Here is a 288,358-nt window from a genome sequence, read left to right on the forward strand (position 1 = left end):
TGTGCAAAAGCTTTGAAGTTTCATGTGGTCCCATTTTTTTATTTTTGTTTTTATTTCCATTTCTCTAGGAGGTGGGTCAAAAAGGATTGTGCTGTGATTTATGTCAAAGAGCGTTCTTCCTATGTTTTCCTCTAAGAGTTTTATAGTGTCTGGCCTTACATTTAGGTCTTTAATCCATTTTTAGTTTATTTTTGGAGGCACTACTAATTTAAAAGAAATAATAACCATTATGTTATTTTAATATTTTTCTGACATTCTCCAATTGCTATCAATGTGTATGAAATGGAGCAGAACCCTGTGGGGTCCTCCCTGGTACAAATCCTTTCAGTGTCCCCCATTTCTTGTTTGTAGGAAATAGGCTTCATTCAGCCTCCTGAACCTTCCCTGAGTTCCAAAGGGCAGATTCAAACAGTTCCTAATCAGGGAAGGGAGGGAATACAGAGACAAGGGAGGAGCAATCAAGAAACAATAGTGCAGCCTTGGGGCGGGGTCCTGGTTCCTCCTCAAGGAATATACATAACAGTATCTTGAGTTCTTCTGCAGAACTAAGGCCCCCAGCCAGGTGGAGGATGGTAACTTCAGGCTGAGCACAAGATGCCCGGAGCACTGCCCTGTTACCTCATCCCCAAGCCAATCAGAAGAAAGTCACATGCCCTGCAGCCCTCACCCCAAATTTTCCCTATAAAAACTTCTCCCCAAAAAACTATTGGGGAGTTCAGGTTTTTTTGAGCATGAGTCACCCATTCTCCTTGCTTGGCCCTGCAATAAACCTTTCTCTGCTCCAAACTCTGACTTTTTGGTTTGTTTGGCCTCACTGCGCATCAGGCACAGGAACTTTTGTTCGGTAACATGTAGAGTCCGTACACAGATTTGTAAGCAAAGTATATGCAATACATACTCAGGTTTTTTTTCATATTTGTAGGTGATTTACCAAAAGCTAAAATTTTCAGGTTCATCATTTTTACTGAATGAATGAAATAACATAGAATTAATATGCCATAAATAACTTAATCATTCCTCTCTTGTTAAATATTTATTTTGCTTTCCAGGTTTGTACAGTGTTTCAATTGTACTGCAAAATACCTTTCTATTTACAACTTTTAGTTTTTCTTCCTTTCTTCCTTATTTTTCTTCTTTGTTTTTTGGTATTAATTTCCATGTACCAGATCATTTTATCAAAAATGTGTGCAGCCCTCCATATTTGTTGATAGCTTGATTTTATAATCATCATAGGAATATTCTTGTTTCTTCAAAGCATCAACAATGTAGCCTTAAGTACTCTGATCTATATATTTTAACTTTCCTATGTGATTATACTCAGCTCTTTAATCCAACTGAATTATATTTGGTAGAAAGTGAGCTTTCTCAATGTTGATATGCAAGCTTTCAAGAAGTAGTCATTTAATAATAGCATTCCACACTGTTTTCATGCCTATGGACAAGAATTATATTTTGAAATATCACCTGATCTATTTTTCCTTCTTGATAATTTGTTTTTAATTTTGCATCTATCCCATCATTAGAGCTAGACAGAGAAAAGAGGTTTATTGCATAATTTAAGGCAGAAAGAGAAAAGATAGAATCATATTTTGGCTTTTTAGCTCCTGAGTAGATTTTTGCAAAATTACAGCATAGAGGATCATTCTTAAAGCCCACCTTTTCAAGAGCCAGGCTTGAGAGAGAAAATTTTTGTTTTTGTTTTGGAATTCTAAAAACTTGAAAGATCTACAGACCAACCCTTAGGTCATAAATTTTATCCATAGATAGATTAGAAAAGTGTACATGATAATGTAAGAGTTAGCTGAAGAAATACAAACATTACCAGCTGACAGGAAAAGGAGAAGTAGAGGGGATGTGACTACAACTTTTCTGCAGTGGGCCTCTGAAGGTACCCAGCTCTCTACCTCATTTTGGGGTCTGTGATGAACAGACCTCAGGGTGGTCCCCATAATCCCCACCTCTTTGTGTCCACTCCCTTAAATAATCCCTACCCTTGAGTAAAGGAAAGATCTGTGACTTGATTCTAACCAATAGAATATGGAAAGTTAACAGGATGTCAATCCCATGATTAGGTTATGTTTTATGGTAAAGGTAATGGGATGTCATTCCTTTGATGATGTTTACATAAGATTATCTTAGCTGAGTCTCTCCTTGAGGGCTTGAGAAAATAAGCTGCCAATTTGGAGAAGCCCAAATGGAAACGAAAGCAGCTTCTAGGAATTACTGGTGTTCTCTAGGATCTGAGGGCAGTCAACAGCCGATAGCCAAATACCAGGGCTCTCAGTCCTACAGCACCAAGGAACTGAATTCTGCCAACAGCCTGAATTAGTTGAAAGTAGAGTCTTTCCCAGTTGAGCCTTCAGATGAGAACACAGCCTGGCCAACACCTGGCTTGCAGCCTGGTGCGACCCTAAGAACAGGACCCAGGTAAGCCGTGCCTGGACTCCAGACCCACAGAAACTGTGAGATAATATGTATGTTAATTTAAGCAGCTAAATATGTGGTGATTTGTTATTACCACCAAGAGAAAACCAATATGGGGTTGAAATCCTTAAGGGGGAGAAAGATTGATTATATGAACCCCAAATAGGTTAAGAGGATCCCACAGAAGGAAGAACTATTCCCTAGGAACTTGGAGCATAACTTATGGGTTTGGAAGCCTTGTAGAGAAGTCCTTAAGCATTTGAACAGTAGCTGAGGGCAGCACCTAGATAGAGGCCTGAGGGCAGCCTCCCCATATTCCACACTCCCCGGTGTTGTATGGACAAGCGTCAGAAAATTCTCATAGCTGCTTAAGAGATGTGTAGAAGTGGCTGAAAAGCCAATGGCTCAAAGAATCCTGGAGTTAGAACAAGGAGGACACAGAAGGCATGTTGCTTAAGGCTTCAAAAGAAGATGCAGCCCACATCAGGAGATGCCAGTGTAAGCCAGAACAGAGAGAGAGGTGCCCACAAAACTAACTCCCCTCACTGAACACCAGGACAATTCATAAATCCACTTCCACCCCAGGAAAGGGAAGAAGGGAGAATGGGAGAGAAAGAACCCTAAGGGATTGTGTTAAATCAAACAGATTGAATACCCTTAAATTGGCCTATTTTGTTTTTCACCATCAGTAGGAATGGAAATTTGAAAGCTATATTAAATTTTAACTATAGAAAGTAAAGTGGCATTTTTACAACCCAAAATGCCACTGATTTGGAGACCATAAAATTTGGGAACCCCTATATTTACTATGTCAAATTAAAAACAATATTTATATGTATATATGTGTATTAATAATATATTTAGGGCTTCCCTGGTGGCGCAGTGGTTGAGAATCTGCCTGCTAATGCAGGAGACACAGGTTCAAGCCCTGGTCTGGGAAGATCCCATATGCCGCGGAGCAACTGGGCCTGTGAGCCACAACTACTGAGCCTGCGCGTCTGGAGCCTGTGCTCCGCAACAAGAGAGGCCACGATAGTGAGAGGCTCGCGCACCGCAATGAAGAGTGGCCCCTACTTGCCACAACTAGAGAAAGCCCTCGCACAGAAACGAAGACCCAACACAGCCATAAATAAATAAATAAATAAATAAATAAATAAATAAATAAATAAATAAATAAATAAATAAATAAATTTATATTAAAAAAAATAATATATTTAGGCTTTATTTTATCCTATTAGGCCCACTTTCTGATTTCTGGCATATATTGTATTTTCTGTCGTCTAACATTTTTCTGTTGATTCCTTTATGTTTGATATTCTTACAAAGAACTCACTAGCAATTCAGGAAGTATCTTCCATTTCAAGCTTTATTTCTCATATCTTTTTAATGCTTTGTTGGAACAACAAAATTCTCTAACACCAAAGCAGGGACCTTTTCACTTGTGTCTGCATTCTACACCAAACATTTATCATATCCCTAACACAGAGCTGATTTCGTTTCCACAAGTGATGTGTCAACAGTTATTAAATTATGAGTGTTCCCAGTCTTTATCCTAACTCTGGGTACTAAAGAAGATTCTGGCTTGAAGTCCTCAGTCTCCTGACAGCTGGATTGGGCTCAGTTCTCTCAGGGTTTGTTATGCAGAACCCCGAAGAAAGCTAGAGGCAGAGAAAACAGGCTATGGCTGAGAAAATCTTCGAACAGGGAAAAGGAGATTTTAAGGACAATTTAAAATGAAAGAAATGTGGAAAAAGTTGCAGTGAATAAAGGAAATGAATGGGAAAGATAAAAAAATTTTTTAATATTACTACACTGTATGTATCTCTCTTCATGCTATTTGAAAAGTGCAAATAAAGTATATGTTATTTTAAGATTATTCTGTGACTAGATGTATTCATTTTAACCTTGATAATGCTTATTCTAGGCACTATATGAATTTATGTAATTGTTTTTCATAAGTACTTCCTGAATATGTTCAATTTCACGCTGGTTCAATATCTTCATTGTGTTGGGTCATGAAAAGAGTGTGAATATTCACGGTGTGAGGTTACAAAAGCATTGGATTGGCCAAAAATTTCATTCTTCTTTTTCTGTAACATCTTACAGAAAAATCCAAACGAACTTTTTGGCCAACCCAACAAATTTAAGAGCTTGGACTGAATGTGGGCTAACCCCAGGATATACTATGGAGATGTTTGAGAGTTTTTTCTTAACCTGTAATTCTCTGGTTTATATTTGGCATGTTTCTCCTGAAAGTGAACACAATGCATCTAATTAATTTTTCCCACAGATTTATACATGTGTATCAGTCACTTTGCTGCATAACAGATAACAAAACAATCTCAGCATAAAGCATAGCACTTATTTCTCACTCACCAGACAGTTGTTCACTGGAATTCAGCTGATCCAGGCTGAAGTCATTTGGACTTGGCTTCAAGCTGCAGTTGGGTCCAGGTCTGTTCTACATACCTCTCATGGTCTTTGGACCAGCAGCTAACCAAAGAATATTTTTCTTTGGGTGAAAAGTGGGAGCTCAAGAAAACAAGTCCAACTGTGCAAGCACATATCAAGCCTTTGTTTGCATCATATCCACTAAAATTCCATTGGTCAAAGCAATGGGTTAGCCAAGCCCCAAATCAAGGACTAGGGATATATATTCCACCTAGCATGAGGCCATGTTACTAATACAGGGGAATAGAGAATTGAAATTAATAATTCAACTCGTACCTACTGCTAAATTATATTTTTATTATACACACATCTATTTTATAATACATTATACATGAATATATTACTAAAGACTTTCCTAATATACTCATAGGATTCAGTGTAATTTCACTATCATATTTTCTGACCTTGTGAAAAATATAGTCAAAGATTGCATTAGCTAGTTTCATTTCTTTAAACCACAGCCCCCGACTATGTAGACAAAGACTTGCTGGCATTACAGAATCAGAACAAAATAATATACAGGCAACCTACAGATACAGTAGTCACTTGAAAATTATGGATGCAAAAGCAAAAAAGCTATAGACAATGGGAGATTATATCCCATATACATACAGACTGTATCCCATACATACACAGATGCCTGCACCACTAACTGTGGATGCTGCCAGGCCACCCACTTCTGGAGTGAAGATGATATATTTCGGCACTGGAGAAGATACCAGTAAAAAAAAAAAAAAAAAAAAGTCTCTAATAGCAAATTTAAACCCCATGATGTTGAAGCTGATAAACCAGGAAAATCACAGCTTGATTTAGAAAGCAGCAGGGAGCTAGCAGGGAGTCTTAAAAAGGAAGATTGAATAGCTGGTACAATAGCAAAGGAAGATTGCTTTTGCTGAAGACCATTTTCAAAACTCCACAGAAACATGACTGAGCCACCAACCAGATGAAGGACTTCAGGAAGAAGCCATACTAAGGCTGGAGGAAATTGCAAACCTCTCAGCTAAAAAATACAAATGAAGACTAAGGCAGATATGGCCATTATAAACAAATGGGCTGCAAGTGTTTTCATTACCAGAAAAGCTCAGCCCTCACCTTAATGGCATCAAATATCAGAACCAAATAGGGGTCTCTTTGCTTGAGAGCAGATCAGAGGAGAAACACCAGACTACACAGCACCAGCTCCCCCATCTGTGGTCACAGTAGTAAATTCTGCCTCCCATTTTTACTGCTATAAAAGAAATGGGATTTTAATTCTGCTGTGGAACCTTGGGCTATTCATTTATTGACCCTCTGCTGCAGGCATCAGCTATTTATAATTGATTTAAAACTACATAAATATATTAATATGTCTACCCTCTTCTTTAGAGATTTTTTTTAATTTTGCAAAAATGCATTAAGCTCTTCCAAAAAAAGAGGTGTCATCCCATTCCAGAATACAGTAGTTATTATTTTCAACCTGCTTCATCCTAATCAGTCTCATTATACCAGCATTTTTAATGGACGGAATGTTTTCCCATTGAGCTCTTGGTAGAATTCCATGTGATCATAAGCTAATCACTGCTGCTACTGTCTCAGTCTTTCTCAGTCTGCCCTCCATAGTGTATACTACAGTGATAGAACTGTTGGGGAGGGGAGCAATTGATTTTTTAACCCAATTATGGCACCCCCCCCAGAAGAAAAAGGTACAGTGTTTTTTAAGGGGGTTTCAAATTCAGGAAGAGGTAATTCCTCTTTCACTAACAATTTCTAGATGACTAGCTCTCATTTCAAAGAGAGGTTCAGTTCCCAGGAGGTTATCCTTCAGCAAAATCATGAGATCTTTTTCTTTTCTGTCTGCATCAATTGTAGCACTTGGAAATGGCACAGAGGATAACTCTGTTTAGCCAAAACTCACACATCACAATATAAAGTATATCCAAACTCATTTTTGAGTGAGCTAGCTTATACCAAGCAAACTCTTCAATATTTTGATCAGGATAGAAGTCTTGTCAATTACAGTCTATGAAGAAAAGACTCTGGTCTTCCTTATGGAGAATAAAGGTTGACCTTGAACTAAACTTTTCCCAAGAACGTTCCAGAAGCACCATCCCAAATCACCTAAACTTTTACATATTGAAATATTTCTTGATATCCTATACGGTTGCTGAACAGAGATCCTAAAGAGGATAATGAGTTATGAGATAATATTTCCAATGACATTCCAACTGTAGCCATGGTAGGAGTCATTTCACAACTGAAATAGATAATATATCTCCTGGATATTTTGTGGCCCAATATGAGAATAGAAAATTATGATTCATGCCTATTTATGTGCATTATTAAACAGTGAGAAAACCATTCCCTAAGACCTCCTTCAATGTTAAAACTTTTAGAGTTTTCATTTATATACTCTGACAAGTGATAATCAAGTAGCTCTGTGATTATGTTCATCCCTATACATTAGTTAGATAATGGTTCAAGAGTCAGCCAGGTCCGAAGTGGAAATTAAAAGAGCATGGACTTTGGAGTCAGAGAATCAAATCTAGGTTTGCCTCCCAGTCCTTTGCAAATGACTCAACCTCACCAAGCAACAGTTTCATCATCTATAAAACATTAGCAGATCATGTATACAAAGTGCCTGACATGAAAAAGACACTCAAGATAATGAGCTCTAGAATAACGAAGATTTACCAATTCTTGTGCATGTTCTGAAAACCTCCCTTAAAATCTCTTTCTAAAGAAACAAAAACTATTTTTTTAAAAACAAAATGCTTTTCACAGATGTAAGGCATGAGATCTAGAAAGGCAAATAGCCTTTAGAAAATTCCCAAATTCTTTTGGCTAGTTATAAAATTCATGCTACAAACTGGGCAAGAAAAAGTCCTTTAAAAATGTCACAATCTGTAATGGGCCAAGTTTTATTCTATAACTCATTTGGATAAACACTAAATTGGAATGATTAGAATAAAAGAAAGAGAGAGATGGAGGGAGACTGCCATATTGGCCTCTCCGAGTCCTATTTGAGTTCCCTGTGGTGCGTTGTTTAGGACAAGAATCAGGAGATCCAAACGCTCAGCTAACAATCCTGGTGGATGTTGAAAAGGCCATGCTCTCGTCACAGCTGATAACTTACTGCCCTGACAACTAGTCTGAAGACACCACAGCTGTGTTCTTATTCACAGCTGAAAGACAACTATTGTCAGTTCCTAATTTATATGTTGGTAATAACTTTGCACTGAATTTGGTTTCCCAGGTATAGGTGATCATGTGGTACAAAAGAGAAACCATTTCTCTTTATTTTTCCAGTATAAGGACAAAGCTTAAGCACTATTTGAAATAGTCAAGATGGACTAATAATTTTTTGTTTCCTTTTCATCATCCCATTTTCTTAGTTCCTAATACTCTTTTTCTCCTGTTTCCAGTCGCTCAGATTGCCCAAAACTTCTTTAGTGAAATCCCACTGGTTCTTTTCTATATCCCCAAATTCCCTTATAATACAAAATGAATTCCTTTCCCCCCCCCCCACCAAAATTCCCAACATGATATTAATTTTACAACAATTGGGGTAAAATAATTTACACTAATGTGTGATGGATAGTCCCATAATCATGAGAGTTATTTGCATTTTTAGAAGAGGATGACTACTGCCAAAATTAATGCCTAATTAGTAGAATATAGGATAATGTTACAAGGTTTCAAGTCGATATAGGCTTTTTTATTTTAACTAGGGGAACAAGAAAAGAATAATTAAGCTTTATATAGATGAGCCCTCAGGGTCTGCTCCTCTAAACTGACTTGCTTTTTTTCTAGATTCTCTAGATTCATTCCCTCCTCAAATTCTGCTACCATGGCTCCTCTACCAACTCCACATATTTTCTGGTTTGTTTGTTTCTACCCAAAAAGCTTCTTATAACCATGAGGTCTCTCGCAACAGAGACAGAGAAGTTGATGTGGGAGAGGGCACAATTGGGCTCATGCGTGTTATTAGTTAAAGGTGAGCACACTTTTCATCTGAATATTGATTTTAAAAACCTACACGGTTACTACTGCATAAAAGACAGACCCAGATAGAAACACGCCATTTAATATTGTTGCCATCTACAAAAACAAAGCTAGATATGGGTAGAACTTGAAATATGTCAGGGTATAGGCAAAAAAAAAAAAAAAAAAAAAAAGATAGTTTTCCAAACCTTTATAAATGTGACAGAACTGATAGCCCTACAAGAAGCTTCCTCTTCCCGTGGAACTTGAAAGGGTTCACAGGAGTCCATGCACTGCCATGCAGACAACCACCAAGAGCTGTCACCACAACCCCAGTACACAGGTGAAAGCTTGAGCTCCAGGATGTTAAATGTCACATCCATAGGGAACCAGAGATGAGAACAGCATCCAAGTTCTTGACTCACACAGCATCCTTCACTGCAGCCTTTCCTGGGCTACCTCCGAATATCTCAACTTTCAGTCTACCCGTGCCGGGTACCAGAAAACAGAGATGTGCACAAAAGCACATTTTAAATTGTGAACATTTGGATTTGTTTTTGTTTATTTGACTCTCCAATGTGGGTTCTTAGATTAGTAGTTCTCATCTCAAATCTGGTAATAAAAAGAGCTTCATCTTCTCTGAGTGAGCCAATTTCAAAATTTGGCTGATTCTTGCTACCAACAATGCAGCTGGGATGAACTTAAAATGTCTAATCCACACTGCCACTCACTATGTGATGACTTTGTGCAAATAACTCAACTTTCCTCAGATATGATTTTCTATTCTATAGACTGGGAATCATAACACTAATGCAATAAAGTTGTTTTATGATTTGGCAGTAATATTATCTCTCGTGGATTACTGCAACAGCGTCATACCTGGTCTCCTGACTTCCATCCTAGCCCATCTTTTCTCTAATTATCAACAGAGCAGCTAGAGTGGTCCTGGTAAAACATAAGTCCATAAGTTCTTCTTAACTCTCTCCTTCCCAGTGCTTTCTCGTCCCTTTCAGAGTAGAAGTCAAAGTTAATGATTGGCTTACTTTGTCTGCCGCCTCCTCACTGCCTGTCTGACCTCACCAGCCATCACTCTCGTACTGGGTCATGTTGCTCCAGCAACTCTGGACCCGTCACTACTCTTCAAACATACTGAAAACACTCCCGCCTCAGGGCCTTTGCACTTGCTGTTTCCTCTGCTCGGAAATTCTTGCTTTAAGTATTAATATGAATCACTTCCTCACCTCCCTTTAGGTCTTTATTCAAAAGTAATCTTCTCAGAGGGGTTTACCCTGGCTCCCCTATCTATAATTACTACCCAGTCTCCTCCATAATACTTTTTTGCTGCTTTATTTTTCCCCTTAGTATCAAATAACACATCCTACATTTACTTACTTGTATGTTTTATTGTCTGTCTCTCCCACTAAAATATAAGCTCGATGTTAGCATTTTGTTCGCTCATTAACTATGTGACTTTGTGGAGGAAAAAAAATATCCTCAACTTCTCTAAACTAGAGTTTATTCATCTATTCCCCTGGACAGTTCTACAGCAATGCCTACACATAGTAGGAGTTTCATAAATGGTCATTGGACTGATGACTGAATCATTAAAAAGCTTTCAAAATTATGACCACTGAAGCGTGAAAAGGGGGAAAGAAAAAGGAAGATGTGGGGAAAGGAGAGAAAAGAATCATGTCAGAGATGTTCTTCAGATTACAGGGATATGGAAAAAGAGAGCCAAGCAGCATGAGAAAATGGGAAGGAAATCAGGGTAGCATAATTGAAAAACCCTGAAAGAAACCAGAGGAAGCACAAGAAGGAAGGGCTGCTCTTCACCATTCAAACAGCATTTGAACGATTTGGCTATAGTTTTATCATGAGCCAGCACTGTCCTCAGAACTGTGGGAAGCATCCTCTATTCTATGAGCAGACAGGGGAGGCATTCCCCCCCAGTAGCCCAGGACTCGTGAGAGGCCTAAAGGACACACAACGGGCACCAGCAGAGCCCATTAACAATTCCCGGGAAGTAAAAACAGAGCCCGGGTAATAAAATAAAGTCTAACCTTTCTTTCCTTGGCGCTTAGTCCAGTTTCACTTACTCATGGGGTGCCGGTGCAGAGGCCTCACGTTCAGCACTTCAGACCAGGGTGTTCCCTGTGAGAAATGGCTGCATCGACGCCGCAGCTCGGGAGCGGTGTGCAGAAACCGCGCGAGATACTCAATTCAAGATGGCGGCAGCGGGCCACGCCCAGAGGCCCTGCGTGCTCCGTCTGGGGCGTAAGCAGCACAGCTGTGCCTGCCCGGTGAGGACTCTGCCCCTCCTCCACCCACTGACGAGATCCGTATAAAGCAGCCCCACCTGTGGCCTGTCAGGGAAAGCACGTTCTCTGGGGTGTGAGCCTGCACCTCTCGGTTCTCTGATCAAAGAAAAAAACTTTACTTTGCTTCTAAACTGAACTTGGTCTGTTCTATTGGCTCCAAGGACACGGGACAGTAGGACCCTTGTTAGGGCCTGACTGGAAAGGGTTAGTAACACAGCGGCTCTCGGATGCCATTAACAGATGAGATCCAACTGTTCTTCATCACCGACTACTTTCTTGGGAATCTGGTTTGAACATACATGTAATGCCAAGTACTAAGATAATCACTCGAGGGCATGGTCATAATGTGGAATGTCATATTCCTCCATGCACACATACTCATACACGGACAAACACACCTCCTTCCTACACAATTAATTGATTCACAGTCTTCCTGTAAGGCAAGGACCACAAAATTCTATAGTTTTCTTATTCAGATCCCAATCAGTGGAATCATCTGGAGCAAGAGGAAAGTTCCAGCGTCCATGCATGAGAGCCCCTCTATGGCCTCAGGAAGAATCCTTCCCTTCTGGTTCAGACTCTACTGTGATTTCCACTTTTGCCTCATGGGAGTCTTTTCTCCGGCATCCCAGTCTTGCAAGAGCTAATTAGAATGTCAGGTAAGGTTAGCTCTGAGATGACTTTCAAGATCTGTGCTGAGGAAAACAACATTCACTTTGCAAGCTTCTTGGGAATTTTATTTAGCTAGAGCATCTTCAGCCCAAGGATTTAAAGCAAGATGGAAACTGTAGCTCATGAATCAAAACAACTCTCCAGAGCTAAAACCTAGCTGCATTTGCATAACAATTTACCAGATCCAAACAGCAGGGCAAGGTCAGGTGAAATAAATCGCCAAGGTCATGGTTCTCTGGAAGTGTTATTGAAATTCAGAACTCCTGATCCCGGGTGCTTGCTCTGCCCCATGGACATCTCTCCTACTCTCCTTCTAAATGAAACTGTGGCATAAAATAAAATAAATGTACTGTATGTGTGGAAACCACAGGCCTACCCTTAACCCCCTCCTTCCTTCTAACTCCAGATCGTTCAGATCATGGAGGAAAAGATCAAATCATAACTCACTGACCTCATTGTATTACCACACAAATGAAAGCACTTACTAATAACAGTGATCTGGAGGACCCTTGGTCTAAACTACAAACTGCTGTTGACTGTGCTTGAAAGTATACTTTCAAAGTATTTTAAATCTCTTTAATTTCTTGATCAAATAATTGCTTCGAATTCACTGTTATAATTTTGAGAACCCCAAAACATTGGGATCCTTAAAAATTGGCAAAGGCCCATGCGCCAGAGAGCAGGAAGCCGAGATTCAACGTGTATATGATTTTTGCTTTAATATCCTCAGCTAGAAAAACCGTTAAAGCAAGACATCGAAGAGAAGCTTCTTAAAATCACGGCCTCTTTCAACCTACTGGATTTCAGATTCCTCGGGCGCAACTCCGAATCCAGAATTCTCCCTCTTAGGTCGCAAGGAATTTCGCGAACTATGACCCCTAGCCTTGGAAGGGAGAGAACTAGCAAGGGGCGCGTGAAGCGCCACCCGGGAATCTCACCAACAGTGGGCGTCTAGCACAGCCAAGCGACAGGCTGGCGCCAGGGCTCAGCAGCAGAGAGGCGCCGGCTGAGGCGGGGAGAACTTTGCGCTCCCAGCAGAACCACCCTTTGCTGGCCAGTCGCGTCGCTCCTCTGAGGAAGCCAGCGGCGGCGGCGACTGGGCGGAAAGAGGACGAAAGAAAGGAAGAGAGGAAGTAGCGAGGGAAGAAGAAAAATGAAGCCAGCGCCGGGGGAGCCCGCGAGAGGGTGGCCGACGGTGGAGCAAGGAGGCTTTGGCTGCTTTTCCGCACCCCGGGCGTGAACGCCTTCTCCTGCGCGACCCCAAGGAAATAAGTGGGTCTCGCCTGGGCGAGACAAGAAGCCAAGTGAGAACCTTGCCTCCTCGGTCACCGTTGCCCCCTAGGAATCCCAGCCGCTTCTCAGTCCAGCTTTCCCGCGGGGCCGGACGCAGTGCCCGAGCCGCCCTGCGGATGGGGCGGGCGGGGAACAAGCGCCCAAGCCGCGGGTGACCAGCGCCGCCCGCCCCGCTCAGCGCAGGGACCGGGCGGGCAGAGGATGCGAGGCGGCGGGACTTGGGAGCAGGTCCCGAGACTGCCTAGGGCGCGCTAGGCTCCAACTTGGATGGCCCGGAGTCCGCTTCAGCTCCTGGGACAGCTTCGCTGCGCGGAGTGAGCTGCCAGCGGAACCTGGGGGCGGAGACCTTAGGCGGCGGCTGCCCGGGGGAAAGCCGGGGGCCGGAGGGGGCGCGCTTTCTCCCTGTGGGTCTCAGTAATGAGGAGACTGAGTTTGTGGTGGCTGCTGAGCAGGGTCTGTCTGCTGCTGCCGCCGCCCTGCGCACTGGTGCTGGCCGGGGTGCCCGGCTCCTCCTCGCACCCGCAACCCTGCCAGATACTCAAGCGCATCGGACACGCGGTGAGGGTGGGCGCGGTGCACTTGCAGCCCTGGACCACGGCCAGCCGCGCCCCGGACGGCAGCCGGACAGGCGCCCAGCGAGATGAACCTGAGCCAGGGACTTGGCGGCCCCCGGCGCCCTCGCCGGGCGCACGCTGGTTGGGGAGCGCCGTGTATGGCCGGGGGCCGCCGGGCGCACGGAAGCCCGGGGAGGACGACCGGGCCGAGACCCTGTGGCCTCGGGATGCCCTCCTCTTCGCCGTGGACAACCTGAACCGAGTGGAAGGGCTGCTGCCCTACAACCTGTCTTTGGAAGTAGTGATGGCCATCGAGGCGGGCCTGGGCGATCTGCCGCTCTTGCCCTTCTCCTCCCCTAGCTCGCCGTGGAGCAGTGACCCTTTCTCCTTTCTGCAGAGCGTGTGTCACACCGTGGTGGTGCAAGGGGTATCGGCGCTGCTCGCCTTCCCGCAGGGCCTGGGCGAGATGATGGAGCTCGACTTGGTCAGCTCCGTCCTGCACATTCCAGTTATCAGCATCGTGCGCCGCGAGTTTCCGCGGGAGAGTCAGGTGAGAGGAGTCTGGCGCGTGGAGTGGAGATGGGCACCGCTGGGGGGCGGGACGGTAGCGGGGGCGGAGGGAGGGCGAGGAAAGGGAACGCGGATGAAGACCTGAGGGTCGTGGGGCTTTGCAACTTTGATATTAAGGATCGGACCATATCCGTAGGTTATAGGTAGAAGGATCTCAGTAGAAGTAAAATAAAACATTTTAAAGCGCAGATGGACATAAAATGAGAGGTAGAGTAGCAGATGGAAGTAAGGAAGTGGGAGAATAAGCGAAAAAAATCTTCACGTTTTGACCAGTTGGGAGAAACCTAGTGGATACCCTATGGAAGTGTTGAATAGAAGTCGAAGTTCAGGAGCGTGCAGAGCAGTCGAGGTTCTAATGACTAGCGCGGGGAATGGGCATAGAAGATCCCAGACTGCCTGTCTTTCAGTCCCCTGAGGAACTCTAAAAGCACCTGTCGGAAAGAGCACCTGCTCCTTCTGACTTCTTTAGACGATGTCCCTGAGCTTTAGGCGACGGGGTAAAGAAGAAAACACCTCCCTCTGAATTCCTTTGAGTAAACAGGAAATCTGCAATTAGTACAGAAGCAATAGGTAGAGTGGTTAATTAGTCTTGGGTATTGAAAGGCATTAGAAATATTATCTGATACCGTAAAAATGGATGGGAGGACTCATTTGGGATTGTTTCTTTGTCCCTACTCTCTCTCTATGTGATGTGGGTTCAAAGACTGGCTATATTTAGTTGTGTTCAGCCCATTTCTGCTCCAGTTATCTAGAAGTAAAGAAGACTATAATGATTTAATTCCCTATGGGTTAAAAATATATATATATATATACATGTATAGTTTCAATAAAGGAAGCTATTTGAGAACTTAACTGTTGACAATAAGACAAATATTTACGGAGAAGGTGGGGTCCTTTTAGCAATAGGAGTTTTCTGCATTTTGTGCATTATTTTTAAATAAAATATCAAGCATTACTGAGTCTTGCACAAAGTATTTCTGAAACATAGGTAGTTGGTGTTGGTCCCATTTTAAAAACTGAGAAACTGAGGAAAGTTCTGGGGCTTGATCAACATTGGTTGGTGTACTAATAATAGAGTCCAGACTCGGGAGAATTTCTAACTCTATATCATTTTCATTCTATCACTGCAGCTGAAAAAAAATATGTCTAATCTCTCTTCCATTTTCGATATATATACAGAGATAAAAAAATAAAATGAGTAAGAACAAATATATGTGAAAAGTTTGATCAAATCTATGCGTGAAATATAAAGAGAGTACTAAAGGTTTCTTTTTCTAGAAAAACGAATCTTACATTTTTAATTTTAGGAAGGGCAGCCTCAGGCTACTTTCAGCAGTTGCTCAGAAGATTTCTATTTAATGCTGAACTGTAGAGATTTGATCTGCAGAGTGCAGGCTAATTAACTTTTATCTGAAATATTTCCGTCACCTGAATCTGAATGACTGTAGGCAGCAGATGGGAGGGCATGGAAAACACAGGTGCACAATGCTGCCAATGCCCAGAGTGTTATAAACATGAAATTGCATCCATAAGGTGTATCATTATTAATAGATATGCAGAATAAGATCTAACAAATGCAAGAGTCAGCCTCACTTGCTTCTCATCATTGCTTCTTTATTACCTAGTACTTCATACATGCCAATAGTGTTCACATTCTCCAGACTCCTTTCCATTTGTAGATTGTTTGGCAAGAGTCTTAAATAGCAAGAATTTTCCCCAAAATTAGTGTTCCTTAGTTAGAAGTGAAATTGTCTGTGCTCCATGATGAATTTTTGTAGTATACAGCACACTACAACTTGGAGACCAGAGAAAGTGTGAAGAAGCATCTAGACTAAGTAAATTTCAAAGCTTTAGGACCACTGGAGGACGAAGAGTCCTCCAGGGACAACCCTTGCAAGCTGACAATAAAATAAATACTCTGTCAAGCACATTTACTTCTGTATTTCAATTCAGAAGTGTATTTTAAATCACTGTTGTCATTGTTACTTTCATGGCACACATCTTGAAAGGGAGGGATTATTTTATTAACTCAGATCTAGTTTGGCCAACTGAGGACATTTCCTTTCATTCATCTTTGTATTTTAAATTCAAACATATCTAACCTGTCTTACTTTTAGTGTATAATTTAAATGTCATTCTATAATGTTCTATATTTAAAATGTCCAGCTCAATGTCAAGTCACTGTAACATGTAATTTTAAGACATGACCATCATCTGCTTTCAGCAAAAATAATAACCGATCTTCCCCTGGCTTCTGAAAAGTGGACCTTTCTCTAATACAATGATGTGATTTTTTTTTTAAACTTTCTAAATATAAAAGAATGATGAAGTCATTTTACACATTAAATCAAATTGACTTAATTTAGCCACTGTCCTTATTAGAGTCTATGCCCAGTGACCTAATTTGTTGACTGTGCCAGTGCATGATTAAAGGATTCTAGAAGAGAGTGGACTTGTCCACACGATCAGACAAATCAAAATTGCTTTTAGAGCGGGAACAGCAACAATGTTTTCTCCCACTTTCTTTTGGGCTACTGATTTCTTGCATATGAAACCTTTAATTAGTAAATAATGGTTTTGATAGCACCCTGCCACAACTCCTGAATGGAAAGAGATACCACTGATATGATCAAACCCCTGAGAGTAGCATAGTCGTTTTTTTTGTTTGTTTGTTTTTAAATTTTTATTTATTCATTTATTTATTTGTTCATTCATTTATGGCTGTGTTGGGTCTTCGCCTCTGTGCGAGGGCTTTCCCTAGTTGCAGCAAGTGGGGGCCACTCTTCATCGCGGTGCGCGGGCCTCTCACTGTAGCGGCCTCTCTTGTTGCGGAGCACAGGCTCCAGACGCGCAGGCTCAGCAATTGTGGCTCACGGGCCTAGTTGCTCCGCGGCATGTGGGATCCTCCCAGACCAGGGCTCGAACCCGTGTCCCCTGCATTGGCAGGCAGACTCCCAACCACTGCACCACCAGGGAAGCCCAGCATAGTCGTTTTATTTCAGTATACTATTTATTCGAAATATAAACGCATAGGTTCATTAGCTTGGAAGGAACCAACTTCCTTCAATCAGGGAAATCCATTAAAATAAGATAGTTAGCTACCCACTTTTGGAAACCGTATGTGTATTATCACTACATAATAAAAGCTTAATACAACATTACATATAGGATAGAGTCAAAGCATGCTTCCACCCCAAAAATTCTGACTTTATCACACCCAAACCTCCACTTGAGGCCAACTAAATTCTGTTCCCATGACCTTCAAATAATGATTCTGCACGTGGATGTAGTAAACATTTACATTTAAGTAACATTCAGCTCCTACAGTTCTTTCTTTCTCTTCACTCCCCCTACTACTTTTTCTTCTGAGAGTTTGTATTGTTTCTCCAAAGTTAATGCCTCAAATTTACCTACTGAGGTAGTGACAGATACACATTTCTTTCTAAAATGTGTATTTCATGTTAATTCCACATTGGTTTCATTAGGCAGAGTTAATGGAGTAATATAATTGGCTTAGATTCAAACCCATGCAATTAAAAGGTGACCACACTACTACTTTCTTCTCTTGTTGAATGTACCATGTGCCTGTCTCGCAAGCCATATATGCTAACTAATTAGCATATGTTTATTCCCATGGAAATATGTTTTGGATGGTCCATTTTTATAATACAGGACTAAGTACTGAATTCTGTTTATTAGAATTTCGCTAGCATGGTGCCGCTTTTGTATGGTACAAGGGACAAAGCAATGATATCACAATATAACTTATGTGCCTCATGAGGGGACAAGTAAAGGACATTTATTTTTAAAACATCTGCTCTCAACTGTGGTGGTTTTCCTTGACTTTCTCTATTCAAGGCACTGTTCTCTCTCCTCTGGGGGAAATGTATTCTTCTGCAATTCATGATGAATGGCTGATAGTAGCACCTAATTGTTGCTAACTTGAAGATAAATGATTTCAAATTAAATGCCAAGTGATGCAAAACTTTTCTTAGCAGTGATCTTTTAGAGGTTCCTCTTGAAAAACAGAGACCTGGGATTAATTTGGAAGTTTTTATTTCCATTCTGGGAATTTTGTTTACAACACTTACTTATTTTTCTAGATAAATAGAGCAGAAGAGACTAGCACACACCATTCATTGGGCAATTAATCTGTCTCACTCCTTTTCTTTGCGCCTGCCATAGAATAGTCATAGAGAATCTTGGGTCTTGATCTCCTTGGCTATTACATCTTGGAGTTAACTTATGATTGAATCAACTGAAAACCAATTTTGGTGTCTAATTCCCTAATGTTTTATCTTCTGGTGTGGCAGAAATCACCTTGGATTTTGTGCCACTAGATTTTATTTCATGAATACCTCCAGTCAAATTCCAGTCATGTTGGTTAAACGAGCATGACATAATGGAAGGTATATTAAATAGTACTCAAAAAAAGACTCAGTGTACCTCTGCCTCTTACTGGCCATGGAATCTTGGTGAGTCTATCTGTGAGCATATCTGTGAGCTATCTGTGACTCTCTCTGTGAGCATCTAGGCTTGTCAATCAAAAGAAGGTTACTTTACCAATCTGACAGAGTTGTTGTGTGAATCAAATAAGAAAGTGAAGTACTTTGGAAAAATTTATAGTGTTAGCTAAATAACCAGTAGAGAGGTGTTGGTTTTGATCTGCTAAGAATCATCCTAGTCTTAATTCACCACTAATTCTCCATTAGTTGCTACTAATCAAAATAGAATGTGATTCACAGTGTAACATGTCTTCATCTTCCACCTTACTCTCTACCCACTCCCTCATTTTATCTCTTAAAAAAAAAGTAAGTGGGTTTAGTACCCACTCCCGAAAAGAACTATGTTCCTAACTAGCTTGCACACTTGCCTAGGATTAGAAGACATGCCATAGGTACTGTTTCTATACCAATGGCAAATCTTTATAAATGCACATCATCAATGCAGTTTCTAGAGCCTTAGGTATTGCCATAGAAGCTTCAATAAGATGCCCAAGGTTTTTCAGAAATGTTGGTGTCTCTCATTTCTCCTATAGGAGAAATTATAGTAGATTCCTCATGAGACTATGGACACAGTCTAACCTCTCTACCCCAACTCCGCCTACCATACCACTAAGCCCACTGTTTGGCTCATCTGACATTATTTTCTTGGCAAGTCTTTCTTGATGAAGAAAGCAGTGTGTTGGTTCATATTTGGTTCATACTGGCACAAGCTCCTTATCTCATCTTGGATAGACAACAGTTTGCAAACCAGCTACTTTGAGTATCATTGCCCTAGGCAAATATGTGGAGCTCTCATAGCAAGGTATTGTACACTTTAGTGGCACCACTAAATGCAGAGATGAGAATCTCATTGTCTTTTCTTCTGCCTACTCTAGCTACTCACATTCACATACACAAAAGAGTAGAGAAACAGTACAGCACTAGAAATGGGATGTGGAATCTCTAAAACTAGGCAAGAAGGAAGAAAGAACATCTCAGCATCTGCCACATTGCTTTTTGAGTAAATGCATGAATAACAAACTAATGGCAATCTTTAAGCCACTCATTTCTTTCTCAGATCTTTCCTGTATGGGATGGTGGGAGAAGAGAGCAATGGGGAAAAGGTAAACAAGGAGTAAGCCAGCCACCTTCCCTCAACCTAACACCTCAGCTAGACTTTCAGATCTCGTGACTGTGAAGGAGTCAGACACTTTCAGAGGAGACTGTGTTCCTCCTGTACTGAGGGAGTCGGTTGATCCTACTTACCTGGGCTGGTATTGTGTCAGCTGGAGTAAACTCTGACCCTGAAAAGCTAATATCTGCTTGGCCAGGGATGGTCTGTCTGTAGAGATGAGCCTTCAAGGGTTCAAGTGGTAAAGAATTAAGCAGGATGACTTTTAGTGAGGCTGAATTATGCCTCACTGCTTTTCATTTGAGACAGATTTAGGAAAAAACCCAGCCATATATATTTTTGTAGAATGTATGCTTTTCAAGGCTCCTTCACAAATGCGCTTATAGCAAGCATCCTTTTAACAGTCCTGTGAGGTAAATAACAATGTATAGACAACATAAAAGGACTAAAAGAGTTATGCATTGTAGGAAGTGAGATGTCACCAAGGGGAAAATAGACTAAAAGCTCCTTCTGAATTTGGTGTATTTGTCAGCCTACAATCCGAGAACAGACTGGATCCATCACTGCTTTTGAATTATTGCAGAAAAAAGAAAGATAAAAGAGAGAGAGATCTACTTCTAGGTTCTATGGTTTAAAGCATATTTCACACTAAATATCCAATAATAGAAGTTTATTACGTATTAACTTTGTCTTCATTTTCCTTATATGCACAAAAAATAGTGGAATAAAAAAGTTCAAGATTAACTTGGAAGACTAACCACTTGATCTAAATGAAAAATCACTCTTTACAGCATGATATCTAAATGTAGCATCTGCTGCTGTACCAATTAAACCATTATATTAGTGCACAGTCTGCTGACAATGACTTTTAAATTATGAAGTAGAGGTCTATACTTCTTAAACAAATTTTCGTTTTCTGGCTTACATGTCGTTAAGTGATAGTTCAAAGTCCTCCATGATGAACACCAAATTCTGATAAGCTGTACAAGACACATTCATTGTCAACTTTCTTGAGAAACAGAGATGTATTTCTTAATTTATTATTTAACAAATACTTTTTAATAAAGTATTGATACCAAGTGTGTTTATTTCAGAATAAAAAGTTGTTACCAAATATAAAAAAAAGTTTAATTAAATGAATCATGATTTATCAATATCTTTACAATGGAATACTGCATACCCGTTCAAAATGAAAATGTTTGTTGACACAGAGAGATAAAAAAGTATACATTGTATGTAAAGTGTAACCTTCTGTAAAATATAAAGTCTAGAATTTTATTTATAAAAATGTTAAATGTGATTGTAACTGAATGGTAGAAGTCCACATTTTCCCCTGTGCATGCTTCTATTGATATTTTTCTAAAAATAAGTATGTATTGCCTACACAATTAAAAATAATAAGAGAAAAAAAAAGACAAGTTACCTTCACATTTCCTCACCAGTGCTTTTAATACTTCATATGGAAGTATAGACTTCAGGAACAAATTAATTGTAGTATATGTTTAAATTTATCCTTTCACATCTATATTTCGATTTTATCCTCACAATTATTTTGTGAAGTGAGCAAGACAGTTAGTATTTATTTTACAAATCAGACAATAATAACATATAGATGGAAGAAATACAAAGTAGGGGTGAAGAGAATAGGTTTTGAGAAGCACAGACCTATGTTTGAATCTTAGCTCTACAACTTTCTAGACATCTTTCCTTGAGAAAACATGCCTGATGTCTCTATGCCTCAATTTTTGATCCACAAAATATGACTGTCTCATAAAGTTACGGTGAGGATGATATCATGTATGCAAAATTCTAAGCACAGTACCTAGAGCACTGTGTATTCTCATTCTAATGATCATTCTTTTAGCACGTAGTATTGACGTAGCTTACTAAAAAAACAAAATAATCAGAATGAGAACTCAAATATTCTAGCTTGCTCTCTCCAGAGTACTTCTACATGCATTTTCAGTATGTATATGATATTTAGGCTTAAGAGATCTGGTTCCAATGGACCAAGCCTAAGAAAAAAAAAAAGATTCTGCTGTTTTGAAACCCCACTTAGAATTCCAACTCACTGAGGTGCACCTCAGGTTAGGTATGTGTAAATTTGTTCAGCAATGAAGTGAATTTTGAGGTCCAGTTTCAACTAGTTGCTTTTTTTGTATGGATTCTAAATGATTGGATCTTTGGACCAGTTACGTCAGAGGTAAAAAGCAGTGTTCTATTTCTATCTGTCGGTATTAGTGAGGAACTCACAAGTCTTGTCTTATCTACTACCCTGATTTCTCATAGGAGGCTTCTAGGAACTAAACTTAAGGAACAGTAGAAACATGACCCAGTTGACGGTCTAGACTTCTTGGGGGAGAAGGGGAGAAAGGGGTTGTTAGAAGGGGGAGAAGGGGAGAAAGGGGTTGTTAGAAAGGGGAGAGTCTCACCTGACATGGATTGAATGTTCAGAAGTTTCCCTTTTTTCATGCAGGCTTTATCCATACTAATGGAACTGACTTATGGCATTTATTAGATCCAAGTTTAGACAGTAGCACTGTTATATACTAAGGATTATAAAAAAGGATATCCATAAGGCAGACTGTGTTTGGTTGAATCCTGACTATAACAAAATTGTTTGACGCATACAATTTTCAGGGACTTTTAAAATGTGTATCGCTTTTCTGATTATAAAAGTAATGCATATGCGCTACCACCCCATGGGTGTCCTCATATAACCTTGAGTAACATTTTGATATATTTTATTCTCTCAAGGATAATGGTTTAAAATTTTTAGAAACACTTGGGCCCAAGTAAAAAAAAGCCTTATTGTCACTCCAATTGGAAGATGGCATCAAAGAACAGAAGAAAGGAATTCATCTTTTTTTTTTTTTTCTGAAAAGTCAGAGCTGACATGGCTTTTGAAGCATGGACATTCTGAGTTGATGGTATTTCTGTATTAAAGGGTGGTATTTTCCTTTGTATTTGAGCCTCGCTTTATATTTTCATTGCTCTGCAAGTGCTAAGCCTGTACAGTTCCAGACAATGGCTCTGTCTGGATCTTTCAGTAGCATTCTTAGGAATGACTTAGACACGGGTTGTCACTACTTTCTTCTCAGTTAGGGGTGGTCATTAACTGAACTTTCAGTATCAAGCACTTTGATGGCTGCACAACCTGCATACCATCAATTGGTGTATTTTTCTATTGAAAGCCTCAACTCAAAGCCAAACAGAAGTTGGGTGAATACTCTCCAGTTTAAAATTAAAAAATTTTATTTCCATAAACGAAGTTAGATGCTCAGCATGTCTTTATCTAATAGAATTACAATCTGGCTTAGTTGTGGAATTCTATTTGTTCAGTCCCAACCAGATGTACTTAAACAGGGATTCCATTAAACAAAGAATTTGCTTCTATGTATTGTGAATTTAATAGGTTCATGTAGAGCGCTGTTATTGTTTTAATGCTATACAAGGAGTTAATTTGAGTCATGACACACAGTGTGTTATACACATAAGGAAATGCTTCGGTGTATACCTGAAAATGAATGATAAACGCAAGCCTGAATTAATCCAATGTGCCTTCACCTGGTTGCAGGCACAGGGCGCCATCTAGTGGTCTCTAAAATATAGCTTTAAGTTAGAGCATCCTAAGAATTCAACCTCTCAAGGCAGGAAAGGACTCCAAGCAGCGTTTAGTCCATTTCTTGGTCTTTTGGCTATGGGAAATCTAGGTTAGTCCATCTAAGAAAAGATCTTCTTCTGCCTTCTAAGAAGATCCAACAATCTCTGCTGTTCTGTCACCATAATTGCAGTTATAAACCTTAAAGTAAGATATCTCAGAGTGTGCGTCTAGAGAGGTTGGGAGGAAAATGTGAATGACTAACTTTAGAAATGTAAGATAGATAATTATTTTTAGCAGCTGTATTTACTATCACTTTGGTTTATGATGCAGCTTGAAAAGATGTAGCCATTTTATTGTGTTAAGCATAGCATTTGTTCCTTTATTTCTGATTATTAAAAATTATGTTCTTTGTAGATAATTCTTCAAGTTAATAAAATGCCAAAGAATAAAATTAGAATAACCCATAAACCCACAGCCCAGAGATCTAGACATATGTATGTGTTATAAAATTGGGATCATGATATTTTATGCAATTGTTTAACTTATGTATTATAAACATCTTCCCATATCATTAATGATTTTTCTATTTTTTTTAATGGCTAGTTTGAATGAGTTGTTTCATGATTTGTTGAACCAACCCCTGTTGTTTGGACCAGGTATTTACTGTGAAAGGATAAATAACACTGCTACTAATGGGACTTTACCAGACTCATCCTCCTTAGTTTTTGGTGCTGTGGAACACCCTCTACTTGAGTTCTGTGACACCATTATGGTTTCCTTTTTTCTTTTCTTTTCTTTTCTTTTTTTTTTTTTTTTTTGGCCCTTTCATTGTCTTTTACTAATTGCGCTTCTTGTATTTGACCTCTTGTAGTAATAACCATAGTGCTGGGCTGTCCAATATTGATAGCTACTAGCCCTATATGAATACTTAAGTTTAAGTTAATGAAAATGATATAAAATTTAAAAGTCAGTTTCTTAGGCACTCTAAACCCATTTCAAGTGCTCAGTGGCTACATGCGGGTAGTGGTTCCTATATTTGACAGCACAGATATACATTTTCCCTCTTCACACAAATTCTGTTGGACAGTTTTACTGCTGTCTGGGGCTTGGAGTTTGAAGGAACAGAAAAGTCACTCCATGGAGCTCAAAAGCAAAGGGTTTGTGCTGAAAAACTACAGGAAAATGACGAGGAGTGGAACTGCTTGAGGAGAAGCTGGACTGCACCACCGGGGAGTGTTGGGCAGCTACTCTCTTCTTCCCTTCCTCCGGGGCCCAAAAGCTCTTCTCTTGGCTCTCACTTCTCATCTGCTCCATCCTCCTGTCTGGGCAGCAGCTTCTTCCTCTTTCCTGCTATAACTTCTGCATGGACGTGGTTCTAATTTACCATGACAGAACTTAGCCTGAACTCTGTATGACTTTATAACTCTAATCAAATCATCTGACTGTGTTCCTTAAATCTCATAGCCCACATTCTCCGGACACCTGATTGGCTCAACCCACATAGAATGGTTTCCCCTCCATGCCAAGTTATATGTCCTCCCTTACTCCAAACAGCAGTGACCAGCCTCCCAAGTTAAGTGCTCAATATAAAGCTTAGAATACAGCAAGAAATAAAACAGCAAAGCCCTTGCTCTTAAAGAACTTATATTCTAGTCAGGGAGGCAGACAATAAGACATACAAACAAATAAATATATAATATGGTATTATTAAGTAAAGGCAAGTACAATGGAGAAAATAAAGCAGGGTAAAGGATTAAAGAATGATGATGGTTAGTCACAAAGTCCTGTCTGAAGAGGTGACATTTGACCAGAGAGTGAAGTAAGGAGTGAGCCATGCAAATTTCTGAGGGAAAAGCATTACAAGCAAAGAGAACAAAGGTGCAAAGACCCTGAGGTAGGAATGAGCATAGCAATAAATATTTGTTGAATCCATAACACCATTTGCTGACAAGTTCAAAGAATTTCCAAGAAGGAGGTATAAATAGTGAGGCAATAACCAGCTTTAGTACACTCCTACATATGGGCATTTCTCAAGGTTTAGACTCTTGATTTTGTCTCTTTGCATATGGCAACACCAGGAATTTCTAACTGGAACCTCCAGTTATATCTCTCATTCTCACCTTAAACTCAAAATATTTAAAGACATCCTGAGATGGTGTCCCCTCCCACCTATAGCGAGATTTCTCATAGCATCTTTGACTTCTCCCTTGTCTTGGCATCTGGTTCTGTTGCCTTCCTCAGTATGTTTTGCATGTCCTTATTCTTCCTTCTTATTTTCACAGGACATTAGCTCCTCCCACCAATACTCTTGAATAGCCCCTAATATCTCAAGTTCCTCTCCTCCAAACCATTCTGCACACCACTGCTAGATAAATCTTCTTAAAGCAAAGCAACTTTCATTCATTTATTCATTCTTTCTTTCATTCAGCAAACATAAAGTATACTGTACTGAGTCTAATGCTTCCCCATTGCTCAAAACACACTTTACTATGGCAATATTATCATTCTTTTTCCACTCGTCAACACTCCTGATGGATAAAACCCATACCTTAATAGCAATCACTACAAGAGTAATTCACAAAATTGGAGCAGGATCCACCAGCCTTAAAGGAATATATCAGATTCTCTAGCGTTTTTGAATATACTTCAAAAAAGCATTCCATCCCCAAATCCCAAGATTCTGACATGCCTCCCCTAAAGCCAGAGAAACACAGGTCAATAACTATCAGCAATCTTACAGAACCTGGTCCTCAAGGCCTTCCACAAACATGTGCAGATAATTCTTTCCAATTCGTGACATTCTGTTGAGATACAGGTGCCCAGAAAGCATAAGATCTCTAGGAATTAAAATGTGGTGTGATTTCTTTTTAAAAAATCAATAAATGTAAATCATTATATTAAAAAGCATTTCTCTGTTATATATCTACATAGAAAGATATGCCCCAAGTTGTCGTGATTTGCAGATGAATTAATCTCCAATACAGAATTGATTTTTCCATTGAAACAATGTTATCTGCGGCTGTTAAGGCCTCAGGCCAGGGCACAAGAGCCTGTTTGATCATAATATAGCAGAACTCTGATTTTTATAGTTCTATAGACACCAAACACTATCTGGAACAAGGCTCTTCTTGTTTGAGATCAAGGGGATGTGGAGTGAGGAGGAGAACCAGAAGACCTGTCTTCAAGTTTTAGCTCCAGAACCATCTGAATGGCTTTGGAAACCTCTCTGAGCCTCAATTTCTTCCATTATAAATTATAAATAGTACTCATTAAACAGGTATTTATTGAGCACCTACCACGCTATTTTAAAGAATTGATAAGAGTTTCAAGTGAGTTAATATACATAAAAACACTTTGTACATTCAAATCTTAAAAACAGATGAGAAGCATTTTTATTGAAACATCTTTTTCTTTGGGAAAATGATTCTAATTCCAGTTTGAGAAGGCCAGGGCACATCTTCCTGGGTACTCATTTGGCAGTAGGAACAGCCCACCCATGTTCTATCGCCCTGCATTGAACTGGAGTGTTCGTACTGTAACTGCTAAATGGTCAGCAGCAGCTGGAGAGGGAGGAAGGAGGAGCAGCGTTTCCCACTTCCCAAACGGACTAAAAAAGTGCTCACCCTAACTGCCTGCATAGTCTGCCACCTATCTTAGACCTGAGGGGGACTGAGGGAGTTTGAGGAGCTAACAGGATAGGAGACCCACAGCCAGGACACAGATTAGAATGAGACACTTTGGAAACCAAATACTAAAGCTAAGATTGCCTGCTTATATTCATAAAAATCCATTAGTTAAGAGTTTTGAGATTGCATCAGTTTCTAAATAATAGTCCATCATAGGTTAGAATACTGGAAAATAATTAAATCTCATTCTGACCTTTATTTCAAGTCTGCCTTTAACACTTGCTGGGCAGCAGCCACTTAAAGATCTTTGCATCTTCATCAAGAAATAGCCGCAGCTCAGGCCAGGAGAATGCTTAGGATCCCCCTCATGTGATGATGTAACCCTAGGAAAGATCAGGAATAAACCAACAGGCTAACCTTGGCCACACCACGTCTGCCAGTAGTTCAGTCACCTCCATTCTTGACTTCTCTGCCTCCATTCTTGGATCCTCCATTATATTATCCAGGCTGCTGTCAGAAGAGTAGTTCGCTAGCTGCTTGAACCCTTTCCCTACTTCCTAAAAACAACAGCATTGTTTCCCAAACTTTAGGCATTCATGTACTGCCCTCATAATTTCTGCCGTATCTCTGATCACCTATTGCTATTTTTAAAATTAACTGTTTCATTTAAATTTATTTTTAAAGATCTTTTCATCATGACACTAATGAAAAACCAGTACCCCTTGCCATAAATAGAAGTTAACTGTGAAAATAAGTACACAATGAAAACAGAATAATTCTGGCTAGGTAGAATTGCCTGAGCTTTTTTCTTAAAAGGGAATTTTCCAGGTGTTAGAGAAGTGTTAAAGATATACTGACACCAAACTGAGGCTTTCTCCTTGATTTAGCAGAAGGATTAAACATTTAATTGAAAAGGGATTAACTTTCTCACTATGCAATTCAGAGTTTTTTAACGTCAAGCCCCCCGAGGAACCTAAAATCATCTCAGGAACCCCCGACTCTGCAAAGCTCTAACCTATAGGATGAATTCTAAGCAGCTTTTGTGTGGTATTCAAGACCTTTCATCACCGGAGCCTGGCTTAATTCTTCTCGTATCTTCTAGATACTAACCCTCACCCCGTGCATTCCGCTCAGCAATGCCCATGTTCACATGCTGCTCTCACTGCCTGGAATGCCCTTTCCCCAGTGTCTGCCTGAAACTCCTATTCAATATTCAAAACTTTGCTTACATATCACCTGTGCAGTCCGCTGCCCACCCTATCCCTACCCCAGTTTATCACTTTAACTTCTGTGTCATTTCTACCATGAGCATTCTTCTTCTCTAGATCTGTTGCACAGCCGTGTAATTATTTGTTGACTATGTGTCTCTCTCCTCCACTAAATTGAACCCTCATCTTCTCGCACAGTGGGTGGCTCATAAGAGATGCTCAGTGACTATTGATCAGACTGAATCAATGGTCCGTTTCCATCCTTTCCAGTGTAACGGAACTAAGTAACACCTGTGGAAAAGTCCTCATCTGTCAAGGTGGGGGTGATGTGAACCTAAGAAATGTCCCACTTTATGAAAAAGAATTCTCATTCACTGGGGGGATAGAGTTCACGACCACCCAGAATTTACTGTTATGTAGAACAAAGCTGGAAGAGTAAGGCCTTGAGGAAACTGATTTTGTAAGAAGTAGAAAAAGTGTTTCTACTACCCTATGAAATTTTTCATTGTCCCCAGATAAAAGTGATGTCGTTCTCCTGGCTTTGAGTCACTGCTTTCCCAAATTCTCGCCCCCATACCCCATCCAATGTCACTATATTGCGTGGCCAAAAATTCTTGACATGTAAAATCAGAGAAAGTCAGAGTTGATGAAAAGTAAAGTTACTGGAAATAATCATTAGTGAAAAAGAGAAAAAGCCTGGAATTGTATTTTATCCTGTCATCTCTTACCAAACAAAATATCAGGGAATCAGACAAGAATTCAGATTTGGCTAAGGTTAGCCAGTTCTATTCCTAGCTTCCCATTGTACTCACTGTTTTTCTGTCAATAAGTGTAATTCCTTAGGCTTTCAGCCCCTGGAGTGGTGGCCATCTGTGTGTCAGCAGCACCCAGATAACTTTTCAAAATATGTATTCTCATACTTATCAAATCAGAATCCCTGGGGTTGGACTGTAGAAATCTATCCAAAAACCAAACAACTTCGCTGATGATTGTGTCCACAGGTGATTCTGAGTATATTTTGGGAACCACATTATCCTAAGAGTCTCCCCTAATGTTCAGACTGTGACTGGGTACCACCTGAAACAAAATCACAAGTAGGTAATTTCTTTAAAGTCTAGATTCTAGACTCACTGAATTCCACTAAATTATATGCCGTGGCCTGATATCTGCTTTTTTTTTTTTTTTTTTTTTTTAAAGAAACTCCCCCAGGTGATTTCTATATATGCATAGTACAGTTTGAGAATCTATGACCTGGGGCAGAGGTCTCAAACTAAGATGCCATATAGGAGCCAGGATGGTAATGGAAATGTGAAAAATAGTCCCAAATAATTCAGTAGGGAGTAGTAAAAATTTTAGGTAACTGAAGGGTGCCTAGCCTTTCTGAAGGAGACAGCTGGCCACCACTCACCTCCAACCAGCTGTTACCCATGGGATGTTGCCAAATATTCTGAATGTTCAAAGGAAGCCAGAGTGTGGATTTTTTTTAATGTAAAATTGTCCTTAAATGTTGACAACTAACCCCCTTTTTTTTAGCTTTACTGAGGTATATTTGACAAATAAAATTGTAAGATATTTAAAGCACAGAATGTGATGATTTGATATACATATACATCGAGTGAATTAAGTAACTGATGTTTTAAAAAATAACCTGCAGGCCTGCTAGAGCTTGAGGATCAGCCTTCTGGATTAGAAATGTTAATGCATTTGAGTAGGCAAGTATTAACCAGAAATGCCTCAGTGACTGGCTAAGCAACAGGAGGTGACATAGGCCTGTAACCATAAGTACAGCAGCTTTAAGGTGCAGTTAGGAAAAACTAGAATACGTACCTGTTGTAAAGGAGCGGTGGCCACCCTCATGTGAAGCAAGAGAACAAGAGGGAAAAAAAGGTACTAAAAGATAATGAGGGGGCTTCCCTGGTGGCGCAGTGGTTGAGAATCTGCCTGCCAATGCAGGGGACACGGGTTCGAGCCCTGGTCTGGGAAAATCCCACATGCCGCGGAGCAGCTAAGCCCGTGTGCCACAACTACTGAGCCTGCGCGTCTGGAGCCTGTGCTCCGCAGCAGGGGAGGCCGCGATAGTGAGAGGCCCGCGCACCGCGATGAAGAGTGGCGCCCGCTTGCCGCAACTGGAGAAAGCCCTCGCACAGAAACGAAGACCCAACACAGCCAAAAATAAATAAATAAATAAATAAATAAATAAGTAAGTAAATAAATAAATAAGTAAGTAAGTAAGTAAGTAAGTCAGATAATGAGGGCTTCCCTGGTGGTGCAGTGGTTGAGAATCTGCCTGCCAATGCAGGGGGCACGGGTTCGAGCCCTGGTCTGGGAAGATCCCACATGCCGCAGAGCGACTAGGCCCGTGAGCCACAACTACTGAGCCTGCGCGTCTGGAGCCTGTGCTCCGCAACAAGAGAGGCCACGATAGTGAGAGGCCCGCGCACCGCGATGAAGAGTGGCCCCCGCTTGCCGCAACTAGAGAAAGCCCTCGCACAGAAACAAAGACCCAACACAGCCATAAAAAATAAATAAATAAATAAAAGATAATGAATGTAATCCATTCCAGGTGTACCCATAAATGAATCTTAGAAACCTTACTCATAAAATAAAGATAATAAGATGATGATAACTACTCATAGTGTTGGAGGTACTGATTGAGTAGAATAATTTATCTCAAATGGATTAGCAACACCATATGATACATAGTAGGCACTCAACTTTTTTCAAAATATGCTAGTTCCTTTTTTTTCCTTTTCCCTAAACCTCTGTTCCCATACACTAAAATTCAATAGGCACTAAAGAAAAGCAAGCTTATGGCAAAAATCTGACAAACTCCCTTGATTTTGTGGGGTTTTCTTAAAGAAAACTGATAACTTTTCTATGATGAGACAGTTAATGAGACAGTGATGACAATGTGATTCAAGTCCCTCATAAGAGGGACGCATAAGAAATGTCATTTCAAAATACAAAAATGTCCTTGCATCTCATCACTGGCATTCTTTCCTCTACTGTGGGTTCAGTGATTCTAAATCCTGTGCAAAGGAAGTTGCTAAGCAAATGGTCTGCAGAATTCTTGTGGATAATTCTGAAAAAACTGATAGAACTCTGGGCCAGAGTGGTCTAGGAAGGTTGCTTTTACTTTATTTTATTATGTATACATATTTACTTATATTTATGTAAGTATTTATATAAATACACATATATTTACATACATACATATATGTATTTAATATGTACATATTATGTATATCATAAGCATTTATATATTCATATATATACATTTACTTATTTATGTATACATATTTATTTACTTTATTAATTATACTCTTATGCATTGACTTTTAAAAATAATCATTTTTATACAAAAAACAATGCATTTTTTGCACTTTACAATTTAAGAAACTAATAATTTCACCATCATAACATACATTTCCTTTCAATGTTTGTCCTCTTGTATACATGTTTGTTTGGTTTTTTTCTCGTTTTATTTTATTATTACTCTTTTTTAATCAGTCGTCAATTTTATACACATCAGTGTATACATGTCAATCGCAATCGCCCAATTCAGCACACCACAATCCCCACCCCACCGTGGTTTTCCCCCCTTGGTGCCATACGTTTGTTCTCTACATCTGTGTCTCAACTTCTGCCCTGCAAACCGGCTCATCTGTACCATTTTTCTAGGTTCCACATACATGCATTAATATATGATATTTGTTTTTCTCTTTCTGACTTACTTCACTCTGTATGACAGTCTCTAGATCCATCCATGTCTCAACAAATGACTCAATTTCGTTTCTTTTTATGGCTAAGTAATATTCCATTGTATATATGTACCACATCTTCTTTATCCATTCGTCTGTCAATGGGCATTTAGGTTGCTTCCATGACCTGGCTATTGTAAATAGTGCTGCAATGAACATTGGGGTGCATGTGTCTTCTTGAATTACGGTTTTCTCTGGGTATATGCCCAGTAGTGGGATTGCTGGATCATATGGTAATTCTATTTTTAGTTTTTTAAGGAACCTCCATATTGTTCTCCATAGTGGCTGTATCAATTTACATTCCCACCAACAGTGCAAGAGGGTTCCCTTTTCTCCACACCCTCTCCAGCGTTTGTTGTTTGTAGATTTTCTGATGATGCCCATTCTAACTGGTGTGAGGTGATACCTCATTGTAGTTTTGATTTGCATTTCTCTAATAATTACTGATGTTGAACATCTTTTCATGTGCTTCTTGGCCATCTGTATGTCTTCTTCGGAGAAATGTCTGTTTAGGCCTTCTGCCCATTTTTGGATTGGGTTGTTTGTTTCTTTAATATTGAGCTGAATGAGCTGTTTATATATTTTGGAGATTAATCCTTTGTCTGTTGATTCATTTGCAAACATTTTCTCCCATTCTGAGGGCTGTCTTTTCGTCTTATGGTTTCCTTTGCTGTGCAAAAGCTTTGAAGTTTCACTAGGTCCCATTTGTTTATTTTTGTTTTTATTTCCATTACTCTAGGAGGTGGATCAAAAAAGATCTTGCTGTGATTTATATCAAAGAGTGTTCTTCCTACGTTTTCCTCTAAGAGTTTTATAGTGTCCGGTCTTACATTTAGGTCTCGAATCCATTTTGAGTTTATTTTTGTGTATGGTGTTAGGGAGTATTCTAATTTCATTCTTTTACATGTAGCTGTCCAGTTTTCCCAGCATCACTTATTGAAGAGACTGTCTTTTCTCCATTGTATATCTTTGCCTTCTTTGTCATAGATTAGTTGACCATAGGTGCGTGGGTTTATCTCTGGGCTTTCTATCTTGTTCCATTGATCTATGTTTCTGTTTTTGTGCCAGTACCATATTGTCTGGACTACTGTAGCTTTGTAGTATAGTCTGAAGTCAGGGAGTCTGATTCCTCCAGCTCCGTTTTTTTCCCTCAAGACTGCTTTGGCTATTCGGGGTCTTTTGTGTCTCCATACAAATTTTAAGATAATTTGTTCTAGTTCCGTAAAAAATGCCATTGGTAATTTGATAGGGATTGCATTGAATCTGTAGATTGCTTTGGGTAGTATAGTCATTTTCACAATATTGATTCTTCCAATCCAAGAACATGGTATATCTCTCCATCTATTTTTATCATCTTTAATTTCTTTCATCAGTGTCTTATAGTTTTCTGCATACAGGTCTTTTGTCTCCCTAGGTAGGTTTGTTCCTAGGTATTTTATTCTTTTTGTTGCAGTAGTAAACGGGAGTGTTTCCATAATTTCTTTTTCAGATTTTTCATCATTAGTGTATAGGAATGCAAGAGATTTCTGTGCATTAATTTTGTATCCTGCAACTTTACCAAATTCATTGATTAGCTCTAGTAGTTTTCTGGTGGCATTTTTAGGATTCTCTATGTATAGTACCATGTCATCTGCAATGTATACATGTTTTTATCTCTCTGAGGTTAGTGTTTTCTGTTTTACTTGCCATTATAATCCAAGGGCCTATTATAGTGCTTTGCACATAGTAGTACTCAAATATTTGTTTAAGGGATGAATGAATGAACTTCTGAAACTATAAATGTATAGTCAATTTTGTATTCTGCCTTGCTCACTTCCATCATGTCATGAATCTTTTATAAGTCACCACAGACTTCAAATAAATCATATTTCTCTGTTTTGTTTACCTTTTTCTAATTAAAAATAAGAAAAATATGAAAGCTTAGAAAAAAGTTCTTAATTTCACTATCCAGAAACAATCACTCTTAACTTGCTGAAATATTTCTCCTAGTATTTGTTATAACGTGGAGAATTTCTATTCAGATTCTGTTATTTGATGTGATGTTGCTAGTGTTTTCCAAGTCATGGGAAACCAACTGTCACCATTATTTTATTAACTACATATTATCCCAAGCTTTTGAATATGCCTAGAATGTTGACATTTAAGTTTTTTACAATTTTTGTCAAAAAATTGACAATTATTGTGGAATAAAGTGTTCCACAATAGAGATCTTTGTTCATAGACTCTTTGTCCACTTGTAGATTATTACCTTAGCATAGATTCCTGGAAAGGGAAAATAAGTGCTAGTTAATTGGAGTATTTCCAGGGATCTTTTTCACATGGGATATATGAATGGCATATTTTTATTTTCTACACCTTTATATATCCCAGCATGGCTTTGTTATTTTTCTTACAGATAAAAGACAAGTGACACCGCATAAAATTCTTTCCCAAACAAATTCAGTTAAGTATCATTTTATTGTCTTTGAGCATCTAATGTAGCAGTAATGAGAAACCCATTTTTTCTTTCTCTTTTTTTCTTTTCTTTCTTCCTAAATGCTTGACAGTTTTATTAAAACATTTTTACCAGATATGTGTCTAAGCACAGTTTGTTTTTATTGATTTTGTGAAGAATAAGGTTGGTCCATCGAATTAAGATTAAAAAAAAAAAAAACAAAATTTTTCTGCAGATATGTCTTTGAATAGTCCTTCTGTTCCTGTGTATATGGCTTCTTTCTTAGGTACACCATAATTCTGAGGTTTGTCCCCCATAGTTAGGTGATCAAATAATTTATATTCAAACCAGGACAATTTTGAAAGTGAAAAAGGAGGGAGTGGTTAATAATTACATAGGACAGTGGGCATAAGACTGGAACTGAGTACAAACTTAGACGCACAGTCACCTTCCCCATCCTTTTCCATTATTTACAGTTCTTGATCCTTTTGTTCCGTATCCTGAAAGGTTTTCTAAATTTTGTCTTCCATGTCAGTAATACAGTGCTTTGCAAGAGCTATCATGCCTTTTATGCTTCCAAAGCATATTTGAAATCTGTTATTGGATTCTTAATTTCCGTTTCTTTCCATTTAACATTTATTCTTTTTCATTCCATTCTATTATTGTTCATCTCAGCATTTCTCCTCTTGTGAATTACTCATGTTTCATAGAGTCATGTTATCCATCTTAATGTTTAAAAATCAGGAGTTTTGGTGGGTTTCTTCTTTTCTAATTTTCCTTTAGTTTCTAAAATAATTTCAAATTATGTCTTTCCTTTCCTTTGTCTGTTCTACAGCATATTTATAGGGCCCATGGTTTGTTTTGTTTGTTTGTTTGTTTTTAAATTGGGTAGAAGGCGTTCTTATCCTAGAACAATAAGAAATCTATCTATACCCTCTGTCTGCCATCAAACAGACTGCTTAGATTGCTAATTGCCTTACATTGAATTCACTTTTGTTCTAACTAAATCCCCTTCTAATAAATAAAGCTAGACAGGACGTTACTGTGCCTATTGCCTAAACCAAACCTCAGTCTTTAGCAGTCATCAAGCATGTGGTGTGACTCTGCTGAACCAAGCTGGAATCTGCTTCTCTGAATCAGCGAATTTGCTGAGTCACTTTCAGATAATATGAACCAGTGACTCCTAATTAGTTCCTCAACCTAGGCAACCTTTTCAAAATACACACCTAGGCTCCATTCTAGACCTCTTGGCTCAAAATCTTGAGAGACATAGGGTTGTGTATGTAAAAAATTTCCCAGGTGTTTCCAATGTGCCCTCTTTGTTGAGAATCATTGATCTGAACCAATGAATTACATGAAAAAAACGAAAACAAAAAACCACCATAGCAGTTGGTTTTGCATGTTTCTAGAGTAATTTCTGATCCTGCTACCTTCTATGGTGCTTTGCTTGTGGGCATTAAACCTCTCCCATACACACTCCTCTTGGATATGCAATTTCTCCTTTATCTAGATTCAGGAATAAAAATACTAATCAGAGAAGGAAAGTAATTGAATGTCATTCTGACTACCTCAAAAAGCAGAACTCATGCAATGGAGGGGCCTTGGTGACCCTTCTAATTGAGCTAAGTGATAGAAGGAAAGAGGTGATAATCATTATAGGAGTCAAAAACCAGGGGACTGATGAGGATGATTATAATTTTTGTGACTTTCTGTTTGAATTAAAAAAAAAAACAAAACCAGGGGACCCAGAGTACCTGAGTTTTAATCCCATCCCTGCCATTGACTAGCTAAAGGTAACCAGGTAAATCACTTAACATCTCTATGCCTTAATTTCCTCATTTATAAGATAGAGATAGTAGGATCTATCTTATTGAGTTTTAAGGAAGATTAAATGAAATAACTTATAAAAAAGTATTAAGAAATGCCTGGTATATATTAAGTATTCAAGAAATATTAGCTATTATTTTCAGATACAATATCAATTTCATGTTTTTTTCTTCTGGTTCCACTAGCTTGCAGTTTGTGCAACATCTTTCCATTCTAGCAATAAGTTGATTGTTAACAGAAGCTTTTAGAGTTGTGAGCTTTCATATTTTTATGTCTTATTTGATATTTTAATAGGAAGTTGAGGAATGTTGTTGCATCAGACCAGTTCCTGAATTTTATTGGAATTTTATGGATAAGTTCTAGAATGGTGATTCATCACTGTAGTTTTGCTTTGAACAAGCAATCAATCATTTCATTTCTATCCATGCCTTCATGCCATTTCCTACTGGCTGCCTTGTCTACCTCATAACTTCCACCTAGTTATGTGACTTTGGAGCAGTAACCTTATTTGAAACATGTCGATACTGGATAAGCTGGTGAAATTCAGAAAGTTGTTCTGTGTGGTTAAAAAGGGCCCCCTCTCAAAACTGAGATCTTTCTAAGCTGTCCAAATGATTAAATAAACTGTCAGATATTGAGTGTGTCAGTGAGCGCTACTCAGGAAGTAGAAACCATACCACTTATTTGGAGAGGGAATTTAATACAATAAATAATTAACTAGGTACAAAGTTGTCAGTCTGGTAACTGGAAGGATAATAAGAGAACTCTGTGGTGTGAAGATAGCAAATCCTGAAAGGGGTTACCATCCCTACAGCTGAGGAAACAATAGGAAGAGGCTAGAAATACTAATACTTCAAAGCTCAGAGGAAGATCCCTGTGAAGCTAAAACTTGGACATCTGAGAAAAAGGGGTGCTGCTCAACTAGTGATGGTGCCTCTGAGCTCTAAGGAGGGCACATCAGGGCTCAGATACAGAGCTCTAACTGGCTGGTTGGTAGTGGTATCTCTGAGTGTGCAGGATAAAGTGGTTCTGCAAGTGCCGGAAAAGCTGCACTGGATTTGGCTTCTGCCCTGGAAAGAAACTGTTGAAAGAATGAAGAAGCTTGCTTCAATCGAAGCAATGCTTAATGGAACCTGGAGCAGGCAGAAAACCCACAAGAAGAAAGTCCCTTCTCTTCTCCAGCCCTGCAGTCTCCCTCTAGTGACCTCTATTGGCAGAGCCTACCAGAATCCCCTGGCAAAACAGAAATGTGATTTGTAGTACACTAGCTCCAGCATCCCAAAGCAAAGAAGAGGAAGGTGGGTCTGGAGCTGAGAGACAATAGACACAGTGTGTCACTCAGATTTCCAAGAAATAGTAGTAATGATTGGTAGCATTCAGTGCACCATTACTATGTGCTAGGCATCATGCATTATCATATTTAATTCTCACCAGATCTTCTCACATAGCTAATATTTTTCTTCTTACATTATTGGCAAAGAGATTAGGGAGTACTTACTTAAGGTCACTTACTTAAGGACCTTACTTGCTTAAGGTCACTCATCTAGTAAGAGGCACAGTCAGGAATCATATTCATTCTTTGTAGCTCCAAAGCCTCCACACAGCTCTGACTAGGCCTATAGTGGATGCCATTGATGCTATGACATCTTCTAACTCTGAGATGTATTTGTGAGTGATTAATGTCTCCTTGTTCAACATGGTTTGATACTGTTTTATTATCAATAAAATTATTATTTCACAACATTTACCATAGTATGTTAGGCATGTGTACCTGAGTGCTGAGAACTGTGGAGACTGGGCAATTTTCCAATTCATCTGAACTAAACAGATGATAGTTGAATCAGACAGTACAGAGTTTAAAGAAAAATACATTAATGTGAATTATTTGCTTTGGCCATCTACTTTGTCTTTCAGATTGCCTGGGACAATGCCTAGGTGCCAGTTGACTTTATTATGCCACATAATGTCACTGTAATTGCTTGGCAAAATTCCTCCCTCGGGTACCTCATCACCAGAGGTTGACTCTCTTCAGTAGCCTCTCCATTAAGAAAGCAACTTGATTAAACTGACTATACAATTTTGCCATAAATATAAATCTCTGAGTTATAATATGGATCTATGGACCAGGGTAGAAATTGGAAAGTATCAGCCTACTACAGACCTCTACACTAGTTGAGCTCTCTTTTTAGCTAATAAATTATTACTGTTGAGAATAGACTTGAGACACTGGTCATCTGTCAAGACTTAATATATCCACTGATAACTGCAAAAGATTACTAGCATTTGCACATATTTGGGCATTCTCCATGCAACAATAAATGAACTTTTGTCTTAATTTATATTTATGCTTGATGCTCAAAAAAATAATAAGAATTCTCTGACATAGAGAATTTGATTCAACACAAAATCGCTATTATCTGTCATTTGAGATTTTTTCATAATTGAGACTTAGATCCTTAATAATCTTAGCTCCCTAGTTTCCACTCGCCCACCCCTAATCTGCCCAGACTCTCAATTATCATTTACCTATAAATAATTCTCGGGCTTCCCTGGTGGCTCAGTGGTTGAGAATCTGCCTGCCAATGCAGGGGACACAGGTTCGAGCCCTGGTCTGGGAAGATCCCACATGCCGCGGAGCAACTAGGCCCGTGAGCCACAACTGCTGAGCCTGCACATCTGGAGCCTGTGCTCTGCAACAAGAGAGGCCGCAGCAGTGAGAGGCCCACGCACCGCGATGAAGAGTGGCCCCCGCTCGCTGCAACCAGAGAAAGCCCTCACACAGAAACGAAGACCCAACACAGCCAAAAAATAATAATAATAAATAAATAAATAAAAAATAATTCTCCGGTTTTTAAAGACTGGACTGTTACTGCCAGCACTTTAGTTCCTTCTTCCAGCCTTCCAAATTACTGAGGTAAACTCAAGAGTTTTCTAAAACAAAAGATTTCCATGAAAAAGAATTTAGAAGGATAATTGTAACTAAAAGAGACAGGTTGTATATATAATAAATTTGTTTGGCATATCCAAACAATACTTTTTGAAAGGCCTTTTACACCATCATATTGATAGCATAAAAACACCATTCCTACATTCTCCAACAGACTTTTTTTTATAACTGAAGAAGGAATAAGTACAGTGTGAGGTTATGACAGAGTGTCTCATTCCCTTTAGGTCTTGGGGACAAGGCATGAGTTTTTTTTTTTTTTTTTGTATCTGTATAATAAAAACAATCACTCTCATTTGATGAGTCTTTTACAATTTACAAAATAATTTTAGTTCACATAACCTCACACAACACCCTACAACTCTAGGAGGAAGATATTAATCCATCAAATTACAAATGAAGTTTTAAAGAAACTGAGCTTCAGGTGTACAATTTACCAAGCAAGTATTAAAATGAATTTTTCTGATCTTAAGTTCAGTCCTCTGTTTTCTAAATCACTACAGATTCAGAGATTCTCCTTCTGAGAACTTAGATAGTGAGTGTATGAGCTGCTCTGGCACCAACTTCAGAATCCAAAGGTCCTGGCTCCTCTCCTGAGACCTTAATCACCAGGTTCTGCTGCCTCAAAACACCAGGGATATTCTACCAAAGATTCTATAAGCAGGTAGCTGTACTCTGTTTCAATAAATGGTATGTTATTTAAAACTGCCTTTAGATGATCCCTTTGGCATCTTAAAATGTTATTTATTATCATTGGAAGCTGCTGAGATGGACAAATAATGGCTCTTGTTTCTTTCTGGAAAAGATTATTTGAATTTTCTGAGACCTATCTGACCTTGAATACATATTAACATACTTACCATTAACTTCCCTTACTCATGTCCAACCCCTAGAAATGTTAAGCAACCCATCTTCCTAGGAAAAATCAATTTCAAAAGAGAAAAAAAAATTAAAGAATCAGGATACAGGTTATGGCTGGGAAAATATGAACATGCCGTTAAAAGAGTAAGTCCATTGCCAAGGGTCACGGGAGAATTTTGAAATTGCCTGTGTGTTATGATCATTTTGAATCCTTTTCAAAGCTTTTTGAAAACATTTATAACAGTCAAAAATTTAATCCTGAGCTTTCTGCTATTATGTGAGATTCATAAAATACGTCCTAAGACATATGCATATATTGGGGAATTTACTGCGAAATTTTATGTGAGAGTCTGTATAGTTACTCTGAGGACTTTTGATAAACATCTGGGAGACATTAGTGTAGACCTTATAACTCTGGAGCTACATGCTCACTCATCTGGTATAAAAATGTCAGGCTAGCCATAGAAATGCATAAGACAAATCATTATCCCATTCTTTCTGAAGATTTATGCCTTGAACAGATGATAAATTTAATTCTGGGTCTCTAAACCAAAATGACTTATTCATTATTAATTGTAATTATATAAATAGAACCCTGTCATGGTAGGTATCATACAGATAATTCCCAGGCCACATTAATATCTATGACCTTCAGCTCGCTGGGGGCTAAGCCACAGTACCCCATCTCTCCCTTTCGTACAGAGCATTCTACTCCCACTTTGGCTTAGCAATACTATCATGTAGTCCTCTAGTGCCACTGGAGCAAAATATGCTTTAATTGGCTCTACCTATAAAAAAAAAAAAAAAAAAAACCACATTATCTTGTTTGAAGAGGTATTTAAAAGGCATATGATGCTGGTCTTCCCACCACTGGACAACCCATTGCCCAAAATAATGTTAAATCCCCGAAAATCATAAAATCCAATTAGCTATTCAAGTCCTAAAATGGGATTGCATTAGTCACGTAGTGAGTAGTGATCTTTCGACTACTATTAGCACTCAATCACTGACATGGCCTCAGGACCCTTTAGAATGACAAATATTTTACTCTCATCAGCAAACTCATTTTAGGCTCTTCCTCCAAACGGTAGGATTGTTCTCATTCTCTTCCTGTCTATTACACATGCAGCACCTCTGAGCACCGCCCCCTACCCCAGTCTTTTTCATTGAGGGACTCCATCTTTTCTTCACCTAATGATCGGGGAGATGCAATTAATTGGTTAACATTAAAGGGAAAGCCTTGCCAAAGAACTATCAAAAGCATAGTGAGTAACTTCTGACTTCGTGCTCCTTTTCACTCTCCTCTTTGGCAGAAACATTAAGCATAAAAAAGAGTAGAACATTACCCTAACTTTCCAAGAAGGGAGTCAAAATTCACTGCCTGCTAATCCCAAATTCTTAGGATGCCACAGTTAAGAATGAAAACAATTGCCTTGATATTACCTGAAAACTGTAGGCATATTGTATAGTGTTAGAAATGTCTCTATTAGTACTGGGAGCAATTGTAAAAAGTTAAATCAAAACAAAAGCAGTGTTTGCTTAAACTAGAAAGATAAGTACATTAATAATTTGTTTACTTTTTAAGTAATATGACTCCCATCTATATCCATTTTTTATTTCTGAGGAGCTGCCCATCTGGGATATTTTAAAAGACATATGAGGAAAGCATCACCAGGGCAACCAAAAGGGAGGCCTTTCTTGACGGTGCCAAAGATATGCAGGATCAGACAATAAACTAGCCTTCAAGAAGAGCAGTCAAATGGGTGATATAGGATTTGGGTTTGAATTTCATCGTTTAACCTTATTAGACATAGACAATTAACTGGTGATAATAAATTAAGCTAGCCAGTGTGTCCCCAGTTGCGTTCACTAGTGATTACCATGGACAGAGAAGTAAAGAGATTTCTGCTGATGTAGCTACAACCCTGAGGCTACTTATGGACTATTGTGCATAAGGCTACACCTTATAAGACAAAATATACTGCTGGGAAATTTTGCACTGCATTTTTAACATACTATTTCCACAGTTGATATTTCAACATCATGATTGTTCACTCTCCTGGGAGATACTGGCATATTTTGCAAATTTCAGCGGCTGTTGAATTGCTGTTGGGATGTTTCCTGCTTCTCATTTGCTGATTTAGTCTCACCACCTCATTACACGTCTGTGACTTCTTTTCTGAAATCCGTAAGTTTCATCTGCAAGTGAAAAAAATAAAGAGATCAATCCTCTTGGATTTGAGAGACTATAAAACTTTGTTATTTGGCAACACATTCATCTTCATTCTTTCTCTTGGTCTCCCTGTGTGCAACGTTCTACATTTTTAGATAAGTGCTGGGGTGAAGAATGAAATCTGTACCCAAGGAACAAATTGAAGCATCCTGGCCTATGTGGGAATTAAATGAGCTGTTGCTTAAAAAGAACCTACGATGACCTCCTCTGGCAGCACATTCTAGTGTTCTGTCACATGGATGGTGAGGACCGTTTTCCTAATGACCTGTGTTAAAAGGAGAGGTGCCATTTCCCTGAAATGATTTACTACAGTGTCATAAATTAAATGCAATAGTGTCAGTCCTTCCAGGACCTTAATTGCATAATCTGATTATGATGCTCTTAAATAATTCCTCTCCAGATTATAGCTAATCTACAAGTGGCTAGAATGGGTCACAAAAGAATTGGAGTTAATATTGTTCACTTGTTAGGGTTATTATTGAAGGTGCCACATTCATCCTGAGACAGACCCCATTGCCACCCAGGGTGTTCTTACGTGTATCTGACCTATATTCATTTGTTCTGACTTTGCACTATGTTAAGCAACAGTGAAGATTGATTACATTGCAGGAAGTGGAAAGGTCAGAGAATGAATTAACTACCAAATTGTCAGTGAGGAGCTTCTCAATTCCTTTGAAAAGAAGGTTCTTGTAGTATTAGGTAGGGCAGAATAGGGCTGGAGGGAATGAAATATAAATTAATTAAATCCTCCCCCTCTCTTCCCTAAGAAAATCTTCCCTGATTCCCCAGACTAGGTCACTCTGGACTGTACTCTCTTTATACTGTTCACTTTAGGTTCATAGAACTTATCATTATAATTATGAATTTACTTGGAATGATTCTTGCCTTTCATTTTTTTTTTCAACAAGTCTCTCCAGGCAGGAAAATGTAGTGATTAAAAGTATGGCTTCTAGAGACTGATTTTGAATTCCATCTTGGTTTCTTACCAGATATGTGATCTTAGTTTCTTCCTCTATAAAATGGGCATGTTAGCAGTTCTTACATCATAGAATTGTTGTAAGGATTAAATGAGTTAATAGTTGTAAGACACTTAAAACACTGACTGGCACATAGTAAACATTCACCCAATAACTGTTACCTACTATTATTTTTTATTTTATTAATGTATTATTTTATTAATATCCACCTCCCCCTTAAGACTCTGAGCTCCATAGAGACAGATGACATGTCTGTTTTGTTCATTCCCATCACACTTCCAATATGTATTACAGTGCCTGCCATATCGTAGCAATTCAACAAATAAAAATATACTTAAAATATATTGCCTAAAAACATGAGTTACTCTGAAAGTGAATACGACTTCAGACACCAAAGAATTAAATTGAGACTCTCTGTAACATTACATTAATTTATTGAATGGACTAGCCCTATTCTGTCGAGAAATACTGTATGAGAATATTTTAGGAAACATGATTTGATCCACAGATAGCCAATTTTGCAGTAAAGAGCTGTGCCATAATGAGTCATATGTGCCATAATAGCTAAAATGTCTCATCTTTCAAAGACAGTAGCCAAAACAGCAAGCTGTTTGAATATGATAATGGTTTCTAATGTTCAGTAAATACAGTCACTTGCCATTATTATGTTCCTTTTAAAGGAAGCCCTTTGCTTGTGTTTAAACAAGAGGGAAAGCTAGAGATAGGGCCACAAAGGAGACAAATGTTTAGACAAAGAAATTTAGATACCAAGATAGAGATTAAGATCAAGACAGAGACAGAGGGAGAAATAAAGGCAAAGGGAGCACCATGGAGGCATGGATGGAGACAGGTAGCAAAGAAGACAGATTTCTATAGATCAACCGCCCCAAAATTATTCTACTGGGACAATTTCTAGGATACACCTTATTGCTCAAAAAATGACCTTTTGAAGTTTTTGGTAGAAAGTTCAGTTTTAATATGTGATAGAGAGATATCTTGAGTCAGTCAACCAACAAACACCATTCAACAATACTCTAGGCCCTGAGGAGATAGTAAGGATCTAGTGTCTGGGCCTTCTAGAAACTTCGTTTTAGTAGTGAGAAAATAGTCAACAAATTCATCAACAAACGAATAAGATAATTTGTTTTTTTAATAAATTTATTTATTTATTTATTTTTGGCTGCATTGGGTCTTCGTTGCTGCACGCAGGCTTTTTCTAGTTGCTTCCAGCAGGGTCTGTTCTTCGTTGTGGTGCACATGCTTCTCATTGCAATGGCTTCTCTTGTTGCGGAGCACAGGCTCTAGGCACGCAGCCTTCAGTAGTTGTGGCAGGCGGGCTCAGTAGTTGTGACACATGGGCTTAGTTACTCCACAGCATGTGGGATCTTCCCAGACCAGGGCTCGAACCTGTGTCCCCTGCACTGGCAGGCTGATTCTTAACCAATATGCCACCAGGGAAGTCCCAATAATTTCTGTTATTGAAGAAGATAAAATCATGTTCTGTGAAGAAAATGATAGGAGGGTGATGCAGTGGAGAGGCTGCTCATGTTAGAAAGTCCAGAAATTTGAGCTGAGGTCTCAATGTTGAGAAAGAATCAGCCACATGGGGGAACAGTATTCCCACTTTGCATAAAATAAGAAGGAACACCAAATACAAGGTTTGAGTATAAGGGCTTTGAGACCACACAAGTGGAGTGGGGAATTTAGAGAAATAGGCAGAGCCAGATCATTTAGGGCACTGGGCAAACAGCTTACATTTTGCTTTAGTTGCAGTGGAAAATTATCAAAGTATTTTAAGCAAAGGAATGATTTTAGATTTTAGATTTTTTTAAAAGATCATTTTTCCTGCTATGTATAGAACTGATTGCTGGACCAGCAGTGGTAGAGGCAGGGAGACTAAATGAGGAGGCTGTCACATTAGCATAGGTGACAGAGGGGAGGGAGGCTTGCTCTAGAAACCGTGAGATGGGGACTTCCCTGGTGGCGCAGTGGTTAAGAATCTGCCTGCCAATGCGGGGACGTGGGTTCGAGCCCTAGTCCGGGAGGATCCCACATGCTGTGGAGCAACTAAGCCCGTGTGCCACAACTATTGAGCCTGCGCTCTAGAGCCTGCGAGCCACAACTACTGAGCCTGTGTGCCACAACTACTGAGCCTGTGTGCCACAACTACTGAAGCCCGCCCACCCTAGAGCCCGTGCTCCGCAACAAGAGAAGCTACTGCAATGAGAAGCCCACACACCACAATGAAGAGTAGCCCCCGCTCTCCTCAACTAGAGAAAGCCCACGCATAGCAACAAAGACCCAACACAGCCAAAAATAAATAAATAAATAAATAAATGTATTTAAAAAAAAAAAAAAGTGAGATGACGAAGGTGATTGAATTTGAGATATATTTTGGAGTGAATGAGACTTACTGATGGATTAATGAGGGATATGAAGACTTCTTAGTTTTTGGTCGGAGCAGTCAGTGTGGATGATGGTACTTGGGGAGGGCTTTCAAGGAAGTGGATTTGGCAGGGGTGGAGTGGGGGTAAGAGGAAAGAACACAATGAATCTCTTTGGACTTGTTAGGTTTCAGATGCCTAACAGGAATCCAAAAAGAGATATCAAGAAGGCAGTCAAATACACAAGGCGCAGGTTAGAGAATAAAGGGTATACGTGGTACTTAAACTTAGTAGGCTGTAGCGTAGATAAGAAAACAGGAGGCAAGGACAGAGCCAAGGGCATCAAATTTAGAAAAATGATAGACTGATAAACTGGTGAGGTAAGAAGAAAACAAGGCCCATCTATGGAATTGAGAAGCCTAGAGGATAAAGTGTCTCAAGAGGGAGTGAAAAACTGTGTTGTATGGTATTTAGAGGTGAGTCACCTGTACAATGAAAATCATCCTTTCACTTCAGTAGTATTTGGTCATTGTCTGCTTCAATAAATGTTGTGGTGGTGAATTCAAAAGCCTGATTAGGTGAGAAAAATGAAAAATGAGGAATAAGTAATTTTAAGTATTGATACATCTTCAGACTTGTGCTGCAGAAAAGGAGTAATAACTATAATAGTAGCTGGAGTAGGAAAGTGGATGGTATTGAGGATATTTGTAAGCTTATGGGAGATCCCAGGGAGAGAGAGAAACTGCTGAAGCAAATTCCAGAACAAGGTCATTACGGAGGTGAGAGAGAAGAAAGAAAAAATTCCCCATCTTTTCTCTAATTGAAAATTGCTAGGACTTCCCTGGTGGCACAGTGGTTGAGAATCTGCCTGCCAATGCAGGGCACAGGGGTTCAAGCCCTGGTCCGGGAAGATCCCGCATGCCACAGAGAAACTAAGCCTGTGCGCCAAAACTACTGTGCGCTCTAGAGCCCGTGAAGCCACAACTACTGAAGCCCACATGCCTAGAGCCCGTGCTCTGCAGCAAGAGGAGCCACCGCAATGAGAAGCCCGTGCACTACAACGAAGAGTAGCCCCCGCTTGCCGCAACTAGGGAAAGCCTGCGCGCAGCAATGAAGACCCAACACAGCCAAAAATAAATTAAAAAAAAAAAAGAAAATTGCCAGACACTGCAGGTACCAGTTCTGGACTCACCTTACTTCAACTCATAACAATCTACACTTTATTCTCTTGAGGAAGAGTAAGCATCTTCATACTTCCACCATCTACAGTAAGTGGCAAACTAGACTAACGCAGGGCGAGGAGGGGGGAGAGTTCATACTGTAGTTCAGGTGTCCATGCTCCCCTCTCCCATCCTCCAAGCCAAGTTGTGTCTCTGAATTCAAGGAGAAGCTTAATTACTTTCTCTTTTATGCAAACTCCAAGATACTTTCTGTTATTCGTAGTAATAATAGGTGTGTTATTTTAAGGTTTAAAATCCTGATAAGACTTCTGTCATCTTCCTTTGTCCTCTTCTTTCCCTTAACATAGTTTTTATTTATTGTCATTTCCAGTTACTTTGTTAGAATCCCATTGTAGGTTGGTCACGGAGATTTCAAAGTCATTTCTCCAGTTCTATAATGGTACCTCACTCTAGATAACAGATAGGTAACTGAAAGATTGCCTCAGTATTTATACTTTTGTATATTGAATCATGTTTTAAATGCATCACTGTTGAGCATTTAAACAAATTCAATTATGAATAATTTATAAAGCACAATAAATATTTCTCTACAACCATCTTTAGTGTAAAGAAAATGACTGACACACACTGAGTTTGAGCATATCATGATTCCCTTGTATTTCTAAACAGTGCCTGGGGCGAATATGCATTTGAGCAATTCTGTCAATCCTCTTGACATTCAGGTGCCACTTTGCTGATTGACATCAGAGAAGATTTGTGTCATCTGGAAGGATAGGATTTTATGGGAAAGCAGATAATAATCATTCTTGGCTCTAGAGAGACACCATATTAGTCAAACAGGAAGGAAAATGACATAAAAAATAGACACACATCTCAGCTAAAGGTCAGACTTCTCTAAATCTAAATTTACATATCACCATTTATTCATTCAACCAACACTTCTCTGTGAGTCTCTTATTTTCTGGGCAATGTAACTCAGGATTTCACTATATGAGGGAACTTCTCTAGCCCCCAAATATTCCAGGGAAGGAGAGAGATGAGTAAACTAATGATTATGCCATGTAAAAAATGAGAGGCAAATGTACAAAATATGGTGGGGCTGCAGATAAAAGGCAGGCAAGTAATATAACTTGAGAGTGAGGCAAGTAACAATGTTTAACCAGAGAAAAGAAACCTGAGCACAGCCTTGAAAGATGACTGGGAGTTAGTGATGCAAAAAGAGAGGTAAAGAGTGTTCTGGGCAGAGAAAATGATCCATGGATGTAGAGGCAAGAGAGCTGGGAATTCCAAGGTTTTTGAAATGGCTTCCAAGATCAAAGGAAACTAAGATATATTTAGACAACTGAATAAACAGTACCACCCCTGTTGTGCTTCAAAGGAGATAAGGATGATGGCTAGAAAACAGAGATGTAACAGTCAGCTCTGATGGATCTTGCATAATCTGGAAAGGGAGGCAAGAAATAAGACATCAGGACTCTCCAGGATCACCCAAGACACAGGCAGAGGGAGAGAGAAAATCATCAACATTGTGAATTTAGCACTTTGAGATGCTGGACTGAGTTACAAAGGCTGGGTTATCAACTCTCTTTTATTCTGGAAACAGTAAAGACCTCTCAAGGTCCCTGATCTCTTTGTGGGTCTATGTTCCCTGGACTGACTTAGAAAACATAATGATGATCTTTGGTGGTTCTTCTCATTTTAAAGCCTAAAGGCCTTTGGTGTGATATGCAAGAGTTTAAAAAAAATAATAATGCCAATAGAGGCTAAATAATGCTAACAGAATGAATATATATGGACAGTAAGTGATTCCAGAAAGAGATCATTCCGGAGTTCATATAGTAAGTTGGATGGAAACCCAGAAAATCCATTTTATTTAATTCTTTTTAGCACTAGATATGTTAGCGATTAATGTTTCCCTTTCAAGACATGATGTGATTGTATATGTTTGTCACAGTGGAGAAGAAAAATTAGTGAATTCATAAATCAGTACATTCTTTATACCTCTTTTATAAAGAGCAATTATTTGTGGTTTAAGGACTGCAGAGAGATATTAGAGTGTGCAAGTTTGGGCTGAGCCTGAATCTTTCCTTTAAAATAAAATTAAACACAAGTAGATATTCATAAATATTAAAAATTTAGTCATATTCACAAAAGACTGTAAGGAAGACAGACCACCTCAATTAAACAAATTATCAACTTTCCAAATAGAACGAGAAAGACCTTTAACTCACTCTTGCACCTTAATACATGGCATTCTGTAAACTGTACAGGAGTTTGAATTAAGTGAGCTTTAAGGTCCCTTACAAACCAAATGATAAAATCATAAGTGCACTGATTAGCTTTTGGTGGACCTTCAAACTTAATATTTCTGCCTTATCTGATTATCACTGGGCTTGAATGGATACGGGCAATGATGTGACAAGTGAGTTCACAACAGGGCCAGATGCAATCCAAATCTTAAATTTGAAAATAACCAAATAGTTCATTTTTCATTTCATAATAAGTGACAGTGCTCACATAGACCATCCTGAATGAACATAGGTCTGTTCACTCAGGATTCATCATTCTGGACCTGAAGTCACCAGAACTGCTTATAGAGGCTTTAAGAGTTTGAAGGCTCTAATTCTACTTTCTCTAATTCATAAGAAAGTACTGCCTCTGTGACCAGAGACTTTGAAACTAAATTCAATATTTCTAATGCCTTCTTACTTTGAACCAGGATTTGAAAGGTACAAAGAATTAACTATGCTAATGTGTGCCTATTAATGCAAGTGAAATAAAATGTATTGCAGCAAAGCTTAATCATAATGAATAGATCACAAGTTTTGAAGTAAAGTGGTAAGATGGAAATTTACTTAGATACTATTTAAGGTCATGCTAATACTATTTCTAGTATTAAACTGGTCAATGTCAGGTAGCAAGCAATGAATGTGAGTCCATCTAATTTTTCAAATGAAATAAGAAGCCATTATGCAACTAAATTGATTTTATAAATTTTATGATATTATGAAAATTAATCTGGAATGCTAAACCAGAATATACGAAAGCCATGTTACATCACAATTAGTTGAACCATGGTTTAAATGTACAAAACGTGTACTTGTATCAATTTAAAAAATGGCTTATGGAATCGAGAAAAAAGTTTATGTCAACTGTGGTGTCAGTTAATAGAAATAATCAACATTTAGCTGACTTTTCATTCTTAGTATAATAAAGCAAATTAGCATGTGACATAAGCCATCTCTTAATAATAGTTTCAAGCTGCAGTGACATAAAATAATCAAATTTCCATAGGAAATTTAACTTGCATGCTAGACAGTTTATCTGGTGCACATTTCAACAGTTCCCATTATAAGAAAATATGCTCCAGTTTGTCACCGAGAGAGCGTCTATAACAATAGTTTGAATACTTCAATAAATTTTAATTATCTTATAAATCATCTGCCCTGCTGATAATATAAATGTGGAGGTTCATTCAAATACTACTTAATTTGACGAAAACCTGAGCGTGGAAATAGGAACTAAAATCAGTCTTAAACCAACATCTTTATTCCAAAAGTTTTTGAAGTGTAACAAATAATGTTATCCTCTGTAATATGAAGATGAAAAAGTTGGCATAGAATTTGAAAATTATATCTAACTTGAATATTCTACTCTAGAAATGCCTCCTTTACCTCTATCCAGCTTATTGATCCTGCCAACCCCCTACTGTCCAGAAAACAGACATGCAAATGCATCGTGTCCCCTACTGTAACAGTGCTTTCTACTTCATAAATCACTTTCACATGCATATCATCATGTGGTCTCCACACTGTCCTGAGGTAGTTGGTTGACTATTATTATTCTCTTGTCGCAGTTAAAGAAGTGGAAGTCAAGTTCCCTAGAACAGTCCTGATATCAAATCCAGTCCACAGCCTCCTTAATATTTGCTTATGAGATGGTCTTGATGTATTTTACTCTTATTTGAGACAAAATAGTGACATGAGAGTTATACTCTTTCTAGCTCAAAGTATAATAAAAAGAGGCTGCAAGGAGTTGCTGAAAGTTGGCAAACTGACAAAACAAAAGGGGATAGTAGGTAACCCTACGCCGTGGCAGGAAAGAGAAAAAATATACTTTCGAGAGAGGCTCAAGAGCTCCAGCATTTCCATAAGCTCAGCCCTACTTAGTTCAGTCAACATGGAAAGCAGCTGGCTCCATGGCCCCTGAGCACATCATGGTCCCGCAGTCAGGCACAGTGACTGGTGCTGACATCAGAATGCTCTGAGTCATGAGGGAAGGATCAATTGTGCCAGCCCAAGTAAGTGGGCTAATTTTGTTAACAACACCAATGACAGTAATAAGGCTAACATTTACCAGATACTTACTACATGTTGGGCATGTGAGGACACCTCCTTAATTGTCAGATCCTGACTTCTTCTAGCCTCCTCCTCCCTTCCATGTCATCCATGACCTTCACCTGTAAACTTGGTCTTGCCCCAATACCCAGCGCTTGTCTGAAATTCAGCAAAGAAGGGTGTGAAGATATTTGCCTCATAATCTAAAACTGAAAAACCAAATCACCATTCCTTTTAGTCTGGCTCAAACTTTGGGCCCTATTTCTTGTCACTGGTCTGCTGCTTTATGTCTAAATTAATCCTCAGTTTGTGTCTTGGTGCTGGTAATAGTATCCTCTAGACTTTAAAGTCCATAAAAGAAAAGACAACTCTGGCCTTATTCGCTACTGTAGTCCCAGTAGTCAGTACCCAATGACTGGCACAAAACAGATACTCAAGTATTCATTCAATAAGCTGAATGTACCACCAGTCTAGCCCTTATACTTCAGTTCTCTTAGCATAATATTCCTAACCTCATCAGCAACAGCATCATTATTATAAGCTACCGCTTACTGTTTACTGTGTGCTGATGTTTTATATATATTATGTTATTTAATACTCACAAACTTTGCAAGGTAGGTGGTATCATTTTCATTGCACAGAAAAGTAAAGTGAAGCTCCACGAGGCTAAATGATTTTCATAAAGTCTACCACACAGAACTGGTAAATGGCAGAGCCACAATTCAAACAAAGGTCTGAGTTACTCCAAATAGAGCCAAAGTATTCTCTCCTCTGGGCTCCCCTAGGAGTTGCAGTGACCTACTGAACCCCAAACCAAGGTTTTGGACCTTGTTGCCTGCTACTAGTCTTTCCTGATGTCAAATGGCCACATTTCCAGTGACTCCCTGTCCCTGGTTCACCTTTTCCTACACTGGGCCATTTTGCCTGTACTGACTGCTCTCTTGAGCACCATATGACTACATATCTTATGTAGCCACATCCTTTTAAACAAAGTCCTCCCCCTCCCCAAGTATACTGGTGACAGTTTTAAGCCCCAGAAATTGTACCTGGGCAGGGTATATCTTGTATGCATGGGCTGAGAGGACAGAGCTCAGAGAGTGAGTGGCAGCTAAAGGCTTTCAAGATTACCAAAGGTCAGGTGAGAGAAACAAAGTATAACCATCCACAACAAAAGGTAGAAGTGGGTGGAACATAGATGAAAGAGTTGAGTATCGATAATTAGATGGATCTAGAATGGGAAAAAATACGTGATCAAAAGCCCAGCACAGGAAGCTTGAGTGATTGCCACAAGCTGACCTGCTATGCCCCTGACTTCTCTTTCTGGAAATCGGCCTAAGATGAAAAAGGATTGAGTTGGTTCAAAGAGTACCTACTGCATGCATGTGTCTGCTCATTCCTCTGCCTGAAGACATGCATCGCTGTACCCATGGCCTGACATATAATAGCCTTTCAACACTTGCTTTGTTGGATGAATCCATCAGCCAGTTATTGTTGAAGACAGTGTATCTGTACCAATACTTCCTCCTAAAACTGAGCCAGTCTACCGGTGTCTGCTCTATTTCCAGGAGGGAAGACCAGCTTTCCTCAAACTGCTGCAGTGAAATAGACCACACCCAGCATGATTGGCAGTATTATGCCAACTGTACCATGTATCCATAATCCTGCCTTCTGAAGCATTCCTTGTATTCTACTACTGTCTTATATATTGCTTCATATATCACTCAAAAATCCTGAGGGATATGTCCTAAGATCTTTGTTGACAGTCCCATACATAATAGTCAAACACCATTGTAGATTATAGTTTCGTCCATGAAGTTCAGTAGAATCTAAATGAAAAACTTAAGTGACCTTCTCCAAACTTTCTTATTTTACCAAACACAAAACTGATGTCATTAATTATACCGCTGGCTTTCTTTGTTAAATTGTCATTATTGAAGAAACACAAGTCTTGTTTCACAAGAGTTGCTACAAATGGGAGGATGAGGGAAGAAAACGGCTGAGAAGCCGTGTGCATGCTGAGCAGCGGGCTTGGCCCCCCTCACTGGCTCCCGTGTGCCAGCCGTGCAGGGCATGTCATTCTAACCCATACCATGACACATCTTAAAAGGGACTTGATTCCGTGGGCTTTTAGGATTACTTGCAAATAACTGGAGCTATAAATTTTAAATCTACAAATGTCAAGACTCTAATGCACATTTTATTCTTACCAAGTGGAGCAGTATAGAGTACTGGCCCAAAGCACAGGCTTTCAAGTCTTACAAACTTGGATTTTGGACCCAGGCTCTATTTCTCAGTAGCTATGCAACCTTGGGGAAATTACTCACTCTTTCTGAGCCTCATTTTTGTCATCTGTTAAAGGAGGCTAATCATCGTAATCACCTCATGAGGTCACTGTGAGGATAAAATAAGACAATATGCAAAAAGCACTAGGGCCATTGGTAAGTATTAGCTTTTCATTTGTATTATTATAATTATTATTAGATTACAATTTCTGGGCAGGGACTATGCCTTATGTTTGCCTGAATCCCTAATGCAACCACAAAAACAGTTAATTTATTTAAAAGCCTGGGCTTCTAAAGGAATAAGCTTTAATTTTCAGAAAGAAAAAGACTTCTATATAATATAGGTCAAATGAGCTGTGCGGTAATGAGAAACAGCAAACCTCCTGCAGCCTGCTTGGCTGAGGAGAAGCGATAGCAGTGTAGGAAGCAGTTCTGAGCCCCTTGAACACCTTTAGCAATCAGCAGACTTAGGAATAGAAGGGAATTTCATCTCCATTAAAAGTAGTGGAAATATTATGCTCACTTGAGCTTTCTGAGCTTTGGCCTAGAAGTCAAAACTAAATGGGTTTGCTTGCCCAGGAAAGAGCTGAGAGAATTTCATCTTTTCTCCTCTCTTAAAGCAAACCCAACCTCATTACCTCTTTTCTTCTGTCAGGGAATATCTCAAAGCATCTGACAAGCTCGTTGCTGCAATGAATCCTGTTTTTGAAACTTTTACTGATCCCCAAAATAGCTGAATCTGTGCTCTTGGGAAGAACAAAGATTGATGGGGGATCTCCAACAACTGGCACCCAAAATTCCTTAACTCGTGATGTCACACTGGAGCTAGTTACCAAAGAAAGAAGTTTTTTGCTTTGGGGATTTTTTATGGGGGGGTGTGCTCTGCTGTGAATATGATGTCTTCCAAATAAATAGCGGCTCCCATCCTGAGATGGAGTTGCTCTTTTCCTGCTAAGGAGTTGGTATAATTGGTATTTGTAAAAGATATTTATTGCAGGGACCATTGGGTGAAAAGAGAAAAGAGAAAGGAAAAAGAGCAATAGCAAAGAAAAAAATTGTATTGCAGTCACTTTAGCAGGCATGTCCAACACAATGACTTAACTCTAAGAAAACTGTAACAACTATTACTTACTGGGCCTTCACTCTGGGCCAGTTACTTTCCATGCATTATCACATTCTCACATTTAATTCTCTAAATGATTCTGTAAGGTAGGAGGAAGTATCTTCCTCGTTTTAGAGATGAGAAATTTATGACTCAGAGACACTGAGTGACTTGTTGAAAGCCACATGGCTTGTAAATGATGGAGCCAGAAGCTAAGGATAGGTTGCTGGGACTACTAAGTCCTAAGCACAAAACTTACTGTCCCACAAAAGGAGAGAAAAGCTCAGCTTACTGAAGACAGTGGTCCAGCCAGAAGGGACAGTTTAGGATTTGAGCAAGAACATTGAAGACACTGCAAAAGGGAAGGGTAAAGAATCAAGCAGAGGGGACTTCCCTGGTGGCATAGTGGTTAAGAACCCACCTGCCAATGCAGGGGACACGGGTTCGAGCCCTGGTCCGGGAAGATCCCACATGCTGCAGAGCAACTAAGCCCCTGCACCACAGCTACTGAGCCTGCGCTCTAGTGCCCACAAGCCACAACTACTGAGCCCATGTGCCACAGCTACTGAAGCCCACATGCCTAGAGCCTGAGCTCCGCAACAAGAGAAGCCACCGCAATAAGAAGCCTGCGCACCGTAAAGAAGAGTAGCCCCCGCTCACCGCAACTAGAGAAACCCCGCACACAGCAACGAAGACCCAACGCAGCCAAGAATAAATAAATAAATAAATAAAATTTAAAAAAAAAAAAGAATCAAGCAGAGGGAATGTAGAAGCAGGTAGTGGCTCCAACCATTTGTCTGGGACTAGGAAGATTGTACCTAGTCAAAGAGGAATGGATGGTCAAAATGAAACTACATTTTTAGTTAAATGTGTATTTTTTTAAAAATCAATATTTGTGTTTACATATATATAGTGATTAATCATTTTTATACACATCCCTTATTTTTTCTAAAGTCCCAATTAGAGAGTGCTTATACAGTGCAAATACGTGCATCCACCTACCCTACGAATCATAATTATTACACTTTTCCTGGGATACTCTTTCCCCTTTCCTAGTCTTGCTACACGCTATTAGTTTCATTTACAGTAATTTCTATAATTTATAATTATATTAAGTGTTTATTTGTCTACTTATCTGTAAATTGTCTATCTCTCACCCACTGTATAGACAACAGGAAATTTTTTTACAGAGTATGGCTCACAGTAGGAGCTTAAAATTAATTTTCTTGATTGAATGAATGCTCAGTCAAGGGTTCTATTTCCTGATTGATTAGTAAATGTTCTTTAAATTTTGTGACCATTAACTCTGTCAAATATGTTGCAAATATTCTTTTGTTTCTCATATTCCTTTTTTTGTTTGTTTGTTTATGAGAGGTGTTTAATGCTGGAAATAAAGCATACTGTAATATTTAGTTTAATGTATTTCTCTTTATCATTGTGATTTCTGACACATTTACCTATTTGCTCTAACTTTTAATGATTTGACATTATACTTTAAACTCTTAAATGGCCTGGAATTTATTTTTAATATATGGTAGAACTAGGACTTTAAATGATATTTATTTTCCCAAATAATCTATTTTCTCAACTCCTAACTTCATATGTGTTTCTTCTGTATTCCTTTATAATTTTCAGTGTATAGTATTCAATATATTAATATAGTATATTAAATCAATGTGCTTCTTAATGTGCATTAACATCTGTTCTATTTATTTACCTGTTAATCCTTTTGTTAATACTTACCTGTTTTAATTATTATGGTTATATAAAAATTGCCTTTTCTGTTGTGTTCTAATATCTCTTAAGGCACGGCCCCTCTATCTTTTTATTTTTCCTCATTTTCTTAACCTTCTTGCCTGGTTTTTGTTTCTGTGGAATTTTAATCTTTTACTAGTTGTAAATCCACTGTGCTCCATAACAGCTAAAGCAATCTTCCCTTACACAATTGAATAAATCTCTGACACTTCTGCAATTCTCTGACACTGGCAACTGCACTGCTGTCTTAGCAACTCCTCTCTCCTTCCAGCTCTGCACTTGACTTGTTGAGATTTCATTCCATCAGTGCATTTCAACATGGCCATTTCCCATCCACACTTCTGGCCCATACTTTTGGGAATGTCAGCCCCCAAATAATGTAGAAGCAGATTATGATGGGAATAAAACCCTAAAACTCAATGAAGTGGAGTGGCGTGTTATCTTGCTTAGAAATAAAGACTCAATTCAAAGTATAGGAAAATTACATTAGAAAATTCCTTAAGTTAGCGAAAACATAGAAACGACCTAAGTGTCCATCAAAAGATGAGTGGATAAAGCAGATGTGTGATACACACACACACACACGCACACACACACACACACACACACACACACACACACAATGGAATATTACTCAGCCATAAAAAAGGATGAAATCTTGCCACTTGTGACAACATGGATGGGTCTAGAGGGTATTACGCTAAGTGAAGTAAGTCAGACAGAGAAAGACAAGTACCATATGGTTTCACTTATATGTGGAATCTAAAAAACAAAACGAATCAACATACAAAAACAAAGCAGAAACAGACATAGATAAAGAGAACAAACTGGTGGTTGCCAGAGGTTGGGGCGGAGGTTGGATGAAATAGGTGAAAGAGACTAAGAGATACAAACTACCAGTTATAAAATAAATAACTTATGAGGAAGTATTAGACAGCTTAAGGAATATAGTAGTCAATAATACTGTAATAATTTTGAATGGTGACAGATGGTTACCAGACTTATTATAGTGATCATTTCATAATATATTTGAATGTCAAATCACTGTTGCACACCTGAAATTGACATAATGTTGTACATTAACTATACTTCAGTTTTTAAAAATTACCTATTTAATGTGGCATATATGATTTTGTGTATATAACTGTGTGTAATAACATGTATTTATTACAATACATAATACCTATATATAATAGTCATAGGTAATAAAGAATACACTCACTTAGGATAATTAGAATTATCAGTACTACTTAACTTCATTTTTCTCTCCCCCTACCTCTTCCTACTGAGCCTGTATATTTTAATTTATATAAATTGAATGCACTTATGAAGCAGTTTTTACTGTCAGCATGGTTGAGGGAGGCTTCCTGACTCAAGTTGTTTTGTTATTGGATCTCTGATTTAGGAGGTAAACAATGTAGAAATTTTTTTTTAATTATACCTTCCTTCAGGCCATGGGTTGTTCTTCTGCAAACAGCAAACTATCTGTCAGACATAGATTTTGATTCTCAGTTTCATTTGATAGGTCTTGTTTAATTTGTGTCCCAGATTTTGATGAAAGTTTTACTATTAGGCTTGAATTTTTTGTTATAAGTTTTCATATCTGTGTGTGTGTGTGACACACACACACGCACACGCACCTTTCCCTTGATTATTATATGGAGAGAAATAAGGAGATTTTGCTTCTGAGGCTGCCAGATAAATACAATATCACTAGATGTTTCTAAACTATTATTTAATAAATATTTACTTGAAGAATTGTGTTCCTTAAATTCATGTAAGGATTAACTTCCACATCTAGACTTTCTTACTAGAATCGTTTGTAGGGACTAGTGTGATTATACGGATCACATAATCCACGGGGAGGGGCTTTCATTTTACTCCTCTGTCACTTTCTCATGCCAAATGCATTTGTCTCTCTGGTGCTGAATGCTCAATGTGATTAGCTAATTTTACTTCCCTATTTAGCAAGAGGAGAACATTTTCATCTCTGCCTCCATTAGAACATGATCCTCACATACTGATTTAATGAATCTCTCTGTAGGAAGTGGATAGATGGGCCTTTGTCCCCACTGGGGGCAAAATATTGGGTCATACAGCTCTGCTGGAAATGGTTTTCTTCTCAGTCTTTCAGTGACAAGATTATGATCATAGCCCAGGATGGACAAAAGAAAATTCCAGTTGATAAATACTATCTCTGGTTAACTAATAACTGTGTTAGAAGAGATGATTGAGATATGGTCCTTATCCTAAAGGAGCTTCCAGTCTCGTGTGAGAGATAAACACTTAACCAAATAACTAACTTACAGTATGAAGGGTGCTGTAATAGAGGGATGAACAAAATGACACCCTGACATAGACATGAGACGATTAATTCTGCTTGGGCAACAGTCAGAGGAGCAGTCAAACAAAAACCCAGTTCACCATTGCAGGAAATCAAAAGGGCCAAAATACTGTGAGAAAAAAAGCTCAGCAGCAGAAACAGTAGTAAGTGGAACGTAAGCTAGTTTCTGGAAATCTGCATGCAAGAGTTGAGTTCTGAAGGATGAATATGAATATAGGCAAGTACATTCACAGGTGGAGAATTCAACATATCAAATTTGTGTAGATGTGAAAATGCTCACTCTGACACAAGAAAAATAAATTGTCCACTATGACCTGTCTTGGGGTACATGTTTGGAGTGTTAGAGGTGAAGTTTGAAATTTGTCCTATGGGTGATTCAGAGGTTATGGTGCAGAAGAATGATACGGTCATATTTATGTTTTAGAAAGAAAACTGGCAACAGAATAGGGAACTGAGGCCAAGAAAACAGTTGGGAATAATTTGTTCCTGCCAGCTAAATGCATAGCTTGCCTTCCATTGCTCATTGATTCTGGAAGAGGGTTAAGGCACAGGAGGATATAAAAAGGAAGAAGGAAAGGAAGAAAGTGAAAAGAGGAGGACAGAAAGAACTCTCTGGAGCAATTTATATTCATCAGTAGTAAGAGTGAGGAAATGAAGCTTCTGGTCCTTTATCTTATATGGCATCCCAAGCCTAGAAACAGGAACTACCTACCTCCTTGGTTTTTTGACACCTTTCTCTTTTTGCTTCTTCCATCTGACCTTGTCACTAAATTTTAATTTTAAAAAAACCTTTTTTTTAATCACTCTTCCTATCATTACCAACACTGGCTTCCAGTTTAAACCCTTAGCACGTAATCGAAATCTTAGAAGGCTTATTTTCCCTCTCCCTTTTGAATGCTACCCATAGATGATCCTCCAAAAGCTCCGGTTTTATCATTACAAGTCTTGCTCAAAAGCTTAATTTGCAAAAGTCAAGTTATCAAAATAAATTTTAAGACTCCCTCCTACTTACCATTATGATTACTCTCATTTACTGCCTTTGGTCATAGTTTTTCTCCCATAAATTCCTTTGGAATCCTCACTCCTTATTCTACACATATCAGAATCCTTTTAACCCTTCAAAGAATTCAAAGTTCAGTTCAAACTCTATTTCTTGTTATACACTTTTTGGTAGATGAAGGAAGGCCACACTTCTTTCCTTTTGTACAAGGGCATGAAATCTTACTGAGAAAGCCCTCCTCACGTTATTGACCTGAATGTTTGGCAAGTTCTGAAAAATAGTTCAATAGTCTAATAGCTCCAAAATGGGACCATATTTAGTTCAATTTGGACTGTGTCTATTGTACACTACATTGTGTAAAGCATTGTGCTAACCATCCTCAGGATGTCAGTGTTAAAGGATAAATATGTCAAAAGTCTGCTCTCAGGAAGAACAATTAACAGATTCATTCATTAGAGGACTATTTCCACTTCATCTATATGATTAATAGTTTGTGATTTTTCAAATAAGATACTTTTCTTTCATTGAGTTGGTGAGTTCTATAAGTAGATGAAATTGTGGTGGAAGTTACATAAATGCATTTAAATGGCACACATTTCACCTTTCACAGCAAGAATCCAGTCTCAGTAGATACAGAAATGCAATCAAACCTTCAATATTAGACTATGTATTTAATTTTTATGAGTATATTGTTAATTATTCCATATGTGTTAGTGTATTTAGGCTGCTGTAACACAGACTGGGTAGCTTGTAAAAAACAGAATTTCATTTCTCACAATTCTGGACGCTAGAAGTTCAAAATCAGGGTCCCAGCATGGTGGCAGACTGCCAGCTTCTCACTGTGTCCTCATATTGTGGAAGGGATAAGGGAATTCTTTTGAGCCTCTCGGACATTAATCTCATTCATGAGGGTTCTGCCCTCATGACCTAATTACTTCCCAAAGGCCCCATCACCTCATGCCATCACATTGGGGATTAGGATTTCAACATATGAATTTTGGGGAACATAAACATTCAAATATAGCACCACATATATTAAATGTGCCTTCCTCAGGGGCTAGAAGTTTGGGAAACTATGATGCATCCTTTTTCCACACCATCCTTAATACAAGCACCTGCATTGTTTTAAGATTTTTCTACTAGTAGTTTTAAAGGAAAGCAAAAGTAATTTCTTTCAATTATTTCACCTGACAGGAAAATTGAACAAATGAGTTAAGAAGACGGATAGTTAGAAATGGGATGCCTAAAGGAGACTGTCTGTAGGAAGTAGACAAGCCTGATAAAAATTTAAGACTAAATGTATAGTTGTGTCACCCCTGACATTTACACCAAGAATCATCTGCCCTTTGGTAGTTTGAGCAAAACTTATAAGGAAATCAGTTGTAAGGAATCAATTCCGTTAGACAGGAAACATAGCTTTCAAAATTATGGGAATTTTATCCCAGAGGCACTTGAATATCATAGGGAAAAATAAAAGATGAAGCCTCATAAGAAAGCAAAAGTACCCTATATTATAATCTTTGGCCATTACTTTCTAATTCTTCTTTTTCATATCTTTAAATACAGAATCCCCTTCACCTCCAACTGAGTTTAGAAAATTCATTAAGTTCTGATGCTGATGTCACTGTCTCAATCCTGACCATGAACAACTGGTACAATTTTAGCTTGTTGCTGTGCCAGGAAGACTGGAACATCACCGACTTCCTCGTCCTTACCCAGAATAATTCCAAGTTCCACCTGGGCTCTATCATCAACATCACCATCAACCTCTCCTCCACTGAGGACCTCTTGAGCTTCCTGCAGGTCCAGCTTGAGAGCGTTAAGAACAGTACACCCACAATGGTGATGTTTGGCTGCGACATGGAAAGTATCCGGCGGATTTTCGAAATTACCACCCAGTTTGGGGTAGCACCCCCTGAGCTTCGTTGGGTGCTGGGGGATTCCCAGAATGTTGAGCAACTGAGGACAGAAGGTCTGCCCTTAGGGCTCATTGCCCATGGAAAAACAACACAGTCTGTCTTTGAGTACTATGTACAAGATGCCATGGAACTGGTCGCAAGAGCTGTGGCCACAGCCACCATGATCCAGCCAGAACTTGCTCTCATTCCCAGCACGATGAACTGCATGGATGTGGAAACTGCAAATCTCACTTCAGGACAATATTTATCAAGGTAGGATGCAAGACCTGGTTTACATCCCCAATCACAGGGCTGTGATAGGAAGTAAAATCTCCCTATCTATCCCATTTGCAGAAAGCACATGGCATATAGTGGGGAATCCTCAGTCCCACTTTTAAATCCTGGCTTAGTCCCATACTAGCTATGTGTTCTTGGCAAGCTATTTAAAAACTCTGAGCCTCAGTTTTCTAATTAGTAAACTAAGATAATATTAAATAGCTTGATATATTATAATAAAGACACCACAAAATTCTATATGAAAAGTACCTAACACTGCTCAGCTCATAGTAGATGCACAACAAATGTTTCCATCCCTGCTCACTCATTCCTATATCAACAGACTTGGACAAATCTCTCTAAATCTATACAGAGAAAAAAATTAGTCACGCTGGAGATAGACTTTTCTCTCTACTCCCAGGCCATGATGAATAAGGCAGAATAGAGAAGGGACTAAAGACGTAGACCCTGGAGCCAGACTCCCTATGCTTGAATTTTAGCTTTGCATGACTTGGTCAAGTGATTTAACTTCTCTGAGCCTTAGTTTCCTATGTCCTATACCCATTTATGTAAAAAAGATATAACAGTAGATCCTACTATCCATGGAGGAGTTGTGATAGGTAGATGGTAGATGATACGTAAGTAGATAGATAGATAGATAGAACTAAGAGTTCCACAAGAGTAAAATGTATACCTTTCTTTTCCAGTTCCTCAATCTGGTTCAGAATCTAGAATGAAAAAGCCTGTTTAAGTTAAAGAATAATTCATCCTATAGACATGGTTTTCATGATCCCTGGAAAAAGGAGAAATCCTTAAAGGATATTTTAAAGGGGCCTAGATTTTTTCCTGAAATGGAGCACCTACGGTCAGAGAGGCCAAATCAGAGAATTATTGCTGTTTCAGAGATGAAGGCTTAGCTATAGTCTGGCCCCATTTTAGGAAGTCCTCTTGGAACAGGGACATTTGACTGTGTTGAGGAGCACAAGGTAACCTCATGGTGTCTTGCCTTTAAGACATGAACGTTTGAGGAAAGATCAGAAGGTGCAAAGCATTTTACTTTTAATTTCACATGTATGGATTGAGCATGTACTATGCGCAAGGCAACATGCTAAATGCCATATATATGGCAGAGTTTAAGCACAGCCCACAGACTCCTTAAAGAATGTTGTTAATAAAATAAAATATCTCAAAAATTCACTTATTAGGAATCTATAAATGATAAAATTAGATGTCCTATCATCAAATGAACTTTCCATTTTTTCCATAATGTATTTGAATTTCCTCAAGATTAAAGTCTATGAAAAAAAAATAAGGTCTACGCATGTTTTATTTTATAGCCACTATCCAAAACTAATCTGGTTTTTTTTTTTAATCTTTTTTTTTTTTGGCTGCATTGGGTCTTCGTTGCTGTGCACGGGCTTTCTCTAGTTGTGGCGAGCGGGGGCTGCTCTTTGTTGTGGTGTGCCGGCTTCTCATTGTGGTGGCTTCTCTTGTTGCGGAGCATGGGTTCTAGGGTGCGCAGGCTTCATAGTTGTGGCACGCAGGCTCAGTTGTGGTGCACGGGCTCAGTTGCTCCGCGGCATGTGGGATCTTCCCAGACCAGGGCTCGAACCCATGTCCCCTGCACTGGCAGGCAGATCCTTAACCACTGCACCACCAGGGAAGTCCTAATCTACTGTTTTTCAACTAGCACTTCACTGAGGCTCAGGATTTTATCTGGGATAAGAAACATCCTCCTTCATAACAAAAATATAAGCAAAGCCTTTAGTTATAATTTCAAATAGTCATTATTTTGGAAGGACAATCTTAAACAATAGACAGGAAAAACCACTTGTGAAAACTATATTAAATTTTTTAATGTCTTTCTGTCTTATATAAAATGGAGAGCACAAGAAAAATAATTGTTTGGATCCTAAAAATGTTTAGAAGCTACAGAGAGAAATATTTGTTGACTTGGGTTGTATATACTTTAGGGGTTCATTTTATCAAGATCAAACTGATCTTTCTGGCTCCTCAAAATTTAATTTATATTAAAGTTATGTGCCTCCTTCTATAAAGATCTCATGGCACTTTGTACCTGAAATTATATGATGGTACTTAGTCTATTCCATCATCATTATTTGTCTATGTGTCTGACTTCTGAACTAAAATATAAATTCTATTAAGTGGAGACACTACTGAACTTAGTTTAATGCCTGGCATATAGCAGCTACTTAATAGACATTTATTGAAATTAACGTAGAAAGAAAAGGAAATTTTATATTATATTTACAACCTACACCATCTGTTGTTCTAGAAGAATAATGGGTGGTTAATAAATAAAATTTTGTCTAAATTAAAAACAGAGTTTTTTTAACTTACCCAGATACCATCCGGTTTTCTTTTCCTTTTTTTTTTTTTTTTTGATAGAATGTTAGGTTAGCAGATAACCTCTGCCCTTGTGGCTATTTCCACATGATTATTCCACAAACTTCGAAAGTTGTGAAAGAAGAATGTGAGGTTTGGAGCCTGGAAGCAATTCACAGTGTATACAGGTCAGCAACAATATTTTCATCTCCGTGGATGTGTTTGAGAATGAACTTAAAGAACTTCAGGAAATATGCCTAGGACTGCTTAAACTCCCTGAGGAATACAGTCAAAGTTTCAAAGTGTTCAGGAAAGGGTCAAGGGAAGTGAGCAAAAGCCTTCAAGGAGTCTTTATAATGAATAACTGAAAAGCTGCCTTAAGCTATAAAACATCTGTGGATTTTTCATCATCCTTATTTATTTTGTTGAATACAGTCTTTCTAGAAAGTTCGTTATTCTCAGTCCATAAGTCACATCTCCATATAGTAATTTTCTTAATTATTCCTAAATTTTGTGAGGCTGACCCTACTTCCTCACTGCATAATCAAAGTCGTGAGGATAATGAGCCATGGATATCGAGTGTCAGAGTTATGCAAGCTTTCATTTCTCACACAGTCATTTTCAGTTTAGGCTGACAGAATTGTTAACATTTTAAAATGTTAATGAAATCACCAAAAACGTGGCTTTTTCAGCATAGGCCTTTAGACTAGAAAAAAATCATTTCTCATGGCAGACTACATAGACGTAATAACAGGTAAAAAGGATTTAATTCCTCCTGGGTCCCCACATGCCAGAGCAAACATCCATCATAACTAAATGTAGACAAAACCACTTGGGGGCCAAGTTCATACGGTGATCTTTAACAATTTATTTGCAAGTTGTTTTATTAAATGTTAATTACTTTGAAGCAATGATATCTGATATATTATTTGGCAGTAACTTCACAAATACATGTGCAAAGGTGTTTCTGTGTAGTCAGTGACTATTTGTTGAACTAGGGTGAGGCAGACAAAATGAAGAGTTGCATCCTGCCATTTTGGAGCTGGCAGCCTAGTGCATGAGGTTGAAAAGTAAGTAAATGGTTATAAAACAAAGGGATATGTTATTCTTAAAAACAGAAATATGTTCAAATACACAGAGGAGGAAATAATTAACTCTTCTCAGAGAGTTGATGATGAGGAAGAAATACTGGAACTGGATCTTGATAAATGAATAGGAGTTTTCTGGTTTGGAGCAAACATTTCCTCACAGGCACAGAAAATGGCATATGCAAATTTACCAAGATCTGAAAGAAATTTAGTACAGTTGGCGTGTACATTGCATACGAAGAGAATCTGACATGATTCTGGAAAAGTTGTTAATTTGATAGCGTGCCACACAAAGCTTTTATGCCAAGCTAAGGAGTATGCATTTTATATGCAGTCTGGATGTCACTTGAATGGCAGAACATTAGGGATGACATATTTATAAAATCATAATCCTGTAACAAATTAACCAAATAAAGTAATACAGCATAAAATCCTTGCGAGTAATTTTTTAAAAACCATTAAGATATAAAAAATTTTTATTTCTCCAAATCTGTTTAAGCTCTGCCCACATTTACTCCCTTACCTCATTCTAAACACCAGACTCTGTTGAAAATGAATAGGAGTTTGAGGACTTCCCTGCTGTTCTTAGGGTTAGGATTTGCCCATGCTTATCTGAAGGCCCAGCGTGGTAATGAATCTATGTTTCTGGAGAGAGAGCCCCTTGAGTTATTCATAGCCTGGTCAAAGGCAGTTATCCTTCCTTTAATAATTCCAAGACCCTAGACATCGACAGACACCTTGTTCCCCTTGGCCTAAGAAGTCCCTGACCCTTTAGCTAATTAATCATAGTCCTGATAGTTATTCTAGCTTCTCAGCAGGCTATGGAATCATGCCTTTCTTCTTGGAATAGCTTCTGCACTTCAGTTCTGTATCAAGTGGGCAGTGATTAATTCATTTATTCATCCACAAACATATGTTGAAGCTTACTAATATTAGGCTAGGACCTTAGCTAATGCTGGAGACACAAAGAATAGAAAACAGGGGCCCTGCTCCCAGGAAGCTTACAACCCCGTTCTTTTGTTCTTTCAGCGAGAGACAATATGCTCCTCCACTTATCCATATTTTTTATCCATTTTTTTTGACCTAGCAGTTTGGTTATCATTCCTCACTGAGACAACACCCCCATTCTACTAGTGATTATCCTCTGGCATTACCTGGCATTGTTAGGCCCTCTCCTCAGTTGTCCTTGAAAAATGGTTCAATGTGCTAGAGAGACTCTTTCCCCTCCAGGCTATCTTTATGCTTACATGGTCAAGCAATACCAAGATTCACTGGCCTTTCATTAATAGTAAATGTTGCTTTATTTATTGATTCTGCATGTATTATCCAGAACATATATGTGCCATGTATTATGAGGCACTAGGAAGCTTCAGAAAAAAAAGACTAAAACAAATACCCATTCAAAAGTCCCAAGGTATAAATTGATGATGTTCCTGGTCTCATTGCTGGATAGTAGAAGAGTTCCAGGAGAACCTGAGGTGGCATGATATAATTCTAATCTGGGGTATTCCCATTCACCTTTACAATAATTTACTGGCATTGTGACCCTGCCAAAGTTATTTAATCTCTAGAAAATTTTACTTCCTTAATTATAAGGATTCCTACCTTGAAAAGTTAAGTGGTATGCCTAAGGTCATTCAGTTAGTACTTTATAGGGGAAGGTTTAAACTGACTAAATCCAAGTTGCAGGCTCTTTCAGAATTAATATAAACTTTCCTTAACTGGGATCCCATTACTTTGTCATTCATATTCTTTCAGCCAAAAGCTATATAAATCAGGAGGTGCGATTACCCATGTGTAAGTGTTCTTGTCCTAAAGACCTCTACTGAGCCAAACTAGTTAGCCTGTGTGTTTCAACATGTACTCAAAAGAAATGCAGTTGCATTGAACCTGAAAGCCAGGGGTTGGATGATGTTAACACTGGTTCCTTGGGTCCCCAAGGAGAACCCATTACTGTGGGGTGACCTAGTGTGTCCAGCTGTTACTCCTAAGTTAACTTTCTCTGCAAGGCTACCACGGAGTCAGTACTTCTAGAAAACACATGCTTTGGTGTCATGAATCTTAAGGACAACAGTTAAGGTCTGTGTTTCCAGATGTTTCCAGTAAGAACTCCTGTCACTGGACTAATTTGGCTAAATCCTTTGAATTTGCCCATCCCTCTGTGTCACTTAAGTCATGCCAAGAGCTGTGTCGAAAATCTTCTCTAAGTCATGGGGGCCTCAAATAAGGAACAGTGAAAGATATGTATTCCCTCAGGACCCTGTTTTGAAGAATACAGCTTAAATTTGCTTAATCTAGCTTCCAGCAGGTTTTAAACTGTGGACATTTCCCACATTAGGAGAACTTCCAAGCTTCTCTTTGCCTGAGTGGAAATTGTGATTATATTCTTTGTTGAATACTTTTTACTTTGTATGCATCTACTATGAAATTTGGAAATATGTCAAAAAAAGAGGTATTCTGAATTCTAGATCTATCCCAGGGCCACTTCAACTTCCAGTGGCAAATACTACATAGTGTCCCATTGACAGGGCTATGCTAAGGGAAGGGATATCATCACCTGGACTAGTGCTGGAGCCAGATCTAGAGAGCTAGAAGGAATTAAGGTGGGATATTACACAAAGCAAGAGGAGCCGTCCAAGGGATGGGCACAGGGCATAATTGTGGAGAGAAGTCAAGGTTTATATCAAAAAATGAAAGGAAAGGAAAACAACCTAAGAATATGGAACAGATCTAACTACTGTGGGAGAAAAACACAGAAAAAAAAGAAGTACCAGCTTGCCAGTTGTGCCACATGAAAGCAGAAAAATAGAGCACTATGTCTATGTGTCTGACTTTTTGACTTAGTGATCCCATCACATCACACACACAGCCCAAGAAGTATATTCAAACATGACTCAATCACAAAGATTAGTATTGATATTTTTCTCCTCTTGGGAAAAAAGTCAAGAAGGACAAGAGCTCTCCTTCCACTCTATAGTTTCACTTATTGGCAAAACAGACCCCAATGGTCCATGTGTGTACGTATGTACATTTAATATGTTATTAAATTGCTGTTTGTTCATTAGCTGATAGAAATCTATTTTAAAAGATGAGCTTTGTAAGTTGTTTTAAAAGAGGATATAGTCAATGGTTACAATGTGGGGCCCTCTGCTTTAAAGATTGAAATTTAGCAATTTCCAATTCCTATTAAATTCCTTATCGTCAGAGAGGTTTCCCATAGAACTAATTTCTATTTTTGATACTCTCCATTGTTCAGGGAGAAATGTACTGGAATTTTAATGCTCTGAATAATCTATAAATTACAATTACAATATCAATACTTCCTGGCTGATTGAGTCCCATTCTTCTGGCAATGTGAGGAAGTGCTCTTGAAGAGACCCATGTCTGATTTGAGCAGAAAACGTGTTTAATTGCATTTATCCCACAAACATCACTGAGCAGTTATCCTGTCCAGGTACCGTGTTGTGCCTAAGATCCTAAGATGACTCAGTGTGATAGATGCTTAGATGAACGCTGAAGTCTCAGCTGGACAGCCTGCAGTGTTATGAAGCAGAGCAGCGGGAAAGGGAGGATTAGTTCATTCCTCACAGCAACTGTATGGAAGAGACTGCTCTCAGAATGTGGAGGATGTCAAAATCCATGCCGTTGAGGATCTTACAGTCTAAAAAGTCAAAGATGGAGTTAACTGGCCACAATTAGGTGGTTGCTAGGAAAAAGAAACATAAGGATGACACCAAAGTTTTTGCCCTGAGCAATTGGAAGGATGGAGTTGCCATTAATTAAGATAAAGAAAACTGTAGAAGAATCAGGTTTGTGAGGTGGGTGAGAACCACCAGGAATTCAATTTTGCTAATGTTAAGTTTGAGATAATTCATAGATATCCAAATGGAGTTGTCAAGTAGGTAGGTGGTGATCTTCCAGAGTTCAGGAAGGAGTTCTGGACTGGAGATCCAATTTTCCCCAAAGGGAAAAATAAATTTTAAGGATTTATAGAGCAAAACAGATATTCCCAGATACAGATATAGTTAATGGAAGGCAACTATAACAGGGGAAAAAAGCAAAGCTAAGAGGGCAATTTTAAAAGAAATGAAAAACAAATGAGAGCAATAGACATGCAAAGAGACAAGCTGATGCGTGAAAAAAAGATCAAAGTAGAAATAAATATATGACTTATAAACAACTGGGCATGGAAGAAGACACATAAGGATGATGATGCATTTAGACAACACAAAGGTAGATTCATACGTCTCCAAAATGAAGACTGGAAACAACGGGATTATGACAGAACTAGTTCAAGACAAGAAAAGATAACAAATTTATAATGAATATAAAAACATAAGATTAGTAAAACTTTATATGCTGAATAAGAAGAAAAATCAGGGGCAACAGGTCTTAAAATCTTTAAGAACATGGCAACATTATTTACAGTAGGAGATTTTAACTTAACTTTAGTAAATTTTAGAGCAAGTTTTTAAAGAGTAAAAATAATACATGAATATGTAATTAAGCCAATAAATTAAGATAAATACTGCAGTTAACATTCTATTATTAAAGAATATACGAACACAAATATTTCCTCTTCCAAAAACCCAGAAAAGAGAGAGGTGGGAGGAGATCTAGAAAGAAGAAATTAACAAAACCCAAATAAAGTAATTAGAAGAAATCCTAAGATTAGTATAAATGATATTATATACAGTTCTATAGCAACAAATTCTTAGGAGGATATCATTCGCCAAGATGGACCCAGAAAAATAGAAAGTTTAATAGAAGAGATTGAAAAAGTGATTGAAAAATTACAATTTTTTAGAAAGTGGCAGGCCCAGGTAGTTTTACAACTTACTCTTGCAAACTCAAGTGGGAAAACAAAACACTAAACATTTTAGTTGGAATTGATCTAATACATTTCTTATGAAAGTTATTTGCTTTCTGCATTTTTAAGAGTGCCTTCGGTCTCATTTTGAGAGTAATACAATAAACCTTCTCTCAAATGAATTATAAAGGGGAGAGTATAATGAGCTCTATAATTTACTTTTTAAATGCCCTAAATGAGTTAAAGCAATCAAGAGAGAACTTCCACAAGCTCTCTTGTCCATATCCACCCACCTACTTGCCTCTGGACCCTGTATTCTCTCTGCCTTCTCTCATGTCCATACTCCTCTTTTGTCACAGCAAAGAGCATCACCTCCTCTTGCACCTTAGAGCACAATCCCTTTTGGCCCTCAAGGGAACTGTCCCAGGAATTCTCTCTCTTCTATCCTACATCAACAATTTTTCTATTTTTACTAGATCATTCCCATCATCATAAAAGCCTGCACGTATATATATACTTATATTTATATATGTACTTAATTTTTCACCTCCACCACTATTCCATTTTTCTCCTCTTTATAGCATAACTCTCTAAAGAGTTATCTCCGGTTTCTCTCTTTCCATTTTCCCTTGAAACATTAGGCTCCAATACTTCACTGAAATTACTCTCATGAAGTCACCAGTGGCCTACATGTTTCTAAAGCGAACGGTCAGTTCTCAGTCCTCACTGCATTTGAGCTGTTAGAAGCATTGACACAGCTGATCAGTGTCCCCTCCTTGAAATATCTTTTTCACTTGGCTTCTAGAACACAACACAGCCCGCTTTATGTCTCTGGTTACTTCTCAGTTTCCTTTGCTAGTTCTTCCTCACCTGCACCACCTCCAAATGTTGAAGTGCCCTGGACTCATTCCTTGAACTTCTTCTCATCTACAATTACCATTGTGATCTCCTTAAATACCATATATAGACTTTCGGCTCCCAAACTGTACCACCAGTCCAGACCTACTTCCTGAACTCTGGAAGATCACCACCTACCTACTTCACAACTCCATTTAGATATCCATGAATTATCTCAAACTTAGCATTAGCAAAACTGTACTCCTTGGTGGTTCTCACCCACCTCACAACCTGATTCTTCTACAGTTTTCTGTATCTTAATTAATGGCAACTCCATCCTTCCAATTGCTCAGGGCAAAAACTTTGGTGTCATCCTTATGTTTCCTTTTCCTAAACTATATGAGCCATCAGCAAATCCTGTCAGTTGCAGCTTCAAAATTTATCAAGATCCAACTAATTCTTCTCACCTCCACTGCTACTACCTCAGTCTAAACCATCATCAACTTTTGTCTGGTGTTTGAAACAGCCTCCTAACTGGTCTTTCTGCTTCTGCTCTTGTCTCTCTGTAGTCCATCTCAACACAACACTGAGACGAGCCTGTTAAAATGTAGGTCATATCTTATCACTTCTCTGCTCAAAACCTACCAGTGGCTTTCCATCTCACGTAGAGAAGAAACAAAGTCCTTACAGGGACCTACAAAATCCTATTTTCCCCACCTCCCACTCCCCATAAGTTTTTTCTGACCTCATCTTAACTCTCCTGCCCCTCCCTCCCTTAACTATTTCTCAAACATACCCGGTACAGTCACACTCAAGGACATTGGACTCCTTGCTCCCTATACAGGGAATGCTCTTTACCCAGATATCCTCTTGGTCAGCTCCTTCCCTTTCTTCAGCCCTTTACTCAAATATCACCTTCTCCTGGCCTCTCTAATCTAAAATTCCACCCTACTGCCACCAACCCTGACACATCTTATCTCCTTACTCTGCTTTATTTTTTCTCCTTTGCACTTAGCACTAACATCCCATTCATATTCCCTAGTTATCATATTTATTCTGTTCCCTCGACAGACTAAAAGCTACATAGATTTTTGTCTCTTTTGTTCACTACTATATCCCCCAGAATCTGGAATAGTGCCTGGCAAAAGTGAGTATTATGGAATGAATAAATGATTGATTGGGTGATGTTCTGTTAATATCTTTGTTCATTTATTTTAATGAATAAGAAAATCTTTTAATTAGTAAGTCAAGTTTCGTGTGCAAATGTGGCTTCTAAAATATATTAAATACATTAAACACTGATCTTGCTTATATTTGTGAACTGTCTCAAAAACATTTTTTACATAATTTGAAAAGTTCAGATTTTATCTCAGCTCCTATTCAAATCAACACATATTCTTAATTAGTGACATAATTGGGAATTTTACTGAAGTAATAAGTTACCTCCATGCAGATTAACCAATGACCTTTATTCTTTCAAGCAGAGTGGTATCTTGGGAGATCTGCTGATAAGAAAGATGTATACCTGATCTGCTTTGTTAAACACTCACTATGCACAAGGCACAGTGCTAAACCAGATTCTCACTCATGGAGTGTGATTCAGACCCTTATCATACCATGACAGAGCTACTGTACTAGTCTTCTAAGTGGTCTCCTGGTCACTATCTCTTCCTTCCTATGGACACATTGTACCTGTTGCCAGAGCAGTATTACCAATGCAGACTTATGGTTACATCATTACTCTACTTCGAAATCTTCATGGCTCCCCTCTTCCTGTTAAATAAAATCCAGTCTCACAAAATGGACATGCAAAGCCTCTAGAGTTCAGTTGCAACCTGAATATGTTTCTACTCTGCTCTCCAATCAGATTGTTATACTTACCACCCCTTGTTAAATTTTCCACCTCCTACCCTTCCTCATCATATTTGAACTGGAAGATTTATTGAGAATTCATAGCTAGGCTGGAGCAGTAGTATGATCAGCACAGAATGTAGTGGTATTATTATTGGTCCCTGTGACCCAGGCTCTAAATTACTATTAAAAGAATTTAAGATTACTTTTCTCTCTTGTTTTTCCCACAGTGCTCTGTGGGCTTACATTTAGCTGATAATCAACTTAAATACTCCAGGTCTTATTTATATGACCTTCCATCAAGCCGAGTTTTACACATTCTTAATACAGTTTGTGAATTAAATGCAATCATGTGCATTTGACCCTCTCAAAATCACTACTTTTCTTTTTGAAACTATGTATCGCTTGATTTTGCCATCTTCTCCACTTCTGTTATTACCTTAGCCCTTGTCACCTTAAGGCCCTTGTGAAACAGGCAGAGAGAGAGGAAGAGAGGAAGCAAGAGGCAGAAAGGAGCATTATTTCTCACAGCTGAAACTGTGCTCAGCCACCTTCTCCTTCCAAACCATTTCCTATATAGCTAGCAGGAAAACAAAATCTTTCTAAAATCAAATCTGATGATCCTGTCCCTCCCCAGAAAAATTCTCTCGATGGCTCTCCATTAGCTTTATCGTGGCCTCAGTCCTTTTGTAACTCATCTCCCACCCTCATCTCCAGCCTTATTTCTCACCACTTACCATCATGCAGCTTGCTCTCTCTGTCTCTGGCTTTTGCACATGCATCTCCCTGTGTTGACAGCATCAAGCCCCAGCTTCTCTTCCTGGTTAACTGTAATTCCTTTTTCAAGACTCAGCTCTTGCACCTGCTCCTCTCAGAAGCCTTCCTTGTCACCCCTAGAGTGTGGGTGCCCTTGCTTTCTGTTCCAATGGCACCCAATTCTACCTCCATCAGGATGCTTATTTACACTGGTTTAGAATTGCCTGTTCGCTTTTCTTACTCCCCATCACTAGACTTTGAGCTCCTTGAGAACGATGAGTGTGTTTTTCATCTCTATAACTCATACTAAGAACAGTGCCTGGTATTTGTATCAGTTTATCTTGCCAATAAAATTATTCCTGATTTTCCTTTTTCTTGTTCATCCAAGAAGAGTCCAGGACAAGATAAAAAGGAACATGGTAGAAATCACTTCAAGCAAAAGCAAGATTTCAACACTGTAATCTTTTAACTAACATAGTGAATATTCAAACTTGGCTATGCATTGTCATTCCATTACAAAGAATACATAGTGAAGGTGACAATAACTAAAGCTATTAATGAGATTATTTTAATTTATCCTCTCTGTAAAACTGAAAATAAAATAGAAATAATCCATCATTAATGGGGATTCTCTGACACCCAATTTCTTGGTGCCAACTGCACAGTGAAACAAACACTGGATTTTCCAATCTGGGAAAATGAAAGACATTTAGATCCTGATTGATATGTCTTTCTGTGATAGATGAGTGCCTCAAAGACAACTGAGCATTGTTCTTTAGTCATGGCCATGTTGAATGCTATTTAACATCGATAATGAGGAATAGGTTTTACTGGAATGAGGGAGTTATATAATCTCTAAAAGATTCCTGAAGACCGCTTTTCTGAGATGATTTAAGTATATATTTACTCAGTGGTAGTCCTTCGTAGGTCCATCCAGTTAAAAGTCTATAATCATGAAGCCCCAACTATTCTTAAAATAATGAAGGGCTTCTCTTTCTACAACTTTAACTTTACTTTCCTGATCACTAAATTGACCAAATAAAATTAACCTATTTACTAATAACTGTTTTATTCCCTAGGCTATGTCAGTGTGTGTGTGTGTGTGTCTTAACAAATCTAACAGTAAACTGCTCATCAGAAACACAGTTGTAATCACCCTTCTATTATAGTACCTAGGTAATTATCAGTTGATTAATCTGTATATTTTAATGATTTGGTTCCCTACTTCCCTAAAGAAGCAGAAAACTGTTTGAAAGTCTAAGATAACTGAGACTTCACTACTTGTTGCTAAATAGAATTCATTTTAAGTGGTAGAGTCCCACTGGGGAGAGCTAACATGAATAATTACTATTATATGCAATCTACCAAAATGAGCAGGTTCATTGCATTTAGTGACAGTAGCATCTTCAAATGTGATTTACATTTATATCTCTAATGAAAATTAGTATATTCTTCACACTTTCTGATTTTTCTATGTTTCTTCTGTGGCAGCACAACTTCTTACTACTGGTATTTGCATTTATAAATTACAGAGTAATGTCTGTGGCAAGCAATGGATGAATGTGTTTCACGAAGAAACACATTCTGTATCATCCAACTCCTCATAAAAATCTTCTATGTTACAGTCCACATTTCAATTTAATTTCTTTTAATTTGAAATAAATCTTGAGTACCCTCTATAAGTTTATCATAATGCAGTACTTTGTGCCTCCAACTAGAAAAGTTCTATTAAAAGACTAGGAAAAGTGACCTGGGACAGCCTTGATTGAAAAAATTTGAATGACATTAAATAATAGTTACCATATCTGGAACATCTGTTCTATGTCAAAGGGTGTGGTATATACTTCACATGCATTATTTCTAACCCTTGCAGTAGAAATAATTTAAAAATAAAAATGTAATTACCTCCACCATTTTGCTGATGACAAAACTGAAGCTTAGAGTTCAGTAAATTTGTGTCCAAGGACAATACTAGAAGGTGGGTGGACCAATATTCTAACACAGGAGTGTTTGATGTCAAAGTTTGGGCTTTTATTCTGACACAAGGCCATAATTAAGAGTACAGAGGTGCCTCAAGCTCATATGTTACCTCTTACTGTCTTATCTTCCCAAACTCAAGAAAGACAGAGACTGACCAAGCATTTCCCTGCCTTGTCCATAGCAGAACATATACTGACAGTGCCCTGCTTCCCAGGGTTAGGAATCAGTATATCATTCAGTTGGTAATTTTCCTTTCTTTGACTTCTGGCAGAAGCTCTCTCTAGAGCCAGAGCCAATTGTTTTTCTCTAATGACTTAGAGGGAGGTTAGCCTGAGGCTGTCCTGGGAACTGCAAGTCTATTTATCATCTTTTTCTTTATTCCATGGATGGTATCCAACATGCAGCTTAGACTGGCCTCATGGGGACAGACGTTGATTGCTTCCACGCTAAAAGGAGAAACACTGATAACAAGATTTGGCTATTTTCTAGAATTATGAATATAATTTTAAGCAATTATAAAAGTATATACATATGTATTATAACTTATTCCTTGCACCAAAGATAATATATTTATTGAGCTGATTTATTTGCAATTGAATGTGGTGAGCAGTAGAAATGAGACATGTTAAAGATGCTGAGAACCTTCATAGCTTGGAAATTTGTGAGAATATATAATTAACCATTTACAACAGAAAACAATTAACACATACCTTAACTAGGAATAAAGATTTGGAGTAAGACCACAAGTCAAGCACCCAGCCCAGGTGTTAGAACCTGAGGGTGAGATCTCATTTGCTCAATGAAATAGGACTCTTGTCCTAGAAAGAGTCCAGCTTATTAATTCCTAAAGTAATTATAGGCAGTGCCTTTTGAAAAAAAATAGAGTTTCTTCTTATTAAGACAGAGAAGAAAAGATGAGCACTGCTTTCGGACTTTGGCCTCACCTCTCTTCCTCACTTTTTGCCTTTGCTCCTCTTTGCCAGGTTTCTAGCCAACACCACTTTCAGAGGCCTCAGTGGTTCCATCAAAGTAAAAGGTTCCACTATCATCAGCTCAGAAAACAACTTTTTCATCTGGAATCTGCAACATGACCCCCTGGGAAAGCCAATGTGGACACGCTTGGGCAGCTGGCAGCAGGGGAAGATTATCATGGACTATGGAATATGGCCAGAGCAAGCCCAGAGGCACAAAACCCACTTCCAACACCCAAGTAAGCTACACTTGCGAGTGGTTACTTTGATCGAGCATCCATTTGTCTTCACACGGGAGGTAGATGATGAAGGCTTGTGCCCTGCTGGCCAACTCTGTCTAGACCCCATGACTAATGATTCTTCCATATTGGACAGCCTTTTTAGCAGCCTTCATAGCAGTAATGATACAGTGCCCATCAAATTCAAGAAGTGCTGCTATGGATATTGCATTGATCTGCTGGAAAAGCTAGCAGAAGACATGAAGTTTGACTTTGATCTCTATATTGTTGGGGATGGCAAATATGGAGCCTGGAAAAATGGGCACTGGACTGGGCTGGTGGGTGAACTCCTCAGTGGGTCAGCCCACATGGCAGTCACTTCCTTCAGCATCAATACTGCACGAAGCCAGGTGATAGATTTCACCAGTCCTTTCTTCTCCACCAGCTTGGGCATCTTAGTGAGGACCCGAGACACAGCAGCTCCCATTGGAGCCTTCATGTGGCCACTCCATTGGACAATGTGGTTGGGGATTTTTGTGGCTCTGCACATCACTGCCATCTTCCTCACTCTCTATGAATGGAAGAGCCCCTTTGGTATGACTCCCAAGGGGCGGAATAGAAGTAAAGTTTTCTCCTTCTCTTCAGCCTTGAATGTCTGTTATGCCCTCTTGTTTGGTAGAACAGCAGCCATCAAACCCCCAAAATGCTGGACTGGAAGGTTTCTGATGAACCTTTGGGCCATTTTCTGTATGTTTTGCCTTTCTACATACACGGCGAATTTGGCTGCTGTCATGGTAGGTGAGAAGATCTATGAAGAGCTTTCTGGAATACATGACCCTAAGGTAATACTTCTTTTAACTCTAGATTTCCTTATTGTCAATTTTAACTCCATATATTGTATTTTATGCTGTAATATGTCTATATTCTTTCATCTAACAGAAGAATATTCTCTGAACCATCCATAGAGACTAGTCCAAAAAAGCCTGTTGCCTGGTTGCACTAAATATTTCATTGTTTTATTAAATGAAACAAAAAGAGTGAGGGATGTTTTTAGGAGATGTTTGTTCCAGAGAAAGTCCTTCTGGTAGAAACATCTATTTGTGCAGCTTTTCCTTTGTTAGTTAACCATCTGGCAGAATAGCTATCAGGGAATAGTCTTACGAAGTATTTTCACCCAAAGTAAACTTCAAAATTGATTAATTACTTCTCTTGGGAATTAATGGAAATAAATAGTAAGGTCCATATTTTAAATTGTAAAGAAACTTTTTTTCATCATGAAAAACTGTAAAATGGAAAGAACTAACATTTTATCATAAGCACCCAAAGTCGGATGCTAGAAAACTCAATGGGTATAGACAAGGAGTACTGAGCTAACTGAGGTGGCAAGGTTAGCTAGGAACAGGGTGTCCTTATAGAGTAAGGAAAACTGGTCACCTTGGGGTTGGAGGAGTGTGCCAGCAGTCACATTACAACGTCCAAGAACATTCAAGAAAATTGTATCTATTCTAGGCCGCCTTTGATATCCTAGACATCTGACTGTAAGGGTAGAAGGGAGGAAGGGGTTGAAGTTCAGGTAAGCAGGTAAAGCAGTGGTGATACTTGAGTAAGGACAGCCATGTCTATGTTCTCTCTGGATTGAAACAAGCCCTCTTTCGTGACTGGGAGTGTGGAGAACTTGGTCCAACCTGGTGGGAGTAGAGAGGAGGCGGTTGTCAGGGCTCAAAGCAATTAGAATAGGACTCCAGGGAGTACTACAGTCCCAATGGGGAACAGAATGCAGATCCAGAGCAGAAGCATATTCCAATGTGTAAGACCCATCTAGGAGAGACTGGAGAAAGCTGCAATTCAGTGGGCATCCCCAGGACACACTGTGTTTAAAGCAACTTGAGCTAAGCTGAGCGTTTCAAACTGTGAAACATTCACCATGCCTTTTCAAATATCCCTTTTCACATCAAATCTCATGGTATTGAACCATTTACTACATATTTTTGTCAAACATTTAAAATTAATTGCACAGAGCATGAACAAATAGGACATTTACAACTGTCTTTGTTAAATGATGGAGTGGCCCAGAAGGCTGGTGGCAGCTTTAGAGAATTCTCATAAATGGTTTGGATTAGGATATGGTCTGTTTTGCAAACAAATGAACATGAGAAATTTGACCCATATACTGAAAACCTCCTCATAAGAGACGTGAACCTCATGAAAAGATTCAACAAACAATGGGTCATTGACAGGCAATGAATTGCATCACATCTTATTGTGCACTCAGGACTTTAGGTTATCAGCTGGAGTTTAGTGAATACAAATAAGTTCTGTAGTATAAATACATGTGTTACCCTGAAAAGAGATTTTGGTGATGCTTCAGCATTCACACTGCACTGGTATTAGCAGCCTCTATTTATTCTTTGCCCCAAGAGGCCTATAGATCTCCCAAAGGTTCACCATCTTAATAGAAGCTTACTCGAATTTTCTTGCAAGAATCTTGCAATGTGATTCTTAAATTACAAACTCGACTTGGAAACCATTCAATCCAATCTAGTATAAGAAACAATCTAATATATATGCCGGTTGTTGTGAAGATTCCAGACCATTATCGTATGTAAAAAGGTGAACACAATACTGACTAGAGTTTCATTAATCAGAACCAAAGATTACCAAAATTGTTATGGATGTTATGCATGAGAAACCTGAAGTAATGATTATTTTAGGGATTAGAAAGAAAGCATAAAGATAAACCATACAGAGCAGTAAAAGTTTTTTTAAGCAAAATGAAACAATCATTCCAACCCCAACTCCACCAGAATAAAAAGGTGACACTTTTATAATCTAACCCAGCCCACAAGACAGAGTGAGAGGAAATGGACAATGTCAACTTTGTGTTACATCTAGTAAGGTCTTAATGAAGTGGGACAAGCCTAAATCTAAAACATTTTCAATTTTAGATAATAAATGAAGATCCACTAAGGTTCCCAAAAATGTATTTCTCTTTCCTAAAGTTGTTTCTATATTAAAGTCTCTCACTTTTTTTTTTTCATATAAAGACACCCAGATTACTTGATTAAGCAATACTCGACATCTGGGCTTTTGGCAAATAATGTTGGTGACAGAATTGTTCAGTTTTCGTCCAGATGTATGGTATTATGCAGATGACATAATGTCCTCACCTTCCCATGGAGAGGTATGATCAAAATAATTTCCATACCCTTTCAGTCACTCAGCATTCATTCTTAAGTATATTCCACTCACTCACATGAGCTCTTTTCTCTCCTACCAATGCTCAATTCTTTGAGTGACTCTATCCTTTTTTTACACTAAATGATGTGGAGAAATTCAGAAGTAAATAAGTCAAGTAGGGGAGAAAAGATAAAAAAGATAAAAACACAAGGAGAAATAACTTAGAAAGTTATAAGTGTTGGTAGGATTGAAAATTGGTACAGCCACTATGAAAACAGTCTGGAGGTCCTCAAAAAACTAAAAGTAGAACTACAAAAAATAAAGTTATAAGCATGCCAAAGTTTAGAAACAAATAAATATGTCAAAGTTCAAGGAAAGTGTGATCACCTTCAAGGGAAGGCTTAATTAATAAGATAAAATGTGTGCTTATTCTTGAAGAAAACTTGGAATTTGGACATGTGCGTCAAAGAAAGAAGAATGGACATTCCAAGCAAAAGAACAGAATGAACTACTTGGACATGGAAAGTATAAGGCACTGTCAGGATATCTTGAGGAGTTCACTTTAGCCACAGCATGAAAGGAAAGAGAAGATCCAAGTCTGAAAAGTAAGTTCGGTTGAGATATCACAGGATCTTTGACATCAGGCTAAGAAAAGTGAATACTTGACACTAGATATCCATTGACATTTTGAACAATGGAATAGCACAGAGGAGCAGAATCCATTTAGGATGGTTTTTTTGGCAGCAGCATGTAAACACGATTAAAAGAGAAAGACAGTGGACAGAGTTGAAGTTATAGCTACTGTCACTGATAAAAAGAAGAAAGAGTCAAGAAACATTGCGGTGACCAGGTCAGTAGGACTTGGCAATTAATTGGATATGAGAGGCAACAAAGAGTCGCACCTTCAAAGTTGCAGGCCCGAGTGTCTGAGGGGATGGTACCATTCAAGGAAGCAGAAAAGGCAGTTTAAGAGCTAGAAAATATGATGATCAGGTCAGTTTCATACTGGGCATTTGAAAAGCTGTATTGGACATCCAGGTGAAATCCACCAGGCACTGGGAAACATGGAGCCAGAGTTCAGGAGTGACATTGAAGCTGGTGGGAATCTTGGGCAGAGAGGTGACACTGCGTATTAAAGCACTGGGGGAGTATGAGATTCCCAAGGGAGAAGGCAGTAGGGAGAAAAATTACTGTCTGAGGAGAAGCAGCAGGCATAAAGATGGAATATGGGTTTGTGGAGAGATGAGGTGTAGAAGGTGAGGAGATAAAAGTACCTTGAAGCAAAGTCATGCAGGCCCTTGAATGCCTCTCTGTAGACTGAATTTTAACTTTTTGAGATGAAGAGTGATATTATCCCATCTGCCAAGGCAGTTATCAAATAGGACAAAGGCTGATCAGTGCCCAGTCCAAACCATGAGAATTAGCGTGTGTGTGTCTTTGAATGTCTGATGAAACTGGGTTTATGTGGTTTGCTTTTTTCCGGTATTTTTCAAGATTCCATTTTCATAGCATTTTAGCTGAGGAGTGAAAAGGTATCATTTACATAGAAGTCACAGATCTCCTGTGGTTCTCTTGGGATATTTGTTTTTCCATGTAAGGTAAAAATCTCCTAAATCTGAATGAGGTGGTTTATATGGAGTGTTGGTCACACTCTGAAAATTCTTCTGCCCCTTACTCACAGTCTGTCTCATTTATTTTCATATCTTTTCATCCCCCTCACCCACTGGGTATCAAGACAGGTCCCATTGTACTATGCTGCCATTTTCATTCCATTTTCCCACAGCTCATTTAATTCACCCCAGGCAAATTTCCCTGTGCCTCCACATTAATGCTCTTGAACACCTGCCTCTTTCCCTTCTCTAACTCTTCCTTAGTTATATTGGGATAATCTCCCCATGTCTTCCTGTTATAATTGTGTGCCTGAAAACTTTGAGAATAACAACTCCCAGACTTCCCTAGAAGAATTTTATTAAGAAATGTGCTCCTGGAGGGCCTTCAAGATGGCGGAGGAGTAAGACGTGGAGATCACCTTCCTCCCCACAAATACATCAAAAATACATCTACATGTGGAACAACTCCTACAGAACACCTACTGAATGCTGGCAGAAGACCTCAGACTTCCCAAAAGGCAAGAAACTCCCCAAGTACCTGGGTAGGGCAAAAGAAAAAACAAAAAAACAGAGACAAAAGAATAGGGACGGGACCTGCACCAGTGGGAGGGAGCTGTGAAGGAGGAAAAGTTTCCACACACTAGGAAGCCCCTTCACTGGTGGAGACAGGGGGGTGGGTGGGGGGAAGCTTTGGAGCCAGAGAGGAGAGCGCAGCAACAGGGGTGCAGAGGGCAAAGCAGAGAGATTCCTACACAGAGGATCGGTGCCGACCAGCACTCACCAGCCTGAGACGCTTCTCTGCTCACCTGCTGGGGCGGGTGGGGGCTGGGAGCTGAGGCTCAGGCTTCAGAGGTCAGATCCCTGGAAGAGGACTGGGGTTGGCTACATGAACACAGCCTGAAGGGGGCTAGTGCGCCACAGCTAGCCGGGAGGGAGTCCAGGAAAAAGTCTGGAACTGCCTAAGAGTCAAGAGACCATTGTTTCGGAGTGCGTGAGGAGAGGGGATTCCTTCCTAGTCTGCACACAGAAGGCAGAACACCACTTAAACAAGCGCCCGAGATGGGCACGAGTTGCGGCTATCAGCGCGGACACCAGAGACAGGCATGAAAATGCTAAGGTTGCTGCTGCAGCCACCAAGAAGCCTGTGTGCAAGCACAGGTCACTATCCACACCTCCCCTCCCGGGAGCCTGTGCAGCCCACCACTGCCAGGCTCCCGTGATCCAGGGACAACTTCCCCGGGAGAACACACGGCGCGCCTCAGGCTGTTGGCAACATCACGCTGGACTCTGCCGCCGCAGGCTCGCCCCGCATTCCATACCCCTCCCTCCCCCCATGGCCAGCCTGAGTGAGCCAGAGCCCCCTAATCAGCCTCTCCTTTAACCCCGTCCTGTCTGGGTGAAGAACAGACGCCACAGGGCAACTTACGTGCAGAGGCAGGGCCAAATCCAAAGCTGAACTCCAGGAGCTGTGTGAACAAAGAAGAGAAAGGGAAATTTCTCCGAGCAGCCTCAGGAGCAGCAGATTAAAGCTCCACAGTCAACCTGATGTACCCTGCATCTGTGGAATTCCTGACTAGATAACGAATCATCCCAAAACTGAGGCGGTGGACTTTGGGAGCAACTGTAGACTTTGGGTTTGCTGTATGCGACTGACTAGTTTCTAATTTATATGTTTATCTTAGTTTAGTTATTAGTGCTTGTTATCATTGGTGGATTTGTTTATTGGTTTTGTAGCTCTCTTTTTTTTAATTACTTTTTTTATTTTTTAGTTTAATAATTTTTTATTTTAATAACCTTATTTTATTTTATTTCATTTTATTTTATTTATTCCTTTTTTTTTCTCCCTTTTCTTCTGAGCCGTGTGGCTGACAGGGTCTTGGTACTCCTGCCGGGTGTCAGGCCTAAGCCTCGGAGGTGGGAAGGCTGAGTTCAGGACATTGGACCACCAGAGACCTCCCGGGCCCATGTAATATCAATTGGCGAGATCTCTCCCAGAGATCTCCATCTCAACACTAAGACCCAGCTCCACTCAACGACCAGCAAACTCCAGTGCTGGACACCCCATGTGAAACAACTAGCAAGACAGGAACACAACCCCACCCATTAGCAGAGTCTGCCTAAAATCATTAAGTTCACAGACACTCCAAAACACACCACCAGACATGGTCCTGCCCACCAGAAAGACAAGATCCAGCCCCACCCACCAGAACACAGGCACCAGTCCCCTCCACCAGGAAGCCTACACAACCCACTGAACCAACCTCCCCACTGGGGGCAGACACCAAAAACAACAGGAACTATGAACCTGCTGCCTGCAAAAAGGAGACCCCAAACATGGTAAGTTAAGCAAAATGAGAAGACAGAGAAATATGGAGAAGTTGAAGGAGCAAGGTAAAAACCCACCTGACCAAATAAATGAAGAGGAAATAGGCAGTCTACCTGAAAAAGAATTCAGAGTAATGATAGTAAAGATGATCCAAAATCTTGGAAATAGAATGGAGAAAACAAAAGAAACGTTTAACAAGGAACTAGAAGAACTAAAGAGCAAACAAACAATGATGAACAACACAATAAATGAAATTAAAAATTCTCTAGAAGGAACCAATAGCAGAATAACTGAGGCAGAAGAATGGACAAGTGACCTGGAAGATAAAATATTGGAAATAACTACTGCAGAGCAGAATAAAGGAAAAAGAATGAAAAGAATTGAGGACAGTCTCAGAGACCTCTGGGACAACATTAAATGCACCAACATTCGAATTATAGGGGTCCCACAAGAAAAAGAGAAAAAGAAAGGGACTGAGAAAATATTTGAAGAGATTATAGTTGAAAACTTCCCTAATATGGGAAAGGAAATAGTCAATCAAGTGCAGGAAATAGAGAGTCCCATACAGGATAAATCCAAGGAGAAACATGCCAAGACACATATTAATCAAACTATCAAAAATTAAATACAAAGAAAAACTATTGAAAGCAGCAAGGGAAAAGCAACAAATAACATACAAGGAAATCCCCATAAATTTAACAGCTGATCTTTCAGCAGAAACTCTGCAAGCCAGAGGGAGTGGCAGGACATATTTAAAGTGATGAAAGGGAAAAACCTATACCAAGATTACTCTACCCAGCAAGGATCTCATTCAGATTCCACAGAGGAATTAAAACCTTTACAGACAAGCAAAAGCTAAGAGAATTCAGCAACACCAAACCAGTTTTACAACAAATGCTAAAGGAACTTCTCTAGGCAGGAAACACAAGAGAAGGAAAAGACCTACAATAACAAACACAAAGAAATTAAGAAAATGATAATAGGAACATATATATTGATAATTACCTTAAACGTAAATGGATTAAGTGCTCCAACCAAAAGACATAGACTGGCTGAATGGATACAAAAGCAAGACCCATATATATGCTGTCTACAGTAGACCCACTTCAGACCTAGGGAAACACACAGACTGAAAGTGAGGGAATGGAAAAAGATATTCCATGAAAATGGAAATCAAAAGAAAGCTGGAGTAGCAATTCTCATATCAGACAAAATAGACTTTAAAATAAAGACTATCACAAGAGACAAAGAAGGACACTACATAATGATCCAGGGATCAATCCAAGAAGAAGATATAACAATTGTAAATATTTATGCACCCAACATAGGAGCACCTCAGTAATTAAGGCAAATGCTAACAGCCATAAGAGGGGAAATCGACAGTAACACGATCATAGTAGGAGACTTTAACACCCCACTTTCACCAATGGAGAGATCATCCAAAATGAAAATAAATAAGGAAACACAAGCTTTAAATGACACATTAAACAAGATGGACTTGATTGATATTTATAGGACATTCCATCCAAAAACAACAGAATACACTTTCTTCTCAAGTGCTCATGGAACATTCTCCAGGATAGATCATATCTTGGGTCACAAGGCAAGCCTTGGTAAATTTAAGAAAATTGAAATCGTATCAAGTACCTTTTCTGACCACAATGCTATGAGACTAGATATCAATTTCAGGAAAAAATCTGTAAAAAATACAAACACATGGAGGCTAAACAATACACAACTAAATAACCAAGAGATCACTGAAGAAATCAAAGGGGAAATCAAAAAATACCTAGAAACAAATGACAATGAAAATGCGACGTCCCCAAACCTATGGGATGCAGCAAAAGCAGTTTTTAAGAGGGAAGTTTATAGCAATACAATCATGCCTCAAGAAACAAGAAAAATCTCAAATAATCAACCTAACCTTACACCTAAAGCAATTAGAGAAAGAAGAATGAAAAAAAACCCCAAAGTTAGCAGAAGGAAAGAAATCATAAAGACTAGATCAGAAATAAATGAAAAAGAAATAAAGGAAATGATAGCAAAGATCAATAAAACTAAAAGCTGGTTCTTTGAGAAGATAAACAAAATTGATAATCCATTAGCCAGAATCATCAAGAAAAAAAGGGAGAAGACTCAAATCAACAGAATTAGAAATGAAAAAGGAGAAGTAACAACTGACACTGCAGAAATACAAAGGATCATGAGAGATTACTACAAGCAACTATATGCCAAAAAAATGGACAACCTGGAAGAAATGGACACTTTCTTAGAAAAGCACAACCTTCCGAGACTGAACCAGGAAGAAATAGAAATTATAAACAGACTAATCACAAGCACTGAAATTGAAACTGTGATTAAAAATCTTCCAACAAACAAAAGCCCAGGACCAGATGGCTTCACCTGTGAATTCTATCAAACATTTAGAGAAGAGCTAACACCGATCCTTCTCAAACTCTTCCAAAATATACCAGAGGGGGGAACACTCCCAAACTCATTCTACCAGGCCACCATCACCCTGATACCAAAACCAGACAAACATGTCACAAAAAAAGAAAACTACAAGCCAATATCACTGATGAACATAGATGTGAAAATCCTCAACAAAATACGAGCAAACAGAATCCAACAACACATTAAAAGGATCATACACCATGATCAAGTGGGGTTTATCACAGGAATGCAAGGATTCTTCAATATACACAAATCAATCAATGTGATACACCATATTAACAAATTGAAGGATAAAAACCATATGATCATCTCAATAGATGCAGAAAAAGCTTTCAACAAAATTCAACACCCATTTATGATAAAAAAAAAAAAACCCTCCAGAAAGTAGGCATAGATGGAACTTACCTCAACATAATAAAGGCCATATATGACAAACCCACAGCCAACATCGTTCTCAGTGGTGAAAAACTGAAACCATTTCCACTAAGATCAGGAAGAACACAAGGTTGCCCACTCTCACCACTATTATTCAACATAGTTTTGGAAGCTTAGCCACAGCAATCAGAGAAGAAAAAGAAATAAAAGGAATCCAAATCAGAAAAGAAGAAGTAAAGCTGTCACTGTTTGCAGATGACATGACACTATTCATAGAGAATACTAAAGATGCCACCAGAAAACTACTAGAGCTAATCAATGAATCTGGTAAAGTAGCAGGATACAAAATTAATGCACAGAAATCTCTTGCATTCCTATACACTAATGATGAAAAATCTGAAAGAGAAATTAAGGAAACACTCCCATTTACCACTGCAACAAAAACAATAAAATACCTAGGAATAAACCTACCTAAGGAGACAAAAGACCTGTATGCAGAAAACTATAAGACACTGATGAAAGAAATTAAAGATGACGCAAATAGATGGAGAGATATACCATGTTCTTGGATTGGAAGAATCAACATTGTGAAAATGACTCTACTACCCAAAGCAATCTACAGATTCAATGCAATCCCTATCAAACTACCACTGGCATTTTTCACAGAACTAGAACAAAAAATTTCACAATTTGTATGGAAACACAAAAGACCCCGAATAGCCAAAGCAATCTTGAGAAAGAAAAACAGAGCTGGAGGAATCAGGCTCCCTGACTTCACACTCTACTACAAAGCTACAGTAATCAAGACAGTATGGTACTGGCACAAAAACAGAAATATGGATCAATGGAACAGAATAGAAAGCCCAGAGATAAACCCACACACATATGGTCACCTTATCTTTGATAAAGGAGGCATGAACATACAACGGAGAAAAGACAGCCTCTTCAATAAGTGGTGCTGGGAAAACTGGACAGCTATATGTAAAAGAATGAAATTAGAATATTCCCTAACACCATACACAAAAATAAACTCAAAATGCATTAAAGACCTAAATGTAAGGCCAGACACTATAAAACTCTTAGAGGACAAAATAGGCAGAACACTCTATGACACTAATCACAGCAAGATCCTTTTTGACCCACCTCCTAGAGAAATGGAAATAAAATCAAAAATAAACAAAGGGAACCTAATGAAACTTCAAAGCTTTTGCACAGCAAAGGAAACCATAAAGAAGACGAAAAAACCTTCAGAATGAGAGAAAATATTTGCAAATGAAGCAACTGACAAAGGATTCATCTACAAAATTTACAAGCAGCTCATGCAGGTCAATATCCAAAAAACAAACAACCCAATCCAAAAATGGGCAGAAGACCTAAACAGACATTTCTCCAAAGAAGATATACAGATTGCCAACAGACACATGAAAGAATACTCAACATCACTAATCATTAGAGAAATGCACATCAAAACTACAATGAGGTATCACCTCACTCCAGTCAGAATGGCCATCACCAAAAAATCTACAAACAGTAAATGCTGGAGAGGGTGTGGAGAAAAGGCAACCCTCTTGCACTGTTGGTGGGAATGTAATTTGATACAGCCACTATGGCGAACAGTATGGAGGTTCCTTAAAAAATTAAAAATAGAACTACCATACGACCCAGCAATCCCACTACTGGGCATATACCCTGAGAAAACCATAATTCAAAAAGAGTCATGTACCATAATGTTCACTGCAGCTCTATTTACAATAGGCAGGACGTGGAAGCAACCTCAGTGTCCATCGACAGATGAATGGATAAAGAAGATGTGGCACATATATACAATGGAATATTACTCAGACATATAAAGAAACGAAATTGAGTTATTTGTAGTGACGTGGATGGACCTAGAGTCTGTCATACAGAGTGAAGTAAGTCAGAAAGAGAAAAACAAATACCGTATGCTAACACATATATATGGAATCTAAAAAAAAAAAAAAAAACGGTTCTGAATAACCTAGGGGCAGGACAGGAATAAAGACACAGACATAGCGAATGGACCTGAGGACACGGGGAGGGGGAAGGGTAAGCTGGGATGAAGTGAGAGAGTGGCATGGACATATATACACTACCAAATGTAAAACAGATAACTAGTGGGAAGCAGCCGCATAGCACAGGGAGATTAGCTTGGTGCTTTGTGACCACCTAGAGTGGTGGGATATGGAGGGTGGGAGGGAAACGCAAGAGGGAGGAGATATGGGGATATATGTATACGTATAGCTGATTCACTTTGTTATACAGCAGAAACTAACACAACAATGTAAACAATTATACTCCAATAAATATGTTAATAAAAGAAAAAAAAAAGAAATGTGCTCCTAGGAATTGATGTCTTCGGCTCTTAGAGGCCATCTAAGCAGCCCCAACCTAAAAAAGAGATTCCCAAGAGTTCCATCTACTGTTTCCTTAAAACTACTTGTCCATTACATAAAATATTTTAAATTATAGAAATAGTGTTTTACTATTTTCGTGTAAATAGTATCTATTTCTAGCCCAAAAATTTGGCTATAGTTTTTTGATATCAGTCTTGGAGTCTAAAAAAAATACTTATAAAATATTCCTATGGGAAATGTGTTTGGATGAAAACCTATTGACTTAAAAAGTAAGATTTATGATCTGTATTTATACCCAATCCATCAGAAAATTGAGTCCTGGCTTATACGCATCTGTAACCCTGATATTAGCTAACTTACGATGACTATAATGGCTCCATTTTTCTTCTTGGACATAACTGTTTCACATGCTGGCTATACATTTAACACAATTAAAAAAACTGTTAAGCGTTAAGAGTGTGAACATTTTATCACCCTTTCAGAGTTGAGATTCACTGGCTTCAACCAACCACTTTGAATCAGAAATAAAATTAAAGGCAAAAGGCTGTGCAGGACAGACCAATTTATGATTCACTATATGTTACAGCAGCCAAGGCAAGTTGGAATGCTTTTTTTTTTTCTGACAGGGTGTCGGAGGGAAGAAATAATCTTGTTGCTGGCTGCTCCTACAGATAACCCCAAGGGAGAGGGAATGGCCTGCTGTACAAATGAAATTCAAGAGGATAGTTCTATCCTCACTTAACTAAACTATTTTGCCAGAATAATTTACTTTACACTAAAAGTAATATATGTAGCTTCTCACAGCCTCCCACCAACTCTTCTGGGAAGCAAGCTCCGTGTTTCAAAGCGGGTGGGCTGTTGAAGCATGAGACCATGAAAGCAAGAATTTGTGAGTAATATATTTAATAGAGCTTATATGGGTATGTCTCTGACATAAAACTAGCACTACTCACTATAGGCAATGCAGAAAATAGAGTAATGTAGACAGATGGAAGCAAGCACCCATTCATTGCCTCATCATCCAGAGTCATTTACTCTTAGCCTTTTGGGATGATTGACAGGAGGATAAAACCTGCAGCATTATTTTTATCCAGTGAGCTCTTCATCTGGGTCTATGGTCTAAGGAGTAGACCTGGGCATTCTTAGAACATTCTAGCCATTGACATACAATCTGATGAGGTATAAGAGATAAGAAAATCACTTCATAAATCATAAGGTACACTGAAAAATAAAGCCCTGCCTCCCCTCATATCGTTGAATTGACCCAGTTGAAAGGATACATGAGCAGTTAAAATGAACTATTTGCTGATTTTAATGCACTTTCTAGTTGTTTTTTTCCAGCTTCTCATATAAAATGCTCCTTTTAGCCCCCTGTCTCTAACATATTAAAAAAGTCACCTCCTTAGAGGGATTAGGAGACTAATGCCATATTTTGTACAGGCAAATGATGGTGCTGCTTTAGAAAGAGTCCTGGTGAACATTCAAGTAAATATTAAAAATTAAACAGTCCTGCCTATGAAGGCAAGAGAAAACTTTAATAAGAAATATTAAAGGACACTCACACAGCCCTAGTATGAAATGATAAGCATTTCCCCAAATAATAAAAACCACCTTCATTGATCTTCATATAACAGCATGTGGCTGCCCAATAAAACATATGAATTCATATAATAAAAGCTGGCCTTAAAGAAGGGAGGGGTGCCAGAACTCTAGGTCAAACAAGACATTGAAAATGGAGTTTGAGGTGGGAGGGAAGAAAACTAAACTACACCACACCATTTATTTGTTCTCCCTTTAATTCATCCAATAACAGCAACTTTTGTTCCAGGCACCATGCTAGGTGGCTGGGAATTTAATAGTCAGCAAAACAGACACTGTCCTTGCAACATGGAGTTTAGTGGGGATGAAAGATATTAATCAAGGGAACACATAAATCAGGTAATGATTTAAACCGTGGTTAGTTACTGTGAAGGAAAATACAGCAGAATCTGAGAGCCTCGCAGGAGACCTGATCTGAATGGAGAATCAGAGAAGCCCCTCCCCGACCACCACCCTGAGGAGAGAAAGTCTGGCTGAGATCTGAAGGATAAGACCTTAAGGAGGGAAATGAGAAAAGAGGAGTTGGGTGGGGTGTTAGAGCATGTCAGGATAAGAGCATCTCAGGGTGACGTGGCAGCCCGTGCAGAAGCCCCAAGACTGGAGGGAGAGGGTGTAGTCGTGACCCTCCATCATGTGCTACGAGATTGGAAAGCCAAGAAAAGGGGAACAAGAATACGATAAGCAATAAACTAGAAGGGTTTTATTACCAGACATTCTAGAGAGAAAATTTCTCAAAGGAAGAAAAATGTAAGAAATGCTGTAGTTTGAGTGGAGCGGCACTTCCCATGGGCTCCATGTACTTCTAGATAGAAAACATAACAGGAGAAACATCCCAATCACTCTAGCAACAAAAATTCATGATAGATCAGGGAAGTGTCCTCTATAAGAATTGCATTAAAAGAAAACAACTTTAATGTACAAAACATAAAAGATGGTTTGGATAAAAAATTGAATGTGCTGATTGTTGCACATACCTTGTGAATAAAATAAAACCACTGAATCATAAATGGGTGGATTGTATGGCATGTGAATTATATCTTAATAAAGCTATTTTAATAAATTCCAAACAAACTGCCATATTACCAAACTGAAAGACTAAGTATTATATTTAAAGATGTCAAATTTTTCCTTGATTAGTTTATAGGTGTAAAGCAATTCCAATCAAAATCCCAAAGGATTTTTTTGTCCGTTTGTTTGATTGTTGCCGAATCTTCTAAAAAATTTATACATATATATATATATAATTTTAAAAGAAGATTCAAGGGATTTTTTCTTCTAAATATTGAAATAATATTAGTAATAATAAGAGAAAAAGCTACTACTCACTGACCATTCCTATATGCCAAGCACTGTTGTAAATGACATTAATAAAGTACCTGCCCCCATTAAATAGTCATAGAAATTAAGATAATCCAAGTAAAGCAACTTGCATAGTGTCTGACAACTAGGGAGCACAAAATAATAATAAAAATAGTTAAAAGTCTTGTCAGATTTTAATACCAATATTAATTATATTTATCTTGAACAATTAGTTCTCTCTCTCCTCTCTCTTTCATTGCCAGTGTGAACTGGATAAATGGCAAGATTCTCTTTTTGAACTCAGTTCTACAGAGCTTGGAGGCAAAATTCTTGTGCACTAATAGCAGATTTATTGTCATTGTGGTATGCATTTTAAACATCATTCCTGGCTTCATATAGTTTCTTTTTCTACTTCACCCTATTTTAATTTATACTATCTTGTATTTTACGTGACCATTAAGCTGCCTTAAATCTTTCCAGGAAGAGAGGAATGTATACAATAAGTAATGTTAAAATCAAGTAATAAATACAGAATATTAACAGCAATTCAGAAAAGAAACAAAATTAACCAGTAATTTTTTAAAATATTAAATCTTACTTGTAATCAAAGAAACGCTAATTGAAACAGTAATGAAATGATGTTTTTACCTATCAAAATAGGCGTCTTCTATTGATAGTTCTAAATCTTGATGGAAGCACATTAAGACTAGCACCAGCATACACTGCTATTGTAAGTTGTTACAATATGTTCATAAATCAATTTAGCCATTTATATCAAGAGCCTTAAAAGGGTTCATGCCCTTTCACCCTTGACTTCCACTTCTAGGAATCTGTCCAAAGAAAATAACTTGATAGATAACAGGTTATTGCAAAGATTCACTGCAGCCTTTCTCAAAATAGCAAAAACTTGGAAACCACGTAAATGTCCAGCAACAGCACAGTTAATGCATTACAATGTTCCTATGTGCTATAAAAATGCATCCAGTAGAGATGATTTTGAAGAGCTTCTAAAATGTCAAAAAATCAAAATATAATGTTAAGTGAGAAGTTGGGATACAAAACCATATATTATATTTCCAATTTTATAACATGCATATGTACAGGAAATATAACATGCATAGAAGGAAATATAACACAATGTTAACAGCACTGGTATCTGAGCAGTGTAATTACAGAAAATATTTATTTTATTATTTCCACTTCATATTTTCTACAATGTTCATGTATTATTTATGTTATGAGAAAGTGCATAATAAGCCAAGTAAGAATGAGAATAATTCAGACATAACAATAGTCACAACAGCAATATTTGCTACACATGCACTCCTGCTGTCTGCAGCCTTTCAAGTCCAGGTAGAATGAGTTCCTCACTGAGTAGCATTTCCATAGTAAAATCTTTACATCCTTAAGATGCTATGCTTTCACAGAGACTTGTGGAAGCATATTTTCATTCCCATCCAGTTTATTCCCATCACAGGACTTAACACAAACTGGAATTGTCATGTTATCTATTGGTTTAGTTGTTAATTGTCCCACTGTGTCTTACTGGATCCTCACAGTGTTGGGGAAACAGTAAATATTTTACAAATGTTCTTCAATTAATAAATGAATGAAAAATGGCAGCATCATAGGAATAGGGCTATAGCATTATGCAGGGATTACTCTGTAATCGATCAATCAATCAATCAAATGCTTTTGATAAGACCATACAAAAACGTTCTCATACTAGATGCTATGGAATGAATAAAGCCCCCCAGTAAGGGACAATGTACTGTGATACAAAGAGCAAAATCCTGGTGTTGGACAGATCTAAATTTGATGTATGTTTGTGTGGAGTTTGGCAGGTTACTTGCCATGGCCTCTTTATCCTCATTTGAGAGGATTACAGGAGATAATGGATGTAAAATATCTGTCTGAAGTTCTTATTCCATCCACCACTAGATTATAAACTCCATGACAGTAGAAATCAGATGTATCTTACGCACCTGTATTCCTAGAGCCTAAGCATATGTCAACCACTCATTCAGATAATGGACTTGGCCAAGAGCCCAAGCAGAGGTGACCAGCATGTGTCCAGTAGGAAAGAGGCAGAGGGCAGGAGCACCTCTCACTTGCAGCTGGAGAGTATACCCAAGTGAGTTTCAAATCCAAGAGTGACCCATAGTGTTTGAGCCATGAGATTGATCTAAGCAGATTATCAAAGCAAAGAAAACCTAAGACCATGATGCCCATAGTGGAGACAGGGGTCAGAGATATAGGATCCTTGAATGGGAACATGAGACAGATTAATGCTGCCACAGCCTAGGTGGTTCTGGGTCCCTGGCAGCAGATTGTGGAGTTAGGTCAGAAATATTCAATGGTCCAGTAAGGATCATATACACAGTACATGACACTTAGTAGGAGTTTTGAAAAATGGATATTTCTCTTCCCTTCCTGAATATTCTTTAACTGAAGGAACTTTAAAAAAAAAAATTAAGACTTTGCTAATTCAGGCTGATAAATGGAAAACTGAACAAATGAGCATGCAATCTGTTTATTTCCTTACCTACTACCAAAATAATTTTGAGACGGCATCTTTATAGAACTTTTTAAATAACTGCAGCTTTACTACTTTCAAATAGATACAGTAATTCATACTAACTGCAGCAAAATGTTTTCAATTAGACACCCTGTTGGGTTTTCTTTAATGAATGTCAAACATCACTTCCTTCATTTGAATACAAACAGAAAACATGCCAAATTTTTGCAAACCCTTCCCTTAAATTAGGGGAAAACTGGCCTATAACTTTGTTAACATTATTAATCTACTTAGCAAGCACTGTCTTTATACACAGATACTTTCTAAATCAATGAATATGTCCTAGGGTATCTGTAAATATTCACATATATATTTTGTAGTTATAAACAATTATCCACATACATGTCTATGGACTGTATGTATGTTCACACACATACATTTATATTATATAAAAATTAAAACAGTTTAAATGGACACACACATTTGTAATTAGAAAGAACAATTACTCCAGGTCACTGCTGGACATAATGTGGAAATCACCTGGCTACACCCTTCAACTGCAGGTAAGAGGTGCTCCCACCCTCTGTCTCCATCCTACTGGACTCATCTTGACCACACCTCACTGCTTGGTCTCACAATCATTCAAAGCATTCAGATCATTCCATACTCAATGTTATGGAATGGATAGATGGAGAGCCCTGGTAGGGGGTGACGTACTGTGATACAAAAGGCAAAGTCCTGATATTGAATAGACAGATGTTTGATGCTAAGTTTGACGGTTTGCCCTGTGAAAAATCTCATTTTCATCCTCAATAAGTATCTATGTGGCAACCCCCAAAGGGACTCCTTTTATGTCTAAAATACATATTTTAGTTCCATTAATAATGTGAATTAAGGTGAGTGTTGGATTTTTATGATTTAGTCTCAACTTGACATTTTGGTTCTTTATCAAATCAGAAGCTATGTGATCTAACCACTAGTGTATCCAGTGGCAAGTCAGGAGGCTTAACTGTGAGTTCACTTCTATTATGAACTCAGTCTGGGATATTCAGCCAGTTGGGGCGCATTTTTCCCAGTTGCAACTGCATATAAGCCTGCTCCAGCCAATTTGATTGCATTGTGTCTGTGTGTGTGTGTATATATGTAATATAGATTCAATTGCACTATATATATAATATTATATAATAATATATTATTATATAATATATAATATAGATTCAGTTGCACTATATATATCATATATATATACATATAATATAGATGATGTTATGCATAGCTGAAGTTCAGACAGACATTTTGTCAGAATCCATTCATATTTTTCAAACTTGGAAGTGCACTTACCATCACATTTTATCAAAAAGCTGCTGCCTAAAAAATGCCAAAAGACAGTAGAATTTTAACAGTGCCAACCAAAACAGGACCTATCAATGTTTATTTAAGTTATATTTGAACTAGGCTTTTTTCTCATGCATGATCTAAAGACGTAGAATTAATGGAAGTGAATCTTACTGCAAATAAGAATGTAAGTGAAAGTAGGTATATAAATATGTGCATTTCCTGTGGTTTACGTGTTTAAAATGATGATCAATCAGCATCCTGAGGGTCATATATGAACTACTTAGCTTCATAATAAGACCACAGACATAACATCAGGAATAGGAACTGAAAATATCATCAATAAATAATATTTATTGGACTCCCGCTATGTTCCAGGGACTATGCTAATTGCTTTACATGTATTTTTCTCATTTAAACTTTACTGCATCCATACAAATGAGGAAACAGGGCTAAAAGAAATTAGGTAAGTTATCCAAGGTCATATAGCTAATAAATGGTAGAGGCAGGATTCATTTCCAACAATATCTGACTGTGAATTATTCCCACTCAGTGTTTCATTTATACATGCAGTAAGAATGTCCTCCCCAACCTGATTTACTCCAACCAGCCCTTTCTCCACCCCTGGACTTAGTCTGGGAAAGCTGTTCATGTGCAAAGATGATTCAAGGGCAGAGACAGCTGCTGAGGCTGTGACATTTGAATTTGTGCACACACAGTATACTATGTGACTCAGTATGTGATGACGAAGTGAGAGAGACACAGATCCAGGAAGTTAACTCCCATCTCACCCTCACAATCAGCATCATTACAAGCCTACCCAGGGAAGTGTTGCAGCAAGACTATGCCCTCCCGGGTACTTCATACACTAAGAAGAAGCAGCTATTTATCTGCAGAGTGTCTTCCATCTACCACCACTGTGGCATAAGGTCACAGTCTCAGATGCTGCCCTGCTCCCCTGCCTCCGCTTCCTGTGAAATGGTCACTTAAGTTCTCCTCTTAGCCTGCAGTTGGAAAGCTCCAAATGAAGCTGTAGTGTCTGATTATGAACTCTGGTGCTAATTAATCTTCCCCCTGTTAAATCCCTCAAACTGGTACTCCACTCCACCTTCAGCACTGCTCAGGTCACATAAATTTTGTTCAAAGAGACTAAATCAGTCTCTATTCATCAAGCTATTGTTTATACTATTAAAGGCTAGACATAATTCATAGTCATTAAGAGGAGGTTGATACATAATGATGCCATTAACAAAAAAAAATGAGCTAGATATATTATATATCATCAAGTAAAAAAAAGTAGATTATACAAAATATGTATATAAAATAAGATAGTAAAAACATTCTACTAACATTTTTAGTTTTACTGAATTGGCACTCATGTAAAAGGGTTGCTCACCCCTAGAAATAATGATACCAGAGGCACCTCACATCTTTCTTCCTACCACAGGTCCTGAAATTCTCCCATCAGCCATTTCCTTGTATTAAGAAAATTTCCTCCAAAAGGCCCCTATATATTCTGCATATATTTTGAGAAAAGACCTGTTCCCTGAAGGAGGGGAGAGACTTCTCTTGGTTTCTTATATGGGTTAATTTAGACTAGATAATTCTGCTTACATAGAGCAAGGAACATATGTACCACTGCACAGTTAGATGAATTTTAGGGAGAAGACACCAACCATCAGGTTTGTGGAACAGACCAAAGGAAAAGGCAGCCAGCATAGCTTCCTGCCAAGATCAGTTCCCTCTATCTCTACTTCTCATAGCTGAGGTCACTTCTCCCTCACGTTCAGGCACAGCCCTCTTTCTTATCTTTCCCCCAACCAGGTTCAGGATCTAATCCCAATTTCATTCAGGGAGAATTTAAGTTGTGCTATCTAAATCATTTCTCCTCAGAAGTGTGGTCCAAGTACCAATAGTTTTGGCATCTCCGGGAGCTTGTTAGAAATGCAGAATCTCAGCCCTACTCCATACCTACTAAATCAAAATCTGCATTTTTAACAAGATTCCTGGGTGTTTCATTTGTACAATAAAATTGGAGAAGGATTTAATGTTGTATCTCCATGAGATGATGGATGGTCACTAAACTTACTGTGGTAATCATTTCACAATACATGTAAGTCAAATCATCATGCTATACACCTTAAACTTATACGGTACTGTCTGTCAATTATATCTTAATAAAACTGAAAAAAAAAATGGATAAATAGATAAATTTCTTAAATAAGATTGAAGAAGCATCTCTGTAGGTCAGTTCTCACATGAGCGAGCATCAGGTCACTTTGCTCCTGGCCCTTTACCCTTGAATCATGACATGCTCCAGGACTAAACTTTACCTCCATCTTGTAAGTGGTGCCTTGCCTATTAACGAGTTTAAGGTTCCAGTCACTTTCATACTGCGATCCTGTTTAGCTCTGGTCCTCTCCCAGCATTGGAGCAATGCTTTGACTCAGAGCCCCAGCCTTAATTTTAGCCCAGCTGGTAGACATCTTGGATAATGGACCTATAACACTTTTGTTCTTCATGGTCCACCCAGAATTCTCCCTTCCCCACTGTCAAACTGACCTATGCTGCTTCTGCACCTTCCAGCCAAACCAGCAGCACAAAAGTCCATCTTCTAAAGAGTTTCGGAAAAGAACTCCTTGTCTCTGTCACTGGTTGACCCTCACTGCCAAGAAGCTCTTCCTTGTGTTGCTTTGTGAGCCTTTTCACGCTTGTTCTTTCCTCTGTAGAGATAGCAACCAGCTTATCAGCTTCTTCTTTGAACCATTATTAACCCATTTCTCACCCTGCTCTTCACATCTGGTAAATCACTGGACAAATCATTGTTTCCAGCTAGCCTGGAGGAATGAAAGGAGACGTGTACTCACAAAAGGTTGCCATCGGCACAGGCCTGCATTAGCTCTTATCTACAATTGAGTGCTGAAAGAAGAGAAAGTATTACGTATAGGAAATACAAGCTTTTAGCCTGATCCAGTGATTTTCTTTTCATTTTTACATGGTTTTAGAAAATGACTATTTTGCTTCACTACTATGACAAATAATAATGATACAAATGATTTTTAAAGCTCTCCATTGCTTCCCAAACGCTTTCACTCCAGCACCTCAATTTATCCCTTATGTCTTTGGGAGGCAGAAAAGACATTTAATAACAGAGAAGACTGAGGCTCGGAGAGGTTAAGTGATTTTTTGAAAGTTCAAGCTGCTACCTGAACCGAAGTTTCCTCATTTCAGATCCATCACAATTTTCAGCACAACGTGCTGCCTCCTATTAAACTATGTTCAAAAACTTCTTAAGGGCTTCCCTGGTGGCGTAGTGGTTGAGAATCCGCCTGCCAGTGTAGGGGACACAGATTTGAGCCCTGGTCCGGGAAGATCCCACATGCCACAGAGTAACTAAGCCCGTGCTCCACAGCTACTGAAGCCCGCGCGCCTAGAGCCCGTGCTCCGCAACAAGAGAAGCCACCGCAGTGAGAAGCCCGCGCGCCGCAACGAAAAGTAACCCGCACTCGCCACAGCTAGAGAAAGCCCACGCGCAGCAATGAAGACCCAACGCGGCCAAAAATTAATTAATTTTTACAAAAAAACTTCTTAAGCATGCAAGGGTAGGAATGCTCGCAGCTCCCAAAGCTCTGCTCAGCATTTCAGGAATGTAATTTGAGAAAAATAATTATCAGAACAAATAAGAAATTCATAATATGTTCACTTAATTACTGCTTGAGGTACATCTAGTACTTGCGAATTACCTTACATTTTTAGATGGATTATGCTTTCAGGGAGCTGAATATTTTGCAGGTCAAATATAAAATCGAGCAGCCAATATACTAAGAGCCAAACTGAAGTCCGAGAATGCAGAATATATTTTGCTTTGTGTCATGTACCAAATGACTAATAGGCAGCAAGGGCTTTCAGGGTTATAATTTTACCCCAAGGTTCTGGTAACTACATGAAATCCTTGAGTGTTTTATGATATCATAAGGTGAAATTATAGTTCCCCATGGGCAAAAGTTGTTGAAATGCTTTCAGCCATTGAGTACCATAACTAGCCTGTCCTCTATAGCAATTATAGGAAAAACTATATTAAATGCCTAGTCATACTGACTAATGACTTTAAATATAGAAATTATTTTTTAAAATGAGAATGGCAGGCAGGCGATTCATTCATCCACCCATTCCATAAATATGTATGTCACCCTATGTCTGCCACTAAGATAAGGCCTGGGGTTACAACAGCCCAAAGCCCAAAGCCTCCCCTTGGAGAACTTTCATTCTAGCAGGGGAATCAGACATTAAATGACCATAATTATGAGACAAGCATTATGATGATGAACAGAGTGCTATGCCAGTATATTATAGGAAGCTTACCAACTTGGGGGTGGGGGGAGCAGGAGACACAATCAGAGAAGGCCTCCTCGAGGAAGTAAACACAGAGCTGAATGAACTCTGAATGATGAAACAGAACTATGAAGGATAAGAGGAGAGGAAAGCTCATTCTTAAAAAGATAATGAGAGTGAGAGAGAAAAAAAGAGACCTTGAAAGGAGAACACAGAAATCTAACCTCCTTCCAGATGATGAGAATGGCTGTGTGGATATGCTATAGGAAAAAGGGGGAAAGAATCAGAAAATAATGTAGCCTAGACATTAGCAAGAAATATGCATATTATATATATAATACACATATACATAATATGTATACACATATATAACAATGATATATAATATAATATATAATATATGTGTATACATATTTCTTAAGTATATGTATATTCCATATGCTAATATATGATATATGTCTTGTTATAATATACATTTATAATACATATGTTATATGCTTATATATTGTATGTGTATATGTCATAATATATTGTGTATAATATTTGCATATTATATGTGTGTATATAATGAGAAACATAGTATATATAGTACAGTCTATGATATATGTATATTTTATATATGTGTGTATGGATGCATATAAGTGCGTGTGTATGTACCAGAACAGAATTTGTAATGAGAAAACACCTAGCCATTTTCTATAAAATGCCTGATCTCCAGTCACAAAAGAAAAGAATAAGATTTAAAGACTATAGAGATAATATTCAAAGGGTAACTAATCAGGATGATAAGCTCATAAAACATTGTATTGAATAGAATAAAGGTACAAAATTCTAAAAGAGACCAAGAGGTTATTCAGTGTGAAATATTTACCTAATGAAGATGTCATTCATTTTGGACAAGAATGTAAAGATTGTCACCAAGTGGAAAAGCCGAGAAACAGCTACTGACCATACAAGACAGTTCTCAACAATATTTCAATATCATTGCAAACAATTAATTGTATTATTATTTTAAGTGATAATACAATTTTCATTTGTACCAAACTTTACAATATACCTAATATTTTCTCAGCTTAGTGACTAGGTACATTGGCAGTATTTTAGCATAGGTAAAACATACATAAATTATCTAAAGTCATACACATAAAACAAAAAATAGCCACAAAAAAGATTATGTTTCAGAATATCAAACTATACCAATAATAGGTGGAAGGGAAAAACAAGTTAGAGACACAAACCAATAGAACAAAACACTTACTACATACGTGCCCCAAGTTCTAAATAGATATTCTCAGATATGGGAAGAATTGGTTTTGGTTTTATGATAATTACTAGTAATTCTGATCCCCAAAAGTTGGTTTCATTTTTTTTGTCTCAATACTGTGTCATTTACAAGAGACACACTTAAAACAGATCTAAGCTAAAGAATTAAAACCACGATTACTATAGTTCAAAAAGTATAGAAATTATTTTTAAATGTATTTTGTCACTTTAGAGTTCATTATAAATTTGAAAGTAGTAAAAGTAACCTAAATATTTATTTCCACTGTGAAAAGCTGTGTGCTAACCAAGCACTACAGTGAAACTCTGAAACTAATGAAATATTTTAACCATTTTTGCACTAAATGCTATCATATGGTTGTACAGAGAATCTAGCCTTTGGGAATTACAATTCTTTTACAGTTGTACTCAGATGTCATTCCTGAGACAAGTGGCATGTGATGACTGAAGTTTTAATAGCCATCCATACTTGGAATATTTTATGCATTAATACTTGGAGTAAAGATGAACAGCATTTTCCAAATACAATAACTCAAGAAATAAATGGAGGCATTTGTGCAAATGTTTCATTTTTGAAAATCACCTTGGGCTGAGTCAAACCATGGAAAATTTTAGCTCAAAGGAAAGTTCTACCTCCCCTTAATCCCCCCTAAAAAATCATAAGGATGTGAAAACAGGATTATAATGGAAGCTGTCTTGCAACATTAACCGCAATGTTCATTCCCCTAAGAGCCATAATTCATGGCTGTTCTACAGGCTTTTTCTTTCAGCAATTATGCATATTAGAGGAAAGTCTGAATACATAAAAACTAAATGCTGATAGAAAACCAAGCCTCATAAAAGAAAAGTTTACTTGACCAGTTGGCTTTGAAGGAAAATATGAAAGCCAGTTTGTCCCAGGTGTCCCCTGGTCCAAGGAGGTTGGGAAAAGCACGTAAACCACAGTCAAGGGGCATGACACAAGGCTTACTGCCTGGGACCCCTGATCAACCCATTGGCGGTCAGTTCCAACCCTAGGGGACTGTGTCTTCGGTGGGAACAGAATATTGGGAACTGCTGGCTCTCCAGGGAATTCAATGCAAAAATTGCTCTTCTAAATTGACAAACTGCTACACAGAACCCCTCAAACCCACTCTTTCCTTTTCTCTTCTCCCTCTCTTATTTGGAGGTTTATGGGGTGACATAAAAGCATCTCATGGGAATTGCCCCATGCCATTTTGATCATTTTTGTATACAGAGCCTGGTACTTGATAAACATTTGCTGACAAAAATGAAAGACCTCTAAATCCTGTTTCAAGTCAGAAAACTTGTATTTGAATCTTGTCTCTGGGAAATAACTGGGCTTTGTGATCCTGGGCAAGTTACTTAAACTCCAAGCCTCAGATTCCTCACCTAAGAAATAGACTTGAAAATAATACCTACTCATAGCCCTGTCTTTATGCAATTATGAGATAATGTGTATAAAAATTCTGAACACAGTGGCTGGCCAGTATCAGTGCTCTGTAATTATTTGTTAAATCTAAATTCTCCAGAGTTGTAGATGACCATAATCCCAGATGACCAGATGAATGAAGAAGAACAGATTATATCTAATATAAGGGCTGAGGAGCCACTCTAGCTATTTTTCTCATACCTCTAACTTTAGGCCAAGAACAACTGCATCCTTCACTTCTCCCGGAAGAATTACAGCCAACAGTCATGGCATTCAGGATTTATGCTTTGACATACATCTTCAAAATAAAGCTTATGACCATTTCCAAATGGGAAATCTCAGAAGCAGCCCAGAAGTATTACCAAGGAATATGAAATTTATTTGTAGAATTTACAGACTTATAATAACCCTCCAAGCAAGTAGCATAAATTTCAAAATCTGAAGGGAAGACACCACACAAACACACACACACACACATACACACACACAATGAATTTAATAAATCAGCCAGCAAGCTATTCTCTGTGCCTAGAGTCTATGTAAGATGTAAAGAACATTACACCCAATTTTTGTTCTCAGAAAATGTATAATCAAGTTAAGATTAAACCCTGCAGTAAAACCAGGAAAGGAAGCGCGTTCACCATTAAGTACCAAGTGAGGATGTCAATATCCCTGACCACCTCACCTGAATTTCTATCTCATCATACCATTTTTTTTCTTTCTTTCTTTAATGTGTCACTATCTGTAAGTATCTAGTTTGCCTTTTGTTAATCGTTTTTTTTCCATTGGAGTAGAGACCTGTCCTATGTTACTCATGGTAATGGTACACAGTATATATAATATATATGTGCTGAATTAATGGATTCTTTGTTCTTGAACCTTCACCTGACCTAGGGATCCTAACTTAGATAGCAGGCAAAACCAAATCAGAAATATGCTTAAAATCATTCAGCAAGAAATTATTCCTTTCTTCTATCATGTTCTTCTATCAATTACTATAATTCTAAAAATATTAATGAGGGCAATATGATGATTTCTAAAAGAGTTCAAAGAAAATCATATTCCCTTCAGAAACACATGCAAATAAACAACTAATTGCTCTGCAATGTGATTAATGAAATAATAAAAATATGCAAAAGGGAGAGGTGGCACCCACAAGGATAGTTAACTCTTTCTTGGGAAGATCAGAGAAGGCTTCTGAAAAGAGATGGTACCTAATCTGGATTTTAAAGGAAGAATAGGAGGAACAGAAATAGGAATTCCACGCAAAGGTAATAGCATGTATAAATGCAAAAAGGCAAAATTGGGCCAAATAACATGAGCACCAGGCTTAGAGGCAGAGTCTTAGTTAAATTTGTGGATTCTCATTTATAGTTATTACCACTGTATCACTGTATCAATTTCCTGTTACTACAGTAATACCACATAACAAGCAGCCATAAACATCAGTGGCATACAACAAAAAAATTTATATAGCTCACAAGTTTGCAAGGTTTGGCTGACCTAGTACAGGCTTACTTATGTATCTGGGGGCAGGTAGCTGTTGACTGATCTGGGGTGGCTTTAATGTTTGCTGGGGTGACCTGGCTCTACTCCACATGTCTCATCATCCAGCAGGCAAACCAGGCATGTCCTTCTCGTGGTGACAGCAGAGGGTTATAGCACAAGCAGAAAGGTACAAGCACGTTTCTGAGACTGTTCTAACATCATGTCTGCTAACACTCCAATGACCAAAGTAAGTCACCTGCTCGGGACCAGAGTCCAAGAGGGAGGGCACTCATGGTGAAATGGCAAAGGAAGTGAATCAAAGAGGGGAGAAGAATTGGAGCCATTAATACAATCAATAGACTGCACCCACTTAATCTCTCCAGAGTTTGGTTTCCTATTCTATAATGGAGAACACAACAATTCCTTCCTCCTGAAACCCAGGATCGTTGGGAGGAAATGTATGGAAGGCTTTTTTGAAGTTCTTTAGCTGAAAATAAATAGACAAATACAAAAAAAACTTACTATAGAAATCTAAGAGATTGGGGTCACTCTGTTTGTGGCTTGCACGCCAGCTAACTCCATATTTAGGCTTAAACTCCTATTTCATGTTCGTTAAAACAGTAGTCTCAAACAAGTTAGAACATTTTCCAGGCTGTAATCAGAAAAGGACATCTGAATACCAAATTCTGCCCCTTAGAGACTGAGGTAAGCTCAAGAATATGCATGATGACAACTAAAATATCAGCAATGGCTACTACTGGAGGAGGCTGTAGAATCAGGAAGGAAAAAGAGCTACTATAATGTTCTATGCTATAAAACTTGTTTGCATTTTACAGTGAGAATAGATTCATGTTCTGTTGTGGCATTAAGTAAATGAATGTTTTTTTCATAAAGTGAAACTAGTTAAGTTTTTCCATAATTTCCATTTGAACAGCTTAAACATTGATCTGGATATTCAAGGTTGTTTCTGTTCAATTTTCATCCTTAAATATTACCTATTTAGTCACGCTTTATTTTTATTAATATGACTCATGTTATCTCAAAAGTCCAAGAAACTAGGTTCTGGTTCCAACTTTGTCATAATCAAGTCTTTGACCTTGGGCAAATCATTTAACCCTGATCAACTCTATTTCTTCATCTGCAAATTAAGGATTATGAATTAAATGGTTCTAAGATCACCTTGGGTCTAACATTCTATAGCTCTCAGAAGAAATGGTCTATTTTTCCAGATAAGCCCACTTATCTGAAAATTATCCTTCAGAACATGAACCCAAAAAAAGAGGAAGAGTTAATTCAGAGTTCAATAAGTGACCAAGTTTTATAAATCAATATTTGTAGTTAAAAATATTTTACTACTTTTTAATGTACACTGATGTTAACAGATGATCTTAAAACAATCAAATAGCTTCCACTTACAATTACTTCTAAACTGATGAGATACATTTAACTTATCTTTTTAAACTCAGTGTAGATTAATTAACACCATGAATTTTTGGTTCTGAGCAAACTGTTTTTTCTTTCCACTCTGGGCATATTCATTCATCAAACACTTAAAAGCATTTACTGCTACTATCTAGACACTAGAAAAAGTTCCTGGACCTGCTTTTTCAGTTTGCATCAAGCCAGTTTCTGCATATGAATTATAAACTCCTCAATTCATGCTCCTAGTTTGTTTCTGAGAATTACTCAAGATAGTGGAATTTAGAACTTGCATTCAGGTTAAATTCTAGAGGCAGCACACAAGTTCAATCTGTTAAATGTGTGTATGACATAGTTCCACTTAGCTATCTAATCTTGGTCAAGTTGCTTAATCTTGCTGATCTTCATTTTTCTCAACTGCAAACTAAATGAATCATTGCATGTCACTTTTATTGCTGCATGAAAATTTTCTGAAATTTGCAAAAGAAGGAGAAAGAAAATGCCTCTTTAACTCAGCTGACTGCTACGCGCTGGTGCTTGGCTCACAAAGCAAAAACGCTACTTTAGTTGTGCTGCTCTTGTGATTCATTTAACAGGAGCAAGTGTGCTGAACAGAAGAGAAAGATAAGCAAACACCAGCTCACTCATAAACTGGGAGATGGTCTGAAATGGAAAAGCTGGCAGCAAGGCTACAGGCAGGCTGCCCTGGAGGAGGGGGAGTGAGGAGGTATCTTCTCCTGGATGCATATATTCAGGATAGATGCTTGAATCTTTGAGGGCCCCTCCATCATAATGGCTCAGTCACTGATTCCCTGAGCACTCTAGAGCAAAGATAGATTGACTCTTCAGCCATGGCAAACAAAATTATTAAATACAGCCCAAGTCACCACCAAGGGCTAGCCTAAGGGAAAATTTAAGCAAGAGGAAAGCATTTCTCTTCTTTCTGTTATTCAGTAGTTTGTCTTTCTGCTTGTTTGATGCTTTGCTTTAGCGGATCTCTAAGAGGCTGGTTTCCTGGGGTCGATGCTGTGGGATTACTGACCTTTAGGCTAAACCTCCTACTGTACATTTGCATCCATCCCACCCTGAATGAAGGCCCAATTGGACATACTTTAATATTTAATTATTCTGTTATATAATTAAATAAAAAATGGCATTAAAACAAGTCCCTGTGCCATAAGGATTTGGGTAGAGTTGTGCCAAAAAGCTTACATCACTAGACTGCAGGTAAATTTATAGCTGTTTTCATTCATTTGCATTTAATCAGCCCAGAGTTGCTGAGTCTAGGTTCAGCAAGCACCTTACTGCCTGCTCAGTCTGCAGGGTACAGTACTGCTGGTGATGCGCAATGACTCAAGTGAGAAGTTTGAGTTCCACAGTCCACAGGTCATTTTTCACCTTGAAGTTTGGCTGGATAGCAAGTCAATTATATAAACAAAAAGACAGGGTTTTCCTGATGCCATCAGCTGAATGGAATCCTCCCATTTTCTGTAAGAGGTGTCGGTTCTGGCCTCAGTTGACCTGGTTCAAACTTCAATTCTGTCACAGTGGAATTACATATTTAGAGGAATTATGGTTCTAAAGTAATTGCACTGTGATCATAATTACCTTTGAAAATCCCATTAAGACAATAATTTTACCTGTAGCTGGGTTCTAGAGTCAGCTGATAAGTGGGTATAACAACAGCATGGGCTGAAGAGCCTGGGGAAAGTTCTTTCAACTTTCTGAACTTGCCCACAACCATGAACTAGAGCTATTAACAGAACCTATCTCATAGGGATATAGGAAGGCTGAAATGAGATTATGAGTATGGAGGGCCATGCATGTAATCAACACAACAGATAGCTACTAGTATTAAGAAGTTGTTAGGGACTAATTAAGCTCCCCCATTGGCTGCTGGGCTACATGTACAATGGCTGAACTCTTTCAGTTAGCCGCTTTACATATAAGGGAACTGATTCTCACGGCAATTAAGGGAATAGCTGGTAAAGCCAAAAACTTTTGTGCTATGTATAATGGTAGTCAAGAGCATAAATAATGGAGCCACACAGACTGCCCAGTTCTGTCATTTACTGGCTCCATAAGCTTAGACAAGTTAGTTAGTTGCTCTGCGCCTCAGGCTGCTCACCTATAAAATGGATATGATAGAATCAACCTCATATGATTGTTGTAAGGATTATAAAAGTTAATATCTCCAAAGTATTTAAACAATGCCTGGCACAGGGTGAGCTACATCATCATCATCATCACCACCAATGCGATTATTATTATTCTATGTCTCTGTATTTGGAAACACCAGTAGTGTTATAGTACCCATAGTGAAATAATTAATCTGGCATATAAGGGAGAAATGGACATAGCTCCAAAAGATCACACAGCATAAAATGGGATTTGAAGGGGATTTTGAATAAATTGGAATGGTCTCAGTGAACTGAAAAGGGTAGCCTGCTCCAGATGAATAGAATGACACATTAGACCAGGGTCAGAGAAGAAGCAAAACAAAGTGAATTTCATCAGAGAAAGGGAACAGTCAACAAAGACAGAGATTGAACATTTGTAGCAGAATAGCGATAATTCCCCTCTAGAAATCCTATAATATCTAGCTTTTAGACACTACAAAGACTATGATAATAGACCCTACCCTTGCATGACTATACATGAGACAGAGAAATACCAAGGACCTCCAGAGGCCTGGTAAATGAGTACCGTAGTGCCATTTATGGATGTTGCTGAGCAAATTTAACTCAGGAAATTATTTTTTAGAGAAGGACATAAAGACTGGAAACTTGTGGTTTCATAAATAGTAGATGGGAAAGTGTTGTTGAACATAGCTTACTATAAAGAAGAAACAAAGAACAATTTTTTTTATCAGCCATGCTCATTTGGGGAGGGGATTATACATTCAACAGGATTCTACTTGGGCCTGCGTTCAGGTTTTTCAAGCTCACCTTTGCATTATTTGTGTGACCTGGAGCAAGTCTCTTGTTCACCTTTTTCATCAGAGCCTAAGTCTCTTTATCGTATAGATCAGGAAGTAGTGCAGTGGAATGTTTACATACAAAGTCTCTGCAGCCCGACCAAGTTCAGAACCTTCCTATATTGGCTGAGCAATCTTGGGCAAGTTATTTAAACACATACCTTACTTCTTATGTGAAAGTTGGAGATGATAATAAATACCTCATAGGGTTGCTATGAGGCTTAAAATATACAATCCATGTTAAAGTTTTAGCACAATGCTTGACACATGGAAAGTTCTTAATAAATGCAAGATATATATAAAAATGAATGGACTAAATGATCTCTAGCATCTCCTGCAGCTACTCATCTTTCCTGTAGTCTGGACTCCTTATTTTTACAGCGTCCCTGACTTTGATACCCCTCTTCAAGTTCAGTCCCTAGCCCCCACCTGTAACCCAAGCGGAGTGGAAAAAAGAAGCATTAAGATGGCCAGTGTGGCAGCAGAGATGTGTGTGAAGATGTGGTGATGCCAGCAAGGGGAGGAAGGAGCAGGGAGGGCTCAGTTCTCCTACGGCCACTCCCAAGACAGCTAGGTATTGAACACAAATATTGGACCCCCAGGGATTCAAGGATGAATGTGCTTGTTTTAGGGAGCTTGGCTGATCCATCAAGCTTGTTTTAACCTTTTATGAACAGAACACCCACAATAACCAACAATGATATTAGCTGTTATTTTTTTATTATTATCATTATTATTACATATTCAAATAGATAGATTTGTTGGGTGGAACACAAAGGCACCCTTCCTATACAGAAGATATGCTTCAAGAGAAGTGATTTCCTTGTCACTGGAGACATTCAAGCGGAGACTTAACAGGCAAATAATAGTGACGTTATAAGTAAAGCCTTGCTACTTAACATCTGGTCCATGAACCAAGGTATCAGCATCACCTGGAAGCTTGTTACAAATGCAGATTCTCAGGCTCCAACCTAGACCTAATGAGTCAGAATCTACATTTTGAAGAAATTCCAAGTAATATATTTAGCTTTGCTATCAAAGATTCAAGCATCAGTGAACAGAGTAGATGACTTTTAAAGCCCCTCCGAACTCTGAGACCACCCTCTATTATACAGTCCATAGGTTTTAACTGGACATTATATTGGCACGGGGAGGAACTATGGTCCCAATACCTAGTACATCCCATTCCATTGATGAAATTAAGAATGGTCTTTTCCACCCACCTCCAAAGGACATTTTACCAGATCTAGTGACTACATTCCACTCATACTTAAGTAACAATCTCATAAATACAAATGTAGAGCTTAAATGAAAATACTTAATATTGAGATTGTTTTTGAATCTAAATCAACATATCTACCATGGACAGAGCAGCTTGATTATTTCTTGAGTTTGCTTCCATCTTGTTTTGAGCCACTTCTCTGCTTTCTGCAAAATGTCTATCTGATTATTCTCCACACAGGTGCTCTGGGTAGAGTTCAGTATTCCATTAATACTGAACAATTCACATACAAATACGTGGTTTAACCTTAGATATTTCCTCAAGGTCTGAAGAGGCTGACACAAATATAAACAGAATTGGAAGAGCTGGTGAAATATTTAGCTGAAACTTTAAAGAAATTTTTCTCTCTCTGGAACTTCCTGGTGATGCTTGTAATGCAGCTCAACTGCTTTAGCTCTTTGTATATTTTTATCCTCCCTCCTGGATGCAGGCTTTCTGACATCCTTGGCTCTTTGAATTACACACCACATGGACACAAAGGGCAGACTATGCTAGTCCATCCAATTGCATCAATAGCTTCTTAGATCCCTTTTCTGATTCTATTATTCTGTGACTGCTTAGTAGCTCATGCTTTTTTTTTTATTGGAACTCACACATAGAAATAAAAAAGAACATACTGTTTTGAAAGAATTAAGATAAGAATTAAAGGAAAAAATTTAATATTTAAAAGGAAAGAAAGACAACATGAAGTGTGACAAAAGTATCTAATTTGTAATGTATCTAACCTAAGAGAATCTGTGTTAATAATGAAGACTTATTACACCAATACTTATCAAACATCTGCTCTGTACCGTGTTTGCTGCATAATGATGATGATGATGATGAGAGTAATAGCAGCTAACATTTGTTGAGGACTTAGGACTACACGAATGAGACAGGCATAGGCCCAACCCTCATGGAAGCTTATAAGCTAGCAGGAAAAGTAGACATTGAACAAATAATCCCAAATGTTATTAATGCAATATGAAATTGCAGGGTACAATGGGAGGGTGCTACAGGTGGCCTAATCTAGTTTAGGGGTCAGTGAAGTCTTCTCTGAGGAAGTGACATTTAATTTTTTATTTTTTTTAACTTTTTATTTTATATTGGAGTATAGTCAATTAACAATGTTGTGATAGTTTCAGGTGCACAGCAAAGTGAGTCAGTTATACATATACATGTATCCATTCTCCCCCAGACTCCCCTCCCATCCAGGCTGCCATATAACATTAAGCTGAGTTCCCTGTGCTATACAGTAGGTCCTTGTTGGTTATCCTTACTAAGTATAGCAGTGTGTACATGTCAATCCCAAACTCCTTAACTATCCCTTCCCTCTACCCTTCTCCAGCAAGTGACATTTTAGAGTTAGCTACACAAAGGGAAGTTAGGGTTGAGGAGGCAGAGCATCCCAGGCAGAATGAAGGCTATGGGCAAGAGCTCTGATCAAGCAAAAAGTATATGCTGGAAGAACTGAGAGAACTGGCTAAAGCTTAGAGGCCAGGGGGAGAGTGGGGAGAAGAGGCTGGAGAGAAGAAGACAGGAGAAGGATCATGCTGAGGCCACGTGAGGAATTTCAACTTCATCCCAAGGGCTATGGGGAGCCATTGATAGGTATTAAGCAAGTGAGTGACATGATCAGTTTTGGGCTCTAAGAAGATTATCCTGACTGGATTGGAGGGGAAGAGAGGGAATGTGCAGAGGGCAGCAACGATGGTGGCTTGGACTGGAGAAGTGGCAGTGTTTGTAATACATATCCAGGTTAGAGTGGGGTTCCTGTCAGACTAACAAAATTCTTCCTCCCATAGACCCTAGTTATTTATGTTAATGTTGAAGGAACTTTCCATTCTCAAAACTGCTCCTTCACAGGCATGAGAGCCATGTCAGGGAGATGTGGGAGCCCATTGGCAAAAGGCAGCGGGAAAACATGAAAAGGAGATAACACAAAGGGCTAGCTAGTCCTCCTCGGGAATTCCGAGCTTTGATCTGCTGGTTCACAACTCCCTCCAGTGTCTTGGGAAGGAGTGCTGTATTGATGCACTCAGCAAAGCAAAGAGGTCCAGAGTTTGCCTAGAAATAGTTCATGGGCCATAAAGATAGTGTCACAGCATAATGTGAGAAAATGGACTTCTAAAAAGGATTATTTTCATGTGTAAGACAAAAGTATTCTAATTACTGACCTAAGACCCTTTTACCTTAAAAGGAGGGTTTGTTTCAAAAGCTTGAGTTGTAAGCTATATCATTAGTCCCTTTTGTGCTTAGTAGGATGACAAAGCTCTCATCTCCCTGTGGGTTCAAAGAATCTGTCAGTCATTCATCAAGCATATTATTGAGCAACTACATGGTGAAAGGCATTGGAATACAACAGTTAATTAAATGTTTTACATAGACTTCCAGTCCAGTGAAGAAGCTGAAAGTCTAGACATTAAACTATTACACAATTTAATTTTAAAAGTGCAACTGTAATAAGTTCTACAAAAGAAAGGTATGCGTGCTATGAGGGCTTAGGAAAGGAGCATCTGGCCTAGACAGCAAATTAGGGACGTGATTACTCAGCTGAGAATAGAAGGATGAATAGAAGTTAAATGGGTGAAGAGAGGAAAGAAGAATAGTGGTAAAATTAATTGATTTGACAAACATGTATAGAGCCCTTATCAGGTGCCAAGTGTCATAGTAGGTAACTGTGGTCCACAGATGAATGAAACCTGGTCTGCATGTTAGGGAAAAGAATAAGCTGAATCTTGCTAATGGCTAGCTATGAGAATTTGATTATTAATTTGCCCGAACCTCAGCATCTTAATATGTAAAATAAGAAAATAACATCTATCTTGCAGGATTATTGTGAGAATTCAAAATGTGCAAAGCCCTTAGCTCACTGACTGTCACAAAAGTAGCAAGTTTTGTAATGACCAGACCCAGAGTCAGTATGACATAGTGTCAGAAGCTCTGTTCATGGTGTTCAGAGCTCACTATTTTCCATCAGACTATCTGGGTTCAAATTCCAGATCCAACGTTTACTAGCTCTATGACCTTGGGCAAATAACAAACTTTCTAGTCTTTAGTTTCTTTATCTATAAAAGGAAGATAACAGAAATACCTCATAAGTTTCTTGGGAGGCTCAAAGGAGATAGGCATGAAAAGTGTGAAAGATGGCTAAATAAGTACCTAGCCTACATATTCTGTATATTCAAGGTGCTGTATCAGCACAGATAAATAAGCAGTAAATTATTTTTGTTTTTGTTCTTCCTGGATAGGAGGGTGAAGCTAGATAAGGCCAAAGACTTCACACAGAGAGTCTTGTTCTAGGCCTTAAACAATGAATAGGTGTTGGACAAACAGAATGCTGATAAATTTGCCTTGCTCAAGCCGTAGGTCTGCAGTTTGCTATTGTGAGAGCAGCCCAGGCCTAAGGCTTAAGGAGAATATTTTAAAAGACTAGTGAGTTCATTCTAATAAACATCTCCTCTCCATTTGCTGCCATGAGCTGGAAGGCAGGGTGATGTGGTCGGTAACAGCATGGGCTTTGAAGTCAAACAGACATGGGTTCTAATCCAGTCCCTTCTACTTATAGCTGTGTGATCTTATTACTTTTATTACTTACTCTTACTTATTACTTACTGTATTTCTCTGAGCTTCGGTTGATTAATCTTTAAAAAGGAAGTATTAATAGAGCCCTCTTCATAAAATTTTTATGAGGATTAATCAAGATAATGCAGGTAAACATCATATTTGGCACATAATATTCAATAAATGTTAGCTATTATTATTGATGCCTCATTAAGGTTATGCTGGCATAAAACATTAGAATTTGTTCAGTGTATGGAACACAAGGGTTTGCCATATCACCTGCTCAACAGTGGGATGTCCAAAGAAATACCACAAACCAGGTGGTGAGTCCCTTTGTGGCAATGATTACAGGTATTTACCTTTGTGGGCCCAGTAACTTTGAAAATTATACAAAGTTGCCTCCCCCAAATATTGAATAAATTAATGAGTGATTTATTTCACTGATTGTAAAATAAAGGTTTTTTTTACTTACAAACATGAGGCATGTTTCTATAAACAATCTATAAATAAATAAATACACCTGTAGTTTCACCATCAATGGAAGAACCATTGTTAATATCTTGATATATTTTTTTCCAAGACGTGTGTGTGTGTGTGTGTGTGTGTGTGTGTGTGTGTGTGTGTACATGTACATATATGATATCTGTGGGGGGGGTCATAGCATTTAAAATAATTATATACATATTTAATTTTGATCAGACCATACAAAAGCTTTTTCTCAATTTGTCATATGAGCATTTGCTTTGTTTTATTAAATATGCTTCACAAACATGATTTATACATTAGATAACATTCTATAAGGATGTGGCATATAATTTATTTAACTATTGCCATATTGTTAGACCTCTGGTGTGTGTCAAAACTAATTAATCTTCAAATATAAGTTATTTGTTACCAAATTCAGTGATTTCTTAACCTGTAGGGGCTATAAACAACTTGAAAACCTAATTATTTAAAAAAAAATGAAACTCTGTACTATCTTCCTTATAGAAGAAAATTACAACACATATTTACAAAAAATGTTGCCTAGAATTTCAGGAGACTTATAAACTCCATGAAACCCATCAGTGAATTCCTGTCCCCAGGGCTTCAGTCAGAACCAATGATATCAAATATGTTAACACGAAGAAGAACAAAAAAGTTAAAGAACTTTAACATACTAATTGTGGAGAAGTATAATCTCTAATATACTGCTTACTACAGTACATTTGACTATTTTCATAATACAGCCCAATCCCAGTTCATTCTTATATTTTAAATAAGTCTAGATTCTATATTAACACTTCTGTACAACTTCCAAGAACTATACTGCCTCATGTGCTGTATTCTTATTATCCTTAGTGACAGAAAGCTTCTACAGGACTCCCAGTACACTGCCTCTCCTCACTGTGAGGTCTTACATTCTGGAGAACTGTGCCATTACTGGATCTATTCCTGCTACCCTCCTCCTCTGTTGCTCCTAATTGTCTTACATACCATTCCATTTGAGCAAATATAAAGCATGACTGGTAACACAGTTATTTAAAGGAAAGAGGTCATTTTGTAATTACACCAAAAACTCAACAAACTTAAAATATACTGCAGCATAAAGACCAATAAACATAAAAGATATGTATTCACTCTTTGGGGTCATGTATATTTCAATCTCAGGATGCAAGGTTTTAACTTGGCCTTTGTGTAGTTCTAACCAAGGAAGGGCACAATCTTTAATTTACTATCTTAACTTTATGCTTTGTCTGATAAGCAATTTTTAATACCAAGTTTGATTCTACACACCGTTTTATAGTTTCTAAAGAATTCTGACAGGTTCTCAATATAAAGGAGAAAGCTGTCTTGTACTTTGTGTTTGTTGTTTTCATCTGTTTGCTTCTGAAGATAGAACAATTATTTATGTGAAGATTGAACAGTTACTTATGTGAAAGCTTGTATGAAAGAGCATGTACACATGGCACATGGAAATTTGTTTATGACTGTGTGCATTTGAAAAATCCTAAGTCATTATTAGATTCCAAAGAATGATGGAAAAGAAAATTTTGAAAACAACTCTAAGAATAATTTGTATTAAAGACACTTCTTTTTCTGCCTCATAGCTTCATCATCCCTCTCAAGGTTTCCGCTTTGGAACTGTCCAGGAAAGCAGTGCTGAAGATTATGTGAGGCAAAGCTTCCCAGAGATGCATGAGTATATGAGAAGATACAATGTACCAGACACACCCGATGGAGTGGAGTATCTGAAGTGAGTGTCAACCTCTTGCATCCAAAAAGTTGTCAATGAAAAAGAAGTCTTGCTATTGAGGTAGTGTTTGTCGGTTTTTTAAAATGATAGCTAAATATATCCATTGTGTGTTCAGTAATATCTCACACCATGTGAGATCCAGGAGGCAGTATGGAATAAGTGTGCATTTAATTATGTGACCTAGTTTACTAGTTCCTGCACAGTCCCAAGTTGGCCATAGCTTTGATCAAAGTGCCAGTGCAGTCATTAGTGTAGCAGATGGTGGGGGAAGTAAATGTTGGTTTGACATCACTTGGGAAAACAATGGTGCTGAAATGATCAAACACTCAGGGAATGTGGCCAGAGGATAAAGTGCCCCAAAGCAACCCTTTCCTTCACAGTGAATCTCTAAGCATGTGGACTGTCTCCTCTTATCAGAAGGAAGTGGACTTTATCTTAGAGCTTTCCTGTAGAAAGAAAATAAGATAAAAGGCAATGATTCCCATGCCTGCATCCTTCTCATCGTCATTTATGAGAAGCAATCAAAAGCAATCACATTACCATGGCAGATTACCAGAGCCTGTAATTCAGTGAAGCTGAATGCAAAAGAGGTTGGTGCAGTTATGGGTCTGCTCATCTAGTCTGCCTGGGAGAAGGGGATGAATGGCTCCTGATAAGCACCACAGCATGCAGGCAAGCAGTCCTCTCCCTCCTGCCTGATGGTCTCAGGACAATGACATACACTCAAACTCCAGTCCCTAGAATTGTGCAGCACCAGGAAACTGGTTTCTCTATTGTCAAACACAATAATCTCCCCAAAGGACAACAAGACTTGGCACCTCAAATTTTTTTTAAGAAAGGGAAATAAATAATTTTATGGAACACAGGGGCTCTGTGTTTCTCAAGAGCTCTAGTAATCAGCCCCTAAAACAATTTTATGGACTAAGCTAGAGTCTAGAAAGGAAGCCTTGTGTTCTCAGATTTGCAGTTATATATAGTGTTGAAGCACTATGAAATGGCACTTGCAATTTTGCAAGAACATTAAAACATTAGAGTCCCTCTCTGACACAGAGTTTAGTGCTCCTTTGCCTCCCAGCTCCTCCTCTTTATCCTCTGCTTTAGGGAAATTCATGGCTGAGAAAAAGAATAAGATGTCAGGGAGACAGCGATGGCTCCCCACTAGATAGTAATGGCTGACAAACTGGGCCCTTATGGCAGTGTGAAAGGGTGAGATAAGCCACTGCTGCAGTCTCCAGTTCCACCCCACTCAGGGTATTCATTTATTCTGGAGGCTTCACCCAGAAGGCCCAAGTGCTCAGAGTTGGCCCTCCTCTAGCCTGGGGAGAAGAAATTGTTAGGCAGGAAAACAGGCACAGATGAAGGAGCTGAGTTCCAAAAGAAGCAACTTGTCCATGGAAATACAGCTAGCAAGTGGCAGGGTCAGGACTAGAACCAGGTCTCTAGAATCCAACCACTGCTGCAGGCTAGTCTGGAAACCAAAACCGGAGAGTAGGTCCTTGGTGTTCAAAACACAGTCCATGTTTCAGCAGCATCCGTGTACCAGATAGCATTTGGGTGCATGTGAGAAATGCAAACTCTCAGGCCCTGTCCCGGAATCTGCATTCTAAAAAGCTCCCCAGGTGACTCATAGATTGAGGTGAAATTGGAACAGAGCTTATCATCAATGCCCTCTGCCTTCTTCTCTCTGGGCTTCTCTCTCCACTTTTGGCCCAGATAAAGCCTATGCTCTTAGCCACCACTCCCAACAACCAGTCTTCAAGTTACCCCCTGACATCCCAGTGCCCTGACCTGCAAGCACAACCCTTGGAGTCGCCTATAAAGACAGGTTCCTGTGTTAAACCTGTCCCTCCCCTCTCCCATCAGAATTCCCCTGGGCTTCATCCTACTCACTTAGGGCCCTGCTTTCTGAGGTGACAGTATTCCAATAAATTAATCCCTAGTAAAGTATTAATTACTTTTAGTATGTTTATATCTGACTGGTTTTTGTGGTATATGTGTTATTAAATGAATGCTCAAAAAGACAGCATGATTTTATACTGGGAGAAACAACTGTAGGCCATGGCCATGCCAACTATAAGGATGATTCAACCAGTCTAGAAGGTCCTTATACCTGGATCAAACACTGCCACTTCCTCACCAGTGACTTAGGGCCCCATGGGAGTCTGTGAGCTAATTGCTTCTTGCCTTGCTATGCAATAGAGACCTGCCATAGATAACTTCACTTTGCAATTCAAAATCATGAGTTATTTAGGGATACCACTGAGATGGACCTCAGGAAATACTGGTTAGAAAAACTGAGCCCTAATTTTTTGTATTGTTATTGCTGCCACAAATATTTGCAGAGTATTGGTAAATGGTAACTTGTTCCTGTGTAGCTCACAAGGTACATTCTGGTACTGTGAGAGTCAAGATTTGACTGGAGAAGCATCTTTCAGCTTGATTTTTATCTTACTGCCAGGATTCCATTAAGGTTCCTCATCTTCAGCTTCCAGGAGACAGTTCTTATCCCCAGCCCTTTTAGAAGCTTCCCACAGCTCTGGAGCTGGGAGATGTTTTTCATTTTGGCTAAAGTTAAACATAGGCCTCACTGTAACTTAAATTCAATATTCCTGGAAAAGGGATTTATTTTGAAGTGGCTATTTTACCTCCTAAAAGAGTAGAGAGAGGAAGCAATGGTCATTGGCACGAAGAAGGGATGTTGACCTACTTAATGTATGTCCATGTGTGGCTCAGACAAAGCCATCAAAAAGGTACTTGCCGCTCAATGATGAATCTTAGAGATGTCTAAGGGTGCCTTTCTCTTTTAGATTTTTGATGGGCCCTAGCCATGTTCTCCTCTGAGTTTAGAAGCTACTCCTACGTATTGAATTCCAACAGCCTCATTTTTGGCTCTAAGAGAGGGATGACTGGACCCAGATGGGATAGAGAAGAGTTGTTCTCTTTGCCAAGCTGTTTGGACAGCACTGAGGGTCAGAAAGCCTTTATTAAATGGATGTATGTCCTATATCTTTCCAAAAAAAGTTTGAGGTAGCTGAAAACAAGAGTCATTGCATACACCTTAAACATTTCCCTTTGAAACTCATCCTCCCTTGCCACCTTTGTAAGTGGAGCTCAGCCAGTGCTGACTGCCTTCCTTGGGACCATCTCTGTGCCTATGTCCAAAGACTGGGGAGAACACATGAAGGATGCACAAGGATGTCTGTTGGCACCTTGAGCCCAGCCCACAGCCGACTCACTGATATAGTCCAGAAACACCTGCCTTTAAATGATTTTTGCCTGAACTGCCTCCTGGGATGGGAGTGAAACATGAGTCTCTGGAGATATATTTATAAATCAGATTACAAAGATCTATTACATATGCTTCCCATTCCATTTATTGAACACCAGCCTATGGACTTTAAAGAGACCTGAACTCCCTTTTCCCCAAGAGTGCTGGATCTCTTATTTGCACTTCCTTAATATGTACTCCCAAATATGAAATAATGCCTGATCTCTGAAGAATATGATAGTGATCATGACAGAAAGAATTAAGAATTTTCACACACTGATTAATGAGACCCCCAGCTCCAACACTTACTGGCTATGTAGACTGGATTAAGTTACTTTGACTCTTTGAGCCTGAATTTTTCCATCTGCTAAAATGGGATACTACCACCCCCCCCTCAAGGTTATTATAAGGGGTAAAATGTATGGAGAACAATAAATACAATGCTTACACAAAGAATTCATTCAGTTATTGTAAGAGAAATGAACCTTGACTATTTACCTTCCCATTCAATTCATAATCGCTCTGGTTTTGTTGTTGGATTTAGAAGTAATGAAAGAAACTGGTAGATGAATCCACTGGAAAGATGTCATGCTCTCTTATAAGAGTGTCTGTTTCCCCTGGTCTATTCTCTGCAGGTCAGTGAGATGTCAGCAAGGCAGAGCCAGCAGTTGCCCAGCTTGTACTGCCCTTATTGTCCAGGTTTCTGTTCCCTAAACAAAAGCCTTAGGGTTTCCTGTCTATTAATGAATCATTTTTTACTTTTCCTCTCTTCGTCTTAAACATAGGAATGATCCAGAGAAACTAGATGCCTTCATTATGGACAAAGCCCTTCTGGATTATGAAGTGTCAGTAGACGCTGACTGCAAACTTCTAACTGTGGGGAAGCCATTTGCCATGGAAGGTATTAATCAGTCATTCTTGATTCACTTTTACTCGGAATGTGCTCAGTTTGCCAACCTAGCAAGTCACAAATGCCAATGTCAGAGGCAAAGACCTATTCATCTTCCCTGTTTTCATTTTCAGCTCTTAAGCACTCAGCTATTAAGTTGCTGAAGTTAGGTATTTATTTTCTCCCTACTCCACAAACATATTGTTATCCAATTGTTAGAAAAACAACAATCAAAACGCCATTGTTATCCAAACAATGTTGCTTTAGATATCTGGGAGTGGTGACAGTGTAATAAATAGGGAGTCCAGTTTTAATTTAATCTGTATTTTCTAATGTCCAAATCCTGTAATGAATCTGATGCTAAAACTAGAATGACTGCATTACAACTGGAAGGACCCCAGTGTTGATTTAATCCAATCTACTCAGTTTTATCCACAAGAAAGCCCAGAGACATTTTATCACTTTCTCATAATCACACAATTAGATGATAATACTGGAATTAGAATCCAAATCTCATGGCCCTTAAATAAATATTTCCACTAGTTGAAAAATAAGTAGAAAAAAATCAAGTTTTGTGGTTTAGTAACCTCTAAGAGTCCTAAACAAAACCTTGTTTGGGACCTTGAGTTTGTCTTTCTTCCCACTGGCAGCAAATTTTTGCTTTCAATTTAGTCAACCAATCAATCAAACTTCAGGACCAAAGAAAGACTGCTTTGTCAGTAGCTCCTTGCATTCTGGACAACAGTTGATATATGGAGCTGGTAGCTTGAACCAGCAAACTTCACATCTCCCAGTTCCCAGCTTCCCTCCTCTGACAGTACATGCTGGCTCCCAAAACAGCCATACTCACTTGTCAGAAAGCACTTTGACTTGAAACAATCCCACGGGGGTGCCCAAGTCCTATTTCCAGAAAACTATACTTTCCTGTATGTTAACTAGTATATCGAGACTATTCAGATTCCAATTCCCCAACCACAGTTGGTCCCTGTCTCCCCTAAACACATCAGCAAATTTTTTACTTCAGTCTTCGTTTTTGTGATGAATGAGAATGTAACAGCTGATGCTGTTTCTTCGAGCCTTCTCCTAAGAGAAATCAATCCCCTCTCCAGGAAAAGCTACCTCCACCTGAACCAGGAATAGAACTCAGGAAGAGAGAGATTTAGTGGTAGGGATCTTCTATTAAGATGACAGTCTGACACAAGAGAGAGGAGATATGGGGATATATGTATATGTATAGCTGATTCACTATGTTATAAAGCAGAAACTAATACACCATTGTAAAGCAATTATACTCCAATAAAGATGTTAAAAAAAAAAAAATGACAGTCTGATGTAGCAGGGCACAAAAAGAAAAGCCAAAGAAAAACTAGAAAACCAAAGAACATTCATTATATAACCTCATTTTGATGTAACAGTGGGAAAATTCCCAGTTTTTGTGGCATCTAGGGATATGGAAGAGATGTTACTTATTTTTTTCTGTCCTACATGCACTGGGTAATTGAGGTCCCTTTTGCCATTAGCAGCTGTTAACAATGAATTATCTGTAGTGGGCAAAAGAATGAAGGACTCTATTTTCCACCTTTGTCTTAGGGGGCAACTCTATCTTGTCAAAAGGCAGTGGTGAGATAGCTTGTTTGCCTCTGCTAGACCCCAGTGCCAGATGCCACACAATTAACTCCCCACTGGTTTCCTGTTTACATTTCCATCTGTGCTCCTGAGACTTGGTGTCTTGCAGTTCCCATCATCTCCAGATACCGCGTTGTTTTCAAAGGGGATAAATACAAAATGGCGCAAGGAAGTGCTCTCTCTGCAAGAGAGCAGAGAGACTACAGATTTGAATACAGAGAACGGTCTCGTCATTGTTGGCTTATTCTAAAAAAACCATTGCAGGTTTATTCTGGGTGAGGTGCAAATCAGAAATTTTAATTCAATACTGCCTCTGTGAACAAGTTTACAACCTAAAAGCAGAACTTTGTAAAACACAAAGGGAGGACACATAAGTTAAAAACAGCATGATAGAGATACTAGTAAAAGTCTTGATTGCTGCTTTTAACAAAAAAGTTAATCTCATAGATTTTTATGGAATATTTCTCTCTCATGAAATTTTTAAAAAATATTATATGCTTTCCTTTAGCAACATTTAGGATTCGTGAACTTATGAAAATGTGGACTTCATTATTAATTAATTAGACTTCATAGGCATAAATATATCATAAAAGCAATTTATGAACAATTTTTACCCACTTGGCTTACAGGAATGTTTCATATGTCTATCTGTATCCTGTCATAGGACCTAGTATAATGCAAAGCATGTATCAGTTATGTAATAAATGATGTATTACGTATTATATAACTATTAGGTTGTATTTGAAATAAGTACCTAATTCACTTATTATTGTAGGTAATCAAAAGCACCCTGAAGGTCTGCATACACTCCAAAGTGCTTAAATGACTTCGGGAACTTAGGAAAGAAAACGGAGTCCATTGATTCCTTCATGCTGAATGTACATTCGCTCTCTGTAGTAACGACATTATACCAACTCGGTGTGACTACTGAATACCCCTCCCAACTTCACCATCCTGCATTTATTTAAGGCTTAAAGGTCAAGTGGGACAAATGAAAGATAATAGTCCACATTGAGTTTGAAACCTTTTCATAAGTCTTCAGTGAAGCAAACCAAAACTATTAAGAATTCAAGAGCATATGGAAAGTCTCTGGTCATATTAAAAACCATACACCAGGGACAAAAAGACATATTGTGCGCTCTGGAAAAAAAGAAAGTGTTGAGATAAATGAATACATGTCCCAAATTTATGCATTGGAGTTAGCTGACAGTAAAGGTCAAATGAGAAGAAAGAGTAATGGAACTGCACAGTACTGATTTGTGACCTTTCTGCTGAAGACTTTGCGCATTTTTGAGTTTGTTCTGTTACTTGCTTTCCACTAATTATTTAATACAGTGCTTGGAGCACTAGCTTTGGAGTCTGAGTACTTGGGTTAGAATAGAGTTTCTTTTACTAACTGTGCTACATTGGGCTAGTCACTTAATCTGTTCTTTAGCTTCCTCATCTGCATAATGGGTTTGTGAATAGTACATCTATGACAGAGTTGTCATGAAGAGTAAATAAAATAATATGTGTTAAGCATGTACAAGCACACAGTAAGTGCCCAATAAATTATTATTATTATTCATTATATTGAATTAATAGATTGAGACCAATTCATTATAAATTATCCTAGGATAGATAGCGTTCATATATCTCAGCTTCACACAAATACTTCTCTCTCCACTTTGATGTGCTGGGGGTAAGGGAAACCCATTTTTAAAGTCTCCTTTAAGGTTAGGACTATTCCAATATGTTCTCAACCATTGCCCTGCAGTAGCTAAATATGGTATTCCAAGGCCAGACCATAAAACAGAATTAATTTTTCTTCCTGAAGTCTTTTTAACCCTATCTAAGACCTTATTTTCAAAATATCTATTTTCCAACCACATTTCAGGAAGATTTTTGAAGTCTATGAATTTCTAACTATACATTTGCTAGCCAAAATATATTTCCACCACTCTTAGCTGAGTAAAGCTGATTTATCCATGGGGAAAAGATCAGAATTCTATTCTGAAAATTGTTCTCTTGGGCTATTAAGCTGTATCCAATTTCAAGGGTGCCTGAAGCCTTCATCTCTAGGGTTGAAGGATTCCATTTTGCTTCATCTATCAACCACAAAATAGTCAACCTCGTTTTTATTGCAAAGCCACGTTTCTAATGATAATGAAAGCAACTCAGGCTGCTAAGTTGATTCAGCAATTTAAAAATAAGAATTCTTTGACCAATGAACACAATCAAATTTGAAAAGCAGCTGATAAAGAGGACAAAAATGGTTTTACTATTTTATGTTTCTGAATAAAATTGATTTTTATGTCTTTTAACACATACCTCTTCTAATTGCCACATAACTTTGTTTTCCTGTTTCTCCCCTTGTTCCATATGCATAGTTTTAATTAGATAATAATAATAATTATTTATGCCAATAATTATTAAAATATCAATATTTAATATATGCATTAACAGAAAATTTTAAAGAACAGGAATCTATTTTTAGCGGTCAATTACAAATTAACCTTGACATGATGGAATGGAGTGATTTAATATTTATTATCTCCTATGTAGCAATTTTTTATAAATGTCTCTGCAACTTCAACATAGCTTTTTCCCTAAGGCAATTTTTATACTTTTGTTGTACTGCCAAAATTCTATTCTTAGAATATGTAAATTTATCATAAATATTAATTTCCAATTTTTAAACTTTCTTATCATGCATTTTGGTCTCATCTATCCAAAATACCACTATCAAGAATCACTCCAAGATGCCTTCTCTCATCCTTTCATCTGGTAGCAATCTCTCTCCTCCTAACAACAGAGTTTTCTTCATCCTCTTCGTTGCATCTTTGTCATTATATTTTATGTTTATTGAATTTATGACTCACCTCTCTTTTTTCTCAAGAAAAGTCCTATAACATCCTACCATGCTGTGTAGTTATTTATGCATGCTTCATCTCCCCCGTGCCACCATGAGCTTCATATGGATAGACTTGGTGTCTAATTTAACTTGGTAAATTCCACAGCACTTGGCAGAGTGTCTGGGACAGAATAGCATTCAACCCGTTTGTGGAATGAATGAATAGATGAATGCAATAAATGCTTATCAAATGAAAAATGAAAACAATTCTGCCATGATTACAGTAACCTGTGCTGGAATTACTGGCTTTAAGGGGATTTTTAGGAGAAACAATATAGTCAGGGAGGGTCCTTGCTAGTTAATTTCCTCATTTATGTACAATCATATACCAATTGGGGCTGTACTTACACTATATTTACACAACTTATTGAGAAGTTTATGACAAAATCTGCCCGTGAATAATATATACTTGTGTCTGCTGAATTCAAACCACCAGTTTAGATGATTGTAGTTTTTTACTGCATTGCCTGGTTTAGGGAGATTATATCAATATGATTGTAGTGATAGGGCCTGTTTGAAGGGGAGGAATAGGTCAAGTATTCCTTTGCCTTGGTCACATGCTATAATGGACACAGTGGAGGGAGCATTGGTTTTAGACTCAAACAGACCTAATTTCAAATGCTAGCTTTGCCATCTATGAGCTGTGTGAACTTGGGCTGTATATTTATTCAATCTTTTTTTTTTTTATAAATTTATTTATTTTATTTATGGCTGTGTTGGTTCTTTGTTTCTGTGCGAGGGCTTTCTCCAGTTGCGACGAGCAGGGGCCACTCTTCATTGCGGTGCGCGGGCCTCTCACTGTCGCGGCCTCTCGTTGCAGAGCACAGCTCCAGACACGCAGGCTCAGTAGTTGTGGCGCACGGGCTTAGTTGCTCCGCGGCATGTGGGATCCTCCCGGACCAGGGCTCGAACCCGTGTCCCCTGCATCGGCAGGCAGACTCTCAACCACTGCGCCACCAGGGAAGCCCTATTCAATCTTTAAGTCTCTACTCTGCATGGGTTCACATAGGGGTTAGACACATGGGGAATGGTATCTGGCACACAGTAGGGCTCAGTATGTTCTAGTTCTCATTATTAGAATCCCAGAGTGATTTAACTGACCTGTATGCCACACTCCAGTATGCAATCTTAGACTAGTGCATGATCTACAAAGTGGGGTAAGACATGTAAAAAGTTTATTATAGAGCAGTACTTGGTGTATAGTAAGCCCTCTATAAGTATTAGAAATTGTTGTTGTTGAAAATTATTGCCTCCAGGGGAAAAAATATAAAATATTCAGCAAACCTGGCCTAATGATCCTGACCATCAACCCATACCCACCAGAGAGTTCCAAGATCTTCTACTATTTGTTTGTATAAGTCCCAGTTCTTCTCCCTCAAGCTGGTACAAGCTGGGATGCCTCAGTTGTAATAAAATAATCATTATGCAGTGCATTGTTTAATATCTGTCTCCCTAAGAGAGTGTATACTCCATGACAGCAGGGACCATATTTACCTTGCTCACTGATAAATCCCAACCACTTAACACAGTGCCTATTCACTCATAAATATTTGTTGAATGGATGAATGAGTGAATGAATAAATGTGTGAATTAGTCAGTGAATATTATCATACACATGACTAGTATTGTGCCTGACATGTAAATAGGTACTGAATGAAAATCTGTGCAACTGAATTTGTCAATAGCATTCATTATAATAAAAGTTTCTAAAGAAAATCGGTTACTTCTGTATAGTTACCCATTACTTTAAAAAAATGTTATTTCATGGTAGAATCAGCAGAAGAACAGACTGCCTGTGTAAAGTCTTTTATTGTCAGTCTTGCCTTTCAAACCAAAACTACTAGGCACAAAATAGGCACTCAAAATAGCTCTTTGAATGGAAAATTCTAATCATGCTCTTGACATTGTCATCATTTCCTTGACTCGCCATTGTTAAGGAACAAACAAAATTACCAGGGGGAAAAAAACATATAGCTCTTTAAAACGCAAAAATTTTTTCTGTATTACTTATTTCCTCTCTTTTATTAGTTATACACAAATCTCAAGCCCTATATTTTTTAAAAAAGGATTTGTGTATCTGTAATTTAAAAAAAGAACAAAAACTAATGTCCTTGGAAATAAATTGTAAGATGGAATCATTGGGCTTCCCTGGTGGCGCAGTGGTTAAGAATCTGCCTGCCAATGCAGGGGTCACGGGTTCAAGCCCTGGTCCGGGAAGATCCCACATGCTGTGGAGCAACTAAGCCCGTGCGCCACAGCTACTGAGCCTGCGCTCTAGAGCCTGTGAGCCACAACTACTGAGCCCGTGTGCCACAACTACTGAAGCCCACACACCTAGAGCCTGAGCTCCGCAACAAGAGAAGCCACCGCAATGAGAAGCCAGAGCACCACAATGAAGAGTAGCCCCTGCTCACCCCAACTAGAGAAAGCCCACACACAGCAAAAAAGACCCAATGCAGCCAAAAATAAATAAATAAAAATAAATTAAAAAAAAAAAAAGATGGAATCATTATAGCAAGTATTTGTTTCCATGAAGTATCTTTGGATTCTTGACAGCCTTTTGGTCTTTATATGCGAAAAAAGGAGCTAGCTATAGTTTCAGTTTGTCTTCCTCAATCATCTTGAGGGCAATACATCTTTTTTCGACTATGCTATCCAATAGCTACAGACAAAATGTAGGTAATTAGCTCTTTCACATGGCTCTTCACAGAGATTAACAGTGAAGTAACAGTTTGGAAAGCAAGTAAAGCCCCATACTAAGCGAGGATACAGAGTCCAAGCTAATTAATAAAACTCTGACAACAATTACGTCTTCTTTATGCTCCTCCTTCATCCTTTCCCCTTCCTCTCTTGCCTTGAATAACCATTGTCACAGATGTTTGGTTTATCAATTCCTTGACTTTTTTCTGAATATACTTTTATCACATACATATGAATTCTTAAAAATACAGTGTTTTGTTCTGAATGTTTTTACATTTACACAATGGATTCAGGCTATAATCTTCTGGGATAGACCTTTTTCATTCAGTGTTGCTAAGAGTCATCCATCTTATTCCATGTCATTCTAGTTCATTATGTTTCACACTATACAATATTCCATTGTGTAAACATTCCACAATTTATTTACCCATTCTCTTGTCAACATTTGGGTTGTTTCCAATTTTTGCTATTATGAACAATGCTTCTAAGAGCATTCTTGTACATATCTCCTGGTGTGGTTATGGAGGAGTTCTTTAGGAATGTACTTAAAGTTGCTTGTCTTAGAGCTTATAAATCTTCAACTATACAAAGTAATAGCAAACAGTTTTCCAAAGTGGGTACATCAATCTGCATTCCCACAAGCAACGAATAAGTGATCTTATTGATCTACATTTGTACCAACACTTGGTTTTATCAGATTCCCTTTTTTTTTAAAATTTATTTATTTATTTATTTATTTATTTTTGGCTGTGTTGGGTCTTCGCTTCTGTGCGAGGGCCCTCCCTAGTCGCGGCGAGCGGGGGCCACTCTTCATCGCGGTGCGTGGGCCTCTCACTGTGGCGGCCTCTCGTTGCAGAGCACAGGCTCCAGACACGCAGGCTCAGTAATTGTGGCTCACGGACCCAGCCGCTCCGTGGCATGTGGGATCTTCCCAGACCAGGGCTCGAACCCGTGTGCCCTGCATTGGCAGGCAGATTCCCAACCACTGCGCCACCAGGGAAGCCCTCAGATTCCCTTTTTTTTGACAACAAGTTTTTGCTGATGTTTTAGTACTTATGCTACATTGTACATTCACATGGTCTCATTCTATTATTAAAAAATAAAATAAAAGTAAAAGAGGGTCATGCATGACCAATGATAAGAGTATTTCATAAACCAGGGATTGTAATTCATCTAATTTTGTGTATTTAAGGTCCAGGGGAGGGGTTCTGGGAGAAGTAGATAGGGAATCCTAGCCCTGGTAAAGACCTCAAAGATGGCTTCTAAAGAATATCTTGAAGGGAAGGGCAGAAAGCCTTGGAATACAATGTGCCCCAGTACACACTACGCAGCTCATTCCTCTCCTTTCCAGACTCATCTCTTTTACTCAGAGAGGTAGCAGATCCAAGGTAATCATACCTTGGACATTTTTTTAACATCTTTATTGGAGTATAATTGCTTTACAATGGTGTATTAGTTTCTGCTGTATCACAAAATGAATCAGCTATACGTATACATATATCCCCATATCCCCTCCCTCTGGCATCTCCCTCCCACCGTCCCTATCCCACCCCTCTAGGTGGACACAAAGCACCGAGCTGATCTCCCTGTGCTATGCGGCTGCTTCCCACTAGCTATCTATTTTACATTTGGTAGTGTATATATGTCCATGCCACCCTCTCACTTCGTCCCAGCTTACCCTTCCCCCTCCCCGTATACCTTGGACATTTTTGAGTCCTTTGAAGGAAAGATGGTGAAAGCTCACTATGCCCTTGTTACCAGGCCTGACAGCAACATCACGCAAGCATGGTGGCAACATCTCAGGAAACTCTCAGGTGAAACACTCATCTGAGATTATATTTTCTCCTAGGATACGGCATTGGTCTCCCTCCCAACTCTCCTTTGACCTCCAATATATCCGAGCTAATCAGTCAATACAAGTCACATGGGTTTATGGATGTGCTACATGACAAGTGGTACAAGGTGGTTCCCTGTGGCAAGAGAAGTTTCGCTGTCACTGAGGTAAGGGAAACACTGCTGATAATGTTGATGCTTTGTACAGCTTTACCTTGAAAAATATGAGGAAATGCTGTCATATGTGGCCAATAATCCAGGCTATTACATCTCCTAAGACTCACCATGGTATTTAGATTACTCCTAATTTCACTTGAAGGATGCCTATTCAATAGGAATTTTCTGTAAGACAAGTTTGTCTTGGATTTAACTGTGATGCTATTTTGATGAGTAAATGTCTGAATTTCTATTTTTTGCCTATATGTTATATCCACAAGTGCAGAAGAAATGCTGTTCTGCATTACAGCAATAGTATCTGAGACTGACATTAACAGTGTTTGGTTTAACTGTTAATTGCTGGTCACAATGTGGACTTCAAAATATTCTCAAGATCTAACTTCCCAGTGGTCCAGTGATGAATCCTGCTTAGAGAAATAGATATTAACTTATAACTGGTAATTCTTAGATAATCCTAGATTTTTTAAACTGAAAACAACCAATTCCCTTCTTTTACTGATGGAAAACTAATATCCAGAGATCCTAAGTGATTTGCCCAAGGCACACAAATAGTCAGAATCTACATCTTTTTATTGCAATGCTCTGCCTTTACGATGTAATTAGAAAGAAACCTGCAAAGTGAACCAGAAATTGGATGATTAAGATAGGAGACTAAAAGGTGTAACAAGAGCCACAGGCTCCAGTATTTAAAAGAGAAGCCAAATAAAGCAGTACGAGGTCTGCCTGACATTTAAAAAAAAAATCTAAAGCCAACAATAATGACTCCAAATAGCCTCTCTTCACCAACAACTTTCACATTTGTATTTCAACACCAGCTCTTCTTCTGGGCTCCAGAACCATATATCTACCTTCCTATTTGACATTTCCACTTGAATATCTTACAGGCATCTGACATTTAACTTGTCAGAACTGAAACCTGCTCTTCTCTCCTAAATCTGCTTTTCTCTCTGTGCGTCACATCTTGGATAATGGCACCTCTGTCCATCGAGTATCTCATTCCAGAAACTGGCAGGGATCCTTAATGCCTCCCACATCTCACCTTCTGCATCCATCAACAAGCCATATCTTTTCCTCTAAAAAATATGTCTCAAATATGCCCATTTATTGTCATCTCCACTGTCATCACTCTAGTCCAAGCCATCATCCCTCACCTGGACCACTGCAAAAGTCTCCTAACTGGTCTCTCTGTTTTCATGCCTGCCGTTCTCCAATTTGTTTTCCACATGGCAGATCACTCTCCTACTTAGAAGCCTGCGATGGCTTCCCATGTTAATTAGGGAACAATCTGAAATGCTGAATATGGCCTGCAATGCCCTGCAGGACTTGACCCTGCCTACTTCTTCAGCCTCATCTCATGCAACTTTCCTCGTGGCTCATTACACCCCACCAAAATGGTCATTCCAGATGGAGATACACCAGTGGCTTTCCTGCCCTGAGGTCTTGGCACGTGCTGTTGCATCCTCCTTCCCAGATACTCTTCCTCTCCCCAACCCCCGACATTTACCTAGCTAATGCCTTCTCATTATAAACTCCCAGCTGAAATCTCCCTTCTACACAGCCTGCCCATAGTCCCTGATGCAATCTGAATCATATCTCCCTTTATAATCTCATATTATATCTTATTTAGAAGACGGTCATTGAGCAAAGATTTAAAGGAAGCAAAGAGGGAAATGAGGAATTAGGGAAATAGCATGCTCTGTTTCTTATCACATGACAAAAACTGTTAGGGACGTTAACTCATTGGTTCTCACTACAACCCTGTAAGGCAAGCATTTTTATATTTTTTTGGAGATATTTGCATGGCTTTTCCTAAAAGAAATAAAATTGGGCTTACACTGGTCAGCTGAATTAATTCAGCCTAGAAAATAAACAAACCAATTGCTTAAACTGTGCAAAGAAAGCAACAATCATTTCGTGTTTCCTACCATTTGTTGTGACCATGGTTAACTCAAGCCAAAATCTCCAAGTGATTCAAAGTCGACAGCAAGACATTAGACAAGACGAAGGGAGCCTCCCCATCATGCCCCCAAAGCCAGCAATACAGAATGACTGGCACCTCCCTGATCACAAGCCTACCTCTATGGAGATATTTGCATGGCTTCGGAGATATTTGCATGGCTTTTCCTAAAAGAAATAAAATTGGGCTTACACCGGTCAGCTGAATTAATTCAGCCTAGAAAATAAACAAACCAATTGCTTAAACTGTGCAAAGAAAGCAACAATCATTTCGTGTTTCCTACCATTTGTTGTGACCATGGTTAACTCAAGCCAAAATCTCCAAGTGATTCAAAGTTGACAGCAAGACATTAGACAAGATGAAGGGAGCCTCCCCATCATGCCCCCAAAGCCAGCAATACAGAATGACTGGCAACTCCCTGATCACAAGCATACCTCTAGGCTGTGCCATTTCAGAGGACCATCAGACCAAGACATCAGCTGGATGGACTGACTCCCAGGGCAAGCCTCTGAGGGTACAGGGCTCTTCAGGCTCAGAACCTAACTCCACCTGGGCACATACGGGGGAACACACTTTTGGAGACTAACAAGCACTAACATAAATCTATTGATTCTAGTGTGAAAATATCTAACACAAAGCATGATAAATTTGAAGCCATACATTTCTGGACTTGCATCCTGGCTCTACCAATTAACAACTGAGTGACTTAACTGCTCTTAAGTCTGAATTTCTTCATCCATGAATGGATATGATAAAACCTGCCTTGTCATTTTGTTCTGAGAATAAGAGATCATTTATGGAGAGACTGAGTAAAAAACCTGGCATAGTAAATAATAGAAATATTAATACTTCCTCTCCTTCCATCAGGAAAACTTCCTGGGGTTCACAGATATCTTCAGGTATCTTTCTGCAGCTTTATTTAGAAGGAAACCTTCCCAGAAATTCTCCAGTAGATTTCCTCATATTCATTGGCCAAAATTACATCATCTGTCCATGTCTAAAGCCAATCAGTGGTGAGGGGAATGAGATCACCATGATAGATTAGCCAGTCGTGACTCATCCTCCAGGACTTATTAGCTGCTCCAGGGGCAGCTTCCCTTGAAATACATGGCCCCGTAGAGAATGGGGTTCTCTAAATGAAATGAAACGAAAGCAGGGTTCCCTTAGGAAGGAGGAGACAGGAGAATGAATGCTAAATAGGCAACCAACCACCTCTTCTACACTCTCTCCCATCCTACCCACTTCTAGTCATCATTACAATGAGGTATTTGGATTTAATCATATTCAAGAGCCCTCCACCTTTGATACAGTGATTACGGTCTTTCCTTTACGTCATCCTGAGATGAGAATATTTAATATATTTACAGTATAGCATAATGGTTGAAAGCATGGGCTTTGGAAACAGTTCTAGGTTTGAACGCCACCACCTGTGTGATACAAGACATGTTACTTGTCCATTCTGAGCCTCAGCTTCTGCAAATTGGGGTGATAATGTCTACTTTATAGGATTGTGGTGAAAATTAAGGCAGATAATTAATGCTTATAAAATACTGAGCCTATATCCAAGCATGATAACCACAAAGTAACTTATATCCTTAAGGATGATGAGGTTTCAACTGTTCCAGGGCTGTAAGGATTTATCAGTAAGTTCAAACAAAACCAAATTAAGTGTGGACAAAAAAGAAGGCAGATTTTGAAAAACAAACAAATAATCAGCAAAAGCCATAAACTGTTCAGATGATATGTGCAAAACACACCACATCTTTTTTCAACCATGGTTTTTAATGGGACAAATTCAGGGGAGAGGCATTTGGGAAATTCTGGATGTAGTGAGATGGAAGCAACTGGATAAGAGGCTGATATCAGGATCAAGTTATGGTTGTTAACACAACCCTGGGCCCATTTTCCAGGTCAGCTGAATTTGGAACGGGGCGAGAGGTAGGAATGAGGAGAATGGAAGAGAGGTGTACCCTTAATTGGAACTTCAGAGACAGAAATAAAGATTACAATAACATCCATGTGTGTGTAGAGATGAGGGTGCCACCCCCAGCTTCAGGGAACGTTAAGAACATGTATGGAGCACTTCTCAGTGATGGTGGCCTGCACTACTGCATATTCTGGTCTGTGCAGTAACAATCTGCTTTGCAATGTTGCTCACCTGTGTGCATTTAAACGGAGTGCATATCCTTGTGCACTGACTGGCATGTTTGTCTTGAACAACCTAAGACAGAATTTCAGGATGTCACCCTCACAGAACCTAAAGGTACAATGTAATTAAATGAAACCCATCTTCGGCTCATTGGCTGAGCTTAGTCTCCTCTGTGAAGGCCCTGTGCCTGCTGGATTTTCTATCACTCAATCCATGAGTTTCTACCTGCTGTTTGGGTGGGGGGTTTAGCTTTCTCCCAGAAAAGGTCAGAAGGAAGCATGCTTGTCAGTACTTTGCTTGCCATCCCTTTTGCCTCAAATGTCATACATTGCTGGGCTATTAGTGTGAAGAAAGTAGGACTGGATTTGAATTCAGAGAAGCCATATTTGAAGCCTGCCTCTACCATCCACTTGACTTGGGAAAAATCACTAACCCACCTCAGTCTCAGCTTCTTCATCTCTTCAGTAACTTCTTGTGAAGAGTTAATAAAATGGTAGTTTAATGACCACATCCCTCCTCCTTCGTCCTCCCCAGGGGGAGGGGTGCAGAGCACAGCACAGCAGAAGCAGGTTATGTTCTGGAGGGTACCTCTCCCAACAGGTGCTCCTGAGAAAGACACTCCTCTGACCTCCCATTTTCCAGGTACAGTCCTAGTCCATGTATGCTGTCACAAAGTAATTAAACAATTTCACTCTGAAAAAAATATCCTCATTTGCCTAATGAATGATATATGGTCACCTAGTAACATGACATGAAAGATGCTTTTTTCCACCTGTTTCTCACAGTTGGACATTAATACTTGGTCCCCTGTCAAAACCTTGATCTATTCACCTCCCATCTCTTCGCAACACCAGAGCTGTCTAGTTGCAATCTCTCTGGAGAATAAACTCATTTTTTTTAATTTTAGGGCTTTATCTGCTCCCAGAGTCACCTAGGAAATTGCAGGTCCAATTCTGCAGGCCAGACTCCAGCAATTTTCAGAGAGGAATTTTAAACTGACCTCAGATGTTTCTTCACGATCCTCCTAGCATAGCTGTGCCTCTGCCCACAGTGGGCTCGGTGATCGATTCCACAGGGGAACACGTATGGCAGGCTTTAAATTGCCTTCATTTCCCTCTGACTCAGCAAAAAAATGTAATTTTTTTTTTTTTTTGAGTCACTGACTGAATTTAAGAGTTCCAGGGCAACAGTTCTGTGAAATCTGTTATTTACAAACCAGGAAAAGGAAGGCAGCAGATCACAGCTTAGGAAACTCCCAAAATTCTTCAAGGAATTATTAAGATATATGATGATACCTCTTTTTGAAAGTCTCCTTTAAATATTGGGTTGAATAATGTGCCTTTTAGCCAACTGGGAATAGTCAAGAAGGAAGAGGAAACAGTTTGGGCAGGGAATGGATAGCATACTCAAACAGTCTAAGGAGAGTTTTCAAGAAACTCTTGGCAGAGGTATGGTTTAAGGAAACCAACAGAAATAGTGCAATCTCTCAGGGCAGGTAAAGTGAAGGAGCCATTACCACACCTGAGCTCAAAGGGGAAAATGGAGAGAGCCACTCCTAGAACCCAGGGAGGCACAAGAGAGGGCATTCTAATAGGAGCTGCAGCCTTTGGTTAGGGACATAGCCATGCCACAGTGACCTGGCTGAGAGAGAGCCAGGAAGTAAATACCTGACCTTAGTCTCCTCTGGCCCTCCAATCTTCCACCACTGGCTTAAGCCAAGGAAGCCTGTCAATGTGGTCCATATAGGACCTCCCCAGGGCACAAAGAAGGATGGGAAGAGGTGGAAAGTGGATCTGGAAGGGCAAAAGAATGTCCAGAACAGCCCCTCATGGCAGATGAAGGTGGGGATGGGGCCAGCTGAAGGAAAGCGCTGGCAGCCTGACCATCTATGAATGTGCGGCTTCTGCAACTGCAGAGGTCCAACCTCTGGGAGGGAGGGAGATCATGCCTTGCACGGATCAGGAAGAAGGCAGAAGGACAACCAGGCCACTGGAATGACCTTGGTCTTGGGAGTCACCCTTGCTCCATCATTACTGTGAGGAGGCAGTTTTATGTCCTCGGGAAAGTTACTGAATCTCTGTGAGCCTCAGTTGAATCCATATCTTCCTGGGTTTTTACAAGGTTTTCTGCTTCTGAATCCATGGGTCTCCTTGTGTTGTCACTGAGTATTTAGGGAAACAAATACGTACTAAGCAAGAAGTGGAACACTGCACTGGAGAGAGCTCTATTTCAGGAATCCAGAGACCTCGATTACATAGGGTAGGGAAAAGGAAAAGGAAATGTTGAAATAGTCTAAAAATAAATCACTAATCTTTTCAGTGTTTTTTTATTATTAAGGAAAGTGCACATTAAGAAACGTTGCCCCATTCCACCCATGACCTCACCTTCAACTTGACCCTCACCCCATCCCTGAACTTACTCAGTCCTTGACCTCACCCCATTCCTGGCACCCAACCCCAACCTGACCTTTAATTCATTCTTAATCTTACCCATCCTTGGCATCCCCCATTCCTGAACTTCATCCAGTAAGGGATGAGGCCATGGAACAGGGGTGGAGTGAAGATGTTTGTGAAGCTCATTATTAGGCAATTTTTTTAAGCTGAAGTGTAAATGGTCTGTCTTTAGGACCACGGTAGAGGTGCAAATGCAAAAACAACCACGGTGTCAAAATATCCACATGTAAAAGGTACATCAAAACATCATGAACACATATTACTTAACCTCTCTGAGTTTCCTCCTATGCAAAATAGAGAGAAGAATATTTGATGATTCGGCTTGGTGTAAGGAACAGAGATAATGTACATAAAAGTGTCTGACATGTGGTAGCTGCTGAATGAATGGTAGTTACCATATTTGTCCTGACTCTGCCATGAACCAACTGAGTGACCTTCAGCAAATCACTTAAGTTCTCTGAAGCCTGTTTCCTGCCCTTAAGATTGAGCTGAGCAGCATGTCCAGCTTAAGAGAATGCTGTGGTTCTCAAGCAGGTGCGTTTAGAGGGATCCCAACCTAACTAGCTGAAGATCTGGATCCTGGGACACAGAGGAGGACAATGAACTGACTGGCCTCCAGTGTGGGCCCTCCATCCCTGACCACTGCCCCAGACCACCAAAACGTGCACCTAGTGTGAAACCTAATAATATCTGTTCACTGAGAAAATGGAGCTTTCTCACGGCAGACCCATTCTTCCCTCTGTTAATTTTTTGTGGAGAGGAGTAATGCGTTAGTCAACTATACACTGAAATCTGAAAAGATCACACAGTCCCATCAAGAAGCTTCAATGCCTGTCAATTTTCTTTGCAGTTTATTTTTAAAGACCCAAACGGAACAGTATGGGAGTGGGGGAGGGGGGAGCCTTAATGCAGTCCTTTTTTGCTCTTGACAACTACGTCACATCTCAACAGCCTCCTGCACCTCTCTCATCCCTACTCCTTCCTTTTTCAATTTAAAATGTCACTGTCTGCTCTTCAACCTGATGAAAGTTACAGCGAGGCAGGGAGAGTTAATGACTGTAGATTGCTTTAAATTGAAAACCTGTGTAAGTCAAGAACCACCTTGACAGCTGAGTGCTTCCCTTGGACTAGCCTAAGTAATTAAGTTTAGTATTTAAGCCAAGCATAAGGTCAGATGGAACCTATCCAGGTAGCGCTTTCTGGAAACCTGAAGAAACACAAAGCTGTATATATGTCCTTTTATGATGTGGAGTGGAATTGTGCATGAAGAAAGGGAGCCCAGTCTCAGAAAGGCCTCACCTTCTCTTACTCCGCTACCAGAACAAATTCACTCATTCATTCATTCATTCATTCATCTGTCAGCAAACATGTCTTGAATCCCTGTGTGCCAGCTCCACGCCAGATGCAGCTGATGCAGAGATGAATACAGAGCTCACAGGCAGGTAGAGACAGACTTGTGAAGAAACCCCCTGGACCAGCGGTCCCCAACCTTTTTGTCACCAGGGACCGGTTTCGTGGAAGACAGTTTTTCCACACACTGTGGGGGAGGGGGATGGTTCTGGCGATAATGTGAGCAATGGGGAGCGATGGGGAGCGGCAGATGAAGCTTTGCTGGCTCGCCTGCCGCTCACCACCTGCTGTGCACCCCGGTTCCTAACAGGCCGCGGACTGGTACCAGTACCGGTCTGTGGCCTGGGGGTTGGGGACCCCTGCCCTAGACCACACCCCACAGGGGCAGCAGTAGAAGAAGATGCAAGGTGGAACAGTGACACAGGCAAGCCCATGGTTCACTCACAGAAGAGCAAAAAGGAATCAGAGAAGGCTTTCTGGAGGAGGGAAGCCCCTGTAGAGTGAAGAGCCCTCTGGTCAGAGCGTGAGCAAGACACCAAGGCACGAAATTAAAAGCAATGCAATTTGGCCCCACCCTCCAGAGACACCGCACCAAACCACACTAGATGCACAGGACTCCACATGCTTTTAGTGGTGCCCTCCTCAGGGATTCTAAAATTACAGGTGGCCACCTTCCCTGGCCCACTTGTTATGCAGCCACAGCTAGACCCAGGAATAAATTATAGGTCTTTGACTTTTCCTGTGTTCTGCCTTGGAGCCCACCATTATCTCCACGAGGGCAGGGACATCCTTTCTAGTATGGAAGGCAGTCTGGAATAATGGAAAGAATTTCAGTTCTGGAAGTGGACATCCTAGGGTTTGACTCCTGGCTCTATCACTGTGTCTGTGCAAGCCGTGAAACTTCTAAAACTTCACATCCTCACCCCAAAACTGGGGATGATAATAGAGTCTGCTTGTAAGTAATAAAATGTATTTAATGAGATAGTTTATGGAGAACACCTAGCTTAGCAAATGTTCCCCCCTCCTTCCCTGAGTATAGAGCTATGCACATAGAAGAAAAAATATTTGATAAATAATAAACACATGCAAAAAATTACCCTGGACCCATATCCAAAAAAGCAGAAGCACCTTATAATTCCAACATAAATGTTCTTTATATTATATTAATTACATGTTCTAGAACTGAAGACTTTTGGAGGGAGGACTTGTGAAATACATGATTCTGGAATTTTCTGTTTTGCAATGTGCTGGATTAACCAGCATTTACAGTATCATGTTATTCCTTTTGTCCAACTCAGCTTCCAGGTTGAGTGGGAAAACAGGAAGGTGGCTTATACAAACCATTAGCCTGAACTTAAAACAGATCTTTAAAGAAACAACAGTAACTACTTTCTTTAAATGTGGTCAATGGGATTTCAAAGTCCGGTTGCTGGGTGCACAAGCTGGAGACCTACAATTCTCTAGTCTTGTTTTCTCCTCACCCCATACCATCACAAAGCTAGGGCTGCTTCTCTGTTGCTCTCTGGTTACTATAAATGACAGAAGTTTTAATTCTGATACAGTGAAAACTAATTCCAGCAAGTGTCCCGCTTTACCCATGCTAATGAGCAATTAAACAGATAACATGGAATAAGGGTCTCCTCTTTTATATACCAGAGATGCTTGAGCATCTGTTATACCCAAGATCGCATACTGTTAACAGTCCTTGTTTTTCCCCTGGTTGAATTCAATGAACTCATGCTCAGACTGATTAGGACTATTGTGAGAGACAGTCTTCCTTCCACTTTTTTAGATTTCCATACACTGAAATCTGTGGGGGAATCACATGAAACGGGACTCCTCCTTAATTATTCCCAGTGCTAAACAGTTAACTCTCCAGGCTCTGAAGATTCCAGCTTGAAAAAAAAAAGGAAGGAAATGTGTGAAGATCATCACCTAGTGGCTATAATGTGAAGTGTCGCAAAATATCAGAAAACCATCTTTTTTATATCTCACAGATGGTATTAACCAAGTCTAAGAATGTGAGAAATTGCCCCGACATTTCCTCTGAAGACACTTCCTCCCATGTGGCTGTGGGAGTTGGATGAGAAGCCAGTATCGTCAGGGGGTGCGGGCCGGGGAGCCCTGGAGCCCTTACACACACCGTGTGAGCCCTTCATCACACAGTAGAGGTGGCTTCCTGCAACATCCAAGCACAGGGCTGGTTAGCCAGGGAAGCCAGTGCAGTCACATTTGGAGTCTCACCTTTGCTTCCTCCCTCTGTCCTTCTGTCCAGTAAGACACCGGGCCTAGTGTTATGGGTCTAATTGTACCCCCCCAAAAGATAGGTTTAAGTCCTAAGGAGCTAACCCCTTGGTACCTCAGAATAGGGCCTGGTTTGAAAATAGGGTCATCAAAGATGAGATTAAACAGTCACACTGTAGTAGACAGAGTCCCTAATCCAACATGACTGGTGTCCCTATAGGAAGACAACTAGCATGCAAAGACAGACACACAGGGAGAACACCATGTGACCACGAAGGCAGAGGGTGGATTTATGCAGCTTCAGGCCAAGGAACACCAAAGATTGCTGGCAAACTATCAGAAACTAGGAATAAGCAAGGAAGGATTCCTCTACAGGTTTCAGAGGGAACATGGCCCTGCCAACATCCTGATTTCAAATTTCTAGTTTCCAGAACTGGGATACAATAAATTTCTGTTGAAAGCACCATCCAGTTTCTGGTACTTGTCATGGCAGCCCTAGCAAATGAATACACCTCACCTTTCACCTCTAGTGCCTCTTTCATCCTAGCTCAGGCTCCCATATTCCAGACAAACATGCATAGTTGTCATTGTTTGCTGGCCACTCTCCCAACTGCCAGGCTCTCCCCCGTTCAGCTCACCCTTAACAATGCCAGATTGATCTTTTTAGAACAAAACTCTGATTTGGTCACTCATCTGTGCTTTCCCTGTCATATGGAAACCAAGTGTCTTCAGCCAAACATTCAAAACTCCCCTTGATCTGTTTCCTTCCAGCTAACCTTCTCATATTTTGCTCAAGTATTTCAGCCGCATTAAACTAGTTGCTGGTATCTATGCCTACTCCCTTTCCTACTTCTATGATTATGGTATTTGTCACCCTTGTCTTCATCAGGATCAAACAATACTTCTTGGGAAAAAAAATCTTCCTCCATTTGTCCCCAGCAAGAATTCTGGGAAGTTCTCAACAATTTCTCAGTTCTCTGAATTCTTATAGCTCTTTGCCCTTACCTCTCTGATGACATCTTTCTTTTTCCATCTTGTGCTATAATTAATCACAATCTCTAATGCCTCAGTTCACTCAGCAGTAGGTAAGCTTTCTGAGTAGGGACCATCTCTGAATGCCCTCAATGCTTTATATGTCAAAACATAATTGGATAAATGATGCCCTGTAAAGGAATGATTGAATAAATGTTGCCCTTTCTTCAGTGTCTAAGGCATGGACAGATCATCTCTTCACTTCATCTAATACCATGCTCTCCCTTGTCCTCCCTGTTCTGGCCACACTGGCCTTTAAATTTGTCCTACTTGATATGCTCTTCCTGCCCCAGTGCCTCTGCACATGGAAGTCCTTCTTCCTGGAACACGCATCCCTGCCTAAACATCCAGTTAACTTCTCCCTGAGATTTCAGCTCAATCATCACTTCCCCAATTAAAGTTCTGTTAATCTTTCTGACTAGATTAAATTCCTATTGTGTTACTTCTCATCTGTGACACTCACCACAGGTGCCCCTGTACATTTACAGGCATGATAATTTGGTTCATGTGCATCTTCCCTACAAACGGTAAGCTCCATGAGGACAGAGACAGCTGGGAAAGTATCTGCCTTAGGTCACTACCATATGCCTCTCATATTGCAGATGCTCAAGAGATATTTGTGTAGAAAACAAGTGAGTACTTGAGTATATTTGCATGTGTATATATACAAACAATGTACTAGAATTAGAATTTTCTAGACAAGTCTCCAGTAGGCAATAATTGTAATATCTACAATATTTGTACCTACTATGTGCTAGGCACTGAGTCTAATACTTTATGCATTTTATCTCATTTAATTCTGAAAATGATGCTATAAGTTAGCAATTGTATCCTTGTTTTACACATGAGCAAACAGTGGCTCAGATAAGCAACTCTGCCCAAGATCACAGAGTTGTTAAATCGCAAAACTATGATTGAAAAACCATATATTCCAAAGCTCATATTAAACACCATCCCAGAATTACAAAAGAAAATCAAGCATATTACTCTTGATCCTTTTGAATATACATGATAAACATAAAAGACTGAGCAAATAGTGATACATCCTTAAAGCCATACCACTTACTATACTGTAGATTTCTCAAGGGACTGTGTCTTGTTCACCACAGAAAATTCCATTACCTGGCACAGGGCCTGGCACATAGTAAGTGCTCAATATATATGTGTTAAATGGATTGTTTTATTATTGAAGTAGAGTTGACTTACAATATTAGTTTCAGGTGTACAATATAGGGATTCACTATTTTTATAGATCATACTCCGTATAAAGATATTATAAAATATTGCCCATATTTTCCCTGTGCTGTACATTACATCCTTAAATCTTACTCATTTTATACCTAGTAGTACCTCTAAATCCCCGTATCTTCCCTTGACCCTCCCCCCACCCCTCTCCTCAATGGGAGCCAACTAGTTTGTTCTGTGTATCTGTGAGTCAGTTTCTGTATTATAATATTCATTCGTTTTATTTTTTAGATTCCACATATAAGTGAAAACTGTATTTGTCTTTCTCGCTCTGACTTATTTCGCTTAGCATAATACCCTCTAGGTCCATCCATGTTGTTGAAATATTTGTTAAATGGATTTAAACTTCAAACAAGGTTTGTCACATCCAAGGAAGATAAAACACATAGAGCCAGAGTCAAATTTCTGCTTTGGAGAAAGCAAATAAAGGAGTAGGAAAGGGAAAAGTAAGGAGACAAGGTATAAAATTTCTTGAGCCCCTAATGTGCGCTGGTGTGCTCTTTTAGTTGTGTTGTGTTTTGTTTTTTTTTTAATTTTTAGATGTTATCCCACTTAAACCTATAATAACATTATATGACACCATTATAGTATTTCTGAGTTGCAGATGAGAACTCTGATGCTCATGAATGCTTTTAAACTCACGGCGATGTGGTTCCACAGTCTACACAGTGGCTACCTCAATACAAATAGATGTTAAAGATGGTGCCCAGCAAAATCACAGAAAGGTGAGGGCTTCCACCTGTAAAGCTCCCAGAGTGACTGTGTGAATTACTCAGAAACTTCTTCTGCTGAATAACTTGGAAGATGAAGCTTTATATGAGCCTCAATTCTCATTACTTCTGTTTCTATTTTATTTTCCAGTGTCAGTTGTATTTGCATGTAACCCCTCATAGTCCTTTTCCTGAAAACTCGTGAGGAAAAAAAAAATGGCTTACTGAAATGGAAGTGGTGTCAGAATCCTGATTTCTTCCAAAACAATCAGCCAGTCCTTTTAATGTGCTTCCTGCAGTGAATGTCCAGCAATCCAAATCCCCCCACAGTGATAAATGGAAAGAGTGACAAATAGTGTTTTCCATGGAAATGACTAAGAATAATGGCTGGAGAAAACTGAAACAATGGCATTGAGTCCCATAATAATGCTGAACTACAAAGTTTATAAAATGTGGAACAATGGGGAACTCGACTTCACACTGACTAAAATTTCAGATCCAGCATCACATTACCTCCTCTACAAGGCAGGAGTAAAGCAATTCTGATTGTGCACCGTTTTATTTCAAAGAAGTGGTACCATCTTCCTGGTAATGTCTGTTTGACGATTAAATTAGTTAACTCTTGGGACGATATTTCTCCTTCTACATAATATTTCTATATGCAATCCCTCATCTCACTCTTAGAATATATAAAGCAGGTGATTATTATCACCACTTTACAGATGAGGACACTGAGGCTGGGACAGTAACAGCTCCTCTAAGAGCACACAGCTCATGGGGCAGAGCAGGGACTGGAACCTGGTCTATTTAATTCCTATGCTCTCACCACTGCCCCTCGCTACCTCCTAATAACACACCGCATAGAGGAAGACACTTACTTAAGAGTTTCCACACTGATGACTCCTTCCTAAAGGACAACCATCAAGGCATTACTCAGGAGAAAATCATGAGGACTCCATAAGAGTACGAGTGAGGTCCATCACTGCATTCCTCAAGCCTGCAATGGAAAATCTGCCATCAGCCCCCAAAGAACAGTGCCCTGGAGGAGCTGAAGTGAATGCTGGCAAAGGGCTTAGAGCAGCGATTGGCATATTGTACACGGTACACAAGGAGTGTGCATTAAATGAATGCACATACACTTAAGTGCCCAGGCTGCCAAGTATTCTTTCTTTAAGCCTTCATCTCCACCAGCAGGGTAAATAGTAATAAAATTAGTAATAATAACAACAATAATAATGATTTATCATATTGGCTAGTAACAGCTTTAATCCTCATACAACTGTTTAAAATATATTATTAGCCCCATTTTACAGATGGGGAAAACTGACATTAAGCAACTTCTCCAAGTTGCTTACTGCTACTAAGTGGACAGTTAAGATTTGATTGCCCTATTGTTACAGAATACAAGTCCGTGTGCCCCATGCGCAGTAAGGCCAAACAATCCCAAAACGTCGGAGTTTGGAGCAGAGAAAGGTTGATTACAGGGCCATGAAAGGAGACGGGTGGCTCATACCTTGAAAACGCCGAACTCCCAGAAAGCTTTCAGCAAAGCCCTTTTATAGGGAAGGTGAGGGAGGGGCGTGGTTAGTTGATGCAGGCTTCTTGGTGTCAGATCCTTTGTTCTTGAGGTCATGACGTTCCTGTAAACCTCACCAAAACAAATGTTATTCTCTGTTCTGACAAGAAAGGTAAGGGGAGGCATTTAGTTCTGTCTCCATGCCTCCTTGCGGCTTTTAACACTTAACAAATTCTGTAAGCAAAGCGACATCATTATCCCTCATTTTACTTGTTCAAGGTCCCAAGGCTCGACTTTCGCCCTCTGAGGCCCAGGCCCTGGCTAAGAGGAAGGGGTCCCTGCGGGGGCCGGTTACCCTGCCCGGGAGCATTAGTCCAGCACTCAGTCTGGGTCCTCCCGCCAGTGCCCAGACCGACTGAAGAGGCAGAGCTCAGCTGGCAGCACCCTCAGAGCCAGGCCCCCAGATCCTGCGCAGCCGTCATCACTGAGGGAGCCAGGCGCCCAGGACCCAGCCGGCCCTCAGGCTCCTCAGACCCCCCGACGAGGGCCGGGTTCCACGGACTGTGACCCACGGTGACTGCCGCCGCCACTAGGTGGCGGAGGTGGGGATGGGGCAGAGGTTCGCTGCTGCCTCAGGGCCTGGGCCCGGCCAGTAGGGGGCCATGGCGAGGGCTCTGGAGCTCTGCAGGACATAGCCCTCAGCCTGTCTGCGGGCCGCCCGGCTCAACCACCGGCCCGAGGCCAGAGGGCCTGGACGGGAGGGCCCCTGAGAGAAGACCGCGATCCGCTTCTCACCTCACTCTCTGCCGTGAGGACCACTGCCCGGCTGACTGTCGGCCGAGTGAGACCTCTAAACGCTGAAAACTAACAGTCTCGAGGTCTCGAGGTCTCGAGGTCTCGATCTAAAGGTCTCGCGTTAACCATCTCGGTCTCGCGCTAACAGCCGCCGCCCCGCCCCTATTATACTATTCTAAATTCTTTCCACCCTACCGTGCTTCTTTAAGATCTGGTTATTTCAGTCAGGATAATAATTCAGTCATCAAATATTTTAGTCTCTAAACCTTTCCTTTTCTTTTAAACTGTGTAGATCTAATGGTAAGGTATTCCACGGCTTTGTTGTGCCAGTTTTAGCATGGTTACCTTTAGGCTGATATTTTGGCTGAACTAAAGCACAGAAAAGGTGGCAGCCTTTTTTTAAATGAGAGAGGGTTTGGTCCCTTCAGTTTGATTTAGTGTCCTGGGAGTCCCCCAGGTCCCTTAGAGCTGCATTGTTCTTGAACCAAATGTACTTTGTATGCATTTGGAGTAACTGAGGTCTTCCTAAAGGAGGAAGGAATATGGGAGGCAGGGGTGAGATTCATCTTCAACAAAAAAGAACAAATCCACTTGAAGCAACGAGGGAAAGAGTGAGACAGCCTAGGGGCCACTTTTACTCTCAAAACATGGCAGAGGCTTGTCAGGACACATTACAGCCTTTCCCCAAAGTGGTCTGCAGGACGGCCGCCAGGCACTAGCCCAACAAAGATAAGGACTGGGTATGAGAGGATGGATTTGAAGTACTGTAACAGGGTGACAGAGGCTATGGTCTTGGGACCTGTGTCTTCTTGAAAAGGGCCCTGAATTCAGCATTGTGTATATTCCTCAAGAATATGTTACTGCCTGTAGATGATCCATGTGAGAAATTTTGTGTAATATCTGGGTGGTCCCTTAGAAAGACCCTGAACCCCACGTTCTGAAAAAGGTCATTGGTCACTGTACCAGAAGGATGTCAATCCTGGCTTTCCCTCCCAGAGAATTTAGGAAAAACAGTTGACCCTTGAACAATGCCAGGGGGTTAGGGGTGCCAACCCTCTGCTCAGTGGAAAATCCTTGTATAATTTATAGTCAGCCCTGGGTATCCTTTCTCAGTATCCCCGGTTCTGTCTCAGCGGATTCAACCATCTGCTGACCTTGTAGTACTGTAGTGTTTACTGTTGAAAAGTATCTGCATATAAGTGGACCCACACAGTTGAAACCCGTGTTGTTCAAGTGTCAACTATTGATGTATACATGACATCACGCTTTGATGTATTATCTAGTCCTTACACTAGGCCTGCAAATAAGCATCAAGAGCCCCTGCTTGCAGTTTACACAGTCATTCAACATATATTAAGCACATACTGCATTTCAGACACTATGCTGGGGATACCGCGGTGATTAATACAGCTGCGGACCCGCCCCCTTGGAGTTTAATTTCCAAGGGAAGAAGGAAAAGTGACACGAGAAGGTTTTTAAAAAAAGCAAGAGAGATAAGGGTTAAGGTACTGAGAGAAGGAAGAAAGCGGGTATCCCTGCTCTTAGCCTGTCCCGGGCATTCCCCCTAGCTCCCCTCTCCTACTTATCTTCCTATCTTACCCCTTGCAAAATCCCCCCTCCCACCCCCTCTTCTCCCCCTGCTCACCCACTCCCCCGCCTGGCTCCCAGAGCTGCCCATTTTCTTGCCGGGGGGTGAGAGGAGACGGTGCGGGGGGAGAGGTCCCACGAGCCCGCCCCCCCCAGCCCCCCCCCAGCCCCCCCCACCCCACGTGGCGGCGTAACAGTCCTTCTCCAGCCCTGCGTGCGCCCACCGCCCCTGCTCCCTCCCCCGACCCTATGAGCAGACTGGCTCCACAATGGGAAATGAGTCCAGTTACCCGGTAGAAATGTGCTCCCACTTTGACCAAGACGAAATTAAACGGCTGGGCAAGCGGTTTAAGAAGCTGGACTCGGACAGTTCGGGCGCTCTGAGCGTGGTGGAGTTCATGTCCCTGCCGGAGCTACAGGAGAACCCATTGGTGCAGCGAGTGACAGACGTCTTCGACACAGACGGCAATAGAGAGGTGGACTTCGGGGAATTCATCCTGGGGACCTCCCAGTTCAGTGGCAAGGGAGACAAGGAGCAGAAGCTGAGGTTTGCTTTCAGCATCTACGACATGGACAAGACGGCTACATTTCCAACGGGGAGCTCTTCCAGGTGCTGACGATGATGGTGGACAACCTGAAAGACTGGCAGTTACAGCAGCTCGTGGACAAAACCATCATCGTCCTGGGCAAGGATCGAGATGGGAAAAGATCCTTCCAGGAATTCAGTGCTGCGGTCGGAAGCCTGGAGAGCCACAAGAAGTTGTTGACAATTGTGTGAGCTTTTAGAAGAGCACCACCCGACAACAACTTTTTCTTTCTTCTCAAAGATCAGCTCAAGAGGCCCAGCAACCGTCTCTCTGACCTACTGGGAAGTATTTCCCTTTGTGAAGCAACATTTGCTAACACCAACCTCTTGACCACCTCGGTGTTATTTATTCTCCTGGTAATGCCCTAAGTCAGGGAGAACATAATGAAGGAGCATGGGCGGGGGAAGAAAAGGAAATGGCTCTTATGAACGTATTTTTTTCTTTGTTTTTATTCAGAGGCCAAACTATAAAGAGTGAAGAAGAACTTTTAAAGTTCAAAAGTAAGAAAATATACATCTTTTCCTTTACTTCTCATGGTTTTATATGTGGGGAAAAATTCCAAAAAGGTGTTAGGTGAACTATTTTCATTTACTTGTGGTGTTCAGGCATCTTTTGACAGATTGTTATCTACTTATTGTAGCAACAGGGATGAATATATTTCTCTTGGCTGAGCATCTTTTAATCACCTCTCTCTGGGCAACAAAAACCCATCTTTCCCTTTTGAAAGCCGCAGCCCACTCCCCATGGTACATCCAGAAATCCCCGAGCATGTCTTGAGGGTTAGGAATCCAGCTGGGCTCCCCCTGTCTCATTGCTCCAGCTCCTGAACAGTTTCTGTTCAGAGCAGAAACTCAGGGCTCTTGTAAGAAATGCTAAGACTGGACTAAATGCCCAGTCTAACTATCAGTCTCAGTGAAGGTGGGTTTTCAGGGTTGGCTGCCCACCCCAGTATTAAGTTCAGTTAATGGGGCTTCAGCTCAAACAGGGCAGAGAACTTCGTAGGAAGCTCTCTCACCTCCAATACTCAGCCCCACTCCAGTTGGAGAGAATAGGCCACATTCAGAGTCATTCTTCCCACAGGCAGAGGCAGTGAAGATTCCAGCTGCAGTGGACTCTCCCCAGGATGCTGAAGCGGTGTTGCTCCTGGCACTCAAAAGATGCAGAGGCGAGCAGGTACACCTCTGCAGCAGGGGTGGACGCTGTCTACACTAACAAAGCTTACTTTTTAAAATCAGACCTGGGCCTGGCAGGGAAGGCAAGAGCTCTCTCATGGTGGGAAGCCTTTTCTCTCATGTAACAGTCAGCCCAGAGTCCCTCACACCCTCATAAACCTGCAGCCAAGGGGTGTGCTGGAGCCTATTCATACTGGGTGAGAATCAAAGTGTGCACATCCCTCCCCAACCCCATGTTCAGCGATGTCATGTCAATCGCTTGAAATCAGCCATAGTGGGAGTAGTAAGTACATCACAGAAAAAAGCAAAAAGTTTTAGTTGTTTTGCTTCTGCTTGTTTTGGAGAGCCAGTGTACCAGTAAGTACACTGCTGCCTGCACCCTAGATGTTACCAGCTCTCTGTGGTCCCACTTACTACTGTCAGATCCCAGAGAACAAGCTGTCCTCAGAAGAGCTGGGACAGGACTGGTCCCAATGTCTGCCACTTCACATCAGGCCTGTTTCTCACAGTGGTCCACTCCCTGTAGAAGGTGCTTAAGCCTCTCAAAATACCAGGACAATGAGACGTACTCTCCCTACACGTACTTAGCCAAGGGACAAAACCCAGGTGATTTTTCTCAGGACAAGAAAGATCTGTTTCAAGATTTATTATCCTTATATTTCGAAGAGGCTGGTAGCTAGTCTTCCCTGCCCCCATCCCCCCGCAAAAAAAAAACCAAAAGTGGGACAAGTAAATCCACAAATTGAATTACTGTCAGAGCACCCATCTACCAAGACACCCTGCCATACTTGTTATTTAATAAATTACTTATGAACCACAAAGAATAGGTATCCAGCCCCTTAACTTCCTGCGCAGTCCTAAAATAAATGTGTTAATGATCAGTAAATGCTCGCAAACCTGTAGTTATATGAGTCTTACCCCCATTTCAGGGTAACATAGTTCAAAGACTCAGACTGGGTTTGGATGCAGTTACAACTGGGTTTTTATCACAGTCACTTCTTATTTGTTGTGCGAGCACGAACATGTTACTTAACCTCTTTGTGTCATTTCTCCTGATTAAAATGAGGATCCATCCCCAGGTTATTCTGAGGATTCAAGAAGATTAAACATGTAAAGTGCTAGAGCACAACACGTTCACGCTACTCAGGTCCTTCCCTTCCCCCTTTCGTCCTCTTCTACTAGATCAATATATAAGGGAGAGGGAGGCCTCTTGGTTCCTTTCGAACGCTTACTTAGTACTTAGCCACACCCACTCTCAGATTAGCTGGACATTTGTGTGATCCTAATCCAGAAAGGAAACAATGGAAATAATGTCAAGATCCTTCCCACCCCCGCATTTGCAGAGGGGATAACAGATGTCTTGACTGGAGAAAGTTTAAAAGAGAGAGACTCTCATTCTAGCCCAACCTATTTGACTTTGTGGAGGAAACCTTGCATGAGAAAAGTGAGCTTCTGTAATGCCAGCGAAGAGGATTTCTGAAAGAGAGACATTATTTACATACTCTGCAATGTGCACGTTAAAATATGGAAATTTAAAATTAGGACCGAGAGTTTGAAACATGTTGGATTACACGTTCAAATTTAACAAGAGGAGGAAAACTATTTCAGCTTCTAGAGTGGCTGGAATTCACAAGCTAATTGCTTGATCAGTCTACCTAATATAGTTACCCAAGGCTTTGTGGCAGTGACCTTGAACTGTGAGCCTGTTTCTAGCTTCAGCAACTAGAAAGATCTGACTATGAATATTTGGGAAGAGAGATCACATTTACTTCCAAATTAGAATACTTTGATTCTTCTCTTTGTTAATTGCCAGTTGCCAACAAATCTAGTTCTGTACAGTTCCTTGGGGTAATAATAGTAGTTAATGCATATTGAACAGCTGTTCCAGGTCCTGTTACATTTGTTATATCATTTAATCATCATAACAACACTGTGGGGTGGGTGCTATCATCTCAGTTTTACAGATGATGCTATGGAGAGATCTAGAATCTTCTCCAAGATATCCCAGCTGGTAAGTGGCAAAGCGAGGACTTGAATCAGGCTCTGTGACCCCAGATGCTGAGCTTTTTTCACCTCACTCCACTGCCTCCTATTTTTATGGTTTTTGTATTTACCTGCCTCAAATTATTCCTGATAGTCTTATTAATATAATCAAACCAAGCCTCAGTTTTTACAAAAAGGTGAATTGCTTTTCAAGGAGCAAGCAGCTTCTACCTCTTTCGTTCTATACAGTGCAAAAAATTAAAAATTAAAATTAAAAGTATTAGGCAAGGCAGTCTTACATCATCATCCACCTCCACCTCATCTTGAGGAATAAGTGACAGTATTTAGATTAAGCTGGTAACAGCAACCAGTATGTTTTGAGGCTGTAGACATCAGTAACACTATGTTGTTGTGAATCGTATATTAATGGATTGTGTCTGCTCTCTACCATATGTTGCAATCCCCAAACCACTAGACACTTCTTTTTTTTTGAAACGTAGGAAAAAATATGGCCTTAGCATAGCTGGTTTATTCTCTAAATCTATCTTGCTTTAGAGGAATTCTCAAGGAAAAACCTTCAGGAATTTTTTTTTTATTACAAATTCCGTTCTTCACTTATGCTTATTGATTCTCTCTGTTAGGATTTAAAGTGGTTCGTGAGTCTGGCTACTGTGTTTTATCTCTTTTGCATGCCTTGAAAAGGGAGAGGCTTGGATGTTTTTTAAGACAAGGTGGCATCATGATAAAGGAGTCAGGTCTCTAGACTGAGAATCGGAACTGGACCTCTCTCCTTTCGTATTGGCTGCCCTAGCTCTTCCACTGGCTGGTGACTGTGTAAATAGCAACAAACCATGTGTCAGCTTTAAAGCACTAGCTGATTCATAGTGAAAAACCATAACACTGAAGGGACATGAGCAGCAATAAAAGCTGTGTAGATAAAGGATACAATCTGACAGCTCTTAGACTAAATCTGACACACAAATAAATTGTTTTGTTGTTAATTTTACATGGTGTTTGTTCTCACAATGTTTTGTGTATGTGTGTGTGCATGTGTATGTTGCCAATATTTTTTTTTAAATAGGATTTTAAGTAAAAATCAAAATTAGCATAAAGGAATGCAGATCACCCCGGGATGGGAATGGCCTTTTACTGACTAAGGTACCTCTGCAGCATGGGGCTGAAATCAAACGTCTCAATAAAGAGAAAGCAATATGTTCCACTCTTGTTAAAAAAGCTCAAGATGGACTGAAGTGTTCATTATTTTTCAGAAATAAAACAATTGGTCATAAAACATCCCAGCAACTGCTATTTCTAATGACTGAATAACAGAAAAGTTTCCAATAATCAAAACAAATAGAGCCATATAGAATTCAAACACCTGTATAATAAAATCTAACAAAACAAAGCTAACAGGAAAACTTAAAAATTGAGACACATATGTAATGTGTTAGGAAAGGGGTTAATAGCTTTTTTCAGTAAAAATCCATGCCTTTTCTAAAATACATAATTGGGCAAATCATATAAATATATAATACATACCTGGGGCAACAGGAAAAACAAACATGAAAAAGTAGCCTGAAAAATTGAATAAATACAAATCAGAATACCTAAAACAGGAAAAAATGATTAGTTGCAAAACAGGGTTGGAGAGGATGTGAGCATCCTGTGCAATGGGGCATATTGGGAATCATTGTGAATGGTTTTCACACTCTTGAGGACCATTTCACACATCACAAGGCATCAGAACCGTTATATGATCTTACCTGGTAATCCCACCCATTGCAATACATATCTCAAAGAAAGGATCAAAAATGATTTTTAAATGCTATATGCAAAAGATTTTTTATTGTGGCAATATTTATTATATATATATATAATAAGTAATATTAAACACCTGACCATTTGGGAGTAAAGTCAATTATGATAAAATAATAGTTACTGATAATATAAAGCTATTAAAGTTAGTAAATAAAATAACTGTATAAATCCATAAATTTTTAGATTAAGTTTTTTAAAAAGCATAATTGTTATATTAACATATAACAGAGTTTACAACTCTGGAAAATATATGTGCATATGGTTGTAGTTCAGAGGAGAAAATGAAGAATTGAAAGTAATAGTAAAAGGATAATGGTAATCATCTCAAATTTAATTTTTAGAAATATTTTTCTGAGTTATTTTATTAATAAATTAAGACTTTTCAAAAGACCGCACAGTGGAGATAATGTAGCACATTAAGCACCAGGTCCAAGGCTAAAAGATGGTTTCCCAAACCCAGAAGGGGCGGGGGCTCTGGCAGCACAAGGAACAGAAAGAGGGCATCTCCTCAGCAACCTGGGCTGTGCCATGTTGAGGAGCCATTAAGCAGATTCCAGGTTAGAAGAGACAGAGGTGCCACAGCCCCCAGGACCAGGGATGCGATGGGAAGTTCCTGCGGACCCTAATTTTACTGTCCATCTAGATTATTTTCTTATCCAAATGTGTGAGCACTGTTAACTTCACTCATGCAGTGTCTCCCTGGATTTTGCAAATCATTTTTTGTTTCTTTTGTTAAATGTAGTCTTTCAGTCTTTCAGTCTTCATTGACGAGAAAGTTCCAGATTCTATGAGTGAATATCTTCTTTATCCCTTTTCATGATTGTTGTTACAATTTTTTAGAAATCCCACATGATTACATCACACAATCTTACCTCATTGTCTCCAGCCTGGCAAACTCTCTCCAGCGGTAGCTGTCCTTGTTACCTCTGGAGCCCACACCTCATGCAGGTGGAGGTCTCCATCTTCTGTGCCCCTCCTCCCGCCCAGACAAAGGGCTATATGTACAGACACAACAAGTCTGCCAAATTTTATTGAGCTACTTGCTCTTCTGGGCAAAATAGTGGGGTGTCAAAAAAAAAGGAAATCAGGTCTTCAAAATTACAAACAGCATTTGCCTTCTCCTCATCCTGCTTCCAAGTATCTAGGAGAGGAATTGAAAGCAATGATTACAGACTCTTTAGAGGACCAGAGAAAATGGGTAGCTGCTGTGTATTGGGAGATGTGGAGTGGGGGCTAGGGAGGCTTAGATCATAAGATTTAACCAGTAACATCTGAGGCAAATGATGACTGAAATACTTTAACTGCATTTCTTGCTGGAGTTTTCAGAACCTAGTCAGTTATCTAACCAGCTGTCAGATGTTTCAAGGGTCCACATCTGAGCAAGATGCAAAGGAGGGTTTAGCAGCAACAAAATTGGTGGTCTTGGCCTCTACATGTCACTGATGATCTAGGCAGAGACCACTCAGAACCTTTGATAGTACAGGCATCACCCTTTATCTGAATCTAGTCTGTTCCTGGAAATATGTTGGCTGGTAACAGGAGTCCTTTCCGTTATCTTGTATGAGATGAACAATAAAGCATTCGCACCTCATCCAAAAAGCCCAATCAGTTTCCCTAAATATCACTAAAATATTCTTAGACATTTATTAACGTTTAATATCTAATGCACAACGCATGGATTGTTGTATATGACAATCCACCAATGATTTCTGCATAATATGAAGCATTTAAAACACCAGTTCTTTAATGCTTAATCAGTGGTTATTCATGTGTGCATAATACAGAGTATGCTTTCCCACCACAGTACAGTGGATATATATTAACGTAAATGAACAATAAAATAAAATGTTAAAGAAATATAACAAGTATAAATAACATTTAGCAAAATAAAATAAGCAAGCAAGACAATTTTTTGAGTGGTTATGTATTGATTAAAGAGTTAACAGAGTGAGATTGGATGGGCTAGAGTGAGCCTGTGAAGGACTAAGTGAAGCCATAAATGCCTGAGATTTGCCTGTGGCTAAATCCTGGGACAGTCTTCTCTCCTTGGCTCTTGAGACTCCAGAAGTGTGTGGCTGTGAGCTATCAAATGGGATAAAGTAATGGGATGAAGAAAATAAAAAACTTATGTCTGTTTGCATTTCTTTGCTTTCATTAATACAGCTCTTGACAACATGAGACTGGGCTGTGATTGCATTTCTGAATGTGATGTTTCTACTCCTGTCACTTGCACCTGCAGTCATTATTTTGTCTGCATCACTCAAATTTATTTTAAAGATTGACATTGAATATTCATTGCTCCTCTTCTTCTTCCTCTGACCAATGCTAAATGTCAAGTTGAGCAAGTTCCACTCTATCAGACGAAAAGTTTTCACTTGATAATGTGGGGCCGATGCACATATGTAATGCATAGCACATTGAAGCAGTGTGGTCCTAGGGGAAGGACAGCTGAATTACAACTGCAGCGGTACATCTTATCACTGAGACCCAGACACAGTATAAACATTTTCATTGGTGCCCAAAGGCAGATTATAGTGGATTTTCTATTCAGATGGTGAACTCTGAATAAAATTTTTTGCAAGTTGTAACAGGGAATAGTAAGAGTTCAGATAGCAAGGGGTACCTGTGAATGGTGTTCGCTTGAAGGCAGTGTGGGCTTTGGCATCAGACAATCCTGGATCCATAGCCTGGCTTCCCCATTTATTAGCTTGTATGATCTTGGGTATGGTAGTTAATGACCCTCAGTTTCCTCAAATGTAAAATAGGGATAATAATACTTAACTTACAATGTTATTATAAGATCATAATATGCATATATGGTGTCTGACACAGATGTCCAATTAAAAAAAAACAGCAACTACTTCTATTATTCTATTAGCATGTGGATGTAAACAACAGAAATTTAAGAGAGAAATGTATAAAATAAACTGAATGCAGCTTCTTTGTTATTGGGATAGTAAGAGGAAAATGAGACTAATTACTGTTATGCACAAAAAACCAGAGGGAACACCATGCTTTTAAAAGCAGGATGATTCACTGTAAGTTACATTTTTCTTCTTCATCTTGGCAGCACCTTATAAGAAAGCAACACCAGTCTGTTTAGTGTTTTGCTGAGTGTTTGATGCTGTTAGTATTAAAGTCCAAAATTAATTCCCCCAGTTCATTCTTCATCCACAGCAGTAGTAATTGAATCCTTCTGTAATAGCTGTGTCCTGTACACATTACAACAGGCCCAGGCCAAGGGCTGTTTTCAAACACATTTGTGTATACTTTCTGGAGGTCAGGTTGGTCACCACTTGTACAGAGATGTCTCAGGAAAAGCCCTCGTACCGAGTAGCCTTCAGGGCCCGATACACCTCTCACATTTCCTAGACCAGCATTTCTTGTTCCCTAAGGCTGGGCTTCCTCCTTCATTCTCAGGTGTCTGCTAGTTTTCCTGCCTGTGTCCCAGTCTCCTAAACCTGGTGCATACTCTATGCCCCTGCTCACCTCTAGTCTTTTCTTCTTCAGGGATCCTAGTACCCATCTTTGGTCCAGAGCCACTGCCAGAAGTAGTGTCATGGAGGAAAAGAGATTCCATGACCCAGGCTCCCCCAAAGACTGAAATCTCCAAGCTCTGCCTCTGAGTCTGGGCCCCCAGATAGACTTCCTGGTATACCACGGAGGTCTAGCCATGTCTGAGCCATCCCGAATGGCTGCTTCTCCAGGACTGGGGTAGAGGTGGGGAGAATGAAAGAAAGGAAGACCCCATCAAGAGGATGGGAGGATCACTCATGTCAGTCAAATGAGGTGGTTAAGAGTGTAGGCTCTGGAGCCAGACTACCTGGGTGTGAACTCCAGCTCTGACCTTTACTAGTTATGTGACCTTGGACAAGTCACTTAATACTTTTGTTCCTAAGTTTCCTCACCTGTAAAATGGAGATGGTAACAGTACCTCTCTCATAGGTCCTTAGGAAGATTAAGCAAGTTGCTACATTGATAAAGAGCTCAGAACTGTGCCTTCCACATATTAAGTGCTAAATAATTGTCGATGATGATGGTGACCAAAAGCCTCCAGCAAAGGAATGACACCTAGGCTCCTTAGCATTGGCTTGTATGATCTTGGGTGAGGTGCTTAATCTAGGCTTGCCTAGCGCGGGCCTGTTTCTCCCTCAGGACACAGGCCTTCTGCACCCTACCCCTGAACACAGCTCTCTGTTTCACAAGCCCCCAGATCACTGTGCTGGAAGTTCATGTCTTTGTTACATTCTTTGTTTCTGCTTCCCTCAGCTTAGAGTGCTACTTTCCCACCCGAGCCTCCACATTCTACCTCCCTTACTTTAAGTCTTATCTCATGAGCCAGCTTCTCTGCAAAACCCAGGAGGCGTGGATCAATTTATCATGGGGTATAAATGTTTGCTTCGTCCCTAGATTCGAGCTGATTGAAGGCAGGGACATAACCCTCCTATCTTCACCCCCCGGTACTTGGGAGAGTGCCTGGCACATAGTAGGCACTCAAGGCATCAAATGTCTTTCTTTCTGCATGACTGACTGGTCATCGATGTCGGTGACTGGATGATACCTATTTCATAAGGACTTCGTGTAAATCATTTAGCAAAGTGCCTGTCACAGGTGTTAAAGTTATTATATTTATGGCTGTTGCTGCTCTTTTGTTGTAGAGTAGAAAGAGCCCAGGCTTTGGAGCTAAACAAACATTGACTTATAGACCAGCTTTTTCACTTAAATGCTGCAGGAACTTCAGTTTCCTCAACTATAAATTGCAGTTATCATACCTATCTCGGCGCAAAAAAAAAAAAGTAAGCAATCAACAAATAGGTCCCTTCTCTTTCTCCTCTGTGGCTGTCTAATTTTGTGACCTGGCTCAATTTCCTTCACTTCTCTGGCCCAGGTTCCTCACCTTTAAAATAAGGACATTCAACTAGATGATCTCCATGTTTCCTGTCAGATCTAAATGTCAAAATTATTGAACTCATCATCTTTTCCCCTTAAATCTACTCATTCTCTGTCCCTGAGAGAGATTCTTTCCTTGATAACTATTTAATGTTTTAATATATTAAACTGTTTCAATTTTCAGTCTCTCTCGATGTCTATCTCTCTGTGTCTCTCTTGAGACCATAGGGTGGTCCAGACGCAGGGCCTCTGCACGACTCCAGAAACCATTCATACAATAGGACTGTATGTGAGTAGCACCCCAGGAATTGTGCCCTGCAGCAGCCCTCAGTCCTGGATGGATTCCCTTCACAGTGTAGTTTAGTGATGCCTGCGGAGCACGCAGAGGAACAGTCTCCAGCTTTCCTTGGGTCCAGCAAAAAAGAATCTGCACCTAAGAGTGAACAATCTTGGGACCAGATGGAGCGTCACATTCATGGCCTTTCCTTTCCTGTTCTGCCACAGACTTTGCAAATGGGCATCAAACACTTCTCTGGACTCTTCGTGCTGCTGTGCATTGGATTTGGTCTCTCCATCTTGACCACCATCGGTGAGCACATAGTGTACAGGCTGCTGCTCCCACGCATCAAGGACAAATCTAGGCTGCAATACTGGCTCCACACCAGTCAGGTGAGTGCCACAGGCATCTTCCTCCAATATTCCTAAACGTCAGAATTCCCAGTAATCGGAGAATCCAGGGCCCCAAGTCAGACTGACAAATGACAGGTTACCAAGAGAATCAGGGTGTGTAGACACTCTCAATGTACAAGATGGAGTTCCCTCTATCCCATTAATTCACTTGCCCCTTAAATTAAGCTATCCCATAATGCTCGTGCCTTTCATATAACCCTCCACTGTTGCTCAGAGTGGAAGCAATAGCGTCGCTTTTAACCTGGCTTCTCTTAGTGACAGTCTGAAGAGATGGTGTGAAAGATCTGTTTCCTATAGACTCTTTTCTTGCCAAAATTGAAACCCATTAAATGAGCTTGAAGTCCATTTCCCTTTAGATGAACCTACCAGCCCCTGTTCTCACTGCATTTCAATGGTCCAGAGCTTTGAAGTCCACTGGTGCCAAGGCCAAGCTCATAGGATCAAAGTTCCTTCATGTAATCCAGACACCTACACACTCACTTACAGAGAGAACTGAAAATGTCAGGCAGACCACCATTCAAGCGTATTCCTTTGCACATCTCACCCTGATGGAAACTGGCACTGAGAGCCGAAATGTACTCCGAAGGCTTCTTACTGATGAAGGAGCTCTAGCAAAGGCAGCAGTTCCCCCCTGAGCGCGGTGTCGGGCGAGGCCAGAGGAGCCGTCCTGACCTCCCGACGGACTCCCTCCTACTTCCCAGTGCACTATCGCAGCCTCTCAGTAGTGAGGCTGCCAGTTCTGCCATCTTTGCCCCCTGCATTGTTATGCTGACTCTCTGCTTTGTTAACACAGTACTTTTTTTCTAGATAGGTCACTATCATTGGTTTGGTTACATGTGAACCCTGTTGTTCCTACTTTCATCCTAGGACCTATTTGGTCTCCTAAGGAGGACTCTGCAGACAACTGATCCTCTCCATTGTATGTTAGCATGATTAATTTAATTAATCAGGAGTTCTTACCTTCTTTGTTTTGGCTGTTAAGAAGTCAGACTTAAGTTTTTGACTCACCTTTAGCGATTGTACCAGGCCCTTTGCCACGCGTTGGTTATGATAACTCTTCTTTATATCACATACTACAACTCAGAGTATTTCTAAGCTTCCCATCAAATTACTTTTCCTTCCTCCAGGTAGAATAATAACATAATTAGAATTTTTGCTCTCTTGAGATTTGGGACTGAATATTGATCTTTTTTCCAGCATCACTGTTAAGTTGTTTAAAGAGGCCTAGGTTTGTAATGAAGAGATTAAATCTCAGGGGGTACTTTGTCCCCTGGTTGTGTGTTTCTAACAGTCTCTGTGTGTGAATCTGTTCTTTCTGCCAGAGATTACATAGAGCACTAAACACATCATTCGTAGAGGAAAAGCGGCAGCGTTTCAAGACTAAGCGTGTGGAAAAGAGGTAAGAAGAGGCCGGTTCCAGGTGTCATGTATGTTTGTTAAAAGTTTAGAGATGTAACTGAGACTTCATGCTCAAAAGGGAAATTATGTATAATGAATCAAATCAGGACCAAGTTGTTGATAAACACCATCAGTAAAAATATGTGGTCTCAAATAGAAATAGAACAGACAAAATAAAAAACATATCTGTACATACATGGACACTGAAATGCAGTAGAAGCAATATATGTTGTGGTTTAAGTGCTGGTTTGATCTCTAAGGTCAAGCATCTGGATCCAAATACTGACTCTGACACTCACAATATGTGTAGTCTTGGGCAAGTCCTTTATTTAACCTCTCTATGCCCCAATTTCCTCATTCGTGAAAATGAGATAAATAGAGTACCTACTTTCTAGAGATGCTATAAGAATTCAATGAGATAACACATTTAAAACCCTGAAAACAAAGCTATTTTAGCTATTATTGTGTACAATATACAAGTTAGACTTAATTCATAAGTACCACAGGCAATTTCATGCAATATTGCCCTTTTGGCATGTTTCCACTCCCCACTCCTTTCCAGCACTCCTAGGAATATTTGAAATATGCAACAGACGTGTTCTGTTTAACCCATTTCCCGGCACTGTTACTACAAACTCCCCAGAAAAGAGCATCTCATTAATAGGAAGTAACAAGCATTAAATGCATAGTTGACATTTGAAAATTGAAACTCTGTACCTTCCCCACATCCAGCCTGTGGAAGACTGTTGCCTCATTCATGGTGGCTAAAGATGTTAGAAGTATTTGGGTCTAGTACCTGGCTGGCCTCTGTTTCATGCTGCCTAAGACAGCCTCCTTGTTCTTTCTTATGTCCAGAGGCCTCGGTTTACAGCATTTCCTCCAAGCAACTCTGTCATCTATGGCAGATCCTCAGCTCCAAGCATGGCTTTCTGGGTAATTTTAAAACCTGACACTCACACTTCCTATTCACAATAGAGGACAAGGAAAAGGGGGTGGAAAACATGATTCTTTTTCATTGTTTTTACCTCCTCGGGGAATGCTGCAGTCCCCTTCTCTGCAATTTGCATCGAGCTTGTCAGAATCATTTCTGTTATCTCTTAAAGCCTCTCTTCCCAGGCAGTGAGCACACCCCCGTCTCCCTCAGGGTCTGTGGTGTTCCTGTATCACACTGCGGCCCCATCAGCAGCAAGCTGCCTACTAATCAGGTCACAGCTGTTCTATGTCGTGTTACATATATTTTTTCTATGATTATTTTTAACATAAATTTTTAACGAGAGAGGAACACAAGAAGACACAGCAGCAAAGACACCATCTCATAATAACAAAGCATTTGTTTTCCAGCCATAAGAGAAACAGGGAGCTGCCAGTGATCCCATTTCCAACTGTGAGATGACTCCTATTCACATTTCTCTCACCTAAATTCAGAACCAAATGCATCTTTCACTCAGCTTATCCATTTTTGTTGGCAGATTCCCTTCTGAAATCCCTTATTTTGAGAAGGAGCTAAGGCAACACACACTCATGGCTTATTGGGCCCATGTTTCCTGTGGTACCTCCCTACAACCCAACACCCACCTATAACCTTTCAAACGCAGTGAGTGTTTGAGGGCTCACAGCTGTCACATCTCTTCTGAATGGTCTAGTGGAGTATTGAAACTCAGCATTACAAAATTGTCCTGTGAAAGCTTTTTAGTGTTAACTTCAGTTAACTCACTGGTCGCCTTACACTCTAAGGCTGAGGAAAGCTTACGAACCACAGTCAAAGCACTGTAGAGGCCAACAATATAACACGTTCATTTTTTCCAATTAGACACCATATCTGGCATTCAGCACCTATCACCTTGCATTCATAGGTGGCTCAGAGCCGCATGTCAATCATCAGAGCACTTGTGATGCTACCACCTAGAGTATGTCATGGAAGCCAGCTTTTGCTTATTCTTCTATATTATATTACCAGATATATGTACAAAGCTCTGGAGAAAACCAGATTGGTTATTTCTATTTGCCTGATTTCTGAGGTTGCCTGGACATTCCAGGAAAATGTGTTGATGCCTAACTCCCAGGTTTTCCCCACTATGAATCATTCCATGATGCTAGAGTTAGGTCCGTTGGCTCAAAAACTCTCTCCCTCTTTTTTCTTTGGAAGAATATCTATGCAAATACCTTTATCTGCTGCAACTTGACATCCCTCCCCTATGTTTCATATTTATGGAGTGAATAAAATAATAGATAAATGAATGAATTACTAACATACGGGTTTGAGGAAAGGCCTGGGGAAATTATGGGCCATGGTATGAAAAGATTTTGCTCCTTTTTTATTTAAAGCAGAGGGGAAAAGTAGATATTGCAAAAGACTATATATATAGTCCTTAGTTTATTCAACATGTGATTTCATGTAAATTTTGGTCTGTTCTTCACTCCACTGGGTTTCCAATACACCTCCTCTTTTCTCTTTCCTCTCACCTCAAGATATACAAAAATTGTAAACCATATATTTGCAAATAACACATGCCACAAACAAGATTGTTTTGAAATTATTCAAACTCAATAGGAAAAGATTTGAAGGAAGAATTAAAGGGAACTGTAAGGCTAGAAGGAAAATTATAACCACACCTTTGACCCAGTGTAAAGACAATGGAGCTGTAAGTGAGCTCATTATAGAACTTTTACCCAGCCCAGGACACAGGAAAGCTGGGCTGTGGTGCTCCCTGCTCATTTATATGGGACTTAAACCATGAGAAATGTTAAAGAACTGCAGAGTGGTTTGGAATGTGTTTGTGTGTTTTAATGGCTCGGAGCACGTATCAATCAGTTTTTGCTGTGTGAGAAATTATCTCAGTTCATAACGTTTTAAACAACAGTGAGTTGCTTATGAATCTATGTGTCAGCTGTGCAGGCTACTGATTTGGGCCAAACTTGGCTGATCGTAGTCACATTTGCTCCTGTGTCTACAGCCAGCTAGGGGAAAGGAGGGAGAAGCAGAGGGCTGGCTGGTCTAGGATGGCCTCAGCTGGTTAACCGGGAAGACTGGGGACTCTCTCCAATGGTCTGTTATCAACCAACAGACTAGTCTGGACTGGTTCCACTGTAGCAGCAGGGTTCTGAGAGAGGCAGTGGAAGTGTGCAAGACTTGGAACCACCACCTGCCACTTCTGCCACTTTCTATTGGCCAGAACAAGTCATGAGACCAGGCCAAATTCAAGGGGGAGGGAAAGAAGACTTTCCCCTGGAATCCCCCTTGATAAGGGTGAGTTGCTAAGTCACACTGCAGAGGGATATGGATGAAAGGAAGAATGAAGGATTATGACCACTTTTGCAATCTACCACAGGGCAAAATGAAACAGGATCACCCTAGTTAAGTCCTTGTGTTTTTGTTCTTATCCATGTAACTGAATCAACACTTAATTATTTCTCCCTCTTCCCCTCCCCTGCAGGTCCTTCCCTTCTCCTCCTGGTTAGTAAGAGTCCAGGAATAAAGTCTTGATTCAGTTACATGGATGGGAACAAAGACACAAGGACTGAATAGAGTGTTTCTATTTTGTTTTGCCCTGTGGTAGATTGCAAAAGTGGTCATAATCCTCCTCGGCCTCCTCCTCCTCCTTCTCCTTCAACAAGGCTAGAAGAAATTTGCAGCCATGTGCTTAGGGCTCTAATCTGTTCGTATAGCAAGAAGCTCTTCTCATTGCATCTGTCAAAGTGTATTTCAGAAACCAGACCCCCTCTTCCTGTGCCTGGTCAGCAATAACTCTTTTGCTGTCTACAGCCATCTCAAGGATGGTGGTAGGTGGCTCGACACGAGCCTGAAAGAGGATTATGAATCTATTTCAATTTGACTTTCATTATTCCAGCAAGAACTTGAGGATTTCTTGGGTCGTTTTTTTTTTAAGCTTCAGACCTCAGCTGTCATTCTCAACTCACAAAGTCTCCCTATAATGGGACACTTTTGGCTGAAACCTGCAGCTTGTATGCTTTTATTCTCCTCAAACTCAACTAGTAAACATCAGGGTTGTCCTGCGGGGCTAAGGATGAGTCATATTAGAGTATCTAGCAGCAGGACCATGCTTAGAGTCCAACAGCTGAATAAACAGAATCTCATTTCTACCAAAGCATCATCTTCATAGCCATAGACTGTTTCAAGTCAGTGCAGATTTCTGAGCCTCACTGGCAGGAAGAGAACAGAAAAGCATCTAAGGTTCTTCATAAAAGAATGTGCCATACCCTGGTCCATCAGCCCTCCAGGTAAAACACCCATTCAAGTTTCAGGACAGCATGAGACTTGATGAACCATTGAACTTCAGTTGAAAAGAATTGCATTGGCTCCTTTTATTCCCCTGACACTCCAGCAGGCAGTCTGTCCATGGTTTTGTGACTCCATCTCCATCTGCGTACCCAGTTCCATATTACTCACAAGGAAGTAGCTAAAAGATGGGGAGAGCTGCAGAGTAGAAAGTCGATCTAAAGTGTCTCTTGGTTTCCTAGGTCCAATGTGGGACCCTGTCAGCTCACTGTGTGGAATACGTCCAATCTGAGTCATGACAATCGATGGAAATATACCTTCAGTGATGAGGGGGGACAAAACCAGCTGAGCCTCCGGACCTACCAAGACATCCCTCTCTCACCAAGAAGAAGAGAGCTTCCTGCCTCGCTGACCACCAATGGGAAAGCAGACTCCCTAAATGGGGCTCGGAACTCAGTGATGCAGGAGCTCTCAGAGCTGGAGAAGCAGATTCAGGTGATCCAGCAAGAGCTGCAGCTGGCTGTGAGCAGGAAAACGGAGCTGGAAGAGTACCAAAGGACAAATCGGACTTGTGAGCCCTAAGTGGCCACGCTGCTCTCTTTTCTCAGTTCCTGGCCTTCCTCTGAGCCCTTAAGACACTTTGTAATGCTCTTTTGTAACTACTGACCAAGGTGGGGGGAAGCTGAGGTCTGGGTCTTCTTAGAGGTCAAGTCTGCTCTCCCTAGCCTGCAAAGCAGCAGCCAGTCTTCTCAAGCTCATTCCTAGGTCTCCAGGGTAGGAGTCTTTTTCAGAGCAGGAATCTTACATTAGTCAGAAGTAAACACCGTGTGAGGGATCTGTGAAGAACCAGACAACCCCAGCTCCTGTTAAATCTTTTCACCTGGTGCCACAGTAACATTTCTGGTTTTTAGCCCTTTCTCTGCACTATCAACAAGAGATAAAATTGTTACTCATACCTGTGTCTTACTGGGTTGTTGGTTTTAATCTTAGTATAGAGCGGGATTATTCAGGGTTGTGACTTTTGCTATAACTCCCCAGTGTAGATTTGTTCCTACAGTCTGAATGGGGAGCCAGGGAAGAGCTAGAGAAACTTAGGACGGGAAGGTGGGTACTTAGAAAAATTAACTGAACTCATTCATATCATAGCAGGCCAAGGATTGATTGGATCAGGCAAGAGCCATGTTTTTGAAAGGGTCCTGGATCTCCAACATCATCCTAACGTTTAGTGGGAACATGTTTACGTGCCACTATGAAAGGGAACAGGGATGTGGTGAGCAGAAAGCACAGGCAGAAGAGGCATTAAAATGTATCCCATGCTTTTCAAACAAAAGCTCTGGGCCAGAAAAGCAATTTGGCTAAGGAATGAATAGGCCCACACTTCTAATCTAATTAAGCATCTCCACTACAGTGTGTGCCTTTCATAAAGGAAAGAGAAAAGCAAGGCAAGGATGTGGCCTTAGGATGAAACTGGAATATTCCTGCTAATTGCCTGCACACGACATGTGAGCTGGCACTGTGAGTTAAGGGAAGATGTTCTGCAAGCCATATATTTGGCTATTTTCAGATCAGCAGTCACCTATGTCTTAGCTGTAGGAATCCCGGAAGTGAACTTCAAGCCTGTGAACACCACAAGCTTAAACATTCAGGAATGTGCCCTGTGCTTTTCATACCTATATGGATCACTAGCAAGTCAGTCTTGCAGCCTCACACCCCCTCATCTGTGAGAAACTGTGAACAGGCACTGGTCCCTCTGATTCTCCCCCAAACCCCATCTAATGCCTCCAAGAGATTGATATGAGTAAGCTGTTTCCCCTCTGCCTAGGTATCCTTTTCCAGTGTGCATAGGCTTGGACACGCAGAAAGGGAAAGGAATACGTGAACTATAGAACTTCAGTTCTCAGTCGCCTAGGAACTCGTTAGGATGCTGACTGCTAGGGCTCTTCTCCCAAAGGATGAGATGGGAAAGGGGGTGGATGTGGGCTCAGAAACCTGTCACCAACACTCCCAGGTGACTGACATGTGGTCTAAAAATTACTCTTCAGGAAACATTGTTCTAGAAATTTGGCTGCTCCAGGCATGGGGAGAATTGAGAAGAGCCTTTTTGAGAGTTTCTCAAAAGGCTTCAGCACACACCTGATGATTCACTGTCCACACAGCCACTCCCACCCCAGGACACCATGTAGGACTAGACTTCCTTGTCTATCAAGTAATTGCTTTATCTTCTCAGTTGCTTATCATCTTTGCTCCGCTCCAATCAGTTTGAAGGCCTACAAAGAGTGCTCAGCTCTGTGCCAAGCACCGTGCTCTGTAAGCTGCAGATCATTGGGAAGGCTCCTCAACCACAAAATTTCTTCCCCTACTTTTGGATGCAGTCCCTGCATTTCCACCAAGAGCTGCCCGGTCCCCCAAGGAAAGATAACACTTTAAGCTGCAATTAGATAACACTCTACCAATTAGCTGTCTGAGAAAACCCTGGGTGGGGGGGGGATATAGGCTTAGAGATTCTGATGAGGGAGGTGGACAGGTTCTAAAGTTAGACTTCATCAACCTCACAGATGAAACAGTTCAACAATGAGGGAACAGTGATCCCTGGAAACAGAAAGGACAGCTCTGCTTTGAAATGCCCATCCTCCCATGTTCTCACCCCAGACACAAAAGGAGGTTTGCAACTGCCTTTGGAAGATTATGCCCCTTAGCCATCCCCGCCCATCTGCAACAGCTAAGGATGCTCTAGAGACTCTGCCATCATGCTCTGCACCCCTAACCTGTGCGCAGCCTGGGAGGCTGACGTATAGGTGTACCTCAACTCACGTAACAACCATGCTCCTAATATTGTACCTGGACATTTTTTATAACGCAGCTCAGATTCTGACTGTATTTGAGAAGTTGGCTATTTAAAGGAACCCAGAGGTGAATTCTTTTGTAAAGAATCCTTTTGTAATGCAATTAATTATCCCTTAATGTATTTGTTTTGTAAGTTTGGATTTTTGTACATCAGGTCTACCTTAAGCTTCTCCACGGAGGCATTCTGAGCAGTGGTGATAACATGCCAGACCACCCTGCCTACCCACAAAAAAGTAGACGACCAGAGCATGGCTCCTCGAATATCTTCTGAGGAACTACTTGGCCAAAACTGCGGCCAGGATGTGGCCAGAAGCAGCAGGAGCTGAAAGCAGGCTTACTGCCGTCAGCATTGCTTGAAATGCCTCCATGTTCTGGACAAAGAAAAACAAAGCATAATCGCTTGTGTTGAAATGATGCAGTCTTCATGTTAAGTAGGAATGGTAATTGAACAGTGTTTTGCAATTTGTGAAACAGTGTGTTGTGTTTTGTAAAAAGAGTTCACGAAATGGTGGGTCCTTTGAAAACCTTCCTTCCTGCTCTGTCCCACCTCTGTTCTCTCAACTCCCCTCAGGCTCAAGAAACAAAAAGATCAGAAGTCTTCAGGTGGAGGGTGGTTTTCTGGTAAAGAAGAAAGAGATAAGGGATGCTACCTTGCCTCCTGCTGTGGGCTTCTCTTTCATGAGATCAGGAAGACCTCCATTTTTTTTTTTTTTTTTAATTTTTATTTTTGGCTGTGTTGGGTCTTCGTTGCTGTGCGCGGGCTTTCTCTAGTTGCGGCGAGTGGAGGCTACTCTTCGTTGCGGTGCGCCGGTTTGTCATTGCGGTGGCTTCTCTTGTTGTGGAGCACGGGCTCTAGGCGCACGGACTTCAGTAGTTGTGGCTCGCGGGCTCTAGAGAGCAGGCTCAGTAGTTGTGGCGCACGAGCTTAGCTGCTCTGCGGCATGTGGGATCTTCCCGGACCAGGGCTCGAACCTGTGTCCCCTGCATTGGCAGGCGGATTCTTAACCACTGAGCCACCAGGGAAGCCCAAGACCTCCATTTTTTTCCAAGCTCTGATGCTAGGAAATCAGGTGCACGACAAGTCCACTATCACACCCCCCAACCCTGTTTTCCAAGGGGGAATTCCTGGCGCAGGAAGCATATAATAAAGTAGGACTGGGCAAGTTGGAACAGATAGGGCTATTGGTTCATGTAAATAAAGAAAATAAGGGCTCCAGAGTGTGGCTGCCCAAGGTGGAGGAGCAGGGGGATCCCTCCAACAACTGAAGACAGGTTGGAAGAATGACTGGGACAGACAAGTGAGGCAGCCACAGGGACCCAATCAGTCGAGGTCTTTAAGGTGCCTGGAGGTGACTCTCCATTATCCACGGATCTTGCTGTTGCACAAACCTTATATGCGAGCTGCTGCTTCTGTGCCAACCAGCTAAGCGGTAAGTGGCGCAGCTGCTGAGCAGGACAGAGCTATGTCATCTGGGCAACAGACTTCTCGGTGATGGTGCTGGGTCTGTTAGAGCCTTGGAGCTAGTGACCACTTCCTCGGTACAGATGAAGACTTAAGGGGAAAGAAACTACTAGTCTCTCCTCCTCCCAACTCATATATTTGATAGGCAAACCAGAAAATCCATCCAGTCTTCAGAAGGAACTGCTTTCTAGTCATCAAAACCACTTCACTCTGCAGTGTTTACTTATTCCTTTCTTCACCCACCCACACCCATCTAATCCAGGATTCCCTCATGCTTTAAGCTTAGTTCCTAATCATTTCCTAATACTTAGTACCTATAAGTATTTTCTTAAGGTTTGTAAAGAGTGTTTGCATTGCGTCTTCACTTTAATGTGTTTGCAATCGCTCCGCTCCAGGAAGAACTGAAATGCTGTCTTGTGAGCATGAGGTGAACAGGCTGTTTTGCTCCAGCCACTTTTCTTGTACAACCACGTGGATGGACTAGATGTCCTCAGGCCTTTTCCATTTTCAGTTTCTATGACTGTGGAATAAATGTTGAGATAAAAACTTCACTTCCAGATGTACTGCTGGCATTGTCTTTGGGGACTCAAATGTTGACATGATACCAGCCCCTTCCTAACAGGAGACCTGTGATGCTGTGACTTATGCTTATTTCTTTGGTATAGTCCAAAGCGACACAAAACGTGCTGAGCAAACTCAGAGCCCTGGCATCATGCAGTTAAACTGAAATAGCTTCGTCTGACACATTCTAGGAAAAGCCACACTATTAAGAGATCTCTGAAAAACTCTGCTCCAACCACCCTCATTTAGTAATTCAACAAACATTTGTTAAAGAGTTTATATTTATGTGCCAAGTGCTGGAGACCATCATAAGATGGGCATGGTCTTTAACCTCAGGGACCTTCTCATCTGTCCTTTTCACAACCTGTAAACTGATAATACTATATATAAAAGCTGACATTGATTGAGCATCTATTTTAGTAACTGTGATCTCATTTAATCTCCATTAAAATTCCATGAGATTGGTACTCTAGACCTAGTCTAGAGTAGATAAACTGGACCTGTAGTTTATAGATGGAAAGCCCCACAGCTAATAAGAGTAGTGGCAGAGATTCATATGCAAGCAGTGCAATTCCAGAACAACCAGACTATGTTGTCAGAACACTGATTATTTCCTTACAACTTCCCCTTCTTCCTCTAACCCTCCCCCTCTCTAGTCTTTCTGCCATACTGCCTCCTGCCCATGCCTCAGCCTGGTCCCCAGCTCCACAGAAAGCTCACGTGGTAATTGCACCTGCCATGGTCCACTGAACTCCACGCTGTAGCCCTTGAGTAGCACAGAAATACTGTTTCAGGCATCTCTTTTTGCTTTCTAGTCCAACCAAGAACTGGTGCAAACACAGCTGCAAATCACTCAGCAGTCCTGTAGTCTCAGGCATTTTGCGATTAGCTGCTGGCAAACTTGCTGTCATGAATCTGCTAGCTGGATGGATGCATTCTTCCCACACAATCTTTTGGCATATACCCAAATCAAATCCTACAAAAATATACACCTACTATAACCTAGTTCAACCATCAACTTACCCAAGTCTGTTGTGCATCATTCAGTCATTCATTTTTTAGATGCTTATTCTGAGCCAGGCATTGGGCTGGCTGCTGGAGATAGAAAGACATAAAGCAGATTCTGATCCCATGGAGCTCAGTCTAGTGGGGAGACACAAACTGGGAAAACAATGTGGCGTGTACCCTGATAAAGAAATGCACATAGGGTACTACGGGAGCAAAGAAGACACTTTTTCCCTTTTTCCTGTGTGTGTGTGTGTGTGTGTGTGTGTGTGTGTGTATGTAGTGTGCAGTGGAGAAATCGAGTGGAGGGTAATAGGCATCCCAGGTTAAAAAAAAAAAAACCAGCACGTGCAGCTCTGGAGTTGGGAAACTATGGCAATCAAGGCACTTAGGAACATCAAATAGTTCAACATGACAGAAACATAAAGCACAAGGTGGGTAGCAAGCTATCAGGCCCAGAAAGAGAAAAGCAGAGGCAAGATCACTGTGCTAAATTGGATTTGTATCCCAAAGACTATAGGAATCATTCAAGGATTTTAAGCTGAAAACGGATTTGAGAAAAGATCGGGATCCTCACCACTAGGTGGGTGTGGCTGTCATTCACATGCACTTGTTCGCAGGGCAGTGAGCAAATGAAGCTAACCTTTTGATGTTCTGGAATGACTTGGCCATGGCATCATTTAACAGGGGCAGGTGGACTTAGAGACAGACAGACACAGATAAACACACATGGCCTAGATTCCAAAGAAAATGTCAGTCTTGTTTTTCCTAGAAACAGAAAGAAAATGTAGAAGAAAGAAAAATTGACCTCTCAATTTCTTTATTTGCAAAATGCTGTTTTGAGCATTTACTAGGTGCCAAGCTCTGGGCTAAATCTTTTGTATATGTTGTCTCATTTCATCCTCAAAACAATCCTGCAAAGTAGTTATTATTTTATAGATGAAGAATCTGAAATAGAGAGAGCTGAAGTAACTTGCTAAGCAGCTGGGCCATACTCACCCAAGTCGACTTCGTGAGAAATACGTTTAGCATAGTGCCTGGAATCACAATAAGCACTCCACACATGCATAAATGGGTTGGGTGAGCAAGGAGAAATCTAAGATCCTTTTGGTTCAATTCTACGCTAGAACAAAATGCTATGGGAACTCTCATTAAACAAGGGAATAAAACGTAGTCCTAGGGACTTCCCTGGTGGTGCAGTGGATAAGACTCCACGCTCCCAATGCAGGGGACCCGGGTTTGATCCCTAGTCAGGGAACTAGATCCCACATGCATGCCTCAACCAAGAACCCTCATGCCACAACTAAGACCCGACACAGCTAAATAAATAAAATAAAATAAAATAAATAATTTTTTAAAAAACCAACACAAAAAACCAAGAAATCCCAGTGTAAATTCATATGAGAATGCAGTCGCTAGCAGAAACAGCCAAAGACCTTTGAAAAAGATCCCTAGAGTAGGTAAGAAGGTAAGAGCCAAGCCATGCAGTTAAGATATATGCCTTAGAGCACATCAACCCTGATTTTGGTCCAAACTGCCAAGATAATTTCCAAGGTAACAACTGAAGAAAAAAGAATAATAGACCATCTCTACAAGACCTGAAATGTTTAAAAAAAAGTGAGAAAGAGAGACTCTAGTACTTCTACAATAATCTTTGAAACTGGCATTTATAGGCATTACTTTAAAGAAATCCTCAAAAAAATCTCTTATGCATCTAGGGAAGTGATTCTTAACTTTTTTGGTATTGGTAAGTTTCAAAATTCCTTTAAGAAATTTTGATTCTTAAAGGATCTGAAAAAAGCTATGACTAATGTACACACACACAAACAAAATTTCGTATACCATTTGTGGGTATTCCTGAAGCCCATTCATTGACCTCTTCTCTAATGAGAAGCCGGAGTGCACCAAGTCACCACCGTTTTTGGTCGTTACCTAAAAATGACTTTAAGAGCTCCTCCTGTATTGCCTGGACCTGAAGCTTGTTGGGACCAGGGGCTCCCTGCTCTCTCCACCTAGAGGAACTTCTCCTAAATCCAGCTCCCCATGGGACTCCTGGTTTCTTCCACAACATTCCACAGGCTCCAGGGTCCCCTGATGTTGGGCAGCTGCCTTTCCTAGCCAAGTGTCATAAACAATTAATATCCAAACCCAAACCACTAGCTGCCCAAATAGTCTGTTTGCCCTCACAACAAACTTATGCTCATGCTTGCCTTATAAGAAGACAACAGTAAGGGGAAAGTGCCCTATTAATGAATGCAAAGGCACCGTGTATCCTGAAGCAGGGCCAGACCCCCTTATGGCTCTGTGTGTGTGTTGGGTAGGGGAGTGGGGGGATCGAGAGGCCCGTGACCTCTTTGATGACACTGTAAGGGTTTCTCAGTTAGACTCATTTATTAACCCGTTCCACATGACTCTGTAGAACCCATCGCAAGTCCTTCTAATTACAGGTAGTGACCACAGAAGGACATGCAATTTGTCCTTACCCATCTTCTAGGACAGGTAGTGATCAAGAAGGGATCCATTTTACACAACCCCGTACCAGAGATATAGAAAACCTCTGGTTTTCTGGTTACTATAAATCTTATACTTCAAGAACTCTCAAACTAAAGTGCCAGGCAGTCTGATACCCTCTGGAAAACAAATCACAATCTCTTACCCCCATAGCGAACTAAATAGTCAAATAAGCCATCATATTTTAGGCATAATCTCTCCCCAGAGCAGATTCAATAAAAAAACTGGGAGAAAAGTGCTTCAATTAATCAGAGAAATAAATACTTTAAACAGAGCTAGCCCCTTAATCTAAGTTGATTATTTCTGTTCAAGAGAATTCAATGCTAAAACAGCAGGTATAAAATCAACTAATACTGACAAATAGAAGAAAAATTTCAAAGGAAAACATGAAAACAAAAGCAAACTGAATCCTGCTTTAATTGAAGCTTGTGGAGTATAAAGTCCTACAGAAACATTACAGAGAATCTTTTGGAAAACAGGAGTCACGACAACCCCTGTGGAGAGGCAGATTAGAGTAATTCATAGCTCACCAAGGCCTCCCTGTATCGGTCACAGAGTACCCAGAAGATCTCTTCACCATCTCAGTCCTGTGCTCCATCCTCTCCAATCTTGATTTCATTATAAGATAAAAGGGGCTATAGTATTTGAAATTATTCTAGCCTCGAGAAATGTAAAGGTATCAATGAGTAGAACATTCAAAACTTACATAACTGTAACAAGGAGGTCAGCTGACCTTAACAAATTACTTAGCCAGTGAATAGGAAATGGATTGAATCATCCTGGACATAAATTTCATTAAGGCTTCAAACCATCCAGGAATAAGTAGCATGATGATACCATTTTATAATCCAAGTTTACAAAAAGTTTACTGCCCAAATCAAGTACTGTTTATGCCTGCAAACAGCTTATTTCTAAAAGACCACTGCCCACTGCAAGTAGCCATGTGTCTCTACTCTTCTTTGTTTCTTTCTCTGTGTCAAAAATACCAATTTGACTTCTTCAGGAGGAATGGACAATCCAAGATTATACAGTAAGCCTGAAGATGTTGAAAAGTCTAAAAGCAGGAAATACACAAAGCTGGTAGGGAAGACAAATAAAAGTTGTTTCTAATCCATTCTAAAACCCAAGACTTGCATTACCAGTCCTTTCCTCCAGAAGTCACCTAGGTATTAGAGAGGAGAACCTGGACGTAAAGTCTGTGAAGGAAAGGGAGCTGACGGACAAACTGCCCTGTGGGTGACAGTCAAGGAGAGAAGAGGTGGAGGTTTGGTGGTTAATGACTAAGTGCCTGTCCAGCCTGCCCCTCTTCTTCCCTTGGCTTGGATCAACCAATGTAGATGCGATGGAAATCATTGGCACCAAAAGCAGCATTACACTTGGGACATTTGCGCTGCCGGGTGTCATAGCGGGTCTTCACACACTCAAAGCAGAAAACGTGAAAACACTTGGTAAGTACAGCATCCTTTTTACGCATGTTGCAACACGGACAGGTCAGGCGTGCCTAGAAAAAAAAGAAATCAGAGTCAGAGCAACCATAAAGGTTTATGACCCAAAGGGCTCTTATATATAAGCAAAAAATCCACTAAGCATTAAGACAGTAATAGCACCACATGCCCACCCATTCACACATAATAAACCATTCTCTGTTACCTTCAAGTAAAGAGGTTCAGTATTTATTATCCCAATCTGCTAGTAGGCCATTGTAGGCCAAAACACAAAAACACACACAAATCACTGAGGCAGTTTTTCTAACCTTGTAATCCTTAATCTCCTCCATCAGAATCTCATCACATTTGGGTACATTGTCTGGTTTCTTTGTGGTCTCCAGCTTCCTTCGAAGTCTAGAGATGTCCTCCTGTGGTGGGATAGCATACCCATTACACACTCCCCCAGATCTGTCATTTTTGAGAAAAATTAATTGCTCCAACCTGAACTTTCCTTTGCAGAAAGAAAGGACTTTCTGTCCTTTCATGCCTAACTATATTTTAGGAATGTAGAGAATTGCAAATGACCAGCTATTTTCTTTTGTTTCGGAACAGGCAACCATAATCATATCACCAAACTTCAGTTGCATCTAACTACTGTCAGTTCAGTTCTGCAAAACTCCAGTCTAAGTTTAGAGCGATTAAATTTAAAAAAAAGAAAAAAGATGAAAACTTGATAGGCCATCTTATTTTAAGGCAATTAGTTTTTAAGCTGAAGATAGATTGGATCAAAATTTACAGATTTATAGATAAGTACAGAAAGGCATCAGGAGAAACAGTTGGCATGCAAAAAATAGAAAAATTGTAGAAGAATTTAAAGAAGAATTTTAAAATTCTCTAGTGTTTTTTTTGCTGCTATTTCTTTACGATTTCACTAACTCATTCATTTAAATAAATAAGTATTTATTTCATGCCCATTAGGTGGCAGCCACCATGACAGGCTTTGGGAATAGTTTTCAGTGAAGAAAACAGACTCTATCTCTTCACTCAAGGAACTTACAGTTAAATAGGAAATGACATATTGATACGATAGACCAACGACTCTTTTATAACATAGGTCATTTTAGAGCTCAGAAAATACCTAAAAGGCAAAAAGTGAAGAAAAAACAACTGACCTGGGCCCGTTTGAAATTGAACATATCTTTTTCTTTGGTGACACTGTTCTCCACAATCTCATCCTGAAAATCATGTAGCTTCTTCTGAGCCAACTCCAACTGTGCTTTGAGGTCATCTGCAAGCTGGGCTGCCTCCATTGCCTATGAGGGATGTATGAACGTTATCTTATCACCACTTATTTCCAGTGAGACAAAATGTTACCAAGCCCAAGGAATAAAGTGAACCTGTAATTTCATCAGTGTTAAACTTATTTGTTCCTCTGAAGACTAACTGTCACTTTAGACCACAGAGTAATCGATCATACCTTGCGTTTATTCATCTCTAAGGCTTGGGTCCTAAGACCCAGCTCCTTCTCCCCTGTGCCAATGTTGCTTTGTAACAGATGCTCCTTCTCTTCCAGTTTCCTCACTACCTGTAACTGGGCATCAACCTTAGAAAAAGAAAATCACATTTTAACACAAACAGGAAGGAAAAAAACAAAAAACTGACTGGGCTCTGTTAACCCACAGGCCCACAAAAGAGAATCTGTTAGAAAACTCGAACTATTACTGATTTTATCCATGAACCCTTCAAATTACATGCAAGACTATGGTAATTCTCTCATCCCAACGTTCAGACGTAATCAGGTAACCACTCTTACAGCTTCTCATGCAGCCTTCCAGAAATTTTTAAGATACACAGCACGTGCACAAAAGACATACACATTTTTAACACAAAAGGGATAAATAGATGAATCCCTTAGTGATATATTTAAACATTTTTCCTTATTAGCAGATCCACTTTTGTTTTAACAGCTGCCCTGTACTCCTCTGTAGGGATGTATAATTTATTTACCAGTACCCTAAACATGTACATTAGTTTTGGGGAGTTTTTCCTATTACAACAAATGCCACAATAATCATTGTTTTACTTGTATCTTTGTGTAGAAAGCATCCTACTTCAACAGGATTCTGGAAAGCTTTTTTCATTCTAGTTACCTGAGTCTTCAGAGTCAAAACCTGGTCTGCCAGCTCCTCCTTCTCTTCTTTCAGCAGCTTATGGATCTGATTGGACTTGATACGTTCTGACATGAGCTTGAAATTTGCATCATCCTTCTCCCTCAACTGCTGCATCAAACGGATATTTTGCTCCTGCATGTCTTCAAAGGCCTGGCCTGTGACGTCCATCTCAGAGAGGAGAGCTTCTTCCTCCTAAAATAAGAAAGAAGAACCTTCATTTTAATAGAGTCTTCTAACTCCAAAGAAGTGCACACAGGAAACTAAACTTTCCTACTGTTGTTATGGAAATAACCTAGTGACAGAGAAAACAGTTTTAAGAAGCTTAGTTTTGTCACTAGGTTAGCCCTAGGAATCTGAAGCCATTGGCATTGATTGTTGGTCTGATGCTCATTAATTGATCCATATTTGAGGTCAGCTGAAGCAGACTAAAATTATACACACCATAATCTAGCAAACTGATCAAGTAGGAGTTGGTTAAGAAAATTTCTGTCATAAAACCTCACATTTTCTCATACTTTTCCACAATTATAATACTGACTTGAATCTACAGACTTTTCGACTCTGAAAGCATCTGTTTCATAACAACCTGATAGGTGAAAAACTGAATGTAAAAATAGTTTTAATTTACATTTGTCTTATTATAAATTACACTGAGCATCTTTTCATACGTTTAAGAGCCATTTGTTTTGCTATGAATTATTCATATCTTTTGTCTATTCTTCTATTGGGCTTTTGAGTTTTCTTCCCTATCATTTTTTGGGCATTTTTTAATATGTATTAGAAAGATAAGCCCTTTCATGATAAGAGTTAGAAATATTTTTTCCAGGTTTCTCATTTACCCTTTGGCTTTGCTGTCATGTAGAAGTTTTGTGTGGTTTTTTTCATAAGTCAAAATTATCAATCTTATCTTTCATATTTTTTAGACTTTTATTAATAGTTAGAAAGATCTTCTCCACTTCAAATTTAAAAAGAAATTTATCTGTTTTCTTCTGGTTCTTTTATGGATTTCTTTAACATTATATATATGTTCCATTTGGAAATTATCTTAGTGTAGAGTGTTCAAATATATCTCCAACTTTTTTCCAAAATTATTTTGTTTTTGCCCACCACATTTAATCGTCTTCCTTTTTCTTGCTGATTTAAAACTATATCTTTTGCACATATTAAATACCCATGTGTACTTTGGTCTATTTATGTACCTATATGGTTTTTCCAACCATTTTTGGTATCTTTATTATCGAATGTTAATAAAATTCATTGGGACTTAAAAATAAAGAAATATATGTTCCTTATGAGAAGGGGACAAGTCTCTATAGTTCTATGATCCAGAAACCACTACAGTTAACATATTGGTTATTTATTTGTAACCTACTTGGGGAACATGTTTTTCTTGGTTTCATGTATTTATAATCATAATGTGTATAAAATTTTATATCTTTTTATAAAATTTTATATTCATTACATCCCCTGATTGCAGATCAGCAGAGAAACGATACATCCCTCAAGAAACAGTTTTTGAATAACTGGCTATCCATCTGAAAATAGAAGTAAATTTCCTTCCTCACAAATACACAAAACAAAGTAACTGAAGGATGAGAGACTTCAATGTAAAAACAAACATATAGGAGAAAAAAATATTAACCAAAAAAAAAAAAAAAGACTGGAATGACAGGGCAAATTTCACTGTCAATAACTTACTTATCAAGTAAAATTTACTTAAAAAGCTCATCAAATAAAGAAAGTATGCCCACCTGCTTGGCCATGGCCAGCTTCTTCTGCAGGTATTCTATCTGCTCCTCTACTGCCCGGATCTTCCTCAGGGCATCTTCATCAGCCATTTTCTTGTTCTCTTTTTTCTCCTTATCCTCCAGATCTTTGAGTCTTTGCCTTAAATCTTCCAACTATAGGAGGAAAGAAATCACACAAAAAGAAAAACAAAAAAGCTATAATACAATTTCAAAAATCAATTAATATTGTGCACAGATGGAGGGCCCATAACAACAAAAGAACCTTTACAGGATTATGGAAGGAGACAAATGATACACTAGTGCCACATCACAACCCTGCTTTAACATCACTCCATTCCAACATCACACGCTTCTGCAAGCAGCATTTTTGAGGAGTGCAAATGTACTTTTCTTTAGAATAGTTCTCACCCTTTTTTTTCCTAACCTCCCAATTTTAAAAGAATAAGGCATTCTTCCCAAAAGTAACCAGAAAAAAAAAATCAGTAGGACAATGATTTATATGGCACAAAGGGGAACAAAAAGTTTGAAAAGGTTACTCCTATTCCCCGTAATTCTGATATACCTTACCACCTAGTGGAAAATCTGGAAGTCTCTATATTAGATGGTCTTTGAAAGGCAAGAAAATGTTGCTAAGTCTTAAATGCCAACTTTAAAGAAACTACAGCCTTCAGAAGTGTGAAGGAAAATCCCACAAATGGAAGATTTTGACCAGAATGACAGGTAATGGCAGATTAGATTACCTCTCCCTTAGACTTCTTCTCAGCTGCCATTAGCTGAACCTTGTCTCTCTGTTCCTTTGGGGCAGAGCGGTACATATCTAGCAATAGTTTCATCTCCTTTTGGCTCTCCTGTGCCTTCCTATGATGAGGGTGGTAGAGGGGAATGGTGTAATGAGAAAACAAAGGGCATCAGAGCAAGGGAATTTTGAATTATGCAAAATATTTTACAACAGTTCTATTTTACAATTTATATACCACATCTAAAAGACAAAACTTTTGCACAGACTATCAAGAGATTTCTGGATATACTCAGAAAGTATAGAAAAGTAAGTTGTATAAAAAGACTCATTTCTCCCGTCAGACCAAGTTCTCCAACATAGTTATAAAATAAACACTTATGGCACTTGTTAAATAGGCAAAGTTCTGGGGCGCCACTCTTAGAAACTGAGACTCTGTAGGTCTGGGATGGAGTCCAGGAATGTATTTTAAGTAAGTCACCCAAATGATTCTGATACCACACTTGGAGGAGAAAAAAACTGCCTTAAAGGGAGCAAGAGGAAGAGAGAAAAAAAGGGAGAAAATTCAAAGTTTAAAATATACTGCTAATCCTAGATTTGACAATTGAGTGATTAACCATCAGCTAAAGGCTAAAACTTTACCTTACTAAATTTTCGAACTTCTTAACTATCCTTTTATATACCAAAGAAGTTCAAATGTTTTGGGCACAGTAGTCCCTTAAATCCAAACATCAATAAAGGCTCAACCATGACCAATGGGGAGCAAGAAGGAACCAGTTCTATCAGAAAAGGTACGGCTGAGCAGGATGAGAAGCGGCGATATGTGAGATTATGGCAGTGTTTCTCAACTCAAAGGTCTGTCCTACCGTTTCAATGCCTGTAGGAGTAAACCTCCTAGAAATCTCTTAAAATGATCTGATATATACACAGACTACTTAACTGTCAGGCAAAGAGATCAATATTGTTCAAGTTATAGCGATACATATTCTACCTACTATAATTTAAATTATAATTAATGCCAACAATTTGCCCAAATCTAGTAAACAGCAGTATTTATTTCTAATAATTCTCATGAGTGTTACCTCAATCATGACATCCTTTTCCTTAATTTGGATTCATGAAGAATAAGGCTACAACAATGGGGTTTACTGAGACCTGATCACTGAACCAGACTATACAATAGCCACACAGGCCACTGAAGTTGTACACTTGATCAAGAATTGAGACCACATTAATTGTACATTTAGTTACACCTGATACATTACAGTTATTGAATAAGCCATGCCATCATTCAAACATTTCATGCACAATGTCCTAACCTTAGCTTTTGAGTCAGAAACAGTTACTCTAAACATTGCTCTTACTTGAGTTCAATCTTCAATTGTTTGATAATTTCTGCTTCCTTTTTCCTTCCATCATCATGTTTCCCTTTCTCTTTATCCTTAGCAGAATCTCTCTCTTTTTCTGACTCTTTTAGTTTCTGTTTCTCTCGTTCTCTCTCCTTTTCCTTCTCCCGCTCTCTTTCTCGCTCCCTCTCTTTCTCCCTCCTTTCTCGTTCTCGCTCTTCCTCATCGCGTTTGGACTTAATTTCGTTGACTTCCTCCTGAGATGCCTTCGATGCGGTGGACTGGGCAGACAAGTCCTCAGGATCTTGTTTTAGCTCTGCAGGCTCGTCCTTAGGGTCCTCAGTACTGGACTGAGACTGCAGGAGGGCACTCCCACTGCGCAGCCGTGTCTGGGAGGGCAGAGAAAGGAAAGCAGCACCCACACTTACGGTGACCACACCACTCTCCTCACCCCAAGACAGCTTTGCAAACTTAACAGAAAATAATACTTATTCTCCTCCTCCTGGTTACCTTGTTCAGGTCAGACTGGGCTTCTCTCAGTTTCCGCTTATACCTTAGGACCTCCCCTTTCAGCTGGTGATTGTGATTCTGGAGGCTACTGATGAGGTGGCGCATCTCCCGGTTTATGGGGCCTTAAATACAGCAATAGCAATGTCAGGAGGAACTGTGACGAGGGCAAAGGCACAAGGAAAGAAAGTGTAGAACACATGAGGGACCTCTGAGAAACAGGGAGAACTGACAAAAGGAAGATTCCTTCTCAGAAGATGAAAACAAAACTGGCCAATCTGAGTTAAAAAACAAGCACCCAGGGCTTCCTTGGTGGCGCAGTGGTTAAGAATCCGCCTGGCAATGCGGGGGACACAGGTTCGAGCCCTGGTCCGGGAAGATCCCACATGCCGCGGAGCAACTAAGCCTGTGCGCCACAACTACTGAGCCTGCGCTCTAGAGCCCGCGAGCCACAACTACTGAGCCTGCGAGCCACAACTACTGAAGCCCACGCGCCTAGAGCCCGTGCTCCGCAACAAGAGAAGCCACCGCAATGAGAAGCCCGTGCACCGCAACAAAGAGTAGCCCCTGCTCAACGCAACTAGGGAAAGCCCACGCGCAGCAACGAAGACTCAATGCAGCCAAAAATAAATAAATAAATAAATTTTAAAAACAAAACAAACAAAAAAAAACCCAAGCACCCAGGCTGTAAACCAAAATGAATGACAGGATTTGAATTAAGGTTCTTTAGGATTTCTGAGCTCCATAACAAACCCTGGTGACCACGCTGTGTCTTTCCAGGAAGGCATGTGCAGCAGACGAACTACAGGGTGGAGCCAGAGTAACTGTACCTGCTTGTTCGTTGGCAGCAAGGGTCTGCTCAAATTCTATCCTCAGCATTTCATACTCCTTGCGGACCTGGGCCAGTGTATCTTCTAGCTGGATCACTTCGGTCCTCAGCTTCTTATGAAGACTAACCTCATCTCGCTACACACAGAAAAAGGAACCAATCAAAACTTCTTATCAAAATGTGGACATGTCATCATATTCTATTACTGTTTCCTAAATTTGATCTATAAGGATCAACATCCTTATCTATGTATATAGATCCTTGATCTATAAGGATCTAAGAAGAAAAAGAGAAAATATCAAGAAAAGAGGGATTACTCTGAAAAGTTCCAATTCAATCAATACTAGCGAGCACCAGACAGCTACAAAACACTGATCTGAGAACTAGCAGGAGACTCAAGAAATATAGGAAATGGCTCCTAACTCTGAGAATATTACAATTTGGTTGGAGAACTAAAGAATAAAACAGTATATAAGCAGTAAAGTAAGATATACTCAACTCTTTGGCAGACATACAGTAAAAGACCAACTACTACAAACATAACCTTAAAGGCAATGAAAAATACAGAAGTGAACACATGAATGAAAGTTTCTGCCTTAAAAAAATTATTTACATATGCCATTATATGATATAATGGCTTGTAAGCAGTGATATAGCTTCTATACACTATGCTCCCCAATGCACATAAGACTCCAGCCATACTAAACTATTTTTTTTACATCTGCTGTTCTCACTGCTGGGAATGCCCTTCTCCTATTTTTATCTACCAGTAAACTTGTTTCTATCCTTAAGAGTCATACTGCACTTTGGTAAGTGGAATCAGGACGGCTCCACAGTCAAATCAGATGTTCTGTCTCCTTTATCACTGCACCTTTTGGATATGCTCTATTGCAACACACTGCATTCTACTGGATACTGTTCTCCCCACTAGACTGTAAGATCTCTGATGGCAGGATGCCCACCATCTAGCAGAGTAAAGACCTACAGCCACTCTATAAATGTTTGCTGAATGAATAAAAGATTGAGCATAAGAGAGTAAAATTATAAAATTTATGAGGGAGAAAGCTTATATACAGAAGACAAAGCTAGGCTGTTACCTCAATGAGCTCAACTTGGCGTTGGTGGGTCCCCCTGGTGCCATGAAGCAGGGTCCGAGCCTCATCCAAGTGGGCTTTCAATTGCAGGCTCTCGTTGTACAGGACAGAGAACTGTGACTGCATGCAGCGATATTCTGGAGTCTCCTTGACCACTTCCTCCACAGCACTCCGCAATTCCACCTTAGGAGGGCCCAAAGCAAAGGAAAGTCAGAAGCAGAATCTAGGATGCTACTAGCCTGGAAATAAAATCTTAAACTCTCTGACATCTTGTGCAACTGAGACAAACTTTAATGAAATCTATCTACCTATTCCTCTAGTTACATAAAATCTATCCTAACTTAAATTAGACCCTCCAAGAGGTGGTATCTGGTACCTGTATTCTTCCACCCAAGGACTGTTTTAATTGATACATGTTTTACATTATGTGTCAACCGAGATCCAAGGACACTAGAAGAGCCCTATGAAATCTGTCAGATCTAGGGACAGAGAAGAGCACTATGAAATTTGTCAGGATACTTATTTTAAGAACATAGTTGAGGACCCTAGCCACTAACTTGTTCTCTTTATTGACAGTCACGGAGAAAAATATTTTTGTTATTGTATCAAAAATACTTATGCTTCTCCTAAGTAACTGTTTACTTTAATTACCCAAACACTTCAACTGATTCAACTCAGGTTGTTTTTGTTCTTTTTTTTTTTTTGTCTTTTCAGTTCAAACATCTTTATTCATATATTTACCTAGAAACAAATCAAATTATAAAAGATGGGTGGTTGTGACTGAAAGAGGGGTGGGAAGACTTTCGGAATCTACTTTCTTCCCCCCAAGAACCACGGAGAGAAAATTCTAATGGGCAGGTTTGAAAACCAACAGGATCACTGACCATGTTTCTTTCTCTGTTTTGGCAGTTAGAAACTGCAGAGGCAAATTCTGTGGCCCACATTTGGCAATTACTGACCTGGGAGTGGCCTACGCACGGTCACTACATGCTTCTTGCGTATATCCTGTATACAAGCCCCATTTTGAAAACCCACTTTGGATCCTCACCCTAGTTCACCCTACTCCTCATTTTTTCTCAACAATTCTTAAGTTAGTGCACCTTGATTCAGCCAATGCATTTTTGTAGGTTGCTTTCAATCCTTCCCAGAAAAGGCAGGGTACCAATATTAAGTATATATATATAACTAAATAAATGGATATAGGAACAAAACTTACATTTTTCTTTTCCGTAATAAATTATGACGGTTCACAACACATATGTGAGTTGATCAGCAAAAAGTTTCATTTTACTGCCCCTCAGAGCTGTGTCTCCTACCTTCAGCTTTTCATTTTGTGTAGTGACCTCCTCAAAGTCTTGCCGAAGTTTCTCCAGCTCACAGTGACGGTTCTGAGCCAACTCTTTGTTCTCCTCGAGCTCCGCGTTCATTTCCTCAAACTGGAGAAAAGGAGGAAATAGCAAAGTGAGAATAGAGAAAAGGAATTTCTAAATCATTCCCATTCCTAAGCTTCCAGCTCCAATGATCCACTCTTCTAGCAAAACCCCACGCTGTCACTTGTGAACTTGTGAACACAATCCTAAGCACCGAACACAATACCTGACACCAGGTCAAAAAAACACACCCTCAGGGAGTCGCGATTTTACCTTCCGGGCATTGATAGTGATTGTGCCGCCATAGAGACTGCTCCCTGCACCGTATACTTTATAACCTTTTGAATTCACCTATGGAGAAGACAAAGATCCTTTAGTGAGAGACCCTAAAATTTTAGTCTGATAACCAAAGTACTTTCAAAGAAGTCCATTTTTAATCCAAGTACTACTACCCAAGTCCATCCTTTCTGAGTAGACTCCTTAAAATGATTCTAGACTTCAAACTATGAATAAAACAGCACTTGCCCGTTCTAGGACTTCTACCAAGTGTCGATTGAGTCGCTGTTCCCTCTTTCGAATTTTGTCAATATCCCACTGCAGGTCATCAATCATGGACTCCAGGACAGATACTCGTGACTCAGCTGTCTCCACTTTACTCTGCAACTTGGCGAACTACATCCCAAACACAGGTGTTCAGAAAAATACAGCAAAAAAAGACCAAGTTAGAAAAGGAATGCCTTATATCCCAAATCCCACAAAATTAACCCTTGCTTATGTGTCATTAAAGACAAGATTTAAGTAAAAGCTACTTCACCCTCTTCCCAACACATGAGTATAAAACTGAAATCACAGGTTTAACAGTTCTGGGTAAGTCACAATCATGAAAACTGTACAAGTCTACAAGAACTCTCACAAAGAAAAGACTACTTAAGATTCAATAATTTTTCTACCTCTGAGAAGCACCATTTCCCTATACAGACCACAAACCCATCAGAAAATATGTTTTTTAAGAGACAAAAGATAACATCCTTGATTTTACCGGACAAATATTTTAGGAGATAAAAATTCAAATATTTTTTTAGAAAAGACAGCTATCTTTACCCTCTACTTTCCCTTCCTGTATTCCAACAAATGATAATCCAAAGAGAATGGAAGGAAAACTTGCATTCTCTTTTTCAAGCTGAGCCCAGGGCAATCTAGAATCAGATGCTATAAAGATACAAAAATCGATGTTGTTCTCTGCTTATTTAGGAGATATACACAGCTAATGCTATCTAATACTTTAATTATAAAACTCTTACATGTTCACATTAATCTCCACGTATCTTTTGTGTTGGTTTTAAAATATGGCCCCAAAATTCTTTGACAGTCCTCCCCACAAAAGGCGAGGTCATTGTCCCTTCCTCTTAAGTCTGGGTCAACTCTGGTGACCCAGTGGAAATGATGCTACATAACTTCAAGGCTATGTCTGAAAGGCCATGCAGGTTCTGCCTGATATTCTTTTTTTTTTTTTTTTTTTTTACCCTATCCCTAACACGTGCCCTAACCCTAACCCATACCCTAACCCTAAAACGTACCCTGATCCTAACCCGTACCCTAAACCTAGCCCAAACCCTAAAACTAAACCTATCCCTAACCCTAACCCATACCCTAAGCCGTACACTAACCCTAACACTAACCCCAAACTACCCTTGACTGCTTCTGCCTCCAGTAGATTTTCTAAGCACCAGTGTTTTAAGGAATAGGTTATAAAGAAAATCCTAATGTGATTTCTTTATAATGTGTGTATTCTTTATCTTATCCTAGGGTCTAAAAGCTTCTCCATGGCTGGACCCCAAATAATATTCCTTTACGTGCAAAGTGGAATCTAGAGAGTGGGATAGGTTTAATAAATACCCTAACCCTAACACGTACCCTAACCCTAACCCATACCCTAAACCTAACACGTAACCTAATCCTAACCCGTACCCTAAACCTAGCCCTAACCCTAAAACTAACCCTAACCATACTGCCTGATATTCTTGAAACACTCATTCTCTGGAAGAAGTCAGCTGCCATGTAAGAAGTCCAACTTCCCTGAAACTTCCGTGCTGGAGAGGCGACACTCCAGTGGACAACTAAGATGAGCTCTCAGCTGACAGGCAGCATCAACAGCCACCCATGAGTCGGGAGTTCCCTAGTGGCCCAGTGGTTAGGATTCAGTGCTTTCACTGCCGTGGCCCAGGTTCAATCCCTGGTCAAGGAACTGAGATCCCACAAGCCACGTGTCATGGCCAAAAAACCCAAAAAACAAGAGAAAACAAAACAAAAAAACAACCAGCCATGAGAGCCATCTTGGATATCAGCTCAGCTGAGCAGAGCAATATGTCTCTCCAGCTTAGTAATGCTAAATGAGATTTGGGAAAGGGCTGGTAAAGGAAGACCTTTTCATCTTGGTAGCACCTAGCTTATGCCTTAAAACATGACAGAAAGTTATACTGATTTTTTTTACTACACTCCTATTTCTTTATAAGCACGACTATACTCTAAGCCCTTTGAAGGTTGATGAGAAGTATTAATAAACTTCCCAAATGATTCCTATGCAACCAGCCCAGCATGCACCTTGGCACTGCAGTTTAGGAAAGAGGGTATAATGAAGAACATAGGCTTTGAAGTTAAACAGACCTACATTCAAATCACAGTTCAATCACTTTCTGGCTGCGTGCCCTCAGACCAGTCACCAATTTCTTTGAATTTGTTTCCTTAGCAGTAAGATGAGAGTTATTTGACCATGAGAGATAATATTCGTAAAGTACTTAAGTGCTAGGCACTAAGTAAACGGTTAACTATTAACTTACCAATATGCATAAGAGTTGGGTGGCCAAACTAAGGTAGGTCAAATTTCAGCAGAAGGCTTATCACCACTTTGTCTCAATCATTTTATACAATAAACAAATACCCAAATCTTGACATAGTTTGGTCATGGCACTATTTGTGTCTAAGTTTGGATTGAAAACCCACATTCCTCAAGTTCGTAGGTCATCATAAATGCAGTATTTCCTACTGCTCCATTCTCAGATAAATTTCTACCAACCTATTCCTCAGTAACATTGTACATGGTCTTTTATATTTGGAGTAATTTAATATTTGGGGGTTTGGTGTGTTGTTTTGCAAACCTCCATGATGGTAATTCTTCCTAAAAACTAAGATTCTAAAATGTCCACTTAAACAGAGGCAGAGTCAAGGAGAAACATTCAATTATTTCCTTCTGTTAACCTTTCCTCGGATTTTGATTTCTCAGAGCTGGTTGCTTTAACCTGCCCTGCATGCTCTTCAGTATAAAAACAGGCTTTCTAGAGTAAGATGATGTTTGAAGCACTTAGTATTCTGAGTCAATGTCTGCCACAGGCCACTGGAAACTGCCATCTCCTTTCTGGTCAAGTACCTCCTGAGACATGGTGCAATGCTTCTCCTGAAGGAGGTCTGTCAATTCTTGTAGCCTCATGTCCTCTTGTGCAAGGAAGGAATTCAGCTCCTGCACTGCTTCCTCCACTATCAGATTATCTGAGGGAGAAGAACTGTACTTTAGTTTAGCATCTATAGTGTCAGATTTTACAACTGTGTATCCCACCAAAGCATTAACGTGCTATCTCACTTTATTTTCCTGAAAACTTCAAGAAGTAGGCTGGTTTTTATTATCTTCACATGACAGATTAAGAACCCAGGCTTGCTTAGAGGACTTAGTCCTTAGTTAAAGCTCTTGCTTAAGGAAGTAAGTCAACCTTGTGTTTCTGTAGAGGTAGACACAGAGGCAAGGTCACCTAACGCCCATCCCTTTCTATAAAATTAAAATGCCTTGAGAAAAGAAAAGGAGAGGTACTATAACTTTATTCAGATAAGGCACAATCACCCCAAAAAACTGCATTTTAGCATTGTAGACAAGACAGAAGTATCTCTAATCAATGTCAGACTTAATAGCAATAAAATTCTATTTTCTAAGGCTGTCACAAATTCCTATTATTCACTAACACCAACATGAAGCATCTCTCTGTTGGGAGAGAAGGGAAGGGCAGGGCAGGGAGCAGTAATTTCCTTGTTCAAATGAGCACCTATAAAATCATGAAGAATAAAGACAAGAGCATAGAATTACTTATCATATTCTGATATACTATGCCAGAGGCACTCCTGAGGTTCAAAAACCAAAGTGTGGAAAAAAAAAAATAAAGGTCATGAAGAACCTAGGGGAAAGATGGGAATAAAGACACAGACCTACTAGAGAATGGACTTGAGGACATGGGGAGGGGGAAGGTTAAGCTGAGGCGAAGTGAGAGAGTGGCATGGACATATATACACTACCAAATGTAAAATAGATAGCTAGTGGGAAGCAGCTGCATAGTACAGGGAGATCAGCTCGGTGCTTTGTGACCACCTAGAGGGGTGGGACAGGGAGGGTGGGAGGGAGGGAGATGCAAAAGGGAGGAGATATGGGGACATATGTATATGTATAACTGATTCACTTTGTTATAAAGCAGAAACTAACACACCATTGTAAAGCAGTTATACTCCAATAAAGATGTTAAAAAAAACAACAACAAAAACAAACAAAAAAACCCAAAGTGTGCAGTATTATTTACAAAGAAGGTAGTAAATCTACAGAACTTACCATACCAAATTAGTATGTTTAAAATCAGAGTCACAAATACTATAGCTGAAATCCAAATGTTAGTAAATGAAACCACATACTCTCCGGTTATGTACTGCCCCTAGAGACAGTTATCAGGAAGTAAAATTGACACCACTCTTAGAAACATAATACAGGTTGGTCATGCGGTGGCTTTCATGGTTTTCAACCAAGATTACCCATCAGAATCACTTGTGGAACCTCTAAAATTAGATACTTACCTAGGACCCATCCTATACCTACTAAATAAGAATAAACATGGGCAGGGCCAAAAAAGAGTATGCTCCGAAAACTCTCAAAGTGATTCTGATTCATAACCCAAGCTAAGAACTAGGGGCTGAATTTTAGTCCTCTTAATATCTTAAAATATTGAGAATAAGGCCCAGAATACAATAAGAGCTCGATAAATATTTAGTGAATTAATAAACAAGCTGATAAATATAATTCTTTTGAATCAAGGACCAAATAAACATGAGGAAAAAAATGAACCGCCAAAAGTTACAGTTGATGCTACAATTCATACTTTATACGCCTTTATCTCTTAGAACATTCAGCTTATCAATGGCAATTGCCTTTTATGTTATAAATAATAGCTTAGCAGTTTGTAACTTGTAATGAATGTTTTTATTTTTTAACTTAAATCCTACCTTAAAATGCATGCCATCAAAAAGAACAATTTTAAAGTACTGTTTAATGCGCTACTCATTTTAGTTCCTTTTTAAATACAGCAATTCCTTTACTTGATATTCATTTATAAAATCAAGTTTAATAACGACATAGCCTCTGCATATAGCATATTATCTGGTATACCATGCATATTGTATAAACCATAATGCATATGGTATAAACCATAATGCATATGGTATATCCGTGTGGCATATTACTAATGTTTAATAATACCTTCTAACTATTCAAGTGGAGCCAAGGGAGAAAGAAGTAACACACAGCTCGGTTTACATTAGGTGACGGGGAAGATTTATAGCCATTCATTCACCATTATGTAAGCACCCACTAGACACCAGAAACAGTGCTAGAAAATGGAGAAACAAAGAAGAGTGAGGCAAGGCACTGCACCAAGAGACATAGCTTAGCTGGGAACACACAAGTAGATGTAATATATGAACACAAAAGTCTGGGAGGACACGAATAATATTGTTTACAATGGCTGTCTTTGGAAAGTAAGATGGAAGGACTTTTGTAGTGTACTTCATGTGATTTCTGATTTGTATATCTTAAAACAAGTATCTGTTATCCAAATAATAAAATACAGAAATACACAAACACCTTATTGGAAAAGCAAAGGAAACCTTTGCCCACAAAATATTCACAAGTCTTTAATATGCCTCTTCTTTTAATTCTATTGATAATTTAGCCCAAGTATCTTAAAAAACAAAATTACAGAGTAAGAAAATTCTTATTTTCCCAGCCAATGGTTCAACCTCCATTGCATTCGACATATTTCTTTCAGAAATGAACGGTTAAACATCTTAATGACAATCAGAGAAATTAAGATATTACAACTAGACCAGGATTATTATTTAAAGCATGAAATCAGGACACTTAAGAAGATGCAACCTGGACTTCCCTGGTGGCGCAGTGGTTAAGAATCCGCCTGTCAATGCAGGGGACGCGGGTTCGAGCCCTGGTCCGGGAAGATCCCACATGCCGTGGAGCAGCTAAGCCCGCGCACCACAACAACTGAGTCTGCGCTCTAGAGCCCACACGTCACAACTACTGAGCCCGCGTGCCAAAACTACTGAAGCCCGTGCATCCAGAGCCCGTGCTCCGCAACAAGAGAAGCCACTGCAATGAGAAGTCCGCGTACTGCAATGAAGAGTAGCCCCGGCTCGCCGCAATTAGAGAAAGCCCACGTGCAGCAATGAAGACCCAACACAGCCAAAAATAAATAAATTCAAAAAAAAGAAGATGCAACCTAACTACACAAATACTTAACTACACTGAACAAATATAAGTTTTTGCATTAAATCTAATCAGTAACATAAATTAATACTTTTATTTCAAATAGACACTTTTCCATCCCTATAATATTTTGTTGTTTTATCTTTTTAAACACTGAAATCTAACAATTCTAAAGCCTGAGTCAACTTTTTGAAAATATTAGAGATAACAGAAACACAAAAATCAAGGACATATTAAAACTGACTCCAAGAAATTTAATTAAAAATAAATATGTGAGTCTGAAAACTACAAACTAGCATACAAAGGTGAGTTCCTATTTCTCCCCCTCTGCTTCCAGTCTCCTGGTTTTTGCCTCACCTCCACTGTTCAGCTTCCGTGATAAGAGCTCCACTTTTTCTTGCAGTTTATCATAGACGGTCACAATCTGGGACACAGCTCGGCGGGAGGACTCCACGCGCTCCTGCAGCTGAGATTCCATCTCTTCACTGGAACTGCTGGCCAAAGTAGCAAGGAAAGAGAAAGCTGGCTCTTGCCCTTCCCCTGAGGACACAGGGGGAAAAAAGAAGCCCCTAAAATTATAAAACTGGAAATATCAAAATCTATTTTTTCTCCTCAAATGGAGAGCCTCAAAGCGAAGCTCTACTTCAAACACCCAGAAAGCCTGAAGTGGCAAATCCGCCACCAACACTCACCTCTCTCTCGGTCATCTTTCCGTTCCTGATTGCTATCAGAGTCTGGTTCCGGCTCAGGCACAACAAGGGCTTTTCTTTCTGTGAGTAGGTCTCCCAAACCCTGCTCCAGATCATAACGTTTAAGGATGATACGGATGTTTTCATCAAACTGGAGGAGGGAAGGTACAGTTACGAAAATACAAAAGGAAACAACTTTGGAAATAAAGAGACTGCTAAGGAGAACTACAATGCTCAGATAAAAACCTGAGTACATTAACAAGCTAGCTACCTGACTCCAGTACCGGTTGACGATCAATAGTGAGGCATCATCGGTGGCCTGTCTTCGTTCCAGTTTTTCGATGTGCTCACGGAGTTCATCTTCAATGGCTTGCCGTTGATCCAGCATTTCTGCCAGTTTGCGATTTTTGGCTTGCAGTGTTCGAATGTCTAACTCCTCCTGCCCCAGGAAACCAGTCTTATTAATCTCCATAAAGAAATTAGACAAATCAGTGGTTAAACTCAACAGGGGTTAAAATGTGCATTACTTAGTTCCTATGAATAAAGCTATTTATTAAAAAAATATTACAGCAAATAATGAGATAAGAAGTAGGAGCAGAAGAAATACATAAAGGTAAAGGTCTGTGATGATAGGAGGAAAGAATGACACACACAAATACACTAGAACCTTGACTTCACCCAGCTCACTGTTCTAGTCACGTGGACATCCACAAAATACTGCTACTGTGAGGCTCCACCACCCAGCTAGACCACCCTCTACCCCAATCAATCAGCTATCTCCTAACCACTGCCCGTCATTTATTCAAGACTTTGACAACCAGGTCCTTCTGTATCCCAGTCCCTGTCAACACATCTGGTGACTTCACTATACATGTGGACATGTACATGTGTGGACAAACCATCAAATCCTCTAGCATCTACACTGTCAGCATTTTGAATCCCTTAACTCCAATGATCACTTCCTTCACTGTGCTTCAGCCAGACATTTCAAAAGCCACATCCTAGACTTTTGTCATTATCTAGAACTGTGTCACATCTGAAATCTTAAATTCCAACTTTCCATTCTCTGAATAAAACCATCTTTCCAGATAGCTCATGCTCTTATCTCAATATACCAGTCTTCATCTGGATCTCCAAAATCTTGAATTTTCTCCTTTCTCCTCTGTCTCCACTATCTTCCATACCTTGACTATACCCTATAATACATTCCTTCAAACTCCTGCCTATCAGGCTCCTCAAGTTCTCTGCCTTTAATCTTTTTAGTTTACCTCTGCGAACAAACCCCAATCTGAATTAATCCACATATTAGACTATTCCATTCCTATACCCAGTATGCTGAGACTTCTAGATAAGGTCATTAAACCAGGGAGACTGGTGCCTTTATAAAATGAATTCTAACCTGAGCAGATCTTATCATTTGTCCGGAAATGTTTCTTTCTGGATCAAGTGATCTAGCTCCTATTCTACACTGAGGCAACGTCAAACTACCAAACCCTGTCTCCTCTCACATCACACTAAGCAGGTGACTTGGCCTCCGTTTTAAAGAGAAAACAGAAACCATCAGATGGAAAGTTCTTCAATTTCCCATCTCCTAAACCCATCCACACAACTTACCAACTTATGCCCATATTCTTAAAACCTCAACCTGTGCTGAGGACCCCTTCTCTTCTGTTTCTGCCAAAACGTCACTCCATCAGTAATTGGGTACCCCTCTCAGTATCTTTAACCTCTCTCTAAGAAAAGCTGGTGGGGGGATGGGGGGTGGGGGGTGGGGAGGGAGGGAGAACCTCAGACAAAGAAACAGCATGTCGAAAGGATTACATTTTTACTTTACTTAGAAATTAATGAATATCTTAAAGTAAGAACCATTTATTAGAGCACCAATTTCTTGTTTCACTTTTACTTTCTCTCTTCCATTTGGTTAAACAGTCTTGATACGCCAAAACAGTCAACAGCTTCCCAACTGTACTAGTTTATGAATACTATTAATAAACTATATCTTTAACCTCTTTTCTGAGCATCACCTCCCCCTTCTTTGCTCCACCTGAAACCTGGATAAGAACACTGTTTCCCTGCAGGCTTCTCCAGTGATGGCTGTTTCTCTCCCACATGCTTTGAAGCCCTGTGCCTGGAGGCAGGTGGGTGTCCTCCTTGTTCTCCACTGCCACTAAGCCATTATCCACTTTGCTCCCTAAAACCTCCTAGCTTTGCAGCTCATGCCATTGGTCTGGACCACCTGCCACCCTGCCTTGCTGCACTCACCTATAAATGCCCAGGTCACTTCCCCACATTTCCTGAAGATTTAGTACCTGGCTTGTCATCACTCTCTCCAATACTACTCATGTTGTACTTCTTACTGATTTCAATTCCCATACAGATGATCGTTCCTGTATCTCAGATCCTGTATCCTGACCTCCTCTCCTCCAATGATCTTGTCCTTTACCTCCCTCAGTCACCAAACTCCCAGTTATTCCTATTCTTGGTCTTAGCTGTACCTGGATGTTCTCTATAAGCTCAATTTCAAACATCCCATTCTCCACAATTACCACCTGTTTTTCCAGCTCACTCTCTCTAGTTTATCAACTCCAACAATTCTTCAACTCCTCCAGGATCTATTATACAATCCACTGGTCCTATACCTTCGTCTTGTACCTATGTCTTTCACTCCTCTCACTTCCTCACTTCCTTATCAAACTTAAATTCCATGACCAGTCACACTGTTTTATAACCTTCTCCTCCCTTGCTCCATATTTGCCTGCTAAAAACCCCAATCCTGGTAACATCCGACTCTCCACCTACATCCATGAAGCTAAATGTGACTAGAAAAAATAAAGCACCATGCTGACTGGCCTCACTTTAAACTCATGCTCACAGACTCAGGTAGGTCCTCAGTGCTGCCCAGCAGCCCTACTCCTTCTCTCGAGTCCATTCTCTCTTCAAGATGACTACTTCCTACCTTCTCCTGTCTCTTCGCACCTCCAAAACTTCCTCCCCCATCCTCACTCTCAGATGAGTCTTGCTTCTGATTTCACTGAAAAAAAAACAGAAGCAATCAGAAGAGCATGTCCACATCCATCTCCCACAACCCTCACTACTGCCCTGCTTACATCTGAACCCACATCCCTTGCCTTCCTTCTTGTCGATAAACCGTCCCTCTCCTAGTCAAGGTCCATTCTCCCACTTGTGCATCATATTACATTCTCTCTTCTATTCAAGGACATCACACCAGTAACTGTCTTCTTTTTCTGCTACATCATCAACTTTATCCTCTCTAGCAAATCATTTCATCAATAAATAAAAATGGGGCTTCCCTGGTGGCGCAGTGGTTGAGAATCTGCCTGCTAATGCAGGGGACAAGGGTTCGAGCCCTGGTCTGGGAAGATCCCACATGCCGCGGAGCAACTGGGCCCGTGAGCCACAGCTACTGAGCCTGCGCGTCTGGAGCCTGTGCTCCGCAAAAAGAGAGGCCACGATAGTGAGAGGCCCGCGCACCGCGATGAAGAGTGGCCCCCACTTGCCGCAACTAGAGAAAGCCCTCGCACAGAAACAAAGACCCAACACAGTCCAAAAAATTAATTAATTAATTAAAATAAATAAATAAATAAAAATGCTGTAATATCTCCTACTTTAAAAAACAAATTAAGAAAACCTTCCCTCAACCCCACATTTTCCTCTGGCTAAGGCCCCATTTTCTTTGTTCTACTTTACATCAATACTCCTCCAAAGCAACATCTCTGCCCTCTTTTCCCTAATTCCCCTCCTCTCATATTCTCTTAAGTTCACTGCAGTCAGGCTGCCATTGTCGCCACTCCACCAACACAGTTCTTGTCAAGTCTCCAGTGAAATTTCTATGGCTAAATCTAAAGTCTCAATCCTCCCCTTGCTCAACCCAACAGGAGCACCTGATCAACTCCTTCTTGAAACACTTTCTTCTTTTGACTTCTGGGACCCCACTCTCTCTTATTCTCCTCCTACTTCAATGGCTCCTCTTCAATTAGTCTCTTCTCATCTCCTTGACGTGAAGGGTTGCAGTGCTCCAGGGCCCTGTCCTCAGACTTCTTTATCTATGCTCATTCCTTATGGGAGAGCCTATAGTCTCATGGATTTAAATACCAGTTAAAAAATAATGATTATCAAATGTACAGCTTTAGCCCAGATCTCTCCACAGACGGCAGATCACCTCATCCAACTACCTATCCACTCACAGGTCTAATAAATACCTCAAACTTATATGTCCAGTATCAAACTCATGATTCATCCCCCACAGCTCCCAGAAATCTGCTCCTCTCACACTCCTCCCTAGCTCAGTTAGTGAAAACTCCATACTTCCAAAATCCTGGGGTCATCGTGCCTCCTTCCTCTCACAGACTTCACCCAATCCACGAGCAAATCTTGTCGACACCACCTCCACAGTGGCCCAAGCCACCGTGATCCCTCAAGATTACGGCAACAGCCTCCTACATGTAGCAGACACTTTTGCGTCCCATGCCACGATCTGTCAGCCTTCCAGACTCCAGCACACCTCCGGTGGACAGCTCCAGTCACCCTACCAGTGTCCCACTTCAAGCATACCTTGCAGTCTCAACGTTTTTTGCTCCACAAGCTCAGTTTGTTTACTACAGCAACCTCAAAGTGCAAAGGAGGAGTTACTGCCTTCAAGGGCAACCTTCAACCAACTGGGGCAGGGATCTGTGGATACATGCCCCAGCTCCCCACCCTTAGAGAGGGAGAGTGGGAGGGAGGAGAGGGAGAAGGAATGAGGGAACAATTTTGCTAACTGAACTCCTGCTTACAACCCTTGCTCCCCTACAGTCTATTCTCCAAATCTAAGTCAGAGCATGTTACTCCCCTGCTTAAAACCTTCCAGTAGCTTCTCACTGCCTTCTAGATAAAGTCCAAAATGGAACGTGTGTTCGGTGCTTCCCTTAGCACGTGTGGTTATCCCTGTGAAGAGCACATTTCCCACTCTATTATGACAGTCTGTTCCCTTCTCAGTGCCAACCTACAAACTGAAGTCCAGGGGCTGTCCTTAGGGTAAAGCACAGTGTCTGGCAAATAACAGATTCTCAATAAATATTTATTATTGAATGAATAAATGTCCTTGGGATGCATGACGTGAGACAGTGCCAAGACAAAAATCACCTCCTGGCAACAGGAGGCTGATGAACCCCAGACAACTTCAGAAATGATACTTAACAACAATTTACTCTGAATGTTCCTATTATTCTCTCTGATCCTCAATTTCAAAGAGTAGATGTGGTTTTGTCGGCTATACAAATGTGAAGCATTTTTACACCATATCACCATGGCTGAGTTCCAAAATACAGATTCCTGCCTGACCTATTATAGTGAGCTTCTGATGTCTAATGGACATATAACATTACTATAAGCTGTTGGTGTATAACAGTCTAATAAAACTGTCAACTCCATAACAGCAAGGACAATATCTATTTTATTCACCATTATGGCCACAATATCTAGCCCAATAAAAACTATTAATAGTACATTACCATGTTAAAGGTAATATTCCTTAACAGGAACTCTTTTATTTCATCCTCTCAAAAACCCAGTGAGTTAGGCACTATAATTACATTTTACAGACAAGGAAATAAGAAGACACTCTCTCAGTGATTTTGCTACATTGCCTCTTAGTACCTGGCACCTAAGTTTTCAGTGAATGAAAAATCAGTGTATAGCTCCCTCACTGCTAAATGCCTATAATGCTAAATACCTCAATGCTGTATCAGGGACCAGACTCTTCAGAGAATATAAACATACCTTTAAAAATAAAGATCAAATGTCAATATATTTCTTCTTCAGAAATGAGCAATGCATCATTTCATCTACTTCTGGCTGTTTTATTTCCCTCTTCTTTTCAAATCCATTTCCCTTACTCCAGAAGGCTTCCATAAATTATTACTTGCAGATTGCCACTGACAGAAGAAAAACACACTCTCACAGCATTGTTTCCACATACCGTTGAAGAGACACTGCCGAGCTTAATTGTTTCCACCGTGGTCCCTGAATCTTCAACAGCTGTCTTCTTCTCCGGAGGCACAGATGTGCCAGGCTCTCCGGCTGCTCTTTTATTTCCAATTCCTGACATCTTGGCACAAGATGATAGCTCTTTTCCTGGAGAGAAAAAAAAGACAGAAACTTAGTTAAGTTTTGCAAAGAGAACTAAAGAGGGTCCACCTATGATGTAAAAACTAGCAGTTTTTCTGGACAATCCTTTAACCTGGATCCATTAATTCCACACTCAGCAACATGATCCTTAAGTTCCTCTTGGAAAGAGAAAAATTGTGGAGTAAGAGTCACAGCTGAATTTACGGAACTACAAATTTCTAAATAGGATGCTGCTAAGAAATAAGACAATGGGCAAAGGGTGAAGAGACCAAGAAAAATGTCAGGAATCTCATTTCCTGAAATGTCAACATCTGAAAAGTTCAGTTTGATTAGAAAAGAAGTTAATTCTATAGTGTTGGGAGAATCAGAGAGCTGAAAGAGACCTGAGAGATGTCTACTAAATTACTAATACTGGACAAGTCATTTATCATCTCTGAGCCTCAAGTTCCTAAACCAGAAATAACAACAATATAAGCTTCCTATGCTCCTTATAAGGAAGAAATAAGTACAGAAAGAACTCAGCATAATGCCTAGCATGAAGTATGCACTCAGAAATGCTAGCTCTCCTTTTTATATTTGCAGTTTCTTCTCTATTTCCAAACGCTCTCCCCACGAATTTGTGCAACCCTGTGGAAGCTAGACCTGGGTGTGAATCCCAGTTCTAACTTTTAGGGAGCCATGCTGCTTTGCAAGAGTGAGTTCTCCATATGCATAATGCAAGCGAACGGATATTGTCTGCCCTACTTGCCTCCCAAGGTTTCGGAGCTCAAAGGAGGCGGAATAGATGCTAAAGCACTTTGCTACTTTAGGAAATAGCCCTGCCATCAACGAGACTGCACACTACTCTGCTTCCAATTCAAGCTCCAGGAGAAGGGTATCGGTGGCAGCAACCTGAGTGGGATCTCGCCTGGAGAGAGAGGAGCAGGACAAGGGCCTCAATCCACCTCGAGAGGGGCCAAGGACCCCACCCTCCGGATGGGCCAACTGCAGGCCCCGGAGAGGGAGGCCTGGGAGCTGGAGAGGGTGGAGATCCCGTTGCCTGCAGAGTCCCGTCCCACCCTTGTCAGAGATCTAACCTGAGTTCTTCCAACTTGCGCCGCCCGGGAGCGGAACTCTGGGCAGTTATTCACCAAGGTCCGTGCAGCCCACCCACCTCTCACCCCTTACCCGCAAGCGAAGACCAAGCGAGGCTTCCGGGAGGCGGGGCCAGGGAGAGGAAGAAGGGAAAGAAAAGAGGAAGTCGCTTCAACCTGGCGCAGTGGACCACAAGACCCAACCGGGCGGAAGTGACGGGCTTCGAGGGCGCCCCGGCACAGAAGTAAGCGTCGTCTCTCTAGCAACGCTTGGGGGCCTGGCGGCAGCTCAGAACTCCGGGCGTCCCGAGGCCTCGCTGACGCCGCAGGGGGTGCCCCTGCTTTTTTCCGCGTGTTGGCCATTGCTACTGCGACCTGCTTTTTCTACTGAGATGAAGTGCCTGTTTATTTAAAGTGCGTATTTTTTTGTTGCCTATTATTGGTTCTACCTAGATTCAATTGGTTATCCTTAGACTGCCGATTGGCTGATGGCCCCGTCAATCTCCAGGGGAAAGAACTAGTTTTCAGACACCTGGGGAAAATATTTCTTCTAGCCCCTTCTTGATGAAATGAAGAGTTCTGGAGAAAACCCAAGAGATTCGGTAGGTTTCGGAGCTTGTAGACTTTTCTTACAGGGAAATATATAAGAGCTCTGTCTGCACATTAGAGTCACTCGGGGAGTTCTGTTCCCTCTAGGGTAGGGCCTGAGCATCCACACTTTTTTTTTTTTTTTTTTTTTTATGGCTGTGTTGAGTCTTCGTTTCTGTGCGAGGGCTTTCTCTAGTTGTGGCAAGCTGGGGCCACTCTTCATCGCGGTGCGCGGGCCTCTCACTATCGCGGCCTCTCGTTGCGGAGCACAGGCTCCAGATGCGCAGGCTCAGTAATTGTGGCTCACGGGCCCAGTTGCTCCGCGGCATGTGGGATCTTCCCAGACCAGGGCTCGAACCCGTGTCCCCTGCATTGGCAGGCAGATTCTCAACCACTGCGCCACCAGGGAAGCCCCCACACTTTCTTAAAAAGCATTTCCCCAACCCTCCCGCACCCGCACGAGATTCTAATGTGCAAACGGGATTGACAATTGCTTTTGTGCTTCTTTTGAAGCAGAAATTGACCAGGGAAAAGATAAACGTAAATCAATAAGTAGTTTCTGATCTCAACTCTAGCCTATTTTAAGCTAATTAAGCATTGATTTTTTTAGTTAATAACAAACTGCTATTTCCCGCCCAATTAAACTAAATGTCTGTGTTTTAATGATAGGAAGGTAATCAATCTAATGTATCGATAAAAAGCTGTATGCCTCGCAGAGCTATGAAAAACTACGTAATAACGTCAGAACGTAAACAATGGGATACAAGTGTTCACGGTTCCTGGTACTAGCACACTTTGCCTAGCCTAGAAAGAAGTAACTGGCTCCAAATGGACTTCACGTTTTGTTAGGTGAAGCAGAAGCCTGAGAACCGTGTTTGGGGACCCACCACGGAAAAGCATTGTATGAAATAATGACATTCTCTGACTTCCCTCCTTTGGCTGCTCTGCTCTGCTCTCGGCAAGCCTTGCATCCACAGAGCCACTGAATGGCAAGCAATGATTCTAGCCCAACGTTTGTAAACTTGAGGTTCACAGGCTGTATGTGGCCAACAGGTATGCTTTGCTTATTTTGGACGGTATCGGCTGCCTTTTATGGTTGAAAACAAAAACTGACTTAGTTGCCAACATTTAAAATAAGATATTTTACATAAAAATCCAGATTACCAACTTCTCTTGAAAATGTTGAAGATCTAGTAACACTGGGTTTATATTCTTGCGTGGCCACATTGCCTAGAATTGGGTTGTTCTTTTATTTCTGTTTGCCGTGATCCCCACTATTCATTATCGATTCCCTGACACTAGTTGGATTTCATTTGAACATTATCACCTGTGTGTTGTATTGTGCTAAGTCAATCCCTGATACTAAGTGAACGTTGTTGATTGCCTACTCAGCATCCATTGCCCCTCTCACCTTCTTAATAGAACACAACCAGGATTTTATTCATATGATTATTTATATCCATTTAGACCCCTTCATTCTATATGTCTTGAAGGAAGCTGACTTCACTTCCATCTCCAAGGATTGTCTTAATTTAAATAGTAAGTCCTATTCCCCAAGCCAAAGTCCTAGTCTAAACAGTGGATAGTTTAATCAGGGTGAATTGCTTGGAATACTAGGACTGAAGCAGTTTATTTATCTTCTGAATTTCTTGTGAGGCCTGAAACTGTTGGAGCCTTCTTGCTACCCGGCTTGATAATGAAACCAACACAGAGATGAAAGAGAATCTCAGGGATGTTAAATAACAAAACTCTGAGTAAATATTAAAGATCTAATTAGCTTTATTGAACGATTCATGAATTGGGCAGCATCCCACTTAGCAAGTAGAGGGGAGCTCTAAAAGGCTATAGAAAGGGAGAGGTTTTTAAAGGTAAGACAAGGAAGTCAAAAACAAAACAAAACATAAAGATCATTTCAGGCTTAGATAATGTATCTCTATGGGATGAAGGGGATCTATGTGCCAGGTTACCTCATCTTCCTTTTGGAGGATGGAAAGAATTACCTCATTGGTGCTGACCAGAAAATTCTACACTGACCAGTTAGGGTTACATTCTTGGAGAAGGTTGTAACTGCAGTAAGGTCAGGTATTAAGTCTTCGTTTTAGCACAGGTGATTCCATTTTGGGCCTGTCATTTCTTTTTTTTTTTTTTAATTCATTAATTAATTTTTTTTGGCTGTGTTGGGTCTTCGTTTCTGTGTGAGGGCTTTCTCTAGTTGCGGCAAGCGGGGGCCACTCTTCATCGCGGTGTGCGGGCCTCTCACTATCGCGGCCTCTCTTGTTGCACGGCACAGGCTCCAGACGTGCAGGCTCAGTAGTTGTGGCTCACGAGCCTAGTTGCTCCGCGGCATGTGGGATCTTCCCAGACCAGGGCTCGAACCTGTGTCCCCTGCACTGGCAGGCAGATTCTCAACCACTGCGCCACCAGGGAAACCTTGTCATTTCTTTTTTAACAGGGAAGTGGCACCAGATCAACTCAGCTAGGACACCCCTACTCCACCCACACTTCAGAGTGCTGAAGAAGATATTGAGAAGAAAGCAGACCTTTATAGAACCTTTCACTTCTCACCATGTAGATAACCAGATTCTCCAGCTACTGGTGAGATCTATCTTTTCCAAAAGCCACAGTCATCTGACACCTTCCCAATATCCTGTCCTGATCCAAAGAGATAGCCTAACCCTAGAGATTTGGGAAAATGGAATAGATGAAATGGAGGATGTCAGAGACCTCTTTCATTGAGCATGTTTCCAATTTCTGATCAGCTACCACATGTTCACAATTGTAATCAAGAGAAAAAAAGAATAACCCTGGAAAAATAATTTTGGCCCTCACTACTAAATGGCAGAACGTTTGCTGTGCTATAAGAATACTTGCTATTTTATACCACTTGTCTTCGAAAGTTCTAATTGCTTGTATCAACAACATTATAATTTAAGTAATATGGTAATAGTCCTTTTTTTAAAGGAGCAAACAGATTTTTCCTAGTTGATTAATATTTCTCAAAGGACCCAAGTCTTCAGACTTGCTGCCTGTCTTCGTTAAATATACACTTCTGCCACCAGGTGGCAGCAGGCAACATGCTTCCACCCCCAGTTCCTCTTGTAAAACTTTGCCTGCAGAGAGTACTGTACTTACGTCAGGGTGGGGGTACAGAGCATAATTACAAAGGTGAGTTTTGGAATTTTCATTTCCAGCAGCACAGTATTTGTCACACTGGGCAAATATGAACTTAGGTTTTCATGGCCTTGAAGGGCAAGGTGGGGCAGGAGACAAAGCCCAGGAACTATCAAGGTTGGGTGCCTATTACAGACCCCTCCCCAAAAGAGTAAACTAGATATAACTCTTCTAACATCCAGGGAACTGAAAGAAAATTGTCTGTCTCAAACCTTCGTATAAAGATTTTTGCTGATCGATCAGGAATTCCGGAAGGCACTTAGAAAGAATTTCAAAGAATGCAGAGGGGTGAAGGAAGGATACATAAAGGCCACGGGCAAAGCCAGATAGGAACAAGAGATTGTTCCTTATCGGAGTCTTCAGGAAATAGACTCTGAGATGGAGATTTGTGTGCAAGAGGTTTAATACCTAAGGGAAGTAAAAGAAGCAGGACTGGGGAGAAGGAGAAGTTGGACTGTGTTGCTGTCACAACAAAGGCCTCTACTGGTAGGATGGGTAGCTCTAGAACTGGGAAAGCCTTTCAGAGTTGCCCTGAATTGAGGCAAGGAGGCCAGGCTTTTATACCCCTACATCAGTCAGTCATTGGATGTGGCTATTGGGTGGCCTGGGGAAGGGGGCAGGAGCTTGAACGAGGTGGCTTCCTTCAGCCAAGGGCAAACTCTGGAGGGGAACTCAACTCACTGCTGTCAACGTCCAACATTCCCAGCAGCTGGGGAAAATGAGTTCTTCAGTTCTAATGGGGGGTGGGGAAGATGTTGGCAGCACACCATGACATCCACTGGTTGAGCAAAGGATAGGGGTAATCAGCGCTGAAGGTCCTAGAGCTATGAGAGTTGAAAGAATGTCAGTTTAGTCTTGCTAAGAGACACAGAGGTCAGGGGCTCCCACTTGACTTCTGCAAAAGAAAGTGTGGCGTCTTTGCTGAAAAGTGGTCTAACTCCTAGCATATAGGTACTCCCTTGATCCCTTCAGATGATGGTTTGTATGGAGATTATTGTATTTTACTCTGAAATTATGGCTCTGTTTTTATTCCTGCAGAGATAAAAATGGAAGAAGAGCCCATTTCCCAACACTTCCAATAACCCAGTGCTGTGGACTGAATTGTGCACCCCTCAAACTCATATGTGTCCCCCAATGTGATGGTATTTGGAGATGGGGCCTATGGCAGGAGCAGGGAATCAAAACCATCTGTAAACTTTACAAACAAAATTCCATTGAGATTTTGATATAATGCATTACATTTATAGACTAATCTAGGGAGAAATGAAAATTTTCTAATATTCTTCTCAACCAGGGATATATCATATCTCTCCATTTTCTCAAGTCTTCCTTTATGTTTCAGTAAAATTTCATGGTTTTCTTCTTATAACTCTTTCACATTACTTATTAGGTTTATATCTAGATAGTCCGTAGGTTTCGCTACTATTGAGAATAAGACTTTTTAAATTATATTTTCCAATTGTTTGTAAGTGCTGTATAGGACAGTGCTATATTATATATGTATACGTGTGTGTGCATATGCATATATATATATATATACACACACACACATATATATATACATATATATAGCTTTTGACTTATTATCTTACAATACTCTCTTGTTGATTCTCTTGGATTCCTTTTCCTTTTTTTGGGTGGAGAACAACCATATAATCTGCAAATAATAATAGTTGTCTTACTTCCTTTTCAATATGTATACTCCTTTTATCCCTTTTCTTATCTCATTATGTTTTGAAGAGAATGATACTGAAGATTCCCTTCCTCATGTTTTTTTCCCCCACCACATGTATTTTCCCACCATGTTTGTTTTCAGTCCATGCCAATCACCTTACATACTGTCTTTCAGAAGTTGACAGCTGAATTTGCTTGTGTAATATGACCCTCATTTATTAATCACCATGCCCCATCTGGGTCACCCATCTAAATCATATCTGTCTTTTAAGGCCCAATTCATATCTCTATTCCTTTGATTAAGACTTTCCAGGTCATGTCCCAGACTCTTGCTGCCGAAACTCACCAACTCTGACAATGAAGGTAGTGTTAAAACTTGAAAGGCAATACAAGAAGGAGGCATCCCCTAAGGAAAGCTGGCTGGTTAGCATAAAGATATCTCTCCAGGTGGTATGTAGGTGAAGTCACCTTATTTCCTATTCTGGGGCAAACACAAAACTGATTAGAGTTTTAGGACCCCCAAAGGTGATCAGGGAGTAAAGAAAACACTCATTATCCAAACTTCTATGTAGTGTTCTAACAAAAATGCCCTTTTGTTAAAATTATTTCAACAAGACAAGAATTTTCATTCTCTGGCTATTAATTTCTCTTCTTGTAGCTGGTGTGTGCATGAAGCCACATTTATAGATAATCAGAAGGCTACTTTGTGAACCTGGAATGAAAACAAGCAGGATTAAATGTATTATTTTTACGGCACATATCAAGAATGGCTGGCTAAATAATGATACAGCTTCACAATGGAAAACGTATCTAAATTTATAGTGCTAATATGAAACACCATGACAATATGAATAGTATGCTCTCATTTTCATGAAAAAAATTGAACCATATTTATAATTAAAATTTACTAAAATAGTAGAACTTAAATGTTCTCACCACCCCCCAAAAATTTTTTTTTTATAATGCAATAATCATTATCCCAGCCCAGGGTAATTGTGCTTGCTTGTTCAGTTCAACCCCTCTAAGCACAAATTTGGGGCAGTCAGGTTTCCAGGCACAACTCCCCGTCCCCACCCTTGGAGTTTATAGGAGTCTCAAGAGAATCCACATGGACAGAGGTCAGGCATCTTCCCCAATGCGCAGTCAAGAGTTATGAGATGGATCATTGAACTCCAAAGAATCTATATCATACCATATTCACATTTTGGGTAGGATCTTAATTTCAGCAAAACGACATCAAGTGTCACATCAAATGGTGTTCAGGTGAAGCTTATTTGACTTTATTTATATTGAATTTGTAAATATGTTTTGGTTTTATAGCTATATAAGCATAAGGCATTTATACCAAGATTACGTTGATATATTTTTACCAAACATAATAAAAATAATTTACGTAAGCACTAGGTGGTCCATGAGAAGTTTATTTTCCTTTAGACAGGAATCTGTACATTACTTAAGTTTGAAAAATACTATTTATTATTTAATTGTATATATACGTCTTGTGTGGTTCATGATTATTACTTATTTCTAGTCTTTTTCATTATCTTTTAAATTATTCTGAGATCAATAAAGGAGAATTGATGTCAATATAACTGGCATAGTATATCAATTTAAATATTCATTGATTATAACAAACTACATGTATTAAGATGTTACTCACATTCATTTGGATATATTCAGTTACTAATTTCTGGGGCTTGAAGTCATGTGGCCAAACTTAGCTGAAAGGAGGTCTTGTAGTAGTAGTATCAATATATGGCCAGGACCCCATGGATGTTTAGAATCTTGCCTTATTGGCACTCCTTCTCCACCTCAGAGGAAGAATAAGGCTGACAACACTGATGACTAACTCCGTTACAGTTACTACAGAGTTGTGAAGTCAGCCAAGACTCCCTCCAGCATCCCAGCTCTTGTAAAGTCCTCAAAGCTGTGTTCCTACTCCCATCACCTCTTGATACCTCAGCCAACTCTCTTCTCTCTTCTTGTCAGGACCTCAGGAAACACTCTGACCTTGCACATACACATACTGACTATTGTGAATTTAAGCTGATATGTTACCTGTCACAAGTGACTCATTCACATTTGCAGTTTGCTTGATCTTTACTGTAGGATGATGGTAATATTTCCTGTTGGAGACATTTATAAAGCAGGAGACACATGATCTTATTTGGACCAGGTGGGAGAGAGTTCAGATGACATCCCTTCCCTATCCTTCCTCCCAAGCATAGTCTGGTAGGTAACCTTTCCCCTTCATATGGATTAAGTTGTTATGCCTTACTTATTGAACTAAAGCCTCTGTGAACAAAGGAAGAACAAAGGGTGTCACTTATCATCCAGTTATACAAAGGGTTAAGTCAAAACCCACTGCAGTTGCCCAACAGTGCACCCTGAAGGGACTCAAGATGGAAAAACAGGATGAAGCATTTTGTGCTTTGGAATGTGTCCCTAGATAGTTAAGATACGTATCTGAGGAAGAATTTCAAGGATCCCAGATTCTTGCATCTTCCCATACACAGAAAAGCACTAAATTCATTAACTTGAGATATCTTTTCTTTGTGATTAGCAGTAATCTTTTACAAAGATATGTGCTTGACTACATGTATTTCCTAGCCCCCAAAATTCATGTATATACTGGCTCCTCCCCTACCTCTTTGGAGCCGTTCCTCAGAGCGGCCGCCCAGGCTCTCATCCTCAGTAAGTTCCCTCAGTAAAACTGAAACAACTTTTAGATTGTATGTTTTTCTTTCAGTGGACAGTTTGGGTGACCATGAAGGGAACTGAGCAGATTTCTCTCCTTCAACTGAGCTCTATGAGGATCCAGAGCCTTGGTACCAGCAAGGGCCCCTTGTACCCATCTACCTCCTCAGGGAGTCCAGACACCTGGGTATATCTTTCCTGGGTCTCAGACCTCCCATATTGGTTGATAATCTTGAGTTTTATCTGGTGGTTGATAAACTCCTTGCTGTAAGGAGTAAGGTTTCCTTGAACTTCAGGCTGTTCAGGAAAGAGGTACCCTCTTTGGCTTGTTGACCAGTGAGAGAATTCTCTTCGGTCTCTGCCATCTGAAAGGTATGCATATGGTGTACATTGGGCAGCCAATCAAATACACTGGGATTCCAGACAGTCTCTTTGTCTGGCCATGCCAGCTCTCAGGAAAATTTGTCATAAGGGGTCCCAGTCCACAAGGGGCCCTTTGTCATTTCAATCTTCATTGCATCCACCTGTACAACAAAGACCTTTTACTTTCCAGACTTTTTTTGAAGGGGAGTAAACTTTCTATATCTTGTAAGGGCTACATCCTTTGCACTCTCTTGTGGGGACACCTCTTGTGTGTTGTTGATTTGAGTTGCTATTAAGATCCTCTAGATGAGGGACCCTTTAAATTGTAATAAACTAATAAAATGGAAAATTTTTAGAGAGCTCTCATCATGAATAACTGCTTATTGGTACCTATGGAAAGACCAAATTAAAAGGTGGATACAAAGACATATAATGGCTAACTTAAGAACTCCCTTATTTTAAACAAACAAACAAAATGGTTTGGGAAGACTTACTGAAATTGTGATCTCACCTTCCCCTCAAGGGTCTTACATATGTTAATAAAAATATTAAGTTAATGCTAATTAGGTTAGGTAACAAGGGAATAAAAAGCTGAGAGGAAAGTCAAGAGACTCTTCCCAACAAGGTGGAAAATTTTAAAAGGACTTGTCCCAGCAGAATGGAAGTCTTTAGATGGCCATTAAGAAATCGAATAGGTAAAACAGACATTGATGGGATTAAAACAAAGGTTTGAATACAGCACTACCTAAAGTTAGATGAGCCAAAAGGACCCTCTTTGGTCCTCCAACATTAAAGGGCCCCAAACAATTGATGAAATAAAACTCTTATTTTCTGGAGAGACAAGAAAAACTTAAACATAGAATTTTTCTTTGCCCGTTTGGGCCTCCTCCTTCCCCTTTAGTGTGTGTTGTGCATCTGCTTTAACCAGACTTCCTGAGGAGATAACATTTCTTCTTAATTTCATCTAGGGTCACAACTCTTTAGGAGATAATTTTCCTTCTTAATCCTGTAAAGGGCTTGATGACCAATGACCCACTCCTTGCTTTGTACTTTGTTTAGATCTGGATTGTGTAAACTGTCAATAATACATCATTTAATGTACAACCCTCTGTCTCAAACACTTATGTAACTGTGCTTTGAGCTTTCTGAGAACTGTTCTCAGGTTATAATCATCAATTTGGAGTGAATAAAATTTTCCATTTGTTTTCTTAGATCAACTGATTAATTTCGTCGTTGTTGTTGATACAAGTCTACTCTTTCACTTTAGAAAAATTTAAAAGGCTGGAAGATAAAATTACAGTGAGAAACCTGACCAGCAATTGCTTGGGGCAACAGTTAGGCCAATTAATCAAGTTAAAGATTGACAAATGGGCCTGGGTCCCTTGGCTCCACCCCTCACCAGAGACCCCAGAGCCTTTTTATACAGGAATGGATAAAATTGCCAGGGGATAAAAAAGTTTCCAGGGCTCCTTGTGAGACCAAGACTTTGTTAATGAGGTCCTAACGGATGCTAAGGTTAAGGGTGTAAGAGTTAATAGAATTGAGATGAAGTTTATAAGAAAGTTGGTTTATTTGAATGGCTTTATATAAGATGGGTGCATCTCTTTTGGTTGATTATATTGTGGAGATAGACATTATGTCTCAACTGTTGAATGCTTTCCCCACCTGCTATGATAAAACAGGGCATATAAATCTGCCCCCCAGGCAATGTTAATTTAACATAATAAAGGGGAACCAGTAGGGTTACTGGAGCCCACACAGCATGAGGTAAAAACTGGGGGCTAATATTCAGGAGCTAATAAAAGCAATAATGGAGACTTTTTTGCCCCTAGGGTTAATTGGTCTGGGTTTGACTTGTGTCCCTTGGAAGAGGGCCTTTGTTGAATGCCTTGTACAAACTTTTGAAATCATGATACATTGAACCTTAGAGTTCCAGAACATGGAACTCTTTTGATTTCCAGTTTAGTGGGAAATCTCGTGGATATAAGGAAGCAAAAATTTTTTAAATATAGTTGTGTAATAGGGAAGAACCTTTGTAATCTATTACAAGTTAATCAGTAAAGGGATGTTGCCTATAAGTTAAATTATACATAGTGGAACATCTCTGGGAACCCTGCTTCCCAGGTAATGAGCATTAAGCTAAAATACCTTTGTTTAGTTCACAGGAAACATCCTGACCAGGCCCACCTGTGAATGACTGCAGGAAGGAAGAAATTAACATATCCCCTCTGGAAGCTGACCAGAAGCAGGAAATGTTTGACTTTACTCCCTCCCCTTTCAGTGTAAAAGAAGCCTGATTCTAATTATGGCAAGATGGTTCTTTGGGACATGAGTCTACCATCTTCTCAGTCTGCCGGTTTTCCAAGTAATGTTGCTGTTCTTTGCCCCAACATCTCGTCTCTCAGTTGATTGGTCTGTCATGTGGTGAGCAGTATGAGCTTGGACTCGGTAAGAGTTGGGCAAGTCAATCTTTTGATATCATTTAGGCAGCACCCCAGTTCTTTGGGAAATTGAAAGCAACTGTCTTTGTCTTGCAAGTATTTGCAAGATCAGAAATATAAACACAGCCCAAAATGGCCTGAGACTGAGCCTAGTTAACTCAATCAGGTAGAACCTGAAACCTAAAGGGAGAATAAAAAGAGGGAAAGAAGCCTTTTTAAAAGTAGAAACTGCTGGCACCCAGACATATTGTAATTATTCCATTTATATGAAATATCCAGAATAGGCATATCCATAGAAAGCTCATTAGCGGTTGCCAGGGACTGAGTGGGAAATGGAAAGCGATTGCTAATGGATACAGGGTTTCTTCTTGGGGTGATAGAACTAATGGTGATGATTGTACACCTCTGTGAAAAAACCACTGAAATGTACACTTTAAAAGGGTGAATTTTATGGCATGTGAGTTATATCTCAATAAAAATTACAGCATTCATCAGAAAAAAAGATGTTGTATGTATATATATATATATATTTACAATGGAATACTACTCAGCTATAAAAAGATGAGATCTTGCCATTTGCTATGACATGGATAGACTTTGAGGATATTAGGCTAAGTGAAATCAATCAGAGAATGACAAATTCCGTATGATTTCACTCGTATGTGGAATATTTAAAAAGTAAAATAAAACCAAACCAAACAAAAACAAACTCATAGATAACGAGGCCAAAGTACTGGTTACCAGAGGGAGAGTGAAATGGGTAAAGGGGACCAACTGTATGCTGATGGGTGGAAACAAAACTTTTGGTGGTAGGTGCACTGTAAGTGTATACAAAAGTTGAAACATAATGTTGTACACATAGAACTTCTATTATGTTATAAACCAATGTTACTTCAATTTTAAAAAATCTTTCTGAGGTCTTTAAAAAAAGAAATTATGTTTTATGATATGTCTATTTAAATAGTTTCTCCAAATCTTTTTGGTAATTTAAAACTTTAGAGTTTTTTCTAAAGTAAGCTAAATGATGGAAGTTTATTGAATATCCAGATCATTTCCAAATAAGATAAAATAATGAAACATTAATTGTTGAGCATGTCTAAGTTTAACTACTTTCATCTTCTTATAAGATTAAGAAGCCAAAGATGTTTGGGTTTATCCCATACATCTTGTACCACATTAAGGAGAGAAATTATGCTATGAGACAATCTGTGTTTCTAGAGGTTGTGGAGCGTGTTCATAAGTTTTCCAGTCAGGAAATGCTAGTATGACAGCTCACAATTACTTGCTGCTTAGTTTTCTCTAGAGATTAGGGGTTTTAGGAATACAATTAATACATATAATTGGGACTACTAAAATTAATAAGGAAAACATCTTCATATGCAACGGAAAAAAGAGTTTAAGGATTGTAAATGCATTTTGTTAAGGGAAAAGAAAGTAATTTTGTCCGAAGAGAGGTTAAAAAATAGAGAAAAGGGGAAAGCATGGGACAAAATTTGAAGGTGAAAAAGGAAGTTACAGGTTTGTGGAAAAGAATCCCTGAGAAAAGAGTTTTGTATGTGATCAGGACTGGCTAACACTGGAATAAATTTAAGTGAGTGAATAAGTTTTAATATTAAAAGTAAGCTGGTCCAAAAGTAGAGTCTGGTTTTCTCTCAGTTAATAGGACAAAGTTTTCTTGGAATATTGATCTGCTTTTGATAATAGCTTCTAAAGTTTCTTTACCTTTTAAGTTCCCTGTCATAACTTTCTGTAGTTTACCTTTGAAATATTTTAGTGTCGCTTTGGTTAAATAATTAACTGAGTATTGTTTCACAGTGACTGTGATTCTGTTTGACCAAGTTTTTCCAAGTGTTTTAAAACCTTTTGATATCTTTGACTAACCCCCCAAATCAATTCTAAATGAAGTCCTTTTGACCTCTAGCTAACTTTGGGGTGTTTCAGAGGTTCCCTGAAACATCTCAAAGAGAGGTATTAAACCAATGATGCTTATTTGGGTATGTTGAATTATGTCGGAAGCATTGTCAAATGAGTGATGATAAACTTTCTTAGATTATATTGTATTGGCAAATATTATTAATATAAATGTTCTAGAAGTTATTTGAAATTCCTGAAATTCAGATATGTGCTGGTATGTTGTCAGTCATTAGTCTGGTTATTATCTTAAAATTTTGTATGCCACAGAAATATCAAAATTTCCTTTTCAATTGCGTTGTAGTCATGTCTTTAACCATGCCATTTAAAGTCTTTTGTCATTTACAGACAGTTATTGTTTTACTCTGATGTCTTTACAAAGATGAAACTCTTCAAGAAGATTAATAGAAAGGACTTTTTGACAAGTACAGGTTTCTGATAACTTTTAGATAATACCACTGAACTGGGTAAGAAATTCCAGAACACTAATGGAAAAACTTTATGACTTCATAAACTGTTAATGGAAATCATGATCAACAAGAATTAGTTACACAGGGCTGAATGATCATTTTTATGACTTTTTGTCTGAAATATTACTGTCTTTTAATCTTCCTTTTCCAGATATAAGGAAAGTTTCCCCCTTAAGCTAACTATAACTTGGAGCAATTTGGTAAATTACACCTTTGTAAGCAGAATTGAAACATTTGTCTTTTTCTCTGTAACATCTCTCCAGAATTTGAAATTCTTAGTGAGTATTCTTATTTTTATGGCAGTATAGTTATTTGCATAAGTTCAATAAAAATCTGTTCTCCTTTTAACAGGACACAAATGGGAGCATTGGTTATATTACCAAGGCTTTGACTGGAATGTCATGTTTGAGAAATACATAGAATCAGATATAACCAGACAGCTTTAAAGAACTAAGATGGACTTTATGGAGCCATTTCCTTAGAAAAAAACAGTCTGATACCTTGCTTACAGAGTTCCCAGCAACCTTACCAGGTGACTAAGAAAGGTCACTTCCTGGCAGGTGTAAGAACCTAAAGATATTTTGGGAGCCTTGAGAAGAAAGGAATTCACCCAACTCTATAGGTATTCCAGTCAAATCTCATGGTGAGTCCTTGGAATGACGTTTCTGGCTTCAGGAGTCTTTCAACAGTCAATTTGAGATTCCTTATAAAAAGTTCTATTGAAGTAAATTTACATGATCAATTGCCATTCTTGTTACACTTATGTAAATAATCAGGTCAAACTTATTGAAACCAAACTTATTTTGCAAATAAATTAGTCTTAATTTGACTATGTTTGGTGGAAATTAAAGTAATTATAGAGAAAAAAAAATGTTTTAGTGGATATTAAGTTCTAGTGCTGCTAATTGTATTCCAGGTTAGGTAATTACAGCCTAAACTCACTTCCTAGATGGCTTCTTATTGCTGTATTACAGTATAGCAAAGTTTAACTGAATTATTAAAAGGACATTATAAGTCTGTTTCTGAAGTTTATCAAAGATAGAAATATATCTTTGGATGAAGATCAGATACCCCATAACCTACAACCAGGAGATTATATATACTGGAAAAGACATCATTTAAAGGACTCTCCGGCATAGATGGGAAGGCCCTTATCATGTATTCTTAACTAGCTTACAACAAAACTGAAGGGAGTTGACTCTTGGATTCATATTTCCCACTTAAAAAGGACCCCTGCACTGGATTGATCTATAGAGAGGGGTGCTGACCTGAAAGTCACCTTAAAACAATGCTCAAACAGAGAAGAAATGAAATCCACACCAGGATGAGAAGATGACATCAGAAATACACAGCTATCCCAAGATGCTGAACCTGACCTATGTGGTTACTTACAGTGTTTTCTTGATTTCCTGGACTTTTATATAATTCAAATGTTTTTCTATCATGGGCATTATTCTATGTAGACTTGTAAAAACCAATCCAATTGTTGGGTTTGTGGTCAACTGTCTATGTCCAGTACTTCTGATTTACCTTGGTGGATTTTTCCTCTTCAAGACTCTGATTGGATGGCCCTTAGAAAATTTATTTTAGAAAAGTGAAGTTGTAGTTCTGTTTGATCCACTATTGATATTACTAGATGGGATCCCCTCATTTGGCTAATCAATTACAGTTGCTCTGAACCTGTCCCATAAATATGAATTTTCTTTTAAAGTTACTCAAGCTCAGTCAGAGCAATGAGCTAAAATTCAGTCAAAAAATATAACTTCCCAATTATATCCCTCTGTTATGGGATGGATTTATATGGCTAATACAAGGCTATGGTCATTTAAGTTTAAAGGGCCCCTATGTTAGAAACAATTAAATCATACTAAAGATAATCAGCCTAATAACACTAGGAAATTAGGCTGGGTGCCTTATGAAAAATGCCAACACATTATTTCTCTTAAAGATATTGATTTGTATGAAATAGACTGGGTCAGGAGACCAGGAATATACTGGGTCACACCTCATGGAACTCATTGGCTTTGCAGCACGAATTTATGGCCCTGGCTTCAGCCAGCATGGATGGGAATATGTCCCTTAGAATTCCCTTGAGCTCAAGGCTACATGTGTGCATATTTATATATGACTCCAGCAAATTTACCGGTAGTACAAGCCTGATGGATCAAGAGATCTGCCTTTCATTGGTAGGACCATTTAGCAGCTATTTTTGTGCCTTCAGCAGGATTGGAAGATGTAATTGCCCACATCGAAGCCTTAACACCTAACAGGCCTAAAATGATAGTAATCAAGCTATTAGCTTACTGAATTCTGAGGTCTCTGTGATGAGAAAAGCAGTATTACAAAATGGCACGGCCCTTGATATCCTTACAACATCTCAAGGAGGCACCTGTGCCATAATTCAAATTAAATTCTGTGTTATTATACCAGATGAATCCTCTTATATAAGACATTTAGTGACCTACATGAAAAATTAGATTTCTACTTTAAGTGATCCAATTTCTAGGCTTGTTGACCTTTTATTTATTTTATTTTTTTATTTTTTTATTTTTTTCACACACACACACTGTATTTTATTTTTACAAGAGATAAATAGACTGACACCAAGCATTGTACATGGATGACCACAACAAAAGCAACAATGATTGCAATTACCAAACATGAAACACACTCATACTATGTCATAATATTGACATTCAGTTCAGTAATCCTCCACTGTAACAGCTCCTTTACTTTGCAGTGAAAATTGATTTGTATATTCTTTGCCTCTGAGTCCTTGTGGGATTTTTTTTTTTAAATTCAAACAGAAAGTCACAAAAATTATACTCATCCTCATCAGTTCACTCAGTCCCATGTAATTAATTTTTTTTTCATCTTGATCTTTTCTTAGCACTTTTATGAGTTCATCAGTTTTTCATTAGAGTTCTGAAAATGCTTATTCATTCAGTTCAGCAGTACAGTCAGTTACCAGAAACCTGTACTTGTCAGAGTCTTTTCCATGAATTTCTTGAAGATGAAACCCTTTTATAGGAACATATTTGCAAAAGCATCAGAGTATGCCCAGAACTGTCTGTAAATGACAAAAGACTTAAAAATGACCACGGTTAAAGATTTGATGAAAGTTCATAATAATGCAGTTGACAAGAAAATTAGTTATTTCTGAGATATACATTTTAAAGTAATAACTAGGATTATGACTTATAACATTATACCAGAACATATGAGATTTTTAGAAATTTCATGTAATGTCTGAAACATTTATATTAACATATTTCCATACAAATAACCCAATGAAAGTTTAGTATTAGTTGTTTTGTTTGTTTGTTTTTTTATACTGCAGGTTCTTATTAGTCATCAATTTTATACACATCAGTGTATACATGTCAATCCCAATCGCCCAATTCAGCACACCACCATCCCCACCCCACCGCAGTTTTCCCCCCTTGGTGTCCATATGTCTGTTCTCTACATCTGTGTCTCAACTTCTGCCCTGCAAACCGGCTCATCTGTACCATTTTTCTAGGATCCACATACATGCGTTAATATATGATATTTGTTTTTCTCTTTCTGACTTACTTCACTCTGTATGACAGTCTCTAGATCCATCCACATCTCAACAAATGACTCAATTTCGTTCCTTTTTATGGCTGAGTAATATTCCAGTGTATATATGTACCAAATCTTCTTTATCCATTTGTCTGTTGATGGGCATTTCGGTTGCTTCCATGACCTGGCTATTGTAAATAGTGCTGCAGTGAACATTGGGATGCATGTGTCTTTTTGAATTATGGTTTTCTCTGGGTATATGCCCAGTAGTGGGATTGCTGGGTCATATGGTAATTCTATTTTTAGTTTTTTAAGGAGCCTCCATATTGTTCTCCATAGTGGCTGTATCAATTTACATTCCCACCAACAGTGCAAGAGGGTACCCTTTTCTCCACACCTTCTCCAGCATTTGTTGTTTGTAGATTTTCTGATGATGCCCATTCTAACTGGTGTGAGGTGATACCTCATTGTAGTTTTGATTTGCATTTCTCTAATAATTAGTGATGTTGAGCATCTTTTCACGTGCTTCTTGGCCATCTGTATGTCTTCTTTGGAGAAATGTCTATTTAGGTCTTCTGCCCATTTTTGGATTGGGGTGTTTGTTTCTTTAATATTGAGCTGAATGAGCTGTTTATATATTTTGGAGATTAATCCTTTGTCCGTTGATTCGTCTGCAAATATTTTCTCCCATCCTGAGGGTTGTCTTATGGTCTTGTTTATGGTTTCCTTTGGTGTGCAAAAGCTTTTAAGGTTCATTAGGTCCCATTTGTTTATTTTTGTTTTTATTTCCATTACTCTAGGAGGTGGATCAAAAAAGATCTTGCTGTGATTCATGTCAAAGAGTGTTCTTCCTATGTTTCCTCTAAGAGTTTTACAGTGTCCAGTCTTGCATTTAGGTCTCTAATCCATTTTGAGTTTATTTTTGTGTATGGTGTTAGGGAGTATTCTAATTTCATTCTTTTACATGTAGCTGTCCTGTTTTCCCAGCACCACTTATTGAAGAGACTGTCTTTTCTCCATTGTATATCTTTGCCTCCTTTGTCATAGATTAGTTGACCATAGGTGCGTGGGTTTATCTCTGGGCTTTCTATCTTGTTCTATTGATCTATGTTTCTGTTTTTGTGCCAGTATCATATTGTCTTGATTACTGTAGCTTTGTAGTATAGTCTGAAGTCAGGGAGTCTGATTCCTCCAGCTCCGTTTTTTTCCCTCAAGACTGCTTTGGCTATTCGGGGTCTTTTGTGTCTCCATACAAATTTTAAGATGATTTATTCTAGCTCCATAAAAAAGGCCATTGGTAATTTGATAGGGATTGCATTGAATCTGTAGATTGCTTTGGGTAGTATAGTCATTTTCACAATGTTGATTCTTCCAATCCAAGAACATGGTATATCTCTCCATCTGTTGGTATCATCTTTAATTTCTTTCATCAGTGTCTTATAGTTTTCTGCATACAGGTCTTTTGTCTCCCTAGGTAGGTTTATTCCTAGGTATTTTATTCTTTTTGTTGCAATGGTAAATGGGAGTGTTTCCATAATTTCTCTTTCAGATTTTTCATCATTAGTGTATAGGAATGCAAGAGATTTCTGTGCATTAATTTTGTATCCTGCAACTTTACCATATTCATTAATTAGCTCTAGCAGTTTTCTGGTGGCAGTTTTAGGATTCTCTATGTATAGTATCATGTCATCTGCAAACAGTGACAGTTTTACTTCTTCTTTTCCAATTTGTATTCCTTTTATTTCTTTTTCTTCTCTGATTGCCATGGCTAGGACTGCCAGAACTATGTTGCATAATAGTGGTGAGAGTGGACATCCTTGTCTCGTTCCTGATCTTAGAGGAAATGCTTTCAGTTTTTCACCGTTAAGAATGATGTTTTCTGTGGGTTTGTCATATATGGCCTTTATTATGTTGAGGTAGGTTCCCTCTATGCCCACTTTCTGGAGAGTGTTTATCATAAATGGGTGTTGAATTTTGTCAGAAGCTTTTTCTGCATCTATTGAGATGATCATATGGTTTTTCTTCTTCAGTTTGTTAATATGGTGTATCACATTGATTGATTTGCGTATATTGAAGAATCCTTGCATCCCTGGGATAAATCCCACTTGATCATGGTGTATGATCCTTTTAATGTGTTGTTGGATTCTGTTTGATAGTATTTTGTTGAGGATTTTTGCATCTATATTCATCAATGATATTGGTCTGTAATTTTCCTTTTTGGTCGTGTCTTTGTCTGGTTTTGGTATCAGAGTGATGGTGACCTCATAGAATGAGTTTGGGAGTGTTCCTTCCTCTGCAATTTTTTGGAAGAGTTTGAGAAGGATAGGTGTTAGCTCTTCTCTAAATGTTTGATAGAATTCACCTGTGAAGCTGTCTGGTCCTGGACTTTTGTTTGTTGGAAGATTTTTAATCACAGTTTCAATTTCATTGCTTGTGATTGGTCTGTTCATATTTTCTGTTTCTTCCTGGTTCAGTCTTGGAAGGTTATACCTTTCTTCGAATTTGTCCATTTCTTCCAGGTTGTCCATTTTATTGGCATAAAGTTGCTTGTAGTAGTCTCTTAGGATGCTTTGTATTTCTGCAGTGTCTGTTGTAACTTCTCCTTTTTCATTTCTGGTTTTATTGATTTGAGTCCTCTCCCTCTTTTTCTTGATGAGTCTGGCTAATGGCTTATCAATTTTGTTTATCTTCTCAAAGAACCAGCTTTTAGTTTTATTGATCTTTGCTATTGTTTTCTTTGTTTCTATTTCATTTATTTCCGCTCTGATCTTTATGATTTCTTTCCTTCTGCTAACTTTGGGTTTTGTTTGTTCTTCTTTCTCTAGTTTCTTTAGGTGTAAGGTTAGATTGTTTACTTGAGATTTTTCTTGTTTCTTGAGGTAGGCTTGTATAGCTATAAACTTCCCTCTTAGAACTGCTTTTGCTGCATCCCATAGGTTTTGGGTCGTCGTGTTTTCATTGTCATTTGTCTCTAGGTATTTTTTGATTTCCTCTTTGATTTCTTCAGTGATCTCTTGGTTATTTAGTAACGTATTGTTTAGCCTCCATGTGTTTGTCTTTTTTACGTTTTTTTCCCTGTAATTCATTTCTAATCTCATAGCGTTGTGGTCAGAAAAGATGCTTTATATGATTTCAATTTTCTTAAATTTACTGAGGCTTGATTTGTGACCCAAGATGTGATCTATCCTGGAGAAAGTTCTGTGCGCACTTGAGAAGAAAGTGTAATCTGCTGTTTTTGGATGGAATGTCCTATAAATATCAATTAAATCTATCTGGTCTTTTGTGTCATTTAAAGCTTCTGTTTCCTTATTTATTTTCATTTTGGATGATCTGTCCATTGGTGTAAGTGGGGTGTTAAAGTCCTCCACTATTATTGTGTTACTGTCAATTTCCTCTTTTATAGCTGTTAGCAGTTGCCTTATGTATTGAGGTGCTCCTATGTTGGGTGCATATGTATTTATAATTGTTATATCTTCTTCTTGGATTGATCTCTTGATCATTATGTAGTGTCCTTCCTTGTCTCTTGTCACATTCTTTATTTTAAAGTCTATTTTATCTGATTTGAGTATAGCTACTCCAGCTTTCTTTTGATTTCCATTTGCATGGAATATCTTTTTCCATCCCCTCACTTTCAGTCTGTATGTGTCCCTAGGTCTAAAGTGGGTCTCTTGTGGACAGCATATATATGGCTCTTGTTTTTGTATCCATTCAGCAAGCCTGTGTCTTTTGGTTGGAGCATTTAATCCATTCACGTTTAAGGTAATTATCGATATGTATGTTCCTATGACCATTTTCTTAATTGTTTTGGGTTTGTTTTTGTAGGTCCTTTTCTTCTCTCATGTTTCCCACTTAGAGAAGTTCCTTTAGCATTTGTTGTAGAGCTGGTTTGGTGGTGCTGAATTCTCTTAGCTTTTGCTCGTCTGTAAAGCTTTTGATTTCTCCATCAAATCTAAATGAGATCCTTGCCGGGTAGAGTAATCTTGGTTGTAGGTTCTTCCCTTTCATCACTTTAAGTATATCATGCCACTCCCTTCTGGCTTGTAGAGTTTCTGCTGAGAAATCAGCTGTTAACCTTATGGGAGTTCCCTTGTATGTTATTTGTCATTTTTCCCTTGCTGCCTTCAATAATTTTTCTTTGTCTTTAATTTTTGCCACTTTGATTACTATGTGTCTCGGTGTGTTTCTCCTTGGGTTTATCCTGTATGGGACTCTCTGCACTTCCTGGACTTGGGTGGCTATTTTCTTTCCCACGTTAGGGAAGTTTTCGACTATAATCTCTTCAAATATGTTCTCTGGCCCTTTCTCTCTCTCTTCTCCTTCTGGGACCCCTATAATGCGAACGTTGTTGCGTTTAATGTTGTCCCAGAGGTCTCTTAGGCTGTCTTCATTTCTTTTCATTCTTTTTTCTTTATTCTGTTCCACAGCAGTGAATTCCACCATTCTGTCTTCCAAGTCACTTATCCGTTCTTCTGCCTCAGTTATTCTGCTATTGATTCCTTCTAGTGTAGTTTTCATTTCTTTTATTGTATTAGTCATCTCTGTTGTTTGTTCTTTAATTCTTCTAGGTCTTTGTTAATCATTTCTTGCCTCTTCTGAATCTTTGCCTCCATTCTTATTCCAAGGTCCCGGATCATCTTCACTATCATTATTCTGAATTCTTTTTCTGGAAGGTTGCCTATCTCCACTTCATTTAGTTGTTTTTCTGGGGTTTTTTCTTGTTCCTTCATCTGGTATATAGCCCTCTGCCTTTTCATCTTGTCTGTCTTTCTGTAAATGTGGTTTTTGTTCCACAGGCTGCAGGATTGTAGTTTTTCTTGCTTCTGCTGTCTGCCCTCTGGTGGTTGAGGCTATCTAAGAGGCTTGATGGGAGGCTCTGGTGGTGGGTAGAGCTGACTTTTGCTGTGGAGGTCAGAGCTCCGTAAAACTTTAATCCACTTGACTGTTGATGGGTGGGGCTGGGTTCCCTCCCTGTTGGTTGTTTTGCCTGAGGCAACCCAACATTGGAGCCTACCTGGGCTCTTTGGTGGGGCTAATGGCAGACTCTGGGAGGGTTCACGCCAAGGAATACTCCCCAGAACCTCCGCTGCTAGTGTCCTTGTCCCCACGGTGAAACAGAGCCAGCCCCCCCTCTGCAGGAGACCCTCCAACACCAGCAGGTAGGTCTGGTTCAGTCTCCCCCAGGGTCACTGCTCCTTCCCCCGGGTCTCGATGCGCACACTATTCCGTGTGCGCCCTCCAAGAGTGGGGTCTCTGTTTCCCCCAGTCCTGTCAAAGTCCTGCAATCAATTCCCACTAGGCTTCAAAGTCTGATTCTCTAGGAATTCCTCCTCCCGTTGCCGGACCCCCAGGTTGGGAAGCCTGATGTGGGGCTCAGAAGCTTCACTCCAGTGGGTGGACTTCTGTGGTATAAGTGTTCGCCAGTCTGTGAGTCACCCACCCAGCAGTTATGGGATTTGATTTTACTCTGATTGTGCCCCTCCTACAGACTCACTGTGGCTTCTCCTCTGTCCTTGGACGTGGGGTATCCTCCTTGGTGAAGTCCAGTGTCTTCCTGTCGATGATTATCCAGCAGCCAGTTGTGATTCTGGTGCTCTCGCAAGAGGGAGTGAGAGCACGTCCTTCTACTCCGCCATCTTGGTTAATCCGCGAGATCTTGTTGATCTTTTCAAGAGCTGGTTTGGTTCCAGAAGCTCATGGCTTAAATCCCTATTTAAGACCTTATTAATACTGCTAGCTATATTACTTACATCCTGTTTATTTTTATAAGATTATTGTTTCTTGTATTACCCAGTGTGTAACCAGGTCTCTGACAAAATTAATGATGGCCAAACGCCTTGACGCAATTGATCACATATATAGCCCTAAATAAAATTAATAGTAGTAGTGCAACTCTAGATATGGGAAGAAGCAACAAAGGAAAACATGTCCTGGATCATAACAGACTACTAAAAGAGGTGATCCAGAGAATTTTTAGGTTATCAATGGGGTCTTATCCAGATATAGCACATGAATGGCCTGTCAATGAAATCCTTGCCTTACCTAAGAATGAGCCTTCCTAATGCCGTGGGACAAATTGGTCATGAAATGCTTCCCAAACCTTGGTCAGATTTATAACCAAAAGAGGAGAATCTGTGAACAAAAAAGAACAAAGTGTGTCACTCATCATCCATTTATACAGAGGGTTAATTTGCAACCCACTGCAGTCGCCCACCGACAGTGCACCCTGCAGGGAATGCAGGATGGAAAACAGGATGAGGCATTCTGTGCTTTGAATAAATGGGCCCCTAGATAGTTAAGAATCTAGGAAGAATTTTGATGATCCCAGATTCTGGCATCTTCCCATACACAGAAAAGCACTAAAACCATTAACTTGAGATATCTGTTCTTTGTGATTAACAGTAATCGTTTACCAAGATGTATGCTTGACTACATGTATTTCTTAGCCAAAAAATCCATATATATATATATATATATATATATATATATATATATATATATATATATATATATATATATATATATATATATATATATATATACATACTGGGTTCTCCCCTACCTCTTCAGAGCAGTACCTCAGAACTATCTTGAGAGTCTGTTTCCCAGGCTATAGTCCTCAGTAAGTTCCCTGAATAAAACGGAAACTCACAACTCTTATGTTGTGTGTTTTTCTGTCAGTTGATACCTCAAATTATAATTTATGCACTAGCCTAGAAGCTGGATTCATTTGCAGCTTGTAATTGAATAGGCTTTAAAAGGAATTGGATGCCAGGATAATAGGCATTTAAAAAGTATAGTTATAAAGATACTGTTACTTAACATGTCCAAAGCATGGAGTACGTTTTGACACTGCATTGACATTTCAAATGTTCAGTTAACTTTGAAAACTTTTTCCCCTAAGACTATACAGGATCTCTCTTTTTGGCTTGTGCTTATTTTCATTAATCTAATACTTATGTATGTGGACACTTACAGCTGAATGATGATCACGCCTAATTAGATCACCTTGTTTGAAATATGACCTTACTATTTAGACTAATAGCAAAGACATGTGGGGTCTCAAGCTGTTAATGCTAAAATACCTGAAGTACTGAACATCTTGTTTTGTATTGTTTTTATTCGTGTGTAGACTGTCCTACTTTTAAAATGAGTGCCAATCCATCTGTCAGTTTGTGCTAAAAGTCTATAATATGTCATACCCAAGGATCCAGCAATTAAAATATGTAATTCTAGTTGTATACAGACGGTCTCCGACTTACGATGCTTCAACTTCCAATTTTTTGACTTTGCGATCATGTGAAAGCAATACACATTCAGTGGAAACTGTACTTAGAATTTTAGATTTTGATCTTTTCCTGGGCTAGTGATACACGTTCATACTCTGTTGTATTGCTGGGCAGTGGGAGAGAACCTCAGCTTCCAGTCAGCCACGTGATCACAAGGATAAACAGGCAATACATTTACAATCATTCTGTTCCCATACAAACATTCTGTTTCTCACTTTCAGTACAGTATTCAATAAATTACATGAGATATTCAACACTCTGTTATAAAATAGGTTTTGTGTTAGATAATTTTTCCCAACTGTAGGCTAACATAAGTGTTCTGAGCGTGTTTAAGGTAGGCTAGGCTAAGCTATGATGTTAGGTAAGTTACATGTATTTAATACATTTTCAACTTAAGATATTTTCAACTTAAAATGGATTTGTGAAGATGTAATCCCATTGTAAGTTGAGGAAGATTTGTATTCTCAAGAAAATAAGATCAAATAATTGTTTAAATATGACTGTACAAAAATGTTTATCATAGCATTATTTATAATTTAAAAATTTTTAGAATCAATCTAAATACATTATGGTATATCCATAATATAGAATTCTATATAGGCATTAAAATTGTGATATGGAGCTGTATTTCTTAATATGAAATAAACTTACAATGTATTGTTGAATGGGGTAAGCAGGTTACAGGAATATATGGGTAGCATTCATTTTTACAAGAAATTAGGACTCAGCACTAGTTGTCTCCACTTTCAGTCTCCACTTACTCACCTCCCATTCACTCCATTTTCTAAATCAAATATTTCAATTCACCAACTATTTACATATGAATAAATATGAAAAGGATTTAATACATAGACTGAGTAGCAAACACAAACCTAGCTATTTAAAGAGAGGGCATTATTGCCATTGTTAAAATGCATTCCCTCTGAAGCGAATAGAGGCTGGTTTATACTTTGTTAAAAGAAATTGAGGCCTATTTAAGAGTTTATTTGAGGAAAAATTGACTGGAATTAGGCAGTGCCTAACGAGAACATTAGGAGCACTCCACCAAAACGGGCTTGTGAAGAAATTTTTATAGACAAAATACAGAAGCAAAGTAAGGAAATTATTGATTGGCTATAGCTTAAAACCTAGTTGGCTGCTTGTGATTGGTTGTCCTTAGTGTTTTGATTTTGTAACCTTGAGGCATTTACAGGCTTATATTTTGATTTGCTGATGTAGGCACCATGACATTAGAGCCACCTCAGTCTAATGGCCTCCCTGCTTATTAATTTAAGAGCTTCAAAAGAGGTCCAAGGTAAGTCCTGAGAAACACTGTTCATGTGGCAGTCTCTGGGCTGGATACCAAACCTCCCAAAACAAAACTAGGACCTCAGTAGCAACTTACGCTAACCATATGGTGTCCCCCATCCTATTTATTGCTTCTGTCAAAAGAAAATTCAGAGAGCTTAACTTGCTGTGAATATTTTATTGAACAAGAAACAAACTGTTCCAGAAAAGGAGACTTCCAAACTGAAGGTGGTAAAGAAGCTCAGCTCTCAGTAGTTACAGCTAAGTTTATAAAGCATGAATAAGTAGATTGTTTTCCACTGTGTTCTGGAAAATTATGGTATTCCTTATTTGCTTAAGTTTACATGTCTGTAACTGACTTTCCAGGAAGCTGTAAGGTCGTGCTCTAAGGCCGTGAAGAACCTTCAGTTTTGTTTAGGATTCGAGTTAGTATTTTGGGGAAATCAGGACACACAGTTGGTTATGATGATCACCAAATGTTATATGTTGATGAGACAAGCCTTTTCAAAGTTCAAAACCGTCAAGAATTTGTGCAAAGAAAAACAGACTCTCAAAGTGGCCAATAAAGAGTTAAACATAGATTAGCTCCTTTATTAAGAGGCAGTCTATACATCATAATTTATATGAAAAAAAAGAAGGCAAGCACTCTTCAAAATACTCTCAATGCTTTTTTACAAACAACATTTAATTCTCAATGTTTCTAAGGTTTAAATGATAATGTACTAAATAAATATTAGCTTGACTATTTTTTTCATTTCCCCATATATTTATAACCAACAGTAAGAGAGTTTGTAACATTTTGGCAAAAAATTTTAAGGTCATAGAACAATCACAGTTTTCTGATTAATTATTAAAATGGCTTTGTATGGTTTCAGCTTACACAATCATTTTTAGTCCTGTGCTACTGTGCAAAGTGAGGACTGATTATACTTGAGAACATTTTTGTCAAACCCCCATATTTGAATAACAGTTTGCTGGATATAAAATTTTCTGGATTCTAAATTTTCTTCCTTTAATAATTTGAAAGCCCTATTCCATTGTCTTATTGCATCCATGATTACTGTTGAAAAATCTATTCACAATCTGATATTTGTTCCTTTGTATTTGATCTGTTCTCCTCTGTAAACTTTTAACATTTTTCTTTGCCTTTCATATTTTAAATATTACTAAAATGTGTCTAATTGTGGGTTTTTAACCTCTCCTCTTTGACATTTCTTTTCATCTTTTTATGATATCAAAGTTTTATCTTTTATTTTTTCAATATTTTCTCCTCTGTTGTGTTTTCCCCTCTCTCTTTCTGGAACTCCTATTTCTATCCTCCATATCTCTCAGATTTTCTTTTGTATTGTCCTTTCCCACTTCTTTCTGGGAAAATTCCTCAATCTGGTCCTTCTCATTACTAATTTTTTTCCTTGACTTTATTCTGCTGTTTCACCTATTCTTCATATCTAATATTTCTCCTTTATTCTTGTTTTACATTTTCCTGTTCTTGTTTCATATTATTAACATCTCTAATCTCTTTTAGTATGTTTAGTATATATAAGCCATCCAGTCTATGACATTTTGTTACAGCAGCCCAAATGGACTAAGACACAAGGATTATCCTGGATTATCCAGGTAAGCCCTAAATGTAATTACAAGGGTCCTTAATAAGGGGGAGGAAGAAAGGTTAAAGGAGGATGAAAGTGATGGGATGATGGAGGAAGGGGAAGAAAAGTTGATGTGGTGTGGGGCTATAAGCCAAGAACGTGGGCAGCCTCTAGAATCTGTCTGGAAAAGATAAACAAGTGGATTCTTCCCTAAAGCCTCCAGAAGGAACCAACTTGGCTGACAACTCGATTTTAGTCCATAAGACTTAATTCGGACTTCTGGCCTTCAGAATTATAAGATGATACTTTTGTGTTTTAAGTTTGTGGTAATTTGTTACAACAGCAATAGGAAACTAATACAGCACTCAAAACATTGGTTGGAGAATTGAATGAATTTAAAGTAGCATCACATTTATATATATAACCAAATATGATACCTCTGAGCCATCTCTCCCCAAAGCAGAACCTTAGTCCCAATCGAAGTGTCCCCTAATTATTTTGGAAATTAAGTTACCAACAGGAGATGTTATATATGCCCACATTACTGCAAAGTGATGATGAGGGAGATGGTGCAGACCTGACCTAACTACAGTTTGTTCCATTTCTGACTCTAATCAGAGTGTCCCAAAACCAGCTCAGTGGGTAAGAGGAGACACACATCATCCTATTCCTTTTAGTTTTCCTTCATCTCTTTTCACCCTGCCCCAAACCAAAATGAACTCTATTCTCCTCTAGTTAAAGAATAAAAGCCCCAGTATTTCAATGGATGCAAACACACATCAGTGGGAAATTGCAGTGATGTCATTGCCAGCATCAAAGAGCCAAAAGTGTCCTGTTTTACACACACACACACACACACACACACACACACACAGAATAAGAGAGATGGAGAGAAGGAAATACATAAAGATATTAATAATTGTGTAATCTGACAGGTTTTGATTTTTACTTGATTATATATGTGATTTTTCACAATGAGCATGAGTTCTTTGTAAAATAACTAAACTTTAAGACAGAAAATAGAGCAATTAGGTATAATCTATTTTTAAAATGACTCTGAAGTTGTTGACAAGAGCTTGACAAAAATATGAGAGGAATATAGATTCCATTCGCTGCAGCAGAGGCTTAATATGATCAGGGTGATGGAAGTTAGTTACCAACACAAATCAAGAAACCAAAATTGTTGCTGAGAGGCATGGACATAGAGTCCCCAATAAAAAGAGCAGCATAGTGACTGTAATATGTCTCAGTCCTCAAACTCTGATATGCTTCTGATTCCTATTTCTGAATTTTTGACCCAGCATCTTCAGCTTCCCTGAGAGGGCAAAACAACTCTTCTTAGTTAGGTAAGTGACTTTTCAACTCTGGGAAGATTTATAATTAAGTATAGAGAAAATACATTAAGTGCATAGTATTACTACTTTCATTTAATTCAGGAAAATCTGAGTATGTTTACAATGTTTAAGAAAACCTGGCAGTTAGTCTTATAATTTTAAGTTGAAAGACGTGGAAGAATTTGACTCAATGCGGAAAATACATTGAAGGGGTTACAAGATTTTGAGAGGTATTCTCTACAGAAATGTATTCAGTGTTCAAAAGTTGTTTAAATGCTTAGTAAGGTTTTGCTTATGAAAGTGCTGAGTTTACTGTCAGGTATTCAAAACATGTTAAAAAATCAAATATATTTAAATGTACAAATGTAATTGAAATTATTTTTTAAGAACCTGCTTATTTGCATATATAACTATTAGATTTATAAATAGAAAAACATTTATAAATTATAGTTAGGTTTAAAAAAAGTAGGTTTCAAATTTTTCAACATTAATAAAACATTGTAAATCATCAACTATACTTCAATAAAGAGTTGTTTGTTAAAAAAATTAAAAATAAAAATTTCAACATTAATATATTGACTTAATTTTCAATACATGTAACTGTAGGTAATTCTTTCTAAGCAGAAAACCCATCCCCTCCAAAATTAAAACTAAATAAACAACTCATTATCATAACTAAATACTTACAGCAACCATAAAAGAAAACAATCTCAGGTTTTAAAAATGTGATGATATGTATATCATATTTAAATATGAAATGTAAAAAAATGTATGCCAATCAAATAAAGGCTTAATTTGACATCCCCCTAGAAACTTGAAAAAGTTATCACTTGTGAACTCTAGGTCTAAAATAAATTAGATTGAACCTACAAGAACATTAGGCAGTAAAAATAAGCACAATTTAAAATCAGACTTGCAGCAAAAATACCAAATTGTGTTTCTTTAAGCAACTATTGCGTGCAGATATCAAAAATCAACTGCAGTCCCCACCTGATCAAGGCTACCTCAAATGGTAATACACACGGGTAGTATCCAGACCTACTTATAAAGGATTCCTTCATTTGTTTATTCACTCACTCATTTCAAAAATATCTATTATCAGTAACTGGTGTGTGAGAAGATAGCTCCATGCCCACGCGGAACTCATTTTCCAGAGAGGCAATCCTGCCTGGGCAGAAGCTATTGGCAGAGGCCAGGTTATGAATGGCCTTAAATGTCATGCAAATGACTCTTTGGCCAGGTGGAGTGTTTTAAGCTGGAGAAAAACCTGATTTGGTTTATGTTTTTAGAAAACTCACCGGGTAGCCCTTTGGGAGGTGTGTTTAGAAGCCAAAGACTAAAGAGCCTGAGATTGAATAGGAGACTATTACCAAATGAGTAATATCTATGAGTATCTATCTATGCCCTGCTGTCCAAAAGTCAGGTGAGTAGAGTAAGTGCTCTGACTATTCATAGATTCAAAATGTTAGTTCTGGCTAATCAAAGTTTTACTTAAATAAAAATAGATTAGAATGTCTACTTTTAGATTTACCCAGGAGAATCTCTGCTTTTTGGTTTTTTCTCTTTTGTGAAATAGGAAGAATCACAAGATTAAGTGATGGTTAGAGTTTACCATGGCACCATTTCCACGTTGAGGGTGATGAGCAATTGGAGATACTTCTGGATGTGGGCAAAGAAGGAAATCAAGCATGTTCATATAAGTTGTAGGCACTTCTTGGGACACAGTCTGCAACATGTCTTTAATGAAGTGTTTATAGTGTTTTGCTAAAGTAACAGTTTTAATAAAGGTTAAAAATTTCCTATACTTATGAAAAGAAAATGTTTCTGCCTATGACTAGTGATAAATGCAACAAACAGGACTCACTCATATAATGACACTGCCAGTACTTCTTCCTCAGAGTACTAAAAAAATTAAAATGGTGGGCGTTTCTAATCATGTTATGGAAGTATGCAGGTCTCTTTATCCTTTGACATAGCCCCCTTATAAGGATTACCTCAATTTCTCCTTGTACCTTCTGTCCCAGTACATTTTTTAAAAAATATTTATTTTTTTATTTTGACTGCACCAGGGCTTAGTTGTAGCACACGGGATCTTCGATCTTCATTGTGGCATTCCGGATCTTTAGATATGGTGTGCGGGATCTTTAGTTGCAGCATGTGAACTCTTAGTTGCGGCATGCAAATTCTTAGTTGTGGCACGTGAGATCTAGTTCCCTGGCCAGGGATTGAACCCAGGCCCCCATTGAGAGCACAGAGTCTTAGCCATTGGACCACCAGGGAAATCCCCCAGTACATTTGATACGGTGAGATCTTTAGAAAAATTCAAGGCCGATATCTCCTTTTCCCTAAGGGCCAGATTAATCTTGAGGTACTGAACCTTTTTGATAATCCATCTACACAACAACTAGAATTTAGAATTCCAGTGCAGTAATAGCCAAGCAAACCAATAGTAAATTGTTAGAATCTGTTCCTCCTAATTTGTGGTCACAATCTTTTAATGATATTGGTCTCATTCATTCAACTCCATCCATTAAAATTCAGGTTGATGCCTCCAAACTCTTAGCTAATATTAAGCAATATCCTCTAAGAGTAGAGGCCCATAAAGGAATTCATCCCATAGTAAAGGCATACGTTGCCAAGGGCCTGATTATTCCATGTACTAACTAACCCCTGTAACACTCCAGTCCTTCCTGTTCGTAAGCCAAATGGGCAAGCATGGGTGTCTGTTCGAGACCTTAGAGCTATCAACATTGTTATTCCATGACAACCTACTGTGCGTAATCCATACACAATCTTTAATTCCATTACTACAGATAGAGCCTTCTTTACTGTTACAGATTTATGTAATGCCTTTATTAGCATCCCTGTTGACTCAGAAAGTCAATACCTTTTTGCCTTTTCTTGGGAAGGCTGACAACACACCTGGACTGTTAAGCCCCAAGACTATACTGAAAGTCCATCCTATTTCTCCCAAATACTTAAGCAGGATTTGGCTGATGTAGTTTTCCCTCAAAGATCTACCTGTTACAAAATGCTGATAATCTCCTCCTTTGTTCCCCCTCTGAGGAACAATACATTCAAGACAGTCTTTTCCTCTTGACTCAATTAGCCCTAAGTGGACATAAAGTCTCTAAGGAAAACCTTTAATTCATTAAAACCCAGGTTAAATATTTAGGACATCTAATCACACCTCAGGGGTTAGTTAATGCTGGACCCTAACAACATCCTGGGAATCATTCATGTCCTTCTCCCTGAAACCAGAAGTCTTCTCAGGATATTGCAGAAACTGGATTCCAAATTTTTCCCTGTATGCTCAGTATTCATCTGCCCTGTTAAAGGAAAATGAACCGAATCCCGTCATCTGGCCAGGAATATATGAATCTGCCTTCCAGGCTGGAAAACATGAATTAATAACAGCCCCACCTTAAAATATTTCAACTATTCTCTCCCCTTCCCTTTTCGTCTGTGAATGACAAGGAAATGCCTTGGGCATCCTAGTCCATTAATATGGGGACCATAGAAGACCAATTGGGTACTATAGCCAACTAAACCCTGTTGCTAGAGAACTCCCTCTTTGTTTACGAACTTTCTCTGCTACTGCCCTTCAACTCAAAGCAACCAAAGAAATTGCCATGGGTTCCCCTTTAAGAATCTATGTGCCACATTCAGTAGAAGCACTTTTTAAAATATTGAAGTATGGTTGATTTACAATATTGTATTAGTTAAAGGTGTACACCAAAGTGATTCAGTTATATATATATATATTCTTTCAGATTATTTTCCATTGTAGGTTATTACAAGATACTGAATAAAGTTCCCTGTGCTACACAGTAAATCCTTGCCACTTACTTATTTTATGTACAGTAGTCAGTAGAAACACTTTTAAACTTTCACACACTCAACATCTTTCTGCTAGTAGATGCACATCTTAGGAGATTTTGTTACTGACCCCTTTGAGTCAGGTCCCAACGAGTGTTCTCTGGCCGGCAGTTGAACAAGACCAAGGAAAGCTTGAATCTGATCAAAGAATGGAGGGATGTGAGCCTGTGCTCTAGAGCACACACTCTCCCCCATCTCCACAAGCCATGGACAGAGCCGCTTTACCGGGTTCCCAACAGCGGGGCGGAAGTGGAGTCCTCGCCTGTCCGGTGAGGCTGCTCTGCTCACGCTCCACATCACAGCGCGAGGAGCGTCTCTGCACACGACCCGCCGCCGCCATCTTGAATTGAGTGTCGTGCGCAGCTCCTGCACATGGTCCTGAGCTGAAGTGTTGGGCAGCCATTTCTCACTAGGAACTGTGGTCTGAAGTGCTGGGTGTGAGGCCTCTACACGCAGCACCTTATGAGCAAGTGAAACTAGACTAAGCACAAAGGAAAAGAAAAAAAAGGTTAGATTTTATTTAATTACCCAGATTCTATTTTTACTTCCTGGGAAATGTTAATGGGCTTTGCTGATGACAAATCCTGCCTCCATCTCTAGTTCCGCTCCTCATTCTTGAGGGACGCTGAGAGGCGCAGGTCTGTCTTCTGTAATTGCTTCCTGTTGAATTGGGAGGTAGTTATAACCTCGGGGAGAGGAGCAGAACTTTTCCCCAGCCACCTTTAGATGTGTTTGATTGTCGCCAGGCCTCAGCCCTAAGCATTTGTATCCCTGAGCAAAACCCCCTTTTGTCTAACCTTTTAGAGACAAAGAACACCAGACAATTTAAGATATATGGCCCAAATATTAGTAAGAGAATAATCGTCACATGTCATATTTTCCTAAACATGAAGGTATCTAGGTCTTTTGCCTGTAGGCAAAAGTGTGCCCTGATGTACAGGCTCACTGCCGTGGCCTGAATCTCTCTGGTTACACTTTTGTAGTTTTCTGAAAGAGAAGCTTCAGGTCAGGGGGGTTCACTCTCAAATAGTCAAGGGGGTCTGTTGCCCCAGGTTGTCTCTCTGGAGGTTGGGGCTCAGGGACCCTCTACACTTGAGTGTAATGTCCCCACAGAGTGATCCTCTGCTACTTCAGGACAGAGTGGGTGTTTAGGATCACCAGGTGGGGTCCATTCCCCTTAGGAGTGAACTGACCTTGCAAGCTACCGGTTTTTCAGGTTTTTAGGTGCACCCAGTCTCCTGGCTTCAGCGGGTGGAGGGCCAGTTCGGTGGGTGTGGGCAGCATTTGGTTACCATGTTCCATGACAGCTTTCATGGTTTCTCCTACCTGGAGGGCATGCTTGAGTTGTTCCATTTCAAGAGGGTTAAGGTGTCTCTTCTCTCAGTCTTGGGTCTACCATACATGAGTTCAAATGAACTTAACTTTAACTTATCCCCTGGGGCTGACTGCATGCCAAGCAGGGCAATCGGAAACAACTTTATCCAATTTTCTTAAGTTTCCTAACATAGCTTGGCTAAGGCCCATTTCAAGGTCTGACTGGATCTCTCTACTTTCCCTGGTGATTGTGGTCTCCAGGCTGAGTGCAAGATCCATTTTATGCCCAGGGCACTTGTTATCCCCTTTGTCATTTGAGACACAAATGCTGGACCATTATCACTTTGTAGGGACCCTAGGAGCCCAAACCTAGGGATTATTTCTTTTAGTAATGCCTTAGCCACCTCAGCTGTGGTTTCAGTTCTAGCAGAGAATGCTTCTTTCCACCCGGAAAATGTGTCTTGCTAGCACCAAAAGATTGCTGAAGTTGCCTGGTACTCTTGGCATGACAGTGAAATAAATCTGCCAGTCTTCTCCAAGATATGTCCCTCTGGTCTGAACGGGCCTTATCTAGGGGTCTCTGGGAGGTCTGGTTTTGGGGTTGTTCATTGTGCAGGTGAGGCATGTCTCAACTATCTGCCCTATTGTATTTTTCATGCCAGGAGTTATCATGACCCCAACTAACCAATTATATAGGAATTCCTTTCCATAATGAGTTTCTTGATGAGCCTCCCTGATGGCTTGACAAGCTGCAGTTTGGGGAAAGAAGTATTTCCCATGTTCATTAACTAGCCACCCAGGGCCTCCTAGATCTGTACTGAAGCCCCATTTGGGGGCTGTGTCTAATTCTTCCTTTGTATAGACTGGGGAGTAATTGGATGGATCTGGCCTCTTAGGTATGAGGGGTAATTGCCAAGTTAGTAGTTCTAGGGCCATCCTTTTGGCAGTTGCCTCTGCCTACTGTTTCCCTTTATTACCTCTGCATCCCCTTTTGGTGACCCCTACAGTGATTCACTGCCACTTTTTTTGGAAGCTGCACTTCTCCTAGGAGTCTCAATATGTTTAAGCCATGTTTCACCTGCTTATTCTCCACAATAAGCATAATTCTTTCCTTCCAAATAGCCCCATATGTGTGTAGGATGGCATACGCATACCAAGAGTCTGTGTAAACTATTTAAAGTCTTCTCTGTCCTGAGCTCTGAGGCTTGGGTGAGGGCTATCAGCTCTGCCTTTTGGACAGAAGTCCCTGGGGGTAGGCTTCTTGCTTCTGTGACTTAGGTGTGGGAGGTCACTGCATATCCCGCCAGCCCTTTTCCCTCCCTCATAAAACTGCTCCCGTCTGTGAACCATTCCTTTTCGGCGTTTGGGAGAGGCTCACTTCCTAGATCGGGATGAATGGAAAAGATCATCTCTATGATTTCTATACAATCATGCTCCAGGGGCCACATTTCTGTGCGTAGCAGGGTGGCAGCATTTAGTGTGTGATAGATTTTTATGGGAGCCACTGGGTTGTCTAAAAACATAGCCTGAACTTGAATCGACCTTCTGGGAGATAGGTATTCTGTTTCCTTCGAACTTAACTAAAACCTGAAACTGATGTGAAGTCCATATGGTGATTGGCTGACCAAATGTTAACTTTTCAACCGCCTTTAGCAAGGCTGTAGTAGCTGCTACTGCCTATAGGCAAGGAGGCCATCCCTTAGCATTTTGATCTAATTGTTTAGAGAAATAAGCAACCACCCGAGTTCCGGGTCCCAGTTTTTGAGCTAATACCCCAAGGCCGATTCCCCTTCTCTCATTAATGTAGAGGTCAAAAGGTTTAGCTAAATCTGAAAGGGACAGGTAAGGGCCTGAAGTAATTGCTTTTTCAATTCTTGAAAGACTCCTTTGCGTTCTGAATTCCGTTCAAAAATATCATCATTCTTTCCTTTCAACTTTTCATGTAGAGGCCTATTAGACCATATTTAGGGATCCAGATGCAGCAAAACCTGGCCATCCCCAGGAAAAACCCCTAAGCTGTCTTCTAGTTTTAGAAGGGGTGAGGCTTCAAATGGCTTCTTTTCTTTCCTGGTGTAGGCTTCTCTGACCTTCTGTGAGAAAGAAGCCTAGGTGGGTCACCCTAGTTTGTGATATTTGAGCCTTTTGGGGGGGGCACTTTACAACCTTTATTGGCTAGGTGGTTCAGAGTGGTTACAGTATTTTTGTCAGAGGCCTCCTTAGTAGGGCTGGCATTGAGAATGTTGTCTACATACTGGAGGAGGGTAGGGAAGAGATCAAGAAGATCCTCAGGGGGAGGGTCAAGAACTGGTATTACCTCAGTGGAGGAGAGCCCACATCCCCTTTGAAGGCCTTTGTTCTGATATAAGGCTATTTGAAAACTGGACATAGGGAATTTCATCCCATTTCTTTTTTTTTTTTTTTTTTTTTCTTTTTTTTTGGCCACATCGTGTGGCATGCAGAACTTCCCAGACCAGGGATCAAACCCGTGCCTTCTGCAGTGGAAGCATGGAGGCTTAACCGATGGACCACCAGGGAAGTCCATCCCATTTCTTTTGTCTCTGGCATAGCAGGTCCAACTGTAAAATGGTGTTGTAATATAGAGACCCATTGACGGGCCAACTTTCCCCATCTCCCAGCCAATATTGGGGCCAGGCTGTATTACATAGGAAGATTAAATGTTTTGGGGTCAGGGGTGATACCCAAAAAACTTCCAGTTCTGTGGGGTACACCCTAACGGGCTATGGTTTAGTATGGTGGATGTTTTGTTCCTTATACCTTAGATGTTCTGTTTTGGATTTGTTTCCAACTACCTGCGGCGGGTGGGGGGCAGGGGCAGGGGCAGCGGGGGGGGGGGTGCGGTTGGAGTGATTTGTTGGCAGACAAATACCACAATATTTGACCCAAATAAGGTTTATGGTTCAGGAAACTTGGAATCAGTACCAAACTGTTCATGGATTCCTCAAAAGACCAAAATAGCAGGTGTCAAATTGGCATGGATTCTGATATAACTGAGGGTCGTCCTTGAATTTATAATGATCCATGCTTGAGATAGTAAGTCCCTCCTCAGTTGGACTATCTCGCGGGAGGTAAGGCTGCCTCTGGGCCAGAGCAGCTTAGCCACCTTAGTTCCTGACCAGCTTGGTCTGTTAGGGAGTGGCACAGCTGTCTGAGGCGGGGGTCTCTTTCCTCCTTTCAGCTGAAAAGGAGGAGTTTTTGGACTTCTGAGTGAGGGCTAAAATCAGGAGGGATTCCCACCGGGTACTTCACAGATCTCCAGGGCAACTGGCATTCTGTGCTGGTACCGGGAGGAGAGCCCTAGAATCTTGGTCGATAAGGAATCCAAGGTTCGCTTCACAAGCAGTTGGGGGAAGAGAGGTTGGGTGGTGGGTGTTCCCTTTCTCGCCAGCAGCTCACAGGGCATCCTGATAGTGGGGTTTCTGGTCTTGCAAACAGCTTACAGGAGAAACTGGCACCGACCAGAAGCGGTCAAGTCACTGGTCGAGTACCTACCTTAAGACCTTTTCCCACTCGGGCATCCCTGGTATCCTTTCCTGAATTCGGATTGAGCATCCTCTTTCTGTTCTGTCAGGTGGTCCTCACTATCTGGGTCTTTTCCTGGTCTTGCCTCTTGGCACATGGGGCTGACCACTTTCCTTTACCAAACTGGAAGTGACTATGGAGAATGCTACTGTTGACCCCAGGAGGTCAGTGAGGAGGGCAGAAAGCCCTGGTGCAGCCAATACTGCCTAGTATAGGGGTCAAGAGGACAGCACTACTGGCAAGACAGCAGCCAAGACTGCGGTGGCTCCTTCTCATCCACAGGTCCCCACTGTCCCTGTGTTACCAAACCAAACTTGGGTCCGCTCACCCACATGAATAAAGCCAATCTACTGACACCAGGTTGTGGTGAAGGAAAGTGCAGCATTTTCTGTAGACACCATACAAGGAGTCCAGGGCAGCCAATACTCAAATAAACCTGAACTCCCTGATGGGTTTCAGGTAAGCATTTTTAAAGGCAAGGTGAAGGAGGGAAGTCACAGGGTGTGTGATCATTTCGTGCATAGTTCTCTGATTGATTGATGGTGAAGTAACAGGGCAGTGTCACAGGGGTTAACATTATCAGTCCTCAGGCTCCAGTAGGTCTGGGGGCTATGTGCTCATTGTCATCACGTAGTTAACTTCCTCCATTTGGTGGAGGTTTTAACATCTGTAAAACAACTCAGGAAATGTGCATCAGATACTGTTATCTAGGTACTTCAGGGAGGAACTAAAGACTGCCTTATGGCTGATTAACTGTTTACATTCTAACTAGTTATCCTAGCTCAACTGCTGTTTTTGTCACTACATGTTCACATCCTTTCAATCATTAATTCTCCTAAATAGCTCCTATGTTATTGCCTTGTTAGATGCCATCTTACTGCCAAAACAATTAGCAATTATTAAGGTGCCTGGTCATTTAAAGTTTGATATTGATGAAAGTCATGGAAACCATCAGACCTATGAGGCAGCTAAAAGAGCTACTCTCCCAAACTCTTCTTGTTTACTTACGATTTCCCCCATTGTGAATGACACTAGAGATTTGAAGGAGGTAATTAGATATGGGAACAGCATGCTACTGCTAAAGAAAAGCAAAAATGGAAAGATGCTAAATGCATCTATAATCCTGAGTCTAAGTTATGGGATAGGCTAGACATCGTCTGGCCCTATCCAATGTCACACAACAAACAAATAATATTAAAATTGACACATGAAATGATACATTGAGGTACAGACAAAATATTAGATTGGGGATGACAATATTTTTAGAACCCTTCTCCCAGAGTTGCCTCTGAGGTATTTCAAAGGTGTCTTGTTTGCCCAAAACATAATCCAGGCAAGCTTGTACACACATCAGTGGGCCATTTCCCATTACCCAAAGGCCCTTTCAAGTTATGGCAATTAGATTTTATTCAATTACCTCCTTCACAAGGTTGTAACTCTTTTGGTAATGGTTTGTATGTATTCTCATTGAGTGGAAGCTTTTCTTGTCAAAGGGCTAGTGCTCTTGCCATGGCCAAAATTCTATTGGAAAAAATAATTCCCACTTGAAGAATTCCATTGGAATTACCTAGTGATAGAGGAACCCAGTTCACTGGTCAAATTCTTAGTGCAGTCTGTGATACTTGGCCTATTCTACAACATTTCAGTTGTGCTTATCACCCTCTGTTCTGGGTTGGTTGAGAGGACAAATGGTATTATTAAAACACAATGCTAAATATGTAGAAATTTTTAGCCTCTCTCGATCACAATTTCTGCCCATTGTTTTAATGAATTTGAAATCTATCTCAACTATCTATGTGCTGCTAAACATAAGGGTGTTGACCCATGATTCTCGTTTAAAGAAGGCTCCTGTCCCCCAGTGGACAATGGAACCAACTGGAAATTTTAAACTCAAGTTGACCTGGAATTGAAGAAGATGACATCTGAACGAATAGCTTTCCCAAGACTGGACCAGGTCTGTATTTTTTTCCACAGAACAATTTGTTGATTTGCTATTGCCTTTCTAATTATTCTACTAGGAGAATTTTCTGTATATTATAAACACGTTACCATTTATAACCTGTATTCTTGTATTCTTTCTTATGGACCTCCTTGCACATAGTGAAGGCTTATGCTTGATATTTAATTTAAAGAGCATCTCACAAATTCTTTGGAAAACTGGACATGAAGAATTGTTGGATTGAAGTATTTGGACTGCTGTTTATCTTAATAGGTATTCTAATGGTTTTTGCCTTACTACACACAATAGGAATTCTCAGTTGGTGGTAAAACCCCATGAAATCAGAGGAACTTTCTGCCTTTATATTGCCCTGCAGTTTGAATGCCTTGCTTGTTGACTGTTTGTTTATTCCTGGTACTCATATACTGGCCAACATAGTAAACCACCCCTCTTTAGATTCTCCTTATAATGACTTTTGTTATTAGGAATAATTTTAACTCTTGGTTTGGCCTTTTATCTTCTCTTGTGAGCCTCATTGCTGATAATGATGCCTTACCGCACTTTTTTGTTTCTACCCTGCAGAAACTTTCTGATTTTGCAAATCTTATTGACTGTTGGATTTGTGCTAGAGCAAACCACACTCATGATGCTCCAGAATTAGTGGATTGACCTCTGTCCTCAGGGGAATGGAAGGCCCTAACAAACAAAAATGTAGGGTTCTGTTTTGGTATCTTTGAAAGCAAGCACTCATCACCTTCCCTCTGGGAGACATGTCCCAGATATTACTACTTTCCATTGGGTTTCCCCTGCTCATAAAGGAATACTTCATACTCGAATCCGGATGTTGACTCATAATACTTCCCTATGTTTTGAAAATATAAATGGTACTGGTAAAACATTATGTTACCTTCCATTGCATGTCTGTGACTATACACTCATATGATTCGGATGATCCTGAGTTCACTCCTCCTTGGAGTCTACATGACTACAGTGTAACTTCTCACAATGAATCCTTGTGGTAGGGCAATGAAATCTATAACAGAACTGGATATTGGGACACTGAGGTACTCCCCCTTAATAGGACAATGTGGGGAATTTATCAGAAATCTGGAAAATGGTGGGAATTTAATTCCACCTACCTCTTCTCTGGAGACTCCCCAAATCTTAGGCAAAATTTTGATCCATAATAAACTCATTTATTACTTCAGGCATATAGAAATATAAGATGTTCTTATAGCCACTTACACAATTCCAGTCAACCAGATTATCGTGTACTCAGTGAAGATGAATTTTTTTGACTATGAAATTTCTTCTTTTGAAACTGATGAAAGAATTTCAGTTCAAGAACCTACTTATTCTTTGTCCCTAGAAGGTTCTGGGCATTTTGTGTGTGTAGCACAAATATTTACTCAACTTTTCCTACTAAATGGAAAGCGTGTTGCGGAATCATTGCTCTTGCCCTTGATGTCACTGTTAGAAAGACCCTTCCCTCTACTGCTCACATACCAAACTTAAGGTCTTTCTCATATCAGTTAAAAAGGTCTCGGAGAAGCTGAGAAGATTATAATTTTGAATATATGCCAACTAATAACCCAATTGTAGACAGAAAGGGTTTGGTCATGCTTTTGCCAGGGCCTTCCTCCCTTGGTTTGGGGTAGAAAAAGCAATACACAATTATCCAAAATTATGACCAACCCCTTCAGTGCTTCTGTCTAAGCATTTGAATATCATGAAACTCAAATTGATAGCCTGGCAGAAGTTGTCCTATGAAATAGAAGGGCACTTAATATCTTGACAGTTCAACAGGAGGCACCTGTGCATTACTAGGGGAAGAATGTTGCTTTATATCAGTCATTCTGGCAAAGTAACACAAGAACTAAAGGTAATAAAAGGTAATATCAATCTGCTGGCTGAAATAGGATACACACCAAAACCTGAGGATTATCTAGATCTCTCTAGTTGGTTACCATCAGGAATAGGGCCATGGTTAAGAACAGTATTACAAACTGGATTATTATTGTTTATCTTAATAATATGCATTGTTATATTAACCAAATGCTTGCTAAAAATTATAACCTCTGTTGTAACTTGCTTAACTACCCAGTTTATGTTTGCACAGATGGCTATGTTAGATGTTCTTCATTGAGACAGACTTTATGAATCAGAAGATTTGGAAGAAATTATTGATATTGCCTTCACTAGACCCTCCCCTCCCCCAATTGAGGAACTAGATGGAACCGGAGCAGGTAATCAAACCACTCTGGCCATGAGCGACTAATGGTGCTCTGTTGACATTTTGTCAGGAAAAATCATGAGCCAAAGGGGGAAATGTGGAAGGAGTTGTCAGTAATAACTCCACTTTGTACTTTAGGACTCCTTTTTGTTAGACTGTGAATTGTGCTTACCCTGCTGGAAAAAAAAAAAAAAAAATTATTTGCTCAGAAAGGAATCCCTAAGAATTGTGCAAAAATGTGCCTTAACTAATAACAAATGAGACATCATTGACAAGCCAATAAATTGTAACATGGAAATCTAGAGGAAGAATGTTCTAAGCAGGGGAACAGCAAGTGCAAAGGCCTTAAGGTGAGAGTGTGTTTGATGCATTGGAGAAAGAGCAGGGCCAGTGTAGCTAGAGTAGAGGGCAAAAGGGGAGGGTGGTTGGATAGGAAGCCAGACAGGAGCCAGCAGCCACATCCTGCAGGACCTTGCTGGCCATTGTAAGAACTTTGGCTTTTGTTATGAGTGAAATATACCCAACTCTGATCTGCCCCTAGAAATTGTGTGTGTTGCTCTTCAGGAAAAACATCAGAATCCATAATAGTACAGCCTGGGCCCTATACACAGAAAGCCAGCCACTGACTAACAAATACTTGAATTTATTAAGTGCTGTGCACGTCATCCAGAAGATGCCTTGGCAAATGAGCTCAGTACTAGGCTAGATGCTGTTACTATGTCCTGAGCCTCTGGATAAAAGTTAGGTACTCCACTCCTCTCTGGCAAAATCTAAAAGTAATGGAAGGAGCAAGAAGGTGCATAGTGTAGGGGAAGAATGGTTTTGGAGACTTGAAGCATCCGTAGACAAAAAGACCTAGATTTAAATCCAAACTCTGTCACTTACTAGCTGTGTAACCTTATACAAACTCATAATCCCGCTGAGCCTCAGTTTTCTTAACTCGGAATGAAAATAGTAGCTTCCTTATAAGAGTGTTGTGAGCACTAAAATAATGTGAATTATGTGTTTTGCACAGTGCCAGCAAATAACCACTTCATTATTAAGTATTAGGCTAGGCTGACCAGCTCTGTCACTTGAACAAGATCATTCCTTTGGCCAAACCTCAATTTTTCCATCTGTAAGATGAGTATGACTATCTATCTGCCAAAATTAAGTGTTGAGGTTGCTTTGGACTCAAATGAACCACCAAAGCCACTCCTGGGAGAGACTGACAGGTGACTGGAAAGAACCACAGACCTAATTCCCATGCCTGGCTAGGTAATTTGATTAGAGCAAACCTTTCTGTTTGTTTGTTTGTCTGTTTTTAAATTCTGGCTTTTGGAGTATTGCACTTGGCAAATTACCTTCTCAAATATTTTTTCCTCATTTACAAATTGGGGATGACAGTCTCTAATGTACAGGAGTAAAGTGAGAGGAATTTTCATACGGTGTCTGGCATAACGCGGGGTACAGTGGGGATTAGGGGTGGAAGTGGTGTCCGGTATTATTTTTATTATTGGCAAAAACAAATCCCCTAATGGACCTGAGGACACGGGGAGGGGGAAGGGTAAGCTGGGACGAAGTGAAAGAGTAGCGTTGACATATATACACTACCAAGTGTAAAATAGATAGCTAGTGGCAAGCAGCTACATAGCACAGGGAGATCAGCTCGGTGCTTTGTGACCACCTAAAGGGGTGGGATAGGGAGGGTGGGAGGGAGACGCAGAGGGAGGAGATATGGGGATATATGTATCCATATAGCTGATTCACTTTGTTATACAGCAGAAACTAACACAACATTGTAAAGCAATTATACTCCAATAAAAATGTTAAATAAATAATAAAAAAAAATAAGACTGCACATAAAAAAACAAAAAAAGCCCCAAATCTCCTCCCACGATTAAGAGAACACGCTTAATGGCCAGCTGGGGCTGTGAACACTGCCGATACCTAATCCTTCCAGCGTTTCAACTTCCTTTGCCCTGAGCCTGCTTTTCCCTTTCTGCCCATCAGTTGGCGCCTTTTCCGTCCTTTTTTCCCCAAGCTGGCTTCTGGGGGCTGCAGTCGCTCCCCAGCTCTCAGGTCACATGGCCTGCCAGAGCGAGGGGACTCCGCGCCGGAGCTGCGCCGCAGGAGGTGAGGCTTCCGCGCGCACCCGGCTGCGCCCGCTCCTCCGAGGCCTCAGGGTCCGGCGATGGCTCCTCCATGGGCATGAGCCAGATAGCCGAGGCGACACCAGCAGCGGCCTTCAGCGTGCGCAGGGGACGGAGCTGACCGCCCCCACCGGGTAGGTTTCCGCTGCGCACAATCTGCTCAGCCCCCTTGGCATCATGACTGGAGCGCCCACCCCGGAGATGTCTCCAGAGCGAGGGAAAAAGAATTAGGGTTGCTGCAGCAGGCACGCGGAGAGCAATTGCAGGGTCTGGTGCAGCCTGGGAGGGCCTGCGACCCCGGCGGTGTTCTCTGGGCGGGCGGGCTTCGCTGCGGCCCCGCTCGTGGCGGTGGCTGCTTCCTGCCGGAGGACTGCGGGGACCCCAAAAGGGCGTCCCCCGCGCGGCCAGGGCCGGGATCTGCGCAGGGATGACTGAGTGTCGCAGCGAGCTTGCCTCCCTACCCCTCGTCCGCTTCCGTGGCGCCGCGAGGCCGACAGAAAGGCGGGAGCCGGGCGTGTGCGAGTCCAGGTAAGACCCAGCTGCTGCCCAGCGTGGCCCGGCCGAGCAGCCTAAGGGTGGATCGCCTAATGGCCGCCCGCTCGTGGCTGCCTCTGCCGCGCGTCGGCCCCTCGGGCCAGCCCCGCGCGCCGACACACGCGCTGCTGCGGCGTTGGGTTTCTGCGGGCGACCTCGCAGCCCCGAGACCGAGGAAGGGCAACCGGACTGAGGAAGGCGTCCTTCCCAGCTCCCGGAAAGACCGGACCGAGGGAGGCAACCCGGCGATTGAGACAGTTTGTTTCCTCCTACGGGTTGGGAAACTGAGACCCGAGCGCGGCGGGGACTCCCCAAGGTCAGTGGCAGACACTAGATCCACTCTGGTCCTCCGCTGCCATTCTCTTTCCATGAGGGATAGTTAGGACCACCCCGTTTCGTCTCGCCCTCTTCCTGGCCTCTGGGTGCGGGCGTTGCCAGTGCCGCACTGCGCCCGCAGTATTGGAGGGTGGGTGTAACCCCGGCATCCCCTGCTTGTCCCTTTTTCTCCCCTAGGTGAGGGGACACAAGGGCGGATCCAATGATGATCTCACTATGCCGATCATTAGCAAAACCTGCAGGTGTGTGTGTGTGTGTGTGTGTGTGCGCGCGCGTGTGTGCGCGCGTTTCCCCTAGAGAACTAAACCTCGTAAGGCGGATTGGCTTTTAGGGATGCATTTCTAGAGTGCACTGCACCAGGTGTTTTAGGAGGTGAAAAGAGAAAACCATGTTTGTCTAACATTATTAAAATTAGAATTTTTTAACAGGATAAGCTTATTACAAAACATTCAGGAAACAGAAAAATGTAAAGGAGAAACTAAAGATAATTTAAAACTTCATCTAGATTGTTGAGATTTCCTAGATATCTTAAAATTTTCTCTGCATGCACACATTTAAACCAGTAATGTGGGCAAAACAAATTGTTTCAATTTGTACCTCTGATTACCCAGGGGGAATCAATTCTTTTTTCTCTGTGTATTGGCCTTTTGCATTTGTGTGTGTGAATTGACTATTAATTATTTTGCCCCTTTTTCAGTTGGAGTGTCTTTCTGTTTCTGATTTTTAAGTGCTGTTTATATATTACACATTAAGTTAGTAATCCTGTCATCTATGTTGCACAGTCTTTCCCAATTTACTTAATGTTTTTGTCAGTTTTTCATCTTTGGCCATTCAGCTCTATTCTTCTTTTTTCTTTATGGTTTCTGCTCGAGTATTTTGCTGAGAAAGGCCTTTCCTAACCCAAGTTTGTATAAATATTCTCCTGTATTTTCTTCAGGTACTTTTAAGCTTTGGTTTAAAAATTTTAATGTGTAATTTATTCTAGTTTAAGTTGTAAAGTGGAGAGCTAATTACTTTTCCTAAATGGTTAGCCAGTTGCTACAAAGCTATTAAGTTCATTATTTACCCCTGATTTAGACTGCTACAATTATGGTATATTAAATTATTATGTATTTATATCTATTTGTAGATTTTTGCATGTGTCTCTCAGTATATTTTGGTGCCAGTGCCATGTTATTTTAATTACTGAAGTTTTATAACAAGTTTAATATCATATTACCCAGTATCATCTTCCTGGCTTTTAAAGAAATCAGTTTTATTAAGGTATAGTTTCCATGCAGTAAAATGCACCATTTAAATGTACATTTTGATGAATTTTGTCAAATATAACCACCATCACAATAAAATATTATGGAGTACTACATAAACTTGATGTCATCATTGCACAGGGGCCATGCTAATCTTCAATATATCATTCCAGTTTTAGTATATGTCCCAGCAAAGCGAGCATTTCCTAGCAGTTTTTATTAGTACTAATTCCCGGTTATCTTTAGAATACTTTGGTCAAGTTAACCAGCCTCCTCCTGTTCCACCAAAAGAAACAAATCATGTTTGGATTTCTATTGGATTTTTGATAATTAGGGTCCTGAGAGTAGGACCCCTGAGTGTCACGTTCACTATTCCAGTGCCTGGTACAAGACTCAGTATTTGTTGAATTAAACTTTTAACAATGATCATAAAAGTAATATATGCTCTTTGAGAAGTGTAGAGGGCAAAACAGGAAACCTCCATCCTTCATACCTTCATCTCTCCTTCACTAAATTATACTCCATGTTAAAAATAAAATGATCATACTATGTACACTTTTCTACAATTTGCATTGACATAGTTTGCATTTTTCCCTTAGAGACTTTTTCAAACTGCCTGGTTCGATATAACGAATTACCATAAACTGGGTGGCTTAAGCAGCAGAAACATTTATTTCTCACAGTTCTGGAGTCTGGAAGGGTGCCAGCACAGTTGGGTTCTGATAAGGGGCCCTCTTCCTGGTTTATGGATGGCCACCTTCTTGCTATGTTCTCACTGGCAGAGGAGAGAGAGGAAGCAAGCTCTCTTCTGTCCCTTATAAGGGCACTAATCCCAGCAAAAGAGTTCCACAAACATGACCTAAATATCTCCTAAATACCCCATCTAAATAGCCTAAATACCCCGAATCACATTGGGGATTCGGATTTTGATATATGAATTTGGGGGGAACACAAACATTCAGTCCACAGCAGAGTCTTAGCTAAGACTTTTTAAATGTCAGTATATTTAAACCTTTCTTTTTCTTTTTAATGTCTCCATATCATCCCCATGTGTAGTTATCTAAACATCTGTTCCCTATTGCTGGCCATTTCCTTTCCCTGTAGTTTGTCTATCCTTCTCCCTGCCCAGTCCTCTAGTCCTCTCCGCCTCTTTCTCCCTCTCTTTCTTACTTACAAACAAAATTGCTGTGAACATTCCTTGTCTATGTTTGGTAGCATGTGTCGGCATTTCTGCAGGGTAGATTCCTAGAAGTAGAATTTCTGTGTCAAAGGAGATGCACATATAAAATTTTTGTAGATACCATCCCAACTTTCCCTCCAAAGGTTCCACCAATTTATATGAAAGTGCCCGTTTACTGTACTGGCCCACTCCCTCTTGAAGTAAATTGGATTGACATTATGTTAAATATAGAGATTAATTTTAGAGAAAGAGACCTCCATCTCTTCTTTCATTAGTGAGCCTTCTCAGCTGGGAAGATGTTATTTTATCCATTTATTTCACTTTTAGAATGTCCTTCAGTAGAATTTTATAGGTGTGTATATTCTGCATATTTCTTAAATTTATTCTAGATATTTTTGGTTTCTTTTTTTTTCATTTTGACTGAGATATTTTATCCCATTGATTAATTTAGTAATTGTCTGATTAGATGAAAGCAATCAGTGTATATATGTAGTGTGTGTATAATATTATATATTATTTTTGCTTATTAATTCTGTTACTGAACACATTCTGAAAGTCTGTTACTATTTCTAATGGTTTTTCAGCTGATTTTCTTGGGTTCCCAATCCATGCAGAGACAATATTGCGTATTGGTTGAGAACATGAGTTCTGGAACCAGTCTGCCTGGATTTCAAGTTTTGCTACCCATTTAAACCTAGGGTACAAGTTAATTGTGCCTTAATTTTTTTCAGGTATAAAATGGACTTAATAATAGTACTTCTCATAGGCTTCTTGTGAGGATCAATGAGATGCTTAGAACAGTGCCCAGCACATAATAAGTGCTCAGCAAGCACTTCCAAGTAAGTTGATCTCTGCACATTAAATTGGGAGTCTTTGATACTCCCAATTTTATAGCTGAGGAATTGAGACCCATAGAGATCATTTATTTGCTTAACAAATATGAAACCTTTTCTATGCATAGAATACTGTGCTGGGTCTGTGAGGGATATCAAAGATAAATTAGACTGAATCCACTAATGAGGGATTTATAAGGCCAATTGGGTTGTAAATCAAGGGCCATGGAAAAAGCCATGTAAGGCAGCAGGCATCATGAAAATAGCATAGGCTTTGAAATTTTTCCTGTGTTTGAATTTCCTGCTTTCAACTTGGTAGCATTTTTTTTTTTTAATTTAAATGAGATTAGTTCCATTACTGTTTGAGAGTTGCTCTTTTGGTCAAAAGAAATATACGTAAGAGTCCAGTACAGAACTTGGTTATGTAGTAGGAGCTTAATTAGTGGTAACTATAAATAGATACAGTCTAAAGTAGAAAGTGACAAATGAATGTCCTTGGATGAAAGTTCATGTAAAGGGCCTTAGCACTTGAGGAAAAAGAGACATTATTTCTGGTTGGGAGTGTTTACCTAAAACAAATAGACTGGCAATTATTTCTCCAACAAAGATGGGTTTATTTGGGATCAGCAGAGAAGTGCAATTCAGGGTCTGCAACCATGGTGAGTCATGTGCAAGTCCCTGCACAGCAAGGGAAGGTGAGTGCTTTTATGGAGGGGAAAAGAAATTTGGAGGGCAATAGTAAATTAACAGCCATGGCTTTTTGTTGGCTGAGTCCTTGCCAGGAAAGAATAATCTTTTTCTTGCTCTTGGGCTCTGCTGTCATCACAGGACAAGAGAGCTCCCCTTTCTGGTCTCCACACTCTATTTAATTGAATTTTCCGTTTAATAATTTTTTACATTTCTTCCTTTTGATGAAGATCTTTCTCTGAAAGCATTGCTGATCAAGTGTCACGTTTTCTACTTTCAGAGGCTTTTTGTCCCTCAATGTCAGGAAATACCTTTCCTGGGTTCAGCGTCTCATGTCGGAGGGAATAGATTAGGAATCTATTGAGATCACATGTAAGTAACAAGGAGGGGTAGGAGGGAGAACTCTCAGGCACTTTTCATATAAAGTCTACATGTTATCAAGATCATAGACATTAGAGATTACTTGAAGTGTTGTCATTTTCAGTGATTTGGCAACAAACTTCCAACAGGCCTGGTCTGGATATCTTGAGAAAGCTGTCTCATCAGATACTCCAATTCTGGGAAATCTTTACTTTCAGGTCACCAGATGATGTGCAGGTCCAGTCAGGGTTTTATGCTCTCTTTAGGTGTGTCACATGTATCCAAGAGTCTATTCCTTGGAGTTTGGCAGCACAAGGGTTGGTTTACCTGATAGGGACATTTCCAGTGAGGACAAAGAGAGAGTCTTTCTGGAGGTGACTTTTTCAATAGACAGAATCTCCAGGTTGCAAGACGTGATGCTTAAGGTTTTCATCTCCCTAGAGTGCACTGTGAAAAGATTGCTTTACCGCACATGGATATTTTTAATAGGAGCAATAGGCCTCTGCACTATTGCAGTATCTCTCCTTTTATCAGTTGTGAGTCAAAAGAAGCAGGAGCCAAGTTCATTGGGTGTCCTGGGACTATCTCAAAGTGTAAGAGTTTTTGAGTTATAAAAGAAGTGGCTCTTACCCACTGGACCACCAGGGAAGTCCCTCCAATTGAATCTTTTTTTTTTTTAGCAGATATTCATTTTTAATTATTATTTATTTATTTATTTTTATTTTTGGCTGTGTTGGGTCTTCCTTTCTGTGCGAGGGCTTTCTCCAGTTGCGGCAAGCGGGGGCCACTGTTCATCACGGTGCGCGGGCCTCTCTCTTGTTGCGGAGCACAGGCTCCAGACGCGCAGGCTCAGTAGCTGTGGCTCACGGGCCTAGTTGCTCCATGGCATGTGGGATCTTCCCAGACCAGGGCTCGAACCCGTGTCCCCTGCATTGGCAGGCAGACTCCCAACCACTGCGCCACCAGGGAAGCCCCCTCCAATTGAATCTTAATGACATTAGTGCATTTGACTAAACCAGAGGATTGAGGGTGGTAAGCACAGTGAAAGTGTAAAACTGGCCAAACAGTGCAGAATTGTCAAAGTACCTGACCTGTAAAATAGGTTCCTCAATCATTATGAGGTTCAAGAGGAGTTCCCTAAGTAGGGATAATCTTTTCCCAAAGGACGTTAGCCAGAGAAGAGGCAGCAGCCTGTCTGCAAGGGAAAGCTTCAGTTCAGTATGAAAATATACAGACCATGTCTAAAACATATTTATATCCACAAAATAGAGGAGGTTGTATGAAATCCATTTGCCAGACATCTAATCATCTGTTAGACAGTTTAAAATGTCCAGGAGCATTACGAACAGACTGCCCAGTACTTCCCACTTGTACATCAACAAGTGGGACAGTGAGGTGTAGGCACTTTTTGTAGCCTTGTTAATGTTTCCCCACCAATACTGATTCATGAATGTTATCATTTTGTCAGTAGACCTATGGCTTAATGCATGTACAGTGGTGAGGAGTGGGAATTTTAGTGCCTCTGGTAGGATTGGGTTATTCTTTGGTCCTAACCAGAGATTTCTCTTTTTATCAAATCAACAGTTGTTGAATTTCTAAACTTGTTTTTCCTTTTCTGAAGCCAGTTGTTGGGCTTCTCTAGCCAGTTTTTCTAAGTTACCATTTGGGGAGCCTTTGGACCATGATAGAGGTTTGGCTGCTGAGGGTTTCTTTAAGGGCAGCCTTTTTTTTGCAGAAATGTCAGCAAGGTGATTTCCCTTAGCTTCCAGAGAGTCAAGTTTAGAACACCTCAGAATCTTAATAGCTAACGTGCCAGGTAAACGTATTACACCCAATAATTTCTAAACATAGGAGCCATTTTAAATTTTATTTCTGCTTGTAGTAAGGAAGCCACATTTCTTCCACAACATTGCAAAATCATGAACTACTCTGAAAGTATATGTGCCATCAGTATAAATCATTGGCAGCTTTGTTCTTGGCTAAAAGTACAAGCCCTTGTAAGAGTATATAATTCAGTTTGTTGGACTGAAGTAGCCATAGGTAAAGATGCTGCCTCAACAACATCAAAAGGAGTTGCAATAGCATACACAGCACAATATTTGCCATTGTCACTTTTTAAATAAGAACCATCAGTGAACCACGAGACGTCAGTGTTACCCAAAGGATTTTCCTGCAGATCATCATCAGGGGTCAGGAGGTGATTTGTCAGTGGTAAGCAGTCATGAGGGACTTCATCATTGATGGGGGCGGGGAGAAGAGTAGCAGGGTTAAGGTTATTACAGTGTAAAAGAGTTATGTGAGAAGCAGTTAACAAAAGGACTTTATAGGAGGTGAGGCAGCTAACTGAGAAATGTTGCGGGTGAGCACCAAGATTGTGGTTCCATTGTCAGTTAGAGCTGGAAGAGATTCATCCCCAGTCTGGAGAAATGTTTCTCCAATTCTATTAAGTGGGAAGATTGGGAAGAGCCCCTGTAGTCCCCTCGAGCCCCATTGTTGAGAATTCAGAGGACATTGGAAAGACTGGTTAGAGGGCAGAGGTGCTGAAAATCCTTAAATTTGTAACAATCTCTCTTCTGATGTCCTGGCTGTTTGCAAATAAGCCAGGCCCTCAGGGAGTAGCTTGTAAAGTATTCAGTCAAACCCCTACCCGGGAAAGAGTGGGAGATGGGCGGGTTTTGCCTTTTCCCTCAGCACTGAGCCCTGGGGGTTCAGCAATGGAGAGTGCTCACGTACCCATTAAGAACAGCTTCTTTCTTTGCTAGTCCTGTTGGTCTTATGGACGTATTGCCGCATTGGCTTTCAGAGTTACGTGTTTTGGGGCCTGTCCCTCAGGTGGGAGTCTTAGAAGTTGGGGCTCTGGGTATGTGGTCCAAACCCTTCACTCCTCAGGGAGCAGCTGGTTGTTGGGGGGTTGTTCCCGATTGTCTGGCACTGTGCCAGGGGTGGGGTTTATGGAAAGAGCATGTCTTAGCCTTTCCTGACTGTTTCGACATGGGTATTTTCTCATTTGCCTGATGTGTAGGAGTCACTCAGCTAGTTTCTGGATTTCTCTCAGAAGGAATTTCTCCTCATGTACATTCGATGTGTCCATGGGAGGAAGGAAGATAAGGAGCCTTCAATGTTGCCATCTTGGTCTCTCCCTGAGTTTGCTTACTCTGTGTGTGTGTGTGTGTGTGTGTGTGTGTGTGTGTGTGTGATCTTGCCGCATATTCATACTTGCCTTGGAATAGGAAATAAACACTCAGTAAAAACATATAGGCAAAATACATTTTAACCATGCAACTGTTAACCTACAATCACTATGTATTGGGTTGACCAAAAAGTGCCTTCAGTTTTTAAGTAAAAATAAAAGACACATTTTTTGTTTTCACCAAGAACTTTATTGAACAACGTGTTCACCCTTTTGTTCCACTACCTGCCATTTGTCAGGCAACTTCATAATTCCATCTTCCCAAAACCTTTTATCTTTTTGAGCAAAGAACTGTTCTAGGTACCTTTTACAGTCTTCCAGGGAATTGAAATTTTTTCTCTTAAGAGAATTTTGTAAAGACCTAAATAAATGGAAATCCGAAGGTGCAATGTCTGATGAATACGGTGGATGAATCAGAACTTCCCAGCCAAGCTGTAACTGTTTTTGTCTAGTCTTCAAAGAAACATGCAGTCTTGCATTATCCTGATGGAAGATTATGTGTTTTCTGTTGACTAATTCCGGACACTTTTTGTCGAGTGCTGCTTTCAGTTGGTCTAACTGGGAGCAGTACTTGTTGGAATTAATCATTTGGTTTTCCGGAAGGAGCTCATAATAGAGGACTCTCTTCCAATCCCACCATATACCCAACATCACCTTCTTTGGATGAAGACCGGCCTTTGGTGTGGTTGGTGGTAGTTCATTTCGCTTGCCCCATGATCTCTTCCGTTCCACGTTATTGTACAGCATCCACTTTTCATTGCCCGTCACAATTTGTTTTAAAAACGGAACGTTTTCCTTACGTTTCAGTAGAGAATCACATGCGGAAAAACGGTCAAGAAGGTTTTTTTCGCTTAACTTATATGAAACCCAAACATCAAAGCGATTAACATAACCAAGCTGGTGCAAGTGGTTTTCAACGCTTGATTTGGATATTTTGAGTATGTCGGCTATCTCCCGCGTGGTATAATGTTGATTGTTCTCAATGAATGTCTCGATTTGATCGCTATCAACTTCAACTGGTCTGCGTGACCGTGGAGCATCGTCCAGTGAGAAATCTCCAGCACGAAACTTCGCAAACCACTTTTGACACGTTCCATCAGTCACAGCACATTCTCCATAAACTGCACTAACCTTTTTTTGCGTTTCAGTTGCGTTTTTACCTTTCTTGAAATAATAAAGCATAATATGCCGAAAATGTTGCTTTTTTTCTTCCACCTTCGGTATTAAGATGGCTACACAAAAATTCACCAATTTTGATAAGTCTTTTTTTAAATGCACACTGATATGACAGCTGTCACATACAACATTGTTTCGAATGAAGTTAAAGACAAAATGCTACTAGACCCATCTTACGGAAAAAACTGAACGAACCTTTTGGCCAACCCAATACTTTATATTTTTGCACGTAGACCTAACATTGCAATTAAAAAAAAGAAAAAAGTAAACCAGATTGAGACCCTTAGGAGGATTTTTTCTGGGGGGGAGGCAGGTAGATTTCAAAAAACAACATGAATTTTCTATAATTAAATACAGAAAATATACTGGTTTTCCCAAATGAATAATTTGATATGTTAACACTTCACCATAAAGAATGTATACCACCTGGATGGGATCCTAGCGTAGAAAAAGGACATTAGCTAAAAACTAAAGAAATCTAAATAAAGTGTGAACTAGTTAAAAAAAAAATTGAATTAGTAGCCTCAAACTATAAGGCAGTTACTTTGTGAGTCTGCTTACTTTTAGTGGGTACTTAGTATTCCATTCTTTGGAGGTACCATAGTTTATTTGACTCACTCGCAACTGATGGGCACTTGGCAATATTTTGCTCTTGCAAATGATGCTACAAGTCATTTCTCACACATGAGAATATATATCTAGGAAAGAATGCTAGAAATGGAATTGCTGAGCATTAGTGTGTTTTGTTAGATATTTCTAAATTAATTCTACAGAGGTTGTGCCAATTTATACTCCCATTTTGCTAATGCAAAATACGTGAGTACTTGTTTAGTAGGTCCTAAGGTAACACAGGCCAGGGATGGCCCCTCTAGGAGATTGTATTACAGGATGAGAAAAAGCTATCTATGTGAAGAGACAAGGAAGGTGTGGGAATAAGAATGTTCCAGGGTAAGGGAGTTGCATGAGCAAAGGCCAGGAGATGGGCAAGAGCTTAGCATAGTTGATGTTCGAAAAGACGGTCAGCATGTCTAGAGCTGCCCTGCTCACTGGCCGCATGTGGCCATTAAGCACGTAAAGTGTGGTTTGTCTGAATTGACATATGCTGTAAATGTAAAATACACGCTGGGTTTCAAAGACTTAGTATGGAAAAAAGAATGTAGAATACCTCATTAATTTTTTATATTGGTTTCACGTTGAAATAATAGTTTTGATGTGTTGTAGTAAAACATATTATTAAAATTAATTTCATCTGTTTCTTTGTACTTTTTTATTGTGGCTGCTAGAAAATGTTAAATTACATATGTGGCTTGCATTATATTTCTGTTGGACAGTGCTAGTCTAGAGCAGGGGTTGATAAACTATGGGCTGCAGGCCAGATTTGGTCTACAGCCTGTTTGTTTGTTTTGTTTTGTTTTTTTTCCTACAGCCTGTTTTGATGTGGTTGGAGCACTAAAAAATAGCTTTTACATTTTTTTAAAGAGTTAAAAAAAAAAGAAATAGTCTAAGAGGAATATGCAACAGAGACAGTGTGTAGCCCACAAAGTCTAAAATATTTACTATCTAGCCCTTTGCTAGTCTAGAACAGACAGAGAAAAGAGGGCAGTAGAACAAGATGCCAGGGGATGGCAGTGTCCAGATCATAAAGGGCCTTTTGGATCACGATAAGATGTTTAGATTTTATTAAAAGAGCAATGGAAAGGTAAAGAAGGCTTTTAAGCAAGAGAGTGACATGATCAGATTTATATTCTTAAAGGATAATTGTCTATGTGTGTGCATGTGTCACATTCTCGCTTTACCAAAAACTCACTAGAAGAGGGTATTGAAGGAGGTTGGATGGCAGTTTTACACCAAACACTGAGCTCTGCATTTCCATCATAATCGCATTGTCATCTTAGCACTTAATATGTGCCTGGCGTTTTCTGAGCTGTGTGCCTTATCTTATTGACTGTATTTTGTTCCTTCTTCAAGTGGTTACAGCTCTCTTGGGTAATAGCAAGGGCAGGGAGAACAGTGTGAGCAGGAAGCCACCTGAATGACTCCATTCCCAAGATCAACTAAGGTAGAGTGTGAGCTCAACCCAGTTTCAGCCCTTGGCTTCCACTGGAAGTGATGTGGAACTGGCGAGGCCATGGGGATGTGCAGCCACGTGATTTATTAACTCCATTGGCTTGAACATCACAGGGCGATGCAGCAAGTCTGCAGGTCTTTGGAAGTCCGCATAACAGCAAACCTGGGGTCTCATACTACTCAGACCTCTCCCTGCTTATTTCCCTCTTTAATACCATCCAGATCTCTTACTAGTACTGGGATAGTCTGTCTCACCTCTGGGGTCCCACAGTATAATCTGCTGCTGTTGCTGAAATGAGACTTATCCCTCTACTTCCTTGAGTTACTATGTCATCATGCCGTAGAGAGAGGTTTGGTATTCTACACAACTCTATTGGCAGGGTAGGCTAACTGCTGTAATAATAAGCAAGTCAAAAAATCATTAGTGGCTAGAAACAACGGTTTGTGTATTACTCACAACACAGCCCACTCTAGGTTGGGCGGGTGCGGGGAGGTGAGCTGTAGGAGGGACCTCTGTTCCAGGCAGTCATGCAAGGACCCAGGCTCCCGCCATCTGGTGGCTCATCCCTCCTCTAGATCCACCAAGGCTGTCCAGTCAGCAGATGGAGAAAGAGAAAGTCAAGAAGGCACATCTGCTCTCAACCACCTTGTTCCAGAAGTCATAACTGTCACGTTGCTCACATTTTACTGGCAAGCCCTAGTCACATGACCCCACCTGGAAGAAGGCAGGCTAGGAAATGTGGTCTTTCTGTGTGCCCAAGAAGGGGAGAATGTATGAGAGCACTAGAGACTGCACCACAGCAACGTCGTATGGTACCTGGGCAGTGCTTCTTCAAGATAACTCACAAACTAGGCCATTTTCTTCCCAATATGTGCAAACTTTATTATGCTTCTGAGGTAAGAGGTTTACCTTTTATTCTATAGACACCGTTTAGTTTGACATTGATTGACCTTACTGGAGTTATACTGGCTTTGTCCTTTTAGTTCTGTTTTCGGGTGCAAGTCTGTTTTCCCTCAGATTATTAGACCTACTTACTCCTAAAATATTACTAAGTTTGTACATATGGGGAGATTTTATATATATATATATATATATATATATATATATATATATATATATATATATATATATACTCTTTTTTTGGCTGCGCCGTGTGGCATGTGGGATCTTAATTACCCAACCAGGGATCGAACCCGTGCCCCCTGCAATGGAAGCACAGAGTCTTAACCACTGGACTGCCAGGGAAGTCCGGATATGGATATATTTTAATGGCATTTTTATTCTGTATGATTTTGCTCTGTAACACATTTAATCTTCACAGTAACCCTATGAGATAGGTATTATTATTACCTCCATTTTAGAGGTAAGGAATCCAAGATGTGGAGAGGTGAAGTGACCTTTCACCGAGTGGCTGAGCTGGTATTCACTCCAGCATGTGCCTGACCTCAGGCTTGTACTCTGAGAGATGATGTCACACTACATTCCTTCCTGGACCAGGCTTGCGGCAACTTTCTGTTTCATCTTCATCTCTGCCTACCCTCTCCCTACCTCACTGAAAAGCTGCTTATAGATCTTCCTTCAGTTATTTCCTCCCCTCCCAAAGTCTGGGGCTCTAGAGTTCTCTTGAATATGGGGGAGAGATCCTTTCTCTCACTGGTTCCCATGGCAATTCTGTAAAATATAAAACGGAAGAACAATCAGGATTAAATTAACATGTAATTTTAAGTATAGTTGCATGAGGTTAGAGAAATAGGAATGGAAGATCTTGATAAAGACATTTCAGGGAATCCTAAATAGTCCTTTTCTTGTTTGGGATGTGCAAAAAAGTTTTCAGAAACTACTATGCACAGTTAGTCCACAAGTACTTACAATGTACTTACCTTGGAACTTACTTTAAATGTGTCTTTCCTTGTGCCTTGCTTTTTTGCATCTGTTTTAAGAACCTGTGGCTATGTAGCTGCTGAATTGAAATAATGATTTTGCTAGCCTATCTGGTGATTTTCTGGGACACTGTAAACCTTAACTAAGCATCTGTAGGTGTGAAGACTTGGTTGGATGCACCAAGGTTTCTTTACTCATAGAAATGATCAAAGAATCCCAGAGATCATTAACAGATACAACCAAAGAAGAGTATACTGGAGAAAATACTTAAGTCTCTAGTAGCTACAGAGCCTAGAATTAGAATTTCTGGCTTGATATGTGCTGAGTTCCATCCCTGGATTTTTTTAAAGCCCTGTACCATTCTTTACTTTTCTCTCTTTAGGTTTGACTTGCACTGATTTTGGCCTGAGGTCCAGGATGGTTTGTTCTTGGGACCAGACCTGACCAGAAGTCGACCTCATGAGCACTTCGACCTCTCCAGCTGCCATGCTCCTCCGGAGGCTGAGGCGGCTCTCCTGGGGCAGCACTGCTGTCCAGCTCTTCATCTTAACGGTGGTGACCTTTGGTCTGCTGGCCCCCCTGGCCTGTCACCGGCTTCTGCACTCTTACTTCTACCTGCGCCACTGGCATCTGAACCAAATGAGCCAAGAGTTCCTGCAGCAAAGCTTGAAAGAGGGTGAAGCTGCCCTCCACTACTTTGAGGAGCTGCCCTCTGCCAATGGCTCGGTGCCCATTGTCTGGCAGGCCACTCCCCACCCCTGGCTGGTCATCACCATCATCACTGTGGACAGGCAACCTGGCTTCCACTATGTCCTGCAGGTGGTGTCCCAGTTCCACCGGCTCCTTCAACAATGCGGCCCCCAGTGTGAGGGGCACCAACTCTTCCTGTGCAACGTGGAGCGGAGTGTGAGCCATTTCGATGCCAAGCTGCTGTCCAAGTACGTCCCCGTGGCCAACCGCTATGAGGGCACCGAGGATGACTACGGCGACGACCCTTCGACCAACTCGTTTGAGAAAGAGAAGCAGGACTACGTCTATTGCCTGGAATCCTCCCTGCAGACCTACAACCCAGACTACGTCCTGATGGTGGAAGACGACGCCGTTCCAGAAGAGCAGATCTTCCCAGTCTTGGAGCACCTTCTGCGGGCTCGCTTCTCCGAGCCGCACCTCAGAGATGCCCTTTATCTAAAGCTCTATCACCCCGAGAGGCTCCAGCACTACGTCAACCCAGAGCCCATGAGGATCCTGGAGTGGGTCGGTGTCGGCATGTTGCTGGGGCCCTTACTAACCTGGATATACATGCGGTTTGCCAGCCGGCCGGGGTTTAGCTGGCCCGTCATGCTCTTCTTCTCCCTGTATAGCATGGGGCTGGTGGAGCTGGTGGGCCGGCACTATTTCCTGGAGCTGCGGCGGCTGAGTCCTTCCCTGTACAGTGTGGTCCCTGCTTCACAGTGTTGCACCCCGGCCATGCTCTTCCCTGCCCCGGCGGCCCGGCGGACCCTCACCTACCTGTCCCAGGTGTACTGCCACAAGGGCTTCGGCAAGGACATGGCACTGTACTCACTGTTGAGGGCCAAGGGGGAGCGGGCCTATGTGGTGGAGCCCAATCTCGTGAGACACATCGGGCTCTTCTCCAGCCTTCGGTACAACTTTCACCCAAGTCTGCTCTAGCCTGCCAAGAAATGCCTTTCTGAAATCGGCCACTTCGTGGAGATTCAACTGTTGAGCTCTTTATTTGGACATGGTTGCTTGCAGATATTTCATTGTTTTAGGGTTGCTAGGGATATAGACACTGGGCTGGCTGAGGAACATACAAGTCAAGAACCTTGGCTTTGGTAACGCTCTGGCAGGAACAAGCTGTTCACCGTGGGTCCAGACCTCTCGCCCTCCACACAGCCACACTGCCTCATGCAGTCTGACCCACCCAAAGAGGGGCATTTAAATACCACTTATATTCTCCAGTTGTTTTTCGCTCTGCTTCATGACAGAGTTTGTGACTGCCAAAAACATTGTACACAGTGATGTGACCAGTTTAGGATTTTAAGCGTAGAATTTGGTGAAAGGTGAGATTCTTTTGCAGTGATTTCTTTCTCATAGGGAATAAGAATGGATGTATGTTTAGAATATATGTCTCAAGAGGCAGGACCATGTTGATAGATTCTATTTGTTTCCCTGACCTGGAGTAACAAAAGCCGCGCAGGGCCCGGCATCTTGGAGGCAGGTGACTCAGCTTTTGTTACCTGGCATTTTCTTTTCCACACATCTGTAGTGCACTGATAATCAATTTTGTTTGTGAGAACTTTAAGGCACAGCAAGATCTGAAAGCACCTTCTGGATCATCAAAGTCAGATTGCTTATGTTTAGTAGTGATTTAATATTGAAGGTTTCTATCATAATCTGATTCTTTGAAAGTTGGACATTGCAGAATGATATAGAATGGGTGAGCTCTTTACTAATAGCATATCCTTTTCCCTAACTTTGCTGGCTAATCATTCACCTTCACTTTTTCTTCTATGTAGCATGATGTTATAGAAGAAAAAGCACGGACTGAAGTCAGAAGACCTGAATTTTTATTTCAGATCTCTGTTATGGCCTAGTGGTGTGAACTTGGGCAAGTCATAAGCACTCTGAGTCTCAGGTTCGTCACCTGTAAAATGGGGACAGTGATATCTACTTTTTTAAGTTGCCTTGAGGATTAAATGACAGAATGTACGTAAAACACCAGCAAGTGCTTATCTCACAGAGGGCACTTGGTGAATATTAGTTCTTCTCTCTCCTATAATAAGCATCCGAAACTCAAGTGTATTTTGGATAAAGGTAGTAGTGATATTATTTAAAGTATGATATGGGGCATAGGGCTGACACCTATGGAGCAGCTGTTCCAGACCAAACACTGCTAGAGTAAAGGCTGACTTTTCCTTGTGACTTTGGAAGGATATGCAGCTCAGTTTCATCTAGCCCCACCTCCAACCAAACCCAAAATAAGAATTGTTCATTCAACTGGAAATGATCTGAGACTCCTCTTGAGCTTATTCCAAGACTAGCATCTGAAAACTACTCTTCTCAAAAGTTACAAGTAAATTTCATTTGACAATACTTATCAAACCAGTGGCCAACAGTCCCTTTGTGGGGATGGATGATTATATTAGAGTGCAAGCAGCTGTCCACTTTGTTTCAGTGCCACGTCTTCCATTTGCTTTTAAGTTTCCACAGTGAGCTAACATCTTGGGATCTGCTCGAGAACACTGAGGGAGTAACAGGGGTTCATCACCACACTTTATAGATGAACAAACAGGCCCAGAAATGTTAAAGGATTTCTTCAGGTTCACACAGCTGAACAGCAGCAGGGAGGACTGGAATGTAGTAGATTTTCTGACTTCCAGCCCCTGTACTCTTTTCTTAACTGCATTCATTTTATAAATATCTATGTAGTCAAATTCTCTTTTGTGAAATCTGATTGTAACCTGGACTAAATAATGTCTCTGTAAGCTAAGATGGTAAAAACTCACTGTGGTGTTGGTCTTGGGGAACAAACAGGTATCAATATGTGTTGTGTTATTATAGTGAGCTGTTATGTATCCCCCAGGAATGTCCAAAGTGACTATAGCTACTAGATGACTTACTGAGATTCTCAGATTCCACCCCTTCATCTCTCCTCTCCCAGTAACTGGTTCAGCCCCATGTTTGAGAATTGAACCACCCTCAACCTAGAATTCATTTGAGTTTGTTGCATTAGTGATTGGATCTCCTCACGAAAAGTTTGTGTCCAATGACAAAACATGTAAGCTGGCCAAGCCCTAGATCAGAATCATTGCTGGTTTCCATTTCTGCTCTTTCTAATTCAGTTGTCTACCACACGCAGACATTCCTTCCCCTGACTCCTTCATTCTCGATGGCTAAAGTCATCCTTGCCTTGTCTTATTTCTCTACCTGCACACTAAGACATCTTCCCCCATTGATCTTAACTAGAGTCTGCCATCCTTGGACATTTTCTGCAGAAGCAGAAATCCTACCCACTTTTATCCCTACCCACTTTCTAGATCGCCCTTCCTTTTGTCTCTCATTCCTAGAGTCCAAACTGTGTATGTTGTCCTGGATTAGGACAGCTGACAGCTGTCTCTCATTTAATTAAAGCTGAAGTCTCTCATTTAATCCTAAGCAGAGGGCTAAGGGAGAACTGAAGTCCCCTTCCAATATCAAGGGACATAGTTTACCAGGAGGGTAAAGGCCTCTAACAGTCCTGCATACTTTTCAGAAGTTAAATCATTGTCAGGCCTAAGAACCTCCCTATTGTGACTGACTGTATTTGCATAGACTTATCAGTTCAAATAAATGCACCCGTTTCACCAAGGCATCCTGAGAAAACTGGTCGTTCTCTTGTTTCTACAGATGAGTTTTTCTGATGTGGTGAATAGTATCGAACACACACTCACACTCTTGTGGGGTGTGAGCCATTCAAAAGTATGGGCTGTTTGCTTAAAAATTCGTAACAGAATCTTGTATTTCTTAAATGGAAGCATTTGAATTGTGCTTTCTTTTTTTTAAAAAAAGTGGTGAGAATACTATAGTGCAACTGGAGAATACAAGTAGGATGAATATAATGATAGGATTAATTTAATTTACCTTGGATACAGTCCTCATTTGGGGAAATTTATTTAATTGGTAACTTAATTTGGGTAAAGAGGCGTTCTCTTTGGATTTGATTACTGTGGGATTTTTATATACACTATGATGCATTGTGAATTACTGTAACACAATATGAAATTGGGTAATTTTAAGTCACATGATCCATTTGGATATTTTTATCCCAGCTACAATGAGTTTGCTGAGAAATGCTCATTAACTGGCACTGTTTTTTTTAGGTTGGATTTTGTTTGGAAAAAAACCCTGGAGCTACATCAAAGATGATTGGAAATGTAATTTTAAAGTACTTAATATAACTGCGGTGGAGATGTGCTGTGGCTTCCAGGTCATTACAGTACTTGGATTACAACATTGTTGTGAGTCATCACTCTGCAATGAATGGAGATTTTTGGTTTAAAATTTAACAAATTTTCTTGATCTTTTCCCTAACAACCTATGCAGAAACATGGATGAGTGATTAAAAAAAAAAAGCATCTATGTTAATAATTTGGGGGTAAAAACAGATGAAAATATAAAGGCAAATGATGAATTTATCAAAAAGAAACAAGGACCAGATGGCGTAAGTATGTAGGAATGGGTAGCTCAGAGAGATGGGGGAAGTAGACAAAGATGTAGAGTGAAGCAGAGGGTCTCACATTTGTCACCTGTTGTGTGTCCCAAACTCCCTTATGTAATAAATCCTTTATGTCTGCCCCACTGTCATGAAATCTTTATAGGACCAGCCTATGGAGAATACAAAGCAACGAAACAATGGATAGTCAGTGTTCTGGATAAATAATTCATCCCTTTGCTAGGACCTGGCTTCCTATTGCATTTAGAATAAAATACAAACCTCTACATTACCTCCCAGGCCAGATGTGACCTGCCCCTGCAAAACTTCATTTCTTAACCACTTCCATCCTTTTTCTCCAAGCTCTAGCCACACCTGCTTTCTTTAACTTCCTCGGACTTGTTACAGCAGTTCTTATTACAAAAGGAATTTTCACTGCTGTTCTCTCTGTCTGGAGTGCTTTTCTCTTAGCTGAATCTTTCCTATAATATAGATCTCAATTAAATTTTAATCCCTCTTCCCCCAACAGACTTTCCATCCCATCTAAAGCAGTCTTTCCCCTTCCCAACCACCAGGTCATCTATCACATTACACAGTTTGATTCCCTTCAAAGCTCTTCTTATTACCTGAAATGTATTATTTTTGTTTTTTTCCTCTATTCTACAACCCCCAGAATATAAGTTCCAGAATATCAGGGGTCTTCTAGGCTTCATTCACTGCTCTATCCCTAGAACCTAGAACAATACCTGAGACATAGTAGGAAATGAATGAGAGAGAGAGATGGTGGTAGTAGAGGGAGAAATAAAGGAAGAAAGGAAGGGAGAAAAAGAGCGAAGGGATCCACAGTGGAACTGCCTCCAGAAAAAAAGAACACTGGAAGAAAAGAAACGGGACTAGGGAAGAAAATTAGAAAGAGGAACAAAGAGGGATCCAGGTAGTGAGGGCTGGTTATGATGTACAATTTTGACACCTGTAAAAAGAAGTTTTTTATGTGTTTTCCAGGCAAAGGGAATGACAAATGCAAAAAAGAACTTTTTACACCACCACACAGCTACTTTTTTCTCTGTTGTTATTAGGGTTTTGTTTTCAGTGTGTGTGTCGGGGTTGTGTGTGTTTTTGGTGGGGTTGGGGGTCCCTGTGTGTTATTCTAAGGGGAGGGCTGGGTTTTCTCCTTCAGGCTTCAACTGCTGCATCTTCCTGGTATTACCAATGGGAATCATCTAGACATGACCACCACCCTTGGTGGCTCCACGGCCTATTCTAGGACTTTTAGGCAAGAGGCTGGAAAGAGAATGAAGGAGAGATCACCACCTGGCACCAATGAACTCTTCTCAAGTTCTATCAGTAAGTGGCGAGATGGTTTAAGTCTTACCACGTAGCTCTGGGTGATAGCGGTGGGCTTTCCAAAACATTATGACTTAACACAAACCAAGAATAGAGAGGAAAACCTTCCCTCTACCTCTTCTAATGTACCTCTTCTTCTGGTACATTACTTGTGTGTCCTTTATGTTCTGTTAGCGTAGCTTTGTTTAAATGTGAGCAAGCTGAGTCCTCCGCAAAATTCATGCACTGGCAACATGTTAGACAAAGAATGCACCCCACCCCAATTTGTTTTTATCCAGAAAAAATGTAAACCCTGGCATTGCTGTGACCGAGGACCTAAGACTATGGTTGCTTATACAGGCCAGCAGCTCATACTTTTGAAACACAAGTCAAACCAGTGTTTGTAGATTTCTTTCTAGCAACATGTTTGGGCAATTAGTCTTGTCTTCAACCAAACCCCTTTCCAGCCCCAGTACATACAGATCCAGAATCCATAACTAGCTGGGGTTCAGCAAAAGTAGCTTGGCTTCCATCTATCTCCCCTCCAATGAGGTTATGATAAAGGAGGGGTAGGATTACATCTTCTTCCTGCAATGTGCACAGGAAGCAATCATATTTTAAAAGTTATTAAAAAAAATAGTATGTATCTGTCACATTCCAAATTGTAGTTCATGTATTATTCTGCAAGGAACTACATCAAACCAATAATCATTAGTAAATCTAAATTTAGCTGTTTCTCCCCAACTTAATAAATGCCTAAATCATATTAGCAGCATTCAGATAACTCAAGCTTTTTTTCTTTTTTAATCCAGCTGAACTATTAGCTGAAATGCCCCAATCTGCAGAAACACATTCCTGTATTTGAAACAGAAAAGGCTTTGAAGAGGTTAGAATCACATTATTTTTCGTTCACCCGTTAACACCAAAGGAAGAAAAGAACTGTTTCAGCCAAATTAACACCTTATTGTCACACTTAAACATTAGTCCTCACACTAAGGCAGACACACATTAAAATTCTGAATTGCAACTCAGGAGCCCTTTAGGACAAAGAATTTTTGTTTTGTAAGAGGCACCAGGTGTCATGTCTCACATATTAATTTACATTTGTGGTGACAGGGATTGTGCTGAATGCTGCAGACACAAGGCTGAGTGAATAAGACATGGTTTCTTCCTTTCAGGACCCTGGCATCCAAGGGGGCAGCTAGTACAGGAAGGTGAGTCCTGGGTTGGTGGGGTCACAGGGTGCTGTCTGTAAATTACCCCAAAGTACCAGGAGTCTAAGGTACCCCAACTTCCTCAACTCTTCTGCAACCACTTTTGCCAAGGACAACATGGTCCACCAAAGAAGTCTCCAACTAACAAAGGAAATTTTTTACATAAACATTTATTTACAGGAAAAAATGAGAGGTGTGGGTGAAGGGGAATGAACTTGTCCCAGCTAGAGGGAGATAAGGAGGGTGAGTTAACTCTTGGAGAAGGTGCTGTGGGGAGAAGATATGTATCTTTTGCTGTAAGAGGAAGATCCAGAAAATTATCATTGAAGGGTTATTTCTTTTCCTTGCATTTCCGGAAAAACAAGCTTCTTAATATCCTATTTTCTGATCCACATTCATGTGACATCTTTTTCTGAAAGTGAATAAAATTGACTTGCAAAGAACTTTGCTTGCCCAGGGGTGACACACCTTGTTGCAGCACCTTGCCGTACCGCAAAAAAGAATCGAGAAAACCTCACTCCAAATGTCTTACTGTCCATCTCATCTTGCTGACAAAAGCGTGCTGATCCTCAAATGGAGAGAGGGCTGTGAGGGTCACAGTTGTCCGCACTCCTTTAAGGTGAAAACTGATGCCTTCCTGCCAGGTCATTGCCCTTGCCCAGGCTTGTGGCCTTTGGGTTTCTTGTGTAAAGTCTGTTCTTTCCAAGGCTTGTAGTCTCCACAGCTGACCGCAAGTTAGATCCAGTCTCCTGGAGCTTTCTGATGACTTCCTCATGCACCACAAGTTGTGAGTGAGCACCCTTCTTTGAACTATGAAGAATGTTTAACTGAGGGCCACAAATTTCTTCTGCTTGTCCTCATCAGTTTCCATGCGGAGCTGCAAGCCTGAAGACACTCATTCCTTTTAAAAATTATTATTTTCTATCGACTCACATTGAAACAGTATTGGCCAAAGTTGTCAGTCGGGCTGTAAGGCTAGCTGGTCAAGTTGCTGCTCCACAAACAGTGGAATATTTCTTAATTCACAGCCATTGTTCGTAACTCTTCAACTACTCTAATCCTTACCTTCAGGGATTCCCCCACATGAATGAACTAAGCAGAATAACACAAAACAATAAGAGAAAGACCTGAGTTTTCAGCACATGTAATTCTTAACTAGTTAGAAAGCATTCACTAATCATTTTTAACCACGTGCCAGTAAGTTTGGTTTACATATGAAAATTCTGATTTCATTTGCCAAAGATCAGACATCTCAAATGAAAAGAAAAAAATGCTGTTATCAATCTACTCTCTAAAAGAGATGTTCAGAGTGCTTTTTTACATACATCAGGAGAGTGTGTTGTGAATTTTGCAGGTTGGTTTCAGCATGGGATGCTTGTAGCATTAGGATGCATTCAGCTGCCAATAACAGAACCCAGTCTGCCAGGGCCTTAAGAAATAATGATGCTTAATTTTCTCACCTGGAGGAGGCAGTCTCAGCAGTGCAACGATGACATCAAGGACCCAGACTCTGCCTGTCCTGTTCTGCCATCTTTTGCCACTTCATGGCTATTGCAGCTTCAAATATCAAGTCCTCACAGGGCTGCATTCGAAACAAGAATGAAAGTGCTGAGGTAAAATCCTTTCTTCTTGTGAAGTTCTGTGGTTTTCTCCCAGGAAAACAATTTCAGGAAGTCTCCCAACAGAGCTCTGCTTTTGTCTCATCTGCCAGATATGGGCCACAGGCCAGTTCCTAGACCAATCAGAGGCAAAGGGAAATGGGAAAAGCCCAACCACAAATTATTCCCTTGTGGCTTGCGTGAGAAGCTTAGCTTGTGAGAAGCTTAGCTTCTCAGATTCCTAGAGGCCCATAAGATTGCATTTTCTTTCTGATATGATAGGACATCTGAGCAACTGAATGTGAAACATCATGGGAACAAGATTGTTGTTGCTAGTTTCAAGGAAGTACAGATATTCAAACTCAAATTAGATATGGGGATTGACCAGTTGACAACTGAAAACTATGCTTTCTACCTATTGTTAAACTGTCCTGAATTATTGATTTGGGGCACATGAAGAGCTTTTTATTTTCCAAATTCACAGTTTTGTAAAGTGGTCACATGAATTTTGATGCACAGTATGAACCATGTTGTAAATTTCTGAAACCCTCTTTGGCAGGCAAACCTTAATATGTCTGCATTAGAAAGTATTTTCCTGTCTGTGTTCAGTTTCAAGAGAAAACAATGAAATTGAAATCAAATTATGTTCACCCAGAGAACTCATAATCCCTGGAAATTTAGAGGTGAGTCCAAAATCTATCCTAGGGAGATCTCAAAATTTCCAGCTATAGGAAAAATATTTGACAGTTTACTCTTCAAGAAAGGAATAAGGATGAAGAGAAGAACTACAATCAACTCTGCCAACTAGAATTGGAATTGCAAGCTCTCCCCAGCAAAAGGTATCCCACAACTCAGTCAATTAATACCTAGGGACACCAGGTCTCACCAGACTGTGGACACAAATGAAATCATGTTCATATCAAAGAATGCATAGTCTCCTTCGTTGACACACTCTTCCCCACCCCCTAGAAGTCTCACTCAAATATTTCTGGGAATCTCCAGAGAGAAAGCTTACATCCATGTTCTCTCATAGCAGTTTGCTAGCCACAATCATCACACAGCATCTATCTTGTCTTTCCTCTCCTATTTGGCTCCACATTGCCTAGTAACTCTAAAGGGCGTCTCTCTTGCCTCTGCTCATGATAACCATTTTGGGAACATCAATGCCTCTGCTAAGGTTACTATTTTTTAATGCATAACAAACTCAGTTCTCCAGGCTAAGCTAAACTAGCACAGCAAGAACAAAAGCCAATGTCTCAGTCAGTGGCTTGCCATGACAAATGTTTATTTCTCACTGCCACAAAATCTAATAAAGATTTGGGCACCCTTTAGGGCAACTATTTCACTTATAAGTGTTGCTATACGTGAAATAGTTGCCCTAAAGGGTGCCCAGATCTTTATTAGATTTTGTGGCAGTGTCCTGTAGTTGCCCCATTAGGAGCAGGAAACCTCCCTCGTCAACCAAGCAGGCTTACAGGGACACTCACCAGATAAGGGGCTTAATGGCTCCTCACCAGCTCTTCTCTGCTTTAGACTTCGTGTAGCCAGAGCCACGGGCCCACTCAACTGCAAGAGGGCCAAAAAGTGCAGAGAGGTCTTCCATATATATAAAGGCGAAGAGAACAGATTTTGGTGAATGCTAGTAATATCTACTTTACAGGTAAGTGCTGGGTTCTTGGAAAAAATGGAAACAATAACCCTTCTCCAACTCTGTGCTCTGTTTCGTCACCCGATCCTCAAATCAGTACTGCTTATGCCCAAAGTCCCCCAGACTTGCTCGTGAGTAAGCTCCATTGTTTAGTTCTAATTTCTCTTTCTATAGGAGTTTCAACAAGTCCAAGATTGGGGGAAAATGCTGTGCCATCTCTCATTCTCTCTGATTTTTTTTTTTTCTTTTTCCTGACAAATTCACATACACCCCCAGTTTTCTCCCATTCCTCCCTCAGACAGTGTCTGACTTGTTCACTACTGTATCATAAAAGTCACAGCCCAGTGCCTGGAACTCAGAAATGTGTTGATGAGTGGATGAATGGATGGATGAATAGGTGGATGGATGAATGATGGTTTCCTCTCTACCCACAGATGAAGCTCAAAGGGAGCCTGTTTCCACTTTCTATTGACCCTCTGAACTTCTCCTGTCACCTTGACCCTAGTTGTGGTCCTTCTGTCTTAGATACTATTTTTGCCTCTTTTGGGCTCCATTTGGATTGGGACCTTGTTTAGGATTAAGTATGGAAATGTCAGAGTTTCAGTTTGGGGGCTGAAATCCTACCACTCAGACCTCTTCAGTGATTCCTGATTGAGGAATGTGTGCATGAGAACAATAACCAAATGGAAAATAAAATACCTTTTTATTAACTGATAGGCACCCAATTGTCTCCCAGCGCAGAGATCTTTGTCAAGCCAAATCAGATTATGCTGTTTAGGCCTGGAATCCTAAAGAAGCTTCCATCGTTTCCATCACTCAGGGGTGATGGAAAGGTCTGGAACAGACCAGAGACAGTTTATGCAGAGCACATATGTAGAAGAAAGAATGGTCAGACCCTGACCCAGTGAACTGAAATAGGGGACTGTTATTGCAAAAGAGGGAACATCAGCTTAGAGACTCCATTCTCTAGTTAAATGTGTTCAGTAATTACCCTGTGCTTTGAGCACTTGAGTAATTCTTCCTCCCTCAGAAAGAAGCTAGTCAGAAGGATAGACAGAGGGTGTGGGAGCAGCAGAAATGCCCTCTCCCCTACAGGCCAAGGCGGAAACGGAAGGAGAGCTGGCTGAAAGTTGTCTATCTTCTCTTCCTCTCTTACACGACTAGCTCTTCTCTCCTCTTCACCTTAAATGTTATCTTCGCTTCTGCCCTTGCCCAGGCCTTTCAGTCCTTTACGCTGCTCACACACATTCCACTCCATGACAAACTGTCTCCAATCTAGATCAGTGTCCTCACTCTACCTGCTTGCTAGAGAGACAAGGTCAAACTCTAGGCTTATTACTGCACTTTTGTATAAAGTCATTTTTCAAAATACAAAGCTTGCTATACGTTAACACTGGCATATGGATAAACTTTCTTCTGTGTACACATGGATTTCTGATCAAGTGGCCCACTATTGAAAATTCTTGGCAATCTTACCACAAAGGATAGCCTATAGCTAGTTTCCTCTGCTGAACTAGGGTTCCCATCTCCTTAACATATTTGCTATAAAATAACAAAACGTTCATCCATAATAATGAAAAAAAAAACTGGGAGAAAACAAGACCACGAAGGGTTGGCCATGATATAGACAGTGTGGGAGGAGAGCTTTGGATGGTGCAAAATCAATATTGCCCTGCCTAGCTTCTTTCTCTCAACTTCTCCCACTGTCTCCCAATTATATGCCATTATTTCCCCACTCACCTTTACTCTTGCAAGCTTGAATGAGTGCGAATAGTCTCTGGCTTTGCCATAAATATCAGCCTATTTGGATAGTTCTCTGTTAACACAGATCTTCTTTGTTTCCAACTAATAGTGCTGTTTATCTAATAGTTCTGTCAACAAAATTTTAGAATAGACAAATAGAGTGTAAAATGCCTCAAAGCTTTCTCATTACTGCAGAAACTTTACAAGGAAAAAAACCCTAAAGAGTTAAAAGACTTATAAGTAGTGGTACAGACCACCACAGAAGATGGCAAATAAGCACACCAAAAGATGCTCAGCATTATTAGTCATTATGGAAATACAAATTAAAACCACAATGAGATACTATCACACACCCAGTAGAATGGCTAAAAAAATTTTAAACTGACTATAACAAGTGTTGGTGAGGATGCAGAGCAAGTAGACTCTCATATACTCCTGTTGGGAATATAAAATGGTACAGTCACTTTGAAAAACAAGTGGGAAGTTTCCTGAAAAGTTAAATATACACATAGCATTTGATCAGATCCAGCCATTCCACTCCTAGGTACTTATCCCAAGAAAAATGAAAACATACATCTACATTAAGACCTGTACATGAATATTTATAGAGTTTTATTTGTCGTAGTTAAAAACTGGAAACCACTCAAATGTCCATCAGCAGCAAATGGATAAATACAGTGAAGAATATCCATCCATATCATGGAATACTACTCAGCAATGAAAAGGATGAATGTGGATGAATTTCAAAATACTTATGCTAAGTGAAAGAAGCCAGACCAAAAAAAAGAGTATATATCGAATGATGCCATTTATGTAAAACTCTAGAAAATGCAGACTAATCTCTATAGTGACAGGAAGCAAATCAGTATTGCCTGGAGATGGGGTAGGGTGAGGTAGGGAGGAAAGGTTTATAAAGGTACATAAATAAACTTTTAGGGGTGATGGATATGATCAATATCTTGATTGCAGTGATGGTTTCATGGATGTATAGATATGTCAGGACATCAAATGTTATACTTCACAAATGTGCAGTTTATTATAAGTCAATTATATCTCAATAAAGTTGTTATTTTAAAAAGACGCTTAGTGGTTTGCACCAGCCAAAGATGAAAGAACTGGCTTGCATCTTTTCATTATGTTTCAAACTGCTCTCTAAATGTTCCTTTTAGAGTGTAGGTCAGCAGAGAGGAGGGGTGGGTATTCTTGGTTACCTATCACCCCACTGTGCTTTTATCTGTTGGTGTGTATATAGTTTCTCTAAAGATTTATTTCAAAAAAGGCCATGTTTAAGAAAAAAATAAAAAATAAAAAAGTCTTTAAAATCTGCTGGATCATCTGATCTTTAATGCCCACTAGCTAAAACATTTTATGAATCTAAAGTTCTGTAAATGATTTCTGTAAATACACTCTCTCTTTGATTTGAAGATGCCCTCAATTATAAAAGGCACACTAAATCTCTAGCTTTTAATGGCTTTTTAGGGGGAAAAAAGTAAAAGCAATATATTAAAAGTACACTTATTATAAGATTCACTCCTGTTTCAAAAATATTAAAAGTATGACTTAGAGTACTCATTGTAGCACATGGTCCCCAGGTTGTAGAAAGGGATGTTTTGAGAACTGAAAGTGTTTGCATTAGTCAGGGTACAAAGTGTAACAAAGAGACCCCAAAATACAACAGCTTAAACTGTGTAGAAGTGTGTTTCAATCTCACTTAACACCCAGCAGGTAGGCAGTCCGGGACTGGCTTAATGGGTGTTTGACCTGTGCAGTTCCACAGAGCCCCACACTCAGAAGGGCCCAGAGCTTGGTTTAATGTGCTGCTGTTGCAACCTTGAAATTCTTAATAATCTTATGTTTGAACTTGTGTTTTAAAAGCAAAGTCCCTTGGGACAATGGAACATGCATGTGAGCAGAGGAATACACAATACATGTCTGTCATTCCTGCACTCTATTTGCATATCATGTTGGGAGTGCTCCATGAGTGAAGAATTCCAGTGGACCCCCAATGCATGGAAGTTCAGAGAAACTCAAAGTGAGTATAAGTGTGTTATGTTGATGACTAAGGAAGGGACTGAGGGAGGGCACTGGCAGTCCTGAGAGGCCATGCTCTCCATTTGAACTAGAACTTGCTTCTAATCCAGAAAAAGACTGATACTCTTAAGAAACACGAACAACCAAGGAATCTTATCACATCCTTTCCTACTTGTGTTACTTCCCTGTATTAACAAGCCACTTACACTGCAAATGATAACATAGAAAGAAAGGGAAACCTATAGTCTTTTTTTCCATTCAATCTTTCCTTACTCATCAGTAAGCTGAAGATAGGGTGTTGATAGAATATGTGTGTATGAAGAAGTGAAACAAAAACATTTGAGTTAGTTTTGTGCTGCATTTATAACCTTCTGATGAGAATGAAATACATATACATGTAGGAACTGCAAAACACACATCATGTAATTTTGGTGATTCTGCATATGAGTTAAATGCTCTTATATTTGCATTTATAAACTGGCATCGCACAATATAATGAATGGTAAAATTCATGTTAATGATCTATGTTTTAAGTTTACTTAGAGCAACACTAAATAGCAACCAAAAATACCATGAAAAATCAAAAGAAAGAGCATGGAGAGAAGAGAAAACTTTAAATTTTACTACCTTTAATGGCAATTTTCCTCTCCTTTTTGAACAAGAGGCCTTGCAGTTTCACTTTGCAATGGGCCTCACAAATTGTAGCTGGCCCTGCTGCTATCTGCAAAATGTGACTTCCACTTGTGGGTTCAATTTGACTGCTTCAGCTTCTGTCATCTTCCAGCCAGTGAAGAGCTGGAGAAAGACCAAGGAATTGAAGAAGAATTCCTTTATGGGCCCCCATCACTAAACTCAGATCCCATCGGACAAAACTTAGTCACACAGCCACGTCTAGCTTTGAGGCCGGCTGGGAACTATCTTTAGCCAAGCAGCTATATACTCAGCTAAAATGCTTTTACTTTAGAAGGGGAAAATGGGTATTGGGAACAGCATGCAGTTGGCCACAGTATTCATTCAATTGTATCTAATATTTTCAGTCCTAGGAATTTATCTTAAGAAAATAACAGAAATGTATAAAAAGTTTTAAGTATAAGGATACTCACTGCATCTCTTTTTATAATTACAGAAAATAAATTAGAAACAGCCCGTATTTCCAAAACAGAAATTGGTTAAATAAATAAATGCATACCTATATTCTGGAAAATTACAGACCCATTAAAATTATGTTCTCAAAGAATATTCAGTGGTATAGGAAAATGCTCAGGATGTAATGGTACATGAGAAAAGCCGAATGTAAAACTCTGCATATAATACCATTTAGAAGCACTTTTTCAGCTAAATGGGTATGTCTGGGTTTATCACAGGGATCAAGGGAACAAGACTATAGCCCTCAAAGAGTAAATTTCTCACAGCATATGTTTGAACTACAGCCCTGCAGGATGAGAAACTAGATTTTGTTTACAGACTCAGAACAGATTGGTCTCTCAGAATGAGACATTTTAACCAGAATCATAACATAAATACATACATCATGAAGGCAAGTTTATTCATTTATGAGGACATATAATAATGACATGAACTGCATATATATATATTATATGTATATATATATTATGTGTATACTATATATATATTATATATATGCAGTATCCTTCCTCAGTCCCATACTAAGTGCCAGTGCCCTCCCTGGGGGCAATATAGTATAAAATATTGTATCATTATATTCGATGATACTACAACACAGCCAAACAAATTTCAGTCCAGTAACAAAGTCAAGCACTTATTCTTAAAGAATTCTCCATGAGGATTTTTCGAGAAAAGCAGCCAGAGTGTGAAAACAACCACATTTTTCAGAGGACTCTAAATGTCTTTCTGTAAAGGATTACTGAGAAACAGAGGCATAGAGCCCATATGTCCTTCAGCCATTTTCAAGAGCCCTATAGCTGATGATCAGGAACAAAAGTTTTGACTTCCATTTCCTGTAGGCAAGAAATGTGGAGGGGCACAAGAAACATGAAGGGGGATGGAGAGTCTGGAGAGGTGTGTGGGAGAGCTTTGGAGGAGAGTGGAGATGGAGAGTTTGCGATAGTGACTCTGAAGCTCATGGGATATAAGATAAAAACAGAAGGAGATTTAAAGAAGTTGCTGCAGTTATAAGCTTGACTTTCATTAATGTCCCTTGAGAAACATGAATAAATCTGAATTACTTTTTAATTGCTTTTGGTTATGTGCCCTTGAAGGGACCCTGGAGTAATATTCCAGGGATACACAAAATACAAAAGTAATTAATGATTTTAAAATATACATTATATCAACAGGTAAAAAAATCATTAAAAAAAAGACACCAGACTTTGATAATATTCAACATTTGTTTTTATTTTTTGAAAGATGAGAAGATTTAATATATGTATCCATTGAAGAAAAATTCTTAAGTAGGTACTCTTAAGATATTGTCTTCAAACTGTGCCCATGTGTTTCCACAAATAATTTTGAGGAACTATGTACACCTTTGCACTTTAAATTAACATATACAATTTCCATCTAAATTTAAAGAGTTCCAAAGGACGTAATATCCAATGTTTTACTATCGGTCACTATTTTAAATACATACAAATATTATAGTGATTAAATATTCACTATCATCCTTTAAAGAAAAATACACATAGTAGTTCAGAACATATATTGTCCTTTTCCACTTCCCTCACAGAATTCTATCTAAATAGAATTACATACAATATATTTCTAGGCTTGAAAGTCATATTGAGCACTATATCATACTTCTCTGCAACAAACTAAAAAACGTGCTTAGTTTTCTGTAACCATAAAGCTTAAGTCTACACTGCCCAATACTGTAGCCACTAGTCACATGTGGCACTTGAAATGAGACTAGATTAACTAAAAAACTAAACTTTTAATTATATTTAAGTTTTAAAATTTAAATTTAAAAAGTTTTAAAAATTTTCCCATAGAGGTCTTACCTACTTGTTAGGCTTATTTCTAACTATTTCATGTGTTTGATGCTTTTGAAAATTATTTTATAAAAGATACATTTTCTGTTTGTAATGTATTTGAAAAGATAATTGATCTTTATATACTGATTTTGTACCCTATAACCTTGCTAAACTATGATTAATTCTAATAATTATTCCATTCAGGTAGACAATCTTATCACCTACAAATAATGAACAATTTTGTTTCTTCATTTCTAAACTTTATACTTTCTATTCTCTTTCTTGTCTTAATTCATTTAATTCATTGGCTAGGATAATGTTGAACAGAAGTAGTGATATTGGATACCCTTGTTTTATTCCTTATCCTAAACAATATGCTTCTAATATTTCACCATTAACTAGGATGCTTGCTACAGGTTTTTCATAGATCCTTTTATTAGATTAAGGACAGTTCCTTCTGTTGATAACAAGCCTTGAATCACGAGTTTCTTCTAACACCTTTTCACTAGGAGATGATTATTTTTCCCCCTGTAATCTGATAATATCATTACTTATATTATTTTATCTTCTCATGATAAAGTACGTTTACAACCCTGAGATAAGTCCACGTCGTGGTCACTTTTACAAGTTATTGTATTCAATTGGCTAAGATATTCTTTAGAATTTTTCCATCTATGTTCACTAAAGAGATTGGCTGTAATTTTTCTCTTTCATACCATCTTTTCAGGTTTTACTTTCAGGTTCTTGTGAGTCTCATAAATAAGTTGGGGAGTGTCCCCTTTTTCTGCACTCTGGAATAGTATTGAGTAAAATCAGAAGCATTTGTTCTATGGTTAAAACAAACCAATAAAACTGTGGCCATAGATTTTTTTCCTTGTGGTAAGAGCAACTTAAGTTTCTATTCCTTTAATGGTTATTCTATTTCTTCTTGAGTCAATTTTGTTAGTTATATTATTCCAGTAATTGTCCATTTTAGTTAGGTTTTCAAATATGTGGGCAACAGATTTCTTGATATCCTTGTTGCCTTTTTAAAACCCTTTTTAAAATTCTTAACGTTGATGAAGACAAGAAGAAGGCAAAATAAATAATCTTGGCAGAGGGTTTGTCATTTGTCTTTTCAGAGAATCAACTTTTATCTTGTTTCATTTGTTTCTACTCATATCCTTTCTTTAGATTTATTCTGTTTTTTGAACTTAAGTAGCATGCATAGCTCAATTTTCAGTCTTTCTGCTATTCTAATAGAAGTACTTAAGGCCAAAAAAAAAAAAAAAAAACAAGTGCTACTTTAGCTGCATCCCAAAATCTTTAATACAAATTGTTTTCATTATTTAATTCAAAATATTTTCTAATTTCCATTATGATTTTTTCTTTGGCCTATGGATTAATCAGAAATATGTTTATTTACAAACACATGGATTTTTTTCTAGTTATTTTTGATATTGATTTCTAATTTACTCATATTAAGGTTTATATAACATAGTAAGCCTCTGGAATTTCCTAAGACATGTTTTATGGCCTGGGATGTGGTCCATTTTGGTAAACATTCTAAACGTCCTTAAAAATAATGTATGTTCTGCAGTTATTAGATGCAGTGCTCTATTAGGTCAAACTTGTTAATTATGCTGTTCAAACTTTTACATCCTTAAAAAACTACTAAGAATAGTGTAAATAAAATCTCCCCATGATCCTAGGATTCATCTGTTTGTACATATAGTTGCTTTTTTCTTGTAGGTTGAGGTTCTATTATTAGTTGCATTAATTATAAGATAAAAATTACTTGTTCCCGGTAAATAAATCCTTTTATCATTATGTAGTAAGCCTCTCTATTAATGCTTTTTGCCTTAAGTCTACTTCAAACAATATAGTTACATCAGTTACTTGCCTGTCATAACTTTTTTCATTCTTTTACTTTGAACTTTTATGACTCTACATTTTAGCTGTGTTGCTTTAAACAGCATATATTGATTTTTTAAAAAATCTAGTATAAGGATATATTCATCAGAGACCTTAATCTATTTACATTTATCACAACTGAGATTTTTGTATTTATTTCTACTATGTTATTTTGCACTATCTCTTCCTTTCTTTGTTTCTCTTTCTGTTCTTTCTTACCTTCTTTTGGATAGAATACATCTTTTCCCCTTCATTCTTGAAGCATTTTTTCACTGAGTATTAGCAGTTATTTTCTTTTATCACATTGATAACATTTCACTTTCTTCTGGCTTCTGCTGTTGCTGTTGAGATGTCAGCTGTAAGTCTGACTGTGGTTCCTTTGAAAGTTATGTTTTCTGTGGTTGCTTTTAAGATTTTTCTCTTTGTTTTACAGTTTTACTATAAATCATTTAGATGTACTTTCTGAAAAATATTTGTCCTGCTTGGAATTCACTGGGTTTCTTAAATCTGTGAATTGATGGTTCACCAGTTTAGAAAATTTTCAGCCATACTCTTTTCAAATACTACTTTTGCCTCATTTTTTCTCTTCTTCTGCTAATCTATTTATATGTAGGGTAGAACTTCTCACTGATTCCCTATGTCTTTAACACACTCCTATGTATTTTTATTCTCTTTCTCTCTCTCTGTTTTGTGCTGGATATCTCTACTGACCATTAATTCCAGTTCATTAATTCCCATTCTCCCTTCGTCTATGCCTAACCTGCTATTAAATTTATCCATCAAGTTCCTGATTTCAGTTATGTTTTTCAGTTCACTTGTCTGCTTATATTTTAAGGTGTGCTAGATACTGTATTTGAAAGCTTATGTGTAGAAATAACTTGGGGCCTAAAATAAAGTTATATTCTTTCAGGAAAGGAATTTAAAAAAAATTTTTTTAATTTAATTTAATTTTTTTTTATACGGCAGGTTCTTATTAGTCATCAGTTTTATACACATCAGTGTATACATGTCAGTCCCAGTCACCCAATTCATCACACCACCATCCCCAACCCCCTGTGGCTTTCCCCCTTAGTGTCCATACGTTTGTTCTCTACATCTGTGTCTCAACTTCTGCCCTGCAAACCGTCTCATCTGTACCATTTTTTCTAGGTTCCACATACATGCGTTAATCTATGATATTTGTTTTTCTCTTTCTCACTTACTTCACTCTGTATGACAGTCTCCAGATCCATCCACGTCTCAACCAATGACCCAATTTCATTCCTTTTTATGGCTGAGTAATATTCCATTGTATATATGTAGCACATCTTCTTTATCCACTCATCTGTTGATGGGCATTTCAGTTGCTTCCATGACCTGGCTATTGTAAATAGTGCTGCAATGAACATTGGGGTGCATGTGTCTTTTTGAATTATGGTTTTCTCTGGGTATATGCTCAGTAGTGGGATTGCTGGGTCTTATGGTAATTCTATTTTTGGTTTTTTAAGGAAGCTCCATACTGTTCTCCATAGTGGCTGTATCAGTTTACATTCCCACCAACAGTGCAAGAGGGTTCCCTTTTCTCCACACCCTCTCCAGCATTTGTTGTCTGTAGATTTTCTGATGATGCCCATTCTAACTGGTGTGAGGTGATACCTCATTGTAGTTTTGATTTGCATTTCTCTAATAATTAGTGATGTTGAGCAGCTTTTCATGTGCTTCTTGGCCATGAATGTCTTCTTTGCAGAAATGTCTATTTAGGTCTTCTGCCCGTTTTTGGATTGGGTTGTTTGTTTTTTTAATATTGAGCTGCATGAGCTGTTTATATATTTTGGAGATTAATCCTTTGTCCGTTGATTCGTTTGCAAATATTTTCTCCCATTCTGAGGGTTGTCTTTTCATCTTGTTTATGGTTTCCTTTGCTGTGCAAAACCTTTGAAGTTTCATTAGGTCCCATTTGTTTATTTTTGTTTTTATTTCCATTACTCTAGGAGGTGGATCAAAAAAGATCTTGCTGTGATGTATGTCAAAGAGTGTTCTTCCTATGTTTTACTCTTAGATTTTTATAGTGTCTGGTCTTACCTTTAGGTCTCTTATCCATTTTGAGTTTATTTTTGTGTATGGTGTTAGGGAGTGTTCTAATTTCATTCCTTTACATGTAGCTGTCCAGTTTTCCCAGCACCACTTATTGAAGAGACTGTCTTTTCTCCATTGTATATCCTTGCCTCCTTTGTCATAGATTAGTTGACCATAGGTATGTGGGTTTAACCACTTATTGAAGAGACTGTCTTTTCTCCATTGTATATCCTTGCCTCCTTTGTCATAGATTAGTTGACCATAGGTGCGTGGGTTTATCTCTGGGCTTTCTATCTTGTTCCATTGATCTATGTTTCTGTTTTTGTGCCAGTACCATATTGTCTTGATTACTGTAGCTTTGTAGTATAGTCTGAAGTCAGGGAGTCTGATTCCTCCAGCTCCGTTTTTTTCCCTCAAGACTGCTTTGGCTCTTTGGGATCTTTTGTGTCTCTATACAAATTTTAAGATTTTTTCTTCTAGTTCCGTAAAAAATGCCATTGGTAATTTGATAGGGATTGCATTGAACCTGTAGATTGCTTTGGGTAGTATAGTCATTTTCACAGTATTGATTGTTCCAATCCAAGAACATGGTATATCTCTCCATCTGTTGGTATCATCTTTAATTTCTTTCATCAGTGTCTTATAGTTTTCTGCATACAGGTCTTTCGTCTCCCTAGGTAGGTTTATTCCTAGGTATTTTATTCTTTTTGTTGCAATGGTAAATGGGAGTGTTTTCTTAATTTCTCTTTCAGATTTTTTTCATTAGTGTATAGGAATGCAAGAGATTTCTGTGCATTAACTTTGTATCCTGCAACTTTACCAAATTCATTGATTAGCTCTAGTAGCTTTCTGGTGGCATCTTTAGGATTCTCTATGTATAGTATCATGTCATCTGCAAACAGTGACAGTTTTACTTCTTCTTTTCCAATTTGTATTCCTTTTATTTCTTTTTCTTCTCTGATTGCCGTGGCTAGGACTTCCAAAACTATGTTGCATAATAGTGGTGAGAGTGGACATCCGTGTCTTGTTCCTGATCTTAGAGGAAATGCTTTCAGTTTTTCACCATTGAGAATGATGTTTGCTGTGGGTTTGTCATAGATGGCCTTTACTATGTTGAGGTAGGTTCCCTCTATGCCCATTTTCTGGAGAGTTGTTATCATAAATGGGTGTTGAATTTTGTCAGAAGCTTTTTCTGCATCTATGGAGATGATCATATGGTTTTTCTTCTTCAATTTGTTAATATGGTGTATCACATTGATTGATTTGTGTATATTGAAGAATCCTTGCATCCCTGGGATAAATCCCACTTGATCATGGTATATGATGCTTTTAATGTGTTGTTGGATTCTGTTTGATAGTATTTTGTTGAGGATTTTTGCATCTATATTCATCAGTGATATTGGTCTGTAATTTTCCTTTTTTGTAGTGTCTTTGTCTGGTTTTGGTAGCAGGGTGATGGTGGCCTCATAGAATGAGTTTGGGAGTGTTCCTTCCTCTGCAATTTTTTGGAAGGGTTTGAGAAGGATGGCTGTTAGCTCTTCTCTAAATGTTTGATAGAATTCACCTGTGAAGCCATCTGGTCCTGGGCTTTTGTTTGTTGGAAGATTTTTAAGCACAGTTTCAATTTCATTACTTGCGATTGGTCTGTTCATATTTTCTATTTCTTCCTGGTTCAGTCTTGGAAGGTTATACCTTTCTTCGAATTTGTCCATTTCTTCCAGGTTGTCCATTTTATTGGCATAGAGTTGCTTGTAGTAATCTCTTAGGGTGTTTTGTATTTCTGTGGTGTGTGTTGTAACTTCTCCTTTTTCATTTCTAATTTTATTGATTTGAGTCCTCTCCCTCTTTTTCTTGATGAGTCTGGCTAATGGTTTATCAATTTTGTTTATCTTCTCAAAGAATCAGCTTTTAGTTTTATTGACCTTTGCTATTGTTTTCTTTGTTTCTATTTCATTTATTTCTTCTCTGATGTTTATGATTTCTTTCCTTCTACTAACTTTGGGTTTTGTTTGTTCTTATTTCTCTAGTTCCTTTAGGTGTAAGGTTTGATTGTTTATTTGAGATTTTTCTTGTTTCTTGAGGTAGGCTTGTATAGCTATAAACTTCCCTCTTAGAACTGCTGTTGCTACATCCCATAGGTTTTGGATCATCGTGTTTTCATTGTCATTTGTTTCTAGGTGTTTTTTGGTTTCCTCTTTGATTTCTTCAGTGATCTCTTGGTTATTTAGTAACGTAATGTTTAGCCTCCATGTGTTTGTGTTTTTTACGTTTTTTCCCCTTTAATTGATTTCTAATCTCATAGCATTGTGGTCAGAAAAGATGCTTGATATGATTTCAATTTTCTTAAATTTACTGAGGCTTGATTTGTGACCCAAGATGTGATCTATCCTGGAGAATGTTCCGTGCGCACTTGAGAAGAAAGTGTAATCTGCTGTTTTTGGATGGAATGTCCTATAAATATCAATTAAATCTATCTGGTCTATTGTGTCATTTAAAGCTTGTGTTTCCTTATTTATTTTCATTCTGGATGATCTGTCCATTGGTGTAAGTGAGGTGTTAAAGTCCCCCACTATTATTGTGTTACTGTCGATTTCCTCTTTTATAGCTGTTAGCAGTTGTCTTATGTATTGAGGTGCTCCTATGTTGGGTGCATATATATTTATAATTGTTATATCTTCTTCTTGGATTGATCCCTTGATCATTATGTAGTGTCCTTCCTTGTCTCTTGTCACATTCTTTATTTTAAAGTCTATTTTATCTGATATGAGTATAGCTACTCCAGCTTTCTTTTGATTTCCATTTGCATGGAATATCTTTTTCCATCCCCTCACTTTCAGTCTATATGTGTCCCTAGGTCTGAAGTGGGTCTCTTGTAGACAGCATATAGATGGGTCTTGTATTTGTATCCATTCAGCAAGCCTGTGTGTTTTGGTTGGAGCATTTAATCCATTCATTCCTTTAATCCATTTAAGGTAGGTTTAATCCTTAAATGTATCTTAAATTACGTTTAAGGTAATTATCGATATGTATGTTCCTATGACCATTTTCTTAATTGTTTTGGGTTTGTTTTTGTAGGTCCTTTTCTTCTCTTGTGTTTCCCACTTAGAGAAATTCCTTTAGCATTTGTTGTAGAGCTGGTTTGGTGGTGCTGAATTCTCTTAGCTTTTGTTTGTCTGTAAAGCTTTTGATTTCTCCATCGAATCTGAATGAGATCCTTGACAGCTAGAGTAATCTTGGTTGTAGGTTCTTCCCTTTCATCACTTTAAGTATATCATGCCACTCCCTTCTGACTTGTAGCGTTTCTGCTGAGAAATCAGCTGTTAGCCTCATGGGAGTTCCCTTGTATGTTATTTTTCATTTTTCCCTTGCTGCTTTAAATAATTTTTCTCTGTCTTTAACTTTTGCCAATTTGATTACTATGTGTCTCGGCATGTTTCTCCTTGGGTTTATCCTGTATGGGGCTTGCTGTGCTTCCTGGACTTGGGTGGCTATTTCTTTTCCCATGTTAGGGAAGTTTTCGACTATAATCTCTTCAAATATTTTCTCGGGTCCTTTCTCTCTCTCTTCTCCTTTTGGGACCCCTATAATGCGAATGTTGTTGCGTTTAACGTTGTCCCAGAGGTCTCTTAGGCTGTCTTCATTTCTTTTCATTCTTTTTTCTTTATTCTGTTCTGCAGCAGTGAATTCCACCATTCTGTCTTCCAGGTCACTTATCCGTTTTTCTGCCTCAGTTATTCTGCTATTGATTCCTTCTAGTGTAGTTTTCATCTCAGTTATTGTATTGTTCATCTCTGTTTTTTTTGTTCTTTAATTTTTCTAGGTCTTTGTTAAAGATTTCTTGCATCTTCTCGATCTTTGCCTCCATTCTTTTTCCGAGGTCCTGGATCATCTTCACTATCATTATTCTGAATTCTTTTTCTGGAAGGTTGCCTATCTCCACTTCATTTAGTTGTTTTTCTGGGGTTTTATCTTGTTCCTTCATCTGGTACATAGCCCTCTGCCATTTCATCTTGTCTTTCTGTGAATGTGGTTTTTGTTCCACAGGCTGCAGGATTGTAGATCTTCTTGCTTCTGCTGTCTGCCCTCTCCAGGAAAGGATTTTTAATTTCCTTCTGTCAGATGGTGTGGGCGGGGCTGCAGAGGCAGTTCAAAAGTATATCTTACTTGTACAAACAGCTTTTCCGTTTCCTTTATTAATGTCTCATTAAGTAATTGACTGCATGCACACTCCCTTACTCTCCTATTACTCAGAAGTGCTTGCATAGCTTCCGTTTGTTTTGGAAGTGTGAGAAGATGATACATATCTATATCCTTATCTATATTTATATCTATATCTATATCCAGGGATCTCTCCCAGCTTCCGTTCTTTACTTTCAGTATACTGCTGCGGTCACACATTGTATCGTACTTCTAAGTTTAATTCAGCTGACTGTACTGGCACCTAGAACTATGGTTAGCGATGAACTATACTTTTTAGGAAGCTGCCTGGAGACACGTGGTTTATATGGTTACTCATCCTCTTTTCTTGCACATCCGTCTGAGATTTGATCAGGAAAACAGTTCCTGCTCTGGGAAGGTCACATACATTAGATTCCAAGGCCAAATAGTCAGGTGGTTCCGCTTGCTGATGTCCTGCAAGTGCTGGCACTTGTGGCCTCTGGACTCCAACTCCACGTACTGGGCTGCCGCCTGGGCCACAGCGTCCTCATACGCTGCCTAGTGGCCGCTCGGCCTGCTTAGAGCAGGCTCTGGGGATGCGCAAAGGTTCAGCGCATTCCGTTCAGAATCCCTGGGCACTTCGCTCCTTCTCACTGCTGCTGCGCCCCGACTCCGCCAGGCCCAGAGACAGCCTCTGCCATCACAAGATCGCGACCTGGCCGGACAGGGTCTCTGCCTCAGCCCTGCACCCCATGCCCCGCTGGGGCAGAGTCGCCTCCGACAATTGGGCCCAGCACCTCCTGCAGTGCCCCACAGCCTCTGGCCGGCCAAAGCATCTGCTTCAATGTTCTTTTTTTCTTTCTTTCTTTCTTTCTTTTTTAATGTGAATGAAGATAGATAATTTTCTAAATGAACGAATATTTCATATCTCAAACTAAAAAGCAATATTACACTTAATGAAACACTGATAACATTATCATGAAAAAAAATAATCACACTGTTATCACAAAATTTTAGCCTTTTTGTGTAAGTCACAACCAATGTATAAGTAAGAAGGTATTAAAAAGGACGTTAGTTTTTCATTATTTCTACCCAATATCATTTGTCTTAGATTAAATATTTTTTCCAACGGAAGATAATCAACTGAAAAACAATTAGAACTAGTTATGGATGTCAAAAAGGAGGTGAGTTACTAAAGAAAACTTTTCTATAATATATAGATTTCTAACAGCATTAATAAGTTAAAATATAATGAAAAATGTTCCACTTATCATAGAATCAACAGCAACAACCAAAGTTCCTAGGATAAACTGAACAAGAAATGCAAAGGGCTAATTAGCAAAAGAACTATAAAAATTTAGTGAATTACAAAAATTAAGGTGTACATGGAGTGGCATATTATTTTTCTTGATGGTAAACTTTAATAACACATCAATTACTTCCTTATTTGTTTATAAGTTTAGTATAATTTCATTCAGAATGCCAAATTGAGAATTTCATGAAACCAGTCTAAAGTTTGTTTGGGAAATTAAAATGTAAGAAGAGCCAAGAAATATTTGAAGATTGTAGGGACATATTCTTTTAGATATTTAAATGTATCATAAAGCTACAATAAAACAGTGTTGGGTAGTACAAGGATAAACAAAAATGCATCAATGGAAAAATAGAGGGCTTCCCTGGTGGCGCAGTAGTGATGAATCCGCCTGCCAATGCAGGGGACACGGGTTCGAGCCCTGGTCCGGGAAGATCCCACGTGCCGTGGAGCAACTAAGCCCGTGCACCACAACTACTGAGCCTGCGCTCTAGAGCCCGCGAGGCACAACTGCTGAGCCCACGTGCCACAACTCCTGAAGCCCACGTGCCACAACTACTGAAGCCCGCTCGCCTGGAGCCCATGATCCACAACAAGAGAAGCCACCGCAATGAGAAGCCCGCGCACCGCAACCCAGAGTAGCCCCCGCTCACCGCAACTAAAGCCTGCACGCAGCAATGAAGACAAAATGCAGCCAAAAATATAAATAAATAAATAAATTAAAAAAAAAAAAAAAAAGAAAAATAGAAAGCAATACATTTATGTGTGTTCATGCTATGCATGCATCTACAATTTATGTATTAATCAATATTTTATGGGCAGCATTTCAAAAGAATGCTGAATTGTTTTAGAAAGAGTATTGAGATAACTGATTAATGTAGTGGAACGCTGCATTATGGCTGTCCAACATCTTTTGAATACCTTCTGACATTCTAATTATGTCTCACTGTGTAAGCAAGTCCTGCTTTCCCAAGAGAATCCATAAACCAGGCATATGACTTAGAGTCTATACCTCCCCACACCATTGACATCTGATGTGGAAGGGAGCCATGTAGGGGGCATATTCAGAGAGACTGGTCTGGCAAGTGTGGTGTCAAAAGTGTTTCCTCCTTTGGAGCAGCCATGTCAGAGTTGTAAGTGTCCCACTGAATCAGTTTTATTTTTTTTAATTTTTTTTTTTTTTGCTGGAACTATCCTGTGGTGTGGTCAGGTATTTCTTCTGGTATTTCTTCTGGATATGTAGACCATGCCTGTCTTGTTCTTGGCTGTATAGCCTACAAAGTCTAGTTCTCTGGCTCTCTCAGAAGTCTGTGAATTACCCAAAATCCATATGTTGAAATCCTAACCTTCAATGTGATGGTCTTAGGAGGTGGGGACCCTGGGAGTTAATTAGGTCATAAGGGTGGAGCCTTCATGAATAGGATTAGTGACCTTATAAGAAGAGACAGGAGAGAGCTTGTTTCCTCTCTGCTCCCTGCCATGTCAGAATGCAATGAGAAGATACTCATCTGCAAACCAGGAAGTGAGTCCTCATCAGAACCTGAATCTGCCTGGATCTACCTTGATCTTGGACATCTCAGCCTCCAGAACTGTGAGAAAAATGTTTGTTGTTTTTTAAGCCACTCAATCTATGCTATTTGTTATAGCAACCCAAGCTGACTAAGACAAGTAGTGTCTGTTATTTGCAATTTAAGAACATGAATGACTTACCATTTACTATTTGGGGAAAAAATACATTTACATTCCTGCCTCATACCATTCACAAAAATAAAATACATCTGGATTAGACTAAAATATTAAAAACCGAAATAAAATAAAAAACATATACTAAAACGCCAAAAACAAAAGCCCAGAGATAAATCTGAAAAGAAGTAGTCAAACTAATTACAATTAACTAAATAACCACAGTGGTCTACCACTTGGCATGGGTAGATCAAAAATGTGTCTCTGAATGAACCAGCAGGCAAAGGGAAATGGAAACCTGGCCAGTTAGGCAATTTCACAACATTTTAAGATAAAATTAAACTGGTTACTCAGGAGAAGAACTAAGTATTCTTAGTTCTCAGATCAGACAAGAATTTCTGTCTGAGCACTTCATAATGAACACAGTCTGTGATGGTATTTTATTGGACAGTGAACAGGGAGTGAGTTGCACACAACTATTTTCGATGATGGCCCTCAGGCAAGTCAGATGGTCTCACACTGAAAGCACACTAATGCTATTTACCCAGAACAATTCCAGCAGCAAAGGTGTAGGACTGGGTATGCAATGTACCCATTCTCTGTACCTCTGATATCATCAAACTGGATGGACTACATATTCTTCAAAGAATCCCTTCCTAATATTTCTTTCAGGTGACCTTTTGATAAATAATCAGTGGACTGGAGCCCAAATTTATACTCCTTTTTTGTGGAATAAAGATCTCTCTGTATATATAAACAATCAAGGTAGGTGTGGGACACAGCCTCTCAGAGGCCATGAGAGATCCAGGCTACTTCTGTAATTTTAAACTTCCAGTAAATATATTGAAAATGAAGAAATGGCAAAGCCAGAGTTACCAAATCTGTTGTATAATTTGAATGTACATTTAGTAAATTAACGTTTTGAACACGTACACGAAGAAATAACTGTGTGTCTAACTCATTTGGCAATAACATCCAAAGGGAATCTGAGGTCTTTCTTGAATGTGAAGCTCGGCCCCTCCTGGCCTCTGGCACTGGTCCTGGTGAAAGCTGAGGAATCTGTCGGGATGAGCCTAAATAGGAGACCAGCCTTTCCTCAGCAGAGAACCACAGGTGTGGGAGCCAATACAAAAATTGTTTTATTCATGTTAAATGGGTGCCTGAAATGCCAAAAAACGTGCAGTCTGTATGTTAATGGCCACATAGTTCTTACCTTGCCTAGACTCCCTCCTTGGCCAAGAGAAAAATCTCCTTGATACATACCTAAATTAAACCAATGCTATTCCTGGCTTTCACAGGCAAACATGGAGAAAGGTCACTCCTGTGTGGGCTGGATTTTTACAACCCAGTTTAAAGGAGGTGGAAGTCTATACAAAAATAACCTAAGGTTCAGAATTGTCCATTTCTTCCCTTGCCTTTCTTCCTGGCAGGATTAGCTAACAGGGCCACCATCTGTCCTGGTCATGCCTAGCTCAAGAAAATGAAATTACATCATCTGGTATAAAGGAATACTTGTCCTTTGTTAATTCCCTTCTGGTGTTTTCTGGTTCTGTTTCACTCTCAGTCACAAAGAAGAAGGGCGGTGGGGGGGAAACAGGCCCACGGAAGGATTGCCCCTCCTCGCAGCCCGGCGCCCACCTTGGTTCCGCGCCAACAACACGCACCGGAAGTTGTGTCAGAGCGGGAAACTTTGCCACAGACCCACCTCCGGTGAGTGCGTCCGCATTTCCGTTCTTCCCTCAGAGAGACTACGTTCGTTTGAACTCGCTAAAAAGAGGCTTGCCGCTCTCGTGCGTGGCCCGCGCTGCACAAACCTTGGAGTATCCTTAAATGAGAAACCAAAATAGTGAGGTAACATCAAAAGCGCCTTTTAAGGAAGGGGGAACACGGTAGGGGAAGTCTCGGGCTTTCGGAGCGCGCGTCACTAGCAGAGGAGACGGGCCTGTCGATAGCCGAGCAAGTGGATTTGTTTGGAGATACGTCGAGGTGAGTTGGGGGGGGGCGGGGGTACTGCCTCAACTGGTAGAGTAAGAACAGTTCAGACTTCCAAGGGGCGATCTGTGAGGGAAGAAATGAGGGGGAGCAGGGGGGGAGGAGAGGAATGGAAACTGCGGCGTCTGACCTCTGGTGGGAGTTGCAGAGGACTCTTGGGACTAGGGGTGACTCATGCTCAATTTAAATTGTCCTGTGGCCGCCGTGTAATTCCCCTTCCTCCCTGCAAACCTTTAGGTATGCTAAATGAGTTAAGCAAGGGGGTCATGAGACAGAGCTGGCTCTAATGCCGTGGCACCTGTGTAAGCAAGCCAGAATCTAAACCTGTAAGTGCCTCAGGGTTGGGAAATCGCAACCTAAGGACAACCAGTCACAAACAGCCAACTAGGCTTTAAGCTGTAGGCAGTCAATAAGTTCCTTACTTGGCTTCCACGCTTTCTCTATAGAAGTTTTTCCCCAGCTCCCTTCTGCAGGGCGTTTCTGACCACCTGGCTTTGCTCAGATAAATGCTTACATTTTTAATCTTCCTCAGTTTATCTTTTAACACTACGGAAGGGCTTTGTGCAAGTGAACTTTTTGTCTGTTTTTGCCTTCTTATGGAAGTCTAATGAAGGAGTGGAGTTCCCCATCTAGGTCACCAAGGCTTGGACAGGGCCGGTGCAGTGGGGCTGGAGGGATGACCCGTACGCTTGACTGAACTGTTAGTGAAAGGAGAAGCTCTGAGCCAGCGTGGCCTTCATAATGTCCCAGAGCCCCCTTGGGAAATTCCCTCAAATTGGGGGAAGGCACTGGGCTTTCTGGGGGTTATAGAATGGAGGTTTGAGCCAACTGTATGTGGCTCTATAAAGGCAAGGAGAGCAGAGCTGAGATCTGAGTTATGTATACCTATTTGTGGTCTTGCCTACTCTTTCCTACTAGACCCAAAAGGGACCTTCAGTTTTGCAGAACCGCTATAGGCAGCTAACCTCACAGGTCTGGGATGGATGTGGGAGAAGTTATGAGGGAAAAGACCCTAGAGACAGTGCCTTTGTGGGTGGGGGAGAGGAGAAGACATGGAAGAAAATGACTGGCAAGTTTACCTGCACACATGTGAGCAAGAGCTCTAGCAAGAGGTAACTCTTGTTTTTTCTGACCGTTGCGTTCTAGAATATAATTATTTTTAATAAGTGACTGCCTTTTCTCTTCCCAGTTTTTTAAGTGACAGTTTTTACATTCCTCCCTGGGATTAAAGATCTCTGTTCTCACTTGGCAAATGGCCAGAGGGCGGCCAACAAAATGAGAGGCAGAAGAGGGTAGGCCTCGGGCAGGAAGCAGATTAGAAAAGGGTGAATGCTCCCCTTATCCCCCACTACAGGGGAGCCAGGGCATCTGCTGCCTGGTCACGACCATTCGGCACGCAGCCTCCTCTGCTGGGGTGCCAGTGATTGGATGAGGACCTCTCTAGGCTCTCTGCCACAGGGATAATTTGTTCCAGCCTATCATTTACACCTCCATCTGGCAGCCCAGCAGGACCTAGCATGCCTCGGAGTCAGCTGTGCCACAGAGGACAGGCATTCAGTGGCCATGGGGCAGGCCAGTCATGCATCGTGAATGGAACGGCACAGGGGTGCTAATGACGTCAGCTTGTCTGCCTGCCTGGCAGGGTGACCCTTCCTGCCACTCAATCTGCTCCTAACTCTGGAAGCCTGGGTGCATGGCCTTCTCTCTTTATTCATCTCGTCTCCTTCTTTCCCTTTTATGCTTTCCACAAATAATGTTGCCATTTTCTTCAGTGTCCTCAAACCTGTTTCAACCTCTCTTCATCTCTTTCGGTGGGTAAGTCATATTCTTCTCTGGTTCACATACTGGGTGAAAAACGCTGTTCCTCATCCACAGCGCTCCACCACCTTCTAGGGGGAGGGGACCTCTTCTTGGGTATAGGTATGCAACTTTTGAGATGCACTCAGCATCCAGCTTAATTTTTCTGCATATTGAATGGAGAAAGCTTTTGAGAGTGGGAGTGAGATGGGAGGATCCAGGATAAAGGCACAGGAGATGATGAGGTTGGGTGCTGTGGAAGCAAACATTTTGGAACAATTCCTCTTTGGTAACAGAAAGAGAGAAGGGAATTTGGAGAATGTGGAGAGGAGAAAAGAATGATGGTGATGTAGGCAAGAGCTTCTGTTTATCCAGTACTTTATTTTTGCCAGGCATTATACTTAACTCTTTTTGTTCATTATTCAATCCAATCCTCCAACAAAATGTTAAGTTTTATTATTATCCTTTTTCTGCTGAGGAAACTGAGGCTCAACAAAGTTAGAGAACTTGCCCAAAGTAACACAGCCAGGAAGCTGTGAGCTGGAATTGGGAGCAAGTTCTAGCTGACTTCAAAGTCCAAATCCTTAATGACTAAATTATATTGACTCACCAAAAAAATTTATGGCTGTACCTCCAGAAAGGCAGAAAGTCGAGCTTGTAGGTGACTGGATTAATTACCTGGGAGGCTGAGTGACCCTGTTCCTCCTTTTGTGAGAGTGTAGGTGACACTGAGGTGGCCACTAAGCAATTGACTGGCCTGCCATCTGCATATACTGGTTGGCTGCCTGCCCCTCAGTGTCTGGGCCTTTAGTCCAGCTTTCCAGGAAAGTGTAATTCTGGATCTGGTCAGCCTGGCACTCTTCATTCCTAAAGAGTGCTGAGGTGTGATAAAACAAACCCAAAGAGCAGGGGAATAAGAGACAAGGAGTTAGAACCAACCAGTTTCTTTCATACACACCAGTATTTTGAGTAATTCTAGTCAATAAATAACCCATTTCAACAGTACTTCCCCAAAGAAAACTTTTTATGGTCTAATTTAAGTTTCTTATATTGTTGTTTAAAACCATTTCCACTGTTTTGGGACAACTGTGTATGTAAAAAACATGCAGTTTTGGGGGAAAAGACCACAGAATATCGCAGCTAGAAGGGACCCCCTCCTTCACTATGCAGGTGATGAGTTCAAGGTCCCAGGCTGGCTTTAGAGTCACAGATCTGTATTTCAGTCCCTGCCCTGCTGCTTACTAATGGTGAAATACCTCTTCAGCCAGAGATAGGATCAACTTCCTCCTCTCCAAAACAGTACCTACCCTGGTGATGGATGTAGTGGGGATTAAATGAAGTTTTCTTCCTGAAGTGCCTAGAAAAGGCCCAGTAAGAAGTAAGCGCTCAACAAATGGCAGTGCCCTTCCTTGGGCCATGTCATCCAGCTATTCAGGGTAGAGCTAAGGCCAGAACCTTGTTTTCTGATTCTCCAACGTGTGTGTGTGTGTGTGTGTGTGTGTGTGTGTGTGTGTGTGTGTGTGTGTGTACACGCTGCAGAGCAGTGTAATGTCTGCTTCCATGAAGTAACATGGTTTATTACACTTTGTAATTCGATAGCAATCATTTAGATGATATTGTTCAATCAGAGCAACAACGTGGTAGAGTTAGACAGGAATGGTATCACTAGGTCCACTTTACACATCAGGAAAGGGAGACTGGGAGAAGGCAATTTCCTTCAGTCCCATGGCTAGTCAGGGGTACAGCTAGACCACCAGGCAGTTTCACCAAAGAGATAAGGAAGAGTGAAAGAAAT

General features: G+C 39.8%; 4 protein-coding genes, 1 long non-coding RNA gene and 1 other non-coding gene across 10 annotated transcripts; 4 read left to right on the plus strand and 2 right to left on the minus strand.

Moving 5' to 3' along the window:
• The first annotated feature begins 12,864 nt into the window (after nt 1-12,864).
• GRIN3A (glutamate ionotropic receptor NMDA type subunit 3A) lies at nt 12,865-166,438 on the plus strand. The gene is made up of 9 exons (XM_068553316.1): nt 12,865-14,222; nt 61,285-61,889; nt 76,544-77,591; nt 115,662-115,807; nt 119,861-119,976; nt 129,033-129,184; nt 157,186-157,350; nt 158,694-158,770; nt 163,249-166,438. Exons 1-9 carry the CDS (start codon nt 13,536-13,538, stop codon nt 163,586-163,588), a joined length of 3,336 nt encoding a protein of 1,111 aa, XP_068409417.1. The 5' UTR covers nt 12,865-13,535; the 3' UTR covers nt 163,589-166,438.
• On the plus strand, nt 146,501-147,009 carry PPP3R2 (protein phosphatase 3 regulatory subunit B, beta). The gene is given in 2 exon segments (XM_068553622.1): nt 146,501-146,804; nt 146,807-147,009. Coding segments are annotated over 2 exon segments (507 nt in total).
• A 3,243-nt stretch (nt 166,439-169,681) lies between the features above and the next one.
• On the minus strand, nt 169,682-197,210 carry RNF20 (ring finger protein 20). 2 transcript variants are annotated; one of them, XM_068552378.1, is made up of 20 exons: nt 197,180-197,210; nt 195,864-196,018; nt 190,158-190,325; nt 189,890-190,037; nt 189,555-189,737; nt 186,042-186,160; nt 183,143-183,289; nt 182,891-182,968; nt 182,564-182,683; nt 181,251-181,430; nt 180,155-180,290; nt 179,328-179,449; nt 178,836-179,206; nt 177,476-177,593; nt 176,739-176,888; nt 174,967-175,179; nt 174,294-174,419; nt 173,989-174,129; nt 173,143-173,244; nt 169,682-172,890 (listed from the first exon to the last, which is right to left on the minus strand). In XM_068552378.1, exons 2-20 carry the CDS (start codon nt 195,990-195,992, stop codon nt 172,714-172,716), a joined length of 2,928 nt encoding a protein of 975 aa, XP_068408479.1. In that variant the 5' UTR covers nt 195,993-196,018; nt 197,180-197,210; the 3' UTR covers nt 169,682-172,713. The 2 variants fall into 2 exon arrangements, with proteins under 2 accessions (XP_068408479.1, XP_068408478.1); XM_068552377.1 differs by lacking the exon at nt 197,180-197,210 and adding an exon at nt 197,089-197,173.
• A 121-nt stretch (nt 197,211-197,331) lies between these two features.
• On the plus strand, nt 197,332-208,521 carry LOC137770711 (uncharacterized). 3 transcript variants are annotated; one of them, XR_011075211.1, is made up of 5 exons: nt 197,512-197,687; nt 198,523-198,726; nt 200,126-200,268; nt 204,628-204,750; nt 207,737-208,521. It is a non-coding gene; the product is annotated as an uncharacterized lncRNA (long non-coding RNA). The 3 variants fall into 3 exon arrangements; XR_011075209.1 differs by lacking the exons at nt 197,512-197,687; nt 198,523-198,726 and adding an exon at nt 197,332-197,499; XR_011075210.1 differs by lacking the exon at nt 198,523-198,726.
• A 31,864-nt stretch (nt 208,522-240,385) lies between these two features.
• Nucleotides 240,386-258,336, plus strand: PGAP4 (post-GPI attachment to proteins GalNAc transferase 4). Of its 2 annotated transcripts, none has more exons than XM_068553118.1 (2): nt 240,386-241,007; nt 254,354-258,336. In XM_068553118.1, exon 2 carries the CDS (start codon nt 254,431-254,433, stop codon nt 255,640-255,642), a length of 1,212 nt encoding a protein of 403 aa, XP_068409219.1. In that variant the 5' UTR covers nt 240,386-241,007; nt 254,354-254,430; the 3' UTR covers nt 255,643-258,336. The 2 variants fall into 2 exon arrangements, with proteins under 2 accessions (XP_068409219.1, XP_068409220.1); XM_068553119.1 differs by having other exon boundaries at nt 240,386-240,613.
• LOC137771037 (U6 spliceosomal RNA) lies at nt 242,693-242,797 on the minus strand. The gene has a single exon (XR_011075261.1). It is a non-coding gene; the product is annotated as a U6 spliceosomal RNA (small nuclear RNA).
• Nucleotides 258,337-288,358: the final 30,022 nt, after the last annotated feature.

This window comes from Eschrichtius robustus, chromosome 10 (genome assembly GCF_028021215.1).
Source record: "Eschrichtius robustus isolate mEscRob2 chromosome 10, mEscRob2.pri, whole genome shotgun sequence".
Classification (NCBI taxonomy): domain Eukaryota; kingdom Metazoa; phylum Chordata; class Mammalia; order Artiodactyla; family Eschrichtiidae; genus Eschrichtius; species Eschrichtius robustus.

Coding starts and splice junctions, on each gene's coding strand:
- GRIN3A (XM_068553316.1), top strand. CDS start 13,536: ATGAGGAGACTGAGTTTGTGGTGGCTGCTGAGCAGGGTCTGTCTGCTG. Junction 77,592..115,661: donor CTGGAATACATGACCCTAAG/GTAATACTTCTT, acceptor TCTGCCTCATAG/CTTCATCATCCCTCTCAAGG. Junction 129,185..157,185: donor GAAGTTTCGCTGTCACTGAG/GTAAGGGAAACA, acceptor GTTCTGCCACAG/ACTTTGCAAATGGGCATCAA.
- RNF20 (XM_068552378.1), bottom strand. CDS start 195,992: ATGTCAGGAATTGGAAATAAAAGAGCAGCCGGAGAGCCTGGCACATCT. Junction 190,038..190,157: donor TCAACCGGTACTGGAGTCAG/GTAGCTAGCTTG, acceptor TCCCTCCTCCAG/TTTGATGAAAACATCCGTAT. Junction 182,969..183,142: donor TGGTAGAAGTCCTAGAACGG/GCAAGTGCTGTT, acceptor TCTTCTCCATAG/GTGAATTCAAAAGGTTATAA.
- PGAP4 (XM_068553118.1), top strand. CDS start 254,431: ATGAGCACTTCGACCTCTCCAGCTGCCATGCTCCTCCGGAGGCTGAGG.